Source organism: Chroicocephalus ridibundus, chromosome 8, assembly GCF_963924245.1.
Source record: "Chroicocephalus ridibundus chromosome 8, bChrRid1.1, whole genome shotgun sequence".
Lineage (NCBI taxonomy): Eukaryota > Metazoa > Chordata > Aves > Charadriiformes > Laridae > Chroicocephalus > Chroicocephalus ridibundus.
Genome location: NC_086291.1, coordinates 37,843,036 through 38,114,055, shown reverse-complemented (window position 1 = coordinate 38,114,055; position 271,020 = coordinate 37,843,036).

The window sequence follows — 271,020 nt, the reverse complement described above, 5'->3', positions numbered from 1 at the left end:
GGGTGGTTTTGAGGCTGAAGGCAGCAGGAAAGCCTGCAGCCCCCAGGTCTGTGGGGCTACGCAAGCAGTTCCCAAAGAGCTTAGAACAAGGCCTAGTTTTCCCTTCTGGCTCTTTGGGCCTGGGTGCAATCTCCAGAGATATGGCCATTTTTGTGCCTGGCGCGGTGGCAAGTGGGAAAGGGTGGTTTTGAGGCTGAAGGCAGCAGGAAAGCCTGCAGCCCCCAGGTCTGTGGGGCTACGCAAGCGGTTCCCAAAGAGATTAGAACAAGCCACATTGTTCCCTGCTGGATCTTTGGGCGTGGGACCAATCTCCAGAGATATGGCCATTTCTGTGCCTGGTGCGGCGCCAAGTGGGAAAGGGTGGTTTTGAGGCTGAAGGCAGCAGGAAAGCCTGCAGCCCCCAGGTCTGTGGGGCTACGCAAGCGGTTCCCAAAGAGGTTAGAACAAGGCATAGATTTCCCTGCTGGATCTTTGGGCGTGGGACCCATCTCCAGGCATATGGCCATTTTTGTGCCTGACGCGGCGCCAAGTGGGAAAGGGTGGTTTTGAGGCTGAAGGCAGCAGGAAAGCCTGCAGCCCCCAGGTCTGTGGGGCTACGCAAGCGGTTCCCAAAGACCTTAGAACAAGGCCTAGTTTTCCCTGCTGGCTCTTTGGGCGTGGGACCAATCTCCAGCCATATGGCCATTTTTGTGCCTGGCGTGGCTCCAAGTGGGAAAGGGTGGTTTTGAGGCTGAAGGCAGCAGGAAAGCCTGCAGCCCCCAGGTCTGTGGGGTTATGCAATATGTTCCCAAAGAGCTTTAGAACAAGGCCTAGTTTTCCCTGCTGGATCTTTGGGCCTGGGAGCAATCTCCTGACATATGGCCACTTTTGTGCCTGGCGCGGTGGCAAGTGCGAAAGGGTGGTTTTGAGGCTGAAGGCAGCAGGAAAGCCTGCAGCCCCCAGGTCTTTGGGGCTACGCAAGCAGTTCTCAAAGAGGTTAGGACAAGCCACATTTTTCCCTGCTGGATCTTTGGGCCTGGGACCAATCTCCAGCCATATGGCCATTTTTGTGCCTGGTGCGGCGGCAAGTGGGAAAGGGTGGTTTTGAGGCAGAAGGCAGCAGGAAAGCCTGCAGCCCCCAGGTGTGTCGGGCTACGCAAGCGGTTCCCAAAGAGCTTTAGAACAAGGCATAGTTTTCCCTTCTGGCTCTTTGGGCGTGGAACCAATCTCCAGCCATATGGCCATTTTTGTGCCTGGCGCGGCGCCAAGTGGGAAAGGGTGGTTTTGAGGCTGAAGGCAGCAGGAAAGCCTGCAGCCCCCAGGTCTGCGGGGCTACGCAAGCGGTTCCCAAAGAGCTTTAGAACAAGCCACAGTTTTCCCTGCTTGCTCTTTGGACGTGGGAGCAATCTCCAGAGATATGGCCTTTTCTGTGCCTGGCGCGGCGCCAATTGGGAAAGGGTGGTTTTGAGGCTGAAGGCAGCAGGAAAGCCTGCAGCCCCCAGGTGTGTGGGGCTACGCGAGTGGTTCCCAAAGAGCTTTAGAACAAGGCGTAGTTTTCCCAACTGGCTCTTTGGGCGTGGGACCAATCTCCAGAGATATGGCCATTTTTGTGCCTGGTGCGGCGCCAAGTGGGAAAGGGTGGTTTTGAGGCTGAAGGCAGCAGGAAAGCCTGCAGCCCCCAGGTGTGTGGGGCTACGCAAGCGGTTCCCAAAGAGGTTAGAACAAGGCATAGATTTCCCTGCTGGCTCTTAGGGCGTGGGACCCATCTCCAGGCATATGGCCATTTTTGTGCCTGGCGCGGCGCCAAGTGGGAAAGGGTGGTTTTGAGGCTGAAGGCAGCAGGAAAGCCTGCAGCCCCCAGGTCTTTGTGGCTACGCAAGCGGTTCCCAAAGAGCTTTAGAACAAGGCCTAGTTTTCCCTGCTGGCTCTTTGGGAGTGGGACCAATCTCCAGCCATATGGCCATTTTTGTGCCTGGCGCGGTGGCAATTGGGAAAGGGTGGTTTTGAGGCTGAAGGCAGCAGGAAAGCCTGCAGCCCCCAGGTCTGTGGGGCTACGCAAGCGGTTCCCAAAGAGCTTAGAAAAAGACATAGTTTTCCCTGCTGGATCTTTGGGTGTGGGACCAATCTCCAGAGATATGGCCATTTTTGTGCCTGGCGCGGTGGCAAGTGGGAAAGGGTGGTTTGGAGGCTGAAGGCAGCAGGAAAGCCTGCAGCCCCCAGGTCTTTGGGGCTACGCAAGCGGTTCCCAAAGACCTTAGAACAAGGCCTAGTTTTCCCTGCTGGCTCTTTGGGCCTGGGTGCAATCTGCAGAGATATGGCCATTTTTGTGCCTGGCGCGGTGGCAAGTGGGAAAGGGTGGTTTTGAGGCTGAAGGCAGCAGGAAAGCCTGCAGCCCCCAGGTCTGTGGGGCTACGCAAGCGGTTCCCAAAGAGATTAGAACAAGCCACATTGTTCCCTGCTGGATCTTTGGGCGTGGGACCAATCTCCAGAGATATGGCCATTTCTGTGCCTGGTGCGGCGCCAAGTGGGAAAGGGTGGTTTTGAGGCTGAAGGCAGCAGGAAAGCCTGCAGCCCCCAGGTCTGTGGGGCTACGCAAGCGGTTCCCAAAGAGGTTAGAACAAGGCATAGATTTCCCTGCTGGATCTTTGGGCGTGGGACCCATCTCCAGGCATATGGCCATTTTTGTGCCTGACGCGGCGCCAAGTGGGAAAGGGTGGTTTTGAGGCTGAAGGCAGCAGGAAAGCCTGCAGCCCCCAGGTCTGTGGGGCTACGCAAGCGGTTCCCAAAGACCTTAGAACAAGGCCTAGTTTTCCCTGCTGGCTCTTTGGGCGTGGGACCAATCTCCAGCCATATGGCCATTTTTGTGCCTGGCGTGGCTCCAAGTGGGAAAGGGTGGTTTTGAGGCTGAAGGCAGCAGGAAAGCCTGCAGCCCCCAGGTCTGTGGGGTTATGCAATATGTTCCCAAAGAGCTTTAGAACAAGGCCTAGTTTTCCCTGCTGGATCTTTGGGCCTGGGAGCAATCTCCTGACATATGGCCACTTTTGTGCCTGGCGCGGTGGCAAGTGGGAAAGGGTGGTTTTGAGGCTGAAGGCAGCAGGAAAGCCTGCAGCCCCCAGGTCTGTGGGGCTACGCAAGCGGTTCCCAAAGACCATAGAACAAGGCATAATTTTCCCTGCTGGCTCTTTGGGCGTGGGACCAATCTCCAGCCATATGGCCATTTTTGTGCCTGGCGCGGCGGCAAGTGGGAAAGGGTGGTTTTGAGGCTGAAGGCAGCAGGAAAGCCTGCAGCCCCCAGGTCTGTGGGGCTACGCGAGTGGTTCCCAAAGAGCTTTAGAACAAGGCCTAGTTTTCCTTGCTCGCTCTTTGGGCGTGGGACCAATCTCCAGCCATATGGCCATTTCTGTGCCTGGCGCGGCGCCAAGTGGGAAAGGGTGGTTTTGAGGCTGAAGGCAGCAGGAAAGGCTGCAGCTCCCAGGTCTGTGGGGCTACGCAAGCGGTTCCCAAAGAGCTTAGAACAAGGCCTAGTTTTCCCTTCTGGCTCTTTGGGCCTGGGACCAATCTCCAGACATATGGCCATTTTTGTGCCTGGCGCGGTGGCAAGTGGGAAAGGGTGGTTTTGAGGCTGAAGGCAGCAGGAAAGCCTGCAGCCCCCAGGTCTTTGGGGCTACGCAAGCAGTTCTCAAAGAGGTTAGGACAAGCCACATTTTTCCCTGCTGGATCTTTGGGCCTGGGACCAATCTCCAGCCATATGGCCATTTTTGTGCCTGGTGCGGCGGCAAGTGGGAAAGGGTGGTTTTGAGGCTGAAGGCAGCAGGAAAGCCTGCAGCCCCCAGGTGTGTGGGGCTACGCAAGCGGTTCCCAAAGAGCTTTAGAACAAGGCATAGTTTTCCCTTCTGGCTCTTTGGGCGTGGAACCAATCTCCAGCCATATGGCCATTTTTGTGCCTGGCGCGGCGCCAAGTGGGAAAGGGTGGTTTTGAGGCTGAAGGCAGCAGGAAAGCCTGCAGCCCCCAGGTCTGCGGGGCTACGCAAGCGGTTCCCAAAGAGCTTTAGAACAAGCCACAGTTTTCCCTGCTTGCTCTTTGGACGTGGGAGCAATCTCCAGAGATATGGCCTTTTCTGTGCCTGGCGCGGCGCCAAGTGGGAAAGGGTGGTTTTGAGGCTGAAGGCAGCAGGAAAGCCTGCAGCCCCCAGGTGTGTGGGGCTACGCGAGTGGTTCCCAAAGAGCTTTAGAACAAGGCGTAGTTTTCCCAGCTGGCTCTTTGGGCGTGGGACCAATCTCCAGAGATATGGCCATTTTTGTGCCTGGTGCGGCGCCAAGTGGGAAAGGGTGGTTTTGAGGCTGAAGGCAGCAGGAAAGCCTGCAGCCCCCAGGTCTGTGGGGCTACGCAAGCGGTTCCCAAAGAGGTTAGAACAAGGCATAGATTTCCCTGCTGGCTCTTTGGGCGTGGGACCCATCTCCAGGCATATGGCCATTTTTGTGCCTGGCGCGGCGCCAAGTGGGAAAGGGTGGTTTTGAGGCTGAAGGCAGCAGGAAAGCCTGCAGCCCCCAGGTCTTTGTGGCTACGCAAGCGGTTCCCAAAGAGCTTTAGAACAAGGCCTAGTTTTCCCTGCTGGCTCTTTGGGCGTGGGACCAATCTCCAGCCATATGGCCATTTTTGTGCCTGGCGCGGTGGCAATTGGGAAAGGGTGGTTTTGAGGCTGAAGGCAGCAGGAAAGCCTGCAGCCCCCAGGTCTGCGGGGCTACGCAAGCGGTTCCCAAAGAGCTTAGAAAAAGACATAGTTTTCCCTGCTGGATCTTTGGGTGTGGGACCAATCTCCAGAGATATGGCCATTTTTGTGCCTGGCGCGGTGGCAAGTGGGAAAGGGTGGTTTGGAGGCTGAAGGCAGCAGGAAAGCCTGCAGACCCCAGGTCTTTGGGGCTACGCAAGCAGTTCTCAAAGAGGTTAGAACAAGCCACATTTTTCCCTGCTGGCTCTTTGGGTGTGGGACCAATCTCCAGCCATATGGCCATTTTTGTGCCTCGTTCGGCGTCAAGTGGGAAAGGGTGGTTTTGAGGCTGAAGGCAGCAGGAAAGCCTGCAGCCCCCAGGTCTGTGGGGCTACGCAAGCGGTTCCCAAGGAGCTTTAGAACAAGGCCTATTTTTCCCTGCTGGCTCTTTGGGCGTGGGACCAATCTCCAGCCATATGGCCATTTTTGTGCCTGGCGCGGTGCCAAGTGGGAAAGGGTGGTTTTGAGGCTGAAGGCAGCAGGAAAGCCTGCAGCCCCCAGGTCTGTGGGGCTACGCACGCGGTTCCCAAAGAGCTTTAGAAGAAGCCACAGTTTTCCCTGCTTGCTCTTTGGACGTGGGAGCAATCTCCAGAGATATGGCCTTTTCTGTGCCTGGTGTGGCGCCAAGTGGGAAAGGGTGGTTTTGAGGCTGAAGGCAGCAGGAAAGCCTGCAGCCCCCAGGTCTGTGGGGCTACGCACGCGGTTCCCAAAGAGCTTTAGAACAAGCCACAGTTTTCCCTGCTTGCTCTTTGGGCGTGGGACCAGTCTCCAGAGATATGGCCATTTCTGTGCCTGGCGCGGGGCCAAGTGGGAAAGGGTGGTTTTGAGGCTGAAGGCAGCAGGAAAGCCTGCAGCCCCCAGGTCTGTGGGGCTACGCGAATGGTTCCCAAAGAGCTTAGAACAAGGCCTAGTTTTCCCTTCTGGCTCTTTGGGCGTGGGACCAATCTCCAGAGATATGGCCATTTTTGTGCCTGGTGCGGCGCCAAGTGGGAAAGGGTGGTTTTGAGGCTGAAGGCAGCAGGAAAGCCTGCAGTCCCCAGGTCTGTGGGGCTACGCAAGCGGTTCCCAAAGAGCTTAGAAAAAGACATAGTTTTCCCTGCTGGATCTTTGGACGTGGGACCAGTCTCCAGAGATATGGCCATTTCTGTGCCTGGCGCGGTGGCAAGTGGGAAAGGGCGGTTTTGAGGCTGAAGGCAGCAGGAAAGCCTGCAGCCCCCAGGTCTGTGGGGCTACGCGAATGGTTCCCAAAGAGCTTAGAACAAGGCCTAGTTTTCCCTTCTGGCTCTTTGGGCGTGGGACCAATCTCCAGAGATATGGCCATTTTTGTGCCTGGCGCGGTGGCAAGTGGGAAAGGGTGGTTTGGTGGCTGAAGGCAGCAGGAAAGCCTGCAGCCCCCAGGTCTGTGGGGCTACGCACGCGGTTCCCAAAGAGCTTTAGAACAAGCCACAGTTTTCCCTGCTTGCTCTTTGGGCGTGGGACCAGTCTCCAGAGATATGGCCATTTCTGTGCCTGGCGCGGTGGCAAGTGGGAAAGGGCGGTTTTGAGGCTGAAGGCAGCAGGAAAGCCTGCAGCCCCCAGGTCTGTGGGGCTACGCAAGCGGTTCCCAAAGACCATAGAACAAGGCATAATTTTCCCTGCTGGCTCTTTGGGCGTGGGACCAACCTCCAGCCATATGGCCATTTTTATGCCTGGCGCGGCGCCAAGTGGGAAAGGGTGGTTTTGAGGCTGAAGGCAGCAGGAAAGGCTGCAGCCCCCAGGTCTGTGGGGCTACGCAAGCGGTTCCCAAAGAGCTTTAGAACAAGGCCTAGTTTTCCCTGCTGGCTCTTTGGGCGTGGGACCAATCTCCAGCCATATGGCCATTTTTGTGCCTGGCGCGGCGCCAAGTGGGAAAGGGTGGTTTGGAGGCTGAAGGATCAGGAAAGCCTGCAGCCCGCAGGTGTGTGGGGCTACGCAAGCGGTTCCCAAAGAGCTTAGAAAAAGACATAGCTTTCCCTGCTGGATCTTTGGGCCTGGGTGCAATCTCCAGAGATATGGCCATTTCTGTGCCTGGCGCGGCGCCAAGTGGGAAATGGTGGTTTTGAGGCTGAAGGCAGCAGGAAAGCCTGCAGCCCCCAGGTCTGTGGGGCTATGCGAGTGGTTCCCAAAGAGCTTTAGAACAAGGCCTAGTTTTCCATGCTGGCTCTTTGGGCATGGGACCAATCTCCAGAGATATGGCCATTTTTGTTCCTGGTGCGGCGCCAAGTGGGAAAGGGTGGTTTTGAGGCTGAAGGCAGCAGGAAAGCCTGCAGCCCCCAGGTCTGTGGGGCTACGCGAATGGTTCCCAAAGAGCTTAGAACAAGGCCTAGTTTTCCCTTCTGGCTCTTTGGGCGTGGGACCAATCTCCAGAGATATGGCCATTTTTGTGCCTAGTGCGGCGCCAAGTGGGAAAGGGTGGTTTTGAGGCTGAAGGCAGCAGGAAAGCCTGCAGCCCCCAGGTCTGTGGGGCTACGCAAGCGGTTCCCAAAGAGCTTAGAAAAAGACATAGTTTTCCCTGCTGGATCTTTGGACGTGGGAGCAATCTCCAGACATATGGCCATTTTTGTGCCTGGCGCGGTGGCAAGTGGGAAAGGGTGGTTTTGAGGCTGAAGGCAGCAGGAAAGCCTGCAGCCCCCAGGTCTGTGGGGCTACGCAAGCGGTTCCCAAAGAGATTAGAACAAGCCACATTGTTCCCTGCTGGCTCTTTGGACGTGGGAGCAATCTCCAGCCATATGGCCATTTTTGTGCCTGGCGCGGCGCCAAGTGGGAAAGGGTGGTTTTGAGGCTGAAGGCAGCAGGAAAGCCTGCAGCCCCCAGGTCTGTGGGGCTACGCAAGCGGTTCCCAAAGACCATAGAACAAGGCATAATTTTCCCTGCTGGCTCTTTGGGCGTGGGACCAACCTCCAGCCATATGGCCATTTTTATGCCTGGCGCGGCGCCAAGTGGGAAAGGGTGGTTTTGAGGCTGAAGGCAGCAGGAAAGCCTGCAGCCCCCAGGTCTTTGGGGCTACGCAAGCGGTTCCCAAAGAGCTTTAGAACAAGGCCTAGTTTTCCCTGCTGGCTCTTTGGGCGTGGGACCAATCTCCAGCCATATGGCCATTTTTGTGCCTGGCGCGGCGCCAAGTGGGAAAGGGTGGTTTTGAGGCTGAAGGATCAGGAAAGCCTGCAGCCCGCAGGTGTGTGGGGCTACGCAAGCGGTTCCCAAAGAGCTTAGAAAAAGACATAGCTTTCCCTGCTGGATCTTTGGGCCTGGGTGCAATCTCCAGAGATATGGCCATTTCTGTGCCTGGCGCGGCGCCAAGTGGGAAAGGGTGGTTTTGAGGCTGAAGGCAGCAGGAAAGCCTGCAGCCCCCAGGTCTGTGGGGCTACGCAAGCGGTTCCCAAAGAGGTTAGAACAAGGCATAGATTTCCCTGCTGGATGTTTGGGCGTGGGACCCATCTCCAGGCATATGGCCATTTTTGTGCCTGACGCGGTGGAAAGTGGGAAAGGGTGGTTTTGAGGCTGAAGGCAGCAGGAAAGCCTGCAGCCCCCAGGTCTTTGGTGCTACGCAAGCGGTTCCCAAAGACCTTAGAACAAGGCATAGTTTTTCCTGCTGGATCTTTGGGCCTGGGAGCAATCTCCAGACATATGGCCATTTTTGTGCCTGGCGCGGCGCCAAGAGGGAAAGGGTGGTTTTGAGGCTGAAGGCAGCAGGAAAGCCTGCAGCCCCCAGGTCTTTGGGGCTACGCAAGCGGTTCTCAAAGAGGGTAGGACAAGCCACATTTTTCCCTGCTTGCTCTTTGGGCGTGGGACCAATCTCCAGAGATATGGCCATTTTTGTGCCTGGCGCGGCGCCAAGTGGGAAAGAGTTGTTTTGAGGCTGAAGGCAGCAGGAAAGCCTGCAGCCCCCAGGTCTGTGGGGCTACGCAAGCGGTTCCAAAGAGCTTAGAACAAGGCATAGATTTCCCTGCTGGCTCTTTGGGCGTGGGACCCATCTCCAGACATATGGCCATTTTTGTGGCTGAAGCGGAGCCAAGTGGGAAAGGGTGGTTTTGAGGCTGAAGGCAGCAGGAAAGCCTGCAGCCCCCAGGTCTGTGGGGCTACGCAAGCGGTTCCCAAAGAGGTTAGAACAAGGCATAGATTTCCCTGCTGGATCTTTGGACGTGGGAGCAATCTCCAGAGATATGGCCATTTCTGTGCCTGGCGCGGCGTCAAGTGGGAAAGGGTGGTTTTGAGGCTGAAGGCAGCAGGAAAGCCTGCAGCCCCCAGGTCTTTGGGGCTACGCAAGCGGTTCTCAAAGACGTTAGAACAAGCCACATTTTTCCCTGCTGGCTCTTTGGGCGTGGGACCAATCTCCAGCCATATGGCCATTTTTGTGCCTGGCGCGGCGCCAAGTGGGAAAGGGTGGTTTTGAGGCTGAAGGCAGCAGGAAAGCCTGCAGCCCCCAGGTCTGTGGGGCTACGCAAGCGGTTCCCAAGGAGCTTTAGAACAAGGCCTATTTTTCCCTGCTGGCTCTTTGGGCGTGGGACCAATCTCCAGCCATATGGCCATTTTTGTGCCTGGCGCGGTGCCAAGTGGGAAAGGGTGGTTTTGAGGCTGAAGGCAGCAGGAAAGCCTGCAGCCCCCAGGTCTGTGGGGCTACGCACGCGGTTCCCAAAGAGCTTTAGAAGAAGCCACAGTTTTCCCTGCTTGCTCTTTGGACGTGGGAGCAATCTCCAGAGATATGGCCTTTTCTGTGCCTGGTGTGGCGCCAAGTGGGAAAGGGTGGTTTTGAGGCTGAAGGCAGCAGGAAAGCCTGCAGCCCCCAGGTCTGTGGGGCTACGCACGCGGTTCCCAAAGAGCTTTAGAACAAGCCACAGTTTTCCCTGCTTGCTCTTTGGGCGTGGGACCAGTCTCCAGAGATATGGCCATTTCTGTGCCTGGCGCGGGGCCAAGTGGGAAAGGGTGGTTTTGAGGCTGAAGGCAGCAGGAAAGCCTGCAGCCCCCAGGTCTGTGGGGCTACGCGAATGGTTCCCAAAGAGCTTAGAACAAGGCCTAGTTTTCCCTTCTGGCTCTTTGGGCGTGGGACCAATCTCCAGAGATATGGCCATTTTTGTGCCTGGTGCGGCGCCAAGTGGGAAAGGGTGGTTTTGAGGCTGAAGGCAGCAGGAAAGCCTGCAGCCCCCAGGTCTGTGGGGCTACGCAAGCGGTTCCCAAAGAGCTTAGAAAAAGACATAGTTTTCCCTGCTGGATCTTTGGACGTGGGACCAGTCTCCAGAGATATGGCCATTTCTGTGCCTGGCGCGGTGGCAAGTGGGAAAGGGCGGTTTTGAGGCTGAAGGCAGCAGGAAAGCCTGCAGCCCCCAGGTCTGTGGGGCTACGCGAATGGTTCCCAAAGAGCTTAGAACAAGGCCTAGTTTTCCCTTCTGGCTCTTTGGGCGTGGGACCAATCTCCAGAGATATGGCCATTTTTGTGCCTGGCGCGGTGGCAAGTGGGAAAGGGTGGTTTGGTGGCTGAAGGCAGCAGGAAAGCCTGCAGCCCCCAGGTCTGTGGGGCTACGCACGCGGTTCCCAAAGAGCTTTAGAACAAGCCACAGTTTTCCCTGCTTGCTCTTTGGGCGTGGGACCAGTCTCCAGAGATATGGCCATTTCTGTGCCTGGCGCGGTGGCAAGTGGGAAAGGGCGGTTTTGAGGCTGAAGGCAGCAGGAAAGCCTGCAGCCCCCAGGTCTGTGGGGCTACGCAAGCGGTTCCCAAAGACCATAGAACAAGGCATAATTTTCCCTGCTGGCTCTTTGGGCGTGGGACCAACCTCCAGCCATATGGCCATTTTTATGCCTGGCGCGGCGCCAAGTGGGAAAGGGTGGTTTTGAGGCTGAAGGCAGCAGGAAAGCCTGCAGCCCCCAGGTCTGTGGGGCTACGCAAGCGGTTCCCAAAGAGCTTTAGAACAAGGCCTAGTTTTCCCTGCTGGCTCTTTGGGCGTGGGACCAATCTCCAGCCATATGGCCATTTTTGTGCCTGGCGCGGCGCCAAGTGGGAAAGGGTGGTTTGGAGGCTGAAGGATCAGGAAAGCCTGCAGCCCGCAGGTGTGTGGGGCTACGCAAGCGGTTCCCAAAGAGCTTAGAAAAAGACATAGCTTTCCCTGCTGGATCTTTGGGCCTGGGTGCAATCTCCAGAGATATGGCCATTTCTGTGCCTGGCGCGGCGCCAAGTGGGAAATGGTGGTTTTGAGGCTGAAGGCAGCAGGAAAGCCTGCAGCCCCCAGGTCTGTGGGGCTATGCGAGTGGTTCCCAAAGAGCTTTAGAACAAGGCCTAGTTTTCCATGCTGGCTCTTTGGGCATGGGACCAATCTCCAGAGATATGGCCATTTTTGTTCCTGGTGCGGCGCCAAGTGGGAAAGGGTGGTTTTGAGGCTGAAGGCAGCAGGAAAGCCTGCAGCCCCCAGGTCTGTGGGGCTACGCGAATGGTTCCCAAAGAGCTTAGAACAAGGCCTAGTTTTCCCTTCTGGCTCTTTGGGCGTGGGACCAATCTCCAGAGATATGGCCATTTTTGTGCCTGGTGCGGCGCCAAGTGGGAAAGGGTGGTTTTGAGGCTGAAGGCAGCAGGAAAGCCTGCAGCCCCCAGGTCTGTGGGGCTACGCAAGCGGTTCCCAAAGAGCTTAGAAAAAGACATAGTTTTCCCTGCTGGATCTTTGGACGTGGGAGCAATCTCCAGACATATGGCCATTTTTGTGCCTGGCGCGGTGGCAAGTGGGAAAGGGTGGTTTTGAGGCTGAAGGCAGCAGGAAAGCCTGCAGCCCCCAGGTGTGTGGGGCTACGCAAGCGGTTCCCAAAGAGATTAGAACAAGCCACATTGTTCCCTGCTGGCTCTTTGGACGTGGGAGCAATCTCCAGCCATATGGCCATTTTTGTGCCTGGCGCGGCGCCAAGTGGGAAAGGGTGGTTTTGAGGCTGAAGGCAGCAGGAAAGCCTGCAGCCCCCAGGTCTGTGGGGCTACGCAAGCGGTTCCCAAAGACCATAGAACAAGGCATAATTTTCCCTGCTGGCTCTTTGGGCGTGGGACCAACCTCCAGCCATATGGCCATTTTTATGCCTGGCGCGGCGCCAAGTGGGAAAGGGTGGTTTTGAGGCTGAAGGCAGCAGGAAAGCCTGCAGCCCCCAGGTCTTTGGGGCTACGCAAGCGGTTCCCAAAGAGCTTTAGAACAAGGCCTAGTTTTCCCTGCTGGCTCTTTGGGCGTGGGACCAATCTCCAGCCATATGGCCATTTTTGTGCCTGGCGCGGCGCCAAGTGGGAAAGGGTGGTTTTGAGGCTGAAGGATCAGGAAAGCCTGCAGCCCGCAGGTGTGTGGGGCTACGCAAGCGGTTCCCAAAGAGCTTAGAAAAAGACATAGCTTTCCCTGCTGGATCTTTGGGCCTGGGTGCAATCTCCAGAGATATGGCCATTTCTGTGCCTGGCGCGGCGCCAAGTGGGAAAGGGTGGTTTTGAGGCTGAAGGCAGCAGGAAAGCCTGCAGCCCCCAGGTCTGTGGGGCTACGCAAGCGGTTCCCAAAGAGGTTAGAACAAGGCATAGATTTCCCTGCTGGATGTTTGGGCGTGGGACCCATCTCCAGGCATATGGCCATTTTTGTGCCTGACGCGGTGGAAAGTGGGAAAGGGTGGTTTTGAGGCTGAAGGCAGCAGGAAAGCCTGCAGCCCCCAGGTCTTTGGTGCTACGCAAGCGGTTCCCAAAGACCTTAGAACAAGGCATAGTTTTTCCTGCTGGATCTTTGGGCCTGGGAGCAATCTCCAGACATATGGCCATTTTTGTGCCTGGCGCGGCGCCAAGAGGGAAAGGGTGGTTTTGAGGCTGAAGGCAGCAGGAAAGCCTGCAGCCCCCAGGTCTTTGGGGCTACGCAAGCGGTTCTCAAAGAGGGTAGGACAAGCCACATTTTTCCCTGCTTGCTCTTTGGGCGTGGGACCAATCTCCAGAGATATGGCCATTTTTGTGCCTGGCGCGGCGCCAAGTGGGAAAGAGTTGTTTTGAGGCTGAAGGCAGCAGGAAAGCCTGCAGCCCCCAGGTCTGTGGGGCTACGCAAGCGGTTCCAAAGAGCTTAGAACAAGGCATAGATTTCCCTGCTGGCTCTTTGGGCGTGGGACCCATCTCCAGACATATGGCCATTTTTGTGGCTGAAGCGGAGCCAAGTGGGAAAGGGTGGTTTTGAGGCTGAAGGCAGCAGGAAAGCCTGCAGCCCCCAGGTCTGTGGGGCTACGCAAGCGGTTCCCAAAGAGGTTAGAACAAGGCATAGATTTCCCTGCTGGATCTTTGGACGTGGGAGCAATCTCCAGAGATATGGCCATTTCTGTGCCTGGCGCGGCGTCAAGTGGGAAAGGGTGGTTTTGAGGCTGAAGGCAGCAGGAAAGCCTGCAGCCCCCAGGTCTTTGGGGCTACGCAAGCGGTTCTCAAAGACGTTAGAACAAGCCACATTTTTCCCTGCTGGCTCTTTGGGCGTGGGACCAATCTCCAGCCATATGGCCATTTTTGTGCCTGGCGCGGCGCCAAGTGGGAAAGGGCGGTTTTGAGGCTGAAGGCAGCAGGAAAGCCTGCAGCCCCCAGGTCTGTGGGGCTACGCAAGCGGTTCCCAAAGACCATAGAACAAGGCATAATTTTCCCTGCTGGCTCTTTGGGCGTGGGACCAACCTCCAGCCATATGGCCATTTTTATGCCTGGCGCGGCGCCAAGTGGGAAAGGGTGGTTTTGAGGCTGAAGGCAGCAGGAAAGCCTGCAGCCCCCAGGTCTGTGGGGCTACGCAAGCGGTTCCCAAAGAGCTTTAGAACAAGGCCTAGTTTTCCCTGCTGGCTCTTTGGGTGTGGGACCAATCTCCAGCCATATGGCCATTTTTGTGCCTGGCGCGGCGCCAAGTGGGAAAGGGTGGTTTGGAGGCTGAAGGATCAGGAAAGCCTGCAGCCCGCAGGTGTGTGGGGCTACGCAAGCGGTTCCCAAAGAGCTTAGAAAAAGACATAGTTTTCCCTGCTGGATCTTTGGGCCTGGGTGCAATCTCCAGAGATATGGCCATTTCTGTGCCTGGCGCGGCGCCAAGTGGGAAATGGTGGTTTTGAGGCTGAAGGCAGCAGGAAAGCCTGCAGCCCCCAGGTCTGTGGGGCTATGCGAGTGGTTCCCAAAGAGCTTTAGAACAAGGCCTAGTTTTCCATGCTGGCTCTTTGGGCATGGGACCAATCTCCAGAGATATGGCCATTTTTGTGCCTGGTGCGGCGCCAAGTGGGAAAGGGTGGTTTTGAGGCTGAAGGCAGCAGGAAAGCCTGCAGCCCCCAAGTCTGTGGGGCTACGCAAGCGGTTCCCAAAGAGGTTAGAACAAGGCATAGATTTCCCTGCTGGATGTTTGGGCGTGGGACCCATCTCCAGGCATATGGCCATTTTTGTGCCTGACGCGGTGGAAAGTGGGAAAGGGTGGTTTTGAGGCTGAAGGCAGCAGGAAAGCCTGCAGCCCCCAGGTCTTTGGTGCTACGCAAGCGGTTCCCAAAGACCTTAGAACAAGGCCTAGTTTTCCCTGCTGGATCTTTGGGCCTGGGAGCAATCTCCAGACATATGGCCATTTTTGTGCCTGGCGCGGCGCCAAGAGGGAAAGGGTGGTTTTGAGGCTGAAGGCAGCAGGAAAGCCTGCAGCCCCCAGGTCTTTGGGGCTACGCAAGCGGTTCTCAAAGAGGGTAGGACAAGCCACATTTTTCCCTGCTGGCTCTTTGGGCGTGGGACCAATCTCCAGACATATGGCCATTTTTGTGGCTGAAGCGGCGCCAAGTGGGAAAGGGTGGTTTTGAGGCTGAAGGCAGCAGGAAAGCCTGCAGCCCCCAGGTCTGTGGGGCTACGCAAGCGGTTCCCAAAGAGGTTAGAACAAGGCATAGATTTCCCTGCTGGATCTTTGGACGTGGGAGCAATCTCCAGAGATATGGCCATTTCTGTGCCTGGCGCGGCGTCAAGTGGGAAAGGGTGGTTTTGAGGCTGAAGGCAGCAGGAAAGCCTGCAGCCCCCAGGTCTTTGGGGCTACGCAAGCGGTTCTCAAAGACGTTAGAACAAGCCACATTTTTCCCTGCTGGCTCTTTGGGCGTGGGACCAGTCTCCAGACATATGGCCATTTTTGTGCCTGGCGCGGCGGCAAGTGGGAAAGGGTGGTTTTGAGGCTGAAGGCAGCAGGAAAGCCTGCAGCCCCCAGGTCTGTGGGGCTACGCAAGCGGTTCCCAAAGAGCTTTATAACAAGGCCTAGTTTTCCCTGCTGGCTCTTTGGGCGTGGGACCAATCTCCAGCCATATGGCCATTTTTGTGCCTGGCGCGGTGGCAATTGGGAAAGGGTGGTTTTGAGGCTGAAGGCAGCAGGAAAGGCTGCATCCCCCAGGTCTGTGGGGCTACGCAAGCGGTTCCCGAAGAGGTTAGAACAAGGCATAGATTTCCCTGCTGGATCTTTGGGCGTGGGACCCATCTCCAGGCATATGGCCATTTTTGTGCCTGACGAGGCGCCAAGTGGGAAAGGGTGGTTTTGAGGCTGAAGGCAGCAGGAAAGCCTGCAGCCCCTCAGGTCTTTGGGGCTACGCAAGCGGTTCTCAAAGAGGTTAGAACAAGCCACATTTTTCCCTGCTGGCTCTTTGAGCGTGGGACCAATCTCCAGCCAGATGGCCATTTTTGTGCCTGGCGCGGCGCCAAGTGGGAAAGGGTGGTTTTGAGGCTGAAGGCAGCAGGAAAGCCTGCAGCCCCCAGGTCTGTGGGGCTACGCAAGCGGTTCCCAAAGACCATAGAACAAGGCATAATTTTCCCTGCTGGCTCTTTGGGCGTGGGACCAACCTCCAGCCATATGGCCATTTTTATGCCTGGCGCGGCGCCAAGTGGGAAAGGGTGGTTTTGAGGCTGAAGGCAGCAGGAAAGGCTGCAGCTCCCAGGTCTGTGGGGCTACGCAAGTGGTTCCCAAAGAGCTTAGAACAAGGCGTAGTTTTCCCTGCTGGTTCTTTGGGCGTGGGAGCAATCTCCAGAGATATGGCCATTTTTGTGCCTGGTGCGGCGCCAAGTGGGAAAGGGTGGTTTTGAGGCTGAAGGCAGCAGGAAAGCCTGCAGCCCCCAGGTCTGTGGGGCTACGCACGCGGTTCCCAAAGAGCTTTAGAACAAGCCACAGTTTTCCCTGCTTGCTCTTTGGGCGTGGGACCAGTCTCCAGAGATATGGCCATTTCTGTGCCTGGCGCGGCGCCAAGTGGGAAAGGGTGGTTTTGAGGCTGAAGGCAGCAGGAAAGCCTGCAGCCCCCAGGTCTGTGGGGCTACGCGAATGGTTCCCAAAGAGCTTAGAACAAGGCCTAGTTTTCCCTTCTGGCTCTTTGGGCGTGGGACCAATCTCCAGAGATATGGCCATTTTTGTGCCTGGTGCGGCGCCAAGTGGGAAAGGGTGGTTTTGAGGCTGAAGGCAGCAGGAAAGCCTGCAGCCCCCAGGTCTGTGGGGCTACGCAAGCGGTTCCCAAAGAGCTGAGAAAAAGACATAGTTTTCCCTGCTGGATCTTTGGACGTGGGAGCAATCTCCAGACATATGGCCATTTTTGTGCCTGGCGCGGTGGCAAGTGGGAAAGGGTGGTTTGGTGGCTGAAGGCAGCAGGAAAGCCTGCAGCCCCCAGGTCTGTGGGGCTACGCAAGCGGTTCCCAAAGAGATTAGAACAAGCCACATTGTTCCCTGCTGGCTCTTTGGGCGTGGGAGCAATCTCCAGCCATATGGCCATTTTTGTGCCTGGCGCGGCGCCAAGTGGGAAAGGGTGGTTTTGAGGCTGAAGGCAGCAGGAAAGCCTGCAGCCCGCAGGTGTGTGGGGCTACGCAAGCGGTTCCCAAAGAGCTTTAGAACAAGGCCTAGTTTTCCCTGCTGGCTCTTTGGGCGTGGGACCAATCTCCAGCCATATGGCCATTTTTGTGCCTGGCGCGGCGCCAAGTGGGAAAGGGTGGTTTGGAGGCTGAAGGATCAGGAAAGCCTGCAGCCCGCAGGTGTGTGGGGCTACGCAAGCGGTTCCCAAAGAGCTTAGAAAAAGACATAGCTTTCCCTGCTGGATCTTTGGGCCTGGGTGCAATCTCCAGAGATATGGCCATTTCTGTGCCTGGCGCGGCGCCAAGTGGGAAATGGTGGTTTTGAGGCTGAAGGCAGCAGGAAAGCCTGCAGCCCCCAGGTCTGTGGGGCTATGCGAGTGGTTCCCAAAGAGCTTAGAACAAGTCCTAGTTTTCCATGCTGGCTCTTTGGGCGTGGGACCAATCTCCAGAGATATGGCCATTTTTGTGCCTGGTGCGGCGCCAAGTGGGAAAGGGTGGTTTTGAGGCTGAAGGCAGCAGGAAAGCCTGCAGCCCCCAGGTCTGTGGGGCTACGCAAGCGGTTCCCAAAGACCATAGAACAAGGCATAGATTTCCCTGCTGGATGTTTGGGCGTGGGACCCATCTCCAGGCATATGGCCATTTTTGTGCCTGACGCGGTGGCAAGTGGGAAAGGGTGGTTTTGAGGCTGAAGGCAGCAGGAAAGCCTGCAGCCCCCAGGTCTTTGGTGCTACGCAAGCGGTTCCCAAAGACCTTAGAACAAGGCATAGTTTTCCCTGCTGGATCTTTGGGCCTGGGAGCAATCTCCAGACATATGGCCATTTTTGTGCCTGGCGCGGCGCCAAGAGGGAAAGGGTGGTTTTGAGGCTGAAGGCAGCAGGAAAGCCTGCAGCCCCCAGGTCTTTGGGGCTACGCAAGCGGTTCTCAAAGAGGGTAGGACAAGCCACATTTTTCCCTGCTTGCTCTTTGGGCGTGGGACCAATCTCCAGAGATATGGCCATTTTTGTGCCTGGCGCGGCGCCAAGTGGGAAAGAGTGGTTTTGAGGCTGAAGGCAGCAGGAAAGCCTGCAGCCCCCAGGTCTGTGGGGCTACGCAAGCGGTTCCAAAGAGCTTAGAACAAGGCATAGATTTCCCTGCTGGCTCTTTGGGCGTGGGACCCATCTCCAGACATATGGCCATTTTTGTGCCTGAAGCGGCGCCAAGTGGGAAAGGGTGGTTTTGAGGCTGAAGGCAGCAGGAAAGCCTGCAGCCCCCAGGTCTGTGGGGCTACGCATGCGGTTCCCAAAGAGCTTAGAACAAGGCCTAGTTTTCCCTGCTGGCTCTTTGGGCGTGGGAGCAATCTCCAGACATATGGCCATTTCTGTGCCTGGCGCGGCGCCATGTGGGAAAGGGTGGTTTTGAGGCTGAAGGCAGCAGGAAAGCCTGCAGCCCCCAGGTCTGTGGGGCTACGCAAGCGGTTCCCAAAGAGGTTAGAACAAGGCATAGATTTCCCTGCTGGATCTTTGGGCGTGGGACCCATCTCCAGGCATATGGCCATTTTTGTGCCTGGCGCGGCGCCAAGTGGGAAAGGGTGGTTTTGAGGCTGAAGGCAGCAGGAAAGCCTGCAGCCCCCAGGTCTTTGGTGCTACGCAAGCGGTTCCCAAAGACCTTAGAACAAGGCATAATTTTCCTGCTGGCTCTTTGGGTGTGGGACCAATCTCCAGCCATATGGCCATTTTTGTGCCTGGCGCGGCGCCAAGTGGGAAAGGGTGGTTTTGAGGCTGAAGGCAGCAGGAAAGCCTGCAGCCCCCAGGTCTGTGTTGCTACGCAAGTGGTTCCCAAAGAGGTTAGAACAAGGCCTAGTTTTCCCTGCTCGCTCTTTGTGCGTGGGTCCCATCTCCAGACATATGGCCATTTTTGTGCCTGGCGCGGTGCCAAGTGGGAAAGGGTGGTTTGGAGGCTGAAGGCAGCAGGAAAGCCTGCAGCCCGCAGGTGTGTGGGGCTACGCAAGCGGTTCCCAAAGAGCTTAGAAAAAGACATAGTTTTCCCTGCTGGATCTTTGGACGTGGGAGCAATCTCCAGACATATGGCCATTTTTGTGCCTGGCGCGGTGGCAAGTGGGAAAGGGTGGTTTGGTGGCTGAAGGCAGCAGGAAAGCCTGCAGCCCCCAGGTCTGTGGGGCTACGCAAGCGGTTCCCAAAGAGATGAGAACAAGCCACATTGTTCCCTGCTGGCTCTTTGGGCGTGGGACCAATCTCCAGCCATATGGCCATTTTTGTGCCTGGCGCGGCGCCAAGTGGGAAAGGGCGGTTTTGAGGCTGAAGGCAGCAGGAAAGCCTGCAGCCCCCAGGTCTGTGGGGCTACGCAAGCGGTTCCCAAAGACCATAGAACAAGGCATAATTTTCCCTGCTGGCTCTTTGGGCGTGGGACCAACCTCCAGCCATATGGCCATTTTTATGCCTGGCGCGGCGCCAAGTGGGAAAGGGTGGTTTTGAGGCTGAAGGCAGCAGGAAAGCCTGCAGCCCCCAGGTCTGTGGGGCTACGCAAGCGGTTCCCAAAGAGCTTTAGAACAAGGCCTAGTTTTCCCTGCTGGCTCTTTGGGCGTGGGATCAATCTCCAGCCATATGGCCATTTTTGTGCCTTGCGTGGCGCCAAGTGGGAAAGGGTGGTTTGGAGGCTGAAGGATCAGGAAAGCCTGCAGCCCGCAGGTGTGTGGGGCTACGCAAGCGGTTCCCAAAGAGCTTAGAAAAAGACATAGCTTTCCCTGCTGGATCTTTGGGCCTGGGTGCAATCTCCAGAGATATTGCCATTTCTGTGCCTGGCGCGGCGCCAAGTGGGAAATGGTGGTTTTGAGGCTGAAGGCAGCAGGAAAGCCTGCAGCCCCCAGGTCTGTGGGGCTATGCGAGTGGTTCCCAAAGAGCTTAGAACAAGTCCTAGTTTTCCATGCTGGCTCTTTGGGCGTGGGACCAATCTCCAGAGATATGGCCATTTTTGTGCCTGGTGCGGCGCCAAGTGGGAAAGGGTGGTTTTGAGGCTGAAGGCAGCAGGAAAGCCTGCAGCCCCCAGGTCTGTGGGGCTACGCAAGCGGTTCCCAAAGAGGTTAGAACAAGGCATAGATTTCCCTGCTGGATGTTTGGGCGTGGGACCCATCTCCAGGCATATGGCCATTTTTGTGCCTGACGCGGTGGAAAGTGGGAAAGGGTGGTTTTGAGGCTGAAGGCAGCAGGAAAGCCTGCAGCCCCCAGGTCTTTGGTGCTACGCAAGCGGTTCCCAAAGACCTTAGAACAAGGCATAGTTTTCCCTGCTGGATCTTTGGGCCTGGGAGCAATCTCCAGACATATGGCCATTTTTGTGCCTGGCGCGGCGCCAAGAGGGAAAGGGTGGTTTTGAGGCTGAAGGCAGCAGGAAAGCCTGCAGCCCCCAGGTCTTTGGGGCTACGCAAGCGGTTCTCAAAGAGGGTAGGACAAGCCACATTTTTCCCTGCTTGCTCTTTGGGCGTGGGACCAATCTCCAGAGATATGGCCATTTTTGTGCCTGGCGCGGCGCCAAGTGGGAAAGAGTGGTTTTGAGGCTGAAGGCAGCAGGAAAGCCTGCAGCCCCCAGGTCTGTGGGGCTATAAAGCGGTTCCAAAGAGCTTAGAACAAGGCATAGATTTCCCTGCTGGCTCTTTGGGCGTGGGACCCATCTCCTGACATATGGCCATTTTTGTGCCTGGCGCGGTGGCAATTGGGAAAGGGTGGTTTTGAGGCTGAAGGCAGCAGGAAAGCCTGCAGCCCCCAGGTCTGTGGGGCTACGCAAGCGGTTCCCAAAGAGATTAGAACAAGCCACATTGTTCCCTGTTGGATCTTTGGACGTGGGAGCAATCTCCAGAGATATGGCCATTTCTGTGCCTGGCGCGGCGCCAAGTGGGAAAGGGTGGTTTTGAGGCTGAAGGCAGCAGGAAAGCCTGCAGCCCCCAGGTCTGTGGGGCTACGCGAGTGGTTCCCAAAGAGCTTTAGAACAAGGCATAGTTTTCCCTGCTGGCTCTTTGGGCGTGGGACCAATCTATAGAGATATGGCCATTTTTGTGCCTGGTGCGGCGCCAAGTGGGAAAGGGTGGTGTTGAGGCTGAAGGCAGCAGGAAAGCCTGCAGCCCCCAGGTCTGTGGGGCTACGCAAGCGGTTCCCAAAGAGGTTAGAACAAGGCATAGATTTCCCTGCTGGATCTTTGGGCGTGGGACCCATCTCCAGGCATATGGCCATTTTTGTGCCTGGCGCGGCGCCAAGTGGGAAAGTGTGGTTTTGAGGCTGAAGGCAGCAGGAAAGCCTGCAGCCCCCAGGTCTTTGTGGCTACGCAAGCGGTTCCCAAAGAGCTTTAGAACAAGTCCTAGTTTTCCCTGCTGGTTCTTTGGGCGTGGGACCAATCTCCAGCCATATGGCCATTTTTGTGCCTGGCGCGGTGGCAATTGGGAAAGGGTGGTTTTGAGGCTGAAGGCAGCAGGAAAGCCTGCAGCCCCCAGGTCTATGGGGCTACGCAAGCGGTTCCCAAAGAGGTTAGAACAAGGCATAGATTTCCCTGCTGGATCTTTGGGTGTGGGACCAATCTCCAGACATATGGCCATTTTTGTGCCTGGCGCGGTGGCAAGTGGGAAAGGGTGTTTTGGAGGCTGAAGGCAGCAGGAAAGCCTGCAGCCCCCAGGTCTTTGGTGCTACGCAAGCAGTTCTCAAAGAGGTTAGAACAAGCCACATTTTTCCCTGCTGGCTCTTTGGGCGTGGGACCAATCTCCAGCCATATGGCCATTTTTGTGCCTGGCGCGGCGGCAAGTGGGAAAGGGTGGTTTTGAGGCTGAAGGCAGCAGGAAAGCCTGCAGCCCCCAGGTCTGTGGGGCTACGCAAGCGGTTCCCAAAGAGCTTTAGAACAAGGCCTAGCTTTCCCTGCTGGCTCTTTGGGCGTGGGACCAATCTCCAGCCATATGGCCATTTTTGTGCCTGGCGCGGTGCCAAGTGGGAAAGGGTGGTTTTGAGGCTGAAGGCAGCAGGAAAGCCTGCAGCCCCCAGGTCTGTGGGGCTACGCAAGCGGTTCCCAAAGAGCTTTAGAACAAGCCACAGTTTTCCCTGCTTGCTCTTTGGAGGTGGGAGCAATCTCCAGCCATATGGCCATTTTTGTGCCTGGCGCGGCGCCAAGTGGGAAAGGGTGGTTTTGAGGCTGAAGGCAGCAGGAAAGCCTGCAGCCCCCAGGTCTGTGGGGCTACGCAAGCGGTTCCCAAAGACCTTAGAACAGGGCATAGATTTCCCTGCTGGCTCTTTGGGCCTGGGTGCAATCTCCAGAGATATGGCCATTTTTGTGCCTGGCGCGGTGCCAAGTGGGAAAGGGTGGTTTTGAGGCTGAAGGCAGCAGGAAAGCCTGCAGCCCCCAGGTCTGTGGGGCTACGCAAGCGGTTCCCAAAGAGATTAGAACAAACCACATTGTTCCCTGCTGGCTCTTTGGACGTGGGAGCAATCTCCAGAGATATGGCCATTTCTGTGCCTGGCGCGGCGCCAAGTGGGAAAGGGTGGTTTTGAGGCTGAAGGCAGCAGGAAAGCCTGCAGCCCCCAGGTCTGTGGGGCTACGCGAGTGGTTCCCAAAGAGCTTAGAACAAGGCACAGTTTTCCCTGCTGGCTCTTTGGGGGTGGGACCAATCTCCAGAGATATGGCCATTTCTGTGCCTGGTGCGGCGCCAAGTGGGAAAGGGTGGTTTTGAGGCTGAAGGCAGCAGGAAAGCCTGCAGCCCCCTGGTCTGTGGGGCTACGCAAGCGGTTCCCAAAGAGGTTAGAACAAGGCATAGATTTCCCTGCTGGATCTTTGGGCGTGGGACCCATCTCCAGGCATATGGCCATTTTTGTGCCTGGCGTGGCGCCAAGTGGGAAAGGGTGGTTTTGAGGCTGAAGGCAGCAGGAAAGCCTGCAGCCCCCAGGTCTTTGTGGCTACGCAAGCGGTTCCCAAAGAGCTTTAGAACAAGGCCTAGTTTTCCCTGCTGGCTCTTTGGGCGTGGGACCAATCTCCAGCCATATGGCCATTTTTGTGCCTGGCGCGGTGCCAAGTGGGAAAGGGTGGTTTTGAGGCTGAAGGCAGCAGGAAAGCCTGCAGCCCCCAGGTCTGTGGGGCTACGCAAGCGGTTCCCAAAGAGCTTTAGAACAAGCCACAGTTTTCCCTGCTTGCTCTTTGGACGTGGGAGCAATCTCCAGAGATATGGCCTTTTCTGTGCCTGGCGCGGCGCCAAGTGGGAAAGGGTGGTTTTGAGGCTGAAGGCAGCAGGAAAGCCTGCAGCCCCCAGGTCTGTGGGGCTACGCAAGTGGTTCCCAAAGAGATTAGAACAAGCCACATTGTTCCCTGCTGGATCTTTGGACGTGGGAGCAATCTCCAGACATATGGCCATTTTTGTGCCTGGCGCGGCGCCAAGTGGGAAAGGGTGGTTTTGAGGCTGAAGGCAGCAGGAAAGCCTGCAGCCCCCAGGTCTGTGGGGCTACGCGAGTGGTTCTCAAAGAGCTTAGAACAAGGCACAGTTTTCCCTGCTGGCTCTTTGGGCGTTGGACCAATCTCCAGAGATATGGCCATTTTTGTGCCTGGTGCGGCGCCAAGTGGGAAAGGGTGGTTTTGAGGCTGAAGGCAGCAGGAAAGCCTGCAGCCCCCAGGTCTGTGGGGCTACGCAAGCGGTTCCCAAAGAGGTTAGAACAAGGCATAGATTTCCCTGCTGGATCTTTGGGCGTGGGAGCAATCTCCAGAGATATGGCAATTTCTGTGCATGGCACGGCGTCAAGTGGGAAAGGGTGGTTTTGAGGCTGAAGGCAGCAGGAAAGCCTGCAGCCCCCAGGTCTGTGGGGCTACGCAAGCGGTTCTCAAAGAGGTTAGAACAAGCCACATTTTTCCCTGCTGGCTCTTTGAGCGTGGGACCAATCTCCAGCCATATGGCCATTTTTGTGCCTGGCGCGGCGCCAAGTGGGAAAGGGTGGTTTTGAGGCTGAAGGCAGCAGGAAAGCCTGCAGCCCCCAGGTCTGTGGGGCTACGCAAGCGGTTCCCAAAGAGGTTAGAACAAGGCATAGATTTCCCTGCTGGATCTTTGGACGTGGGAGCAATCTCCAGAGATATGGCCATTTCTGTGCCTGGCGCGGCGTCAAGTGGGAAAGGGTGGTTTTGAGGCTGAAGGCAGCAGGAAAGCCTGCAGCCCCCAGGTCTTTGGGGCTACGCAAGCGGTTCTCAAAGAGGTTAGAACAAGCCACATTTTTCCCTGCTGGCTCTTTGAGCGTGGGACCAATCTCCAGCCATATGGCCATTTTTGTGCCTGGCGCGGCGCCAAGTGGGAAAGGGTGGTTTTGAGGCTGAAGGCAGCAGGAAAGCCTGCAGCCCCCAGGTCTGTGGGGCTACGCTAGCGGTTCCCAAAGACCATAGAACAAGGCATAATTTTCCCTGCTGGCTCTTTGGGCGTGGGACCAACCTCCAGCCATATGGCCATTTTTATGCCTGGCGCGGCGCCAAGTGGGAAAGGGTGGTTTTGAGGCTGAAGGCAGCAGGAAAGGCTGCAGCTCCCAGGTCTGTGGGGCTACGCGAGTGGTTCCCAAAGAGCTTAGAACAAGGCCTAGTTTTCCCTGCTGGCTCTTTGTGGGTGGGACCAATCTCCAGAGATATGGCCATTTTTGTGCCTGGCGCGGCGCCAAGTGGGAAAGGGTGGTTTTGAGGCTGAAGGCAGCAGGAAAGGCTGCAGCCCCCAGGTCTGTGGGGCTACGCAAGCGGTTCCCAAAGAGCTTAGAAAAAGACATAGTTTTCCCTGCTGGATCTTTGGGCCTGGGAGCAATCTCCAGACATATGGCCATTTTTGTGCCTGGCGCGGTGGCAAGTGGGAAAGGGTGGTTTTGAGGCTGAAGACAGCAGGAAAGCCTGCAGCCCCCAGGTCTGTGGGGCTACGCAAGCGGTTCCCAAAGAGATTAGAACAAGCCACATTGTTCCCTGCTGGATCTTTGGGCGTGGGACCAATCTCCAGCCATATGGCCATTTTTGTGCCTGGCGCGGCGCCAAGTGGGAAAGGGTGGTTTTGAGGCTGAAGGCAGCAGGAAAGCCTGCAGCCCCCAGGTCTGTGGGGCTACGCAAGCGGTTCCCAAAGACCATAGAACAAGGCATAATTTTCCCTGCTGGCTCTTTGGGCGTGGGACCAACCTCCAGCCATATGGCCATTTTTATGCCTGGCGCGGCGCCAAGTGGGAAAGGGTGGTTTTGAGGCTGAAGGCAGCAGGAAAGGCTGCAGCTCCCAGGTCTGTGGGGCTACGCAAGTGGTTCCCAAAGAGCTTAGAACAAGGCGTAGTTTTCCCTGCTGGTTCTTTGGGCGTGGGAGCAATCTCCAGAGATATGGCCATTTTTGTGCCTGGTGCGGCGCCAAGTGGGAAAGGGTGGTTTTGACGCTGAAGGCAGCAGGAAAGCCTGCAGCCCGCAGATCTGTGGGGCTACGCAAGTGGTTCCCAACGAGCTTTAGAACAAGCCACAGTTTTCCCTGCTTGCTCTTTGGGCGTGGGACCAGTCTCCAGAGATATGGCCATTTTTGTGCCTGGCGCGGCGCCAAGTGGGAAAGGGTGGTTTTGAGGCTGAAGGCAGCAGGAAAGCCTGCAGCCCCCAGGTCTGTGGGGCTACGCAAGCGGTTCCCAAAGAGCTTAGAACAAGGCATAGTTTTCCCTGCTGGCTCTTTGGGCCTGGATGCAATCTCCAGAGATATGGCCATTTTTGTGCCTCGCGCGGTGGCAAGTGGGAAAGGGTGGTTTTGAGGCTGAAGGCAGCAGGAAAGCCTGCAGCCCCCAGGTCTGTGGGGCTACGCAAGCGGTTCCCAAAGAGATTAGAACAAGCCATATTGTTCACTGCTGGATCTTTGGACGTGGGAGCAATCTCCAGAGATATGGCCATTTCTGTGCCTGGCGCCGCGCTAAGTGGGAAAGGGTGGTTTTGAGGCTGAAGGCAGCAGGAAAGCCTGCAGCCCCCAGGTCTGTGGGGCTACGCAAGCGGTTCCCAAAGAGGTTAGAACAAGCCACATTGTTCCCTGCTGGCTCTTTGGGCATGGGACCAATCTCCAGCCATATGGCCATTTTTGTGCCTGGCGCGGCGCCAAGTGGGAAAGGGTGGTTTTGAGGCTGAAGGCAGCAGGAAAGCCTGCAGCCCCCAGGTCTGTGGGGCTACGCAAGCGGTTCCCAAAGACCATAGAACAAGGCATAATTTTCCCTGCTGGCTCTTTGGGTATGGGACCAACCTCCAGCCATATGGCCATTTTTATGCCTGGCGCGGCGCCAAGTGGGAAAGGGTGGTTTTGAGGCTGAAGGCAGCAGGAAAGCCTGCAGCCCCCAGGTCTGTGGGGCTACGCAAGTGGTTCCCAAAGAGCTTAGAACAAGGCGTAGTTTTCCCTTCTGGTTCTTTGGGCGTGGGAGCAATCTCCAGAGATATGGCCATTTTTGTGCCTGGTGCGGCGCCAAGTGGGAAATGGTGGTTTTGACGCTGAAGGCAGCAGGAAAGCCTGCAGCCCCCAGATCTGTGGGGCTACGCAAGTGGTTCCCAAAGAGCTTTAGAACAAGCCACAGTTTTCCCTGCTTGCTCTTTGGGCGTGGGACCTGTCTCCAGAGATATGGCCATTTCTGTGCCTTGCGCGGCGCCAAGTGGGAAAGGGTGGTTTTGAGGCTGAAGGCAGCAGGAAAGCCTGCAGCCCCCAGGTCTGTGGGGCTATGCAAGCGGTTCCCAAAGAGATTAGAACAAGCCATATTGTTCCCTGCTGGATCTTTGGACGTGGGAGCAATCTCCAGAGATATGGCCATTTCTGTGCCTGGCGCGGCGCCAAGTGGGAAAGGGTGGTTTTGAGGCTGAAGGCAGCAGGAAAGGCTGCAGCCCCCAGGTCTGTGGGGCTACGCACGCGGTTCCCAAAGAGCTTTATAACAAGCCACAGTTTTCCCTGCTTGCTCTTTGGGCGTGGGACCAGTCTCCAGAGATATGGCCATTTCTGTGCCTGGCGCGGCGCCAAGTGGGAAAGGGTGGTTTTGAGGCTGAAGGCAGCAGGAAAGCCTGCAGCCCCCAGGTCTGTGGGGCTACGCAAGCGGTTCCCAAAGAGCTTAGAAAAAGACATAGTTTTCCCTGCTGGATCTTTGGGCCTGGGAGCAATCTCCAGACATATGGCCATTTTTGTGCCTGGCGCGGTGGCAAGTGGGAAAGGGTGGTTTTGAGGCTGAAGACAGCAGGAAAGCCTGCAGCCCCCAGGTCTGTGGGGCTACGCAAGCGGTTCCCAAAGAGATTAGAACAAGCCACATTGTTCCCTGCTGGATCTTTGGGCGTGGGACCAATCTCCAGCCATATGGCCATTTTTGTGCCTGGCGCGGCGCCAAGTGGGAAAGGGTGGTTTTGAGGCTGAAGGCAGCAGGAAAGCCTGCAGCCCCCAGGTCTGTGGGGTACGGAAGCGGTTCCCAAAGACCATAGAACAAGGCATAATTTTCCCTGCTGGCTCTTTGGGCGTGGGACCAACCTCCAGCCATATGGCCATTTTTATGCCTGGCGCGGCGCCAAGTGGGAAAGGGTGGTTTTGAGGCTGAAGGCAGCAGGAAAGGCTGCAGCTCCCAGGTCTGTGGGGCTACGCAAGTGGTTCCCAAAGAGGTTAGAACAAGGCGTAGTTTTCCCTGCTGGTTCTTTGGGCGTGGGAGCAATCTCCAGAGATATGGCCATTTTTGTGCCTGGTGCGGCGCCAAGTGGGAAAGGGTGGTTTTGACGCTGAAGGCAGCAGGAAAGCCTGCAGCCCGCAGATCTGTGGGGCTACGCAAGTGGTTCCCAACGAGCTTTAGAACAAGCCACAGTTTTCCCTGCTTGCTCTTTGGGCGTGGGACCAGTCTCCAGAGATATGGCCATTTTTGTGCCTGGCGCGGCGCCAAGTGGGAAAGGGTGGTTTTGAGGCTGAAGGCAGCAGGAAAGCCTGCAGCCCCCAGGTCTGTGGGGCTACGCAAGCGGTTCCCAAAGAGCTTAGAACAAGGCATAGTTTTCCCTGCTGGCTCTTTGGGCCTGGATGCAATCTCCAGAGATATGGCCATTTTTGTGCCTCGCGCGGTGGCAAGTGGGAAAGGGTGGTTTTGAGGCTGAAGGCAGCAGGAAAGCCTGCAGCCCCCAGGTCTGTGGGGCTACGCAAGCGGTTCCCAAAGAGATTAGAACAAGCCATATTGTTCACTGCTGGATCTTTGGACGTGGGAGCAATCTCCAGAGATATGGCCATTTCTGTGCCTGGCGCCGCGCCAAGTGGGAAAGGGTGGTTTTGAGGCTGAAGGCAGCAGGAAAGCCTGCAGCCCCCAGGTCTTTGGGGCTACGCAAGCAGTTCTCAAAGAGGTTAGAACAAGCCACATTTTTCCCTGCTGGCTCTTTGGGCGTGGAACCTATCTCCAGCCATATGGCCATTTTTGTGCCTGGCGCGGCGCCAAGTGGGAAAGGGTGGTTTTGACGCTGAAGGCAGCAGGAAAGCCTGCAGCCCCCAGGTCTGTGGGGCTACGCAAGCGGTTCCCAAGGAGCTTTAGAACAAGGCCTAGTTTTCCCTGCTGGCTCTTTGGGCGTGGGACCAATCTCCAGAGATATGGCCATTTTTGTGCCTGGCGCGGCGCCAAGTGGGAAAGGGTGGTTTTGAGGCTGAAGGCAGCAGGAAAGCCTGCAGCCGCCAGGTCTGTGGGGCTACGCAAGTGGTTCCCAAAGAGATTAGAACAAGCCACATTGTTCCCTGCTGGATCTTTGGACGTGGGAGCAATCTCCAGAGATATGGCCATTTCTGTGCCTGGCGCGGTGGCAAGTGGGAAATGGTGGTTTTGAGGCTGAAGGCAGCAGGAAAGCCTGCAGCCCCCAGGTCTGTGGGGCTACGCAAGCGGTTCCCAAAGATATTAGAACAAGCCACATTGTTCCCTGCTGGATCTTTGGGCGTGGGACCAATCTCCAGCCATATGGCCATTTTTGTGCCTGGCGCGGCGCCAAGTGGGAAAGGGTGGTTTTGAGGCTGAAGGCAGCAGGAAAGGCTGCAGCCCCCAGGTCTGTGGGGCTACGCAAGCGGTTCCCAACGACCATAGAACAAGGCATAATTTTCCCTGCTGGCTCTTTGGGCATGGGACCAACCTCCAGCCATATGGCCATTTTTATGCCTGGCGCGGCGCCAAGTGGGAAAGGGTGGTTTTGAGGCTGAAGGCAGCAGGAAAGGCTGCAGCTCCCAGTTCTGTGGGGCTACGCAAGTGGTTCCCAAAGAGCTTAGAACAAGGCGTAGTTTTCCCTTCTGGTTCTTTGGGCGTGGGAGCAATCTCCAGAGATATGGCCATTTTTGTGCCTGGTGCGGCGCCAAGTGGGAAAGGGTGGTTTTGACGCTGAAGGCAGCAGGAAAGCCTGCAGCCCCCAGATCTGTGGGGCTACGCAAGTGGTTCCCAAAGAGCTTTAGAACAAGCAACAGTTTTCCCTGCTAGCTCTTTGGGCGTGGGACCAGTCTCCAGAGATATGGCCATTTCTGTGCCTGGCGCGGCGCCAAGTGGGAAAGGGTGGTTTTGAGGCTGAAGGCAGCAGGAAAGCCTGCAGCCCCCAGGTCTGTGGGGCTACGCGAGTGGTTCCCAAAGAGCTGAGAACAAGGCCTAGTTTTCCCTGCTGGCTCTTTGGGCGTGGGACCAATCTCCAGACATATGGCCATTTTTGTTCCTGGTGCGGCGCCAAGTGGGAAAGGGTGGTTTTGAGGCTGAAGGCAGCAGGAAAGCCTGCAGCCCCCAGGTCTGTGGGGCTACGCAAGCGGTTCCCAAAGACCTTTGAACAAGGCATAGATTTCCCTGCTGGCTCTTTGGGCGTGGGACCAATCTCCAGAGATATGGCCATTTTTGTGCCTGGCGCGGCGCCAAGTGGGAAAGGGTGGTTTGGAGGCTGAAGGCAGCAGGAAAGCCTGCAGCCCCCAGGTCTTTGGGGCTACGCAAGCAGTTCTCAAAGAGGTTAGAACAAGCCACATTTTTCCCTGCTGGCTCTTTGGGCGTGGAACCTATCTCCAGCCATATGGCCATTTTTGTGCCTGGCGCGGCGCCAAGTGGGAAAGGGTGGTTTTGAGGCTGAAGGCAGCAGGAAAGCCTGCAGCCCCCAGGTCTGTGGGGCTACGCAAGCGGTTCCCAAGGAGCTGTAGAACAAGGCCTAGTTTTCCCTGCTGGCTCTTTGGGCGTGGGACCAATCTGCAGAGATATGGGCATTTTTGTGCCTGGCGCGGCGCCAAGTGGGAAAGGGTGGTTTTGAGGCTGAAGGCAGCAGGAAAGCCTGCAGCCCCCAGGTCTGTGGGGCTACGCAAGCGGTTCCCAAAGAGATTAGAACAAGCCACATTGTTCCCTGCTGGCTCTTTGGACGTGGGAGCAATCTCCAGAGATATGGCCATTTCTGTGCCTGGCGCGGCGCCAAGTGGGAAATGGTGGTTTTGAGGCTGAAGGCAGCAGGAAAGGCTGCAGCTCCCAGGTCTGTGGGGCTACGCAAGTGGTTCCCAAAGAGCTTAGAACAAGGCGTAGTTTTCCCTGCTGGTTCTCTGGGCGTGGGAGCAATCTCCAGAGATATGGCCATTTTTGTGCCTGGTGCGGCGCCAAGTGGGAAAGGGTGGTTTTGACGCTGAAGGCAGCAGGAAAGCCTGCAGCCCCCAGGTCTGTGGGGCTACGCAAGCGGTTCCCAAAGAGATTAGAACAAGCCATATTGTTCACTGCTGGATCTTTGGACGTGGGAGCAATCTCCAGAGATATGGCCATTTCTGTGCCTGGCGCGGTGGCAAGTGGGAAATGGTGGTTTTGAGGCTGAAGGCAGCAGGAAAGCCTGCAGCCCCCAGGTCTGTGGGGCTACGCAAGCGGTTCCCAAAGAGATTAGAACAAGCCGCATTGTTCCCTGCTGGCTCTTTGGGCGTGGGACCAATCTCCAGCCATATGGCCATTTTTGTGCCTGGCGCGGCGCCAAGTGGGAAAGGGTGGTTTTGAGGCTGAAGGCAGCAGGAAAGCCTGCAGCCCCCAGGTCTGTGGGGCTAAGCAAGCGGTTCCCAAAGACCATAGAACAAGGCATAATTTTCCCTGCTGGCTCTTTGGGCCTGGGACCAACCTCCAGCCATATGGCCATTTTTATGCCTGGCGCGGCGCCAAGTGGGAAAGGGTGGTTTTGAGGCTGAAGGCAGCAGGAAAGGCTGCAGCTCCCAGGTCTGTGGGGCTACGCAAGTGGTTCCCAAAGAGCTTAGAACAAGGCGTAGTTTTCCCTGCTGGTTATTTGGGCGTGGGAGCAATCTCCAGAGATATGGCCATTTTTGTGCCTGGTGCGGCGCCAAGTGGGAAAGGGTGGTTTTGACGCTGAAGGCAGCAGGAAAGCCTGCAGCCCCCAGGTCTGTGGGGCTACGCAAGCGGTTCCCAAAGAGATTAGAACAAGCCATATTGTTCACTGCTGGATCTTTGGACGTGGGAGCAATCTCCAGAGATATGGCCATTTCTGTGCCTGGCGCGGCGCCAAGTGGGAAAGGGTGGTTTTGAGGCTGAAGGCAGCAGGAAAGCCTGCAGTCCCCAGATCTGTGGGGCTATGCAAGCGGTTCCCAAAGAGATTAGAACAAGCCATATTGTTCCCTGCTGGATCTTTGGACGTGGGAGCAATCTCCAGAGATATGGCCATTTCTGTGCCTGGCGCGGCGCCAAGTGGGAAAGGGTGGTTTTGAGGCTGAAGGCAGCAGGAAAGCCTGCAGCCCCCAGGTCTGTGGGGCTACGCAAGCGGTTCCCAAAGACCATAGAACAAGGCATAATTTTCCCTGCTGGCTCTTTGGGCGTGGGACCAACCTCCAGCCATATGGCCATTTTTATGCCTGGCGCGGCGCCAAGTGGGAAAGGGTGGTTTTGAGGCTGAAGGCAGCAGGAAAGGCTGCAGCTCCCAGGTCTGTGGGGCTACGCAAGTGGTTCCCAAAGAGCTTAGAACAAGGCGTAGTTTTCCCTGCTGGTTCTTTGGGCGTGGGAGCAATCTCCAGAGATATGGCCATTTTTGTGCCTGGTGCGGCGCCAAGTGGGAAAGGGTGGTTTTGATGCTGAAGGCAGCAGGAAAGCCTGCAGCCCCCAGGTCTGTGGGGCTACGCAAGCGGTTCCCAAAGAGATTAGAACAAGCCATATTGTTCACTGCTGGATCTTTGGACGTGGGAGCAATCTCCAGAGATATGGGCATTTCTGTGCCTGGCGCGGCGCCAAGTGGGAAATGGTGGTTTTGACGCTGAAGGCAGCAGGAAAGCCTGCAGCCCCCAGGTCTGTGGGGCTACGCAAGCGGTTCCCAAAGAGATTAGAACAAGCCACATTGTTCCCTGCTGGATCTTTGGGCGTGGGACCAATCTCCAGAGATATGGCCATTTCTGTGCCTGGCGCGGCGGCAAGTGGGAAAGGGTGGTTTTGAGGCTGAAGGCAGCAGGAAAGCCTGCAGCCCCCAGGTCTGTGGGGCTAAGCAAGCGGTTCCCAAAGACCATAGAACAAGGCATAATTTTCCCTGCTGGCTCTTTGGGCATGGGACCAACCTCCAGCCATATGGCCATTTTTATGCCTGGCGCGGCGCCAAGTGGGAAAGGGTGGTTTTGAGGCTGAAGGCAGCAGGAAAGGCTGCAGCTCCCAGGTCTGTGGGGCTACGCAAGTGGTTCCCAAAGAGCTTAGAACAAGGCGTAGTTTTCCCTGCTGGTTCTTTGGGCGTGGGAGCAATCTCCATAGATATGGCCATTTTTGTGCCTGGTGCGGCGCCAAGTGGGAAAGGGTGGTTTTGACGCTGAAGGCAGCAGGAAAGCCTGCAGCCCCTAGATCTGTGGGGCTACGCAAGTGGTTCCCAAAGAGCTTTAGAACAAGCCACAGTTTTCCCTGCTTGCTCTTTGGGCGTGGGACCAGTCTCCAGAGATATGGCCATTTCTGTGCCTGGCGCGGCGCCAAGTGGGAAAGGGTGGTTTTGAGGCTGAAGGCAGCAGGAAAGCCTGCAGTCCCCAGATCTGTGGGGCTATGCAAGCGGTTCCCAAAGAGATTAGAACAAGCCATATTGTTCCCTGCTGGATCTTTGGACGTGGGAGCAATCTCCAGAGATATGGCCATTTCTGTGCCTGGCAAGGCGCCAAGTGGGAAAGGGTGGTTTTGAGGCTGAAGGCAGCAGGAAAGCCTGCAGCCCCCAGGTCTGTGGGGCTACGCGAGTGGTTCCCAAAGAGCTTAGAACAAGGCCTAGTTTTCCCTGCTGGCTCTTTGGGCGTGGGACCAATCTGCAAAGATATGGCCATTTTTGTTCCTGGTGCGGCGCCAAGTGGGAAAGGGTGGTTTTGAGGCTGAAGGCAGCAGGAAAGGCTGCAGCCCCCAGGTCTGTGGGGCTACGCAAGCGGTTCCCAAAGAACTTTGAACAAGGCATAGATTTCCCTGCTGGCTCTTTGGGCGTGGGACCAATCTCCAGAGATATGGCCATTTTTGTGCCTGGCGCGGCGCCAAGTGGGAAAGGGTGGTTTTGAGGCTGAAGGCAGCAGGAAAGCCTGCAGCCCCCAGGTCTGTGGGGCTACGCAAGCGGTTCCCAAAGAGCTTAGAACAAGGCATAGTTTTCCCTGCTGGCTCTTTGGGCCTGGATGCAATCTCCAGAGATATGGCCATTTTTGTGCCTGGCGCGGTGGCAAGTGGGAAAGGGTGGTTTTGAGGCTGAAGGCAGCAGGAAAGCCTGCAGCCCCCAGGTCTGTGGGGCTACGCAAGCGGTTCCCAAAGAGATTAGAACAAGCCATATTGTTCACTGCTGGATCTTTGGACGTGGGAGCAATCTCCAGAGATATGGCCATTTCTGTGCCTGGCGCCGCGCTAAGTGGGAAAGGGTGGTTTGGAGGCTCAAGGCAGCAGGAAAGCCTGCAGCCCCCAGGTCTTTGGGGCTACGCAAGCAGTTCTCAAAGAGGTTAGAACAAGCCACATTTTTCCCTGCTGGCTCTTTGGGCGTGGAACCTATCTCCAGCCATATGGCCATTTTTGTGCCTGGCGCGGCGCCAAGTGCGAAAGGGTGGTTTTGACGCTGAAGGCAGCAGGAAAGCCTGCAGCCCCCAGGTCTGTGGGGCTACGCAAGCGGTTCCCAAGGAGCTTTAGAACAAGGCCTAGTTTTCCCTGCTGGCTCTTTGGGCGTGGGACCAATCTCCAGAGATATGGCCATTTTTGTGCCTGGCGCGGCGCCAAGTGGGAAAGGGTGGTTTTGAGGCTGAAGGCAGCAGGAAAGCCTGCAGCCGCCAGGTCTGTGGGGCTACGCAAGTGGTTCCCAAAGAGATTAGAACAAGCCACATTGTTCCCTGCTGGATTTTTGGACGTGGGAGCAATCTCCAGAGATATGGCCATTTCTGTGCCTGGCGCGGTGGCAAGTGGGAAATGGTGGTTTTGAGGCTGAAGGCAGCAGGAAAGCCTGCAGCCCCCAGGTCTGTGGGGCTACGCAAGCGGTTCCCAAAGATATTAGAACAAGCCACATTGTTCCCTGCTGGATCTTTGGGCGTGGGACCAATCTCCAGCCATATGGCCATTTTTGTGCCTGGCGCGGCGCCAAGTGGGAAAGGGTGGTTTTGAGGCTGAAGGCAGCAGGAAAGCCTGAAGCCCCCAGGTCTGTGGGGCTACGCAAGCGGTTCCCAACGACCATAGAACAAGGCATAATTTTCCCTGCTGGCTCTTTGGGCATGGGACCAACCTCCAGCCATATGGCCATTTTTATGCCTGGCGCGGCGCCAAGTGGGAAAGGGTGGTTTTGAGGCTGAAGGCAGCAGGAAAGGCTGCAGCTCCCAGTTCTGTGGGGCTACGCAAGTGGTTCCCAAAGAGCTTAGAACAAGGCGTAGTTTTCCCTTCTGGTTCTTTGGGCGTGGGAGCAATCTCCAGAGATATGGCCATTTTTGTGCCTGGTGCGGCGCCAAGTGGGAAAGGGTGGTTTTGACGCTGAAGGCAGCAGGAAAGCCTGCAGCCCCCAGATCTGTGGGGCTACGCAAGTGGTTCCCAAAGAGCTTTAGAACAAGCCACAGTTTTCCCTGCTAGCTCTTTGGGCGTGGGACCAGTCTCCAGAGATATGGCCATTTCTGTGCCTTGCGCGGCGCCAAGTGGGAAAGGGTGGTTTTGAGGCTGAAGGCAGCAGGAAAGCCTGCAGCCCCCAGGTCTGTGGGGCTATGCAAGCGGTTCCCAAAGAGATTAGAACAAGCCATATTGTTCCCTGCTGGATCTTTGGACGTGGGAGCAATCTCCAGAGATATGGCCATTTCTGTGCCTGGCGCGGCGCCAAGTGGGAAAGGGTGGTTTTGAGGCTGAAGGCAGCAGGAAAGCCTGCAGCCCCCAGGTCTGTGGGGCTACGCGAGTGGTTCCCAAAGAGCTTAGAACAAGGCCTAGTTTTCCCTGCTGGCTCTTTGGGCGTGGGACCAATCTCCAGACATATGGCCATTTTTGTTCCTGGCGCGGCGCCAAGTGGGAAAGGGTGGTTTTGAGGCTGAAGGCAGCAGGAAAGCCTGCAGCCCCCAGGTCTGTGGGGCTACGCAAGCGGTTCCCAAAGACCTTTGAACAAGGCATAGATTTCCCTGCTGGCTCTTTGGGCGTGGGACCAATCTCCAGAGATATGGCCATTTTTGTGCCTGGCGCGGCGCCAAGTGGGAAAGGGTGGTTTGGAGGCTGAAGGCAGCAGGAAAGCCTGCAGCCCCCAGGTCTTTGGGGCTACGCAAGCAGTTCTCAAAGAGGTTAGAACAAGCCACATTTTTCCCTGCTGGCTCTTTGGGCGTGGAACCTATCTCCAGCCATATGGCCATTTTTGTGCCTGGCGCGGCGCCAAGTGGGAAAGGGTGGTTTTGAGGCTGAAGGCAGCAGGAAAGCCTGCAGCCCCCAGGTCTGTGGGGCTACGCAAGCGGTTCCCAAGGAGCTTTAGAACAGGGCCTAGTTTTCCCTGCTGGCTCTTTGGGCGTGGGACCAATCTGCAGAGATATGGGCATTTTTGTGCCTGGCGCGGCGCCAAGTGGGAAAGGGTGGTTTTGAGGCTGAAGGCAGCAGGAAAGCCTGCAGCCCCCAGGTCTGTGGGGCTACGCAAGCGGTTCCCAAAGAGATTAGAACAAGCCACATTGTTCCCTGCTGGTTCTTTGGACGTGGGAGCAATCTCCAGAGATATGGCCATTTCTGTGCCTGGCGCGGCGCCAAGTGGGAAATGGTGGTTTTGAGGCTGAAGGCAGCAGGAAAGGCTGCAGCTCCCAGGTCTGTGGGGCTACGCAAGTGGTTCCCAAAGAGCTTAGAACAAGGCGTAGTTTTCCCTGCTGGTTCTTTGGGCGTGGGAGCAATCTCCAGAGATATGGCCATTTTTGTGCCTGGTGCGGCGCCAAGTGGGAAAGGGTGGTTTTGACGCTGAAGGCAGCAGGAAAGCCTGCAGCCCCCAGGTCTGTGGGGCTACGCAAGCGGTTCCCAAAGAGATTAGAACAAGCCATATTGTTCACTGCTGGATCTTTGGACGTGGGAGCAATCTCCAGAGATATGGCCATTTCTGTGCCTGGCGCGGTGGCAAGTGGGAAATGGTGGTTTTGAGGCTGAAGGCAGCAGGAAAGCCTGCAGCCCCCAGGTCTGTGGGGCTACGCAAGCGGTTCCCAAAGAGATTAGAACAAGCCGCATTGTTCCCTGCTGGCTCTTTGGGCGTGGGACCAATCTCCAGCCATATGGCCATTTTTGTGCCTGGCGCGGCGCCAAGTGGGAAAGGGTGGTTTTGAGGCTGAAGGCAGCAGGAAAGCCTGCAGCCCCTAGATCTGTGGGGCTAAGCAAGCGGTTCCCAAAGACCATAGAACAAGGCATAATTTTCCCTGCTGGCTCTTTGGGCATGGGACCAACCTCCAGCCATATGGCCATTTTTATGCCTGGCGCGGCGCCAAGTGGGAAAGGGTGGTTTTGAGGCTGAAGGCAGCAGGAAAGGCTGCAGCTCCCAGGTCTGTGGGGCTACGCAAGTGGTTCCCAAAGAGCTTAGAACAAGGCGTAGTTTTCCCTGCTGGTTATTTGGGCGTGGGAGCAATCTCCAGAGATATGGCCATTTTTGTGCCTGGTGCGGCGCCAAGTGGGAAAGGGTGGTTTTGACGCTGAAGGCAGCAGGAAAGCCTGCAGCCCCTAGATCTGTGGGGCTACGCAAGTGGTTCCCAAAGAGCTTTAGAACAAGCCACAGTTTTCCCTGCTTGCTCTTTGGGCGTGGGACCAGTCTCCAGAGATATGGCCATTTCTGTGCCTGGCGCGGCGCCAAGTGGGAAAGGGTGGTTTTGAGGCTGAAGGCAGCAGGAAAGCCTGCAGTCCCCAGATCTGTGGGGCTATGCAAGCGGTTCCCAAAGAGATTAGAACAAGCCATATTGTTCCCTGCTGGATCTTTGGACGTGGGAGCAATCTCCAGAGATATGGCCATTTCTGTGCCTGGCGCGGCGCCAAGTGGGAAAGGGTGGTTTTGAGGCTGAAGGCAGCAGGAAAGGCTGCAGCCCCCAGGTCTGTGGGGCTACGCAAGCGGTTCCCAAAGACCATAGAACCAGGCCTAGTTTTCCCTGCTGGCTCTTTGGGCGTGGGACCAACCTCCAGCCATATGGCCATTTTTATGCCTGGCGCGGCGCCAAGTGGGAAAGGGTGGTTTTGAGGCTGAAGGCAGCAGGAAAGCCTGCAGCCCCCAGGTCTGTGGGGCTACGCAAGTGGTTCCCAAAGAGCTTAGAACAAGGCGTAGTTTTCCCTGCTGGTTCTTTGGGCGTGGGAGCAATCTCCAGAGATATGGCCATTTTTGTGCCTGGTGCGGCGCCAAGTGGGAAAGGGTGGTTTTGATGCTGAAGGCAGCAGGAAAGCCTGCAGCCCCCAGGTCTGTGGGGCTACGCAAGCGGTTCCCAAAGAGATTAGAACAAGCCACATTGTTCCCTGCTGGATCTTTGGGCGTGGGACCAATCTCCAGCCATATGGCCATTTTTGTGCCTGGCGCGGCGCCAAGTGGGAAAGGGTGGTTTTGAGGCTGAAGGCAGCAGGAAAGCCTGCAGCCCCCAGGTCTGTGGGGCTAAGCAAGCGGTTCCCAAAGACCATAGAACAAGGCATAATTTTCCCTGCTGGCTCTTTGGGCATGGGACCAACCTCCAGCCATATGGCCATTTTTATGCCTGGCGCGGCGCCAAGTGGGAAAGGGTGGTTTTGAGGCTGAAGGCAGCAGGAAAGGCTGCAGCTCCCAGGTCTGTGGGGCTACGCAAGTGGTTCCCAAAGAGCTTAGAACAAGGCGTAGTTTTCCCTGCTGGTTCTTTGGGCGTGGGAGCAATCTCCATAGATATGGCCATTTTTGTGCCTGGTGCGGCGCCAAGTGGGAAAGGGTGGTTTTGACGCTGAAGGCAGCAGGAAAGCCTGCAGCCCCTAGATCTGTGGGGCTACGCAAGTGGTTCCCAAAGAGCTTTAGAACAAGCCACAGTTTTCCCTGCTTGCTCTTTGGGCGTGGGACCAGTCTCCAGAGATATGGCCATTTCTGTGCCTGGCGCGGCGCCAAGTGGGAAAGGGTGGTTTTGAGGCTGAAGGCAGCAGGAAAGCCTGCAGTCCCCAGATCTGTGGGGCTATGCAAGCGGTTCCCAAAGAGATTAGAACAAGCCATATTGTTCCCTGCTGGATCTTTGGACGTGGGAGCAATCTCCAGAGATATGGCCATTTCTGTGCCTGGCGCGGCGCCAAGTGGGAAAGGGTGGTTTTGAGGCTGAAGGCAGCAGGAAAGCCTGCAGCCCCCAGGTCTGTGGGGCTACGCGAGTGGTTCCCAAAGAGCTTAGAACAAGGCCTAGTTTTCCCTGCTGGCTCTTTGGGCGTGGGACCAATCTGCAAAGATATGGCCATTTTTGTTCCTGGTGCGGCGCCAAGTGGGAAAGGGTGGTTTTGAGGCTGAAGGCAGCAGGAAAGGCTGCAGCCCCCAGGTCTGTGGGGCTACGCAAGCGGTTCCCAAAGACCATAGAACAAGGCATAATTTTCCCTGCTGGCTCTTTGGGCGTGGGACCAACCTCCAGCCATATGGCCATTTTTATGCCTGGCGCGGCGCCAAGTGGGAAAGGGTGGTTTTGAGGCTGAAGGCAGCAGGAAAGGCTGCAGCTCCCAGGTCTGTGGGGCTACGCAAGTGGTTCCCAAAGAGCTTAGAACAAGGCGTAGTTTTCCCTGCTGGTTCTTTGGGCGTGGGAGCAATCTCCAGAGATATGGCCATTTTTGTGCCTGGTGCGGCGCCAAGTGGGAAAGGGTGGTTTTGATGCTGAAGGCAGCAGGAAAGCCTGCAGCCCCCAGGTCTGTGGGGCTACGCAAGCGGTTCCCAAAGAGTTTAGAACAAGCCATATTGTTCACTGCTGGATCTTTGGACGTGGGAGCAATCTCCAGAGATATGGGCATTTCTGTGCCTGGCGCGGCGCCAAGTGGGAAATGGTGGTTTTGACGCTGAAGGCAGCAGGAAAGCCTGCAGCCCCCAGGTCTGTGGGGCTACGCAAGCGGTTCCCAAAGAGATTAGAACAAGCCACATTGTTCCCTGCTGGATCTTTGGGCGTGGGACCAATCTCCAGCCATATGGCCATTTTTGTGCCTGGCGCGGCGCCAAGTGGGAAAGGGTGGTTTTGAGGCTGAAGGCAGCAGGAAAGCCTGCAGCCCCCAGGTCTGTGGGGCTAAGCAAGCGGTTCCCAAAGACCATAGAACAAGGCATAATTTTCCCTGCTGGCTCTTTGGGCATGGGACCAACCTCCAGCCATATGGCCATTTTTATGCCTGGCGCGGCGCCAAGTGGGAAAGGGTGGTTTTGAGGCTGAAGGCAGCAGGAAAGGCTGCAGCTCCCAGGTCTGTGGGGCTACGCAAGTGGTTCCCAAAGAGCTTAGAACAAGGCGTAGTTTTCCCTGCTGGTTCTTTGGGCGTGGGAGCAATCTCCATAGATATGGCCATTTTTGTGCCTGGTGCGGCGCCAAGTGGGAAAGGGTGGTTTTGACGCTGAAGGCAGCAGGAAAGCCTGCAGCCCCTAGATCTGTGGGGCTACGCAAGTGGTTCCCAAAGAGCTTTAGAACAAGCCACAGTTTTCCCTGCTTGCTCTTTGGGCGTGGGACCAGTCTCCAGAGATATGGCCATTTCTGTGCCTGGCGCGGCGCCAAGTGGGAAAGGGTGGTTTTGAGGCTGAAGGCAGCAGGAAAGCCTGCAGTCCCCAGATCTGTGGGGCTATGCAAGCGGTTCCAAAAGAGATTAGAACAAGCCATATTGTTCCCTGCTGGATCTTTGGACGTGGGAGCAATCTCCAGAGATATGGCCATTTCTGTGCCTGGCGCGGCGCCAAGTGGGAAAGGGTGGTTTTGAGGCTGAAGGCAGCAGGAAAGCCTGCAGCCCCCAGGTCTGTGGGGCTACGCGAGTGGTTCCCAAAGAGCTTAGAACAAGGCCTAGTTTTCCCTGCTGGCTCTTTGGGCGTGGGACCAATCTGCAAAGATATGGCCATTTTTGTTCCTGGTGCGGCGCCAAGTGGGAAAGGGTGGTTTTGAGGCTGAAGGCAGCAGGAAAGCCTGCAGCCCCCAGGTCTGTGGGGCTACGCAAGCGGTTCCCAAAGACCTTTGAACAAGGCATAGATTTCCCTGCTGGCTCTTTGGGCGTGGGACCAATCTCCAGAGATATGGCCATTTTTGTGCCTGGCGCGGCGCCAAGTGGGAAAGGGTGGTTTGGAGGCTGAAGGCAGCAGGAAAGCCTGCAGCCCCCAGGTCTTTGGGGCTACGCAAGCAGTTCTCAAAGAGGTTAGAACAAGCCACATTTTTCCCTGCTGGCTCTTTGGGCGTGGAACCTATCTCCAGCCATATGGCCATTTTTGTGCCTGGCGCGGCGCCAAGTGGGAAAGGGTGGTTTTGAGGCTGAAGGCAGCAGGAAAGCCTGCAGCCCCCAGGTCTGTGGGGCTACGCAAGCGGTTCCCAAGGAGCTTTAGAACAAGGCCTAGTTTTCCCTGCTGGCTCTTTGGGCGTGGGACCAATCTGCAGAGATATGGGCATTTTTGTGCCTGGCGCGGCGCCAAGTGGGAAAGGGTGGTTTTGACGCTGAAGGCAGCAGGAAAGCCTGCAGCCCCCAGGTCTGTGGGGCTACGCAAGCGGTTCCCAAAGAGATTAGAACAAGCCACATTGTTCCCTGCTGGATCTTTGGACGTGGGAGCAATCTCCAGAGATATGGCCATTTCTGTGCCTGGCGCGGCGCCAAGTGGGAAAGGGTGGTTTTGAGGCTGAAGGCAGCAGGAAAGCCTGCAGCCCCCAGGTCTGTGGGGCTACGCAAGCGGTTCCCAAAGAGATTAGAACAAGCCACATTGTTCCCTGCTGGCTCTTTGGGCGTGGGACCAATCTCCAGCCATATGGCCATTTTTGTGCCTGGTGCGGCGCCAAGTGGGAAAGGGTGGTTTTGAGGCTGAAGGCAGCAGGAAAGCCTGCAGCCCCCAGGTCTGTGGGGCTACGCAAGCGGTTCCCAAAGACCATAGAACAAGGCATAATTTTCCCTGCTGGCTCTTTGGGCATGGGACCAACCTCCAGCCATATGGCCATTTTTGTGCCTGGCGCGGCGCCAAGTGGGAAAGGGTGGTTTTGAGGCTGAAGGCAGCAGGAAAGGCTGCAGCTCCCAGGTCTGTGGGGCTACGCAAGTGGTTCCCAAAGAGGTTAGAACAAGGCATAGTTTTCCCTGCTGGTTCTTTGGGCGTGGGAGCAATCTCCAGAGATATGGCCATTTTTGTGCCTGGTGCGGCGCCAAGTGGGAAAGGGTGGTTTTGACGCTGAAGGCAGCAGGAAAGCCTGCAGCCCCCAGATCTGTGGGGCTACGCAAGTGGTTCCCAAAGAGCTTAGAACAAGGCGTAGTTTTCCCTGCTGGTTCTTTGGGCGTGGGAGCAATCTCCAGAGATATGGCCATTTTTGTGCCTGGTGCGGCGCCAAGTGGGAAAGGGTGGTTTTGACGCTGAAGGCAGCAGGAAAGCCTGCAGCCCCCAGGTCTGTGGGGCTACGCAAGCGGTTCCCAAAGAGATTAGAACAAGCCATATTGTTCACTGCTGGATCTTTGGACGTGGGAGCAATCTCCAGAGATATGGCCATTTCTGTGCCTGGCGCGGTGGCAAGTGGGAAATGGTGGTTTTGAGGCTGAAGGCAGCAGGAAAGCCTGCAGCACCCAGGTCTGTGGGGCTACGCAAGCGGTTCCCAAAGAGATTAGAACAAGCCGCATTGTTCCCTGCTGGCTCTTTGGGCGTGGGACCAATCTCCAGCCATATGGCCATTTTTGTGCCTGGCGCGGCGCCAAGTGGGAAAGGGTGGTTTTGAGACTGAAGGCAGCAGGAAAGCCTGCAGCCCCCAGGTCTGTGGGGCTAAGCAAGCGGTTCCCAAAGACCATAGAACAAGGCATAATTTTCCCTGCTGGCTCTTTGGGCATGGGACCAACCTCCAGCCATATGGCCATTTTTATGCCTGGCGCGGCGCCAAGTGGGAAAGGGTGGTTTTGAGGCTGAAGGCAGCAGGAAAGGCTGCAGCTCCCAGGTCTGTGGGGCTACGCAAGTGGTTCCCAAAGAGCTTAGAACAAGGCGTAGTTTTCCCTGCTGGTTATTTGGGCGTGGGAGCAATCTCCAGAGATATGGCCATTTTTGTGCCTGGTGCGGCGCCAAGTGGGAAAGGGTGGTTTTGACGCTGAAGGCAGCAGGAAAGCCTGCAGCCCCTAGATCTGTGGGGCTACGCAAGTGGTTCCCAAAGAGCTTTAGAACAAGCCACAGTTTTCCCTGCTTGCTCTTTGGGCGTGGGACCAGTCTCCAGAGATATGGCCATTTCTGTGCCTGGCGCGGCGCCAAGTGGGAAAGGGTGGTTTTGAGGCTGAAGGCAGCAGGAAAGCCTGCAGTCCCCAGATCTGTGGGGCTATGCAAGCGGTTCCCAAAGAGATTAGAACAAGCCATATTGTTCCCTGCTGGATCTTTGGACGTGGGAGCAATCTCCAGAGATATGGCCATTTCTGTGCCTGGCGCGGCGCCAAGTGGGAAAGGGTGGTTTTGAGGCTGAAGGCAGCAGGAAAGCCTGCAGCCCCCAGGTCTGTGGGGCTACGCGAGTGGTTCCCAAAGAGCTTAGAACAAGGCCTAGTTTTCCCTGCTGGCTCTTTGGGCGTGGGACCAATCTCCAGCCATATGGCCATTTTTGTGCCTGGCGCGGCGCCAAGTGGGAAAGGGTGGTTTTGAGGCTGAAGGCAGCAGGAAAGCCTGCAGCCCCCAGGTCTGTGGGGCTAAGCAAGCGGTTCCCAAAGACCATAGAACAAGGCATAATTTTCCCTGCTGGCTCTTTGGGCATGGGACCAACCTCCAGCCATATGGCCATTTTTATGCCTGGTGCGGCGCCAAGTGGGAAAGGGTGGTTTTGAGGCTGAAGGCAGCAGGAAAGGCTGCAGCTCCCAGGTCTGTGGGGCTACGCAAGTGGTTCCCAAAGAGCTTAGAACAAGGCGTAGTTTTCCCTGCTGGTTATTTGGGCGTGGGAGCAATCTCCAGAGATATGGCCATTTTTGTGCCTGGTGCGGCGCCAAGTGGGAAAGGGTGGTTTTGACGCTGAAGGCAGCAGGAAAGCCTGCAGCCCCTAGATCTGTGGGGCTACGCAAGTGGTTCCCAAAGAGCTTTAGAACAAGCCACAGTTTTCCCTGCTTGCTCTTTGGGCGTGGGACCAGTCTCCAGAGATATGGCCATTTCTGTGCCTGGCGCGGCGCCAAGTGGGAAAGGGTGGTTTTGAGGCTGAAGGCAGCAGGAAAGCCTGCAGTCCCCAGATCTGTGGGGCTATGCAAGCGGTTCCCAAAGAGATTAGAACAAGCCATATTGTTCCCTGCTGGATCTTTGGACGTGGGAGCAATCTCCAGAGATATGGCCATTTCTGTGCCTGGCGCGGCGCCAAGTGGGAAAGGGTGGTTTTGAGGCTGAAGGCAGCAGGAAAGCCTGCAGCCCCCAGGTCTGTGGGGCTACGCGAGTGGTTCCCAAAGAGCTTAGAACAAGGCCTAGTTTTCCCTGCTGGCTCTTTGGGCGTGGGACCAATCTCCAGAGATATGGCCATTTTTGTTCCTGGTGCGGCGCCAAGTGGGAAAGGGTGGTTTTGAGGCTGAAGGCAGCAGGAAAGGCTGCAGCCCCCAGGTCTGTGGGGCTACGCAAGCGGTTCCCAAAGACCTTAGAACAAGGCATAGATTTCCCTGCTGGCTCTTTGGGCGTGGGACCAATCTCCAGAGATATGGCCATTTTTGTGCCTGGCGCGGCGCCAAGTGGGAAATGGTGGTTTTGAGGCTGAAGGCAGCAGGAAAGCCTGCAGCCCCCAGGTCTTTGGGGCTACGCAAGCAGTTCTCAAAGAGGTTAGAACAAGCCACATTTTTCCCTGCTTGCTCTTTGGGCGTGGGACCAATCTGCAGAGATATGGGCATTTTTGTGCCTGGCGCGGCGCCAAGTGGGAAAGGGTGGTTTTGAGGCTGAAGGCAGCAGGAAAGGCTGCAGCCCCCAGGTCTGTGGGGCTACGCAAGCGGTTCCCAAAGACCTTAGAACAAGGCCTAGTTTTCCCTGCTGGCTCTTTGGGCGTGGGACCAATCTCCAGAGATATGGCCATTTTTGTTCCTGGTGCGGCGCCAAGTGGGAAAGGGTGGTTTTGAGGCTGAAGGCAGCAGGAAAGCCTGCAGCCCCCAGGTCTGTGGGGCTACGCAAGCGGTTCTCAAGGAGCTTTAGAACAAGGCCTAGTTTTCCCTGCTGGCTCTTTGGGCGTGGGACCAATCTGCAGAGATATGGGCATTTTTGTGCCTGGCGCGACGCCAAGTGGGAAAGGGTGGTTTTGAGGCTGAAGGCAGCAGGAAAGCCTGCAGCCCCCAGGTCTGTGGGGCTACGCAAGCGGTTCCCAAAGAGGTTAGAACAAGGCATAGATTTCCCTGCTGGATCTTTGGGCGTGGGACCCATCTCCAGGCATATGGCCATTTTTGTGCCTGGCGCGGCGCCAAGTGGGAAAGGGTGGTTTTGAGGCTGAAGGCAGCAGGAAAGCCTGCAGCCCCCAGGTCTTTGTGGCTACGCAAGCGGTTCCCAAAGAGCTTTAGAACAAGTCCTAGTTTTCCCTGCTGGTTCTTTGGGCGTGGGACCAATCTCCAGCCATATGGCCATTTTTGTGCCTGGCGCGGTGGCAATTGGGAAAGGGTGGTTTTGAGGCTGAAGGCAGCAGGAAAGCCTGCAGCCCCCAGGTCTGTGGGGCTACGCAAGCGGTTCCCAAAGAGGTTAGAACAAGGCATAGATTTCCCTGCTGGATCTTTGGGTGTGGGACCAATCTCCAGACATATGGCCATTTTTGTGCCTGGCGCGGTGGCAAGTGGGAAAGGGTGTTTTGGAGGCTGAAGGCAGCAGGAAAGCCTGCAGCCCCCAGGTCTTTGGGGCTACGCAAGCAGTTCTCAAAGAGGTTAGAACAAGCCACATTTTTCCCTGCTGGCTCTTTGGGCGTGGGACCAATCTCCAGCCATATGGCCATTTTTGTGCCTGGCGCGGCGGCAAGTGGGAAAGGGTGGTTTTGAGGCTGAAGGCAGCAGGAAAGCCTGCAGCCCCCAGGTCTGTGGGGCTACGCAAGCGGTTCCCAAAGAGCTTTAGAACAAGGCCTAGCTTTCCCTGCTGGCTCTTTGGGCGTGGGACCAATCTCCAGCCATATGGCCATTTTTGTGCCTGGCGCGGTGCCAAGTGGGAAAGGGTGGTTTTGAGGCTGAAGGCAGCAGGAAAGCCTGCAGCCCCCAGGTCTGTGGGGCTACGCAAGCGGTTCCCAAAGAGCTTTAGAACAAGCCACAGTTTTCCCTGCTTGCTCTTTGGAGGTGGGAGCAATCTCCAGCCATATGGCCATTTTTGTGCCTGGCGCGGCGCCAAGTGGGAAAGGGTGGTTTTGAGGCTGAAGGCAGCAGGAAAGCCTGCAGCCCCCAGGTCTGTGGGGCTACGCAAGCGGTTCCCAAAGACCTTAGAACAGGGCATAGATTTCCCTGCTGGCTCTTTGGGCCTGGGTGCAATCTCCAGAGATATGGCCATTTTTGTGCCTGGCGCGGTGCCAAGTGGGAAAGGGTGGTTTTGAGGCTGAAGGCAGCAGGAAAGCCTGCAGCCCCCAGGTCTGTGGGGCTACGCAAGCGGTTCCCAAAGAGATTAGAACAAACCACATTGTTCCCTGCTGGCTCTTTGGACGTGGGAGCAATCTCCAGAGATATGGCCATTTTTGTGCCTGGTGCGGCGCCAAGTGGGAAAGGGTGGTTTTGAGGCTGAAGGCAGCAGGAAAGCCTGCAGCCCCCAGGTCTGTGGGGCTACGCGAGTGGTTCCCAAAGAGCTTAGAACAAGGCACAGTTTTCCCTGCTGGCTCTTTGGGCGTGGGACCAATCTCCAGAGACATGGCCATTTTTGTGCCTGGTGCGGCGCCAAGTGGGAAAGGGTGGTTTTGAGGCTGAAGGCAGCAGGAAAGCCTGCAGCCCCCAGGTCTGTGGGGCTACGCAAGCGGTTCCCAAAGAGGTTAGAACAAGGCATAGATTTCCCTGCTGGATCTTTGGGCGTGGGACCAATCTCCAGCCATATGGCCATTTTTGTGCCTGGCGTGGCGCCAAGTGGGAAAGGGTGGTTTTGAGGCTGAAGGCAGCAGGAAAGGCTGCAGCCCCCAGGTCTGTGGGGCTACGCAAGCGGTTCCCAAAGACCTTAGAACAAGGCCTAGTTTTCCCTGCTGGCTCTTTGGGCGTGGGACCAATCTCCAGAGATATGGCCATTTTTGTTCCTGGTGCGGCGCCAAGTGGGAAAGGGTGGTTTTGAGGCTGAAGGCAGCAGGAAAGCCTGCAGCCCCCAGGTCTGTGGGGCTACGCAAGCGGTTCCCAAGGAGCTTTAGAACAAGCTGTAGTTTTCCCTGCTGGCTCTTTGGGCGTGGGACCAATCTGCAGAGATATGGGCATTTTTGTGCCTGGCGCGACGCCAAGTGGGAAAGGGTGGTTTTGAGGCTGAAGGCAGCAGGAAAGCCTGCAGCCCCCAGGTCTGTGGGGCTACGCAAGCGGTTCCCAAAGAGGTTAGAACAAGGCATAGATTTCCCTGCTGGATCTTTGGGCGTGGGACCCATCTCCAGGCATATGGCCATTTTTGTGCCTGGCCCGGCGCCAAGTGGGAAAGGGTGGTTTTGAGGCTGAAGGCAGCAGGAAAGCCTGCAGCCCCCAGGTCTTTGTGGCTACGCAAGCGGTTCCCAAAGAGCTTTAGAACAAGTCCTAGTTTTCCCTGCTGGTTCTTTGGGCGTGGGACCAATCTCCAGCCATATGGCCATTTTTGTGCCTGGCGCGGTGGCAATTGGGAAAGGGTGGTTTTGAGGCTGAAGGCAGCAGGAAAGCCTGCAGCCCCCAGGTCTGTGGGGCTACGCAAGCGGTTCCCAAAGAGGTTAGAACAAGGCATAGATTTCCCTGCTGGATCTTTGGGTGTGGGACCAATCTCCAGACATATGGCCATTTTTGTGCCTGGCGCGGTGGCAAGTGGGAAAGGGTGTTTTGGAGGCTGAAGGCAGCAGGAAAGCCTGCAGCCCCCAGGTCTTTGGGGCTACGCAAGCAGTTCTCAAAGAGGTTAGAACAAGCCACATTTTTCCCTGCTGGCTCTTTGGGCGTGGGACCAATCTCCAGCCATATGGCCATTTTTGTGCCTGGCGCGGCGGCAAGTGGGAAAGGGTGGTTTTGAGGCTGAAGGCAGCAGGAAAGCCTGCAGCCCCCAGGTCTGTGGGGCTACGCAAGCGGTTCCCAAAGAGCTTTAGAACAAGGCCTAGCTTTCCCTGCTGGCTCTTTGGGCGTGGGACCAATCTCCAGCCATATGGCCATTTTTGTGCCTGGCGCGGTGCCAAGTGGGAAAGGGTGGTTTTGAGGCTGAAGGCAGCAGGAAAGCCTGCAGCCCCCAGGTCTGTGGGGCTACGCAAGCGGTTCCCAAAGAGCTTTAGAACAAGCCACAGTTTTCCCTGCTTGCTCTTTGGACGTGGGAGCAATCTCCAGCCATATGGCCATTTTTGTGCCTGGCGCGGCGCCAAGTGGGAAAGGGTGGTTTTGAGGCTGAAGGCAGCAGGAAAGCCTGCAGCCCCCAGGTCTGTGGGGCTACGCAAGCGGTTCCCAAAGACCTTAGAACAGGGCATAGATTTCCCTGCTGGCTCTTTGGGCCTGGGTGCAATCTCCAGAGATATGGCCATTTTTGTGCCTGGCGCGGTGCCAAGTGGGAAAGGGTGGTTTTGAGGCTGAAGGCAGCAGGAAAGCCTGCAGCCCCCAGGTCTGTGGGGCTACGCAAGCGGTTCCCAAAGAGATTAGAACAAACCATATTGTTCCCTGCTGGCTCTTTGGACGTGGGAGCAATCTCCAGAGATATGGCCATTTTTGTGCCTGGTGCGGCGCCAAGTGGGAAAGGGTGGTTTTGAGGCTGAAGGCAGCAGGAAAGCCTGCAGCCCCCAGGTCTGTGGGGCTACGCGAGTGGTTCCCAAAGAGCTTAGAACAAGGCACAGTTTTCCCTGCTGGCTCTTTGGGGGTGGGACCAATCTCCAGAGACATGGCCATTTTTGTGCCTGGTGCGGCGCCAAGTGGGAAAGGGTGGTTTTGAGGCTGAAGGCAGCAGGAAAGCCTGCAGCCCCCAGGTCTGTGGGGCTACGCAAGCGGTTCCCAAAGAGGTTAGAACAAGGCATAGATTTCCCTGCTGGATCTTTGGGCGTGGGACCAATCTCCAGCCATATGGCCATTTTTGTGCCTGGCGTGGCGCCAAGTGGGAAAGGGTGGTTTTGAGGCTGAAGGCAGCAGGAAAGCCTGCAGCCCCCAGGTCTGCGGGGCTACGCAAGCGGTTCCCAAAGAGCTTTAGAACAAGGCCTAGTTTTCCCTGCTGGCTCTTTGGGCGTGGGACCAATCTCCAGCCATATGGCCATTTTTGTGCCTGGCGCGGTGCCAAGTGGGAAAGGGTGGTTTTGAGGCTGAAGGCAGCAGGAAAGCCTGCAGCCCCCAGGTCTGTGGGGCTACGCAAGCGGTTCCCAAAGAGCTTTAGAACAAGCCACAGTTTTCCCTGCTTGCTCTTTGGACGTGGGAGCAATCTCCAGAGATATGGCCTTTTCTGTGCCTGGCGCGGCGCTAAGTGGGAAAGGGTGGTTTTGAGGCTGAAGGCAGCAGGAAAGCCTGCAGCCCCCAGGTCTGTGGGGCTACGCAAGTGGTTCCCAAAGACCATAGAACAAGGCCTAGTTTTCCCTGCTGGCTCTTTGGACGTGGGAGCAATCTCCAGACATATGGCCATTTTTGTGCCTGGCGCGGCGCCAAGTGGGAAAGGGTGGTTTTGAGGCTGAAGGCAGCAGGAAAGCCTGCAGCCCCCAGGTCTGTGGGGCTACGCGAGTGGTTCTCAAAGAGCTTAGAACAAGGCACAGTTTTCCCTGCTGGCTCTTTGGGCGTGGGACCAATCTCCAGAGATATGGCCATTTTTGTGCCTGGTGCGGCGCCAAGTGGGAAAGGGTGGTTTTGAGGCTGAAGGCAGCAGGAAAGCCTGCAGCCCCCAGGTCTGTGGGGCTACGCAAGCGGTTCCCAAAGAGGGTAGAACAAGGCATAGATTTCCCTGCTGGATCTTTGGGCGTGGGAGCAATCTCCAGAGATATGGCCATTTCTGTGCATGGCACGGCGTCAAGTGGGAAAGGGTGGTTTTGAGGCTGAAGGCAGCAGGAAAGCCTGCAGCCCCCAGGTCTGTGGGGCTACGCAAGCGGTTCTCAAAGAGGTTAGAACAAGCCACATTTTTCCCTGCTGGCTCTTTGAGCGTGGGACCAATCTCCAACCATATGGCCATTTTTGTGCCTGGCGCGGCGCCAAGTGGGAAAGGGTGGTTTTGAGGCTGAAGGCAGCAGGAAAGCCTGCAGCCCCCAGGTCTGTGGGGCTACGCTAGCGGTTCCCAAAGACCATAGAACAAGGCATAATTTTCCCTGCTGGCTCTTTGGGCGTGGGACCAACCTCCAGCCATATGGCCATTTTTATGCCTGGCGCGGCGCCAAGTGGGAAAGGGTGGTTTTGAGGCTGAAGGCAGCAGGAAAGGCTGCAGCTCCCAGGTCTGTGGGGCTACGCGAGTGGTTCCCAAAGAGCTTAGAACAAGGCATAGATTTCCCTGCTGGCTCTTTGTGGGTGGGACCAATCTCCAGAGATATGGCCATTTTTGTGCCTGGCGCGGCGCCAAGTGGGAAAGGGTGGTTTTGAGGCTGAAGGCAGCAGGAAAGGCTGCAGCCCCCAGGTCTGTGGGGCTACGCAAGCGGTTCCCAAAGAGCTTAGAAAAAGACATAGTTTTCCCTGCTGGATCTTTGGGCCTGGGAGCAATCTCCAGACATATGGCCATTTTTGTGCCAGGCGCGGTGGCAAGTGGGAAAGGGTGGTTTTGAGGCTGAAGACAGCAGGAAAGCCTGCAGCCCCCAGGTCTGTGGGGCTACGCAAGCGGTTCCCAAAGAGATTAGAACAAGCCACATTGTTCCCTGCTGGATCTTTGGGCGTGGGACCAATCTCCAGCCATATGGCCATTTTTGTGCCTGGCGCGGCGCCAAGTGGGAAAGGGTGGTTTTGAGGCTGAAGGCAGCAGGAAAGCCTGCAGCCCCCAGGTCTGTGGGGCTACGCAAGCGGTTCCCAAAGACCATAGAACAAGGCATAATTTTCCCTGCTGGCTCTTTGGGCATGGGACCAACCTCCAGCCATATGGCCATTTTTATGCCTGGCGCGGCGCCAAGTGGGAAAGGGTGGTTTTGAGGCTGAAGGCAGCAGGAAAGGCTGCAGCTCCCAGGTCTGTGGGGCTACGCAAGTGGTTCCCAAAGAGCTTAGAACAAGGCGTAGTTTTCCCTGCTGGTTCTTTGGGCGTGGGAGCAATCTCCAGAGATATGGCCATTTTTGTGCCTGGTGCGGCGCCAAGTGGGAAAGGGTGGTTTTGACGCTGAAGGCAGCAGGAAAGCCTGCAGCCCGCAGATCTGTGGGGCTACGCAAGTGGTTCCCAACGAGCTTTAGAACAAGCCACAGTTTTCCCTGCTTGCTCTTTGGGCGTGGGACCAGTCTCCAGAGATATGGCCATTTTTGTGCCTGGCGCGGCGCCAAGTGGGAAAGGGTGGTTTTGAGGCTGAAGGCAGCAGGAAAGCCTGCAGCCCCCAGGTCTGTGGGGCTACGCAAGCGGTTCCCAAAGAGCTTAGAACAAGGCATAGTTTTCCCTGCTGGCTCTTTGGGCCTGGATGCAATCTCCAGAGATATGGCCATTTTTGTGCCTGGCGCGGTGGCAAGTGGGAAAGGGTGGTTTTGAGGCTGAAGGCAGCAGGAAAGCCTGCAGCCCCCAGGTCTGTGGGGCTACGCAAGCGGTTCCCAAAGAGATTAGAACAAGCCATATTGTTCACTGCTGGATCTTTGGACGTGGGAGCAATCTCCAGAGATATGGCCATTTCTGTGCCTGGCGCCGCGCTAAGTGGGAAAGGGTGGTTTTGAGGCTGAAGGCAGCAGGAAAGCCTGCAGCCCCCAGGTCTGTGGGGCTACGCAAGCGGTTCCCAAAGAGATTAGAACAAGCCACATTGTTCCCTGCTGGCTCTTTGGGCGTGGGACCAATCTCCAGCCATATGGCCATTTTTGTGCCTGGCGCGGCGGCAAGTGGGAAAGGGTGGTTTTGAGGCTGAAGGCAGCAGGAAAGGCTGCAGCCCCCAGGTCTGTGGGGCTACGCAAGCGGTTCCCAAAGACCATAGAACAAGGCATAATTTTCCCTGCTGGCTCTTTGGGTATGGGACCAACCTCCAGCCATATGGCCATTTTTATGCCTGGCGCGGCGCCAAGTGGGAAAGGGTGGTTTTGAGGCTGAAGGCAGCAGGAAAGGCTGCAGCCCCCAGGTCTGTGGGGCTACGCAAGTGGTTCCCAAAGAGCTTTAGAACAAGCCACAGTTTTCCCTGCTAGCTCTTTGGGCGTGGGACCTGTCTCCAGAGATATGGCCATTTCTGTGCCTTGCGCGGCGCCAAGTGGGAAAGGGTGGTTTTGAGGCTGAAGGCAGCAGGAAAGCCTGCAGCCCCCAGGTCTGTGGGGCTATGCAAGCGGTTCCCAAAGAGATTAGAACAAGCCATATTGTTCCCTGCTGGATCTTTGGACGTGGGAGCAATCTCCAGAGATATGGCCATTTCTGTGCCTGGCGCGGCGCCAAGTGGGAAAGGGTGGTTTTGAGGCTGAAGGCAGCAGGAAAGGCTGCAGCCCCCAGGTCTGTGGGGCTACGCACGCGGTTCCCAAAGAGCTTTATAACAAGCCACAGTTTTCCCTGCTTGCTCTTTGGGCGTGGGACCAGTCTCCAGAGATATGGCCATTTCTGTGCCTGGCGCGGCGCCAAGTGGGAAAGGGTGGTTTTGAGGCTGAAGGCAGCAGGAAAGCCTGCAGCCCCCAGGTCTGTGGGGCTACGCAAGCGGTTCCCAAAGAGATTAGAACAAGTCCTAGTTTTCCCTTCTGGCTCTTTGGGCGTGGGACCAATCTCCAGAGATATGGCCATTTCTGTGCCTGGCGCGGCGCCAAGTGGGAAAGGGTGGTTTTGAGGCTGAAGGCAGCAGGAAAGCCTGCAGCCCCCAGGTCTTTGTGGCTACGCAAGCGGTTCCCAAAGAGCTTAGAAAAAGACATAGTTTTCCCTGCTGGATCTTTGGGCCTGGGAGCAATCTCCAGACATATGGCCATTTTTGTGCCTGGCGCGGTGGCAAGTGGGAAAGAGTGGTTTGGAGGCTGAAGGCAGCAGGAAAGCCTGCAGCCCCCAGGTCTGTGGGGCTACGCAAGCGGTTCCCAAAGAGATTAGAACAAGCCACATTGTTCCCTGCTGGCTCTTTGGGCGTGGGACCAATCTCCAGCCATATGGCCATTTTTGTGCCTGGCGCGGCGCCAAGTGGGAAAGGGTGGTTTTGAGGCTGAAGGCAGCAGGAAAGCCTGCAGCCCCCAGGTCTGTGGGGCTACGCAAGCGGTTCCCAAAGACCATAGAACAAGGCATAATTTTCCCTGCTGGCTCTTTGGGCGTGGGACCAACCTCCAGCCATATGGCCATTTTTATGCCTGGCGCGGCGCCAAGTGGGAAAGGGTGGTTTTGAGGCTGAAGGCAGCAGGAAAGCCTGCAGCTCCCAGGTCTGAGGGGCTACGCAAGTGGTTCCCAAAGAGCTTAGAACAAGGCGTAGTTTTCCCTGCTGGTTCTTTGGGCGTGGGAGCAATCTCCTGAGATATGGCCATTTTTGTGCCTGGTGCGGCGCCAAGTGGGAAAGGGTGGTTTTGAGGCTGAAGGCAGCAGGAAAGCCTGCAGCCCCCAGGTCTGTGGGGCTACGCACGCGGTTCCCAAAGAGATTAGAACAAGCCATATTGTTCACTGCTGGATCTTTGGACGTGGGAGCAATCTCCAGAGATATGGCCATTTCTGTGCCTGGCGCGGCGCCAAGTGGGAAAGGGTGGTTTTGAGGCTGAAGGCAGCAGGAAAGCCTGCAGCCCCCAGGTCTGTGGGGCTACGCAAGCGGTTCCCAAAGAGCTTAGAACAAGGCATAGTTTTCCCTGCTGGCTCTTTGGGCCTGGATGCAATCTCCAGAGATATGGCCATTTTTGTGCCTCGCGCGGTGGCAAGTGGGAAAGGGTGGTTTTGAGGCTGAAGGCAGCAGGAAAGCCTGCAGCCCCCAGGTCTGTGGGGCTACGCAAGCGGTTCCCAAAGAGATTAGAACAAGCCATATTGTTCACTGCTGGATCTTTGGACGTGGGAGCAATCTCCAGAGATATGGCCATTTCTGTGCCTGGCGCCGCGCTAAGTGGGAAAGGGTGGTTTGGAGGCTGAAGGCAGCAGGAAAGCCTGCAGCCCCCAGGTCTTTGGGGCTACGCAAGCAGTTCTCAAAGAGGTTAGAACAAGCCACATTTTTCCCTGCTGGCTCTTTGGGCGTGGAACCTATCTCCAGCCATATGGCCATTTTTGTGCCTGGCGCGGCGCCAAGTGGGAAAGGGTGGTTTTGACGCTGAAGGCAGCAGGAAAGCCTGCAGCCCCCAGGTCTGTGGGGCTACGCAAGCGGTTCCCAAGGAGCTTTAGAACAAGGCCTAGTTTTCCCTGCTGGCTCTTTGGGCGTGGGACCAATCTCCAGGGATATGGCCATTTTTGTGCCTGGCGCGGCGCCAAGTGGGAAAGGGTGGTTTTGAGGCTGAAGGCAGCAGGAAAGCCTGCAGCCGCCAGGTCTGTGGGGCTACGCAAGTGGTTCCCAAAGAGATTAGAACAAGCCACATTGTTCCCTGCTGGATCTTTGGACGTGGGAGCAATCTCCAGAGATATGGCCATTTCTGTGCCTGGCGCGGTGGCAAGTGGGAAATGGTGGTTTTGAGGCTGAAGGCAGCAGGAAAGCCTGCAGCCCCCAGGTCTGTGGGGCTACGCAAGCGGTTCCCAAAGATATTAGAACAAGCCACATTGTTCCCTGCTGGCTCTTTGGGCGTGGGACCAATCTCCAGCCATATGGCCATTTTTGTGCCTGGCGCGGCGCCAAGTGGGAAAGGGTGGTTTTGAGGCTGAAGGCAGCAGGAAAGGCTGCAGCCCCCAGGTCTGTGGGGCTACGCAAGCGGTTCCCAAAGACCATAGAACAAGGCATAATTTTCCCTGCTGGCTCTTTGGGCATGGGACCAACCTCCAGCCATATGGCCATTTTTATGCCTGGCGCGGCGCCAAGTGGGAAAGGGTGGTTTTGAGGCTGAAGGCAGCAGGAAAGGCTGCAGCTCCCAGTTCTGTGGGGCTACACAAGTGGTTCCCAAAGAGCTTAGAACAAGGCGTAGTTTTCCCTTCTGGTTCTTTGGGCGTGGGAGCAATCTCCAGAGATATGGCCATTTTTGTGCCTGGTGCGGCGCCAAGTGGGAAAGGGTGGTTTTGACGCTGAAGGCAGCAGGAAAGCCTGCAGCCCCCAGATCTGTGGGGCTACGCAAGTGGTTCCCAAAGAGCTTTAGAACAAGCCACAGTTTTCCCTGCTAGCTCTTTGGGCGTGGGACCAGCCTCCAGAGATATGGCCATTTCTGTGCCTTGTGCGGCGCCAAGTGGGAAAGGGTGGTTTTGAGGCTGAAGGCAGCAGGAAAGCCTGCAGCCCCCAGGTCTGTGGGGCTATGCAAGCGGTTCCCAAAGAGATTAGAACAAGCCATATTGTTCCCTGCTGGATCTTTGGACGTGGGAGCAATCTCCAGAGATATGGCCATTTCTGTGCCTGGCGCGGCGCCAAGTGGGAAAGGGTGGTTTTGAGGCTGAAGGCAGCAGGAAAGCCTGCAGCCCCCAGGTCTGTGGGGCTATGCAAGCGGTTCCCAAAGAGATTAGAACAAGCCATATTGTTCCCTGCTGGATCTTTGGACGTGGGAGCAATCTCCAGAGATATGGCCATTTCTGTGCCTGGCGCGGCGCCAAGTGGGAAAGGGTGGTTTTGAGGCTGAAGGCAGCAGGAAAGCCTGCAGCCCCCAGGTCTGTGGGGCTACGCGAGTGGTTCCCAAAGAGCTTAGAACAAGGCCTAGTTTTCCCTGCTGGCTCTTTGGGCGTGGGACCAATCTCCAGACATATGGCCATTTTTGTTCCTGGTGCGGCGCCAAGTGGGAAAGGGTGGTTTTGAGGCTGAAGGCAGCAGGAAAGGCTGCAGCCCCCAGGTCTGTGGGGCTACGCAAGCGGTTCCCAAAGACCTTTGAACAAGGCATAGATTTCCCTGCTGGCTCTTTGGGCGTGGGACCAACTTCCAGACATATGGCCATTTTTGTGCCTGGCGCGGCGCCAAGTGGGAAAGGGTGGTTTGGAGGCTGAAGGCAGCAGGAAAGCCTGCAGCCCCCAGGTCTTTGGGGCTACGCAAGCAGTTCTCAAAGAGGTTAGAACAAGCCACATTTTTCCCTGCTGGCTCTTTGGGCGTGGAACCTATCTCCAGCCATATGGCCATTTTTGTGCCTGGCGCGGCGCCAAGTGGGAAAGGGTGGTTTTGAGTCTGAAGGCAGCAGGAAAGCCTGCAGCCCCCAGGTCTGTGGGGCTACGCAAGCGGTTCCCAAGGAGCTTTAGAACAAGGCCTAGTTTTCCCTGCTGGCTCTTTGGGCGTGGGACCAATCTGCAGAGATATGGGCATTTTTGTGCCTGGCGCGGCGCCAAGTGGGAAAGGGTGGTTTTGAGGCTGAAGGCAGCAGGAAAGCCTGCAGCCCCCAGGTCTGTGGGGCTACGCAAGCGGTTCCCAAAGAGATTAGAACAAGCCACATTGTTCCCTGCTGGATCTTTGGACGTGGGAGCAATCTCCAGAGATATGGCCATTTCTGTGCCTGGCGCGGCGCCAAGTGGGAAATGGTGGTTTTGAGGCTGAAGGCAGCAGGAAAGGCTGCAGCTCCCAGGTCTGTGGGGCTACGCAAGTGGTTCCCAAAGAGGTTAGAACAAGGCATAGTTTTCCCTGCTGGTTCTTTGGGCGTGGGAGCAATCTCCAGAGATATGGCCATTTTTGTGCCTGGCGCGGCGCCAAGTGGGAAAGGGTGGTTTTGACGCTGAAGGCAGCAGGAAAGCCTGCAGCCCCCAGGTCTGTGGGGCTACGCAAGCGGTTCCCAAAGACCATAGAACAAGGCATAATTTTCCCTGCTGGCTCTTTGGGCATGGGACCAACCTCCAGCCATATGGCCATTTTTATGCCTGGCGCGGCGCCAAGTGGGAAAGGGTGGTTTTGAGGCTGAAGGCAGCAGGAAAGGCTGCAGCTCCCAGGTCTGTGGGGCTACGCAAGTGGTTCCCAAAGAGCTTAGAACAAGGCGTAGTTTTCCCTGCTGGTTCTTTGGGCGTGGGAGCAATCTCCAGAGATATGGCCATTTTTGTGCCTGGTGCGGCGCCAAGTGGGAAAGGGTGGTTTTGACGCTGAAGGCAGCAGGAAAGCCTGCAGCCCGCAGATCTGTGGGGCTACGCAAGTGGTTCCCAACGAGCTTTAGAACAAGCCACAGTTTTCCCTGCTTGCTCTTTGGGCGTGGGACCAGTCTCCAGAGATATGGCCATTTTTGTGCCTGGCGCGGCGCCAAGTGGGAAAGGGTGGTTTTGAGGCTGAAGGCAGCAGGAAAGCCTGCAGCCCCCAGGTCTGTGGGGCTACGCAAGCGGTTCCCAAAGAGCTTAGAACAAGGCATAGTTTTCCCTGCTGGCTCTTTGGGCCTGGATGCAATCTCCAGAGATATGGCCATTTTTGTGCCTGGCGCGGTGGCAAGTGGGAAAGGGTGGTTTTGAGGCTGAAGGCAGCAGGAAAGCCTGCAGCCCCCAGGTCTGTGGGGCTACGCAAGCGGTTCCCAAAGAGATTAGAACAAGCCATATTGTTCACTGCTGGATCTTTGGACGTGGGAGCAATCTCCAGAGATATGGCCATTTCTGTGCCTGGCGCCGCGCTAAGTGGGAAAGGGTGGTTTTGAGGCTGAAGGCAGCAGGAAAGCCTGCAGCCCCCAGGTCTGTGGGGCTACGCAAGCGGTTCCCAAAGAGATTAGAACAAGCCACATTGTTCCCTGCTGGCTCTTTGGGCGTGGGACCAATCTCCAGCCATATGGCCATTTTTGTGCCTGGCGCGGCGCCAAGTGGGAAAGGGTGGTTTTGAGGCTGAAGGCAGCAGGAAAGGCTGCAGCCCCCAGGTCTGTGGGGCTACGCAAGCGGTTCCCAAAGACCATAGAACAAGGCATAATTTTCCCTGCTGGCTCTTTGGGTATGGGACCAACCTCCAGCCATATGGCCATTTTTATGCCTGGCGCGGCGCCAAGTGGGAAAGGGTGGTTTTGAGGCTGAAGGCAGCAGGAAAGCCTGCAGCCCCCAGGTCTGTGGGGCTACGCAAGTGGTTCCCAAAGAGCTTTAGAACAAGCCACAGTTTTCCCTGCTAGCTCTTTGGGCGTGGGACCTGTCTCCAGAGATATGGCCATTTCTGTGCCTTGCGCGGCGCCAAGTGGGAAAGGGTGGTTTTGAGGCTGAAGGCAGCAGGAAAGCCTGCAGCCCCCAGGTCTGTGGGGCTACGCAAGCGGTTCCCAAAGAGATTAGAACAAGTCCTAGTTTTCCCTTCTGGCTCTTTGGGCGTGGGACCAATCTCCAGAGATATGGGCATTTTTGTGCCTGGCGCGGCGCCAAGTGGGAAAGGGTGGTTTTGAGGCTGAAGGCAGCAGGAAAGCCTGCAGCCCCCAGGTCTTTGTGGCTACGCAAGCGGTTCCCAAAGAGCTTAGAAAAAGACATAGTTTTCCCTGCTGGATCTTTGGGCCTGGGAGCAATCTCCAGACATATGGCCATTTTTGTGCCTGGCGCGGTGGCAAGTGGGAAAGAGTGGTTTGGAGGCTGAAGGCAGCAGGAAAGCCTGCAGCCCCCAGGTCTGTGGGGCTACGCAAGCGGTTCCCAAAGAGATTAGAACAAGCCACATTGTTCCCTGCTGGCTCTTTGGGCGTGGGACCAATCTCCAGCCATATGGCCATTTTTGTGCCTGGCGCGGCGCCAAGTGGGAAAGGGTGGTTTTGAGGCTGAAGGCAGCAGGAAAGCCTGCAGCCCCCAGGTCTGTGGGGCTACGCAAGCGGTTCCCAAAGACCATAGAACAAGGCATAATTTTCCCTGCTGGCTCTTTGGGCGTGGGACCAACCTCCAGCCATATGGCCATTTTTATGCCTGGCGCGGCGCCAAGTGGGAAAGGGTGGTTTTGAGGCTGAAGGCAGCAGGAAAGCCTGCAGCTCCCAGGTCTGAGGGGCTACGCAAGTGGTTCCCAAAGAGCTTAGAACAAGGCGTAGTTTTCCCTGCTGGTTCTTTGGGCGTGGGAGCAATCTCCTGAGATATGGCCATTTTTGTGCCTGGTGCGGCGCCAAGTGGGAAAGGGTGGTTTTGAGGCTGAAGGCAGCAGGAAAGCCTGCAGCCCCCAGGTCTGTGGGGCTACGCACGCGGTTCCCAAAGAGATTAGAACAAGCCATATTGTTCACTGCTGGATCTTTGGACGTGGGAGCAATCTCCAGAGATATGGCCATTTCTGTGCCTGGCGCGGCGCCAAGTGGGAAAGGGTGGTTTTGAGGCTGAAGGCAGCAGGAAAGCCTGCAGCCCCCAGGTCTGTGGGGCTACGCAAGCGGTTCCCAAAGAGCTTAGAACAAGGCATAGTTTTCCCTGCTGGCTCTTTGGGCCTGGATGCAATCTCCAGAGATATGGCCATTTTTGTGCCTCGCGCGGTGGCAAGTGGGAAAGGGTGGTTTTGAGGCTGAAGGCAGCAGGAAAGCCTGCAGCCCCCAGGTCTGTGGGGCTACGCAAGCGGTTCCCAAAGAGATTAGAACAAGCCATATTGTTCACTGCTGGATCTTTGGACGTGGGAGCAATCTCCAGAGATATGGCCATTTCTGTGCCTGGCGCCGCGCTAAGTGGGAAAGGGTGGTTTGGAGGCTGAAGGCAGCAGGAAAGCCTGCAGCCCCCAGGTCTTTGGGGCTACGCAAGCAGTTCTCAAAGAGGTTAGAACAAGCCACATTTTTCCCTGCTGGCTCTTTGGGCGTGGAACCTATCTCCAGCCATATGGCCATTTTTGTGCCTGGCGCGGCGCCAAGTGGGAAAGGGTGGTTTTGACGCTGAAGGCAGCAGGAAAGCCTGCAGCTCCCAGGTCTGTGGGGCTACGCAAGCGGTTCCCAAGGAGCTTTAGAACAAGGCCTAGTTTTCCCTGCTGGCTCTTTGGGCGTGGGACCAATCTCCAGGGATATGGCCATTTTTGTGCCTGGCGCGGCGCCAAGTGGGAAAGGGTGGTTTTGAGGCTGAAGGCAGCAGGAAAGCCTGCAGCCGCCAGGTCTGTGGGGCTACGCAAGTGGTTCCCAAAGAGATTAGAACAAGCCACATTGTTCCCTGCTGGATCTTTGGACGTGGGAGCAATCTCCAGAGATATGGCCATTTCTGTGCCTGGCGCGGTGGCAAGTGGGAAATGGTGGTTTTGAGGCTGAAGGCAGCAGGAAAGCCTGCAGCCCCCAGGTCTGTGGGGCTACGCAAGCGGTTCCCAAAGATATTAGAACAAGCCACATTGTTCCCTGCTGGCTCTTTGGGCGTGGGACCAATCTCCAGCCATATGGCCATTTTTGTGCCTGGCGCGGCGCCAAGTGGGAAAGGGTGGTTTTGAGGCTGAAGGCAGCAGGAAAGGCTGCAGCCCCCAGGTCTGTGGGGCTACGCAAGCGGTTCCCAAAGACCATAGAACAAGGCATAATTTTCCCTGCTGGCTCTTTGGGCATGGGACCAACCTCCAGCCATATGGCCATTTTTATGCCTGGCGCGGCGCCAAGTGGGAAAGGGTGGTTTTGAGGCTGAAGGCAGCAGGAAAGGCTGCAGCTCCCAGTTCTGTGGGGCTACGCAAGTGGTTCCCAAAGAGCTTAGAACAAGGCGTAGTTTTCCCTTCTGGTTCTTTGGGCGTGGGAGCAATCTCCAGAGATATGGCCATTTCTGTGCCTGGTGCGGCGCCAAGTGGGAAAGGGTGGTTTTGACGCTGAAGGCAGCAGGAAAGCCTGCAGCCCCCAGATCTGTGGGGCTACGCAAGTGGTTCCCAAAGAGCTTTAGAACAAGCCACAGTTTTCCCTGCTAGCTCTTTGGGCGTGGGACCAGTCTCCAGAGATATGGCCATTTCTGTGCCTTGTGCGGCGCCAAGTGGGAAAGGGTGGTTTTGAGGCTGAAGGCAGCAGGAAAGCCTGCAGCCCCCAGGTCTGTGGGGCTATGCAAGCGGTTCCCAAAGAGATTAGAACAAGCCATATTGTTCCCTGCTGGATCTTTGGACGTGGGAGCAATCTCCAGAGATATGGCCATTTCTGTGCCTGGCGCGGCGCCAAGTGGGAAAGGGTGGTTTTGAGGCTGAAGGCAGCAGGAAAGCCTGCAGCCCCCAGGTCTGTGGGGCTATGCAAGCGGTTCCCAAAGAGATTAGAACAAGCCATATTGTTCCCTGCTGGATCTTTGGACGTGGGAGCAATCTCCAGAGATATGGCCATTTCTGTGCCTGGCGCGGCGCCAAGTGGGAAAGGGTGGTTTTGAGGCTGAAGGCAGCAGGAAAGCCTGCAGCCCCCAGGTCTGTGGGGCTACGCGAGTGGTTCCCAAAGAGCTTAGAACAAGGCCTAGTTTTCCCTGCTGGCTCTTTGGGCGTGGGACCAATCTCCAGACATATGGCCATTTTTGTTCCTGGTGCGGCGCCAAGTGGGAAAGGGTGGTTTTGAGGCTGAAGGCAGCAGGAAAGGCTGCAGCCCCCAGGTCTGTGGGGCTACGCAAGCGGTTCCCAAAGACCTTTGAACAAGGCATAGATTTCCCTGCTGGCTCTTTGGGCGTGGGACCAACTTCCAGACATATGGCCATTTTTGTGCCTGGCGCGGCGCCAAGTGGGAAAGGGTGGTTTGGAGGCTGAAGGCAGCAGGAAAGCCTGCAGCCCCCAGGTCTTTGGGGCTACGCAAGCAGTTCTCAAAGAGGTTAGAACAAGCCACATTTTTCCCTGCTGGCTCTTTGGGCGTGGAACCTATCTCCAGCCATATGGCCATTTTTGTGCCTGGCGCGGCGCCAAGTGGGAAAGGGTGGTTTTGAGTCTGAAGGCAGCAGGAAAGCCTGCAGCCCCCAGGTCTGTGGGGCTACGCAAGCGGTTCCCAAGGAGCTTTAGAACAAGGCCTAGTTTTCCCTGCTGGATCTTTGGACGTGGGAGCAATCTCCAGAGATATGGCCATTTCTGTGCCTGGCGCGGCGCCAAGTGGGAAATGGTGGTTTTGAGGCTGAAGGCAGCAGGAAAGGCTGCAGCTCCCAGGTCTGTGGGGCTACGCAAGTGGTTCCCAAAGAGGTTAGAACAAGGCATAGTTTTCCCTGCTGGTTCTTTGGGCGTGGGAGCAATCTCCAGAGATATGGCCATTTTTGTGCCTGGCGCGGCGCCAAGTGGGAAAGGGTGGTTTTGACGCTGAAGGCAGCAGGAAAGCCTGCAGCCCCCAGATCTGTGGGGCTACGCAAGTGGTTCCCAAAGAGCTTAGAACAAGGCGTAGTTTTCCCTGCTGGTTCTTTGGGCGTGGGAGCAATCTCCAGCCATATGGCCATTTTTGTGCCTGGCGCGGCGCCAAGTGGGAAAGGGTGGTTTTGACGCTGAAGGCAGCAGGAAAGCCTGCAGCCCCCAGGTCTGTGGGGCTACGCAAGCGGTTCCCAAAGAGATTAGAACAAGCCATATTGTTCACTGCTGGATCTTTGGACGTGGGAGCAATCTCCAGAGATATGGCCATTTCTGTGCCTGGCGCGGTGGCAAGTGGGAAATGGTGGTTTTGAGGCTGAAGGCAGCAGGAAAGCCTGCAGCCCCCAGGTCTGTGGGGCTACGCAAGCGGTTCCCAAAGAGATTAGAACAAGCCGCATTGTTCCCTGCTGGCTCTTTGGGCGTGGGACCAATCTCCAGCCATATGGCCATTTTTGTGCCTGGCGCGGCGCCAAGTGGGAAAGGGTGGTTTTGAGGCTGAAGGCAGCAGGAAAGCCTGCAGCCCCCAGGTCTGTGGGGCTAAGCAAGCGGTTCCCAAAGACCATAGAACAAGGCATAATTTTCCCTGCTGGCTCTTTGGGCATGGGACCAACTTCCAGACATATGGCCATTTTTGTGCCTGGCGCGGCGCCAAGTGGGAAAGGGTGGTTTGGAGGCTGAAGGCAGCAGGAAAGCCTGCAGCCCCCAGGTCTTTGGGGCTACGCAAGCAGTTCTCAAAGAGGTTAGAACAAGCCACATTTTTCCCTGCTGGCTCTTTGGGCGTGGAACCTATCTCCAGCCATATGGCCATTTTTGTGCCTGGCGCGGCGCCAAGTGGGAAAGGGTGGTTTTGAGTCTGAAGGCAGCAGGAAAGCCTGCAGCCCCCAGGTCTGTGGGGCTACGCAAGCGGTTCCCAAGGAGCTTTAGAACAAGGCCTAGTTTTCCCTGCTGGCTCTTTGGGCGTGGGACCAATCTGCAGAGATATGGGCATTTTTGTGCCTGGCGCGGCGCCAAGTGGGAAAGGGTGGTTTTGACGCTGAAGGCAGCAGGAAAGCCTGCAGCCCCCAGGTCTGTGGGGCTACGCAAGCGGTTCCCAAAGAGATTAGAACAAGCCACATTGTTCCCTGCTGGATCTTTGGACGTGGGAGCAATCTCCAGAGATATGGCCATTTCTGTGCCTGGCGCGGCGCCAAGTGGGAAATGGTGGTTTTGAGGCTGAAGGCAGCAGGAAAGGCTGCAGCTCCCAGGTCTGTGGGGCTACGCAAGTGGTTCCCAAAGAGGTTAGAACAAGGCATAGTTTTCCCTGCTGGTTCTTTGGGCGTGGGAGCAATCTCCAGAGATATGGCCATTTTTGTGCCTGGCGCGGCGCCAAGTGGGAAAGGGTGGTTTTGACGCTGAAGGCAGCAGGAAAGCCTGCAGCCCCCAGATCTGTGGGGCTACGCAAGTGGTTCCCAAAGAGCTTAGAACAAGGCGTAGTTTTCCCTGCTGGTTCTTTGGGCGTGGGAGCAATCTCCAGAGATATGGCCATTTTTGTGCCTGGTGCGGCGCCAAGTGGGAAAGGGTGGTTTTGACGCTGAAGGCAGCAGGAAAGCCTGCAGCCCCCAGGTCTGTGGGGCTACGCAAGCGGTTCCCAAAGAGATTAGAACAAGCCATATTGTTCACTGCTGGATCTTTGGACGTGGGAGCAATCTCCAGAGATATGGCCATTTCTGTGCCTGGCGCGGTGGCAAGTGGGAAATGGTGGTTTTGAGGCTGAAGGCAGCAGGAAAGCCTGCAGCCCCCAGGTCTGTGGGGCTACGCAAGCGGTTCCCAAAGAGATTAGAACAAGCCGCATTGTTCCCTGCTGGCTCTTTGGGCGTGGGACCAATCTCCAGCCATATGGCCATTTTTGTGCCTGGCGCGGCGCCAAGTGGGAAAGGGTGGTTTTGACGCTGAAGGCAGCAGGAAAGCCTGCAGCCCCCAGGTCTGTGGGGCTAAGCAAGCGGTTCCCAAAGACCATAGAACAAGGCCTAGGATTCCCTGCTGGCTCTTTGGGCATGGGACCAACCTCCAGCCATATGGCCATTTTTATGCCTGGCGCGGCGCCAAGTGGGAAAGGGTGGTTTTGAGGCTGAAGGCAGCAGGAAAGGCTGCAGCTCCCAGGTCTGTGGGGCTACGCAAGTGGTTCCCAAAGAGCTTAGAACAAGGCGTAGTTTTCCCTGCTGGTTATTTGGGCGTGGGAGCAATCTCCAGAGATATGGCCATTTTTGTGCCTGGCGCGGCGCCAAGTGGGAAAGGGTGGTTTTGACGCTGAAGGCAGCAGGAAAGCCTGCAGCCCCTAGATCTGTGGGGCTACGCAAGTGGTTCCCAAAGAGCTTTAGAACAAGCCACAGTTTTCCCTGCTTGCTCTTTGGGCGTGGGCCCAGTCTCCAGAGATATGGCCATTTCTGTGCCTGGCGCGGCGCCAAGTGGGAAAGGGTGGTTTTGACGCTGAAGGCAGCAGGAAAGCCTGCAGTCCCCAGATCTGTGGGGCTATGCAAGCGGTTCCCAAAGAGATTAGAACAAGCCATATTGTTCCCTGCTGGATCTTTGGACGTGGGAGCAATCTCCAGAGATATGGCCATTTCTGTGCCTGGCGCGGCGCCAAGTGGGAAAGGGTGGTTTTGAGGCTGAAGGCAGCAGGAAAGGCTGCAGCCCCCAGGTCTGTGGGGCTACGCAAGCGGTTCCCAAAGACCATAGAACAAGGCATAATTTTCCCTGCTGGCTCTTTGGGCGTGGGACCAACCTCCAGCCATATGGCCATTTTTATGCCTGGCGCGGCGCCAAGTGGGAAAGGGTGGTTTTGAGGCTGAAGGCAGCAGGAAAGGCTGCAGCTCCCAGGTCTGTGGGGCTACGCAAGTGGTTCCCAAATAGCTTAGAACAAGGCGTAGTTTTCCCTGCTGGTTCTTTGGGCGTGGGAGCAATCTCCAGAGATATGGCCATTTTTGTGCCTGGTGCGGCGCCAAGTGGGAAAGGGTGGTTTTGACGCTGAAGGCAGCAGGAAAGCCTGCAGCCCCCAGGTCTGTGGGGCTACGCAAGCGGTTCCCAAAGAGATTAGAACAAGCCATATTGTTCACTGCTGGATCTTTGGACGTGGGAGCAATCTCCAGAGATATGGGCATTTCTGTGCCTGGCGCGGCGCCAAGTGGGAAATGGTGGTTTTGAGGCTGAAGGCAGCAGGAAAGCCTGCAGCCCCCAGGTCTGTGGGGCTACGCAAGCGGTTCCCAAAGAGATTAGAACAAGCCACATTGTTCCCTGCTGGATCTTTGGGCGTGGGACCAACCTCCAGCCATATGGCCATTTTTATGCCTGGCGCGGCGCCAAGTGGGAAAGGGTGGTTTTGAGGCTGAAGGCAGCAGGAAAGGCTGCAGCTCCCAGGTCTGTGGGGCTACGCAAGTGGTTCCCAAAGAGCTTAGAACAAGGCGTAGTTTTCCCTGCTGGTTCTTTGGGCGTGGGAGCAATCTCCAGAGATATGGCCATTTTTGTGCCTGGTGCGGCGCCAAGTGGGAAAGGGTGGTTTTGACGCTGAAGGCAGCAGGAAAGCCTGCAGCCCCTAGATCTGTGGGGCTACGCAAGTGGTTCCCAAAGAGCTTTAGAACAAGCCACAGTTTTCCCTGCTTGCTCTTTGGGCGTGGGACCAGTCTCCAGAGATATGGCCATTTCTGTGCCTGGTGCGGCGCCAAGTGGGAAAGGGTGGTTTTGAGGCTGAAGGCAGCAGGAAAGCCTGCAGTCCCCAGATCTGTGGGGCTATGCAAACGGTTCCCAAAGAGATTAGAACAAGCCATATTGTTCCCTGCTGGATCTTTGGACGTGGGAGCAATCTCCAGAGATATGGCCATTTCTGTGCCTGGCGCGGCGCCAAGTGGGAAAGGGTGGTTTTGAGGCTGAAGGCAGCAGGAAAGCCTGCAGCCCCCAGGTCTGTGGGGCTACGCGAGTGGTTCCCAAAGAGCTTAGAACAAGGCCTAGTTTTCCCTGCTGGCTCTTTGGGCGTGGGACCAATCTCCAGAGATATGGCCATTTTTGTTCCTGGTGCGGTGCCAAGTGGGAAAGGGTGGTTTTGAGGCTGAAGGCAGCAGGAAAGGCTGCAGCCCCCAGGTCTGTGGGGCTACGCAAGCGGTTCCCAAAGACCTTTGAACAAGGCATAGATTTCCCTGCTGGCTCTTTGGGCGTGGGACCAATCTCCAGAGATATGGCCATTTTTGTGCCTGGCGCGGCGCCAAGTGGGAAAGGGTGGTTTGGAGGCTGAAGGCAGCAGGAAAGCCTGCAGCCCCCAGGTCTTTGGGGCTACGCAAGCAGTTCTCAAAGAGGTTAGAACAAGCCACATTTTTCCCTGCTGGCTCTTTGGGCGTGGAACCTATCTCCAGCCATATGGCCATTTTTGTGCCTGGCGCGGCGCCAAGTGGGAAAGGGTGGTTTTGAGGCTGAAGGCAGCAGGAAAGCCTGCAGCCCCCAGGTCTGTGGGGCTACGCAAGCGGTTCCCAAGGAGCTTTAGAACAAGGCCTAGTTTTCCCTGCTGGCTCTTTGGGCGTGGGACCAATCTGCAGAGATATGGGCATTTTTGTGCCTGGCGCGGCGCCAAGTGGGAAAGGGTGGTTTTGAGGCTGAAGGCAGCAGGAAAGCCTGCAGCCCCCAGGTCTGTGGGGCTACGCAAGCGGTTCCCAAAGAGATTAGAACAAGCCACATTGTTCCCTGCTGGATCTTTGGACGTGGGAGCAATCTCCAGGGATATGGGCATTTCTGTGCCTGGCGCGGCGCCAAGTGGGAAAGGGTGGTTTTGAGGCTGAAGGCAGCAGGAAAGCCTGCAGCCCCCAGGTCTGTGGGGCTACGCAAGCGGTTCCCAAAGAGATTAGAACAAGCCACATTGTTCCCTGCTGGCTCTTTGGGCGTGGGACCAATCTCCAGCCATATGGCCATTTTTGTGCCTGGTGCGGCGCCAAGTGGGAAAGGGTGGTTTTGAGGCTGAAGGCAGCAGGAAAGCCTGCAGCCCCCAGGTCTGTGGGGCTACGCAAGCGGTTCCCAAAGACCATAGAACAAGGCATAATTTTCCCTGCTGGCTCTTTGGGCATGGGACCAACCTCCAGCCATATGGCCATTTTTATGCCTGGCGCGGCGCCAAGTGGGAAAGGGTGGTTTTGAGGCTGAAGGCAGCAGGAAAGGCTGCAGCTCCCAGGTCTGTGGGGCTACGCAAGTGGTTCCCAAAGAGGTTAGAACAAGGCATAGTTTTCCCTGCTGGTTCTTTGGGCGTGGGAGCAATCTCCAGAGATATGGCCATTTTTGTGCCTGGTGCGGCGCCAAGTGGGAAAGGGTGGTTTTGACGCTGAAGGCAGCAGGAAAGCCTGCAGCCCCCAGGTCTGTGGGGCTACGCAAGTGGTTCCCAAAGAGCTTAGAACAAGGCGTAGTTTTCCCTGCTGGTTCTTTGGGCGTGGGAGCAATCTCCAGAGATATGGCCATTTTTGTGCCTGGTGCGGCGCCAAGTGGGAAAGGGTGGTTTTGACGCTGAAGGCAGCAGGAAAGCCTGCAGCCCCCTGGTCTGTGGGGCTACGCAAGCGGTTCCCAAAGAGATTAGAACAAGCCATATTGTTCACTGCTGGATCTTTGGACGTGGGAGCAATGTCCAGAGATATGGGCATTTCTGTGCCTGGCGCGGTGGCAAGTGGGAAATGGTGGTTTTGAGGCTGAAGGCAGCAGGAAAGCCTGCAGCCCCCAGGTCTGTGGGGCTACGCAAGCGGTTCCCAAAGAGATTAGAACAAGCCGCATTGTTCCCTGCTGGCTCTTTGGGCGTGGGACCAATCTCCAGCCATATGGCCATTTTTGTGCCTGGCGCGGCGCCAAGTGGGAAAGGGTGGTTTTGAGGCTGAAGGCAGCAGGAAAGCCTGCAGCCCCCAGGTCTGTGGGGCTAAGCAAGCGGTTCCCAAAGACCATAGAACAAGGCATAATTTTCCCTGCTGGCTCTTTGGGCATGGGACCAACCTCCAGCCATATGGCCATTTTTATGCCTGGCGCGGCGCCAAGTGGGAAAGGGTGGTTTTGAGGCTGAAGGCAGCAGGAAAGGCTGCAGCTCCCAGGTCTGTGGGGCTACGCAAGTGGTTCCCAAAGAGCTTAGAACAAGGCGTAGTTTTCCCTGCTGGTTATTTGGGCGTGGGAGCAATCTCCAGAGATATGGCCATTTTTGTGCCTGGCGCGGCGCCAAGTGGGAAAGGGTGGTTTTGACGCTGAAGGCAGCAGGAAAGCCTGCAGCCCCTAGATCTGTGGGGCTACGCAAGTGGTTCCCAAAGAGCTTTAGAACAAGCCACAGTTTTCCCTGCTTGCTCTTTGGGCGTGGGACCAGTCTCCAGAGATATGGCCATTTCTGTGCCTGGCGCGGCGCCAAGTGGGAAAGGGTGGTTTTGAGGCTGAAGGCAGCAGGAAAGCCTGCAGTCCCCAGATCTGTGGGGCTATGCAAGCGGTTCCCAAAGAGATTAGAACAAGCCATATTGTTCCCTGCTGGATCTTTGGACGTGGGAGCAATCTCCAGAGATATGGCCATTTCTGTGCCTGGCGCGGCGCCAAGTGGGAAAGGGTGGTTTTGAGGCTGAAGGCAGCAGGAAAGCCTGCAGCCCCCAGGTCTGTGGGGCTACGCGAGTGGTTCCCAAAGAGCTTAGAACAAGGCCTTATTTTTCCCTGCTGGCTCTTTGGGCGTGGGACCAATCTCCAGAGATATGGCCATTTTTGTTCCTGGTGCGGCGCCAAGTGGGAAAGGGTGGTTTTGAGGCTGAAGGCAGCAGGAAAGGCTGCAGCCCCCAGGTCTGTGGGGCTACGCAAGCGGTTCCCAAAGACCTTAGAACAAGGCATAGATTTCCCTGCTGGCTCTTTGGGCGTGGGACCAATCTCCAGAGATATGGCCATTTTTGTGCCTGGCGCGGCGCCAAGTGGGAAAGGGTGGTTTTGAGGCTGAAGGCAGCAGGAAAGCCTGCAGCCCCCAGGTCTTTGGGGCTACGCAAGCAGTTCTCAAAGAGGTTAGAACAAGCCACATTTTTACCTGCTTGCTCTTTGGGCGTGGAACCTATCTCCAGCCATATGGCCATTTTTGTGCCTGGCGCGGCGCCAAGTGGGAAAGGGTGGTTTTGAGGCTGAAGGCAGCAGGAAAGCCTGCAGCCCCCAGGTCTGTGGGGCTACGCAAGCGGTTCCCAAAGAGCTTTAGAACAAGCTGTAGTTTTCCCTGCTGGCTCTTTGGGCGTGGGACCAATCTGCAGAGATATGGGCATTTTTGTGCCTGGCGCGACGCCAAGTGGGAAAGGGTGGTTTTGAGGCTGAAGGCAGCAGGAAAGCCTGCAGCCCCCAGGTCTGTGGGGCTACGCAAGCGGTTCCCAAAGAGATTAGAACAAGCCACATTGTTCCCTGCTGGATCTTTGGACGTGGGAGCAATCTCCAGAGATATGGCCATTTCTGTGCCTGGCGCGGCGCCAAGTGGGAAATGGTGGTTTTGAGGCTGAAGGCAGCAGGAAAGCCTGCAGCCCCCAGGTCTGTGGGGCTACGCAAGCGGTTCCCAAAGAGATTAGAACAAGCCACATTGTTCCCTGCTGGATCTTTGGGCGTGGGACCAATCTCCAGCCATATGGCCATTTCTGTGCCTGGCGCGGCGCCAAGTGGGAAAGGGTGGTTTTGAGGCTGAAGGCAGCAGGAAAGCCTGCAGCCCCCAGGTCTGTGGGGCTAAGCAAGCGGTTCCCAAAGACCATAGAACAAGGCATAATTTTCCCTGCTGGCTCTTTGGGCATGGGACCAACCTCCAGCCATATGGCCATTTTTATGCCTGGCGCGGCGCCAAGTGGGAAAGGGTGGTTTTGAGGCTGAAGGCAGCAGGAAAGGCTGCAGCTCCCAGGTCTGTGGGGCTACGCAAGTGGTTCCCAAAGAGCTTAGAACAAGGCGTAGTTTTCCCTGCTGGTTCTTTGGGCGTGGGAGCAATCTCCAGAGATATGGCCATTTTTGTGCCTGGTGCGGCGCCAAGTGGGAAAGGGTGGTTTTGACGCTGAAGGCAGCAGGAAAGCCTGCAGACCCTAGATCTGTGGGGCTACGCAAGTGGTTCCCAAAGAGCTTTAGAACAAGCCACAGTTTTCCCTGCTAGCTCTTTGGGCGTGGGACCAGTCTCCAGAGATATGGCCATTTCTGTGCCTGGCGCGGCGCCAAGTGGGAAAGGGTGGTTTTGAGGCTGAAGGCAGCAGGAAAGCCTGCAGCCCCCAGATCTGTGGGGCTATGCAAGCGGTTCCCAAAGAGATTAGAACAAGCCATATTGTTCCCTGCTGGATCTTTGGACGTGGGAGCAATCTCCAGAGATATGGCCATTTCTGTGCCTGGCGCGGCGCCAAGTGGGAAAGGGTGGTTTTGAGGCTGAAGGCAGCAGGAAAGCCTGCAGCCCCCAGGTCTGTGGGGCTACGCGAGTGGTTCCCAAAGAGCTTAGAACAAGGCCTAGTTTTCCCTGCTGGCTCTTTGGACGTGGGACCAATCTCCAGAGATATGGCCATTTTTGTGCCTGGCGCGGCGCCAAGTGGGAAAGGGTGGTTTGGAGGCTGAAGGCAGCAGGAAAGCCTGCAGCCCCCAGGTCTTTGGGGCTACGCAAGCAGTTCTCAAAGAGGTTAGAACAAGCCACATTTTTACCTGCTTGCTCTTTGGGCGTGGAACCTATCTCCAGCCATATGGCCATTTTTGTGCCTGGCGCGGCGCCAAGTGGGAAAGGGTGGTTTTGAGGCTGAAGGCAGCAGGAAAGCCTGCAGCCCCCAGGTCTGTGGGGCTACGCAAGCGGTTCCCAAAGAGCTTTAGAACAAGCTGTAGTTTTCCCTGCTGGCTCTTTGGGCGTGGGACCAATCTGCAGAGATATGGGCATTTTTGTGCCTGGCGCGACGCCAAGTGGGAAAGGGTGGTTTTGAGGCTGAAGGCAGCAGGAAAGCCTGCAGCCCCCAGGTCTGTGGGGCTACGCAAGCGGTTCCCAAAGAGATTAGAACAAGCCACATTGTTCCCTGCTGGATCTTTGGACGTGGGAGCAATCTCCAGAGATATGGCCATTTCTGTGCCTGGCGCGGCGCCAAGTGGGAAATGGTGGTTTTGAGGCTGAAGGCAGCAGGAAAGCCTGCAGCCCCCAGGTCTGTGGGGCTACGCAAGCGGTTCCCAAAGAGATTAGAACAAGCCACATTGTTCCCTGCTGGATCTTTGGGCGTGGGACCAATCTCCAGCCATATGGCCATTTCTGTGCCTGGCGCGGCGCCAAGTGGGAAAGGGTGGTTTTGAGGCTGAAGGCAGCAGGAAAGCCTGCAGCCCCCAGGTCTGTGGGGCTAAGCAAGCGGTTCCCAAAGACCATAGAACAAGGCATAATTTTCCCTGCTGGCTCTTTGGGCATGGGACCAACCTCCAGCCATATGGCCATTTTTATGCCTGGCGCGGCGCCAAGTGGGAAAGGGTGGTTTTGAGGCTGAAGGCAGCAGGAAAGGCTGCAGCTCCCAGGTCTGTGGGGCTACGCAAGTGGTTCCCAAAGAGCTTAGAACAAGGCGTAGTTTTCCCTGCTGGTTCTTTGGGCGTGGGAGCAATCTCCAGAGATATGGCCATTTTTGTGCCTGGTGCGGCGCCAAGTGGGAAAGGGTGGTTTTGACGCTGAAGGCAGCAGGAAAGCCTGCAGACCCTAGATCTGTGGGGCTACGCAAGTGGTTCCCAAAGAGCTTTAGAACAAGCCACAGTTTTCCCTGCTAGCTCTTTGGGCGTGGGACCAGTCTCCAGAGATATGGCCATTTCTGTGCCTGGCGCGGCGCCAAGTGGGAAAGGGTGGTTTTGAGGCTGAAGGCAGCAGGAAAGCCTGCAGCCCCCAGATCTGTGGGGCTATGCAAGCGGTTCCCAAAGAGATTAGAACAAGCCATATTGTTCCCTGCTGGATCTTTGGACGTGGGAGCAATCTCCAGAGATATGGCCATTTCTGTGCCTGGCGCGGCGCCAAGTGGGAAAGGGTGGTTTTGAGGCTGAAGGCAGCAGGAAAGCCTGCAGCCCCCAGGTCTGTGGGGCTACGCGAGTGGTTCCCAAAGAGCTTAGAACAAGGCCTAGTTTTCCCTGCTGGCTCTTTGGACGTGGGACCAATCTCCAGAGATATGGCCATTTTTGTGCCTGGCGCGGCGCCAAGTGGGAAAGGGTGGTTTGGAGGCTGAAGGCAGCAGGAAAGCCTGCAGCCCCCAGGTCTTTGGGGCTAAGCAAGCAGTTCTCAAAGAGGTTAGAACAAGCCACATTTTTCCCTGCTGGCTCTTTGGGCGTGGAACCTATCTCCAGCCATATGGCCATTTTTGTGCCTGGCGCGGCGCCAAGTGGGAAAGGGTGGTTTTGACGCTGAAGGCAGCAGGAAAGCCTGCAGCCCCCAGGTCTGTGGGGCTACGCAAGCGGTTCCCAAGGAGCTTTAGAACAAGGCCTAGTTTTCCCTGTTGGCTCTTTGGGCGTGGGACCAATCTGCAGAGATATGGGCATTTTTGTGCCTGGCGCGGCGCCAAGTGGGAAAGGGTGGTTTTGAGGCTGAAGGCAGCAGGAAAGCCTGCAGCCCCCAGGTCTGTGGGGCTACGCAAGCGGTTCCCAAAGAGATTAGAACAAGCCACATTGTTCCCTGCTGGATCTTTGGACGTGGGAGCAATCTCCAGAGATATGGCCATTTCTGTGCCTGGCGCGGCGCCAAGTGGGAAATGGTGGTTTTGAGGCTGAAGGCAGCAGGAAAGCCTGCAGCCCCCAGGTCTGTGGGGCTACGCAAGCGGTTCCCAAAGAGATTAGAACAAGCCACATTGTTCCCTGCTGGATCTTTGGGCGTGGGACCAATCTCCAGCCATATGGCCATTTTTGTGCCTGGCGCGGCGCCAAGTGGGAAAGGGTGGTTTTGAGGCTGAAGGCAGCAGGAAAGCCTGCAGCCCCCAGGTCTGTGGGGCTACGCAAGCGGTTCCCAAAGACCATAGAACAAGGCATAATTTTCCCTGCTGGCTCTTTGGGCATGGGACCAACCTCCAGCCATATGGCCATTTTTATGCCTGGCGCGGCGCCAAGTGGGAAAGGGTGGTTTTGAGGCTGAAGGCAGCAGGAAAGGCTGCAGCTCCCAGGTCTGTGGGGCTACGCAAGCGGTTCCCAAAGAGGTTAGAACAAGGCATAGTTTTCCCTGCTGGTTCTTTGGGCGTGGGAGCAATCTCCAGAGATATGGCCATTTTTGTGCCTGGTGCGGCGCCAAGTGGGAAAGGGTGGTTTTGACGCTGAAGGCAGCAGGAAAGCCTGCAGCCCCCAGATCTGTGGGGCTACGCAAGTGGTTCCCAAAGAGCTTTAGAACAAGCCACAGTTTTCCCTGCTTGCTCTTTGGGCGTGGGACCAGTCTCCAGAGATATGGCCATTTCTGTGCCTGGCGCGGCGCCAAGTGGGAAAGGGTGGTTTTGAGGCTGAAGGCAGCAGGAAAGCCTGCAGCCCCCAGATCTGTGGGGCTATGCAAGCGGTTCCCAAAGAGATTAGAGCAAGCCATATTGTTCCCTGCTGGATCTTTGGACGTGGGAGCAATCTCCAGAGATATGGCCATTTCTGTGCCTGGCGCGGCGCCAAGTGGGAAAGGGTGGTTTTGAGGCTGAAGGCAGCAGGAAAGCCTGCAGCCCCCAGGTCTGTGGGGCTACGCGAGTGGTTCCCAAAGAGCTTAGAACAAGGCCTAGTTTTCCCTGCTGGCTCTTTGGGCGTGGGACCAATCTCCAGAGATATGGCCATTTTTGTGCCTGGCGCGGCGCCAAGTGGGAAAGGGTGGTTTGGAGGCTGAAGGCAGCAGGAAAGCCTGCAGCCCCCAGGTCTGTGGGGCTACGCAAGCAGTTCTCAAAGAGGTTAGAACAAGCCACATTTTTCCCTGCTGGCTCTTTGGGCGTGGAACCTATCTCCAGCCATATGGCCATTTTTGTGCCTGGCGCGGCGCCAAGTGGGAAAGGGTGGTTTTGACGCTGAAGGCAGCAGGAAAGCCTGCAGCCCCCAGGCCTGTGGAGCTACGCAAGCGGTTCCCAAGGAGCTTTAGAACAAGGCCTAGTTTTCCCTGTTGGCTCTTTAGGCGTGGGACCAATCTGCAGAGATATGGCCATTTTTGTGCCTGGCGCGGCGCCAAGTGGGAAAGGGTGGTTTTGAGGCTGAATGCAGCAGGAAAGCCTGCAGCCCCCAGGTCTGTGGGGCTACGCAAGCGGTTCCCAAAGAGATTAGAACAAGCCACATTGTTCCCTGCTGGATCTTTGGACGTGGGAGCAATCTCCAGAGATATGGCCATTTCTGTGCCTGGCGCGGGGCCAAGTGGGAAATGGTGGTTTTGAGGCTGAAGGCAGCAGGAAAGCCTGCAGCCCCCAGGTCTGTGGGGCTACGCAAGCGGTTCCCAAAGAGATTAGAACAAGCCACATTGTTCCCTGCTGGATCTTTGGGCGTGGGACCAATCTCCAGCCATATGGCCATTTTTGTGCCTGGCGCGGCGCCAAGTGGGAAAGGGTGGTTTTGAGGCTGAAGGCAGCAGGAAAGCCTGCAGCCCCCAGGTCTGTGGGGCTACGCAAGCGGTTCCCAAAGACCATAGAACAAGGCATAATTTTCCCTGCTGGCTCTTTGGGCATGGGACCAACCTCCAGCCATATGGCCATTTTTATGCCTGGCGCGGCGCCAAGTGGGAAAGGGTGGTTTTGAGGCTGAAGGCAGCAGGAAAGGCTGCAGCTCCCAGGTCTGTGGGGCTACGCAAGCGGTTCCCAAAGAGGTTAGAACAAGGCATAGTTTTCCCTGCTGGTTCTTTGGGCGTGGGAGCAATCTCCAGAGATATGGCCATTTTTGTGCCTGGTGCGGCGCCAAGTGGGAAAGGGTGGTTTTGACGCTGAAGGCAGCAGGAAAGCCTGCAGCCCCCAGATCTGTGGGGCTACGCAAGTGGTTCCCAAAGAGCTTTAGAACAAGCCACAGTTTTCCCTGCTTGCTCTTTGGGCGTGGGACCAGTCTCCAGAGATATGGCCATTTCTGTGCCTGGCGCGGCGCCAAGTGGGAAAGGGTGGTTTTGAGGCTGAAGGCAGCAGGAAAGCCTGCAGCCCCCAGATCTGTGGGGCTATGCAAGCGGTTCCCAAAGAGATTAGAACAAGCCATATTGTTCCCTGCTGGATCTTTGGACGTGGGAACAATCTCCAGAGATATGGCCATTTCTGTGCCTGGCGCGGCGCCAAGTGGGAAAGGGTGGTTTTGAGGCTGAAGGCAGCAGGAAAGCCTGCAGCCCCCAGGTCTGTGGGGCTACGCAAGTGGTTCCCAAAGAGCTTAGAACAAGGCCTAGTTTTCCCTGCTGGCTCTTTGGACGTGGGACCAATCTCCAGAGATATGGCCATTTTTGTGCCTGGCGCGGCGCCAAGTGGGAAAGGGTGGTTTGGAGGCTGAAGGCAGCAGGAAAGCCTGCAGCCCCCAGGTCTTTGGGGCTACGCAAGCAGTTCTCAAAGAGGTTAGAACAAGCCACATTTTTCCCTGCTGGCTCTTTGGGCGTGGAACCTATCTCCAGCCATATGGCCATTTTTGTGCCTGGCGCGGCGCCAAGTGGGAAAGGGTGGTTTTGACGCTGAAGGCAGCAGGAAAGCCTGCAGCCCCCAGGTCTGTGGGGCTACGCAAGCGGTTCCCAAGGAGCTTTAGAACAAGGACTAGTTTTCCCTGTTGGCTCTTTGGGCGTGGGACCAATCTGCAGAGATATGGGCATTTTTGTGCCTGGCGCGGCGCCAAGTGGGAAAGGGTGGTTTTGAGGCTGAAGGCAGCAGGAAAGCCTGCAGCCCCCAGGTCTGTGGGGCTACGCAAGCGGTTCCCAAAGAGATTAGAACAAGCCACATTGTTCCCTGCTGGATCTTTGGACGTGGGAGCAATCTCCAGAGATATGGCCATTTCTGTGCCTGGCGCGGCGCCAAGTGGGAAATGGTGGTTTTGAGGCTGAAGGCAGCAGGAAAGCCTGCAGCCCCCAGGTCTGTGGGGCTACGCAAGCGGTTCCCAAAGAGATTAGAACAAGCCACATTGTTCCCTGCTGGATCTTTGGGCGTGGGACCAATCTCCAGCCATATGGCCATTTTTGTGCCTGGCGCGGCGCCAAGTGGGAAAGGGTGGTTTTGAGGCTGAAGGCAGCAGGAAAGCCTGCAGCCCCCAGGTCTGTGGGGCTACGCAAGCGGTTCCCAAAGACCATAGAACAAGGCATAATTTTCCCTGCTGGCTCTTTGGGCATGGGACCAACCTCCAGCCATATGGCCATTTTTATGCCTGGCGCGGCGCCAAGTGGGAAAGGGTGGTTTTGAGGCTGAAGGCAGCAGGAAAGGCTGCAGCTCCCAGGTCTGTGGGGCTACGCAAGCGGTTCCCAAAGAGGTTAGAACAAGGCATAGTTTTCCCTGCTGGTTCTTTGGGCGTGGGAGCAATCTCCAGAGATATGGCCATTTTTGTGCCTGGTGCGGCGCCAAGTGGGAAAGGGTGGTTTTGACGCTGAAGGCAGCAGGAAAGCCTGCAGCCCCCAGATCTGTGGGGCTACGCAAGTGGTTCCCAAAGAGCTTTAGAACAAGCCACAGTTTTCCCTGCTTGCTCTTTGGGCGTGGGACCAGTCTCCAGAGATATGGCCATTTCTGTGCCTGGCACGGCGCCAAGTGGGAAAGGGTGGTTTTGAGGCTGAAGGCAGCAGGAAAGCCTGCAGTCCCCAGATCTGTGGGGCTATGCAAGCGGTTCCCAAAGAGATTAGAACAAGCCATATTGTTCCCTGCTGGATCTTTGGACGTGGGAGCAATCTCCAGAGATATGGCCATTTCTGTGCCTGGCGCGGCGCCAAGTGGGAAAGGGTGGTTTTGAGGCTGAAGGCAGCAGGAAAGCCTGCAGCCCCCAGGTCTGTGGGGCTACGCGAGTGGTTCCCAAAGAGCTTAGAACAAGGCCTAGTTTTCCCTGCTGGCTCTTTGGGCGTGGGACCAATCTCCAGAGATATGGCCATTTTTGTGCCTGGCGCGGCGCCAAGTGGGAAAGGGTGGTTTGGAGGCTGAAGGCAGCAGGAAAGCCTGCAGCCCCCAGGTCTTTGGGGCTACGCAAGCAGTTCTCAAAGAGGTTAGAACAAGCCACATTTTTCCCTGCTGGCTCTTTGGGCGTGGAACCTATCTCCAGCCATATGGCCATTTTTGTGCCTGGCGCGGCGCCAAGTGGGAAAGGGTGGTTTTGACGCTGAAGGCAGCAGGAAAGCCTGCAGCCCCCAGGCCTGTGGGGCTACGCAAGCGGTTCCCAAGGAGCTTTAGAACAAGGCCTAGTTTTCCCTGTTGGCTCTTTGGGCGTGGGACCAATCTGCAGAGATATGGCCATTTTTGTGCCTGGCGCGGCGCCAAGTGGGAAAGGGTGGTTTTGAGGCTGAAGGCAGCAGGAAAGCCTGCAGCCCCCAGGTCTGTGGGGCTACGCAAGCGGTTCCCAAAGAGATTAGAACAAGCCACATTGTTCCCTGCTGGATCTTTGGACGTGGGAGCAATCTCCAGAGATATGGCCATTTCTGTGCCTGGCGCGGGGCCAAGTGGGAAATGGTGGTTTTGAGGCTGAAGGCAGCAGGAAAGCCTGCAGCCCCCAGGTCTGTGGGGCTACGCAAGCGGTTCCCAAAGAGATTAGAACAAGCCACATTGTTCCCTGCTGGATCTTTGGGCGTGGGACCAATCTCCAGCCATATGGCCATTTTTGTGCCTGGCGCGGCGCCAAGTGGGAAAGGGTGGTTTTGAGGCCGAAGGCAGCAGGAAAGCCTGCAGCCCCCAGGTCTGTGGGGCTACGCAAGCGGTTCCCAAAGACCATAGAACAAGGCATAATTTTCCCTGCTGGCTCTTTGGGCATGGGACCAACCTCCAGCCATATGGCCATTTTTATGCCTGGCGCGGCGCCAAGTGGGAAAGGGTGGTTTTGAGGCTGAAGGCAGCAGGAAAGGCTGCAGCTCCCAGGTCTGTGGGGCTACGCAAGCGGTTCCCAAAGAGGTTAGAACAAGGCATAGTTTTCCCTGCTGGTTCTTTGGGCGTGGGAGCAATCTCCAGATATATGGCCATTTTTGTGCCTGGTGCGGCGCCAAGTGGGAAAGGGTGGTTTTGACGCTGAAGGCAGCAGGAAAGCCTGCAGCCCCCAGATCTGTGGGGCTACGCAAGTGGTTCCCAAAGAGCTTTAGAACAAGCCACAGTTTTCCCTGCTTGCTCTTTGGGCGTGGGACCAGTCTCCAGAGATATGGCCATTTTTGTGCCTGGCACGGCGCCAAGTGGGAAAGGGTGGTTTTGAGGCTGAAGGCAGCAGGAAAGCCTGCAGTCCCCAGATCTGTGGGGCTATGCAAGCTGTTCCCAAAGAGATTAGAACAAGCCATATTGTTCCCTGCTGGATCTTTGGACGTGGGAGCAATCTCCAGAGATATGGCCATTTCTGTGCCTGGCGCGGGGCCAAGTGGGAAAGGGTGGTTTTGAGGCTGAAGGCAGCAGGAAAGCCTGCAGCCCCCAGGTCTGTGGGGCTACGCGAGTGGTTCCCAAAGAGCTTAGAACAAGGCCTAGTTTTCCCTGCTGGCTCTTTGGGCGTGGCACCAATCTCCAGAGATATGGCCATTTTTGTTCCTGGTGCGGCGCCAAGTGGGAAAGGGTGGTTTTGAGGCTGAAGGCAGCAGGAAAGCCTGCAGCCCCCAGGTCTGTGGGGCTACGCAAGCGGTTCCCAAAGAGGTTAGAACAAGGCATAGATTTCCCTGCTGGTTCTTTGGGCGTGGCAGCAGTCTTCAGAGATATGGCCATTTTTGTGCCTGGCGCGGCGCCAAGTGGGAAAGGGTGGTTTTGAGGCTGAAGGCAGCAGGAAAGCCTGCAGCCCCCAGGTCTGTGGGGCTACGCAAGCGGTTCCCAAAGAGCTTTAGAACAAGGCCTAGTTTTCCCTGCTGGCTCTTTGGGCGTGGGACCAATCTCCAGCCATATGGCCATTTTTGTGCCTGGCGCGGCGCCAAGTGGGAAAGGGTGGTTTGGAGGCTGAAGGATCAGGAAAGCCTGCAACCCCCAGGTCTGTGGGGCTACGCAAGCGGTTCCCAAAGAGCTTAGAAAAAGACATAGTTTTCCCTGCTGGCTCTTTGGGCCTGGGAGCAATCTCCAGAGATATGGCCATTTCTGTGCCTGGCGCGGCGCCAAGTGGGAAATGGTGGTTTTGAGGCTGAAGGCAGCAGGAAAGCCTGCAGCCCCCAGGTCTGTGGGGCTACGCGAGTGGTTCCCAAAGAGCTTAGAACAAGGCATAATTTTCCCTGCTGGCTCTTTGGGCGTGGCACCAATCTCCAGAGATATGGCCATTTTTGTTCCTGGTGCGGCGCCAAGTGGGAAAGGGTGGTTTTGAGGCTGAAGGCAGCAGGAAAGCCTGCAGCCCCCAGGTCTGTGGGGCTACGCAAGCGGTTCCCAAAGAGGTTAGAACAAGGCATAGATTTCCCTGCTGGTTCTTTGGGCGTGGCAGCAGTCTTCAGAGATATGGCCATTTTTGTGCCTGACGCGGCGCCAAGTGGGAAAGGGTGGTTTTGAGGCTGAAGGCAGCAGGAAAGCCTGCAGCCCCCAGGTCTGTGGGGCTACGCAAGCGGTTCCTAAAGAGCTTTAGAACAAGGCCTAGTTTTCCCTGCTGGCTCTTTGGGCGTGGGAGCAATCTCCAGCCATATGGCCATTTTTGTGCCTGGCGCGGCGCCAAGTGGGAAAGGGTGGTTTGGAGGCTGAAGGATCAGGAAAGCCTGCAACCCCCAGGTCTGTTGGGCTACGCAAGCGGTTCCCAAAGAGCTTAGAAAAAGACATAGTTTTCCCTTCTGGCTCTTTGGGCCTGGGAGCAATCTCCAGAGATATGGCCATTTCTGTGCCTGGCGCGGCGCCAAGTGGGAAAGGGTGGTTTTGAGGCTGAAGGCAGCAGGAAAGGCTGCAGCTCCCAGGTCTGTGGGGCTACGCGAGTGGTTCCCAAAGAGATTAGAACAAGTCCTAGTTTTCCCTTCTGGCTCTTTGGGCATGGGACCAATCTCCAGAGATATGGCCATTTTTGTGCCTGGTGCGGCGCCAAGTGGGAAAGGGTGGTTTTGAGGCTGAAGGCAGCAGGAAAGCCTGCAGCCCGCAGGTGTGTGGGGCTACGCAAGCGGTTCCCAAGGAGCTTTAGAACAAGGCCTAGTTTTCCCTGCTGGCTCTTTGGGCGTGGGACCAATCTGCAGAGATATGGCCATTTTTGTGCCTGGCGCGGCGCCAAGTGGGAAAGGGTGGTTTTGAGGCTGAAGGCAGCAGGAAAGCCTGCAGCCGCCAGGTCTGTGGGGCTACGCAAGCGGTTCCCAAAGAGATTAGAACAAGCCACATTGTTCCCTGCTGGATCTTTGGACGTGGGAGCAATCTCCAGAGATATGGCCATTTCTGTGCCTGGCGCGGCGCCAAGTGGGAAATGGTGGTTTTGAGGCTGAAGGCAGCAGGAAAGCCTGCAGCCCCCAGGTCTGTGGGGCTACGCAAGCGGTTCCCAAAGAGATTAGAACAAGCCACATTGTTCCCTGCTGGATCTTTGGGCGTGGGACCAATCTCCAGCCATATGGCCATTTTTGTGCCTGGCGCGGCGCCAAGTGGGAAAGGGTGGTTTTGAGGCTGAAGGCAGCAGGAAAGCCTGCAGCCCCCAGGTCTGTGGGGCTACGCAAGTGGTTCCCAAAGACCATAGAACAAGGCATAATTTTCCCTGCTGGCTCTTTGGGCATGGGACCAACCTCCAGCCATATGGCCATTTTTATGCCTGGCGCGGCGCCAAGTGGGAAAGGGTGGTTTTGAGGCTGAAGGCAGCAGGAAAGGCTGCAGCTCCCAGGTCTGTGGGGCTACGCAAGTGGTTCCCAAAGAGCTTAGAACAAGGCTTAGTTTTCCCTGCTGGTTCTTTGGGCGTGGGAGCAATCTCCAGAGATATGGCCATTTTTGTGCCTGGTGCGGCGCCAAGTGGGAAAGGGTGGTTTTGACGCTGAAGGCAGCAGGAAAGCCTGCAGCCCCTAGATCTGTGGGGCTACGCAAGTGGTTCCCAAAGAGCTTTAGAACAAGCCACATTGTTCCCTGCTTGCTCTTTGGGCGTGGGACCAGTCTCCAGAGATATGGCCTTTTCTGTGCCTGGCGCGGCGCCAAGTGGGAAAGGGTGGTTTTGACGCTGAAGGCAGCAGGAAAGCCTGCAGACCCCAGGTCTGTGGGGCTACGCAAGCGGTTCCCAAAGAGCTTAGAACAAGGCCTAGTTTTCCCTTCTGGCTCTTTGGGCCTGGGTGCAATCTCCAGAGATATGGCCATTTTTGTGCCTCGCGCGGTGCCAAGTGGGAAAGGGTGGTTTTGAGGCTGAAGGCAGCAGGAAAGCCTGCAGCCCCCAGGTCTGTGGGGCTACGCAAGCGGTTCCCAAAGAGATTAGAACAAGCCATATTGTTCCCTGCTGGATCTTTGGACGTGGGAGCAATCTCCAGAGATATGGCCATTTCTGTGCCTGTCGCGGCGCCAAGTGGGAAAGGGTGGTTTTGAGGCTGAAGGCAGCAGGAAAGCCTGCAGCCCCCAGGTCTGTGGGGCTACGCAAGCGGTTCCCAAAGAGCTTAGAACAAGGCCTAGTTTTCCCTTCTGGCTCTTTGGGCGTGGGACCAATCTCCAGACATATGGCCATTTTTGTGCCTGGTGCGGCGCCAAGTGGGAAAGGGTGGTTTTGAGGCTGAAGGCAGCAGGAAAGCCTGCAGCCCCCAGGTCTGTGGGGCTACGCAAGCGGTTCCCAAAGAGGTTAGAACAAGGCATAGATTTCCCTGCTGGATCTTTGGGCGTGGGACCAATCTCCAGCCATATGGCCATTTTTGTGCCTGACGCTGTGGCAAGTGGCAAAGGGTGGTTTTGAGGCTGAAGGCAGCAGGAAAGCCTGCAGCCCCCAGGTCTTTGGTGCTACGCAAGCGGTTCCCAAAGACCTTAGAACAAGGCATAATTTTCCCTGCTGGCTCTTTGGGCATGGGACCAATCTCCAGCCATATGGCCATTTTTGTGCCTGGCGCGGCGCCAAGTGGGAAAGGGTGGTTTTGAGGCTGAAGGCAGCAGGAAAGCCTGCAGCCCCCAGGTCTGTGGGGCTACGCAAGTGGTTCCCAAAGAGCTTAGAACAAGGCCTAGTTTTCCCTGCTGGCTCTTTGGGCGTGGGTCCCATCTCCAGACATATGGCCATTTTTGTGCCTGGCGCGGTGGCAAGTGGGAAAGGGTGGTTTTGAGGCTGAAGGCAGCAGGAAAGCCTGCAGCCCCCAGGTCTGTGGGGCTACGCAAGCGGTTCCCAAAGACCTTAGAACAAGGCATAGTTTTCCCTGCTGGCTCTTTGGGCGTGGGACCAATCTCCAGTCATATGGCCATTTTTGTGCCTGGCGCGGCGCCAAGTGGGAAAGGGTGGTTTTGAGGCTGAAGGCAGCAGGAAAGCCTGCAGCCCCCAGGTCTTTGGGGCTACGTAAGCGGTTCTCAAAGAGGTTAGGACAAGCCACATTTTTCCCTGCTTGCTCTTAGGGCGTGGGACCAATCTCCAGAGATATGGCCATTTTTGTGCCTGGCGTGGTGGCAAGTGGGAAAGGGTGGTTTTGAGGCTGAAGGCAGCAGGAAAGCCTGCACCCTCCAGGTCTGTGGGGCTACGCATGCGGTTCTCAAAGAGCTTAGAACAAGGCCTAGTTTTCCCTGCTGGCTCCTTGGGCGTGGGAGCAATCTCCAGACATATGGCCATTTCTGTGCCTGGCGCGGCGCCATGTGGGAAAGGGTGGTTTTGAGGCTGAAGGCAGCAGGAAAGCCTGCAGCCCCCAGGTCTGTGGGGCTACGCAAGCGGTTCCCCAAGACCTTAGAACAAGGCATAATTTTCCCTGCTGGCTCTCTGGGCGTGGGACCAATCTCCATCCATATGGCCATTTTTGTGCCTGGCGTGGCGCCAAGTGGGAAAGGGTGGTTTTGAGGCTGAAGGCAGCAGGAAAGCCTGCAGCCTCCAGGTCTCTGGGGCTACGCAAGCGGTTCCCAAAGAGCTTAGAACAAGGCATAGATTTCCCTGCTGGTTCTTTGGGCCTGGGAGCAATCTCCAGACATATGGCCAGTTTTGTGCCTGGCGCGGTGGCAATTGGGAAAGGGTGGTTTGGAGGCTGAAGGCAGCAGGAAAGCCTGCAGCCCCCAAGTCTTTGTGGCTACGCAAGCGGTTCTCAAAGAGGTTAGGACAAGCCACATTTTTCCCTGCTGGCTCTTTGAGCGTGGGACCAATCTCCAGCCATATGGCCATTTTTGTGCCTGGCGCGGCGCCAAATGGGAAAGTGTGGTTTTGAGGCTGAAGGCAGCAGGAAAGCCTGCAGCCTCCAGGTCTCTGGGGCTACGCAAGTGGTTCCCAAAGAGGTTAGAACAAGGCATAGATTTCCCTGCTGGCTCTTTGGGCGTGGGACCAATCTCCAGACATATGGCCATTTTTGTGCCTGACGCGGCGCCAAGTGGGAAAGGGTGGTTTTGAGGCTGAAGGCAGCAGGAAAGCCTGCAGCCCCCAGGTCTGTGGGGCTACGCAAGCGGTTCCCAAAGACCTTAGAACAAGGCATAATTTTCCCTGCTGGCTCTTTGGGCGTGGGACCAATCTCCAGCCATATGGCCATTTTTGTGCCTGGCGTGGCGCCAAGTGGGAAAGGGTGGTTTTGAGGCTGAAGGCAGCAGGAAAGCCTGCAGCCCCCAGGTCTGTGGGGCTACGCACGTGGTTCCCAAAGAGCTTTAGAACAAGCCACAGTTTTCCCTGCTGGTTCTTTGGGCGTGGGAGCAATCTCCAGAGATATGGCCTTTTCTGTGCCTGGCGCGGCGCCAAGTGGGAAAGGGTGGTTTTGAGGCTGAAGGCAGCAGGAAAGCCAGCAGCCCCCAGGTCTGTGGGGCTACGCAAGCGGTTCCCAAAGAGCTTAGAACAAGGCCTAGTTTTCCCTTCTGGCTCTTTGGGCCTGGGTGCAATCTCCAGAGATATGGCCATTTTTGTGCCACGCGCGGTGGCAAGTGGGAAAGGGTGGTTTTGAGGCTGAAGGCAGCAGGAAAGCCTGCAGCCCCCAGGTCTGTGGGGCTACGCAAGCGGTTCCCAAAGAGATTAGAACAAGCCATATTGTTCCCTGCTGGATCTTTGGACGTGGGAGCAATCTCCAGAGATATGGCCATTTCTGTGCCTGGCGCGTCGCCAAGTGGGAAAGGGTGGTTTGGAGGCTGAAGGCAGCAGGAAAGCCTGCAGCCCCCAGGTCTGTGGGGCTACGCAAGCGGTTCCCAAAGAGCTTAGAACAAGGCCTAGTTTTCCCTTCTGGCTCTTTGGGCGTGGGACCAATCTCCAGAGATATGGCCATTTTTGTGCCTGGTGCGGCGCCAAGTGGGAAAGGGTGGTTTTGAGGCTGAAGGCAGCAGGAAAGCCTGCAGCCCCCAGGTCTGTGGGGCTACGCAAGCGGTTCCTAAAGAGGTTAGAACAAGGCATAGATTTCCCTGCTGGATATTTGGGCGTGGGACCAATCTCCAGCCATATGGCCATTTTTGTGCCTGGCGCGGCGCCAAGTGGGAAAGGGTGGTTTTGAGGCTGAAGGCAGCAGGAAAGCCTGCAGCCCCCAGGTCTGTGGTGCTACGCAAGCGGTTCCCAAAGAGGTTAGAACAAGGCATAATTTTCCCTGCTGGCTCTTTGGGCGTGGGACCAATGTCCAGCCATATGGCCATTTTTGTGCCTGGCGCGGCGCCAAGTGGGAAAGGGTGGTTTTGAGGCTGAAGGCAGCAGGAAAGCCTGCAGCCCCCAGGTCTGTGGGGCTACGCAAGTGGTTCCCAAAGAGGTTAGAAGAAGGCATAGATTTCCCTGCTGGCTCTTTGGGCGTGGGTCCCATCTCCAGACATATGGCCATTTTTGTGCCTGACGCGGCGCCAAGTGGGAAAGGGTGGTTTTGAGGCTGAAGGCAGCAGGAAAGGCTGCAGCCCCCAGGTCTGTGGGGCTACGCAAGCGGTTCCCAAAGAGCTTTAGAACAAGGCCTAGTTTTCCCTGCTGGCTCTTTGGGCGTGGGACCAATCTCTAGCCATATGGCCTTTTTTGTGCCTGTCGCGGCGCCAAGTGGGAAAGGGTGGTTTTGAGGCTGAAGGCAGCAGGAAAGCCTGCAGCCCCCAGGTCTGTGGGGCTACGCAAGCGGTTCTCAAAGAGCTTAGAACAAGGCATAGTTTTCCCTGCTGGATCTTTGGACGTGGGTGCAATCTCCAGCCATATGGCCATTTTTGTGCCTGGCGCGGTGGCAAGTGGGAAAGGGTGGTTTTGAGGCTGAAGGCAGCAGGAAAGCCTGCAGCCCCCAGGTCTTTGGGGCTACGCAAGCAGTTCTCAAAGAGGTTAGAAGAAGCCACATTTTTCCCTGCTGGCTCTTTGGGCGTGGGACCAATCTCCAGCCATATGGCCATTTTTGTGCCTGGCGCGGGGCCAAGTGGGAAAGGGTGGTTTTGAGGCTGAAGGCAGCAGGAAAGCCTGCAGCCCCCAGGTCTGTGGGGCTACGCAAGCGGTTCCCAAGGAGCTTTAGAACAAGGCCTAGTTTTCCCTGCTGGCTCTTTGGGCGTGGGACCAATCTCCAGCCATATGGCCATTTTTGTGCCTGGCGCGGCGCCAAGTGGGAAAGGGTGGTTTTGAGGCTGAAGGCAGCAGGAAAGCCTGCAGCCCCCAGGTCTGTGGGGCTACGCAAGCGGTTCCCAAAGAGCTTTAGAACAAGGCCTAGTATTCCCTGCTGGCTCTTTGGGCGTGGGACCAATCTCCAGCCATATGGCCATTTTTGTGCCTGTCGCGGCGCCAAGTGGGAAAGGGTGGTTTTGAGGCTGAAGGCAGCAGGAAAGCCTGCAGCCCCCAGGTCTGTGGGGCTACGCAAGCGGTTCCCAAAGAGATTAGAAGAAGCCACAGTGTTCCCTGCTGGATCTTTGGGCGTGGGAGCAATCTCCAGAGATATGGCCATTTCTGTGCCTGGCGCGGCGCCAAGTGGGAAAGGGTGGTTTTGAGGCTGAAGGCAGCAGGAAAGCCTGCAGCCCCCAGGTCTGTGGGGCTACGCAAGCGGTTCCCAAAGAGCTTAGAACAAGGCCTAGTTTTCCCTTCTGGCTGTTTGGGCATGGGACCCATCTCCAGGCATATGGCCATTTTTGTGCCTGGCGCGGCGCCAAGTGGGAAAGGGTGGTTTTGAGGCTGAAGGCAGCAGGAAAGCCTGCAGCCCCCAGGTCTGTGGGGCTACGCAAGCGGTTCCCAAAGAGGTTAGAACAAGGCATAGATTTCCCTGCTGGATGTTTGGGCGTGGGACCCATCTCCAGGCATATGGCCATTTTTGTGCCTGACGCGGCGCCAAGTGGGAAAGGGTGGTTTTGAGGCTGAAGGCAGCAGGAAAGCCTGCAGCCCCCAGGTCTTTGGTGCTAAGCAAGCGGTTCCCAAAGACCTTAGAACAAGGCATAATTTTCCCTGCTGGCTCTTTGGGCGTGGGACCAATCTCCAGAGATATGGCCATTTTTGTGCCTGGCGCGGCGCCAAGTGGGAAAGGGTGGTTTTGAGGCTGAAGGCAGCAGGAAAGCCTGCAGCCCCCAGGTGTGTGGGGCTACGCACGCGGTTCCCAAAGAGCTTTAGAACAAGGCCTAGTTTTCCCTGCTGGCTCTTTGGGCGTGGGACCAATCTCCAGCCATATGGCCTTTTTTGTGCCTGGCGCGGCGCCAAGTGGGAAAGGGTGGTTTTGAGGCTGAAGGCAGCAGGAAAGCCTGCAGCCCCCAGGTCTGTGGGGCTACGCAAGCGGTTCCCAAAGAGATTAGAACAAGGCATAGTTTTCCCTGCTGGCTCTTTGAGCGTGGGACCAATCTCCAGCCATATGGCCATTATTGTGCCTGGTGCGGCGCCAAGTGGGAAAGGGTGGTTTTGAGGCTGAAGGCAGCAGGAAAGCCTGCAGCCCCCAGGTCTGTGGGGCTACGCAAGCGGTTCCCAAAGAGATTAGAACAAGCCACATTGTTCCCTGCTGGCTATTTGGGCGTGGGAGCAATCTCCAGCCATATGGCCATTTTTGTGCCTGGCGCGGGGCCAAGTGGGAAAGGGTGGTTTTGAGGCTGAAGGCAGCAGGAAAGCCTGCAGCCCCCAGGTCTGTGGGGCTACGCAAGCGGTTCCCAAGGAGCTTTAGAAGAAGGCCTATTTTTCCCTGCTTGCTCTTTGGGCGTGGGACCAATCTCCAGCCATATGGCCATTTTTGTGCCTGGCGCGGCGCCAAGTGGGAAAGGGTGGTTTTGAGGCTGAAGGCAGCAGGAAAGCCTGCAGCCCCCAGGTCTGTGGGGCTACGCAAGCGGTTCTCAAAGACCTTAGAACAAGGCATAATTTTCCCTGCTGGCTCTTTGGGCGTGGGACCAACCTCTAGCCATATGGCCTTTTTTGTCCCTGTCGCGGCGCCAAGTGGGAAAGGGTGGTTTTGAGGCTGAAGGCAGCAGGAAAGCCTGCAGCCCCCAGGTCTGTGGGGCTACGCAAGCGGTTCCCAAAGAGCTTTAGAACAAGGCATAGTTTTCCCTGCTGGATCTTTGGGCCTGGGAGCAATCTCCAGACATATGGCCATTTTTGTGCCTGGCGCGGCGCCAAGTGGGAAAGGGTGGTTTTGAGGCTGAAGGCAGCAGGAAAGCCTGCAGCCCCCAGGTCTGTGGGGCTACGCAAGCGGTTCCCAAGGAGCTTTAGAACAAGGCCTAGTTTTCCCTGCTGGCTCTTTGGGCGTGGGACCAATCTCCAGAGATATGGCCATTTTTGTGCCTGGCGCGGCGCCAAGTGGGAAAGGGTGGTTTTGAGGCTGAAGGCAGCAGGAAAGCCTGCAGCCCCCAGGTCTTTGTGGCTACGCAAGCGGTTGCCAAAGAGGTTAGAACAAGGCATAGATTTCCCTGCTGGCTCTTTGGGCGTGGGACCAGTCTCCAGACATATGGGCATTTTTGTGCCTGGTGCGGCGCCAAGTGGGAAAGGGTGGTTTTGAGGCTGAAGGCAGCAGGAAAGCCTGCAGCCCCCAGGTCTGTGGGGCTACGCAAGCAGTTCCCAAAGAACTGAGAACAAGGCATAATTTTCCCTGCTGGCTCTTTGGGCGTGGGACCAATCTCCAGAGACATGGGCATTTTTGTGCTTGGCGCAGCGCCAAGTGGGAAATGGTGGTTTTGAGGCTGAAGGCAGCAGGAAAGCCTGCAGCCCCCAGGTCTGTGGGGCTACGCAAGCGGTTCCCAAAGAGCTTAGAACAAGGCCTAGTTTTCCCTTCTGGCTGTTTGGGCATGGGACCCATCTCCAGGCATATGGCCATTTTTGTGCCTGGCGCGGCGCCAAGTGGGAAAGGGTGGTTTTGAGGCTGAAGGCAGCAGGAAAGCCTGCAGCCCCCATGTCTGTGGGGCTACGCAAGCGGTTCCCAAAGAGGTTAGAACAAGGCATAGATTTCCCTGCTGGATGTTTGGGCGTGGGACCCATCTCCAGGCATATGGCCATTTTTGTGCCTGACGCGGCGCCAAGTGGGAAAGGGTGGTTTTGAGGCTGAAGGCAGCAGGAAAGCCTGCAGCCCCCAGGTCTTTGGTGCTACGCAAGCGGTTCCCAAAGACCTTAGAACAAGGCATAATTTTCCCTGCTGGCTCTTTGGGCGTGGGACCAATCTCCAGCCATATGGCCATTTTTGTGCCTGGCGCGGCGCCAAGTGGGAAAGGGTGGTTTTGAGGCTGAAGGCAGCAGGAAAGCCTGCAGCCCCCAGGTCTGTGGGGCTACGCAAGTGGTTCCCAAAGAGGTTAGAACAAGGCATAGATTTCCCTGCTGGCTCTTTGGGCGTGGGTCCCATCTCCAGCCATATGGCCATTTTTGTGCCTGACGCGGCGCCAAGTGGGAAAGGGTGGTTTTGAGGCTGAAGGCAGCAGGAAAGCCTGCAGCCCCCAGGTCTGTGGGGCTACGCAAGCGGTTCCCAAAGAGCTTTAGAACAAGGCCTAGTTTTCCCTGCTGGCTCTTTGGGCGTGGGACCAATCTCTAGCCATATGGCCTTTTTTGTGCCTCTCGCGGCGCCAAGTGGGAAAGGGTGGTTTTGAGGCTGAAGGCAGCAGGAAAGCCTGCAGCCCCCAGGTCTGTGGGGCTACGCAAGCGGTTCCCAAAGAGATTAGAACAAGGCATAGTTTTCCCTGCTGGCTCTTTGAGCGTGGGACCAATCTCCAGCCATATGGCCATTATTGTGCCTGGTGCGGCGCCAAGTGGGAAAGGGTGGTTTTGAGGCTGAAGGCAGCAGGAAAGCCTGCAGCCCCCAGGTCTGTGGGGCTACGCAAGCGGTTCCCAAAGAGCTTTAGAACAAGGCCTAGTTTTCCCTGCTGGCTCTTTGGGCGTGGGACCAATCTCTAGCCATATGGCCATTATTGTGCCTGGTGCGGCGCCAAGTGGGAAAGGGTGGTTTTGAGGCTGAAGGCAGCAGGAAAACCTGCAGCCCCCAGGTCTGTGGGGCTACGCAAGCGGTTCCCAAAGAGATTAGAACAAGGCATAGTTTTCCCTGCTGGCTCTTTGAGCGTGGGACCAATCTCCATCCATATGGCCATTATTGTGCCTGGTGCGGCGCCAAGTGGGAAAGGGTGGTTTTGAGGCTGAAGGCAGCAGGAAAGCCTGCAGCCCCCAGGTCTGTGGGGCTACGCAAGCGGTTCCCAAAGAGATTAGAACAAGCCACATTGTTCCCTGCTGGCTCTTTGGGCGTGGGAGCAATCTCCAGCCATATGGCCATTTTTGTGCCTGGCGCGGGGCCAAGTGGGAAAGGGTGGTTTTGAGGCTGAAGGCAGCAGGAAAGCCTGCAGCCCCCAGGTCTGTGGGGCTACGCAAGCGGTTCCCAAGGAGCTTTAGAAGAAGGCCTATTTTTCCCTGCTGGCTCTTTGGGCGTGGGACCAATCTCCAGCCATATGGCCATTTTTGTGCCTGGCGCGGCGCCAAGTGGGAAAGGGTGGTTTTGAGGCTGAAGGCAGCAGGAAAGCCTGTAGCCCCCAGGTCTGTGGGGCTACGCGAGTGGTTCCCAAAGACCTTAGAACAAGGCCTAGTTTTCCCTGCTGGCTCTTTGGGCGTGGGACCAATCTCCAGAGATATGGCCATTTTTGTGCCTGGCGCGGCGCCAAGTGGGAAAGGGTGGTTTTGAGGCTGAAGGCAGCAGGAAAGCCTGCAGCCTCCAGGTCTCTGGGGCTACGCAAATGGATCCCAAAGAGGTTAGAACAAGGCATAGATTTCCCTGCTGGCTCTTTGGGCGTGGGACCCATCTCCAGGCATATGGCCATTTTTGTGCCTGACGCGGCGCCAAGTGGGAAAGGGTGGTTTTGAGTCTGAAGGCAGCAGGAAAGCCTGCAGCCCCCAGGTCTGTGGGGCTACGCAAGCGGTTCTCAAAGACCTTAGAACAAGGCATAATTTTCCCTGCTGGCTCTTTGGGCGTGGGACCAACCTCTAGCCATATGGCCTTTTTTGTGCCTGGCGCGGCGCCAAGTGGGAAAGGGTGGTTTTGAGGCTGAAGGCAGCAGGAAAGCCTGCAGCCCCCAGGTCTGTGGGGCTACGCAAGCGGTTCCCAAAGAGCTTTAGAACAAGGCATAGTTTTCCCTGCTGGATCTTTGGGCCTGGGAGCAATCTCCAGACATATGGCCATTTTTGTGCCTGGCGCGGTGGCAAGTGGGAAAGGGTGGTTTTGAGGCTGAAGGCAGCAGGAAAGCCTGCAGCCCCCAGGTCTTTGGGGCTACGCAAGCGGTTCTCAAAGAGGTTAGGACAAGCCACATTTTTCCCTGCTGGCTCTTTGAGCGTGGGACCAATCTCCAGCCATATGGCCATTTTTGTGCCTGGCGCGGCGCCAAGTGGGAAAGGGTGGTTTTGAGGCTGAAGGCAGCAGGAAAGCCTGCAGCCCCCATGTCTGTGGGGCTACGCAAGTGGTTCCCAAAGAGCTTAGAACAAGGCATAGTTTTCCCTGCTGGCTCTTTGGGCGTGGGACCGATCTCCAGAGATATGGCCATTTTTGTGCCTGGCGCAGTGGCAAGTGGGAAAGGGTGGTTTTGAGGCTGAAGGCAGCAGGAAAGCCTGCAGCCTCCAGGTCTCTGGGACTACGCAAGTGGTTCCCAAAGAGGTTAGAACAAGGCATAGATTTCCCTGCTGGCTCTTTGGGCGTGGGACCCATCTCCAGACATATGGCCATTTTTGTGCCTGGTGCGGCGCCAAGTGGGAAAGGGTGGTTTTGAGGCTGAAGGCAGCAGGAAAGCCTGCAGCCCCCAGGTCTGTGGGGCTACGCAAGCGGTTCCCAAAGACCTTAGAACAAGGCATAATTTTCCCTGCTGGCTCTTTGGGCGTGGGACCAATCTCCAGCCATATGGCCATTTTTGTGCCTGGTGCGGCGCCAAGTGGGAAATGGTGGTTTTGAGGCTGAAGGCAGCAGGAAAGCCTGCAGCCCCCAGGTCTGTGGGGCTACGCAAGCGGTTCTCAAAGAGGTTAGGACAAGCCATGTTTTTCCCTGCTGGCTCTTTGAGCGTGGGACCAATATCCAGCCATATGGCCATTTTTGTGCCTGGCGCGGCGCCAAGTGGGAAAGGGTGGTTTTGAGGCTGAAGGCAGCAGGAAAGCCTGCAGCCCCCAGGTCTGTGGGGCTACGCAAGCGGTTCCCAAGGAGCTTTAGAACAAGGCCTAGTTTTCCCTGCTGGCTCTTTGGGCGTGGGACCAAACTCCAGAGATATGGCCATTTTTGTGCTTGGCGCGGCGCCAAGTGGGAAATGGTGGTTTTGAGGCTGAAGGCAGCAGGAAAGCCTGCAGCCCCCAGGTCTGTGGGGCTACGCAAGCGGTTCCCAAAGAGCTTAGAACAAGGCCTAGTTTTCCCTTCTGGCTGTTTGGGCATGGGACCCATCTCCAGGCATATGGCCATTTTTGTGCCTGGCGCGGCGCCAAGTGGGAAAGGGTGGTTTTGAGGCTGAAGGCAGCAGGAAAGCCTGCAGCCCCCAGGTCTGTGGGGCTACGCAAGCGGTTCCCAAAGAGGTTAGAACAAGGCATAGATTTCCCTGCTGGATGTTTGGGCGTGGGACCCATCTCCAGGCATATGGCCATTTTTGTGCCTGGTGCGGCGCCAAGTGGGAAAGGGTGGTTTTGAGGCTGAAGGCAGCAGGAAAGCCTGCAGCCCCAGGTCTTTGGTGCTACCGCAAGCGGTTCCCAAAGACCTTAGAACAAGGTATAATTTTCCCTGCTGGCTCTTTGGGCGTGGGACCAATCTCCAGCCATATGGCCATTTTTGTGCCTGGCGCGGCGCCAAGTGGGAAAGGGTGGTTTTGAGGCTGAAGGCAGCAGGAAAGCCTGCAGCCCCCAGATCTGTGTGGCTACGCAAGTGGTTCCCAAAGAGGTTAGAACAAGGCATAGATTTCCCTGCTGGCTCTTTGGGCGTGGGTCCCATCTCCAGACATATGGCCATTTTTGTGCCTGACGCGGCGCCAAGTGGGAAAGGGTGGTTTTGAGGCTGAAGGCAGCAGGAAAGCCTGCAGCCCCCAGGTCTGTGGGGCTACGCAAGCGGTTCCCAAAGAGCTTTAGAACAAGGCCTAGTTTTCCCTGCTGGCTCTTTGGGCGTGGGAGCAATCTCCAGCCATATGGCCATTTTTGTGCCTGGCGCGGGGCCAAGTGGGAAAGGGTGGTTTTGAGGCTGAAGGCAGCAGGAAGGCCTGCAGCCCCCAGGTCTGTGGGGCTACGCAAGCGGTTCCCAAGGAGCTTTAGAAGAAGGCCTATTTTTCCCTGCTGGCTCTTTGGGCGTGGGACCAATCTCTAGCCATATGGCCATTTTTGTGCCTGGCGCGGCGCCAAGTGGGAAAGGGTGGTTTTGAGGCTGAAGGCAGCAGGAAAGCCTGTAGCCCCCAGGTCTCTGGGGCTACGCGAGTGGTTCCCAAAGACCTTAGAACAAGGCCTAGTTTTCCCTGCTGGCTCTTTGGGCGTGGGACCAATCTCCAGAGATATGGCCATTTTTGTGCCTGGCGCGGCGCCAAGTGGGAAAGGGTGGTTTTGAGGCTGAAGGCAGCAGGAAAGCCTGCAGCCTCCAGGTCTCTGGGGCTACGCAAATGGATCCCAAAGAGGTTAGAACAAGGCATAGATTTCCCTGCTGGCTCTTTGGGCGTGGGACCCATCTGCAGACATATGGCCATTTTTGTGCCTGACGCGGCGCCAAGTGGGAAAGGGTGGTTTTGAGGCTGAAGGCAGCAGGAAAGCCTGCAGCCCCCAGGTCTGTGGGGCTACGCAAGCGGTTCTCAAAGACCTTAGAACAAGGCATAATTTTCCCTGCTGGCTCTTTGGGCGTGGGACCAACCTCTAGCCATATGGCCTTTTTTGTGCCTGTTGCGGCGCCAAGTGGGAAAGGGTGGTTTTGAGGCTGAAGGCAGCAGGAAAGCCTGCAGCCCCCAGGTCTGTGGGGCTACGCAAGCGGTTCCCAAAGAGCTTTAGAACAAGGCATAGTTTTCCCTGCTGGATCTTTGGGCCTGGGAGCAATCTCCAGAGATATGGCCATTTTTGTGCCTGGCGCGGTGGCAAGTGGGAAAGGGTGGTTTTGAGGCTGAAGGCAGCAGGAAAGCCTGCAGCCCCCAGGTCTGTGGGGCTACGCAAGCGGTTCTCAAAGAGGTTAGGACAAGCCACATTTTTCCCTGCTGGCTCTTTGAGCGTGGGACCAATCTCCAGCCATATGGCCATTTTTGTGCCTGGCGCGGCGCCAAGTGGGAAAGGGTGGTTTTGAGGCTGAAGGCAGCAGGAAAGCCTGCAGCCCCCATGTCTGTGGGGCTACGCAAGTGGTTCCCAAAGAGCTTAGAACAAGGCATAGTTTTCCCTGCTGGCTCTTTGGGCGTGGGACCAATCTCCAGAGATATGGCCATTTTTGTGCCTGGCGCGGCGCCAAGTGGGAAAGGGTGGTTTTGAGGCTGAAGGCAGCAGGAAAGCCTGCAGCCTCCAGGTCTCTGGGGCTACGCAAGTGGTTCCCAAAGAGGTTAGAACAAGGCATAGATTTCCCTGCTGGCTCTTTGGGCGTGGGACCCATCTCCAGTCATATGGCCATTTTTGTGCCTGGCGCGGCGCCAAGTGGGAAAGGGTGGTTTTGAGGCTGGAGGCAGCAGGAAAGCCTGCAGCCCCCAGGTCTTTGTGGCTACGCAGGCGTTTCCCAAAGAGATTAGAACAAGGCCTAGTTTTCCCTGCTGGCTCTTTGGGCGTGGGACCCATCTCCAGAGATATGGCCATTTTTGTGCCTGGCGCGGCGCCAAGTGGGAAAGGGTGGTTTTGAGGCTGAAGGCAGCAGGAAAGCCTGTAGCCCCCAGGTCTGTGGGGCTACGCACGCGGTTCCCAAAGAGCTTTAGAACAAGGCCTAGTTTTCCCTGCTGGCTCTTTGGGCGTGGGACCAGTCTCCAGACATATGGCCATTTTTGTGCCTGGCGCGGCGCCAAGTGGGAAAGGGTGGTTTTGAGGCTGAAGGCAGCAGGAAAGCCTGCAGCCCCCAGGCCTGTGGGGCTACGCAAGCGGTTCCCAAAGAGCTTTAGAACAAGGCATAATTTTCCCTGCTGGCTCTTTGGGCGTGGGACCAATCTCCAGCCATATGGCCATTTTTGTGCCTGGCGCGGGGCCAAGTGGGAAAGGGTGGTTTTGAGGCTGAAGGCAGCAGGAAAGCCTGCAGCCCCCAGGTCTTTGGTGCTACGCAAGCGGTTCCCAAAGACCTTAGAACAAGGTATAATTTTCCCTGCTGGCTCTTTGGGCGTGGGACCAATCTCCAGCCATATGGCCATTTTTGTGCCTGGCGCGGTGCCAAGTGGGAAAGGGTGGTTTTGAGGCTGAAGGCAGCAGGAAAGCCTGTAGCCCCCAGGTCTGTGGGGCTACGCGAGTGGTTCCCAAAGACCTTAGAACAAGGCCTAGTTTTCCCTGCTGGCTCTTTGGGCGTGGGACCAATCTCCAGAGATATGGCCATTTTTGTGCCTGGCGCGGCGCCAAGTGGGAAAGGGTGGTTTTGAGGCTGAAGGCAGCAGGAAAGCCTGCAGCCTCCAGGTCTCTGGGGCTACGCAAATGGATCCCAAAGAGGTTAGAACAAGGCATAGATTTCCCTGCTGGCTCTTTGGGCGTGGGACCCATCTGCAGACATATGGCCATTTTTGTGCCTGACGCGGCGCCAAGTGGGAAAGGGTGGTTTTGAGGCTGAAGGCAGCAGGAAAGCCTGCAGCCCCCAGGTCTGTGGGGCTACGCAAGCGGTTCTCAAAGACCTTAGAACAAGGCATAATTTTCCCTGCTGGCTCTTTGGGCGTGGGACCAACCTCTAGCCATATGGCCTTTTTTGTGCCTGTTGCGGCGCCAAGTGGGAAAGGGTGGTTTTGAGGCTGAAGGCAGCAGGAAAGCCTGCAGCCCCCAGGTCTGTGGGGCTACGCAAGCGGTTCCCAAAGAGCTTTAGAACAAGGCATAGTTTTCCCTGCTGGATCTTTGGGCGTGGGAGCAATCTCCAGAGATATGGCCATTTTTGTGCCTGGCGCGGTGGCAAGTGGGAAAGGGTGGTTTTGAGGCTGAAGGCAGCAGGAAAGCCTGCAGCCCCCAGGTCTTTGGGGCTACGCAAGCGGTTCTCAAAGAGGTTAGGACAAGCCACATTTTTCCCTGCTGGCTCTTTGAGCGTGGGACCAATCTCCAGCCATATGGCCATTTTTGTGCCTGGCGCGGCGCCAAGTGGGAAAGGGTGGTTTTGAGGCTGAAGGCAGCAGGAAAGCCTGCAGCCCCCATGTCTGTGGGGCTACGCAAGTGGTTCCCAAAGAGCTTAGAACAAGGCATAGTTTTCCCTGCTGGCTCCTTGGGCGTGGGACCAATCTCCAGAGATATGGCCATTTTTGTGCCTGGCGCGGCGCCAAGTGGGAAAGGGTGGTTTTGAGGCTGAAGGCAGCAGGAAAGCCTGCAGCCTCCAGGTCTCTGGGGCTACGCAAGTGGTTCCCAAAGAGGTTAGAACAAGGCATAGATTTCCCTGCTGGCTCTTTGGGCGTGGGACCCATCTCCAGTCATATGGCCATTTTTGTGCCTGGCGCGGCGCCAAGTGGGAAAGGGTGGTTTTGAGGCTGGAGGCAGCAGGAAAGCCTGTAGCCCCCAGGTCTGTGGGGCTACGCACGCGGTTCCCAAAGAGCTTTAGAACAAGGCCTAGTTTTCCCTGCTGGCTCTTTGGGCGTGGGACCAGTCTCCAGACATATGGCCATTTTTGTGCCTGGCGCGGCGCCAAGTGGGAAAGGGTGGTTTTGAGGCTGAAGGCAGCAGGAAAGCCTGCAGCCCCCAGGCCTGTGGGGCTACGCAAGCGGTTCCCAAAGAGCTTTAGAACAAGGCATAATTTTCCCTGCTGGCTCTTTGGGCGTGGGACCAATCTCCAGCCATATGGCCATTTCTGTGCCTGGCGCGGGGCCAAGTGGGAAAGGGTGGTTTTGAGGCTGAAGGCAGCAGGAAAGCCTGCAGCCCCCAGGTCTGTGGGGCTACGCAAGCGGTTCCCAAAGAGCTTAGAACAAGCCACATTTGTCCCTGCTGGCTCTTTGGGCGTGGGACCAATCTCCAGAGATATGGGCATTTTTGTGCCTGGCGCGGCGCCAAGTGGGAAAGGGTGGTTTTGAGGCTGAAGGCAGCAGGAAAGCCTGCAGCCCCCAGCTCTTTGTGGCTACGCAAGCGGTTCCCAAAGAGCTTTAGAACAAGCCACATTTTTCCCTGCTGGCTCTTTGGGCGTGGGACCAATCTGCAGCCATATGGCCATTTTTGTGCCTGGCGCGGCGCCAAGTGGGAAAGGGTGGTTTTGAGGCTGAAGGCAGCAGGAAAGCCTGCAGCCCCCAGGTCTGTGGGGCTACGCAAGCGGTTCCCAAAGAGGTTAGAACAAGGCCTAGTTTTCCCTGCTGGCTCTTTTGGCGTGGGACCAATCTCCGGCCATATGGCCATTTTTGTGCCTGGCGCGGTGCCAAGTGGGAAAGGGTGGTTTTGAGGCTGAAGGCAGCAGGAAAGCCTGCAGCCCCCAGGTCTGTGGGGCTACGCAAGCGGTTCCCAAAGAGCTTTAGAACAAGCTACAGTTTTCCCTGCTGGCTCTTTGGGCGTGGGACCAATCTCCAGTCATATGGCCATTTTTGTGCCTGGCGCGGCGCCAAGTGGGAAAGGGTGGTTTTGAGGCTGGAGGCAGCAGGAAAGCCTGCAGCCCCAAGGTCTTTGTGGCTACGCAGGCGGTTCCCAAAGAGATTAGAACAAGGCCTAGTTTTCCCTGCTGGCTCTTTGGGCGTGGTACCCATCTCCAGAGATATGGCCATTTTTGTGCCTGGCGGGGCGCCAAGTGGGAAAGGGTGGTTTTGAGGCTGAAGGCAGCAGGAAAGCCTGCAGCCCCCAGGTCTGTGGGGCTACGCAAGCGGTTCCCAAAGAGCTTAGAACAAGGCGTAGATTTCCCTGCTGGCTCTTTGGGCGTGTGAGCAATCTCCAGAGATATGGCCATTTCTGTGCCTGGCGCGGCGCCAAGTGGGAAAGGGTGGTTTTGAGGCTGAAGGCAGCAGGAAAGCCTGCAGCCCCCAGGTCTGTGGGGCTACGCAAGCGGTTCCCAAAGAGCTTTAGAACAAGCTACAGTTTATCCTGCTGGCTCTTTGGGCGTGGGACCAATCTGCAGCCATATGGCCATTTTTGTGCCTGGCGCGGCGCCAAGTGGGAAAGGGTGGTTTTGAGGCTGAAGGCAGCAGGAAAGCCTGCAGCCCCCAGGTCTGTGGGGCTACGCAAGCGGTTCCCAAAGAGGTTAGAACAAGGCTTAGTTTTCCCTGCTGGCTCTTTTGGCGTGGGACCAATCTCCGGCCATATGGCCATTTTTGTGCCTGGCGCGGCGCCAAGTGGGAAAGGGTGGTTTTGAGGCTGAAGGCAGCAGGAAAGCCTGCAGCCCCCAGGTCTGTGGGGCTACGCAAGCGGTTCCCAAAGAGCTTTAGAACAAGCTACAGTTTTCCCTGCTGGCTCTTTGGGCGTGGGACCAATCTCCAGTCATATGGCCATTTTTGTGCCTGGCGCGGCGCCAAGTGGGAAAGGGTGGTTTTGAGGCTGGAGGCAGCAGGAAAGCCTGCAGCCCCCAGGTCTGTGGTGCTACGCAGGCGTTTCCCAAAGAGCTTAGAACAAGGCCTAGTTTTCCCTGCTGGCTCTTTGGGCGTGGGACCCATCTCCAGACATATGGCCATTTTTGTGCCTGGCGCGGCGCCAAGTGGGAAAGGGTGGTTTTGAGGCTGAAGGCAGCAGGAAAGCCTGCAGCCCCCAGGTCTTTGTGGCTACGCAGGCGTTTCCCAAAGAGCTTAGAACAAGGCCTAGTTTTCCCTGCTGGCTCTTTGGGCGTGTGAGCAATCTCCAGAGATATGGCCATTTCTGTGCCTGGCGCGGCGCCAAGTGGGAAAGGGTGGTTTTGAGGCTGAAGGCAGCAGGAAAGCCTGCAGCCCCCAGGTCTGTGGGGCTACGCAAGCGGTTCCCAAAGAGCTTAGAACAAGCCACATTTGTCCCTGCTGGCTCTTTGGGCGTGGGACCAATCTCCAGAGATATGGGCATTTTTGTGCCTGGCGCGGCGCCAAGTGGGAAAGGGTGGTTTTGAGGCTGAAGGCAGCAGGAAAGCCTGCAGCCCCCAGGTCTTTGGGGCTACGCAAGCGGTTCCCAAAGAGCGTTAGAACAAGGCCTAGTTTTCCCTGCTGGCTCTTTGGGCGTGGGACCAATCTCCAGCCATATGGCCATTTTTGTGCCTGTCGCGGCGCCAAGTGGGAAAGGGTGGTTTTGAGGCTGAAGGCAGCAGGAAAGCCTGCAGCCCCCAGGTCTGTGGGGCTACGCAAGCGGTTCCCAAAGAGCTTTAGAACAAGCTACAGTTTATCCTGCTGGCTCTTTGGGCGTGGGACCAATCTGCAGCCATATGGCCATTTTTGTGCCTGACGCGGCGCCAAGTGGGAAAGGGTGGTTTTGAGGCTGAAGGCAGCAGGAAAGCCTGCAGCCCCCAGGTCTGTGGGGCTACGCAAGCGGTTCTCAAAGACCTTAGAACAAGGCATAATTTTCCCTGCTGGCTCTTTGGGCGTGGGACCAACCTCTAGCCATATGGCCTTTTTTGTGCCTGTCGCGGCGCCAAGTGGGAAAGGGTGGTTTTGAGGCTGAAGGCAGCAGGAAAGCCTGCAGCCCCCAGGTCTGTGGGGCTACGCAAGCGGTTCCCAAAGAGCTTTAGAACAAGGCATAGTTTTCCCTGCTGGATCTTTGGGCCTGGGAGCAATCTGCAGACATATGGCCATTTTTGTGCCTGGCGCGGTGGCAAGTGGGAAAGGGTGGTTTTGAGGCTGAAGGCAGCAGGAAAGCCTGCAGCCCCCAGGTCTTTGGGGCTACGCAAGCGGTTCTCAAAGAGGTTAGGACAAGCCACATTTTTCCCTGCTGGCTCTTTGAGCGTGGGACCAATCTCCAGCCATATGGCCATTTTTGTGCCTGGCGCGGCGCCAAGTGGGAAAGGGTGGTTTTGAGGCTGAAGGCAGCAGGAAAGCCTGCAGCCCCCATGTCTGTGGGGCTACGCAAGTGGTTCCCAAAGAGCTTAGAACAAGGCCTAGTTTTCCCTGCTGGCTCTTTGGGCGTGGTACCCATCTCCAGAGATATGGCCATTTTTGTGCCTGGCGGGGCGCCAAGTGGGAAAGGGTGGTTTTGAGGCTGAAGGCAGCAGGAAAGCCTGCAGCCCCCAGGTCTGTGGGGCTACGCAAGCGGTTCCCAAAGAGCTTAGAACAAGGCGTAGATTTCCCTGCTGGCTCTTTGGGCGTGTGAGCAATCTCCAGAGATATGGCCATTTCTGTGCCTGGCGCGGCGCCAAGTGGGAAAGGGTGGTTTTGAGGCTGAAGGCAGCAGGAAAGCCTGCAGCCCCCAGGTCTGTGGGGCTACGCAAGCGGTTCCCAAAGAGCTTTAGAACAAGCTACAGTTTATCCTGCTGGCTCTTTGGGCGTGGGACCAATCTGCAGCCATATGGCCATTTTTGTGCCTGGCGCGGCGCCAAGTGGGAAAGGGTGGTTTTGAGGCTGAAGGCAGCAGGAAAGCCTGCAGCCCCCAGGTCTGTGGGGCTACGCAAGCGGTTCCCAAAGAGGTTAGAACAAGGCTTAGTTTTCCCTGCTGGCTCTTTTGGCGTGGGACCAATCTCCGGCCATATGGCCATTTTTGTGCCTGGCGCGGCGCCAAGTGGGAAAGGGTGGTTTTGAGGCTGAAGGCAGCAGGAAAGCCTGCAGCCCCCAGGTCTGTGGGGCTACGCAAGCGGTTCCCAAAGAGCTTTAGAACAAGCTACAGTTTTCCCTGCTGGCTCTTTGGGCGTGGGACCAATCTCCAGTCATATGGCCATTTTTGTGCCTGGCGCGGCGCCAAGTGGGAAAGGGTGGTTTTGAGGCTGGAGGCAGCAGGAAAGCCTGCAGCCCCCAGGTCTGTGGTGCTACGCAGGCGTTTCCCAAAGAGCTTAGAACAAGGCCTAGTTTTCCCTGCTGGCTCTTTGGGCGTGGGACCCATCTCCAGACATATGGCCATTTTTGTGCCTGGCGCGGCGCCAAGTGGGAAAGGGTGGTTTTGAGGCTGAAGGCAGCAGGAAAGCCTGCAGCCCCCAGGTCTTTGTGGCTACGCAGGCGTTTCCCAAAGAGCTTAGAACAAGGCCTAGTTTTCCCTGCTGGCTCTTTGGGCGTGTGAGCAATCTCCAGAGATATGGCCATTTCTGTGCCTGGCGCAGCGCCAAGTGGGAAAGGGTGGTTTTGAGGCTGAAGGCAGCAGGAAAGCCTGCAGCCCCCAGGTCTGTGGGGCTACGCAAGCGGTTCCCAAAGAGCTTAGAACAAGCCACATTTGTCCCTGCTGGCTCTTTGGGCGTGGGACCAATCTCCAGAGATATGGGCATTTTTGTGCCTGGCGCGGCGCCAAGTGGGAAAGGGTGGTTTTGAGGCTGAAGGCAGCAGGAAAGCCTGCAGCCCCCAGCTCTTTGTGGCTACGCAAGCGGTTCCCAAAGAGCGTTAGAACAAGGCCTAGTTTTCCCTGCTGGCTCTTTGGGCGTGGGACCAATCTCCAGCCATATGGCCATTTTTGTGCCTGTCGCGGCGCCAAGTGGGAAAGGGTGGTTTTGAGGCTGAAGGCAGCAGGAAAGCCTGCAGCCCCCAGGTCTGTGGGGCTACGCAAGCGGTTCCCAAAGAGCTTTAGAACAAGCTACAGTTTATCCTGCTGGCTCTTTGGGCGTGGGACCAATCTGCAGCCATATGGCCATTTTTGTGCCTGACGCGGCGCCAAGTGGGAAAGGGTGGTTTTGAGGCTGAAGGCAGCAGGAAAGCCTGCAGCCCCCAGGTCTGTGGGGCTACGCAAGCGGTTCTCAAAGACCTTAGAACAAGGCATAATTTTCCCTGCTGGCTCTTTGGGCGTGGGACCAACCTCTAGCCATATGGCCTTTTTTGTGCCTGTCGCGGCGCCAAGTGGGAAAGGGTGGTTTTGAGGCTGAAGGCAGCAGGAAAGCCTGCAGCCCCCAGGTCTGTGGGGCTACGCAAGCGGTTCCCAAAGAGCTTAGAACAAGGCGTAGATTTCCCTGCTGGCTCTTTGGGCGTGTGAGCAATCTCCAGAGATATGGCCATTTCTGTGCCTGGCGCGGCGCCAAGTGGGAAAGGGTGGTTTTGAGGCTGAAGGCAGCAGGAAAGCCTGCAGCCCCCAGGTCTGTGGGGCTACGCAAGCGGTTCCCAAAGAGCTTTAGAACAAGCTACAGTTTATCCTGCTGGCTCTTTGGGCGTGGGACCAATCTGCAGCCATATGGCCATTTTTGTGCCTGGCGCGGCGCCAAGTGGGAAAGGGTGGTTTTGAGGCTGAAGGCAGCAGGAAAGCCTGCAGCCCCCAGGTCTGTGGAGCTACGCAAGCGGTTCCCAAAGAGGTTAGAACAAGGCTTAGTTTTCCCTGCTGGCTCTTTTGGCGTGGGACCAATCTCCGGCCATATGGCCATTTTTGTGCCTGGCGCGGCGCCAAGTGGGAAAGGGTGGTTTTGAGGCTGAAGGCAGCAGGAAAGCCTGCAGCCCCCAGGTCTGTGGGGCTACGCAAGCGGTTCCCAAAGAGCTTTAGAACAAGCTACAGTTTTCCCTGCTGGCTCTTTGGGCGTGGGACCAATCTCCAGTCATATGGCCATTTTTGTGCCTGGCGCGGCGCCAAGTGGGAAAGGGTGGTTTTGAGGCTGGAGGCAGCAGGAAAGCCTGCAGCCCCCAGGTCTGTGGTGCTACGCAGGCGTTTCCCAAAGAGCTTAGAACAAGGCCTAGTTTTCCCTGCTGGCTCTTTGGGCGTGGGACCCATCTCCAGACATATGGCCATTTTTGTGCCTGGCGCGGCGCCAAGTGGGAAAGGGTGGTTTTGAGGCTGAAGGCAGCAGGAAAGCCTGCAGCCCCCAGGTCTTTGTGGCTACGCAGGCGTTTCCCAAAGAGCTTAGAACAAGGCCTAGTTTTCCCTGCTGGCTCTTTGGGCGTGTGAGCAATCTCCAGAGATATGGCCATTTCTGTGCCTGGCGCGGCGCCAAGTGGGAAAGGGTGGTTTTGAGGCTGAAGGCAGCAGGAAAGCCTGCAGCCCCCAGGTCTGTGGGGCTACGCAAGCGGTTCCCAAAGAGCTTAGAACAAGGCGTAGATTTCCCTGCTGGCTCTTTGGGCGTGTGAGCAATCTCCAGAGATATGGCCATTTCTGTGCCTGGCGCGGCGCCAAGTGGGAAAGGGTGGTTTTGAGGCTGAAGGCAGCAGGAAAGCCTGCAGCCCCCAGGCCTGTGGGGCTACGCAAGCGGTTCCCAAAGAGCTTTAGAACAAGCTACAGTTTATCCTGCTGGCTCTTTGGGCGTGGGACCAATCTGCAGCCATATGGCCATTTTTGTGCCTGGCGCGGCGCCAAGTGGGAAAGGGTGGTTTTGAGGCTGAAGGCAGCAGGAAAGCCTGCAGCCCCCAGGTCTGTGGGGCTACGCAAGCGGTTCCCAAAGAGGTTAGAACAAGGCTTAGTTTTCCCTGCTGGCTCTTTTGGCGTGGGACCAATCTCCGGCCATATGGCCATTTTTGTGCCTGGCGCGGCGCCAAGTGGGAAAGGGTGGTTTTGAGGCTGAAGGCAGCAGGAAAGCCTGCAGCCCCCAGGTCTGTGGGGCTACGCAAGCGGTTCCCAAAGAGCTTTAGAACAAGCTACAGTTTTCCCTGCTGGCTCTTTGGGCGTGGGACCAATCTCCAGTCATATGGCCATTTTTGTGCCTGGCGCGGCGCCAAGTGGGAAAGGGTGGTTTTGAGGCTGGAGGCAGCAGGAAAGCCTGCAGCCCCCAGGTCTGTGGTGCTACGCAGGCGTTTCCCAAAGAGCTTAGAACAAGGCCTAGTTTTCCCTGCTGGCTCTTTGGGCGTGGGACCCATCTCCAGACATATGGCCATTTTTGTGCCTGGCGCGGCGCCAAGTGGGAAAGGGTGGTTTTGAGGCTGAAGGCAGCAGGAAAGCCTGCAGCCCCCAGGTCTTTGTGGCTACGCAGGCGTTTCCCAAAGAGCTTAGAACAAGGCCTAGTTTTCCCTGCTGGCTCTTTGGGCGTGTGAGCAATCTCCAGAGATATGGCCATTTCTGTGCCTGGCGCAGCGCCAAGTGGGAAAGGGTGGTTTTGAGGCTGAAGGCAGCAGGAAAGCCTGCAGCCCCCAGGTCTGTGGGGCTACGCAAGCGGTTCCCAAAGAGCTTAGAACAAGCCACATTTGTCCCTGCTGGCTCTTTGGGCGTGGGACCAATCTCCAGAGATATGGGCATTTTTGTGCCTGGCGCGGCGCCAAGTGGGAAAGGGTGGTTTTGAGGCTGAAGGCAGCAGGAAAGCCTGCAGCCCCCAGCTCTTTGTGGCTACGCAAGCGGTTCCCAAAGAGCGTTAGAACAAGGCCTAGTTTTCCCTGCTGGCTCTTTGGGCGTGGGACCAATCTCCAGCCATATGGCCATTTTTGTGCCTGTCGCAGCGCCAAGTGGGAAAGGGTGGTTTTGAGGCTGAAGGCAGCAGGAAAGCCTGCAGCCCCCAGGTCTGTGGGGCTACGCAAGCGGTTCCCAAAGAGCTTTAGAACAAGCTACAGTTTATCCTGCTGGCTCTTTGGGCGTGGGACCAATCTGCAGCCATATGGCCATTTTTGTGCCTGACGCGGCGCCAAGTGGGAAAGGGTGGTTTTGAGGCTGAAGGCAGCAGGAAAGCCTGCAGCCCCCAGGTCTGTGGGGCTACGCAAGCGGTTCTCAAAGACCTTAGAACAAGGCATAATTTTCCCTGCTGGCTCTTTGGGCGTGGGACCAACCTCTAGCCATATGGCCTTTTTTGTGCCTGTCGCGGCGCCAAGTGGGAAAGGGTGGTTTTGAGGCTGAAGGCAGCAGGAAAGCCTGCAGCCCCCAGGTCTGTGGGGCTACGCAAGCGGTTCCCAAAGAGCTTTAGAACAAGGCATAGTTTTCCCTGCTGGATCTTTGGGCCTGGGAGCAATCTCCAGACATATGGCCATTTTTGTGCCTGGCACGGTGGCAAGTGGGAAAGGGTGGTTTTGAGGCTGAAGGCAGCAGGAAAGCCTGCAGCCCCCAGGTCTTTGGGGCTACGCAAGCGGTTCTCAAAGAGGTTAGGACAAGCCACATTTTTCCCTGCTGGCTCTTTGAGCGTGGGACCAATCTCCAGCCATATGGCCATTTTTGTGCCTGGCGCGGCGCCAAGTGGGAAAGGGTGGTTTTGAGGCTGAAGGCAGCAGGAAAGCCTGCAGCCCCCATGTCTGTGGGGCTACGCAAGTGGTTCCCAAAGAGCTTAGAACAAGGCATAGTTTTCCCTGCTGGCTCTTTGGGCGTGGGACCAATCTCCAGAGATATGGCCATTTTTGTGCCTGGCGCGGCGCCAAGTGGGAAAGGGTGGTTTTGAGGCTGAAGGCAGCAGGAAAGCCTGCAACCTCCAGGTCTCTGGGGCTACGCAAATGGATCCCAAAGAGGTTAGAACAAGGCATAGATTTCCCTGCTGGCTCTTTGGGCGTGGGACCCATCTCCAGTCATATGGCCATTTTTGTGCCTGGCGCGGCGCCAAGTGGGAAAGGGTGGTTTTGAGGCTGGAGGCAGCAGGAAAGCCTGCAGCCCCCAGGTCTTTGTGGCTACGCAGGCGTTTCCCAAAGAGATTAGAACAAGGCCTAGTTTTCCCTGCTGGCTCTTTGGGCGTGGGACCCATCTCCAGAGATATGGCCATTTTTGTGCCTGGCGCGGCGCCAAGTGGGAAAGGGTGGTTTTGAGGCTGAAGGCAGCAGGAAAGCCTGTAGCCCCCAGGTCTGTGGGGCTACGCACGCGGTTCCCAAAGAGCTTTAGAACAAGGCCTAGTTTTCCCTGCTGGCTCTTTGGGCGTGGGACCAGTCTCCAGACATATGGCCATTTTTGTGCCTGGCGCGGCGCCAAGTGGGAAAGGGTGGTTTTGAGGCTGAAGGCAGCAGGAAAGCCTGCAGCCCCAAGCTCTTTGTGGCTACGCAAGCGGTTCCCAAAGAGCTTTAGAACAAGGCCTAGTTTTCCCTGGTGGCTCTTTGGGCGTGGGACCAATCTCCAGCCATATGGGCATTTTTGTGCCTGGCGCGGCGCCAAGTGGGAAAGGGTGGTTTTGAGGCTGAAGGCAGCAGGAAAGCCTGCAGCCCCCAGGTCTGTGGGGCTACGCAAGCGGTTCCCAAAGAGCTTTAGAACAAGCTACAGTTTATCCTGCTGGCTCTTTGGGCGTGGGACCAATCTGCAGCCATATGGCCATGTTTGTGCCTGGCGCGGCGCCAAGTGGGAAAGGGTGGTTTTGAGGCTGAAGGCAGCAGGAAAGCCTGCAGCCCCCAGGTCTGTGGGGCTACGCAAGCGGTTCCCAAAGAGGTTAGAACAAGGCCTAGTTTTCCCTGCTGGCTCTTTTGGCGTGGGACCAATCTCCAGCCATATGGCCATTTTTGTGCCTGGCGCGGCGCCAAGTGGGAAAGGGTGGTTTTGAGGCTGAAGGCAGCAGGAAAGCCTGCAGCCCCCAGGTCTGTGGGGCTACGCAAGCGGTTCCCAAAGAGCTTTAGAACAAGCTACAGTTTTCCCTGCTGGCTCTTTGGGCGTGGGACCAATCTCCAGTCATATGGCCATTTTTGTGCCTGGCGCGGCGCCAAGTGGGAAAGGGTGGTTTTGAGGCTGGAGGCAGCAGGAAAGCCTGCAGCCCCAAGGTCTTTGTGGCTACGCAGGCGTTTCCCAAAGAGCTTAGAACAAGGCCTAGTTTTCCCTGCTGGCTCTTTGGGCGTGGGACCCATCTCCAGAGATATGGGCATTTTTGTGCCTGGCGCGGCGCCAAGTGGGAAAGGGTGGTTTTGAGGCTGAAGGCAGCAGGAAAGCCTGCAGCCCCCAGGTCTGTGGGGCTACGCACGCGGTTCCCAAAGAGCTTTAGAACAAGGCATAGTTTTCCCTGCTGGCTCTTTGGGCGTGGGACCAGTCTCCAGACATATGGCCATTTTTGTGCCTGGCGCGGCGCCAAGTGGGAAAGGGTGGTTTTGAGGCTGAAGGCAGCAGGAAAGCCTGCAGCCCCCAGGCCTGTGGGGCTACGCAAGCGGTTCCCAAAGAGCTTTAGAACAAGGCATAGTTTTCCCTGCTGGCTCTTTGGGCGGGGGACCAATCTCCAGCCATATGGCCATTTTTGTGCCTGGCGCGGCGCCAAGTGGGAAAGGGTGGTTTTGAGGCTGAAGGCAGCAGGAAAGCCTGCAGCCCCCAGGTCTGTGGGGCTACGCAAGCGGTTCCCAAAGAGCTTAGAACAAGGCGTAGATTTCCCTGCTGGCTCTTTGGGCGTGTGAGCAATCTCCAGAGATATGGCCATTTCTGTGCCTGGCGCGGCGCCAAGTGGGAAAGGGTGGTTTTGAGGCTGAAGGCAGCAGGAAAGCCTGCAGCCCCCAGGTCTGTGGGGCTACGCAAGCGGTTCCCAAAGAGATTAGAACAAGCCACATTTGTCCCTGCTGGCTCCTTGGGCGTGGGACCAATCTCCAGAGATATGGGCATTTTTGTGCCTGGCGCGGCGCCAAGTGGGAAAGGGTGGTTTTGAGGCTGAAGGCAGCAGGAAAGCCTGCAGCCCCCAGCTCTTTGTGGCTACGCAAGCGGTTCCCAAAGAGCTTTAGAACAAGGCCTAGTTTTCCCTGCTGGCTCTTTGGGCGTGGGACGAATCTACAGCCATATGTCCATTTTTGTGCCTGTCGCGGCGCCAAGTGGGAAAGGGTGGTTTTGAGGCTGAAGGCAGCAGGAAAGCCTGCAGCCCCCAGGTCTGTGGGGCTACGCAAGCGGTTCCCAAAGAGCTTTAGAACAAGCTACAGTTTATCCTGCTGGCTCTTTGGGCGTGGGACCAATCTGCAGCCATATGGCCATTTTTGTGCCTGGCGCGGCGCCAAGTGGGAAAGGGTGGTTTTGAGGCTGAAGGCAGCAGGAAAGCCTGCAGCCCCCAGGTTTTTGTGGCTACGCAGGCGTTTCCCAAAGAGATTAGAACAAGGCCTAGTTTTCCCTGCTGGCTCTTTGGGCGTGGGACCAATCTCCAGCCATATGGCCATTTTTGTGCCTGGCGCAGCGCCAAGTGGGAAAGGGTGGTTTTGAGGCTGAAGGCAGCAGGAAAGCCTGCAGCCCCCAGGTGTGTGGGGCTACGCACGCGGTTCCCAAAGAGCTTTAGAACAAGCCACAGTTTTCCTTGCTGGCTCTTTGGGCATGGAACCAATCTCCAGAGATATGGCCATTTTTGTGCCTGGCGCGGCGCCAAGTGGGAAAGGGTGGTTTTGAGGCTGAAGGCAGCAGGAAAGCCTGCAGCCCCCAGGCCTGTGGGGCTACGCAAGCGGTTCCCAAAGAGCTTTAGAACAAGGCCTAGTTTTTCCTGCTGGCTCTTTGGGCGTGGGACCAGTCTCCAGACATATGGCCATTTTTGTGCCTGGCGCGGCGCCAAGTGGGAAAGGGTGGTTTTGAGGCTGAAGGCAGCAGGAAAGCCTGCAGCCCCCAGGCCTGTGGGGCTACGCAAGCGGTTCCCAAAGAGCTTTAGAACAAGCTACAGTTTATCCTGCTGGCTCTTTGGGCGTGGGACCAATCTCCAGCCATATGGCCATTTTTGTGCCTGGCGCGGCGCCAAGTGGGAAAGGGTGGTTTTGAGGCTGAAGGCAGCAGGAAAGCCTGCAGCCCCCAGGTCTGTGGGGCTACGCACGTGGTTCCCAAAGAGCTTTAGAACAAGCCACATTTGTCCCTGCTGGCTCTTTGGGCGTGGGACCAATCTCCAGAGATATGGGCATTTTTGTGCCTGGTGCGGCGCCAAGTGGGTAAGGGTGGTTTTGAGGCTGAAGGCAGCAGGAAAGCCTGCAGCCCCCAGATCTGTGGGGCTACGCAAGCGGTTCCCAAAGAGCTTTAGAACAAGCTACAGTTTATCCTGCTGGCTCTTTGGGCGTGGGACCAATCTCCAGCCATATGGCCATTTTTGTGCCTGGTGCGGGGCCAAGTGGGAAAGGGTGGTTTTGAGGCTGAAGGCAGCAGGAAAGCCTGCAGCCCCCAGGTGTGTGGGGCTACGCAAGCGGTTCCCAAAGAGGTTAGAACAAGGCCTAGTTTTCCCTGCTGCCTCTTTTGGCGTGGGACCAATCTCCGGCCATATGGCCATTTTTGTGCCTGGCGCGGCGCCAAGTGGGAAAGGGTGGTTTTGAGCCTGAAGGCAGCAGGAAAGCCTGCAGCCCCCAGGTGTGTGGGGCTACGCAAGCGGTTCCCAAAGAGCTTAGAACAAGGCCTAGTTTTCCCTGCTGGCTCTTTGGGCGTGGGACCCATCTCCAGCCATATGGCCATTTTTGTGCCTGGCGCGGCGCCAAGTGGGAAAGGGTGGTTTTGAGGCTGGTGGCAGGAGGAAAGCCTGCAGCCCCCAGGTCTTTGGTGCTACGCAAGCGGTTCCCAAAGAGCTTAGAACAAGGCCTAGGTTTCCCTGCTGGCTCTTTGGGCGTGGGACCAATCTCCAGAGATATGGCCATTTTTGTGCCTGGCGCGGCGCCAAGTGGGAAAGGGTGGTTTGGAGGCTGAAGGCAGCAGGAAAGCCTGCAGCCCCCAGGTCTGTGGGGCTACGCAAGCGGTTCCCATAGAGGTTAGAACAAGGCATAGTTTTCCCTGCTGGCTCTTTGGGCGTGGGACCAATCTCCGGCCATATGGCCATTTTTGTGCCTGGTGCGGCGGCAAGTGGGAAAGGGTGGTTTTGAGGCTGAAGGCAGCAGGAAAGCCTGCAGCCCCCAGGTCTGTGGGGCTACGCAAGCGGTTCCCAAAGAGCTTTAGAACAAGCTACAGTTTTCCCTGCTGGCTCTTTGGGCGTGGGACGAATCTCCAGGCATATGGCCATTTTTGTGCCTGGCGCGGCGCCAAGTGGGAAAGGGTGGTTTTGAGGCTGAAGGCAGCAGGAAAGCCTGCAGCCCCCAGGTCTTTGGTGCTACGCAAGCGGTTCCCAAAGAGCTTAGAACAAGGCCTAGGTTTCCCTGCTGGCTCTTTGGGCGTGGGACCAATCTCCAGAGATATGGCCATTTTTGTGCCTGGCGCGGCGCCAAGTGGGAAAGGGTGGTTTTGAGGCTGAAGGCAGCAGGAAAGGCTGCAGCCCCCAGGTCTGTGGGGCTACGCACGCGGTTCCCAAAGAGCTTTAGAACAAGGCATAGTTTTCCCTGCTGGCTCTTTGGGCGTGGGACCAGTCTCCAGACATATGGCCATTTTTGTGCCTGGCGCGGCGCCAAGTGGGAAAGGGTGGTTTTGAGGCTGAAGGCAGCAGGAAAGCCTGCAGCCCCCAGGCCTGTGGGGCTACGCAAGCGGTTCCCAAAGAGCTTTAGAACAAGGCATAGTTTTCCCTGCTGGCTCTTTGGGCGGGGGACCAATCTCCAGCCATATGGCCATTTTTGTGCCTGGCGCGGCGCCAAGTGGGAAAGGGTGGTTTTGAGGCTGAAGGCAGCAGGAAAGCCTGCAGCCCCCAGGTCTGTGGGGCTACGCAAGCGGTTCCCAAAGAGCTTAGAACAAGGCGTAGATTTCCCTGCTGGCTCTTTGGGCGTGTGAGCAATCTCCAGAGATATGGCCATTTCTGTGCCTGGCGCGGCGCCAAGTGGGAAAGGGTGGTTTTGAGGCTGAAGGCAGCAGGAAAGCCTGCAGCCCCCAGGTCTGTGGGGCTACGCAAGCGGTTCCCAAAGAGATTAGAACAAGCCACATTTGTCCCTGCTGGCTCCTTGGGCGTGGGACCAATCTCCAGAGATATGGGCATTTTTGTGCCTGGCGCGGCGCCAAGTGGGAAAGGGTGGTTTTGAGGCTGAAGGCAGCAGGAAAGCCTGCAGCCCCCAGCTCTTTGTGGCTACGCAAGCGGTTCCCAAAGAGCTTTAGAACAAGGCCTAGTTTTCCCTGCTGGCTCTTTGGGCGTGGGACGAATCTACAGCCATATGTCCATTTTTGTGCCTGTCGCGGCGCCAAGTGGGAAAGGGTGGTTTTGAGGCTGAAGGCAGCAGGAAAGCCTGCAGCCCCCAGGTCTGTGGGGCTACGCAAGCGGTTCCCAAAGAGCTTTAGAACAAGCTACAGTTTATCCTGCTGGCTCTTTGGGCGTGGGACCAATCTGCAGCCATATGGCCATTTTTGTGCCTGGCGCGGCGCCAAGTGGGAAAGGGTGGTTTTGAGGCTGAAGGCAGCAGGAAAGCCTGCAGCCCCCAGGTTTTTGTGGCTACGCAGGCGTTTCCCAAAGAGATTAGAACAAGGCCTAGTTTTCCCTGCTGGCTCTTTGGGCGTGGGACCAATCTCCAGCCATATGGCCATTTTTGTGCCTGGCGCAGCGCCAAGTGGGAAAGGGTGGTTTTGAGGCTGAAGGCAGCAGGAAAGCCTGCAGCCCCCAGGTGTGTGGGGCTACGCACGCGGTTCCCAAAGAGCTTTAGAACAAGCCACAGTTTTCCTTGCTGGCTCTTTGGGCATGGAACCAATCTCCAGAGATATGGCCATTTTTGTGCCTGGCGCGGCGCCAAGTGGGAAAGGGTGGTTTTGAGGCTGAAGGCAGCAGGAAAGCCTGCAGCCCCCAGGCCTGTGGGGCTACGCAAGCGGTTCCCAAAGAGCTTTAGAACAAGGCCTAGTTTTTCCTGCTGGCTCTTTGGGCGTGGGACCAGTCTCCAGACATATGGCCATTTTTGTGCCTGGCGCGGCGCCAAGTGGGAAAGGGTGGTTTTGAGGCTGAAGGCAGCAGGAAAGCCTGCAGCCCCCAGGCCTGTGGGGCTACGCAAGCGGTTCCCAAAGAGCTTTAGAACAAGCTACAGTTTATCCTGCTGGCTCTTTGGGCGTGGGACCAATCTCCAGCCATATGGCCATTTTTGTGCCTGGCGCGGCGCCAAGTGGGAAAGGGTGGTTTTGAGGCTGAAGGCAGCAGGAAAGCCTGCAGCCCCCAGGTCTGTGGGGCTACGCACGCGGTTCCCAAAGAGCTTTAGAACAAGCCACATTTGTCCCTGCTGGCTCTTTGGGCGTGGGACCAATCTCCAGAGATATGGGCATTTTTGTGCCTGGTGCGGCGCCAAGTGGGTAAGGGTGGTTTTGAGGCTGAAGGCAGCAGGAAAGCCTGCAGCCCCCAGATCTGTGGGGCTACGCAAGCGGTTCCCAAAGAGCTTTAGAACAAGCTACAGTTTATCCTGCTGGCTCTTTGGGCGTGGGACCAATCTCCAGCCATATGGCCATTTTTGTGCCTGGTGCGGGGCCAAGTGGGAAAGGGTGGTTTTGAGGCTGAAGGCAGCAGGAAAGCCTGCAGCCCCCAGGTGTGTGGGGCTACGCAAGCGGTTCCCAAAGAGGTTAGAACAAGGCCTAGTTTTCCCTGCTGGCTCTTTTGGCGTGGGACCAATCTCCGGCCATATGGCCATTTTTGTGCCTGGCGCGGCGCCAAGTGGGAAAGGGTGGTTTTGAGGCTGAAGGCAGCAGGAAAGCCTGCAGCCCCCAGGTGTGTGGGGCTACGCAAGCGGTTCCCAAAGAGCTTAGAACAAGGCCTAGTTTTCCCTGCTGGCTCTTTGGGCGTGGGACCCATCTCCAGCCATATGGCCATTTTTGTGCCTGGCGCGGCGCCAAGTGGGAAAGGGTGGTTTTGAGGCTGGTGGCAGGAGGAAAGCCTGCAGCCCCCAGGTCTTTGGTGCTACGCAAGCGGTTCCCAAAGAGCTTAGAACAAGGCCTAGGTTTCCCTGCTGGCTCTTTGGGCGTGGGACCAATCTCCAGAGATATGGCCATTTTTGTGCCTGGCGCGGCGCCAAGTGGGAAAGGGTGGTTTGGAGGCTGAAGGCAGCAGGAAAGCCTGCAGCCCCCAGGTCTGTGGGGCTACGCAAGCGGTTCCCATAGAGGTTAGAACAAGGCATAGTTTTCCCTGCTGGCTCTTTGGGCGTGGGACCAATCTCCGGCCATATGGCCATTTTTGTGCCTGGTGCGGCGGCAAGTGGGAAAGGGTGGTTTTGAGGCTGAAGGCAGCAGGAAAGCCTGCAGCCCCCAGGTCTGTGGGGCTACGCAAGCGGTTCCCAAAGAGCTTTAGAACAAGCTACAGTTTTCCCTGCTGGCTCTTTGGGCGTGGGACGAATCTCCAGGCATATGGCCATTTTTGTGCCTGGCGCGGCGCCAAGTGGGAAAGGGTGGTTTTGAGGCTGAAGGCAGCAGGAAAGCCTGCAGCCCCCAGGTCTTTGGTGCTACGCAAGCGGTTCCCAAAGAGCTTAGAACAAGGCCTAGGTTTCCCTGCTGGCTCTTTGGGCGTGGGACCAATCTCCAGAGATATGGCCATTTTTGTGCCTGGCGCGGCGCCAAGTGGGAAAGGGTGGTTTTGAGGCTGAAGGCAGCAGGAAAGGCTGCAGCCCCCAGGTCTGTGGGGCTACGCAAGCGGTTCCCAAAGAGCATTAGAACAAGGCCTAGTTTTCCCTGCTGGCTCTTTGGGCGTGGGACCAATCTGCAGAGATATGGGCATTTTTGTGCCTGGCGCGGCGCCAAGTGGGAAAGGGTGGTTTTGAGGCTGAAGGCAGCAGGAAAGCCTGCAGCCCCCAGGTGTGTGGGGCTACGCAAGCGGTTCCCAAAGAGCTTTAGAACAAGGCCTAGTTTTCCCTGCTGGCTCTTTGGCCGTGGGACCAATCTCCAGAGATATGGCCATTTTTGTGCCTGGCGCGGCGCCAAGTGGGAAAGGGTGGTTTGGAGGCTGAAGGCAGCAGGAAAGCCCGCAGCCCCCAGGTCTGTGGGGCTACGCAAGCGGTTCCCAAAGAGCTTTAGAACAAGCCACATTTTTCCCTGCTGGCTCTTTGGGCGTGGGACCAATCTCCAGACATATGGCCATTTTTGTGCCTGGTGCGCCTCCAAGTGGGAAAGGGTGGTTTTGAGGCTGAAGGCAGCAGGAAAGCCTGCAGCCCCCAGGTCTGTGGGGCTACGCAAGCGGTTCCCAAAGAGCTTTAGAACAAGCTACAGTTTTCCCTGCTGGCTCTTTGGGCGTGGGTCCAATCTCCAGAGATATGGCCATTTTTTTGCCTGGCGCGGCGCCAAGTGGGAAAGGGTGGTTTTGAGGCTGGAGGCAGCAGGAAAGCCTGCAGCCCCCAGGTCTTTGTGGCTACGCAAGCGGTTCCCAAAGAGATTAGAACAAGGCCTAGTTTTCCGTGCTTGCTCTTTGGACGTGGGAGCAATCTCCAGAGATATGGCCATTTCTGTGCCTGGTGCGGCGCCAAGTGGGAAAGGGTGGTTTTGAGGCTGAAGGCAGCAGGAAAGCCTGCAGCCCCCAGGCCTGTGGGGCTACGGAAGCGGTTCCCAAAGAGCATTAGAACAAGGCCTAGTTTTCCCTGCTGGCTCTTTGGGCGTGGGACCAATCTGCAGAGATATGGGCATTTTTGTGCCTGGCGCGGCGCCAAGTGGGAAATGGAGGTTTTGAGGCTGAAGGCAGCAGGAAAGCCTGCAGCCCCCAGGTCTTTGTGGCTACGCAAGCGGTTCCCAAAGAGATTAGAACAAGGCCTAGTTTTCCCTGCTGGCTCTTTGGGCGTGGGACCAATCTCCAGCCATATGGCCATTTTTGTGCCTGGCGCGGCGCCAAGTGGGAAAGGGTGGTTTTGAGGCTGAAGGCAGCAGGAAAGCCTGCAGCCCCCAGGTCTGTGGGGCTACGCAAGCGGTTCCCAAAGAGCTTAGAACAAGGCCTAGGTTTCCCTGCTGGCTCTTTGGGCGTGGGACCAATCTCCAGCCATATGGCCATTTTTGTGCCTGGCGCGGCGCCAAGTGGGAAAGGGTGGTTTTGAGGCTGAAGGCAGCAGGAAAGCCTGCAGCCCCCAGGTCTGTGGGGCTACGCACGCGGTTCCCAAAGAGCTTTAGAACAAGCCACAGTTTTCCCTGCTTGCTCTTTGGACGTGGGAGCAATCTCCAGAGATATGGCCATTTCTGTGCCTGGTGCGGCGCCAAGTGGGAAAGGGTGGTTTTGAGGCTGAAGGCAGCAGGAAAGCCTGCAGCCCCCAGGTCTTTGGGGCTACGCAAGCGGTTCCCAAAGAGCTTTAGAACAAGGCCTAGTTTTCCCTGCTGGCTCTTTGGGCGTGGGACCAATCTCCAGAGATATGGCCATTTTTGTGCCTGGCGCGGCGCCAAGTGGGAAAGGGTGGTTTTGAGGCTGAAGGCAGCAGGAAAGCCTGCAGCCCCCAGGTCTCTGGGGCTACGCAAGGGGTTCCCAAAGAGCTTTAGAACAAGCCACATTTTTCCCTGCTGGCTCTTTGGGCGTGGGACCAATCTCCAGACATATGGCCATTTTTGTGCCTGGCGCGCCTCCAAGTGGGAAAGGGTGGTTTGGAGGCTGAAGGCAGCAGGAAAGCCTGCAGCCCCCAGGTCTGTGGGGCTACGCAAGCGGTTCCCAAAGAGCTTTAGAACAAGCCACATTTTTCCCTGCTGGCTCTTTGGGCGTGGGACCAATCTCCAGACATATGGCCATTTTTGTGCCTGGTGCGCCTCCAAGTGGGAAAGGGTGGTTTTGAGGCTGAAGGCAGCAGGAAAGCCTGCAGCCCCCAGGTCTGTGGGGCTACGCAAGCGGTTCCCAAAGAGCTTTAGAACAAGCTACAGTTTTCCCTGCTGGCTCTTTGGGCGTGGGTCCAATCTCCAGAGATATGGCCATTTTTGTGCCTGGCGCGGCGCCAAGTGGGAAAGGGTGGTTTTGAGGCTGGAGGCAGCAGGAAAGCCTGCAGCCCCCAGGTCTTTGTGGCTACGCAAGCGGTTCCCAAAGAGATTAGAACAAGGCCTAGTTTTCCCTGCTTGCTCTTTGGACGTGGGAGCAATCTCCAGAGATATGGCCATTTCTGTGCCTGGTGCGGCGCCAAGTGGGAAAGGGTGGTTTTGAGGCTGAAGGCAGCAGGAAAGCCTGCAGCCCCCAGGCCTGTGGGGCTACGCAAGCGGTTCCCAAAGAGCATTAGAACAAGGCCTAGTTTTCCCTGCTGGCTCTTTGGGCGTGGGACCAATCTGCAGAGATATGGGCATTTTTGTGCCTGGCGCGGCGCCAAGTGGGAAATGGAGGTTTTGAGGCTGAAGGCAGCAGGAAAGCCTGCAGCCCCCAGGTCTTTGTGGCTACGCAAGCGGTTCCCAAAGAGATTAGAACAAGGCCTAGTTTTCCCTGCTGGCTCTTTGGGCGTGGGACCAATCTCCAGCCATATGGCCATTTTTGTGCCTGGCGCGGCGCCAAGTGGGAAAGGGTGGTTTTGAGGCTGAAGGCAGCAGGAAAGCCTGCAACCCCCAGGTCTGTGGGGCTACGCAAGCGGTTCCCAAAGAGCTTAGAACAAGGCCTAGGTTTCCCTGCTGGCTCTTTGGGCGTGGGACCAATCTCCAGCCATATGGCCATTTTTGTGCCTGGTGCGGCGCCAAGTGGGAAAGGGTGGTTTTGAGGCTGAAGGCAGCAGGAAAGCCTGCAGCCCCCAGGTCTGTGGGGCTACGCACGCGGTTCCCAAAGAGCTTTAGAACAAGCCACAGTTTTCCCTGCTTGCTCTTTGGACGTGGGAGCAATCTCCAGAGATATGGCCATTTCTGTGCCTGGTGCGGCGCCAAGTGGGAAAGGGTGGTTTTGAGGCTGAAGGCAGCAGGAAAGCCTGCAGCCCCCAGGTCTTTGGGGCTACGCAAGCGGTTCCCAAAGAGCTTTAGAACAAGGCCTAGTTTTCCCTGCTGGCTCTTTGGGCGTGGGACCAATCTCCAGCCATATGGCCATTTTTGTGCCTGGCGCGGCGCCAAGTGGGAAAGGGTGGTTTTGAGGCTGAAGGCAGCAGGAAAGCCTGCAGCCCCCAGGTCTCTGGGGCTACGCAAGGGGTTCCCAAAGAGCTTTAGAACAAGCCACATTTTTCCCTGCTGGCTCTTTGGGCGTGGGACCAATCTCCAGACATATGGCCATTTTTGTGCCTGGCGCGCCTCCAAGTGGGAAAGGGTGGTTTTGAGGCTGAAGGCAGCAGGAAAGCCTGCAGCCCCCAGGTCTTTGGTGCTACGCAAGCGGTTCCCAAAGAGCTTAGAACAAGGCCTAGTTTTCCCTGCTTGCTCTTTGGACGTGGGAGCAATCTCCAGAGATATGGCCATTTCTGTGCCTGGTGCGGCGCCAAGTGGGAAAGGGTGGTTTTGAGGCTGAAGGCAGCAGGAAAGCCTGCAGCCCTCAGGTGTGTGGGGCTACGCAAGCGGTTCCCAAAGAGCTTTAGAACAAGGCCTAGTTTTCCCTGCTGGCTCTTTGGGCGTGGGACCAATCTCCAGAGATATGGCCATTTTTGTGCCTGGCGCGGCGCCAAGTGGGAAAGGGTGGTTTTGAGGCTGAAGGCAGCAGGAAAGCCTGCAGCCCCCAGGTCTGTGGGGCTACGCAAGGGGTTCCCAAAGAGCTTTAGAAGAAGCCACATTTTTCCCTGCTGGCTCTTTGGGCGTGGGACCAATCTCCAGAGATATGGCCATTTTTGTGCCTGGTGCGCCTCCAAGTGGGAAAGGGTGGTTTTGAGGCTGAAGGCAGCAGGAAAGCCTGCAGCCCCCAGGTCTGTGGGGCCACGCAAGCGGTTCCCAAAGAGCTTTAGAACAAGCTACAGTTTTCCCTGCTGGCTCTTTGGGCGTGGGACCAATCTCCAGAGATATGGCCATTTTTGTGCCTGGCGCGGCGCCAAGTGGGAAAGGGTGGTTTTGAGGCTGGAGGCAGCAGGAAAGGCTGCAGCCCCCAGGTCTTTGTGGCTACGCAAGCGGTTCCCAAAGAGCTTTAGAACAAGGCCTAGTTTTCCCTGCTGGCTCTTTGGGCGTGGGACCAATCTCCAGCCATATGGCCTTTTTTGTGCCTGGCGCGGCGCCAAGTGGGAAAGGGTGGTTTTGAGGCTGAAGGCAGCAGGAAAGCCTGCAGCCCCCAGGTCTCTGGGGCTACGCAAGCGGTTCCCAAAGGGCTTTAGAACAAGGCCTAGTTTTCCCTGCTGGCTCTTTGGGCGTGGGACCAATCTCCAGAGATATGGCCATTTTTGTGCCTGGCGCGGCGCCAAGTGGGAAAGGGTGGTTTTGAGGCTGAAGGCAGCAGGAAAGCCTGCAGCCCCCAGGTCTGTGGGGCTACGCACGCGGTTCCCAAAGAGCTTTAGAACAAGGCCTAGTTTTCCCTGCTGGCTCTTTGGGTGTGGGACCAATCTCCAGCCATATGGCCATTTTTGTGCCTGGCGCGGCGCCAAGTGGGAAAGGGTGGTTTTGAGGCTGAAGGCAGCAGGAAAGCCTGCAGCCCCCAGGTCTGTGGGGCTACGCAAGCGGTTCCCAAAGAGCTTTAGAACAAGGCCTAGTTTTCCCTGCTGGCTCTTTGGGCGTGGGACCAATCTCCAGCCATATGGCCATTTTGGGGCCTGTCGCGGCGCCAAGTGGGAAAGGGTGGTTTTGAGGCTGAAGGCAGCAGGAAAGCCTGCAGCCCCCAGGTCTGTGGTGCTACGCACGCGGTTCCCAAAGAGCTTTAGAACAAGCCACATTTTTGCCTGCTGGCTCTTTGGGCGTGGGACCAATCTCCAGACATATGGCCATTTTTGTGCCTGGTGCGGCTCCAAGTGGGAAAGGGTGGTTTTGAGGCTGAAGGCAGCAGGAAAGCCTGCAGCCCCCAGGTCTGTGGGGCTACGCAGGCGGTTCCCAAAGAGCTTTAGAACAAGGCATAATTTTCCCTGCTGGCTCTTTGGGCGTGGGACCAATCTCCAGAGATATGGCCATTTTTGTGCCTGGCGCGGCGCCAAGTGGGAAAGAGTGGTTTTGAGGCTGGAGGCAGCAGGAAAGGCTGCAGCCCCCAGGTCTTTGTGGCTACGCAAGCGGTTCCCAAAGAGATTAGAACAAGGCCTAGTTTTCCCTGCTGGCTCTTTGGGCGTGGGACCCATCTCCAGCCATATGGCCATTTTTGTGCCTGGCGCGGCGCCAAGTGGGAAAGGGTGGTTTTGAGGCTGAAGGCAGCAGGAAAGCCTGCAGCCCCCAGGTCTGTGGGGCTACGCACGCGGTTCCCAAAGAGCTTTAGAACAAGCCACAGTTTTCCCTGCTGGCTCTTTGGGCGTGGGACCAATCTCCAGACATATGGCGATTTTTGTGCCTGGCGCGGCGCCAAGTGGGAAAGGGTGGTTTTGAGGCTGAAGGCAGCAGGAAAGCCTGCAGCCCCCAGGTCTGTGGGGCTATGCAAGCGGTTCCCAAAGAGCTTAGAACAAGGCCTAGGTTTCCCTGCTGGCTCTTTGGGCGTGGGACCAATCTCCAGACATATGGCCATTTTTGGGCCTGGCGCGGCGCCAAGTGGGAAAGGGTGGTTTTGAGGCTGAAGGCAGCAGGAAAGCCTGCAGCCCCCAGGTCTGTGGGGCTACGCACGCGGTTCCCAAAGAGCTTTAGAACAAGGCCTAGTTTTCCCTGCTGGCTCTTTGGGTGTGGGACCAATCTCCAGCCATATGGCCATTTTTGTGCCTGGTGCGGCGCCAAGTGGGAAAGGGTGGTTTTGAGGCTGAAGGCAGCAGGAAAGCCTGCAGCCCCCAGGTCTGTGGGGCTACGCACGCGGTTCCCAAAGAGCTTTAGAACAAGCCACAGTTTTCCTTGCTGGCTCTTTGGGCGTGGGACCAGTCTCGAGCCATATGGCCATTTTTGTGCCTGGTGCGGTGCCAAGTGGGAAAGGGTGGTTTTGAGGCTGAAGGCAGCAGTAAAGCCTGCAGCCCCCAGGTCTGTGGGGCTACGCAAGCGGTTCCCAAAGAGCTTTAGAACAAGGCCTAGTTTTCCCTGCTGGCTCTTTGGGCGTGGGACCAATCTCCAGCCATATGGCCATTTTTGTGCCTGGTGCGGCGCCAAGTGGGAAAGGGTGGTTTTGAGGCTGAAGGCAGCAGGAAAGGCTGCAGCCCCCAGGTGTGTGGGGCTACGCAAGCGGTTCCCAAAGAGCTTTAGAACAAGGCCTAGTTTTCCCTGCTGGCTCTTTGGGCGTGGGACCAATCTCCAGCCATATGGCCATTTTGGGGCCTGGCGCGGCGCCAAGTGGGAAAGGGTGGTTTGGAGGCTGAAGGCAGCAGGAAAGCCTGCAGCCCCCAGGTCTGTGGTGCTACGCACGCGGTTCCCAAAGAGCTTTAGAACAAGCCACATTTTTCCCTGCTGGCTCTTTGGGCGTGGGACCAATCTCCAGAGATATGGCCATTTTTGTGCCTGGCGCGGCGCCAAGTGGGAAAGGGTGGTTTTGAGGCTGAAGGCAGCAGGAAAGGCTGCAGCCCCCAGGTCTGTGGGGCTACGCAAGCGGTTCCCAAAGAGCATTAGAACAAGGCCTAGTTTTCCCTGCTGGCTCTTTGGGCGTGGGACCAATCTGCAGAGATATGGGCATTTTTGTGCCTGGCGCGGCGCCAAGTGGGAAAGGGTGGTTTTGAGGCTGAAGGCAGCAGGAAAGCCTGCAGCCCCCAGGTGTGTGGGGCTACGCAAGCGGTTCCCAAAGAGCTTTAGAACAAGGCCTAGTTTTCCCTGCTGGCTCTTTGGGCGTGGGACCAATCTCCAGAGATATGGCCATTTTTGTGCCTGGCGCGGCGCCAAGTGGGAAAGGGTGGTTTGGAGGCTGAAGGCAGCAGGAAAGCCTGCAGCCCCCAGGTCTGTGGGGCTACGCAAGCGGTTCCCAAAGAGCTTTAGAACAAGCCACATTTTTCCCTGCTGGCTCTTTGGGCGTGGGACCAATCTCCAGACATATGGCCATTTTTGTGCCTGGTGCGCCTCCAAGTGGGAAAGGGTGGTTTTGAGGCTGAAGGCAGCAGGAAAGCCTGCAGCCCCCAGGTCTGTGGGGCTACGCAAGCGGTTCCCAAAGAGCTTTAGAACAAGCTACAGTTTTCCCTGCTGGCTCTTTGGGCGTGGGTCCAATCTCCAGAGATATGGCCATTTTTGTGCCTGGCGCGGCGCCAAGTGGGAAAGGGTGGTTTTGAGGCTGGAGGCAGCAGGAAAGCCTGCAGCCCCCAGGTCTTTGTGGCTACGCAAGCGGTTCCCAAAGAGATTAGAACAAGGCCTAGTTTTCCCTGCTTGCTCTTTGGACGTGGGAGCAATCTCCAGAGATATGGCCATTTCTGTGCCTGGTGCGGCGCCAAGTGGGAAAGGGTGGTTTTGAGGCTGAAGGCAGCAGGAAAGCCTGCAGCCCCCAGGCCTGTGGGGCTACGGAAGCGGTTCCCAAAGAGCATTAGAACAAGGCCTAGTTTTCCCTGCTGGCTCTTTGGGCGTGGGACCAATCTGCAGAGATATGGGCATTTTTGTGCCTGGCGCGGCGCCAAGTGGGAAATGGAGGTTTTGAGGCTGAAGGCAGCAGGAAAGCCTGCAGCCCCCAGGTCTTTGTGGCTACGCAAGCGGTTCCCAAAGAGATTAGAACAAGGCCTAGTTTTCCCTGCTGGCTCTTTGGGCGTGGGACCAATCTCCAGCCATATGGCCATTTTTGTGCCTGGCGCGGCGCCAAGTGGGAAAGGGTGGTTTTGAGGCTGAAGGCAGCAGGAAAGCCTGCAGCCCCCAGGTCTGTGGGGCTACGCAAGCGGTTCCCAAAGAGCTTAGAACAAGGCCTAGGTTTCCCTGCTGGCTCTTTGGGCGTGGGACCAATCTCCAGAGATATGGCCATTTTTGTGCCTGGTGCGGCGCCAAGTGGGAAAGGGTGGTTTTGAGGCTGAAGGCAGCAGGAAAGCCTGCAGCCCCCAGGTCTGTGGGGCTACGCACGCGGTTCCCAAAGAGCTTTAGAACAAGCCACAGTTTTCCCTGCTTGCTCTTTGGACGTGGGAGCAATCTCCAGAGATATGGCCATTTCTGTGCCTGGTGCGGCGCCAAGTGGGAAAGGGTGGTTTTGAGGCTGAAGGCAGCAGGAAAGCCTGCAGCCCCCAGGTCTTTGGGGCTACGCAAGCGGTTCCCAAAGAGCTTTAGAACAAGGCCTAGTTTTCCCTGCTGGCTCTTTGGGCGTGGGACCAATCTCCAGAGATATGGCCATTTTTGTGCCTGGCGCGGCGCCAAGTGGGAAAGGGTGGTTTTGAGGCTGAAGGCAGCAGGAAAGCCTGCAGCCCCCAGGTCTCTGGGGCTACGCAAGGGGTTCCCAAAGAGCTTTAGAACAAGCCACATTTTTCCCTGCTGGCTCTTTGGGCGTGGGACCAATCTCCAGAGATATGGCCATTTTTGTGCCTGGCGCGCCTCCAAGTGGGAAAGGGTGGTTTTGAGGCTGAAGGCAGCAGGAAAGCCTGCAGCCCCCAGGTCTTTGGTGCTACGCAAGCGGTTCCCAAAGAGCTTAGAACAAGGCCTAGTTTTCCCTGCTTGCTCTTTGGACGTGGGAGCAATCTCCAGAGATATGGCCATTTCTGTGCCTGGTGCGGCGCCAAGTGGGAAAGGGTGGTTTTGAGGCTGAAGGCAGCAGGAAAGCCTGCAGCCCCCAGGTGTGTGGGGCTACGCAAGCGGTTCCCAAAGAGCTTTAGAACAAGGCCTAGTTTTCCCTGCTGGCTCTTTGGGCGTGGGACCAATCTCCAGAGATATGGCCATTTTTGTGCCTGGCGCGGCGCCAAGTGGGAAAGGGTGGTTTGGAGGCTGAAGGCAGCAGGAAAGCCTGCAGCCCCCAGGTCTGTGGGGCTACGCAAGCGGTTCCCAAAGAGCTTTAGAACAAGCCACATTTTTCCCTGCTGGCTCTTTGGGCGTGGGACCAATCTCCAGACATATGGCCATTTTTGTGCCTGGTGCGCCTCCAAGTGGGAAAGGGTGGTTTTGAGGCTGAAGGCAGCAGGAAAGCCTGCAGCCCCCAGGTCTGTGGGGCTACGCAAGCGGTTCCCAAAGAGCTTTAGAACAAGCTACAGTTTTCCCTGCTGGCTCTTTGGGCGTGGGTCCAATCTCCAGAGATATGGCCATATTTGTGCCTGGCGCGGCGCCAAGTGGGAAAGGGTGGTTTTGAGGCTGGAGGCAGCAGGAAAGCCTGCAGCCCCCAGGTCTTTGTGGCTACGCAAGCGGTTCCCAAAGAGATTAGAACAAGGCCTAGTTTTCCCTGCTTGCTCTTTGGACGTGGGAGCAATCTCCAGAGATATGGCCATTTCTGTGCCTGGTGCGGCGCCAAGTGGGAAAGGGTGGTTTTGAGGCTGAAGGCAGCAGGAAAGCCTGCAGCCCCCAGGCCTGTGGGGCTACGGAAGCGGTTCCCAAAGAGCATTAGAACAAGGCCTAGTTTTCCCTGCTGGCTCTTTGGGCGTGGGACCAATCTGCAGAGATATGGGCATTTTTGTGCCTGGTGCGGCGCCAAGTGGGAAATGGAGGTTTTGAGGCTGAAGGCAGCAGGAAAGCCTGCAGCCCCCAGGTCTTTGTGGCTACGCAAGCGGTTCCCAAAGAGATTAGAACAAGGCCTAGTTTTCCCTGCTGGCTCTTTGGGCGTGGGACCAATCTCCAGCCATATGGCCATTTTTGTGCCTGGCGCGGCGCCAAGTGGGAAAGGGTGGTTTTGAGGCTGAAGGCAGCAGGAAAGCCTGCAGCCCCCAGGTCTGTGGGGCTACGCAAGCGGTTCCCAAAGAGCTTAGAACAAGGCCTAGGTTTCCCTGCTGGCTCTTTGGGCGTGGGACCAATCTCCAGCCATATGGCCATTTTTGTGCCTGGTGCGGCGCCAAGTGGGAAAGGGTGGTTTTGAGGCTGAAGGCAGCAGGAAAGCCTGCAGCCCCCAGGTCTGTGGGGCTACGCACGCGGTTCCCAAAGAGCTTTAGAACAAGCCACAGTTTTCCCTGCTTGCTCTTTGGACGTGGGAGCAATCTCCAGAGATATGGCCATTTCTGTGCCTGGTGCGGCGCCAAGTGGGAAAGGGTGGTTTTGAGGCTGAAGGCAGCAGGAAAGCCTGCAGCCCCCAGGTCTTTGGGGCTACGCAAGCGGTTCCCAAAGAGCTTTAGAACAAGGCCTAGTTTTCCCTGCTGGCTCTTTGGGCGTGGGACCAATCTCCAGAGATATGGCCATTTTTGTGCCTGGCGCGGCGCCAAGTGGGAAAGGGTGGTTTTGAGGCTGAAGGCAGCAGGAAAGCCTGCAGCCCCCAGGTCTGTGGGGCTACGCAAGCGGTTCCCAAAGAGCATTAGAACAAGGCCTAGTTTTCCCTGCTGGCTCTTTGGGCGTGGGACCAGTCTCCAGAGATATGGCCATTTTTGTGCCTGGCGCGGCGCCAAGTGGGAAAGGGTGGTTTTGAGGCTGAAGGCAGCAGGAAAGCCTGCAGCCCCCAGGTCTGTGGGGCTACGCAAGCGGTTCACAAAGAGCTTAGAAAGAGGCCTAGTTTTCCCTGCTGGCTCTTTGGGCGTGGGAGCAATCTCCAGAGATATGGCCATTTTTGTGCCTGTCGCCGCGCCAAGTGGGAAAGGGTGGTTTTGAGGCTGAAGGCAGCAGGAAAGCCTGCAGCCCCCAGGTCTGTGGGGCTACGCAAGCGGTTCACAAAGAGCTTTAGAACAAGCCACAGTTTTCCCTGCTTGCTCTTTGGACGTGGGAGCAATCTCCAGAGATATGGCCATTTCTGTGCCTGGCGCGGCGCCAAGTGGGAAAGGGTGGTTTTGAGGCTGAAGGCAGCAGGAAAGCCTGCAGCCCCCAGGTCTGTGGGGCTACGCAAGCGGTTCCCAAAGAGCTTTAGAACAAGCCACAGTTTTCCCTGCTGGCTCTTTGGGCGTGGGACCAGTCTCCAGACATATGGCCATTTTTGTGCCTGGTGCGGCGCCAAGTGGGAAAGGGTGGTTTTGAGGCTGAAGGCAGCAGGAAAGCCTGCAGCCCCCAGGTCTGTGGGGCTACGCACGCGGTTCCCAAAGAGCTTTAGAACAAGCCACAGTTTTCCCTGCTTGCTCTTTGGGCGTCGGACCAGTCTCGAGCCATATGGCCATTTTTGTGCCTGGTGCGGCGCCAAGTGGGAAAGGGTGGTTTTGAGGCTGAAGGCAGCAGGAAAGCCTGCAGCCCCCAGGTCTGTGGGGCTACGCAAGCGGTTCCCAAAGAGCTTTAGAACAAGGCATAGTTTTCCCTGCTGGCTCTTTGGGCGTGGGACCAATCTCCAGAGATATGGCCATTTTTGTGCCTGGTGCGGCGCCAAGTGGGAAAGGGTGGTTTTGAGGCTGAAGGCAGCAGGAAAGCCTGCAGCCCCCAGGCCTGTGGGGCTACGCAAGTGGTTCCCAAAGGGCTTTAGAACAAGGCCTAGTTTTCCCTGCTGGCTCTTTGGGCGTGGGACCAATCTGCAGAGATATGGCCATTTTTGTGCCTGGCGCGGCGCCAAGTGGGAAAGGGTGGTTTTGAGGCTGAAGGCAGCAGGAAAGCCTGCAGCCCCCAGGTCTGTGGGGCTACGCAAGCGGTTCCCAAAGAGCATTAGAACAAGGCCTAGTTTTCCCTGCTGGCTCTTTGGGCGTGGGACCAATCTGCAGAGATATGGCCATTTTTGTGCCTGGCGCGGCGCCAAGTGGGAAAGGGTGGTTTTGAGGCTGAAGGCAGCAGGAAAGCCTGCAGCCCCCAGGTCTGTGGGGCTACGCAAGCGGTTCCCAAAGAGCTTTAGAACAAGCCACAGTTTTCCCTGCTGGCTCTTTGGGCGTGGGACCAGTCTCCAGACATATGGCCATTTTTGTGCCTGGTGCGGCGCCAAGTGGGAAAGGGTGGTTTTGAGGCTGAAGGCAGCAGGAAAGCCTGCAGCCCCCAGGTCTGTGGGGCTACGCAAGCGGTTCCCAAAGAGCTTTAGAACAAGCCACAGTTTTCCCTGCTTGCTCTTTGGGCGTGGGACCAGTCTCGAGCCATATGGCCATTTTTGTGCCTGGTGCGGCGCCAAGTGGGAAAGGGTGGTTTTGAGGCTGAAGGCAGCAGGAAAGCCTGCAGCCCCCAGGTCTGTGGGGCTACGCAAGCGGTTCCCAAAGAGCTTTAGAACAAGGCCTAGTTTTCCCTGCTGGCTCTTTGGGCGTGGGACCAATCTCCAGAGATATGGCCATTTTTGTGCCTGGTGCGGCGCCAAGTGGGAAAGGGTGGTTTTGAGGCTGAAGGCAGCAGGAAAGCCTGCAGCCCCCAGGCCTGTGGGGCTACGCAAGTGGTTCCCAAAGGGCTTTAGAACAAGGCCTAGTTTTCCCTGCTGGCTCTTTGGGCGTGGGAGCAATCTCCAGACATATGGCCATTTTTGTGCCTGGTGCGGCGCCAAGTGGGAAAGGGTGGTTTTGAGGCTGAAGGCAGCAGGAAAGCCTGCAGCCCCCAGGTCTGTGGGGCTACGCACGCGGTTCCCAAAGAGCTTTAGAACAAGCCACAGTTTTCCCTGCTGGCTCTTTGGACGTGGTAGCAATCACCAGAGATATCGCCATTTCTGTGCCTGGCGCGGCGCCAAGTGGGAAAGGGTGGTTTTGAGGCTGAAGGCAGCAGGAAAGCCTGCAGCCCCCAGGTCTGTGGGGCTACGCAAGCGGTTCACAAAGAGCTTAGAAAGAGGCCTAGTTTTCCCTGCTGGTTCTTTGGGCGTGGGACCAATCTCCAGAGATATGGCCATTTTTGTGCCTGTCGCCGCGCCAAGTGGGAAAGGGTGGTTTTGAGGCTGAAGGCAGCAGGAAAGCCTGCAGCCCCCAGGTCTGTGGGGCTACGCAAGCGGTTCACAAAGAGCTTTAGAACAAGCCACAGTTTTCCCTGCTTGCTCTTTGGGCGTGGGAGCAATCTCCAGACAGATGGCCATTTCTGTGCCTGGCGCGGCGCCAAGTGGGAAAGGGTGGTTTTGAGGCTGAAGGCAGCAGGAAAGCCTGCAGTCCCCAAGTCTGTGGGGCTACGCACGCGGTTTCCAAAGAACTTTAGAACAAGCCACAGTTTTCCCTGCTGGCTCTTTGGGCGTGGGACCAGTCTTCAGACATATGGCCATTTTTGTGCCTGGCGCGGCGCCAAGTGGGAAAGGGTGGTTTTGAGGCTGAAGGCAGCAGGAAAGCCTGCAGCCCCCAGGTCTGTGGGGCTACGCAAGCGGTTCACAAAGAGCTTTAGAACAAGCCACAGTTTTCCCTGCTTGCTCTTTGGGCGTGGGACCAGTCTCGAGCCATATGGCCATTTTTGTGCCTGGCTTGGCGCCAAGTGGGAAAGGGTGCTTTTGAGGCTGAAGGCAGCAGTAAAGCCTGCAGCCCCCAGGTCTGTGGGGCTACGCAAGCAGTTCCCAAAGAGCTTTAGAACAAGGCCTAGTTTTCCGTGCTGGCTCTTTGGGCGTGGGACCAATCTCCAGAGATATGGCCATTTTTGTGCCTGGTGCGGCGCCAAGTGGGAAAGGGTGGTTTTGAGGCTGAAGGCAGCAGGAAAGCCTGCAGCCCCCAGGCCTGTGGGGCTACGCAAGTGGTTCCCAAAGGGCTTTAGAACAAGGCCTAGTTTTCCCTGCTGGCTCTTTGGGCGTGGGACCAATCTCCAGCCATATGGCCATTTTTGTGCCTGGCGCGGCGCCAAGTGGGAAAGGGTGGTTTTGAGGCTGAAGGCAGCAGGAAAGCCTGCAGCCCCCAGGTGTGTGGGGCTACGCAAGCGGTTCTCAAAGAGCATTAGAACAAGGCCTAGTTTTCCCTGCTGGCTCTTTGGGCGTGGGACCAATCTCCAGCCATATGGCCATTTTTGTGCCTGGCGCGGCGCCAAGTGGGAAAGGGTGGTTTTGAGGCTGAAGGCAGCAGGAAAGCCTGCAGCCCCCAGGTCTGTGGGGCTACGCAAGCGGTTCCCAAAGAGCTTTAGAACAAGCCACATTTTTCCCTGCTGGCTCTTTGGGCGTGGGACCAATCTCCAGACATATGGCCATTTTTGTGCCTGGTGCGCCTCCAAGTGGGAAAGGGCGGTTTTGAGGCTGAAGGCAGCAGGAAAGCCTGCAGCCCCCAGGTCTGTGGGGCTACGCAAGCGGTTCCCAAAGAGCTTTAGAACAAGGCCTAGTTTTCCCTGCTGGCTCTATGGGTGTGGGACCAATCTCCAGCCATATGGCCATTTTTGTGCCTGGTGCGGCGCCAAGTGGGAAAGGGTGGTTTTGAGGCTGAAGGCAGCAGGAAAGCCTGCAGCCCCCAGGTCTGTGGGGCTACGCAAGCGGTTCCCAAAGAGCATTAGAACAAGGCCTAGTTTTCCCTGCTGGCTCTTTGGGCGTGGGACCAATCTCCAGCCATATGGCCATTTTTGTGCCTGGTGCGGCGCCAAGTGGGAAAGGGTGGTTTGGAGGCTGAAGGCAGCAGGAAAGCCTGCAGCCCCCAGGCCTGTGGGGCTACGCAAGCGGTTCCCAAAGGGCTTTAGAACAAGGCCTAGTTTTCCCTGCTGGCTCTTTGGGCGTGGGACCCATCTCCAGCCATAAGGCCATTTTTGTGCCTGGCGCGGCGCCAAGTGGGAAAGGGTGGTTTTGAGGCTGAAGGCAGCAGGAAAGCCTGCAGCCCCCAGGTGTGTGGGGCTACGCAAGCGGTTCCCAAAGAGCTTTAGAACAAGGCCTAGTTTTCCCTGCTGGCTCTTTGGGCGTGGGACCAATCTCCAGCCATATGGCCATTTTGGGGCCTGGCACGGCGCCAAGTGGGAAAGGGTGGTTTGGAGGCTGAAGGCAGCAGGAAAGCCTGCAGCCCCCAGGTCTGTGGGGCTACGCACGCGGTTCCCAAAGAACTTTAGAACAAGCCACATTTTTCCCTGCTGGCTCTTTGGGCGTGGGACCAATCTCCAGAGATATGGCCATTTTTGTGCCTGGTGCGCCTCCAAGTGGGAAAGGGTGGTTTTGAGGCTGAAGGCAGCAGGAAAGCCTGCAGCCCCCAGGTCTGTGGGGCTACGCAAGCGGTTCCCAAAGAGCTTTAGAACAAGCTACAGTTTTCCCTGCTGGCTCTTTGGGCGTGGGACCAATCTCCAGAGATATGGCCATTTTTGTGCCTGGCGCGGCGCCAAGTGGGAAAGGGTGGTTTTGAGGCTGGAGGCAGCAGGAAAGGCTGCAGCCCCCAGGTCTTTGTGGCTACGCAAGCGGTTCCCAAAGAGATTAGAACAAGGCCTAGTTTTCCCTGCTGGCTCTTTGGGCGTGGGACCAATCTCCAGCCATATGGCCATTTTTGTGCCTGGCTTGGCGCCAAGTGGGAAAGGGTGGTTTTGAGGCTGAAGGCAGCAGGAAAGCCTGCAGCCCCCAGGTCTGTGGGGCTACGCAAGTGGTTCCCAAAGAGCTTAGAACAAGGCCTATGTTTCCCTGCTGGCTCTTTGGGTGTGGGACCAGTCTCCAGACATATGGGCATTTTTGTGCCTGGCGCGGCGCCAAGTGGGAAAGGGTGGTTTTGAGGCTGAAGGCAGCAGGAAAGCCTGCAGCCCCCAGGTCTGTGGGGCTACGCACGCGGTTCCCAAAGAGCTTTAGAACAAGGCCTAGTTTTCCCTGCTGGCTCTTTGGGTGTGGGACCAATCTCCAGCCATATGGCCATTTTTGTGCCTGGTGCGGCGCCAAGTGGGAAAGGGTGGTTTTGAGGCTGAAGGCAGCAGGAAAGCCTGCAGCCCCCAGGTCTGTGGGGCTACGCAAGCGGTTCCCAAAGAGCTTTAGAACAAGCTACAGTTTTCCCTGCTGGCTCTTTGGGCGTGGGACCAATCTCCAGCCATATGGCCATTTTGGGGCCTGGCGCGGCGCCAAGTGGGAAAGGGTGGTTTTGAGGCTGAAGGCAGCAGGAAAGCCTGCAGCCCCCAGGTCTGTGGGGCTACGCACGCGGTTCCCAAAGAGCTTTAGAACAAGCCACATTTTTCCCTGCTGGCTCTTTGGGCGTGGGACCAATCTCCAGCCATATGGCCATTTTTGTGCCTGGTGCGGCTCCAAGTGGGAAAGGGTGGTTTTGAGGCTGAAGGCAGCAGGAAAGCCTGCAGCCCCCAGGTCTTTGTGGCTACGCAAGCGGTTCCCAAAGAGATTAGAACAAGGCCTAGTTTTCCCTGCTGGCTCTTTGGGCGTGGGACCAATCTCCAGACATATGGCCATTTTTGTGCCTGGCGCGGCGCCAAGTGGGAAAGGGTGGTTTTGAGGCTGAAGGCAGCAGGAAAGCCTGCAGCCCCCAGGTGTGTGGGGCTACGCAAGCGGTTCCCAAAGAGCTTTAGAACAAGGCCTAGTTTTCCCTGCTGGCTCTTTGGGCGTGGGACCAATCTCCAGCCATATGGCCATTTTTGTGCCTGGCGCGGCGCCAAGTGGGAAAGGGTGGTTTTGAGGCTGAAGGCAGCAGGAAAGCCTGCAGCCCGCAGGTGTGTGGGGCTACGCAAGCGGTTCCCAAAGAGCTTTAGAACAAGGCCTAGTTTTCCCTGCTGGCTCTTTGGGCGTGGGACCAATCTGCAGAGATATGGGCATTTTTGTGCCTGGCGCGGCGCCAAGTGGGAAAGGGTGGTTTTGAGGCTGAAGGCAGCAGGAAAGCCTGCAGCCCCCAGGTCTTTGTGGCTACGCAAGCGGTTCCCAAAGAGATTAGAACAAGGCCTAGTTTTCCCTGCTGGCTCTTTGGGCGTGGGACCAATCTGCAGAGATATGGCCATTTTTGTGCCTGGCGCGGCGCCAAGTGGGAAAGGGTGGTTTTGAGGCTGAAGGCAGCAGGAAAGCCTGCAGCCCCCAGGTCTGTGGGGCTACGCAAGCGGTTCCCAAAGAGCTTAGAACAAGGCCTAGTTTTCCCTGCTGGCTCTTTGGGCGTGGGACCAATCTCCAGAGATATGGGCATTTTTGTGCCTGGCGCGGCGCCAAGTGGGAAAGGGTGGTTTTGAGGCTGAAGGCAGCAGGAAAGCCTGCAGCCCCCAGGTCTGTGGGGCTACGCACGCGGTTCCCAAAGACCATAGAACAAGGCCTAGTTTTCCCTGCTGGCTCTTTGGGCGTGGGAGCAATCTCCAGCCATATGGCCATTTTTGTCCCTGGTGTGTTGCGAAGTGGGAAAGGGTGGTTTGGAGGCTGAAGGCAGCAGGAAAGCCTGCAGCCCCCAGGTCTTTGGGGCTACGCACGCGGTTCCCAAAGAGCTTAGAACAAGCCACATTTTTCCCTGCTGGCTCTTTGGGCGTGGGACCAATCTCCAGCCATATGGCCATTTCTGTGCCTGGCGCGGCGCCAAGTGGGAAAGGGTGGTTTTGAGGCTGAAGGCAGCAGGAAAGCCTGCAGCCCCCAGGTCTGTGGGGCTACGCACGCGGTTCCCAAAGAGCTTTAGAACAAGGCCTAGTTTTCCCTGCTGGCTCTTTGGGCGTGGGACCAATCTCCAGCCATATGGCCATTTTTGTGCCTGGCGCGGCGCCAAGTGGGAAAGGGTGGTTTTGAGGCTGAAGGCAGCAGGAAAGCCTGCAGCCCCCAGGTCTGTGGGGCTACGCACGCGGTTCCCAAAGAGCTTTAGAACAAGCCTAATTTTTCCCTGCTGGCTCTTTGGGTGTGGGACCAATCTCCAGCCATATGGCCATTTTTGTGCCTGGCGCGGCGCCAAGTGGGAAAGGGTGGTTTTGAGGCTGAAGGCAGCAGGAAAGCCTGCAGCCCCCAGGTCTGTGGGGCTACGCAAGCGGTTCACAAAGAGCTTAGAACAAGGCCTAGGATTCCCTGCTGGCTCTTTGGGCGTGGGACCAATCTCCAGCCATATGGCCATTTTTGTGCCTGGCGCGGCGCCAAGTGGGAAAGGGTGGTTTTGAGGCTGAAGGCAGCAGGAAAGCCTGCAGCCCCCAGGTCTGTGGGGCTACGCAAGCGGTTCCCAAAGAGCTTTAGAACAAGCTACAGTTTTCCCTGCTGGCTCTTTGGGCGTGGGACCAATCTCCAGCCATATGGCCATTTTGGGGCCTGGCGCGGCGGCAAGTGGGAAAGGGTGGTTTTGAGGCTGAAGGCAGCAGGAAAGCCTGCAGCCCCCAGGTCTGTGGGGCTACGCACGCGGTTCCCAAAGAGCTTTAGAACAAGCCACATTTTTCCCTGCTGGCTCTTTGGGCGTGGGACCAATCTCCAGCCATATGGCCATTTTTGTGCCTGGTGCGGCGCCAAGTGGGAAAGGGTGGTTTTGAGGCTGAAGGCAGCAGGAAAGCCTGCAGCCCCCAGGTCTTTGTGGCTACGCAAGCGGTTCCCAAAGAGATTAGAACAAGGCCTAGTTTTCCCTGCTGGCTCTTTGGGCGTGGGACCAATCTCCAGACATATGGCCATTTTTGTGCCTGGCGCGGCGCCAAGTGGGAAAGGGTGGTTTTGAGGCTGAAGGCAGCAGGAAAGCCTGCAGCCCCCAGGTGTGTGGGGCTACGCAAGCGGTTCCCAAAGAGCTTTAGAACAAGGCCTAGTTTTCCCTGCTGGCTCTTTGGGCGTGGGACCAATCTCCAGCCATATGGCCATTTTTGTGCCTGGCGCGGCGCCAAGTGGGAAAGGGTGGTTTTGAGGCTGAAGGCAGCAGGAAAGCCTGCAGCCCGCAGGTGTGTGGGGCTACGCAAGCGGTTCCCAAAGAGGTTTAGAACAAGGCCTAGTTTTCCCTGCTGGCTCTTTGGGCGTGGGACCAATCTCCAGACATATGGCCATTTTTGTGCCTGGCGCGGCGCCAAGTGGGAAAGGGTGGTTTTGAGGCTGAAGGCAGCAGGAAAGCCTGCAGCCCCCAGGTGTGTGGGGCTACGCAAGCGGTTCCCAAAGAGCTTTAGAACAAGGCCTAGTTTTCCCTGCTGGCTCTTTGGGCGTGGGACCAATCTCCAGCCATATGGCCATTTTTGTGCCTGGCGCGGCGCCAAGTGGGAAAGGGTGGTTTTGAGGCTGAAGGCAGCAGGAAAGCCTGCAGCCCGCAGGTGTGTGGGGCTACGCAAGCGGTTCCCAAAGAGGTTTAGAACAAGGCCTAGTTTTCCCTGCTGGCTCTTTGGGCGTGGGACCAATCTGCAGAGATATGGGCATTTTTGTGCCTGGCGCGGCGCCAAGTGGGAAAGGGTGGTTTTGAGGCTGAAGGCAGCAGGAAAGCCTGCAGCCCCCAGGTCTTTGTGGCTACGCAAGCGGTTCCCAAAGAGATTAGAACAAGGCCTAGTTTTCCCTGCTGGCTCTTTGGGCGTGGGACCAATCTCCAGCCATATGGCCATTTTTGTGCCTGGCGCGGCGCCAAGTGGGAAAGGGTGGTTTTGAGGCTGAAGGCAGCAGGAAAGCCTGCAGCCCCCAGGTCTGTGGGGCTACGCACGCGGTTCCCAAAGAGCTTTAGAACAAGCCTCATTTTTCCCTGCTGGCTCTTTGGGTGTGGGACCAATCTCCAGCCATATGGCCATTTTTGTGCCTGGCGCGGCGCCAAGTGGGAAAGGGTGGTTTTGAGGCTGAAGGCAGCAGGAAAGCCTGCAGCCCCCAGGTCTGTGGGGCTACGCAAGCGGTTCCCAAAGAGCTTAGAAGAAGGCCTAGGATTCCCTGCTGGCTCTTTGGGCGTGGGACCAATCTCCAGCCATATGGCCATTTTTGTGCCTGGCGCGGCGCCAAGTGGGAAAGGGTGGTTTTGAGGCTGAAGGCAGCAGGAAAGCCTGCAGCCCCCAGGTCTGTGGGGCTACGCACGCGGTTCCCAAAGAGCTTTAGAACAAGCCACATTTTTCCCTGCTGGCTCTTTGGGCGTGGGACCAATCTCCAGCCATATGGCCATTTTTGTGCCTGGTGCGGCTCCAAGTGGGAAAGGGTGGTTTTGAGGCTGAAGGCAGCAGGAAAGCCTGCAGCCCCCAGGTCTTTGTGGCTACGCAAGCGGTTCCCAAAGAGATTAGAACAAGGCCTAGTTTTCCCTGCTGGCTCTTTGGGCGTGGGACCAATCTCCAGAGATATGGCCATTTTTGTGCCTGGCGCGGCGCCAAGTGGGAAAGGGTGGTTTTGAGGCTGAAGGCAGCAGGAAAGCCTGCAGCCCCCAGGTGTGTGGGGCTACGCAAGCGGTTCCCAAAGAGCTTTAGAACAAGGCCTAGTTTTCCCTGCTGGCTCTTTGGGCGTGGGACCAATCTCCAGCCATATGGCCATTTTTGTGCCTGGCGCGGCGCCAAGTGGGAAAGGGTGGTTTTGAGGCTGAAGGCAGCAGGAAAGCCTGCAGCCCGCAGGTGTGTGGGGCTACGCAAGCGGTTCCCAAAGAGGTTTAGAACAAGGCCTAGTTTTCCCTGCTGGCTCTTTGGGCGTGGGACCAATCTGCAGAGATATGGGCATTTTTGTGCCTGGCGCGGCGCCAAGTGGGAAAGGGTGGTTTTGAGGCTGAAGGCAGCAGGAAAGCCTGCAGCCCCCAGGTCTTTGTGGCTACGCAAGCGGTTCCCAAAGAGATTAGAACAAGGCCTAGTTTTCCCTGCTGGCTCTTTGGGCCTGGGACCAATCTCCAGAGATATGGGCATTTTTGTGCCTGGCGCGGCGCCAAGTGGGAAAGGGTGGTTTTGAGGCTGGAGGCAGCAGGAAAGCCTGCAGCCCCCAGGTCTGTGGGGCTACGCAAGCGGTTCCCAAAGAGCTTAGAACAAGGCCTAGTTTTCCCTGCTGGCTCTTTGGGCGTGGGACCAATCTCCAGAGATATGGGCATTTTTGTGCCTGGCGCGGCGCCAAGTGGGAAAGGGTGGTTTTGAGGCTGAAGGCAGCAGGAAAGCCTGCAGCCCCCAGGTCTGTGGGGCTACGCACGCGGTTCCCAAAGAGCTTTAGAACAAGCCACAGTTTTCCCTGCTGGCTCTTTGGGCGTGGGACCAATCTCCAGCCATATGGCCATTTTTGTGCCTGGCGCGGCGCCAAGTGGGAAAGGGTGGTTTTGAGGCTGAAGGCAGCAGGAAAGCCTGCAGCCCCCAGGTCTGTGGGGCTACGCAAGCGGTTCACAAAGATCTTAGAACAAGGCCTAGGATTCCCTGCTGGCTCTTTGGGCGTGGGACCAATCTCCAGCCATATGGCCATTTTTGTGCCTGGCGCGGCGCCAAGTGGGAAAGGGTGGTTTTGAGGCTGAAGGCAGCAGGAAAGCCTGCAGCCCCCAGGTGTGTGGGGCTACGCAAGCGGTTCCCAAAGACCTTTAGAACAAGCCACAGTTTTCCCTGCTGGCTCTTTGGGCGTGGGACCAATCTCCAGACATATGGCCATTTTTGTGCCTGGTGCGGCGCCAAATGGGAAAGGGTGGTTTTGAGGCTGAAGGCAGCAGGAGAGCCTGCAGCCCCCAGGTGTGTGGGGCTACGCACGCGGTTCCCAAAGAGCTTTAGAACAAGCCACAGTTTTCCCTGCTTGCTCTTTGGGCGTGGGACCAGTCTCCAGAGATATGGCCATTTTTGTGCCTGGCGCGGCGCCAAGTGGGAAAGGGTGGTTTTGAGGCTGAAGGCAGCAGGAAAGCCTGCAGCCCCCAGGCCTGTGGGGCTACGCAAGCGGTTCCCAAAGAGCTTTAGAACAAGGCCTAGTTTTCCCTGCTGGCTCTTTGGGCGTGGGAGCAATCTCCAGAGATATGGCCATTTTTGTGCCTGGCGCGGCGCCAAGTGTGAAAGGGTGGTTTTGAGGCTGAAGGCAGCAGGAAAGCCTGCAGCCCCCAGGTCTGTGGGGCTACGCACGCGGTTCCCAAAGACCATAGAACAAGGCCTAGTTTTCCCTGCTGGCTCTTTGGGCGTGGGAGCAATCTCCAGCCATATGGCCATTTTTGTCCCTGGTGTGTTGCGAAGTGGGAAAGGGTGGTTTGGAGGCTGAAGGCAGCAGGAAAGCCTGCAGCCCCCAGGTCTTTGGGGCTACGCACGCGGTTCCCAAAGAGCTTAGAACAAGCCACATTTTTCCCTGCTGGCTCTTTGGGCGTGGGACCAATCTCCAGCCATATGGTTATTTTTGTGCCTGGTGCGGCGCCAAGTGGGAAAGGGTGGTTTTGAGGCTGAAGGCAGCAGGAAAGCCTGCAGCCCCCAGGTCTGTGGGGCTACGCAAGCGGTTCCCAAAGAGCTTTAGAACAAGGCCTAGTTTTCCCTGCTGGCTCTTTGGGCGTGGGACAAATCTCCAGCCATATGGCCATTTCTGTGCCTGGCGCGGCGCCAAGTGGGAAAGGGTGGTTTTGAGGCTGAAGGCAGCAGGAAAGCCTGCAGCCCCCAGGTCTGTGGGGCTACGCACGCGGTTCCCAAAGAGCTTTAGAACAAGGCCTAGTTTTCCCTGCTGGCTCTTTGGGCGTGGGACCAATCTCCAGCCATATGGCCATTTTTGTGCCTGGCGCGGCGCCAAGTGGGAAAGGGTGGTTTTGAGGCTGAAGGCAGCAGGAAAGCCTGCAGCCCCCAGGTCTGTGGGGCTACGCACGCGGTTCCCAAAGAGCTTTAGAACAAGCCACATTTTTCCCTGCTGGCTCTTTGGGTGTGGGACCAATCTCCAGCCATATGGCCATTTTTGTGCCTGGCGCGGCGCCAAGTGGGAAAGGGTGGTTTTGAGGCTGAAGGCAGCAGGAAAGCCTGCAGCCCCCAGGTCTGTGGGGCTACGCAAGCGGTTCCCAAAGAGCTTAGAACAAGGCCTAGGATTCCCTGCTGGCTCTTTGGGCGTGGGACCAATCTCCAGCCATATGGCCATTTTTGTGCCTGGCGCGGCGCCAAGTGGGAAAGGGTGGTTTTGAGGCTGAAGGCAGCAGGAAAGCCTGCAGCCCCCAGGTCTGTGGGGCTACGCAAGCGGTTCCCAAAGAGCTTTAGAACAAGCCACAGTTTTCCCTGCTGGCTCTTTGGGCGTGGGACCAATCTCCAGACATATGGCCATTTTTGTGCCTGGTGCGGCGCCAAATGGGAAAGGGTGGTTTTGAGGCTGAAGGCAGCAGGAGAGCCTGCAGCCCCCAGGTCTGTGGGGCTACGCACGCGGTTCCCAAAGAGCTTTAGAACAAGCCACAGTTTTCCCTGCTTGCTCTTTGGGCGTGGGACCAGTCTCCAGAGATATGGCCATTTTTGTGCCTGGCGCGGCGCCAAGTGGGAAAGGGTGGTTTTGAGGCTGAAGGCAGCAGGAAAGCCTGCAGCCCCCAGGCCTGTGGGGCTACGCAAGCGGTTCCCAAAGAGCTTTAGAACAAGGCCTAGTTTTCCCTGCTGGCTCTTTGGGCGTGGGAGCAATCTCCAGAGATATGGGCATTTTTGTGCCTGGCGCGGCGCCAAGTGTGAAAGGGTGGTTTTGAGGCTGAAGGCAGCAGGAAAGCCTGCAGCCCCCAGGTCTGTGGGGCTACGCAAGTGGTTCCCAAAGACCATAGAACAAGGCCTAGTTTTCCCTGCTGGCTCTTTGGGCGTGGGACCAATCTCCAGCCATATGGCCATTTTTGTCCCTGGTGTGGTGCGAAGTGGGAAAGGGTGGTTTGGAGGCTGAAGGCAGCAGGAAAGCCTGCAGCCCCCAGGTCTGTGGGGCTACGCACGCGGTTCCCAAAGAGCTTAGAACAAGCCACATTTTTCCCTGCTGGCTCTTTGGGCGTGGGACCAATCTCCAGCCATATGGTTATTTTTGTGCCTGGCGCAGCGCCAAGTGGGAAAGGGTGGTTTTGAGGCTGAAGGCAGCAGGAAAGCCTGCAGCCCCCAGGTCTGTGGGGCTACGCAAGCGGTTCTGAAAGACCATAGAAGAAGGCATAATTTTCCCTGCTGGCTCTTTGGGCGTGGGACCAATCTCCAGCCATATGGCCATTTTGGGGCCTGGCGCGGCGCCAAGTGGGAAAGGGTGGTTTTGAGGCTGAAGGCAGCAGGAAAGCCTGCAGCCCCCAGGTCTGTGGGGCTACGCAAGCGTTTCCGAAAGACCATAGAACAAGGCATAATTTTCCCTGCTGGCTCTTTGGGCGTGGGAGCAATCTCCAGCCATATGGCCATTTTTGTCCCTGGTGTGTTGCGAAGTGGGAAAGGGTGGTTTGGAGGCTGAAGGCAGCAGGAAAGCCTGCAGCCCCCAGGTCTTTGGGGCTACGCACGCGGTTCCCAAAGAGCTTACAACAAGCCACATTTTTCCCTGCTGGCTCTTTGGGCGTGGGACCAATCTCCAGCCATATGGTTATTTTTGTGCCTGGTGCGGCGCCAAGTGGGAAAGGGTGGTTTTGAGGCTGAAGGCAGCAGGAAAGCCTGCAGCCCCCAGGTCTGTGGGGCTACGCAAGCGGTTCCCAAAGAGCTTTAGAACAAGGCCTAGTTTTCCCTGCTGGCTCTTTGGGCGTGGGACAAATCTCCAGCCATATGGCCATTTCTGTGCCTGGCGCGGCGCCAAGTGGGAAAGGGTGGTTTTGAGGCTGAAGGCAGCAGGAAAGCCTGCAGCCCCCAGGTCTGTGGGGCTACGCACGCGGTTCCCAAAGAGCTTTAGAACAAGGCCTAGTTTTCCCTGCTGGCTCTTTGGGCGTGGGACCAATCTCCAGCCATATGGCCATTTTTGTGCCTGGCGCGGCGCCAAGTGGGAAAGGGTGGTTTTGAGGCTGAAGGCAGCAGGAAAGCCTGCAGCCCCCAGGTCTGTGGGGCTACGCACGCGGTTCCCAAAGAGCTTTAGAACAAGCCACATTTTTCCCTGCTGGCTCTTTGGGTGTGGGACCAATCTCCAGCCATATGGCCATTTTTGTGCCTGGCGCGGCGCCAAGTGGGAAAGGGTGGTTTTGAGGCTGAAGGCAGCAGGAAAGCCTGCAGCCCCCAGGTGTGTGGGGCTACGCAAGCGGTTCCCAAAGAGCTTAGAACAAGGCCTAGGATTCCCTGCTGGCTCTTTGGGCGTGGGACCAATCTCCAGCCATATGGCCATTTTTGTGCCTGGCGCGGCGCCAAGTGGGAAAGGGTGGTTTTGAGGCTGAAGGCAGCAGGAAAGCCTGCAGCCCCCAGGTCTGTGGGGCTACGCAAGCGGTTCCCAAAGAGCTTTAGAACAAGCCACAGTTTTCCCTGCTGGCTCTTTGGGCGTGGGACCAATCTCCAGACATATGGCCATTTTTGTGCCTGGTGCGGCGCCAAATGGGAAAGGGTGGTTTTGAGGCTGAAGGCAGCAGGAGAGCCTGCAGCCCCCAGGTCTGTGGGGCTACGCACGCGGTTCCCAAAGAGCTTTAGAACAAGCCACAGTTTTCCCTGCTTGCTCTTTGGGCGTGGGACCAGTCTCCAGAGATATGGCCATTTTTGTGCCTGGCGCGGCGCCAAGTGGGTAAGGGTGGTTTTGAGGCTGAAGGCAGCAGGAAAGCCTGCAGCCCCCAGGCCTGTGGGGCTACGCAAGCGGTTCCCAAAGAGCTTTAGAACAAGGCCTAGTTTTCCCTGCTGGCTCTTTGGGCGTGGGAGCAATCTCCAGAGATATGGGCATTTTTGTGCCTGGCGCGGCGCCAAGTGGGAAAGGGTGGTTTTGAGGCTGAAGGCAGCAGGAAAGCCTGCAGCCCCCAGGTCTGTGGGGCTACGCAAGTGGTTCCCAAAGACCATAGAACAAGGCCTAGTTTTCCCTGCTGGCTCTTTGGGCGTGGGACCAATCTCCAGCCATATGGCCATTTTTGTCCCTGGTGTGGTGCGAAGTGGGAAAGGGTGGTTTGGAGGCTGAAGGCAGCAGGAAAGCCTGCAGCCCCCAGGTCTGTGGGGCTACGCACGCGGTTCCCAAAGAGCTTAGAACAAGCCACATTTTTCCCTGCTGGCTCTTTGGGCGTGGGACCAATCTCCAGCCATATGGTTATTTTTGTGCCTGGCGCAGCGCCAAGTGGGAAAGGGTGGTTTTGAGGCTGAAGGCAGCAGGAAAGCCTGCAGCCCCCAGGTCTGTGGGGCTACGCAAGCGGTTCTGAAAGACCATAGAAGAAGGCATAATTTTCCCTGCTGGCTCTTTGGGCGTGGGACCAATCTCCAGCCATATGGCCATTTTGGGGCCTGGCGCGGCGCCAAGTGGGAAAGGGTGGTTTTGAGGCTGAAGGCAGCAGGAAAGCCTGCAGCCCCCAGGTCTGTGGGGCTACGCAAGCGTTTCCGAAAGACCATAGAACAAGGCATAATTTTCCCTGCTGGCTCTTTGGGCGTGGGAGCAATCTCCAGCCATATGGCCATTTTGGGGCCTGGCGCGGCGCCAAGTGGGAAAGGGTGGTTTTGAGGCTGAAGGCAGCAGGAAAGCCTGCAGCCCCCAGGTGTGTGGGGCTACGCAAGCGGTTCTCAAAGAGCATTAGAACAAGGCCTAGTTTTCCCTGCTGGCTCTTTGGGCGTGGGACCAATCTGCAGAGATATGTCCATTTTTGTGCCTGGCGCGGCGCCAAGTCGGAAAGGGTGGTTTTGAGGCTGAAGGCAGCAGGAAAGCCAGCAGCCCCCAGGTGTGCGGGGCTACGCACGCGGTTCCCAAAGAGCTTTAGAACAAGCCACAGTTTTCCCTGCTTGCCCTTTGGACGTGGGAGGAATCTCCAGAGATATGGCCATTTTTGTGCCTGGCGCGGCGCCAAGTGGGAAAGGGTGGTTTTGAGGCTGAAGGCAGCAGGAAAGCCTGCAGCCCCCAGGTCTGTGGGGCTACGCAAGCGGTTCCCAAAGAGCTTAGAACAAGGCCTAGTTTTCCCTGCTGGCTCTTTGGGCGTGGGACCAATCTCCAGACATATGGCCATTTTTGTGCCTGGCGCGGCGCCAAGTGGGAAAGGGTGGTTTTGAGGCTGAAGGCAGCAGGAAAGCCTGCAGCCCCCAGGTCTGTGGGGCTACGCACGCGGTTCCCAAAGAGCTTTAGAACAAGGCCTAGTTTTCCCTGCTGGCTCTTTGGGCGTGGGACCAATCTCCAGCCATATGGCCATTTTTGTGCCTGGCGCGGCGGCAAGTGGGAAAGGGTGGTTTTGAGGCTGAAGGCAGCAGGAAAGCCTGCAGCCCCCAGGTCTGTGGGGCTACGCACGCGGTTCCCAAAGAGCTTTAGAACAAGCCACATTTTTCCCTGCTGGCTCTTTGGGTGTGGGACCAATCTCCAGCCATATGGCCATTTTTGTGCCTGGCGCGGCGCCAAGTGGGAAAGGGTGGTTTTGAGGCTGAAGGCAGCAGGAAAGCCTGCAGCCCCCAGGCCTGTGGGGCTACGCAAGCGGTTCCCAAAGAGCTTTAGAACAAGGCCTAGTTTTCCCTGCTGGCTCTTTGGGCGTGGGACCAATCTCCAGACATATGGGCATTTTTGTGCCTGGCGCGGCGCCAAGTGTGAAAGGGTGGTTTTGAGGCTGAAGGCAGCAGGAAAGCCTGCAGCCCCCAGGTCTGTGGGGCTACGCAAGTGGTTCCCAAAGACCATAGAACAAGGCCTAGTTTTCCCTGCTGGCTCTTTGGGCGTGGGACCAATCTCCAGCCATATGGCCATTTTTGTCCCTGGTGTGGTGCGAAGTGGGAAAGGGTGGTTTTGAGGCTGAAGGCAGCAGGAAAGCCTGCAGCCCCCAGGTCTGTGGGGCTACGCACGTGGTTCCCAAAGAGCTTAGAACAAGCCACATTTTTCCCTGCTGGCTCTTTGGGCGTGGGACCAATCTCCAGCCATATGGTTATTTTTGTGCCTGGCGCAGCGCCAAGTGGGAAAGGGTGGTTTTGAGGCTGAAGGCAGCAGGAAAGCCTGCAGCCCCCAGGTCTGTGGGGCTACGCACGCGGTTCCCAAAGAGCTTTAGAACAAGCCACAGTTTTCCCTGCTTGCCCTTTGGACGTGGGAGGAATCTCCAGAGATATGGCCATTTTTGTGCCTGGCGCGGCGCCAAGTGGGAAAGGGTGGTTTTGAGGCTGAAGGCAGCAGGAAAGCCTGCAGCCCCCAGGTCTGTGGGGCTAGGCAAGCGGTTCCCAAAGAGCTTAGAACAAGGCCTAGGATTCCCTGCTGGCTCTTTGGGCGTGGGACCAATCTCCAGACATATGGCCATTTTTGTGCCTGGCGCGGCGCCAAGTGGGAAAGGGTGGTTTTGAGGCTGAAGGCAGCAGGAAAGCCTGCAGCCCGCAGGTGTGTGGGGCTACGCAAGCGGTTCCCAAAGAGCTTTAGAACAAGCCACAGTTTTCCCTGCTGGCTCTTTGGGCGTGGGACCAATCTCCAGACATATGGCCATTTTTGTGCCTGGTGCGGCGCCAAATGGGAAAGGGTGGTTTTGAGGCTGAAGGCAGCAGGAGAGCCTGCAGCCCCCAGGTGTGTGGGGCTACGCACGCGGTTCCCAAAGAGCTTTAGAACAAGCCACAGTTTTCCCTGCTTGCTCTTTGGGCGTGGGACCAGTCTCCAGAGATATGGCCATTTTTGTGCCTGGCGCGGCGCCAAGTGGGAAAGGGTGGTTTTGAGGCTGAAGGCAGCAGGAAAGCCTGCAGCCCCCAGGCCTGTGGGGCTACGCAAGCGGTTCCCAAAGAGCTTTAGAACAAGGCCTAGTTTTCCCTGCTGGCTCTTTGGGCGTGGGACCAATCTCCAGACATATGGCCATTTTTGTGCCTGGCGCGGCGCCAAGTGGGAAAGGGTGGTTTTGAGGCTGAAGGCAGCAGGAAAGCCTGCAGCCCCCAGGTCTGTGGGGCTACGCAAGCGGTTCCCAAAGACCATAGAACAAGGCATAATTTTCCCTGCTGGCTCTTTGGGCGTGGGACCAATCTCCAGCCATATGTCCATTTCTGTGCCTGGCGCGGCGCCAAATGGGAAAGGGTGGTTTTGAGGCTGAAGGCAGCAGGAAAGCCAGCAGCCCCCAGGTGTGCGGGGCTACGCACGCGGTTCCCAAAGAGCTTTAGAACAAGCCACAGTTTTCCCTGCTTGCCCTTTGGGCGTGGGACCAATCTCCAGACATATGGCCATTTTTGTGCCTGGCGCGGCGCCAAGTGGGAAAGGGTGGTTTTGAGGCTGAAGGCAGCAGGAAAGCCTGCAGCCCCCAGGCCTGTGGGGCTACGCAAGCGGTTCCCAAAGAGCTTTAGAACAAGGCCTAGTTTTCCCTGCTGGCTCATTGGGCGTGGGAGCAATCTCCAGAGATATGGGCATTTTTGTGCCTGGCGCGGCGCCAAGTGTGAAAGGGTGGTTTTGAGGCTGAAGGCAGCAGGAAAGCCTGCAGCCCCCAGGTGTGTGGGGCTACGCAAGCGGTTCCCAAAGAGATTAGAACAAGGCGTAGATTTCCCTGCTGGTTCTTTGGGCGTGGGAGCAATCTCCAGAGATATGGCCATTTTTGTGCCTGGCGCGGTGGCAAGTGGGAAAGGGTGGTTTTGAGGCTGAAGGCAGCAGGAAAGCCTGCAGCCCCCAGGTCTTTGGGGCTACGCACGCGGTTCCCAAAGAGCTTAGAACAAGCCACATTTTTCCCTGCTGGCTCTTTGGGCGTGGGAGCAATCTCCAGAGATATGGCCATTTTTGTGCCTGTCGCGGCGCCAAGTGGGAAAGGGTGGTTTTGAGGCTGAAGGCAGCAGGAAAGCCTGCAGCCGCCAGGTGTGTGCGGTTACGCAAGCGGTTCCCAAAGACCATAGAACAAGGCCTAGTTTTCCCTGCTGGCTCTTTGGGCGTGGGACCAATCTCCAGCCATATGGCCATTTTTGTGCCTGGCGCGGCGCCAAGTGGGAAAGGGTGGTTTTGAGGCTGAAGGCAGCAGGAAAGCCTGCAGCCCCCAGGTGTGTGGGGCTACGCAAGCGGTTCCCAAAGAGCTTTAGAACAAGGCCTAGTTTTCCCTGCTGGCTCTTTGGGCGTGGGACCAATCTCCAGCCATATGGCCATTTTGGGGCCTGGCGCGGCGCCAAGTGGGAAAGGGTGGTTTTGAGGCTGAAGGCAGCAGGAAAGCCTGCAGTCCCCAGGTCTGTGGGGCTACGCACGCGGTTCCCAAAGAGCTTTAGAACAAGCCACATTTTTCCCTGCTGGCTCTTTGGGCGTGGGACCAATCTCCAGAGATATGGCCATTTTTGTGCCTGGCGCGGAGCCAAGTGGGAAAGGGTGGTTTTGGGGCTGGAGGCAGCAGGAAAGGCTGCAGCCCCCAGGTCTTTGTGGCTACGCAAGCGGTTCCCAAAGAGATTAGAACAAGGCCTAGTTTTCCCTGCTGGCTCTTTGGGCGTGGGACCAATCTCCAGCCATATGGTCATTTTTGTGCCTGGCGCGGCGCCAAGTGGGAAAGGGTGGTTTTGAGGCTGAAGGCAGCAGGAAAGCCTGCAGCCCCCAGGTGTGTGGGGCTACGCAAGCGGTTCCGAAAGAGCATTAGAACAAGGCCTAGTTTTCCCTGCTGGCTCTTTGGGCGTGGGACCAATCTGCAGAGATATGGGCATTTTTGTGCCTGGCGCGGCGCCAAGTGGGAAAGGGTTGTTTTGAGGCTGAAGGCAGCAGGAAAGCCTGCAGCCCCCAGGTGTGTGGGGCTACGCAAGCAGTTCCCAAAGAGCTTTAGAACAAGGCCTAGTTTTCCCTGCTGGCTCTTTGGGCGTGGGACCAATCTCCAGCCATATGGCCATTTTTGTGCCTGGCGCGGCGCCAAGTGGGAAAGGGTGGTTTTGAGGCTGAAGGCAGCAGGAAAGCCTGCAGCCCCCAGGTCTGTGGGGCTACGCAAGCGGTTCCGAAAGAGGTTTAGAACAAGGCCTAGTTTTCCCTGCTGGCTCTTTGGGCGTGGGACCAATCTGCAGAGATATGGGCATTTTTGTGCCTGGCGCGGCGCCAAGTGGGAAAGGGTGGTTTTGAGGCTGAAGGCAGCAGGAAAGCCTGCAGCCCCCAGGTCTTTGTGGCTACGCAAGCGGTTCCCAAAGAGATTAGAACAAGGCCTAGGTTTCCCTGCTGGCTCTTTGGGCGTGGGACCAATCTCCAGAGATATGGGCATTTTTGTGCCTGTCGCGGCGCCAAGTGGGAAAGGGTGGTTTTGAGGCTGAAGGCAGCAGGAAAGCCTGCAGCCCCCAGGTCTGTGGGGCTACGCACGCGGTTCCCAAAGAGCTTTAGAACAAGCCACATTTTTCCCTGCTGGCTCTTTGGGCGTGGGACCAATCTCCAGCCATATGGCCATTTTTGTGCCTGGTGCGGCGCCAAGTGGGAAAGGGTGGTTTTGAGGCTGAAGGCAGCAGGAAAGCCTGCAGCCCCCAGGTCTGTGGGGCTACGCAAGCGGTTCCCAAAGAGCTTTAGAACAAGGCCTAGTTTTCCCTGCTGGCTCTTTGGGCGTGGGACCAATCTCCAGCCATATGGCCATTTCTGTGCCTGGCGCGGCGCCAAGTGGGAAAGGGTGGTTTTGAGGCTGAAGGCAGCAGGAAAGCCTGCAGCCCCCAGGTCTGTGGGGCTACGCACGCGGTTCCCAAAGAGCTTTAGAACAAGCCACATTTTTCCCTGCTGGCTCTTTGGGCGTGGGACGAATCTCCAGACATATGGCCATTTTTGTGCCTGGCGCGGCGCCAAGTGGGAAAGGGTGGTTTTGAGGCTGGAGGCAGCAGGAAAGGCTGCAGCCCCCAGGTCTGTGGGGCTACGCACGCGGTTCCCAAAGAGCTTTAGAACAAGCCAAATTTTTCCCTGCTGGCTCTTTGGGCGTGGGACCAATCTCCAGCCATATGGCCATTTTTGTGCCTGGCGCGGCGCCAAGAGGGAAAGGGTGGTTTTGAGGCTGAAGGCAGCAGGAAAGCCTGCAGCCCCCAGGTCTGTGGGGCTACGCAAGCGGTTCCCAAAGAGCTTAGAACAAGGCCTAGGATTCCCTGCTGGCTCTTTGGGCGTGGGACCAATCTCCAGCCATATGGCCATGTTTGTGCCTGGCGCGGCGCCAAGTGGGAAAGGGTGGTTTTGAGGCTGAAGGCAGCAGGAAAGCCTGCAGCCCCCAGGTCTGTGGGGCTACGCAAGCGGTTCCCAAAGAGCTTTAGAACAAGCCACAGTTTTCCCTGCTGGCTCTTTGGGCGTGGGACCAATCTCCAGCCATATGGCCATTTTTGTGCCTGGTGCGGCGCCAAGTGGGAAAGGGTGGTTTTGAGGCTGAAGGCAGCAGGAAAGCCTGCAGCCCCCAGGCCTGTGGGGCTACGCAAGCGGTTCCCAAAGAGCTTTAGAACAAGGCATAGTTTTCCCTGCTGGCTCTTTGGGCGTGGGAGCAATCTCCAGAGATATGGGCATTTTTGTGCCTGGCGCGGCGCCAAGTGTGAAAGGGTGGTTTTGAGGCTGAAGGCAGCAGGAAAGCCTGCAGCCCCCGGTCTGTGGGGCTACGCAAGCGGTTCCCAAAGAGCTTAGAACAAGGCCTAGGTTTCCCTGCTGGCTCTTTGGGCGTGGGACCAATCTCCAGAGATATGGGCATTTTTGTGCCTGGCGCGGCGCCAAGTGGGAAAGGGTGGTTTTGAGGCTGAAGGCAGCAGGAAAGCCTGCAGCCCCCAGGTCTGTGGGGCTACGCACGCGGTTCCCAAAGAGCTTTAGAACAAGCCACAGTTTTCCCTGCTGGCTCTTTGGGCGTGGGACCAATCTCCAGCCATATGGCCATTTTTGTGCCTGGTGCGGCGCCAAGTGGGAAAGGGTGGTTTTGAGGCTGAAGGCAGCAGGAAAGCCTGCAGCCCCCAGGTCTGTGGGGCTACGCAAGCGGTTCCCAAAGAGCTTTAGAACAAGCTATAGTTTTCCCTGCTGGCTCTTTGGGCGTGGGACCAATCTCCAGCCATATGGCCATTTCTGTGCCTGGCGCGGCGCCAAGTGGGAAAGGGTGGTTTTGAGGCTGAAGGCAGCAGGAAAGCCTGCAGCCCCCAGGTCTGTGGGGCTACGCACGCGGTTCCCAAAGAGCTTTAGAACAAGCCACAGTTTTCCCTGCTGGCTCTTTGGGCGTGGGACGAATCTCCAGAGATATGGCCATTTTTGTGCCTGGCGCGGCGCCAAGTGGGAAAGGGTGGTTTTGAGGCTGGAGGCAGCAGGAAAGCCTGCAGCCCCCAGGTCTTTGTGGCTACGCAAGCGGTTCCCAAAGAGATTAGAACAAGGCCTAGTTTTCCCTGCTGGCTCTTTGAGCGTGGGACCAATCTCCAGCCATATGGCCAATTTTGTGCCTGGTGCGGCGCCAAGTGGGAAAGGGTGGTTTTGAGGCTGAAGGCAGCAGGAAAGCCTGCAGCCCCCAGGTCTGTGGGGCTACGCAAGCGGTTCCCAAAGAGATTTAGAACAAGGCCTAGTTTTCCCTGCTGGCTCTTTGGGCGTGGGACCAATCTCCAGCCATATGGCCATTTCTGTGCCTGGCGCGGCGCCAAGTGGGAAAGGGTGGTTTTGAGGTTGAAGGCAGCAGGAAAGCCTGCAGCCCCCAGGTCTGTGGGGCTACGCACGCAGTTCCCAAAGAGCTTTAGAACAAGCCAAATTTTTCCCTGCTGGCTCTTTGGGCGTGGGACCAATCTCCAGACATATGGTTATTTTTGTGCCTGGCGCGGCGCCAAGTGGGAAAGGGTGGTTTTGAGGCTGAAGGCAGCTGGAAAGCCTGCAGCCCCCAGGTCTGTGGGGCTACGCAAGCGGTTCCCAAAGACCATAGAACAAGGCATAATTTTCCCTGCTGGCTCTTTGGGCGTGGGACCAATCTCCAGCCATATGGCATTTTGGGGCCTGGCGCGGCGCCAAGTGGGAAAGGGTGGTTTTGAGGCTGAAGGCAGCAGGAAAGCCTGCAGCCCCCAGGTCTGTGGGGCTACGCAAGCGGTTCCCAAAGAGCTTTAGAACAAGGCCTAGTTTTCCCTGCTGGCTCTTTGGGCGTGGGACCAATCTCCAGCCATATGTCCATTTCTGTGCCTGGCTTGGCGCCAAGTGGGAAAGGGTGGTTTTGAGGCTGAAGGCAGCAGGAAAGCCAGCAGCCCCCAGGTGTGCGGGGCTACGCACGCGGTTCCCAAAGAGCTTTAGAACAAGCCACAGTTTTCCCTGCTTGCCCTTTGGACGTTAGAGCAATCTCCAGAGATATGGCCATTTTTGTGCCTGGCGCGGTGGCAAGTGGGAAAGGGTGGTTTTGAGGCTGAAGGCAGCAGGAAAGCCTGCAGCCCCCAGGTCTTTGGGGCTACGCACGCGGTTCCCAAAGAGCTTAGAACAAGCCACATTTTTCCCTGCTGGCTCTTTGGGCGTGGGACCAATCTCCAGACATATGGCCATTTTTGTGCCTGGTGCGGCGCCAAGTGGGAAAGGGTGGTTTTGAGGCTGAAGGCAGCAGGAAAGCCTGCAGCCCCCAGGTGTGTGGGGCTACGCACGCGGTTCCCAAAGAGCTTTAGAACAAGGCCTAGTTTTCCCTGCTGGCTCTTTGGGCGTGGGACCAATCTGCAGCCATATGGCCATTTTTGTGCCTGGCGCGGCGCCAAGTGGGAAAGGGTGGTTTTGAGGCTGAAGGCAGCAGGAAAGCCTGCAGCCCCCAGGGGTGTGGGGCTACGCACGCGGTTCCCAAAGAGCTTTAGAACAAGGCCTAGTTTTCCCTGCTGGCTCTTTGGGCGTGGGAGCAATCTGCAGCCATATGGCCATTTTTGTGCCTGGCGCGGCGCCAAGTGGGAAAGGGTGGTTTTGAGGCTGAAGGCAGCAGGAAAGCCTGCAGCCCCCAGGGGTGTGGGGCTACGCACGCGGTTCCCAAAGAGGTTTAGAACAAGGCCTAGTTTTCCCTGCTGGCTCTTTGGGCGTGGGAGCAATCTCCAGAGATATGGCCATTTTTGTGCCTGTCGCGGCGCCAAGTGTGAAAGGGTGGTTTTGAGGCTGAAGGCAGCAGGAAAGCCTGCAGCCCCCAGGTGTGTGGGGCTACGCAAGCGGTTCCCAAAGACCATAGAACAAGGCCTAGTTTTCCCTCCTGGCTCTTTGGGCATGGGACCAATCTCAAGATATATGGCCATTTTTGTGCCTGGCGCGGCGCCAAGTGGGAAAGGGTGCTTTTGAGGCTGAAGGCAGCAGGAAAGCCTGCAGCCCCCAGGTCTGTGGGGCTACGCAAGCGGTTCCCAAAGAGCTTTAGAACAAGGCCTAGTTTTCCCTGCTGGCTCTTTGGGCGTGGGACCAATCTCCAGCCATATGTCCATTTCTGTGCCTGGCGCGGCGCCAAGTGGGAAAGGGTGGTTTTGAGGCTGAAGGCAGCAGGAAAGCCAGCAGCCCCCAGGTGTGCGGGGCTACGCACGCGGTTCCCAAAGAGCTTTAGAACAAGCGACAGTTTTCCCTGCTTGCCCTTTGGACGTTAGAGCAATCTCCAGAGATATGGCCATTTTTGTGCCTGGTGCGGCGCCAAGTGGGAAAGGGTGGTTTTGACGCTGAAGGCAGCAGGAAAGCCTGCAGCCCCCAGGTCTGTGGGGCTACGCACGCGGTTCCCAAAGAGCTTAGAACAAACCACATTTTTCCCTGCTGGCTCTTTGGGCGTGGGAGCAATCTCCAGAGATATGGCCATTTTTGTGCCTGGTGTGGCGCCAAGTGGGAAAGGGTGGTTTTGAGGCTGAAGGCAGCAGGAAAGCCTGCAGCCCCCAGGTGTGTGGGGCTACGCAAGCGGTTCCCAAAGAGCATTAGAACAAGGCCTAGTTTTCCCTGCTGGCTCTTTGGGCGTGGGACCAATCTCCAGCCATATGGCCATTTTTGTGCCTGTCGCGGTGCCAAGTGGGAAAGGGTGGTTTTGAGGCTGAAGGCAGCAGGAACGCCTGCAGCCCCCATGTGTGTGGGGCTACGCAAGCGGTTCCCAAAGAGCTTAGAACAAGCTGTAGTTTTCCCTGCTGGCTCTTTGGGCGTGGGAGCAATCTCCAGAGATATGTCCATTTCTGTGCCTGGCGCGGCGCCAAGTGGGAAAGGGTGGTTTTGAGGCTGAAGGCAGCAGGAAAGCCTGCAGCCCCCAGGTCTGTGGGGCTACGCAAGCGGTTCCCAAAGAGCTTTAGAACAAGGCCTAGTTTTCCCTGCTGGCTCTTTGGGCGTGGGACCAATCTCCAGCCATATGACCATTTTTGTGCCTGGCGCGGCGCCAAGTGGGAAAGGGTGGTTTTGAGGCTGAAGGCAGCAGGAAAGCCTGCAGCCCCCAGGTGTGTGGGGCTACCCAAGCAGTTCCCAAAGAGCTTAGAAGAAGCTGTAGTTTTCCCTGCTGGCTCTTTGGGCGTGGGAGCAATCTCCAGAGATATGGCCATTTTTGTGCCTGTCGCGGCGCCAAGTGGGAAAGGGTGGTTTTGAGGCTGAAGGCAGCAGGAAAGCCTGCAGCCCCCAGGTCTGTGGGGCTACGCAAGCGGTTCCCAAAGACCATAGAACAAGGCCTAGTTTTCCCTGCTGGCTCTTTGGGCATGGGACCAATCTCAAGATATATGGCCATTTTTGTGCCTGGCGCGGCGCCAAGTGGGAAAGGGTGGTTTTGAGGCTGAAGGCAGCAGGAAAGCCTGCAGCCCCCAGGTGTGTGGGGCTACGCAAGCGGTTCCCAAAGAGCTTTAGAACAAGGCCTAGTTTTCCCTGCTGGCTCTTTGGGCGTGGAACCAGTCTCGAGCCATATGGCCATTTTTGTGCCTGGCGCGGCGCCAAGTGGGAAAGGGTGTTTTTGAGGCTGAAGGCAGCAGGAAAGCCTGCAGCCCCCAGGTCTGTGGGGCTACGCAAGCGGTTCCCAAAGACCATAGAACAAGGCCTAGTTTTCCCTGCTGGCTCTTTGGGCGTGGGACCAATCTCCAGACATATGGCCATTTTTGTGCCTGGCGCGGCGCCAAGTGTGAAAGGGTGGTTTTGAGGCTGAAGGCAGCAGGAAAGCCTGCAGCCCCCAGGTCTGTGGGGCTACGCACGCGGTTCCCAAAGAGCTTTAGAACAAGGCCTAGTTTTCCCTGCTGGCTCTTTGGGCGTGGGACCAATCTCTAGCCATATGGCCATTTTTGTGCCTGGCGCGGCGCCAAGTGGGAAAGGGTGGTTTTGAGGCTGAAGGCAGCAGGAAAGCCTGCAGCCCCCAGGGGTGTGGGGCTACGCACGCGGTTCCCAAAGAGCTTTAGAACAAGGCCTAGTTTTCCCTGCTGGCTCTTTGGACGTGGGAGCAATCTCCAGAGATATGTCCATTTCTGTGCCTGGCGCGGCGCCAAGTGGGAAAGGGTGGTTTTGAGGCTGAAGGCAGCAGGAAAGCCTGCAGCCCCCAGGTCTGTGGGGCTACGCAAGCGGTTCCCAAAGAGCTTTAGAACAAGGCCTAGTTTTCCCTGCTGGCTCTTTGGGCGTGGGACCAATCTCCAGCCATATGACCATTTTTGTGCCTGGCGCGGCGCCAAGTGGGAAAGGGTGGTTTTGAGGCTGAAGGCAGCAGGAAAGCCTGCAGCCCCCAGGTGTGTGGGGCTACCCAAGCAGTTCCCAAAGAGCTTAGAAGAAGCTGTAGTTTTCCCTGCTGGCTCTTTGGGCGTGGGAGCAATCTCCAGAGATATGGCCATTTTTGTGCCTGTCGCGGCGCCAAGTGGGAAAGGGTGGTTTTGAGGCTGAAGGCAGCAGGAAAGCCTGCAGCCCCCAGGTGTGTGGGGCTACGCAAGCGTTTCCCAATGACCATAGAACAAGGCCTAGTTTTCCCTGCTGGCTCTTTGGGCATGGGACCAATCTCAAGATATATGGCCATTTTTGTGCCTGGCGCGGCGCCAAGTGGGAAAGGGTGGTTTTGAGGCTGAAGGCAGCAGGAAAGCCTGCAGCCCCCAGGTCTGTGGGGCTACGCAAGCGGTTCCCAAAGAGCTTTAGAACAAGGCCTAGTTTTCCCTGCTGGCTCTTTGGGCGTGGGACCAGTCTCGAGCCATATGGCCATTTTTGTGCCTGGCGCGGCGCCAAGTGGGAAAGGGTGGTTTTGAGGCTGAAGGCAGCAGGAAAGCCAGCATCCCCAGGTCTGTGGGGCTACGCAAGCGGTTCCCAAAGAGCTTAGAACAAGGCGTAGGTTTCCCTGCTGGCTCTCTGGGCGTGGGACAAATCTCCAGAGATATGGCCATTTTTGTGCCTGGCGCGGCGCCAAGTGGGAAAGGGTGGTTTTGAGGCTGAAGGCAGCAGGAAAGCCAGCAGCCCCCAGGTCTGTGGGGCTACGCAATCGGTTCCCAAAGACCATAGAACAAGGCCTAGTTTTCCCTGCTGGCTCTCTGGGCGTGGGACCAATCTCCAGACATATGGCCATTTTTGTGCCTGGCGCGGCGCCAAGTGGGAAAGGGTGGTTTTGAGGCTGAAGGCAGCAGGAAAGCCTGCAGCCCCCAGATGTGTGGGGCTACGCAAGCGGTTCCCAAAGAGCTTTAGAACAAGGCCTAGTTTTCCCTGCTGGCTCTTTGGGCGTGGGACCAGTCTCGAGCCATATGGCCATTTTTGTGCCTGGCGCGGCGCCAAGTGGGAAAGGGTGGTTTTGAGGCTGAAGGCAGCAGGAAAGCCTGCAGCCCCCAGGTCTGTGGGGCTATGCAAGCGGTTCCCAAAGAGCTTAGAACAAGGCATAATTTTCCCTGCTGGCTCTCTGGGCGTGGGACCAATCTCCAGACATATGGCCATTTTTGTGCCTGGCGCGGCGCCAAGTGTGAAAGGGTGGTTTTGAGGCTGAAGGCAGCAGGAAAGCCTGCAGCCCCCAGATGTGTGGGGCTACGCAAGCGGTTCCCAAAGAGCTTTAGAACAAGGCCTAGTTTTCCCTGCTGGCTCTTTGGGCATGGGACCAGTCTCTAGACATATGGCCATTTTTGTGCCTGGTGCGGCGCCAAATGGGAAAGGGTGGTTTTGAGGCTGAAGGCAGCAGGAAAGCCTGCAGCCCCCAGGTCTGTGGGGCTACGCAAGCGTTTCCCAAAGACCATAGAACAAGGCATAATTTTCCCTGCTGGCTCTTTGGGCGTGGGACCAATCTGCAGCCATATGGCCATTTTTGTGCCTGGCGCGGCGCCAAGTGGGAAAGGGTGGTTTTGAGGCTGAAGGCAGCAGGAAAGCCTGCAGCCCCCAGGTCTGTGGGGCTACGCAAGCGGTTCCCAAAGAGCTTTAGAACAAGGCCTAGTTTTCCCTGCTGGTTCTTTGGGCGTGGGACCAATCTCTAGCCATATGGCCATTTTTGTGCCTGGCGCGGCGCCAAGTGGGAAAGGGTGGTTTTGAGGCTGAAGGTAGCAGGAAAGCCTGCAGCCCCCAGGTCTGTGGGGCTACGCACGCGGTTCCCAAAGAGCTTTAGAACAAGGCCTAGTTTTCCCTGCTGGCTCTTTGGGCGTGGGAGCAATCTCCAGAGATATGGGCATTTTTGTGCCTGGCGCGGCGCCAAGTGCGAAAGGGTGGTTTTGAGGCTGAAGGCAGCAGGAAAGCCTGCAGCCCCCAGGTCTGTGGGGCTACGCAAGCGGTTCCCAAAGAGCTTTAGAACAAGGCCTAGTTTTCCCTGCTGGCTCTTTGGGCGTGGGACCAATCTCCAGCCATATGGCCATTTTTGTGCCTGGTGCGGCGCCAAGTGGGAAAGGGTGGTTTTGAGGCTGAAGGCAGCAGGAAAGCCTGCAGCCCCCAGGTCTGTGGGGCTACGCAAGCGGTTCCCAAAGACCATAGAACAAGGCCTAGTTTTCCCTGCTGGCTCTTTGGGCGTGGGACCAATCTCCAGAGATATGGCCATTTTTGTGCCTGGCGCGGCTCCAAGTGGGAAAGGGTGGTTTTGAGGCTGAAGGCAGCAGGAAAGCCTGCAGCCCCCAGGTCTGTGGGGCTACGCAAGCGGTTCCCAAAGACCATAGAAAAAGGCCTAGTTTTCCCTGCTGGCTCTTTGGGCGTGGGACCAGTCTCGAGCCATATGGCCATTTCTGTGCCTGGCGCGGCGCCAAGTGGGAAAGGGTGGTTTTGAGGCTGAAGGCAGCAGGAAAGCCTGCAGCCCCCAGGTCTGTGGGGCTATGCAAGCGGTTCCCAAAGAGCTTAGAACAAGCTGTAGTTTTCCCTGCTGGCTCTTTGGGCGTGGGACCAATCTCTAGACATATGGCCATTTTTGTGCCTGGTGCGGCGCCAAGTGGGAAAGGGTGGTTTTGAGGCTGAAGGCAGCAGGAAAGCCTGCAGCCCCCAGATGTGTGGGGCTACGCAAGCGGTTCCCAAAGAGCTTAGAACAAGGCACATTTTTCCCTGCTGGCTCTTTGGGCGTGGGACCAATCTCCAGCCATATGGTTATTTTTGTGCCTGGCGCAGAGCCAAGTGGGAAAGGGTGGTTTTGAGGCTGAAGGCAGCAGGAAAGCCTGCAGCCCCCAGGTCTGTGGGGCTACGCAAGCGGTTCCCAAAGAGCTTTAGAACAAGGCGTAGATTTCCCTGCTGGCTCTTTGGGCGTGGGAGCAATCTCCAGAGATATGGCCATTTTTGTGCCTGGTGTGGCGCGAAGTGGGAAAGGGTGGTTTTGAGGCTGAAGGCAGCAGGAAAGCCTGCAGCCCCCAGGTCTGTGGGGCTACGCAAGCGTTTCCCAAAGACCATAGAACAAGGCCTAGTTTTCCCTGCTGGCTCTTTGGGCGTGGGACCAATCTCCAGCCATATGGCCAATTTTGTGCCTGGCGCGGCGCCAAGTGGGAAAGGGTGGTTTTGAGGCTGAAGGCAGCAGGAAAGCCTGCAGCCCCCAGGTCTGTGGGGCTATGCAAGCGGTTCCCAAAGAGCTTAGAACAAGCTGTAGTTTTCCCTGCTGGCTCTTTGTGCGTGGGACCAATCTCTAGACATATGACCATTTTTGTGCCTGGTGCGGCGCCAAGTGGGAAAGGGTGGTTTTGAGGCTGAAGGCAGCAGGAAAGCCTGCAGCCCCCAGGTCTGTGGGGCTACGCAAGCGGTTCCCAAAGAGCTTTAGAACAAGGCCTAGTTTTCCCTGCTGGCTCTTTGGACGTGGGAGCAATCTCCAGAGATATGTCCATTTTTGTGCCTGGCGCGGCGCCAAGTGGGAAAGGGTGGTTTTGAGGCTGAAGGCAGCAGGAAAGCCAGCAGCCCCCAGGTCTGTGGGGCTACGCAAGCGGTTCCCAAAGAGCATTAGAACAAGGCGTAGATTTCCCTGCTGGCTCTTTGGGCGTGGGAGCAATCTCCAGAGATATGGCCATTTTTGTGCCTGGCGCGGTGGCAAGTGGGAAAGGGTGGATTTGAGGCTGAAGGCAGCAGGAAAGCCTGCAGCCCCCAGGTCTGTGGGGCTACGCAAGCGGTTCCCAAAGAGCTTAGAACAAGGCCTAGTTTTCCCTGCTGGCTCTTTGGGCGTGGGAGCAATCTCCAGAGATATGGCCATTTTTGTGCCTGGTGTGGCGCGAAGTGGGAAAGGGTGGTTTTGAGGCTGAAGGCAGCAGGAAAGCCTGCAGCCCCCAGGTCTGTGGGGCTACGCAAGCGTTTCCCAAAGACCATAGAACAAGGCCTAGTTTTCCCTGCTGGCTCTTTGGGCGTGGGACCAATCTGCAGCCATATGGCCATTTTTGTGCCTGGCGCGGCGCCAAGTGGGAAAGGGTGGTTTTGAGGCTGAAGGCAGCAGGAAAGCCTGCAGCCCCCAGGTCTGTGGGGCTACGCAAGCGGTTCCCAAAGAGCTTTAGAACAAGCCACAGTTTTCCCTGCTTGCTCTTTGGACGTGGGACCAATCTCTAGCCATATGGCCATTTTTGTGCCTGGTGCGGCGCCAAGTGGGAAAGGGTGGTTTTGAGGCTGAAGGCAGCAGGAAAGCCTGCAGCCCCCAGGTCTGTGGGGCTACGCAAGTGGTTCCCAAAGAGCTTTAGAACAAGGCCTAGTTTTCCCTGCTGGCTCTTTGGACGTGGGAGCAATCTCCAGACATATGTCCATTTCTGTGCCTGGCGCGGCGCCAAGTGGGAAAGGGTGGTTTTGAGGCTGAAGGCAGCAGGAAAGCCTGCAGCCCCCAGGTGTGTTGGGCTACGCAAGCGGTTCCCAAAGAGCTTTAGAACAAGGCCTAGTTTTCCCTGCTGGCTCTTTGGGCGTGGGAGCAATCTCCAGCCATATGGCCATTTTTGTGCCTGGTGCGGGGCCAAGTGGGAAAGGGTGGTTTTGAGGCTGAAGGCAGCAGGAAAGCCAGCAGCCCCCAGGTCTGTGGGGCTACGCAATCGGTTCCCAAAGACCATAGAACAAGGCCTAGTTTTCCCTGCTGGCTCTCTGGGCGTGGGACCAATCTCCAGCCATATGGCCATTTTTGTGCCTGGCGCGGCGCCAAGTGGGAAAGGGTGGTTTTGAGGCTGAAGGCAGCAGGAAAGCCTGCAGCCCCCAGGTCTGTGGGGCTACGCAAGTGGTTCCCAAAGAGCTTTAGAACAAGGCCTAGTTTTCCCTGCTGGCTCTTTGGACGTGGGAGCAATCTCCAGACATATGTCCATTTCTGTGCCTGGCGCGGCGCCAAGTGGGAAAGGGTGGTTTTGAGGCTGAAGGCAGCAGGAAAGCCTGCAGCCCCCAGGTCTGTGGGGCTATGCAAGCGGTTCCCAAAGAGCTTAGAACAAGCTGTAGTTTTCCCTGCTGGCTCTTTGGGCGTGGGACCAATCTCTAGACATATGGCCATTTTTGTGCCTGGTGCGGCGCCAAGTGGGAAAGGGTGGTTTTGAGGCTGAAGGCAGCAGGAAAGCCTGCAGCCCCCAGGTCTGTGGGGCTACGCAAGCGTTTCCCAAAGACCATAGAACAAGACCTAGTTTTCCCTGCTGGCTCTTTGGGCGTGTGACCCATCTCCAGCCATATGGCCATTTTTGTGCCTGGCGCGGCGCCAAGTGGGAAAGGGTGGTTTTGAGGCTGAAGGCAGCAGGAAAGCCTGCAGCCCCCAGGTCTGTGGGGCTACGCAAGCGGTTCCCAAAGAGCTTTAGAACAAGGCCTAGTTTTCCCTGCTGGTTCTTTGGGCGTGGGACCAATCTCTAGCCATATGGCCATTTTTGTGCCTGTTGCGGCGCCAAGTGGGAAAGGGTGGTTTTGAGGCTGAAGGTAGCAGGAAAGCCTGCAGCCCCCAGGTCTGTGGGGCTACGCACGCGGTTCCCAAAGAGCTTTAGAACAAGGCCTAGTTTTCCCTGCTGGCTCTTTGGACGTGGGAGCAATCTCCAGAGATATGTCCATTTTTGTGCCTGGCGCGGCGCCAAGTGGGAAAGGGTGGTTTTGAGGCTGAAGGCAGCAGGAAAGCCTGCAGCCCCCAGGTCTGTGGGGCTACGCAAGCGGTTCCCAAAGAGCTTTAGAACAAGGCCTAGTTTTCCCTGCTGGCTCTTTGGGCGTGGGACCAATCTCCAGCCATATGGCCATTTTTGTGCCTGGTGCGGCGCCAAGTGGGAAAGGGTGGTTTTGAGGCTGAAGGCAGCAGGAAAGCCAGCAGCCCCCAGGTCTGTGGGGCTACGCAATCGGTTCCCAAAGACCATAGAACAAGGCCTAGTTTTCCCTGCTGGCTCTTTGGACGTGGGAGCAATCTCCAGACATATGTCCATTTCTGTGCCTGGCGCGGCGCCAAGTGGGAAAGGGTGGTTTTGAGGCTGAAGGCAGCAGGAAAGCCTGCAGCCCCCAGGTGTGTTGGGCTACGCAAGCGGTTCCCAAAGAGCTTTAGAACAAGGCCTAGTTTTCCCTGCTGGCTCTTTGGGCGTGGGAGCAATCTCCAGCCATATGGCCATTTTTGTGCCTGGTGCGGGGCCAAGTGGGAAAGGGTGGTTTTGAGGCTGAAGGCAGCAGGAAAGCCAGCAGCCCCCAGGTCTGTGGGGCTACGCAATCGGTTCCCAAAGACCATAGAACAAGGCCTAGTTTTCCCTGCTGGCTCTCTGGGCGTGGGACCAATCTCCAGCCATATGGCCATTTTTGTGCCTGGCGCGGCGCCAAGTGGGAAAGGGTGGTTTTGAGGCTGAAGGCAGCAGGAAAGCCTGCAGCCCCCAGGTCTGTGGGGCTACGCAAGTGGTTCCCAAAGAGCTTTAGAACAAGGCCTAGTTTTCCCTGCTGGCTCTTTGGACGTGGGAGCAATCTCCAGACATATGTCCATTTCTGTGCCTGGCGCGGCGCCAAGTGGGAAAGGGTGGTTTTGAGGCTGAAGGCAGCAGGAAAGCCTGCAGCCCCCAGGTCTGTGGGGCTATGCAAGCGGTTCCCAAAGAGCTTAGAACAAGCTGTAGTTTTCCCTGCTGGCTCTTTGGGCGTGGGACCAATCTCTAGACATATGGCCATTTTTGTGCCTGGTGCGGCGCCAAGTGGGAAAGGGTGGTTTTGAGGCTGAAGGCAGCAGGAAAGCCTGCAGCCCCCAGGTCTGTGGGGCTACGCAAGCGTTTCCCAAAGACCATAGAACAAGACCTAGTTTTCCCTGCTGGCTCTTTGGGCGTGTGACCCATCTCCAGCCATATGGCCATTTTTGTGCCTGGCGCGGCGCCAAGTGGGAAAGGGTGGTTTTGAGGCTGAAGGCAGCAGGAAAGCCTGCAGCCCCCAGGTCTGTGGGGCTACGCAAGCGGTTCCCAAAGAGCTTTAGAACAAGGCCTAGTTTTCCCTGCTGGCTCTTTGGGCGTGGGAGCAATCTCCAGCCATATGGCCATTTTTGTGCCTGGTGCGGCGCCAAGTGGGAAAGGGTGGTTTTGAGGCTGAAGGCAGCAGGAAAGCCAGCAGCCCCCAGGTCTGTGGGGCTACGCAATCGGTTCCCAAAGACCATAGAACAAGGCCTAGTTTTCCCTGCTGGCTCTCTGGGCGTGGGACCAATCTCCAGCCATATGGCCATTTTTGTGCCTGGCGCGGCGCCAAGTGGGAAAGGGTGGTTTTGAGGCTGAAGGCAGCAGGAAAGCCTGCAGCCCCCAGATGTGTGGGGCTACGCAAGCGGTTCCCAAAGAGCTTTAGAACAAGGCCTAGTTTTCCCTGCTGGCTCTTTGGGGGTGGGACCAGTCTCGAGCCATATGGCCATTTTTGTGCCTGGCGCGGCGCCAAGTGGGAAAGGGTGGTTTTGAGGCTGAAGGCAGCAGGAAAGCCTGCAGCCCCCAGGTCTGTGGGGCTATGCAAGCGGTTCCCAAAGAGCTTAGAACAAGCTGTAGTTTTCCCTGTTGGCTCTTTGGGCGTGGGACCAATCTCTAGACATATGGCCATTTTTGTGCCTGGTGCGGCGCCAAGTGGGAAAGGGTGGTTTTGAGGCTGAAGGCAGCAGGAAAGCCTGCAGCCCCCAGGTCTGTGGGGCTACGCAAGTGGTTCCCAAAGAGCTTTAGAACAAGGCCTAGTTTTCCCTGCTGGCTCTTTGGACGTGGGAGCAATCTCCAGACATATGTCCATTTCTGTGCCTGGCGCGGCGCCAAGTGGGAAAGGGTGGTTTTGAGGCTGAAGGCAGCAGGAAAGCCTGCAGCCCCCAGGTGTGTTGGGCTACGCAAGCGGTTCCCAAAGAGCTTTAGAACAAGGCCTAGTTTTCCCTGCTGGCTCTTTGGGCGTGGGAGCAATCTCCAGCCATATGGCCATTTTTGTGCCTGGTGCGGGGCCAAGTGGGAAAGGGTGGTTTTGAGGCTGAAGGCAGCAGGAAAGCCAGCAGCCCCCAGGTCTGTGGGGCTACGCAATCGGTTCCCAAAGACCATAGAACAAGGCCTAGTTTTCCCTGCTGGCTCTCTGGGCGTGGGACCAATCTCCAGCCATATGGCCATTTTTGTGCCTGGCGCGGCGCCAAGTGGGAAAGGGTGGTTTTGAGGCTGAAGGCAGCAGGAAAGCCTGCAGCCCCCAGGTCTGTGGGGCTACGCAAGTGGTTCCCAAAGAGCTTTAGAACAAGGCCTAGTTTTCCCTGCTGGCTCTTTGGACGTGGGAGCAATCTCCAGACATATGTCCATTTCTGTGCCTGGCGCGGCGCCAAGTGGGAAAGGGTGGTTTTGAGGCTGAAGGCAGCAGGAAAGCCTGCAGCCCCCAGGTCTGTGGGGCTATGCAAGCGGTTCCCAAAGAGCTTAGAACAAGCTGTAGTTTTCCCTGCTGGCTCTTTGGGCGTGGGACCAATCTCTAGACATATGGCCATTTTTGTGCCTGGTGCGGCGCCAAGTGGGAAAGGGTGGTTTTGAGGCTGAAGGCAGCAGGAAAGCCTGCAGCCCCCAGGTCTGTGGGGCTACGCAAGCGTTTCCCAAAGACCATAGAACAAGACCTAGTTTTCCCTGCTGGCTCTTTGGGCGTGTGACCCATCTCCAGCCATATGGCCATTTTTGTGCCTGGCGCGGCGCCAAGTGGGAAAGGGTGGTTTTGAGGCTGAAGGCAGCAGGAAAGCCTGCAGCCCCCAGGTCTGTGGGGCTACGCAAGCGGTTCCCAAAGAGCTTTAGAACAAGGCCTAGTTTTCCCTGCTGGTTCTTTGGGCGTGGGACCAATCTCTAGCCATATGGCCATTTTTGTGCCTGTTGCGGCGCCAAGTGGGAAAGGGTGGTTTTGAGGCTGAAGGTAGCAGGAAAGCCTGCAGCCCCCAGGTCTGTGGGGCTACGCACGCGGTTCCCAAAGAGCTTTAGAACAAGGCCTAGTTTTCCCTGCTGGCTCTTTGGACGTGGGAGCAATCTCCAGAGATATGTCCATTTTTGTGCCTGGCGCGGCGCCAAGTGGGAAAGGGTGGTTTTGAGGCTGAAGGCAGCAGGAAAGCCTGCAGCCCCCAGGTCTGTGGGGCTACGCAAGCGGTTCCCAAAGAGCTTTAGAACAAGGCCTAGTTTTCCCTGCTGGCTCTTTGGGCGTGGGACCAATCTCCAGCCATATGGCCATTTTTGTGCCTGGCGCGGCGCCAAGTGGGAAAGGGTGGTTTTGAGGCTGAAGGCAGCAGGAAAGCCTGCAGCCCCCAGGTCTGTGGGGCTACGCAAGCGGTTCCCAAAGAGCTTTAGAACAAGGCCTAGTTTTCCCTGCTGGCTCTTTGGGCGTGGGAGCAATCTCCAGCCATATGGCCATTTTTGTGCCTGGTGCGGCGCCAAGTGGGAAAGGGTGGTTTTGAGGCTGAAGGCAGCAGGAAAGCCAGCAGCCCCCAGGTCTGTGGGGCTACGCAATCGGTTCCCAAAGACCATAGAACAAGGCCTAGTTTTCCCTGCTGGCTCTTTGGACGTGGGAGCAATCTCCAGACATATGTCCATTTCTGTGCCTGGCGCGGCGCCAAGTGGGAAAGGGTGGTTTTGAGGCTGAAGGCAGCAGGAAAGCCTGCAGCCCCCAGGTGTGTTGGGCTACGCAAGCGGTTCCCAAAGAGCTTTAGAACAAGGCCTAGTTTTCCCTGCTGGCTCTTTGGGCGTGGGAGCAATCTCCAGCCATATGGCCATTTTTGTGCCTGGTGCGGGGCCAAGTGGGAAAGGGTGGTTTTGAGGCTGAAGGCAGCAGGAAAGCCAGCAGCCCCCAGGTCTGTGGGGCTACGCAATCGGTTCCCAAAGACCATAGAACAAGGCCTAGTTTTCCCTGCTGGCTCTCTGGGCGTGGGACCAATCTCCAGCCATATGGCCATTTTTGTGCCTGGCGCGGCGCCAAGTGGGAAAGGGTGGTTTTGAGGCTGAAGGCAGCAGGAAAGCCTGCAGCCCCCAGGTCTGTGGGGCTACGCAAGTGGTTCCCAAAGAGCTTTAGAACAAGGCCTAGTTTTCCCTGCTGGCTCTTTGGACGTGGGAGCAATCTCCAGACATATGTCCATTTCTGTGCCTGGCGCGGCGCCAAGTGGGAAAGGGTGGTTTTGAGGCTGAAGGCAGCAGGAAAGCCTGCAGCCCCCAGGTCTGTGGGGCTATGCAAGCGGTTCCCAAAGAGCTTAGAACAAGCTGTAGTTTTCCCTGCTGGCTCTTTGGGCGTGGGACCAATCTCTAGACATATGGCCATTTTTGTGCCTGGTGCGGCGCCAAGTGGGAAAGGGTGGTTTTGAGGCTGAAGGCAGCAGGAAAGCCTGCAGCCCCCAGGTCTGTGGGGCTACGCAAGCGTTTCCCAAAGACCATAGAACAAGACCTAGTTTTCCCTGCTGGCTCTTTGGGCGTGTGACCCATCTCCAGCCATATGGCCATTTTTGTGCCTGGCGCGGCGCCAAGTGGGAAAGGGTGGTTTTGAGGCTGAAGGCAGCAGGAAAGCCTGCAGCCCCCAGGTCTGTGGGGCTACGCAAGCGGTTCCCAAAGAGCTTTAGAACAAGGCCTAGTTTTCCCTGCTGGTTCTTTGGGCGTGGGACCAATCTCTAGCCATATGGCCATTTTTGTGCCTGTTGCGGCGCCAAGTGGGAAAGGGTGGTTTTGAGGCTGAAGGTAGCAGGAAAGCCTGCAGCCCCCAGGTCTGTGGGGCTACGCACGCGGTTCCCAAAGAGCTTTAGAACAAGGCCTAGTTTTCCCTGCTGGCTCTTTGGACGTGGGAGCAATCTCCAGAGATATGTCCATTTTTGTGCCTGGCGCGGCGCCAAGTGGGAAAGGGTGGTTTTGAGGCTGAAGGCAGCAGGAAAGCCTGCAGCCCCCAGGTCTGTGGGGCTACGCAAGCGGTTCCCAAAGAGCTTTAGAACAAGGCCTAGTTTTCCCTGCTGGCTCTTTGGGCGTGGGACCAATCTCCAGCCATATGGCCATTTTTGTGCCTGGCGCGGCGCCAAGTGGGAAAGGGTGGTTTTGAGGCTGAAGGCAGCAGGAAAGCCTGCAGCCCCCAGGTCTGTGGGGCTACGCAAGCGGTTCCCAAAGAGCTTTAGAACAAGGCCTAGTTTTCCCTGCTGGCTCTTTGGGCGTGGGAGCAATCTCCAGCCATATGGCCATTTTTGTGCCTGGTGCGGCGCCAAGTGGGAAAGGGTGGTTTTGAGGCTGAAGGCAGCAGGAAAGCCAGCAGCCCCCAGGTCTGTGGGGCTACGCAATCGGTTCCCAAAGACCATAGAACAAGGCCTAGTTTTCCCTGCTGGCTCTCTGGGCGTGGGACCAATCTCCAGCCATATGGCCATTTTTGTGCCTGGCGCGGCGCCAAGTGGGAAAGGGTGGTTTTGAGGCTGAAGGCAGCAGGAAAGCCTGCAGCCCCCAGATGTGTGGGGCTACGCAAGCGGTTCCCAAAGAGCTTTAGAACAAGGCCTAGTTTTCCCTGCTGGCTCTTTGGGGGTGGGACCAGTCTCGAGCCATATGGCCATTTTTGTGCCTGGCGCGGCGCCAAGTGGGAAAGGGTGGTTTTGAGGCTGAAGGCAGCAGGAAAGCCTGCAGCCCCCAGGTCTGTGGGGCTATGCAAGCGGTTCCCAAAGAGCTTAGAACAAGCTGTAGTTTTCCCTGTTGGCTCTTTGGGCGTGGGACCAATCTCTAGACATATGGCCATTTTTGTGCCTGGTGCGGCGCCAAGTGGGAAAGGGTGGTTTTGAGGCTGAAGGCAGCAGGAAAGCCTGCAGCCCCCAGGTCTGTGGGGCTACGCAAGCGTTTCCCAAAGACCATAGAACAAGACCTAGTTTTCCCTGCTGGCTCTTTGGGCGTGGGACCAATCTGCAGCCATATGTCCATTTTTGTGCCTGGCGCGGCGCCAAGTGGGAAAGGGTGGTTTTGAGGCTGAAGGCAGCAGGAAAGCCTGCAGCCCCCAGGTCTGTGGGGCTACGCAAGCGGTTCCCAAAGAGCTTTAGAACAAGGCCTAGTTTTCCCTGCTGGTTCTTTGGGCGTGGGACCAATCTCCAGAGATATGGCCATTTTTGTGCCTGGCGCGGCGCCAAGTGGGAAAGGGTGGTTTTGAGGCTGGAGGCAGCAGGAAAGGCTGCAGCCCCCAGGTCTTTGTGGCTACGCAAGCGGTTCCCAAAGAGATTAGAACAAGGCCTAGTTTTCCCTGCTGGCTCTTTGGGCGTGGGACCAATCTCCAGCCATATGGTCATTTTTGTGCCTGGCGCGGCGCCAAGTGGGAAAGGGTGGTTTTGAGGCTGAAGGCAGCAGGAAAGCCTGCAGCCCCCAGGTGTGTGGGGCTACGCAAGCGGTTCCGAAAGAGCATTAGAACAAGGCCTAGTTTTCCCTGCTGGCTCTTTGAGCGTGGGACCAATCTGCAGAGATATGGGCATTTTTGTGCCTGGCGCGGCGCCAAGTGGGAAAGGGTTGTTTTGAGGCTGAAGGCAGCAGGAAAGCCTGCAGCCCCCAGGTGTGTGGGGCTACGCAAGCAGTTCCCAAAGAGCTTTAGAACAAGGCCTAGTTTTCCCTGCTGGCTCTTTGGGCGTGGGACCAATCTCCAGCCATATGGCCATTTTTGTGCCTGGCGCGGCGCCAAGTGGGAAAGGGTGGTTTTGAGGCTGAAGGCAGCAGGAAAGCCTGCAGCCCCCAGGTCTGTGGGGCTACGCAAGCGGTTCCGAAAGAGGTTTAGAACAAGGCCTAGTTTTCCCTGCTGGCTCTTTGGGCGTGGGACCAATCTGCAGAGATATGGGCATTTTTGTGCCTGGCGCGGCGCCAAGTGGGAAAGGGTGGTTTTGAGGCTGAAGGCAGCAGGAAAGCCTGCAGCCCCCAGGTCTTTGTGGCTACGCAAGCGGTTCCCAAAGAGATTAGAACAAGGCCTAGTTTTCCCTGCTGGCTCTTTGGGCGTGGGACCAATCTCCAGCCATATGGCCATTTTTGTGCCTGGCGCGGCGCCAAGTGGGAAAGGGTGGTTTTGAGGCTGAAGGCAGCAGGAAAGCCTGCAGCCCCCAGGTGTGTGGGGCTACGCAAGCGGTTCCCAAAGAGCTTTAGAACAAGGCCTAGTTTTCCCTGCTGGCTCTTTGGGCGTGGGACCAATCTCCAGCCATATGGCCATTTTTGTGCCTGGCGCGGCGCCAAGTGGGAAAGGGTGGTTTTGAGGCTGAAGGCAGCAGGAAAGCCTGCAGCCCCCAGGTGTGTGGGGCTACGCAAGCGGTTCCGAAAGAGGTTTAGAACAAGGCCTAGTTTTCCCTGCTGGCTCTTTGGGCGTGGGACCAATCTGCAGAGATATGGGCATTTTTGTGCCTGGCGCGGCGCCAAGTGGGAAAGGGTGGTTTTGAGGCTGAAGGCAGCAGGAAAGCCTGCAGCCCCCAGGTCTTTGTGGCTACGCAAGCGGTTCCCAAAGAGATTAGAACAAGGCCTAGTTTTCCCTGCTGGCTCTTTGGGCGTGGGACCAATCTCCAGCCATATGGCCATTTTTGTGCCTGGCGCGGCGCCAAGTGGGAAAGGGTGGTTTTGAGGCTGAAGGCAGCAGGAAAGCCTGCAGCCCCCAGGTCTTTGGTACTACGCAAGCGGTTCCCAAAGAGCTTAGAACAAGGCCTAGGTTTCCCTGCTGGCTCTTTGGGCGTGGGACCAATCTCCAGAGATATGGGCATTTTTGTGCCTGGCGCGGCGCCAAGTGGGAAAGGGTGGTTTTGAGGCTGAAGGCAGCAGGAAAGCCTGCAGCCCCCAGGTCTGTGGGGCTACACACGCGGTTCCCAAAGAGCTTTAGAACAAGCCACAGTTTTCCCTGCTGGCTCTTTGGGCGTGGGACCAATCTCCAGCCATATGGCCATTTTTGTGCCTGGTGCGGCGCCAAGTGGGAAAGGGTGGTTTTGAGGCTGAAGGCAGCAGGAAAGCCTGCAGCCCCCAGGTCTGTGGGGCTACGCAAGCGGTTCCCAAAGTGCTTAGAACGAGGCCTAGGTTTCCCTGCTGGCTCTTTGGGCGTGGTACCAATCTCCAGAGATATGGGCATTTTTGTGCCTGGCGCGGCGCCAAGTGGGAAAGGGTGGTTTTGAGGCTGAAGGCAGCAGGAAAGCCTGCAGCCCCCAGGTCTGTGGGGCTACGCAAGCGGTTCCCAAAGAGCTTTAGAACAAGGCCTAGTTTTCCCTGCTGGCTCTTTGGGCGTGGGACCAATCTCCAGCCATATGGCCATTTTTGTGCCTGGCGCGGCGCCAAGTGGGAAAGGGTGGTTTGGAGGCTGAAGGCAGCAGGAAAGCCTGCAGCCCCCAGGTCTGTGGGGCTACGCACGCGGTTCCCAAAGAGCTTTAGAACAAGCCACATTTTTCCCTGCTGGCTCTTTGGGCGTGGGACGAATCTCCAGACATATGGCCATTTTTGTGCCTGGCGCGGCGCCAAGTGGGAAAGGGTGATTTTGAGGCTGGCGGCAGCAGGAAAGGCTGCAGCCCCCAGGTCTTTGTGGCTACGCAAGCGGTTCCCAAAGAGATTAGAACAAGGCCTAGTTTTCCCTGCTGGCTCTTTGGGTGTGGAACCAATCTCCAGAGATATGGGCAGTTTTGTGCCTGGCGCGGCGCCAAGTGGGAAAGGGTGGTTTTGAGGCTGAAGGCAGCAGGAAAGCCTGCAGCCCCCAGGTCTGTGGGGCTACGCACGCGGTTCCCAAAGAGCTTTAGAACAAGCCACATTTTTCCCTGCTGGCTCTTTGGGCGTGGGACCAATCTCCAGCCATATGGCCATTTTTGTGCCTGGCGCGGCGCCAAGTGGGAAAGGGTGGTTTTGAGGCTGAAGGCAGCAGGAAAGCCTGCAGCCCCCAGGTGTGTGGGGCTACGCAAGCGGTTCCCAAAGAGCTTAGAACAAGGCCTAGGTTTCCCTGCTGGCTCTTTGGGCGTGGGACCAATCTCCAGAGATATGGGCATTTTTGTGCCTGGCGCAGCGCCAAGTGGGAAAGGGTGGTTTTGAGGCTGAAGGCAGCAGGAAAGCCTGCAGCCCCCAGGTCTGTGGGGCTACGCACGCAGTTCCCAAAGAGCTTTAGAACAAGGCCTAGTTTTCCCTGCTGGCTCTTTGGGCGTGGGAGCAATCTCCAGAGATATGGCCATTTCTGTGCCTGGCGCGGCGCCAAGTGGGAAAGGGTGGTTTTGAGGCTGAAGGCAGCAGGAAAGCCTGCAGCCCCCAGGTCTGTGGGGCTACGCAAGCGGTTCACAAAGAGCTTTAGAACAAGCTACAGTTTTCCCTGCTGGCTCTTTGGGCGTGGGACCAATCTGCAGCCATATGGCCATTTTTGTGCCTGGCGCGGCGCCAAGTGGGAAAGGGTGGTTTTGAGGCTGAAGGCAGCAGGAAAGCCTGCAGCCCCCAGGTCTGTGGGGCTACGCACGCGGTTCCCAAAGAGCTTTAGAACAAGCCAAATTTTTCCCTGCTGGCTCTTTGGGCGTGGGACCAATCTCCAGCCATATGGCCATTTTTGTGCCTGGCGCGGCGCCAAGTGGGAAAGGGTGGTTTTGAGGCTGAAGGCAGCAGGAAAGCCTGCAGCCCCCAGGTCTGTGGGGCTACGCAAGCGGTTCCCAAAGAGCTTAGAACAAGGCCTAGGATTCCCTGCTGGCTCTTTGGGCGTGGGACCAATCTCCAGCGATATGGCCATTTTTGTGCCTGGCGCGGCGCCAAGTGGGAAAGGGTGGTTTTGAGGCTGAAGGCAGCAGGAAAGCCTGCAGCCCCCAGGTCTGTGGGGCTACGCAAGCGGTTCCCAAAGAGCTTTAGAACAAGCCACAGTTTTCCCTGCTGGCTCTTTGGGCGTGGGACCAATCTCCAGACATATGGCCATTTTTGTGCCTGGTGCGGCGCCAAATGGGAAAGGGTGGTTTTGAGGCTGAAGGCAGCAGGAGAGCCTGTAGCCCCCAGGTCTGTGGGGCTACGCACGCGGTTCCCAAAGAGATTAGAACAAGCCACAGTTTTCCCTGCTTGCTCTTTGGGCGTGGGACCAGTCTCCAGAGATATGGCCATTTTTGTGCCTGGTGCGGCGCCAAGTGGGAAAGGGTGATTTTGAGGCTGAAAGGCAGCAGGAAAGCCTGCAGCCCCCAGGTCTGTGGGGCTACGCAAGCGGTTCCCAAAGAGCTTAGAACAAGGCCTAGGTTTCCCTGCTGGCTCTTTGGGCGTGGGACCAATCTCCAGAGATATGGGCATTTTTGTGCCTGTCGCGGCGCCAAGTGGGAAAGGGTGGTTTTGAGGCTGAAGGCAGCAGGAAAGCCTGCAGCCCCCAGGTCTGTGGGGCTACGCACGCGGTTCCCAAAGAGCTTTAGAACAAGCCACATTTTTCCCTGCTGGCTCTTTGGGCGTGGGACCAATCTCCAGCCATATGGCCATTTTTGTGCCTGGTGCGGCGCCAAGTGGGAAAGGGTGGTTTTGAGGCTGAAGGCAGCAGGAAAGCCTGCAGCCCCCAGGTCTGTGGGGCTACGCAAGCGGTTCCCAAAGAGCTTTAGAACAAGGCCTAGTTTTCCCTGCTGGCTCTTTGGGCGTGGGACCAATCTCCAGCCATATGGCCATTTCTGTGCCTGGCGCGGCGCCAAGTGGGAAAGGGTGGTTTTGAGGCTGAAGGCAGCAGGAAAGCCTGCAGCCCCCAGGTCTGTGGGGCTACGCACGCGGTTCCCAAAGAGCTTTAGAACAAGCCACATTTTTCCCTGCTGGCTCTTTGGGCGTGGGACGAATCTCCAGACATATGGCCATTTTTGTGCCTGGCGCGGCGCCAAGTGGGAAAGGGTGGTTTTGAGGCTGAAGGCAGCAGGAAAGGCTGCAGCCCCCAGGTCTGTGGGGCTACGCACGCGGTTCCCAAAGAGCTTTAGAACAAGCCAAATTTTTCCCTGCTGGCTCTTTGGGCGTGGGACCAATCTCCAGCCATATGGCCATTTTTGTGCCTGGCGCGGCGCCAAGAGGGAAAGGGTGGTTTTGAGGCTGAAGGCAGCAGGAAAGCCTGCAGCCCCCAGGTCTGTGGGGCTACGCAAGCGGTTCCCAAAGAGCTTAGAACAAGGCCTAGGATTCCCTGCTGGCTCTTTGGGCGTGGGACCAATCTCCAGCCATATGGCCATGTTTGTGACTGGCGCGGCGCCAAGTGGGAAAGGGTGGTTTTGAGGCTGAAGGCAGCAGGAAAGCCTGCAGCCCCCAGGTCTGTGGGGCTACGCAAGCGGTTCCCAAAGAGCTTTAGAACAAGCCACAGTTTTCCCTGCTGGCTCTTTGGGCGTGGGACCAATCTCCAGCCATATGGCCATTTTTGTGCCTGGTGCGGCGCCAAGTGGGAAAGGGTGGTTTTGAGGCTGAAGGCAGCAGGAAAGCCTGCAGCCCCCAGGCCTGTGGGGCTACGCAAGCGGTTCCCAAAGAGCTTTAGAACAAGGCATAGTTTTCCCTGCTGGCTCTTTGGGCGTGGGAGCAATCTCCAGAGATATGGGCATTTTTGTGCCTGGCGCGGCGCCAAGTGTGAAAGGGTGGTTTTGAGGCTGAAGGTAGCAGGAAAGCCTGCAGCCCCCGGTCTGTGGGGCTACGCAAGCGGTTCCCAAAGAGCTTAGAACAAGGCCTAGGTTTCCCTGCTGGCTCTTTGGGCGTGGGACCAATCTCCAGAGATATGGGCATTTTTGTGCCTGGCGCGGCTCCAAGTGGGAAAGGGTGGTTTTGAGGCTGAAGGCAGCAGGAAAGCCTGCAGCCCCCAGGTCTGTGGGGCTACGCACGCGGTTCCCAAAGAGCTTTAGAACAAGCCACAGTTTTCCCTGCTGGCTCTTTGGGCGTGGGACCAATCTCCAGCCATATGGCCATTTTTGTGCCTGGTGCGGCGCCAAGTGGGAAAGGGTGGTTTTGAGGCTGAAGGCAGCAGGAAAGCCTGCAGCCCCCAGGTCTGTGGGGCTACGCAAGCGGTTCCCAAAGAGCTTTAGAACAAGGCCTAGTTTTCCCTGCTGGCTCTTTGGGCGTGGGACCAATCTCCAGCCATATGGCCATTTCTGTGCCTGGCGCGGCGCCAAGTGGGAAAGGGTGGTTTTGAGGCTGAAGGCAGCAGGAAAGCCTGCAGCCCCCAGGTCTGTGGGGCTACGCACGCGGTTCCCAAAGAGCTTTAGAACAAGCCACAGTTTTCCCTGCTGGCTCTTTGGGCGTGGGACGAATCTCCAGAGATATGGCCATTTTTGTGCCTGGCGCGGCGCCAAGTGGGAAAGGGTGGTTTTGAGGCTGGAGGCAGCAGGAAAGTCTGCAGCCCCCAGGTCTTTGTGGCTACGCAAGCGGTTCCCAAAGAGATTAGAACAAGGCCTAGTTTTCCCTGCTGGCTCTTTGAGCGTGGGACCAATCTCCAGCCATATGGCCAATTTTGTGCCTGGTGCGGCGCCAAGTGGGAAAGGGTGGTTTTGAGGCTGAAGGCAGCAGGAAAGCCTGCAGCCCCCAGGTCTGTGGGGCTACGCAAGCGGTTCCCAAAGAGATTTAGAACAAGGCCTAGTTTTCCCTGCTGGCTCTTTGGGCGTGGGACCAATCTCCAGCCATATGGCCATTTCTGTGCCTGGCGCGGCGCCAAGTGGGAAAGGGTGGTTTTGAGGCTGAAGGCAGCAGGAAAGCCTGCAGCCCCCAGGTCTGTGGGGCTACGCACGCAGTTCCCAAAGAGCTTTAGAACAAGCCAAATTTTTCCCTGCTGGCTCTTTGGGCGTGGGACCAATCTCCAGACATATGGTTATTTTTGTGCCTGGCGCGGCGCCAAGTGGGAAAGGGTGGTTTTGAGGCTGAAGGCAGCTGGAAAGCCTGCAGCCCCCAGGTCTGTGGGGCTACGCAAGCGGTTCCCAAAGACCATAGAACAAGGCATAATTTTCCCTGCTGGCTCTTTGGGCGTGGGACCAATCTCCAGCCATATGGCATTTTGGGGCCTGGCGCGGCGCCAAGTGGGAAAGGGTGGTTTTGAGGCTGAAGGCAGCAGGAAAGCCTGCAGCCCCCAGGTCTGTGGGGCTACGCAAGCGGTTCCCAAAGAGCTTTAGAACAAGGCCTAGTTTTCCCTGCTGGCTCTTTGGGCGTGGGACCAATCTCCAGCCATATGTCCATTTCTGTGCCTGGCTTGGCGCCAAGTGGGAAAGGGTGGTTTTGAGGCTGAAGGCAGCAGGAAAGCCAGCAGCCCCCAGGTGTGCGGGGCTACGCACGCGGTTCCCAAAGAGCTTTAGAACAAGCCACAGTTTTCCCTGCTTGCCCTTTGGACGTTAGAGCAATCTCCAGAGATATGGCCATTTTTGTGCCTGGCGCGGTGGCAAGTGGGAAAGGGTGGTTTTGAGGCTGAAGGCAGCAGGAAAGCCTGCAGCCCCCAGGTCTTTGGGGCTACGCACGCGGTTCCCAAAGAGCTTAGAACAAGCCACATTTTTCCCTGCTGGCTCTTTGGGCGTGGGACCAATCTCCAGACATATGGCCATTTTTGTGCCTGGTGCGGCGCCAAGTGGGAAAGGGTGGTTTTGAGGCTGAAGGCAGCAGGAAAGCCTGCAGCCCCCAGGTGTGTGGGGCTACGCACGCGGTTCCCAAAGAGCTTTAGAACAAGGCCTAGTTTTCCCTGCTGGCTCTTTGGGCGTGGGACCAATCTGCAGCCATATGGCCATCTTTGTGCCTGGCGCGGCGCCAAGTGGGAAAGGGTGGTTTTGAGGCTGAAGGCAGCAGGAAAGCCTGCAGCCCCCAGGGGTGTGGGGCTACGCACGCGGTTCCCAAAGAGCTTTAGAACAAGGCCTAGTTTTCCCTGCTGGCTCTTTGGGCGTGGGAGCAATCTGCAGCCATATGGCCATTTTTGTGCCTGGCGCGGCGCCAAGTGGGAAAGGGTGGTTTTGAGGCTGAAGGCAGCAGGAAAGCCTGCAGCCCCCAGGGGTGTGGGGCTACGCACGAGGTTCCCAAAGAGGTTTAGAACAAGGCCTAGTTTTCCCTGCTGGCTCTTTGGGCGTGGGAGCAATCTCCAGAGATATGGCCATTTTTGTGCCTGTCGCGGCGCCAAGTGGGAAAGGGTGGTTTTGAGGCTGAAGGCAGCAGGAAAGCCTGCAGCCCCCAGGTGTGTGGGGCTACGCAAGCGGTTCCCAAAGACCATAGAACAAGGCCTAGTTTTCCCTCCTGGCTCTTTGGGCATGGGACCAATCTCAAGATATATGGCCATTTTTGTGCCTGGCGCGGCGCCAAGTGGGAAAGGGTGCTTTTGAGGCTGAAGGCAGCAGGAAAGCCTGCAGCCCCCAGGTCTGTGGGGCTACGCAAGCGGTTCCCAAAGAGCTTTAGAACAAGGCCTAGTTTTCCCTGCTGGCTCTTTGGGCGTGGGACCAATCTCCAGCCATATGTCCATTTCTGTGCCTGGCGCGGCGCCAAGTGGGAAAGGGTGGTTTTGAGGCTGAAGGCAGCAGGAAAGCCAGCAGCCCCCAGGTGTGCGGGGCTACGCACGCGGTTCCCAAAGAGCTTTAGAACAAGCGACAGTTTTCCCTGCTTGCCCTTTGGACGTTAGAGCAATCTCCAGAGATATGGCCATTTTTGTGCCTGGTGCGGCGCCAAGTGGGAAAGGGTGGTTTTGAGGCTGAAGGCAGCAGGAAAGCCTGCAGCCCCCAGGTCTGTGGGGCTACGCACGCGGTTCCCAAAGAGCTTAGAACAAACCACATTTTTCCCTGCTGGCTCTTTGGGCGTGGGAGCAATCTCCAGAGATATGGCCATTTTTGTGCCTGGTGTGGCGCCAAGTGGGAAAGGGTGGTTTTGAGGCTGAAGGCAGCAGGAAAGCCTGCAGCCCCCAGGTGTGTGGGGCTACGCAAGCGGTTCCCAAAGAGCATTAGAACAAGGCCTAGTTTTCCCTGCTGGCTCTTTGGGCGTGGGACCAATCTCCAGAGATATGGCCATTTTTGTGCCTGTCGCGGTGCCAAGTGGGAAAGGGTGGTTTTGAGGCTGAAGGCAGCAGGAACGCCTGCAGCCCCCATGTGTGTGGGGCTATGCAAGCGGTTCCCAAAGAGCTTAGAACAAGCTGTAGTTTTCCCTGCTGGCTCTTTGGGCGTGGGAGCAATCTCCAGAGATATGTCCATTTCTGTGCCTGGCGCGGCGCCAAGTGGGAAAGGGTGGTTTTGAGGCTGAAGGCAGCAGGAAAGCCTGCAGCCCCCAGGTCTGTGGGGCTACGCAAGCGGTTCCCAAAGAGCTTTAGAACAAGGCCTAGTTTTCCCTGCTGGCTCTTTGGGCGTGGGACCAATCTCCAGCCATATGACCATTTTTGTGCCTGGCGCGGCGCCAAGTGGGAAAGGGTGGTTTTGAGGCTGAAGGCAGCAGGAAAGCCTGCAGCCCCCAGGTGTGTGGGGCTACCCAAGCAGTTCCCAAAGAGCTTAGAAGAAGCTGTAGTTTTCCCTGCTGGCTCTTTGGGCGTGGGAGCAATCTCCAGAGATATGGCCATTTTTGTGCCTGTCGCGGCGCCAAGTGGGAAAGGGTGGTTTTGAGGCTGAAGGCAGCAGGAAAGCCTGCAGCCCCCAGGTGTGTGGGGCTACGCAAGCGGTTCCCAAAGACCATAGAACAAGGCCTAGTTTTCCCTGCTGGCTCTTTGGGCATGGGACCAATCTCAAGATATATGGCCATTTTTGTGCCTGGCGCGGCGCCAAGTGGGAAAGGGTGGTTTTGAGGCTGGAGGCAGCAGGAAAGTCTGCAGCCCCCAGGTCTTTGTGGCTACGCAAGCGGTTCCCAAAGAGATTAGAACAAGGCCTAGTTTTCCCTGCTGGCTCTTTGAGCGTGGGACCAATCTCCAGCCATATGGCCAATTTTGTGCCTGGTGCGGCGCCAAGTGGGAAAGGGTGGTTTTGAGGCTGAAGGCAGCAGGAAAGCCTGCAGCCCCCAGGTCTGTGGGGCTACGCAAGCGGTTCCCAAAGAGATTTAGAACAAGGCCTAGTTTTCCCTGCTGGCTCTTTGGGCGTGGGACCAATCTCCAGCCATATGGCCATTTCTGTGCCTGGCGCGGCGCCAAGTGGGAAAGGGTGGTTTTGAGGCTGAAGGCAGCAGGAAAGCCTGCAGCCCCCAGGTCTGTGGGGCTACGCACGCAGTTCCCAAAGAGCTTTAGAACAAGCCAAATTTTTCCCTGCTGGCTCTTTGGGCGTGGGACCAATCTCCAGACATATGGTTATTTTTGTGCCTGGCGCGGCGCCAAGTGGGAAAGGGTGGTTTTGAGGCTGAAGGCAGCTGGAAAGCCTGCAGCCCCCAGGTCTGTGGGGCTACGCAAGCGGTTCCCAAAGACCATAGAACAAGGCATAATTTTCCCTGCTGGCTCTTTGGGCGTGGGACCAATCTCCAGCCATATGGCATTTTGGGGCCTGGCGCGGCGCCAAGTGGGAAAGGGTGGTTTTGAGGCTGAAGGCAGCAGGAAAGCCTGCAGCCCCCAGGTCTGTGGGGCTACGCAAGCGGTTCCCAAAGAGCTTTAGAACAAGGCCTAGTTTTCCCTGCTGGCTCTTTGGGCGTGGGACCAATCTCCAGCCATATGTCCATTTCTGTGCCTGGCTTGGCGCCAAGTGGGAAAGGGTGGTTTTGAGGCTGAAGGCAGCAGGAAAGCCAGCAGCCCCCAGGTGTGCGGGGCTACGCACGCGGTTCCCAAAGAGCTTTAGAACAAGCCACAGTTTTCCCTGCTTGCCCTTTGGACGTTAGAGCAATCTCCAGAGATATGGCCATTTTTGTGCCTGGCGCGGTGGCAAGTGGGAAAGGGTGGTTTTGAGGCTGAAGGCAGCAGGAAAGCCTGCAGCCCCCAGGTCTTTGGGGCTACGCACGCGGTTCCCAAAGAGCTTAGAACAAGCCACATTTTTCCCTGCTGGCTCTTTGGGCGTGGGACCAATCTCCAGACATATGGCCATTTTTGTGCCTGGTGCGGCGCCAAGTGGGAAAGGGTGGTTTTGAGGCTGAAGGCAGCAGGAAAGCCTGCAGCCCCCAGGTGTGTGGGGCTACGCACGCGGTTCCCAAAGAGCTTTAGAACAAGGCCTAGTTTTCCCTGCTGGCTCTTTGGGCGTGGGACCAATCTGCAGCCATATGGCCATTTTTGTGCCTGGCGCGGCGCCAAGTGGGAAAGGGTGGTTTTGAGGCTGAAGGCAGCAGGAAAGCCTGCAGCCCCCAGGGGTGTGGGGCTACGCACGCGGTTCCCAAAGAGCTTTAGAACAAGGCCTAGTTTTCCCTGCTGGCTCTTTGGGCGTGGGAGCAATCTGCAGCCATATGGCCATTTTTGTGCCTGGCGCGGCGCCAAGTGGGAAAGGGTGGTTTTGAGGCTGAAGGCAGCAGGAAAGCCTGCAGCCCCCAGGGGTGTGGGGCTACGCACGCGGTTCCCAAAGAGGTTTAGAACAAGGCCTAGTTTTCCCTGCTGGCTCTTTGGGCGTGGGAGCAATCTCCAGAGATATGGCCATTTTTGTGCCTGTCGCGGCGCCAAGTGGGAAAGGGTGGTTTTGAGGCTGAAGGCAGCAGGAAAGCCTGCAGCCCCCAGGTGTGTGGGGCTACGCAAGCGGTTCCCAAAGACCATAGAACAAGGCCTAGTTTTCCCTCCTGGCTCTTTGGGCATGGGACCAATCTCAAGATATATGGCCATTTTTGTGCCTGGCGCGGCGCCAAGTGGGAAAGGGTGCTTTTGAGGCTGAAGGCAGCAGGAAAGCCTGCAGCCCCCAGGTCTGTGGGGCTACGCAAGCGGTTCCCAAAGAGCTTTAGAACAAGGCCTAGTTTTCCCTGCTGGCTCTTTGGGCGTGGGACCAATCTCCAGCCATATGTCCATTTCTGTGCCTGGCGCGGCGCCAAGTGGGAAAGGGTGGTTTTGAGGCTGAAGGCAGCAGGAAAGCCAGCAGCCCCCAGGTGTGCGGGGCTACGCACGCGGTTCCCAAAGAGCTTTAGAACAAGCGACAGTTTTCCCTGCTTGCCCTTTGGACGTTAGAGCAATCTCCAGAGATATGGCCATTTTTGTGCCTGGTGTGGCGCCAAGTGGGAAAGGGTGGTTTTGAGGCTGAAGGCAGCAGGAAAGCCTGCAGCCCCCAGGTGTGTGGGGCTACGCAAGCGGTTCCCAAAGAGCTTAGAACAAGCCACATTTTTCCCTGCTGGCTCTTTGGGCGTGGGACCAATCTCCAGCCATATGGTTATTTTTGTGCCTGGCGCGGCGCCAAGTGGGAAAGGGTGGTTTTGAGGCTGAAGGCAGCAGGAAAGCCTGCAGCCCCCAGGTCTGTGGGGCTACGCACGCGGTTCCCAAAGAGCTTAGAACAAACCACATTTTTCCCTGCTGGCTCTTTGGGCGTGGGAGCAATCTCCAGAGATATGGCCATTTTTGTGCCTGGTGTGGCGCCAAGTGGGAAAGGGTGGTTTTGAGGCTGAAGGCAGCAGGAAAGCCTGCAGCCCCCAGGTGTGTGGGGCTACGCAAGCGGTTCCCAAAGAGCATTAGAACAAGGCCTAGTTTTCCCTGCTGGCTCTTTGGGCGTGGGACCAATCTCCAGCCATATGGCCATTTTTGTGCCTGTCGCGGTGCCAAGTGGGAAAGGGTGGTTTTGAGGCTGAAGGCAGCAGGAACGCCTGCAGCCCCCATGTGTGTGGGGCTATGCAAGCGGTTCCCAAAGAGCTTAGAACAAGCTGTAGTTTTCCCTGCTGGCTCTTTGGGCGTGGGAGCAATCTCCAGAGATATGTCCATTTCTGTGCCTGGCGCGGCGCCAAGTGGGAAAGGGTGGTTTTGAGGCTGAAGGCAGCAGGAAAGCCTGCAGCCCCCAGGTCTGTGGGGCTACGCAAGCGGTTCCCAAAGAGCTTTAGAACAAGGCCTAGTTTTCCCTGCTGGCTCTTTGGGCGTGGGACCAATCTCCAGCCATATGACCATTTTTGTGCCTGGCGCGGCGCCAAGTGGGAAAGGGTGGTTTTGAGGCTGAAGGCAGCAGGAAAGCCTGCAGCCCCCAGGTGTGTGGGGCTACCCAAGCAGTTCCCAAAGAGCTTAGAAGAAGCTGTAGTTTTCCCTGCTGGCTCTTTGGGCGTGGGAGCAATCTCCAGAGATATGGCCATTTTTGTGCCTGTCGCGGCGCCAAGTGGGAAAGGGTGGTTTTGAGGCTGAAGGCAGCAGGAAAGCCTGCAGCCCCCAGGTGTGTGGGGCTACGCAAGCGGTTCCCAAAGACCATAGAACAAGGCCTAGTTTTCCCTGCTGGCTCTTTGGGCATGGGACCAATCTCAAGATATATGGCCATTTTTGTGCCTGGCGCGGCGCCAAGTGGGAAAGGGTGGTTTTGAGGCTGAAGGCAGCAGGAAAGCCTGCAGCCCCCAGGTGTGTGGGGCTACGCAAGCGGTTCCCCAAGAGCTTTAGAACAAGGCCTAGTTTTCCCTGCTGGCTCTTTGGGCGTGGAACCAGTCTCGAGCCATATGGCCATTTTTGTGCCTGGCGCGGCGCCAAGTGGGAAAGGGTGTTTTTGAGGCTGAAGGCAGCAGGAAAGCCTGCAGCCCCCAGGTCTGTGGGGCTACGCAAGCGGTTCCCAAAGACCATAGAACAAGGCCTAGTTTTCCCTGCTGGCTCTTTGGGCGTGGGACCAATCTCCAGACATATGGCCATTTTTGTGCCTGGCGCGGCGCCAAGTGTGAAAGGGTGGTTTTGAGGCTGAAGGCAGCAGGAAAGCCTGCAGCCCCCAGGTGTGTGGGGCTACGCACGCGGTTCCCAAAGAGCTTTAGAACAAGGCCTAGTTTTCCCTGCTGGCTCTTTGGGCGTGGGACCAATCTCTAGCCATATGGCCATTTTTGTGCCTGGCGCGGCGCCAAGTGGGAAAGGGTGGTTTTGAGGCTGAAGGCAGCAGGAAAGCCTGCAGCCCCCAGGGGTGTGGGGCTACGCACGCGGTTCCCAAAGAGCTTTAGAACAAGGCCTAGTTTTCCCTGCTGGCTCTTTGGACGTGGGAGCAATCTCCAGAGATATGTCCATTTCTGTGCCTGGCGCGGCGCCAAGTGGGAAAGGGTGGTTTTGAGGCTGAAGGCAGCAGGAAAGCCTGCAGCCCCCAGGTCTGTGGGGCTACGCAAGCGGTTCCCAAAGAGCTTTAGAACAAGGCCTAGTTTTCCCTGCTGGCTCTTTGGGCGTGGGACCAATCTCCAGCCATATGACCATTTTTGTGCCTGGCGCGGCGCCAAGTGGGAAAGGGTGGTTTTGAGGCTGAAGGCAGCAGGAAAGCCTGCAGCCCCCAGGTGTGTGGGGCTACGCAAGGGGTTCCCAAAGAGCTTAGAAGAAGCTGTAGTTTTCCCTGCTGGCTCTTTGGGCGTGGGAGCAATCTCCAGAGATATGGCCATTTTTGTGCCTGTCGCGGCGCCAAGTGGGAAAGGGTGGTTTTGAGGCTGAAGGCAGCAGGAAAGCCTGCAGCCCCCAGGTGTGTGGGGCTACGCAAGCGGTTCCCAAAGAGCTTAGAACAAGGCCTAGTTTTCCCTGCTGGCTCTTTGGGCATGGGACCAATCTCAAGATATATGGCCATTTTTGTGCCTGGCGCGGCGCCACGTGGGAAAGGGTGGTTTTGAGGCTGAAGGCAGCAGGAAAGCCTGCAGCCCCCAGGTCTGTGGGGCTACGCAAGCGGTTCCCAAAGAGCTTTAGAACAAGGCCTAGTTTTCCCTGCTGGCTCTTTGGGCGTGGGACCAGTCTCGAGCCATATGGCCATTTTTGTGCCTGGCGCGGCGTCAAAGTGGGAAAGGGTGGTTTTGAGGCTGAAGGCAGCAGGAAAGCCAGCATCCCCAGGTCAGTGGGGCTACGCAAGCGGTTCCCAAAGAGCTTAGAACAAGGCGTAGGTTTCCCTGCTGGCTCTCTGGGCGTGGGACAAATCTCCAGAGATATGGCCATTTTTGTGCCTGGCGCGGCGCCAAGTGGGAAAGGGTGGTTTTGAGGCTGAAGGCAGCAGGAAAGCCAGCAGCCCCCAGGTCTGTGGGGCTACGCAATCGGTTCCCAAAGACCATAGAACAAGGCCTAGTTTTCCCTGCTGGCTCTCTGGGCGTGGGACCAATCTCCAGAGATATGGGCATTTTTGTGCCTGGCGCGGCGCCAAGTGGGAAAGGGTGGTTTTGAGGCTGAAGGCAGCAGGAAAGCCTGCAGCCCCCAGATGTGTGGGGCTACGCAAGCGGTTCCCAAAGAGCTTTAGAACAAGGCCTAGTTTTCCCTGCTGGCTCTTTGGGCGTGGGACCAGTCTCGAGCCATATGGCCATTTTTGTGCCTGGCGCGGCGCCAAGTGGGAAAGGGTGGTTTTGAGGCTGAAGGCAGCAGGAAAGCCTGCAGCCCCCAGGTCTGTGGGGCTATGCAAGCGGTTCCCAAAGAGCTTAGAACAAGGCATAATTTTCCCTGCTGGCTCTCTGGGCGTGGGACCAATCTCCAGACATATGGCCATTTTTGTGCCTGGCGCGGCGCCAAGTGGGAAAGGGTGGTTTTGAGGCTGAAGGCAGCAGGAAAGCCTGCAGCCCCCAGATGTGTGGGGCTACGCAAGCGGTTCCCAAAGAGCTTTAGAACAAGGCCTAGTTTTCCCTGCTGGCTCTTTGGGCATGGGACCAGTCTCTAGACATATGGCCATTTTTGTGCCTGGTGCGGCGCCAAATGGGAAAGGGTGGTTTTGAGGCTGAAGGCAGCAGGAAAGCCTGCAGCCCCCAGGTCTGTGGGGCTACGCAAGCGTTTCCCAAAGACCATAGAACAAGGCATAATTTTCCCTGCTGGCTCTTTGGGCGTGGGACCAATCTGCAGCCATATGGCCATTTTTGTGCCTGGCGCGGCGCCAAGTGGGAAAGGGTGGTTTTGAGGCTGAAGGCAGCAGGAAAGCCTGCAGCCCCCAGGTCTGTGGGGCTACGCAAGCGGTTCCCAAAGAGCTTTAGAACAAGGCCTAGTTTTCCCTGCTGGTTCTTTGGGCGTGGGACCAATCTCTAGCCATATGGCCATTTTTGTGCCTGGCGCGGCGCCAAGTGGGAAAGGGTGGTTTTGAGGCTGAAGGTAGCAGGAAAGCCTGCAGCCCCCAGGTCTGTGGGGCTACGCACGCGGTTCCCAAAGAGCTTTAGAACAAGGCCTAGTTTTCCCTGCTGGCTCTTTGGGCGTGGGAGCAATCTCCAGCCATATGGGCATTTTTGTGCCTGGCGCGGCGCCAAGTGCGAAAGGGTGGTTTTGAGGCTGAAGGCAGCAGGAAAGCCTGCAGCCCCCAGGTCTGTGGGGCTACGCAAGCGGTTCCCAAAGAGCTTTAGAACAAGGCCTAGTTTTCCCTGCTGGCTCTTTGGGCGTGGGACCAATCTCCAGCCATATGGCCATTTTTGTGCCTGGTGCGGCGCCAAGTGGGAAAGGGTGGTTTTGAGGCTGAAGGCAGCAGGAAAGCCTGCAGCCCCCAGGTCTGTGGGGCTACGCAAGCGGTTCCCAAAGACCATAGAACAAGGCCTAGTTTTCCCTGCTGGCTCTTTGGGCGTGGGACCAATCTCCAGAGATATGGCCATTTTTGTGCCTGGCGCGGCTCCAAGTGGGAAAGGGTGGTTTTGAGGCTGAAGGCAGCAGGAAAGCCTGCAGCCCCCAGGTCTGTGGGGCTACGCAAGCGGTTCCCAAAGTCCATAGAACAAGGCCTAGTTTTCCCTGCTGGCTCTTTGGGCGTGGGACCAGTCTCGAGCCATATGGCCATTTCTGTGCCTGGCGCGGCGCCAAGTGGGAAAGGGTGGTTTTGAGGCTGAAGGCAGCAGGAAAGCCTGCAGCCCCCAGGTCTGTGGGGCTATGCAAGCGGTTCCCAAAGAGCTTAGAACAAGCTGTAGTTTTCCCTGCTGGCTCTTTGGGCGTGGGACCAATCTCTAGACATATGGCCATTTTTGTGCCTGGTGCGGCGCCAAGTGGGAAAGGGTGGTTTTGAGGCTGAAGGCAGCAGGAAAGCCTGCAGCCCCCAGATGTGTGGGGCTACGCAAGCGGTTCCCAAAGAGCTTAGAACAAGGCACATTTTTCCCTGCTGGCTCTTTGGGCGTGGGACCAATCTCCAGCCATATGGTTATTTTTGTGCCTGGCGCAGAGCCAAGTGGGAAAGGGTGGTTTTGAGGCTGAAGGCAGCAGGAAAGCCTGCAGCCCCCAGGTCTGTGGGGCTACGCAAGCGGTTCCCAAAGAGCTTTAGAACAAGGCGTAGATTTCCCTGCTGGCTCTTTGGGCGTGGGAGCAATCTCCAGAGATATGGCCATTTTTGTGCCTGGTGTGGCGCGAAGTGGGAAAGGGTGGTTTTGAGGCTGAAGGCAGCAGGAAAGCCTGCAGCCCCCAGGTCTGTGGGGCTACGCAAGCGTTTCCCAAAGACCATAGAACAAGGCCTAGTTTTCCCTGCTGGCTCTTTGGGCGTGGGACAAATCTCCAGCCATATGGCCAATTTTGTGCCTGGCGCGGCGCCAAGTGGGAAAGGGTGGTTTTGAGGCTGAAGGCAGCAGGAAAGCCTGCAGCCCCCAGGTCTGTGGGGCTACGCAATCGGTTCCCAAAGAGCTTTAGAACAAGGCCTAGTTTTCCCTGCTGGCTCTTTGGGCGTGGGACCAATCTCTAGCCATATGGCCATTTTTGTGCCTGGCGCGGCGCCAAGTGGGAAAGGGTGGTTTTGAGGCTGAAGGCAGCAGGAAAGCCTGCAGCCCCCAGGTCTGTGGGGCTACGCAAGTGGTTCCCAAAGAGCTTTAGAACAAGGCCTAGTTTTCCCTGCTGGCTCTTTGGACGTGGGAGCAATCTCCAGAGATATGTCCATTTCTGTGCCTGGCGCGGCGCCAAGTGGGAAAGGGTGGTTTTGAGGCTGAAGGCAGCAGGAAAGCCTGCAGCCCCCAGGTCTGTGGGGCTATGCAAGCGGTTCCCAAAGAGCTTAGAACAAGCTGTAGTTTTCCCTGCTGGCTCTTTGTGCGTGGGACCAATCTCTAGACATATGACCCTTTTTGTGCCTGGTGCGGCGCCAAGTGGGAAAGGGTGGTTTTGAGGCTGAAGGCAGCAGGAAAGCCTGCAGCCCCCAGGTCTGTGGGGCTACGCAAGCGGTTCCCAAAGAGCTTTAGAACAACTCCTAGTTTTCCCTAATGGCTCTTTGGGTGTGGGACCAATCTCCAGCCATATGGCCATTTTTGTGCCTGGCGCGGCGCCAAGTGGGAAAGGGTGGTTTTGAGGCTGAAGGCAGCAGGAAAGCCAGCAGCCCCCAGGTCTGTGGGGCTACGCAAGCGGTTCCCAAAGAGCATTAGAACAAGGCGTAGATTTCCCTGCTGGCTCTTTGGGCGTGGGAGCAATCTCCAGAGATATGGCCATTTTTGTGCCTGGCGCGGCGCCAAGTGGGAAAGGGTGGATTTGAGGCTGAAGGCAGCAGGAAAGCCTGCAGCCCCCAGGTCTTTGGGGCTACGCACGCGGTTCCCAAAGAGCTTAGAACAAGCCACATTTTTCCCTGCTGGCTCTTTGGGCGTGGGACCAATCTCCAGAGATATGTCCATTTCTGTGCCTGGCGCGGCGCCAAGTGGGAAAGGGTGGTTTTGAGGCTGAAGGCAGCAGGAAAGCCTGCAGCCCCCAGGTCTGTGGGGCTACGCAAGCGGTTCCCAAAGAGCTTTAGAACAAGGCCTAGTTTTCCCTGCTGGCTCTTTGGGCGTGGGAGCAATCTCCAGAGATATGGCCATTTTTGTGCCTGGTGTGGCGCGAAGTGGGAAAGGGTGGTTTTGAGGCTGAAGGCAGCAGGAAAGCCTGCAGCCCCCAGGTCTGTGGGGCTACGCAAGCGTTTCCCAAAGACCATAGAACAAGGCCTAGTTTTCCCTGCTGGCTCTTTGGGCGTGGGACCAATCTGCAGCCATATGGCCATTTTTGTGCCTGGCGCGGCGCCAAGTGGGAAAGGGTGGTTTTGAGGCTGAAGGCAGCAGGAAAGCCTGCAGCCCCCAGGTCTGTGGGGCTACGCAAGCGGTTCCCAAAGAGCTTTAGAACAAGCCACAGTTTTCCCTGCTTGCTCTTTGGACGTGGGACCAATCTCTAGCCATATGGCCATTTTTGTGCCTGGTGCGGCGCCAAGTGGGAAAGGGTGGTTTTGAGGCTGAAGGCAGCAGGAAAGCCTGCAGCCCCCAGGTCTGTGGGGCTACGCAAGTGGTTCCCAAAGAGCTTTAGAACAAGGCCTAGTTTTCCCTGCTGGCTCTTTGGACGTGGGAGCAATCTCCAGACATATGTCCATTTCTGTGCCTGGCGCGGCGCCAAGTGGGAAAGGGTGGTTTTGAGGCTGAAGGCAGCAGGAAAGCCTGCAGCCCCCAGGTGTGTTGGGCTACGCAAGCGGTTCCCAAAGAGCTTTAGAACAAGGCCTAGTTTTCCCTGCTGGCTCTTTGGGCGTGGGAGCAATCTCCAGCCATATGGCCATTTTTGTGCCTGGTGAGGGGCCAAGTGGGAAAGGGTGGTTTTGAGGCTGAAGGCAGCAGGAAAGCCAGCAGCCCCCAGGTCTGTGGGGCTACGCAATCGGTTCCCAAAGACCATAGAACAAGGCCTAGTTTTCCCTGCTGGCTCTCTGGGCGTGGGACCAATCTCCAGCCATATGGCCATTTTTGTGCCTGGCGCGGCACCAAGTGGGAAAGGGTGGTTTTGAGGCTGAAGGCAGCAGGAAAGCCTGCAGCCCCCAGGTCTGTGGGGCTACGCAAGCGGTTCCCAAAGAGCTTTAGAACAAGGCCTAGTTTTCCCTGCTGGTTCTTTGGGCGTGGGACCAATCTCTAGCCATATGGCCATTTTTGTGCCTGTTGCGGCGCCAAGTGGGAAAGGGTGGTTTTGAGGCTGAAGGTAGCAGGAAAGCCTGCAGCCCCCAGGTCTGTGGGGCTACGCACGCGGTTCCCAAAGAGCTTTAGAACAAGGCCTAGTTTTCCCTGCTGGCTCTTTGGACGTGGGAGCAATCTCCAGAGATATGTCCATTTTTGTGCCTGGCGCGGCGCCAAGTGGGAAAGGGTGGTTTTGAGGCTGAAGGCAGCAGGAAAGCCTGCAGCCCCCAGGTCTGTGGGGCTACGCAAGCGGTTCCCAAAGAGCTTTAGAACAAGGCCTAGTTTTCCCTGCTGGCTCTTTGGGCGTGGGACCAATCTCCAGCCATATGGCCATTTTTGTGCCTGGCGCGGCGCCAAGTGGGAAAGGGTGGTTTTGAGGCTGAAGGCAGCAGGAAAGCCTGCAGCCCCCAGGTCTGTGGGGCTACGCAAGCGGTTCCCAAAGAGCTTTAGAACAAGGCCTAGTTTTCCCTGCTGGCTCTTTGGGCGTGGGAGCAATCTCCAGCCATATGGCCATTTTTGTGCCTGGCGCGGCGCCAAGTGGGAAAGGGTGGTTTTGAGGCTGAAGGCAGCAGGAAAGCCAGCAGCCCCCAGGTCTGTGGGGCTACGCAATCGGTTCCCAAAGACCATAGAACAAGGCCTAGTTTTCCCTGCTGGCTCTCTGGGCGTGGGACCAATCTCCAGCCATATGGCCATTTTTGTGCCTGGCGCGGCGCCAAGTGGGAAAGGGTGGTTTTGAGGCTGAAGGCAGCAGGAAAGCCTGCAGCCCCCAGATGTGTGGGGCTACGCAAGCGGTTCCCAAAGAGCTTTAGAACAAGGCCTAGTTTTCCCTGCTGGCTCTTTGGGGGTGGGACCAGTCTCGAGCCATATGGCCATTTTTGTGCCTGGCGCGGCGCCAAGTGGGAAAGGGTGGTTTTGAGGCTGAAGGCAGCAGGAAAGCCTGCAGCCCCCAGGTCTGTGGGGCTATGCAAGCGGTTCCCAAAGAGCTTAGAACAAGCTGTAGTTTTCCCTGTTGGCTCTTTGGGCGTGGGACCAATCTCTAGACATATGGCCATTTTTGTGCCTGGTGCGGCGCCAAGTGGGAAAGGGTGGTTTTGAGGCTGAAGGCAGCAGGAAAGCCTGCAGCCCCCAGGTCTGTGGGGCTACGCAAGCGTTTCCCAAAGACCATAGAACAAGACCTAGTTTTCCCTGCTGGCTCTTTGGGCGTGGGACCAATCTGCAGCCATATGTCCATTTTTGTGCCTGGCGCGGCGCCAAGTGGGAAAGGGTGGTTTTGAGGCTGAAGGCAGCAGGAAAGCCTGCAGCCCCCAGGTCTGTGGGGCTACGCAAGCGGTTCCCAAAGAGCTTTAGAACAAGGCCTAGTTTTCCCTGCTGGTTCTTTGGGCGTGGGACCAATCTCTAGCCATATGGCCATTTTTGTGCCTGTCGCGGCGCCAAGTGGGAAAGGGTGGTTTTGAGGCTGAAGGTAGCAGGAAAGCCTGCAGCCCCCAGGTCTGTGGGGCTACGCACGCGGTTCCCAAAGAGCTTTAGAACAAGGCCTAGTTTTCCCTGCTGGCTCTTTGGACGTGGGAGCAATCTCCAGAGATATGTCCATTTCTGTGCCTGGCGCGGCGCCAAGTGGGAAAGGGTGGTTTTGAGGCTGAAGGCAGCAGGAAAGCCTGCAGCCCCCAGGTCTGTGGGGCTACGCAAGCGGTTCCCAAAGAGCTTTAGAACAAGGCCTAGTTTTCCCTGCTGGCTCTTTGGGCGTGGGACCAATCTCCAGCCATATGGCCATTTTTGTGCCTGGCGCGGCGCCAAGTGGGAAAGGGTGGTTTTGAGGCTGAAGGCAGCAGGAAAGCCTGCAGCCCCCAGGTCTGTGGGGCTACGCAAGCGGTTCCCAAAGACCATAGAACAAGGCCTAGTTTTCCCTGCTGGCTCTTTGGGCGTGGGACCAATCTCCAGAGATATGGCCATTTTTGTGCCTGGTGTGGCGCGAAGTGGGAAAGGGTGGTTTTGAGGCTGAAGGCAGCAGGAAAGCCTGCAGCCCCCAGGTCTGTGGGGCTACGCAAGCGTTTCCCAAAGACCATAGAACAAGGCCTAGTTTTCCCTGCTGGCTATTTGGGCGTGGGACCAATCTGCAGCCATATGGCCATTTTTGTGCCTGGCGCGGCGCCAAGTGGGAAAGGGTGGTTTTGAGGCTGAAGGCAGCAGGAAAGCCTGCAGCCCCCAGGTCTGTGGGGCTACGCAAGCGGTTCCCAAAGAGCTTTAGAACAAGGCCTTGTTTTCCCTGCTGGCTCTTTGGGCGTGGGACCAATCTCTAGCCATATGGCCATTTTTGTGCCTGGCGCGGCGCCAAGTGGGAAAGGGTGGTTTTGAGGCTGAAGGCAGCAGGAAAGCCTGCAGCCCCCAGGTCTGTGGGGCTACGCAAGCGGTTCCCAAAGACCATAGAACAAGGCCTAGTTTTCCCTGCTGGCTCTTTGGGCGTGGGAGCAATCTCCAGCCATATGGCCATTTTTGTGCCTGGTGCGGCGCCAAGTGGGAAAGGGTGGTTTTGAGGCTGAAGGCAGCAGGAAAGCCAGCAGCCCCCAGGTCTGTGGGGCTACGCAATCGGTTCCCAAAGACCATAGAACAAGGCCTAGTTTTCCCTGCTGGCTCTCTGGGCGTGGGACCAATCTCCAGACATATGGCCATTTTTGTGCCTGGCGCGGCGCCAAGTGGGAAAGGGTGGTTTTGAGGCTGAAGGCAGCAGGAAAGCCTGCAGCCCCCAGATGTGTGGGGCTACGCAAGCGGTTCCCAAAGAGCTTTAGAACAAGGCATAGTTTTCCCTGCTGGCTCTTTGGGCGTGGGACCAGTCTCGAGCCATATGGCCATTTTTGTGCCTGGCGCGGCGCCAAGTGGGAAAGGGTGGTTTTGAGGCTGAAGGCAGCAGGAAAGCCTGCAGCCCCCAGGTCTGTGGGGCTACGCAAGCGTTTCCCAAAGACCATAGAACAAGACCTAGTTTTCCCTGCTGGCTCTTTGGGCGTGGGACCAATCTGCAGCCATATGGCCATTTTTGTGCCTGGCGCGGCGCCAAGTGGGAAAGGGTGGTTTTGAGGCTGAAGGCAGCAGGAAAGCCTGCAGCCCCCAGGTCTGTGGGGCTACGCAAGCGGTTCCCAAAGAGCTTTAGAACAAGGCCTAGTTTTCCCTGCTGGTTCTTTGGGCGTGGGACCAATCTCTAGCCATATGGCCATTTTTGTGCCTGGCGCGGCGCCAAGTGGGAAAGGGTGGTTTTGAGGCTGAAGGCAGCAGGAAAGCCTGCAGCCCCCAGGTGTGTGGGGCTACGCAAGCGGTTCCCAAAGAGCTTTAGAACAAGGCCTAGTTTTCTCTGCTGGCTCTTTGGACGTGGGAGCAATCTCCAGAGATATGGCCATTTCTGTGCCTGGCGCGGCGCCAAGTGGGAAAGGGTGGTTTTGAGGCTGAAGGCAGCAGGAAAGCCTGCAGCCCCCAGGTCTGTGGGGCTACGCAAGCGGTTCCCAAAGAGCTTTAGAACAAGGCCTAGTTTTCCCTGCTGGCTCTTTGGGCGTGGGACCAATCTCTAGCCATATGGCCATTTTTGTGCCTGGCGCGGCGGCAAGTGGGAAAGGGTGGTTTTGAGGCTGAAGGCAGCAGGAAAGCCTGCAGCCCCCAGGTCTGTGGGGCTACGCAAGTGGTTCCCAAAGAGCTTTAGAACAAGGCCTAGTTTTCCCTGCTGGCTCTTTGGACGTGGGAGCAATCTCCAGAGATATGTCCATTTCTGTGCCTGGCGCGGCGCCAAGTGGGAAAGGGTGGTTTTGAGGCTGAAGGCAGCAGGAAAGCCTGCAGCCCCCAGGTCTGTGGGGCTACGCAAGCGGTTCCCAAAGACCATAGAACAAGGCCTATTTTTCCCTGCTGGCTCTTTGGGCGTGGGACCAATCTCCAGAGATATGGCCATTTTTGTGCCTGGCGCGGCGCCAAGTGGGAAAGGGTGGTTTTGAGGCTGAAGGCAGCAGGAAAGCCTGCAGCCCCCAGGTCTGTGGGGCTACGCAAGCGGTTCCCAAAGAGCTTTAGAACAAGGCCTAGTTTTCCCTGCTGGCTCTTTGGGCGTGGGACCAGTCTCGAGCCATATGGCCATTTTTGTGCCTGGCGCGGTGCCAAGTGGGAAAGGGTGGTTTGGAGGCTGAAGGCAGCAGGAAAGCCTGCAGCCCCCAGGTGTGTGGGGCTACGCAAGCGGTTCCCAAAGAGCTTTAGAACAAGGCCTAGTTTTCCCTGCTGGCTCTTTGGGCGTGGGACCAATCTCCAGAGATATGGCCATTTTTGTGCCTGGTGCGGCGCCAAGTGGGAAAGGGTGGTTTTGAGCCTGAAGGCAGCAGGAAAGCCTGCAGCCCCCAGGTGTGTGGGGCTACGCAAGCGGTTCCCAAAGAGCTTTAGAACAAGGCCTAGTTTTCCCTGCTGGCTCTTTGGGCGTGGGACCAGTCTCGAGCCATATGGCCATTTTTGTGCCTGGCGCGGCGCCAAGTGGGAAAGGGTGGTTTTGAGGCTGAAGGCAGCAGGAAAGCCTGCAGCCCCCAGGTCTGTGGGGCTACGCAAGCGGTTCCCAAAGAGCTTTAGAACAAGGCCTAGTTTTCCCTGCTGGCTCTTTGGGCGTGGGACCAATCTCTAGGCATATGGCCATTTTTGTGCCTGGTGCGGCGCCAAGTGGGAAAGGGTGGTTTTGAGGCTGAAGGCAGCAGGAAAGCCTGCAGCCCCCAGGTCTGTGGGGCTACGCAAGCGGTTCCCAAAGAGCTTTAGAACAAGGCCTAGTTTTCCCTGCTGGCTCTTTGGGCGTGGGAGCAATCTCCAGCCATATGGCCATTTTTGTGCCTGGTGCGGCGCCAAGTGGGAAAGGGTGGTTTTGAGGCTGAAGGCAGCAGGAAAGCCTGCAGCCCCCAGGTCTGTGGGGCTACGCAAGCGGTTCCCAAAGAGCTTAGAACAAGGCGTAGGTTTCCCTGCTGGCTCTTTGGGCGTGGGACCAATCTCCAGAGATATGGCCATTTTTGTGCCTGGCGCGGTTGCAAGTGGGATAGGGTGGTTTTGAGGCTGAAGGCAGCAGGAAAGCCTGCAGCCCCCAGGTCTTTGGGGCTACGCACGCGGTTCCCAAAGAGCTTAGAACAAGCCACATTTTTCCCTGCTGGCTCTTTGGGCGTGGGACCAATCACCAGCCATATGGGTATTTCTGTACCTGGCGCAGCGCCAAGTGGGAAAGGGTGGTTTTGAGGCTGAAGGCAGCAGGAAAGCCTGCAGCCCCCAGGTCTGTGGGGCTACGCAAGCGGTTCCCAAAGATCATAGAACAAGGCATAGTTTTCCCTGCTGGCTCTTTGGGCGTGGGACCAATCTCCAGCCATATGGCCATTTTTGTGCCTGGCGCGGCGCCAAGTGGGAAAGGGTGGTTTTGAGGCTGAAGGCAGCAGGAAAGCCTGCAGCCCCCAGGTCTGTGGGGCTACGCAAGCGGTTCCCAAAGACCATAGAACAAGGCATAGTTTTCCCTGCTTGCTCTTTGGGCGTGGGACCAATCTCCAGCCATATGGCCATTTTTGTGCCTGTCGCGGCGCTAAGTGGGAAAGGGTGGTTTTGAGGCTGAAGGCAGCAGGAAAGCCTGCAGCCCCCAGGTCTGTGGGGCTACGCAGGCGGTTCCCAAAGACCATAGAACAAGGCCTAGTTTTCCCTGCTGGCTCTTTGGGCGTGGGAGCAATCTCCAGAGATATGGCCATTTTTGTGCCTGGCGCGGTGGCAAGTGGGAAAGGGTGGTTTTGAGGCTGAAGGCAGCAGGAAAGCCTGCAGCCCCCAGGTCTGTGGGGCTACGCAAGCGGTTCCCAAAGACCATAGAACAAGGCATAGTTTTCCCTGCTGGCTCTTTGGGCGTGGGACCAATCTGCAGCCATATGGCCATTTTTGTGCCTGGCGCGGCGCCAAGTGGGAAAGGGTGGTTTTGAGGCTGAAGGCAGCAGGAAAGCCTGCAGCCCCCAGGTCTGTGGGGCTACGCAAGCGGTTCCCAAGGAGCTTTAGAACAAGGCCTAGTTTTCCCTGCTGGCTCTTTGGGCGTGGGACCAATCTCTAGCCATATGGCCATTTTTGTGCCTGGCGCGGCGCCAAGTGGGAAAGGGTGGTTTTGAGGCTGAAGGCAGCAGGAAAGCCTGCAGCCCCCAGGTGTGTGGGGCTACGCAAGCGGTTCCCAAAGAGCTTAGAACAAGGCCTAGTTTTCCCTGCTGGCTCTTTGGGCGTGGGACCAATCTCCAGAGATATGGGCATTTTTGTGCCTGGCGCGGCGCCAAGTGGGAAAGGGTGGTTTTGAGGCTGAAGGCAGCAGGAAAGCCTGCAGCCCCCAGGTCTGTGGGGCTACGCACGCGGTTCCCAAAGAGCTTTAGAACAAGCCACAGTTTTCCCTGCTGGCTCTTTGGGCGTGGGACCAATCTCCAGCCATATGGCCATTTTTGTGCCTGATGCGGCGCCAAGTGGGAAAGGGTGGTTTTGAGGCTGAAGGCAGCAGGAAAGCCTGCAGCCCCCAGGTCTGTGGGGCTACGCAAGCGGTTCCCAAAGAGCTTTAGAACAAGGCCTAGTTTTCCCTGCTGGCTCTTTGGGCGTGGGACAAATCTCCAGCCATATGGCCATTTCTGTGCCTGGCGCGGCGCCAAGTGGGAAAGGGTGGTTTTGAGGCTGAAGGCAGCAGGAAAGCCTGCAGCCCCCAGGTCTGTGGGGCTACGCAAGCGGTTCCCAAAGACCATAGAACAAGGCATAGTTTTCCCTGCTGGCTCTTTGGGCGTGGGACCAATCTCCAGAGATATGGCCATTTTTGTGCCTGGCGCGGCGCCAAGTGGGAAAGGGTGGTTTTGAGGCTGAAGGCAGCAGGAAAGCCTGCAGCCCCCAGGTCTGTGGGGCTACGCAAGCGGTTCCCAAAGAGCTTAGAACAAGGCTTAGATTTCCCTGCTGGCTCTTTGGGCGTGGGACCAATCTCCAGCCATATGGTTATTTTTGTGCCTGGCGCGGCGCCAAGTGGGAAAGGGTGGTTTTGAGGCTGAAGGCAGCAGGAAAGCCTGCAGCCCCCAGGTCTGTGGGGCTACGCAGGCGGTTCCCAAAGAGCTTTAGAACAAGGCCTAGTTTTCCCTTCTGGCTCTTTGGGCGTGGGAGCAATCTCCAGAGATATGGCCATTTTTGTGCCTGGTGCGGCGCCAAGTGGGAAAGGGTGGTTTTGAGGCTGAAGGCAGCAGGAAAGCCTGCAGCCCCCAGGTCTTTGGGGCTACGCACGCGGTTCCCAAAGAGCTTAGAACAAGCCACATTTTTCCCTGCTGGCTCTTTGGGCGTGGGACCAGTCTCGAGCCATATGGCCATTTTTGTGCCTGGCGCGGCGCCAAGTGGGAAAGGGTGGTTTTGAGGCTGAAGGCAGCAGGAAAGCCTGCAGCCCTCAGGTGTGTGGGGCTATGCAAGCGGTTCCCAAAGAGCTTAGAACAAGCTGTAGTTTTCCCTGCTGGCTCTTTGGGCGTGGGACCAATCTCTAGACATATGGCCATTTTTGTGCCTGGCGCGGCGCCAAGTGGGAAAGGGTGGTTTTGAGGCTGAAGGCAGCAGGAAAGCCTGCAGCCCCCAGGTCTGTGGGGCTACGCAAGCGGTTCCCAAAGAGCTTAGAACAAGGCGTAGATTTCCCTGCTGGCTCTTTGGGCGTGGGACCAATCTCCAGAGATATGGCCATTTTTGTGCCTGGCGCGGTGGCAAGTGGGAAAGGGTGGTTTTGAGGCTGAAGGCAGCAGGAAAGCCTGCAGCCCCCAGGTCTTTGGGGCTACGCACGCGGTTCCCAAAGAGCTTAGAACAAGCCACATTTTTCCCTGCTGGCTCTTTGGGCGTGGGACCAATCTCCAGCCATATGGTTATTTTTGTGCCTGGCGCAGCGCCAAGTGGGAAAGGGTGGTTTTGAGGCTGAAGGCAGCAGGAAAGCCTGCAGCCCCCAGGTCTGTGGGGCTACGCAAGCGGTTCCCAAAGAGCTTTAGAACAAGGCATAGTTTTCCCTGCTGGCTCTTTGGGTGTGGGAGCAATGTCCAGCCATATGGCCATTTTTGTGCCTGGTGCGGCGCCAAGTGGGAAAGGGTGGTTTTGAGGCTGAAGGCAGCAGGAAAGCCTGCAGCCCCCAGGTCTGTGGGGCTACGCAAGCGTTTCCCAAAGACCATAGAACAAGGCATAATTTTCCCTGCTGGCTCTTTGGGCGTGGGACCAATCTCCAGAGATATGGCCATTTTTGTGCCTGGCGCGGCGCCAAGTGGGAAAGGGTGGTTTTGAGGCTGAAGGCAGCAGGAAAGCCTGCAGCCCCCAGGTCTGTGGGGCTACGCACGCGGTTCCCAAAGAGCTTTAGAACAAGGCCTAGTTTTCCCTGCTGGCTCTTTGGGCGTGGGACCAATCTCCAGAGATATGGCCATTTTTGTGCCTGGCGCGGCGCCAAGTGGGAAAGGGTGGTTTTGAGGCTGAAGGCAGCAGGAAAGCCTGCAGCCCCCAGGTCTGTGGGACTACGCAAGCGGTTCCCAAAGAGCATTAGAACAAGGCCTAGTTTTCCCTGCTGGATCTTTGGGCGTGGGACCAGTCTCGAGCCATATGGCCATTTTTGTGCCTGGCGCGGCGCCAAGTGGGAAAGGGTGGTTTGGAGGCTGAAGGCAGCAGGAAAGCCTGCAGCCCTCAGGTGTGTGGGGCTATGCAAGCGGTTCCCAAAGAGCTTAGAACAAGCTGTAGTTTTCCCTGCTGGCTCTTTGGGCGTGGGACCAATCTCTAGACATATGGCCATTTTTGTGCCTGGTGCGGCGCCAAGTGGGAAAGGGTGGTTTTGAGGCTGAAGGCAGCAGGAAAGCCTGTAGCCCCCAGGGCTGTGGGGCTACGCAAGCGGTTCCCAAAGAGCTTTAGAACAAGGCCTAGTTTTCCCTGCTGGCTCTTTGGGCGTGGGACCAATCTCCAGCCATATGGCCATTTTTGTGCCTGGCGCGGCGCCAAGTGGGAAAGGGTGGTTTTGAGGCTGAAGGCAGCAGGAAAGCCTGCAGCCCCCAGGTGTGTGGGGCTACGCAAGCGGTTCCCAAAGACCATAGAACAAGGCATAGTTTTCCCTGCTTGCTCTTTGGGCGTGGGACCAATCTCTAGACATATGGCCATTTTTGTGCCTGGTGCGGCGCCAAGTGGGAAAGGGTGGTTTTGAGGCTGAAGGCAGCAGGAAAGCCTGTAGCCCCCAGGGCTGTGGGGCTACGCAAGCGGTTCCCAAAGAGCTTTAGAACAAGGCCTAGTTTTCCCTGCTGGCTCTTTGGGCGTGGGACCAATCTCCAGCCATATGGCCATTTTTGTGCCTGGCGCGGCGCCAAGTGGGAAAGGGTGGTTTTGAGGCTGAAGGCAGCAGGAAAGCCTGCAGCCCCCAGGTGTGTGGGGCTACGCAAGCGGTTCCCAAAGACCATAGAACAAGGCATAGTTTTCCCTGCTTGCTCTTTGGGCGTGGGACCAATCTCCAGCCATATGGCCATTTTTGTGCCTGGCGCGGCGCCAAGTGGGAAAGGGTGGTTTTGAGGCTGAAGGCAGCAGGAAAGCCTGCAGCCCCCAGGTCTGTGGGGCTACGCAAGCGTTTCCCAAAGACCATAGAACAAGGCCTAGTTTTCCCTGCTGGCTCTTTGGGCGTGGGACCAATCTCCAGAGATATGGCCATTTTTGTGCCTGGCGCGGCGCCAAGTGGGTAAGGGTGGTTTTGAGGCTGAAGGCAGCAGGAAAGCCTGCAGCCCCCAGGTGTGTGGGGCTACGCAAGCGGTTCCCAAAGAGCTTTAGAACAAGGCCTAGTTTTCCCTGCTGGCTCTTTGGGCGTGGGACCAATCTCCAGCCATATGGCCATTTTTGTGCCTGGCGCGGCGCCAAGTGGGAAAGGGTGGTTTTGAGGCTGAAGGCAGCAGGAAAGCCTGCAGCCCCCAGGTCTGTGGGGCTATGCAAGCGGTTCCCAAAGAGCTTAGAACAAGCTGTAGTTTTCCCTGCTGGCTCTTTGGGCGTGGGACCAATCTCTAGACATATGGCCATTTTTGTGCCTGGTGCGGCGCCAAGTGGGAAAGGGTGGTTTTGAGGCTGAAGGCAGCAGGAAAGCCTGTAGCCCCCAGGGCTGTGGGGCTACGCAAGCGGTTCCCAAAGAGCTTTAGAACAAGGCCTAGTTTTCCCTGCTGGCTCTTTGGGCGTGGGACCAATCTCCAGCCATATGGCCATTTTTGTGCCTGGCGCGGCGCCAAGTGGGAAAGGGTGGTTTTGAGGCTGAAGGCAGCAGGAAAGCCTGCAGCCCCCAGGTCTGTGGGGCTACGCAAGCGGTTCCCAAAGAGCTTAGAACAAGGCTTAGATTTCCCTGCTGGCTCTTTGGGCTTGGGACCAATCTCCAGCCATATGGCCATTTTTGTGCCTGGCGCGGCGCCAAGTGGGAAAGGGTGGTTTTGAGGCTGAAGGCAGCAGGAAAGCCTGCAGCCCCCAGGTCTGTGGGGCTACGCAAGCGGTTCCCAAAGAGCTTAGAACAAGGCTTAGATTTCCCTGCTGGCTCTTTGGGCGTGGGACCAATCTCCAGCCATATGGTTATTTTTGTGCCTGGCGCGGCGCCAAGTGGGAAAGGGTGGTTTTGAGGCTGAAGGCAGCAGGAAAGCCTGCAGCCCCCAGGTCTGTGGGGCTACGCAGGCGGTTCCCAAAGAGCTTTAGAACAAGGCCTAGTTTTCCCTTCTGGCTCTTTGGGTGTGGGAGCAATCTCCAGAGATATGGCCATTTTTGTGCCTGGTGCGGCGCCAAGTGGGAAAGGGTGGTTTTGAGGCTGAAGGCAGCAGGAAAGCCTGCAGCCCCCAGGTCTTTGGGGCTACGCACGCGGTTCCCAAAGAGCTTAGAACAAGCCACATTTTTCCCTGCTGGCTCTTTGGGCGTGGGACCAGTCTCGAGCCATATGGCCATTTTTGTGCCTGGCGCGGCGCCAAGTGGGAAAGGGTGGTTTTGAGGCTGAAGGCAGCAGGAAAGCCTGCAGCCCCCAGGTCTGTGGGGCTACGCAAGCGGTTCCCAAAGAGCTTTAGAACAAGGCCTAGTTTTCCCTGCTGGCTCTTTGGGCGTGGGACCAATCTCTAGACATATGGCCATTTTTGTGCCTGGTGCGGCGCCAAGTGGGAAAGGGTGGTTTTGAGGCTGAAGGCAGCAGGAAAGCCAGCAGCCCCCAGGTCTGTGGGGCTACGCAAGCGGTTCCCAAAAAGCGTAGAACAAGGCGTAGATTTCCCTGCTGGCTCTTTGGGCGTGGGAGCAATCTCCAGAGATATGGCCATTTTTGTGCCTGGCGCGGTGGCAAGTGGGAAAGGGTGGTTTTGAGGCTGAAGGCAGCAGGAAAGCCTGCAGCCCCCAGGTCTTTGGGGCTACGCACGCGGTTCCCAAAGAGCTTAGAACAAGCCACATTTTTCCCTGCTGGCTCTTTGGGCGTGGGACCAATCTCCAGCCATATGGTTATTTTTGTGCCTGGCGCAGCGCCAAGTGGGAAAGGGTGGTTTTGAGGCTGAAGGCAGCAGGAAAGCCTGCAGCCCCCAGGTCTGTGGGGCTACGCAAGCGGTTCCCAAAGAGCTTTAGAACAAGGCATAGTTTTCCCTGCTGGCTCTTTGGGTGTGGGAGCAATGTCCAGCCATATGGCCATTTTTGTGCCTGGTGCGGCGCCAAGTGGGAAAGGGTGGTTTTGAGGCTGAAGGCAGCAGGAAAGCCTGCAGCCCCCAGGTCTGTGGGGCTACGCAAGCGTTTCCCAAAGACCATAGAACAAGGCATAATTTTCCCTGCTGGCTCTTTGGGCGTGGGACCAATCTCCAGAGATATGGCCATTTTTGTGCCTGGCGCGGCGCCAAGTGGGAAAGGGTGGTTTTGAGGCTGAAGGCAGCAGGAAAGCCTGCAGCCCCCAGGTCTGTGGGGCTACGCAAGCGGTTCCCAAAGAGCTTTAGAACAAGGCCTAGTTTTCCCTGCTGGCTCTTTGGGCGTGGGACCAATCTCTAGCCATATGGCCATTTTTGTGCCTGGCGCGGCGCCAAGTGGGAAAGGGTGGTTTTGAGGCTGAAGGCAGCAGGAAAGCCTGCAGCCCCCAGGTCTGTGGGGCTACGCACGCGGTTCCCAAAGAGCTTAGAACAAGCCACATTTTTCCCTGCTGGCTCTTTGGGCGTGGGACCAGTCTCGAGCCATATGGCCATTTTTGTGCCTGGCGCGGCGCCAAGTGGGAAAGGGTGGTTTTGAGGCTGAAGGCAGCAGGAAAGCCTGCAGCCCTCAGGTGTGTGGGGCTATGCAAGCGGTTCCCAAAGAGCTTAGAACAAGCTGTAGTTTTCCCTGCTGGCTCTTTGGGCGTGGGACCAATCTCTAGACATATGGCCATTTTTGTGCCTGGCGCGGCGCCAAGTGGGAAAGGGTGGTTTTGAGGCTGAAGGCAGCAGGAAAGCCTGCAGCCCCCAGGTGTGTGGGGCTACGCAAGCGGTTCCCAAAGAGCTTTAGAACAAGGCCTAGTTTTCCCTGCTGGCTCTTTGGGCGTGGGACCAATCTCTAGACATATGGCCATTTTTGTGCCTGGCGCGGCGCCAAGTGGGAAAGGGTGGTTTTGAGGCTGAAGGCAGCAGGAAAGCCAGCAGCCCCCAGGTCTGTGGGGCTACGCAAGCGGTTCCCAAAGAGCTTAGAACAAGGCGTAGATTTCCCTGCTGGCTCTTTGGGCGTGGGACCAATCTCCAGAGATATGGCCATTTTTGTGCCTGGCGCGGTGGCAAGTGGGAAAGGGTGGTTTTGAGGCTGAAGGCAGCAGGAAAGCCTGCAGCCCCCAGGTCTTTGGGGCTACGCACGCGGTTCCCAAAGAGCTTAGAACAAGCCACATTTTTCCCTGCTGGCTCTTTGGGCGTGGGACCAATCTCCAGCCATATGGTTATTTTTGTGCCTGGCGCAGCGCCAAGTGGGAAAGGGTGGTTTTGAGGCTGAAGGCAGCAGGAAAGCCTGCAGCCCCCAGGTCTGTGGGGCTACGCAAGCGGTTCCCAAAGAGCTTTAGAACAAGGCATAGTTTTCCCTGCTGGCTCTTTGGGTGTGGGAGCAATGTCCAGCCATATGGCCATTTTTGTGCCTGGTGCGGCGCCAAGTGGGAAAGGGTGGTTTTGAGGCTGAAGGCAGCAGGAAAGCCTGCAGCCCCCAGGTCTGTGGGGCTACGCAAGCGTTTCCCAAAGACCATAGAACAAGGCATAATTTTCCCTGCTGGCTCTTTGGGCGTGGGACCAATCTCCAGAGATATGGCCATTTTTGTGCCTGGCGCGGCGCCAAGTGGGAAAGGGTGGTTTTGAGGCTGAAGGCAGCAGGAAAGCCTGCAGCCCCCAGGTCTGTGGGGCTACGCAAGCGGTTCCCAAAGAGCTTTAGAACAAGGCCTAGTTTTCCCTGCTGGCTCTTTGGGCGTGGGACCAATCTCTAGCCATATGGCCATTTTTGTGCCTGGCGCGGCGCCAAGTGGGAAAGGGTGGTTTTGAGGCTGAAGGCAGCAGGAAAGCCTGCAGCCCCCAGGTCTGTGGGGCTACGCAAGCGGTTCCCAAAGAGCTTTAGAACAAGGCCTAGTTTTCCCTGCTGGCTCTTTGGGCGTGGGACCAATCTCCAGAGATATGGCCATTTTTGTGCCTGGCGCGGCGCCAAGTGGGAAAGGGTGGTTTTGAGGCTGAAGGCAGCAGGAAAGCCTGCAGCCCCCAGGTGTGTGGGGCTACGCAAGCGGTTCCCAAAGAGCATTAGAACAAGGCCTAGTTTTCCCTGCTGGATCTTTGGGCGTGGGACCAGTCTCGAGCCATATGGCCATTTTTGTGCCTGGTGCGGCGCCAAGTGGGAAAGGGTGGTTTGGAGGCTGAAGGCAGCAGGAAAGCCTGCAGCCCTCAGGTGTGTGGGGCTATGCAAGCGGTTCCCAAAGAGCTTAGAACAAGCTGTAGTTTTCCCTGCTGGCTCTTTGGGCGTGGGACCAATCTCTAGACATATGGCCATTTTTGTGCCTGGTGCCGCGCCAAGTGGGAAAGGGTGGTTTTGAGGCTGAAGGCAGCAGGAAAGCCTGTAGCCCCCAGGGCTGTGGGGCTACGCAAGCGGTTCCCAAAGAGGTTTAGAACAAGGCCTAGTTTTCCCTGCTGGCTCTTTGGGCGTGGGACCAATCTCCAGCCATATCGCCATTTTTGTGCCTGGCGCGGCGCCAAGTGGGAAAGGGTGGTTTTGAGGCTGAAGGCAGCAGGAAAGCCTGCAGCCCCCAGGTCTCTGGGGCTACGCACGCGGTTCCCAAAGAGCTTAGAACAAGGCTTAGATTTCCCTGCTGGCTCTTTGGGCGTGGGACCAATCTCCAGCCATATGGCCATTTTTGTGCCTGGCGCGGTGGCAAGTGGGAAAGGGTGGTTTTGAGGCTGAAGGCAGCAGGAAAGCCTGCAGCCCCCAGGTCTTTGGGGCTACGCACGCGGTTCCCAAAGAGCTTAGAACAAGCCACATTTTTCCCTGCTGGCTCTTTGGGCGTGGGACCAATCTCCAGCCATATGGTTATTTTTGTGCCTGGCGCAGCGCCAAGTGGGAAAGGGTGGTTTTGAGGCTGAAGGCAGCAGGAAAGCCTGCAGCCCCCAGGTCTGTGGGGCTACGCAGGCGGTTCCCAAAGAGCTTTAGAACAAGGCCTAGTTTTCCCTTCTGGCTCTTTGGGCGTGGGTGCAATCTCCAGACATATGGCCATTTTTATGCCTGGTGCGGCGCCAAGTGGGAAAGGGTGGTTTTGAGGCTGAAGGCAGCAGGAAAGCCTGCAGCACCCAGGTCTTTGGGGCTACGCACGCGGTTCCCAAAGAGCTTAGAACAAGCAACATTTTTCCCTGCTGGCTCTTTGGGCGTGGGACCAGTCTCGAGCCATATGGCCATTTTTGTGCCTGGCGCGGCGCCAAGTGGGAAAGGGTGGTTTTGAGGCTGAAGGCAGCAGGAAAGCCTGCAGCCCTCAGGTGTGTGGGGCTATGCAAGCGGTTCCCAAAGAGCTTAGAACAAGGCATAGTTTTCCCTGCTGGCTCTTTGGGCGTGGGACCAATCTCCAGACATATGGCCATTTTTGTGCATGGTGCGGCGCCAAGTGGGAAAGGGTGGTTTTGAGGCTGAAGGCAGCAGGAAAGCCTGCAGCCCCCAGGTCTGTGGGGCTACGCAAGCGGTTCCCAAAGAGCTTTAGAACAAGGCCTAGTTTTCCCTTCTGGCTCTTTGGGCGTGGGACCAATCTCCAGCCATATGGCCATTTTTGTGCCTGGCGCGGTGGCAAGTGGGAAAGGGTGGTTTTGAGGCTGAAGGCAGCAGGAAAGCCAGCAGCCCCCAGGTCTGTGGGGCTACGCAAGCGGTTCCGAAAGAGCTTAGAACAAGGCGTAGATTTCCCTGCTGGCTCTTTGGGCGTGGGAGCAATCTCCAGAGATATGGTCATTTTTGTGCCTGGCGCGGTGGCAAGTGGGAAAGGGTGGTTTTGAGGCTGAAGGCAGCAGGAAAGCCTGCAGCCCCCAGGTCTGTGGGGCTACGCACGCGGTTCCCAAAGAGCTTAGAACAAGCCACATTTTTCCCTGCTGGCTCTTTGGGCGTGGGACCAATCTCCAGCCATATGGTTATTTTTGTGCCTGGCGCAGCGCCAATTGGGAAAGGGTGGTTTTGAGGCTGAAGGCAGCAGGAAAGCCTGCAGCCCCCAGGTCTGTGGGGCTACGCAAGCGGTTCCCAAGGAGCTTTAGAACAAGGCCTAGTTTTCCCTGCTGGCTCTTTGGGCGTGGGACCAATCTCCAGCCATATGGCCATTTTTGTGCCTGGTGCGGCGCCAAGTGGGAAAGGGTGGTTTTGAGGCTGAAGGCAGCAGGAAAGCCTGCAGCCCCCAGGTCTGTGGGGCTACGCAAGCGTTTCCCAAAGACCATAGAACAAGGCATAATTTTCCCTGCTGGCTCTTTGGGCGTGGGACCAATCTGCAGCCATACGGCCATTTTTGTGCCTGGCGCGGCGCCAAGTGGGAAAGGGTGGTTTTGAGGCTGAAGGCAGCAGGAAAGCCTGCAGCCCCCAGGTCTGTGGGGCTACGCAAGCGGTTCCCAAAGAGCTTTAGAACAAGGCCTAGTTTTCCCTGCTGGCTCTTTGGGCGTGGGACCAATCTCTAGCCATATGGCCATTTTTGTGCCTGGCGCGGCGCCAAGTGGGAAAGGGTGGTTTTGAGGCTGAAGGCAGCAGGAAAGCCTGCAGCCCCCAGGTCTGTGGGGCTAGGCACGCGGTTCCCAAAGAGCTTTAGAACAAGGCCTAGTTTTCCCTGCTGGCTCTTTGGACGTGGGAGCAATCTCCGGAGATATGTCCATTTCTGTGCCTGGTGCGACGCCAAGTGGGAAAGGGTGGTTTTGAGGCTGAAGGCAGCAGGAAAGCCTGCAGCCCCCAGGTCTGTGGGGCTACGCAAGCGGTTCCCAAAGAGCTTTGGAACAAGCCGCAGTTTTCCCTGCTGGCTCTTTGGGCGTGGGACCAATCTCCAGCCATATGGCCATTTTTGTGCCTGGCGCGGCGCCAAGTGGGAAAGGGTGGTTTTGAGGCTGAAGGCAGCAGGAAAGCCTGCAGCCCCCAGGTCTGTGGGGCTACGCAAGCGGTTCCCAAAGAGCTTTAGAACAAGGCATAGTTTTCCCTGCTGGCTCTTTGGGCGTGGGACCAGTCTCGAGCCATATGGCCATTTTTGTGCCTGGCGCGGCGCCAAGTGGGAAAGGGTGGTTTTGAGGCTGAAGGCAGCAGGAAAGCCTGCAGCCCCCAGGTCTGTGGGGCTACGCAAGCGGTTCCCAAAGAGCTTTAGAACAAGGCCTAGTTTTCCCTGCTGGCTCTTTGGGCGTGGGACCAGTCTCGAGCCATATGGCCATTTTTGTGCCTGGCGCGGCGCCAAGTGGGAAAGGGTGGTTTTGAGGCTGAAGGCAGCAGGAAAGCCTGCAGCCCCCAGGTCTGTGGGTCTACGCAAGCGGTTCCCAAAGAGCTTTAGAACAAGGCCTAGTTTTCCCTGCTGGCTCTTTGGGCGTGGGACCAATCTCCAGAGATATGGCCATTTTTGTGCCTGGCGCGGCGCCAAGTGGGAAAGGGTGGTTTTGAGGCTGAAGGCAGCAGGAAAGCCTGCAGCCCCCAGGTCTGTGGGGCTACGCAAGCGGTTCCCAAAGACCATAGAACAAAGCCTAGTTTTCCCTGCTGGATCTTTGGGCGTGGGACCAGTCTCGAGTCATATGGCCATTTTTGTGCCTGGCGCGGCGCCAAGTGGGAAAGGGTGGTTTGAGGGCTGAAGGCAGCAGGAAAGCCTGCAGCCCCCAGGTCTGTGGGGCTACGCAAGCGGTTCCCAAAGAGCTTTAGAACAAGCTACAGTTTTCCCTGCTGGCTCTTTGGGCGTGTGACCAATCTCTAGACATATGGCCATTATTGTGCCTGGCGCAGTGGCAAGTGGGAAAGGGTGGTTTTGAGGCTGAAGGCAGCAGGAAAGCCTGCAGCCCCCAGGCCTGTGGGGCTACGCAAGCGGTTCCCAAAGAGCTTTAGAACAAGGCCTAGTTTTCCCTGCTGGCTCTTTGGGCGTGGGACCAATCTCTAGCCATATGGCCATTTTTGTGCCTGGCGCGGCGCCAAGTGGGAAAGGGTGGTTTGGAGGCTGAAGGCAGCAGGAAAGCCTGCAGCCCCCAGGTCTGTGGGGCTAGGCACGCGGTTCCCAAAGAGCTTTAGAACAAGCCACAGTTTTCCCTGCTGGCTCTTTGGACGTGGGAGCAATCTCCGGAGATATGTCCATTTCTGTGCCTGGTGCGACGCCAAGTGGGAAAGGGTGGTTTTGAGGCTGAAGGCAGCAGGAAAGCCTGCAGCCCCCAGGTCTGTGGGGCTACGCAAGCGGTTCCCAAATAGCTTTGGAACAAGCCACAGTTTTCCCTGCTGGCTCTTTGGGCGTGGGACCAATCTCCAGCCATATGGCCATTTTTGTGTCTGGCGCGGCGCCAAGTGGGAAAGGGTGGTTTTGAGGCTGAAGGCAGCAGGAAAGCCTGCAGCCCCCAGGTCTGTGGGGCTACGCAAGCGGTTCCCAAAGAGCTTTAGAACAAGGCCTAGTTTTCCCTGCTGGCTCTTTGGGCGTGGGACCAGTCTCGAGCCATATGGCCATTTTTGTGCCTGGCGCGGTGCCAAGTGGGAAAGGGTTGTTTTGAGGCTGAAGGCAGCAGGAAAGCCTGCAGCCCCCAGGTCTGTGGGGCTACGCAAGCGGTTCCCAAAGAGCTTTAGAACAAGGCCTAGTTTTCCCTGCTGGCTCTTTGGGCGTGGGACCAATCTCCAGAGATATGGCCATTTTTGTGCCTGGCGCAGCGCCAAGTGGGAAAGGGTGGTTTTGAGGCTGAAGGCAGCAGGAAAGCCTGCAGCCCCCAGGTCTGTGGGGCTACGCAAGCGGTTCCCAAAGAGCATTAGAACAAGGCCTAGTTTTCCCTGCTGGATCTTTGGGCGTGGGACCAGTCTCGAGCCATATGGCCATTTTTGGGCCTGGCGCGGCGCCAAGTGGGAAAGGGTGGTTTGAAGGCTGAAGGCAGCAGGAAAGCCTGCAGCCCCCAGGTCTGTGGGGCTACGCAAGCGGTTCCCAAAGAGCTTTAGAACAAGCTACAGTTTTCCCTGCTGGCTCTTTGGGCGTGTGACCAATCTCTAGACATATGGCCATTTTTGTGCCTGGTGCGGCGCCAAGTGGGAAAGGGTGGTTTTGAGGCTGAAGGCAGCAGGAAAGCCTGCAGCCCCCAGGCCTGTGGGGCTACGCAAGCGGTTCCCAAAGAGCTTTAGAACAAGGCCTAGTTTTCCCTGCTGGCTCTTTGGGCGTGGGACCAGTCTCGAGCCATATGGCCATTTTTGTGCCTGGCGCGGCGCCAAGTGGGTAAGGGTGGTTTTGAGGCTGAAGGCAGCAGGAAAGCCAGCAGCCCCCAGGTCTGTGGGGCTACGCAATCGGTTTCCAAAGAGCTTAGAACAAGGCGTAGGTTTCCCTGCTGGCTCTTTGGGCGTGGGACCAATCTCTAGCCATATGGCCATTTTTGTGCCTGGCGCGGTTGCAAGTGGGAAAGGGTGGTTTTGAGGCTGAAGGCAGCAGGAAAGCCTGCAGCCCCCAGGTGTGTGGGGCTACGCACGCGGTTCCCAAAGAGCTTAGAACAAGCCACATTTTTCCCTGCTGACTCTTTGGGCGTGGGACCAATCTCCAGCCATATGGTTATTTTTGTGCCTGGCGCAGCGCCAAGTGGGAAAGGGTGGTTTTGAGTCTGAAGGCAGCAGGAAAGCCTGCAGCCCCCAGGTCTGTGGGGCTACGCAAGCGGTTCCCAAAGAGCTTTAGAACAAGGCATAGTTTTCCCTGCTGGCTCTTTCGGCGTGGGAGCAATCTCCAGGCATATGGCCATTTTTGTGCCTGGTGCGGCGCCAAGTGGGAAAGGGTGGTTTTGAGGCTGAAGGCAGCAGGAAAGCCTGCAGCCCCCAGGTCTGTGGGGCTACGCAAGCGGTTCCCAAAGACCATAGAACAAGGCATAATTTTCCCTGCTGGCTCTTTGGGCGTGGGACCAATCTGCAGCCATATGGCCATTTTTGTGCCTGGCGCGGCGCCAAGTGGGAAAGGGTGGTTTTGAGGCTGAAGGCAGCAGGAAAGCCTGCAGCCCCCAGATCTGTGGGGCTACGCAAGCGGTTCCCAAAGAGCTTTAGAACAAGGCCTATTTTTCCCTGCTGGATCTTTGGGCGTGGGACCAATCTCCAGAGATATGGCCATTTTTGTGCCTGGCGCGGCGCCAAGTGGGAAAGGGTGGTTTTGAGGCTGAAGGCAGCAGGAAAGCCTGCAGCCCCCAGGTCTGTGGGGCTACGCAAGCGGTTCCCAAAGAGCTTTAGAACAAGGCCTAGTTTTCCCTGCTGGCTCTTTGGGCGTGGGACCAGTCTCGAGCCATATGGCCATTTTTGTGCCTGGCGCGGCGCCAAGTGGGAAAGGGTGGTTTTGAGGCTGAAGGCAGCAGGAAAGCCTGCAGCCCCCAGGTCTGTGGGGCTACGCAAGCGGTTCCCAAAGAGCTTTAGAACAAGGCCTAGTTTTCCCTGCTGGCTCTTTGGGCGTGGGACCAATCTCCAGAGATATGGCCATTTTTGTGCCTGGCGCAGCGCCAAGTGGGAAAGGGTGGTTTTGAGGCTGAAGGCAGCAGGAAAGCCTGCAGCCCCCAGGTCTGTGGGGCTACGCAAGCGGTTCCCAAAGAGCATTAGAACAAGGCCTAGTTTTCCCTGCTGGATCTTTGGGCGTGGGACCAGTCTCGAGCCATATGGCCATTTTTGGGCCTGGCGCGGCGCCAAGTGGGAAAGGGTGGTTTGAAGGCTGAAGGCAGCAGGAAAGCCTGCAGCCCCCAGGTCTGTGGGGCTACGCAAGCGGTTCCCAAAGAGCTTTAGAACAAGCTACAGTTTTCCCTGCTGGCTCTTTGGGCGTGTGACCAATCTCTAGACATATGGCCATTTTTGTGCCTGGTGCGGCGCCAAGTGGGAAAGGGTGGTTTTGAGGCTGAAGGCAGCAGGAAAGCCTGCAGCCCCCAGGCCTGTGGGGCTACGCAAGCGGTTCCCAAAGAGCTTTAGAACAAGGCCTAGTTTTCCCTGCTGGCTCTTTGGGCGTGGGACCAGTCTCGAGCCATATAGCCATTTTTGTGCCTGGCGCGGCGCCAAGTGGGTAAGGGTGGTTTTGAGGCTGAAGGCAGCAGGAAAGCCAGCAGCCCCCAGGTCTTTGGGGCTACGCAATCGGTTTCCAAAGAGCTTAGAACAAGGCGTAGGTTTCCCTGCTGGCTCTTTGGGCGTGGGACCAATCTCTAGCCATATGGCCATTTTTGTGCCTGGCGCGGTTGCAAGTGGGAAAGGGTGGTTTTGAGGCTGAAGGCAGCAGGAAAGCCTGCAGCCCCCAGGTGTGTGGGGCTACGCACGCGGTTCCCAAAGAGCTTAGAACAAGCCACATTTTTCCCTGCTGACTCTTTGGGCGTGGGACCAATCTCCAGCCATATGGTTATTTTTGTGCCTGGCGCAGCGCCAAGTGGGAAAGGGTGGTTTTGAGGCTGAAGGCAGCAGGAAAGCCTGCAGCCCCCAGGTCTGTGGGGCTACGCAAGCGGTTCCCAAAGAGCTTTAGAACAAGGCATAGTTTTCCCTGCTGGCTCTTTCGGCGTGGGAGCAATCTCCAGGCATATGGCCATTTTTGTGCCTGGTGCGGCGCCAAGTGGGAAAGGGTGGTTTTGAGGCTGAAGGCAGCAGGAAAGCCTGCAGCCCCCAGGTCTGTGGGGCTACGCAAGCGGTTCCCAAAGACCATAGAACAAGGCATAATTTTCCCTGCTGGCTCTTTGGGCGTGGGACCAATCTGCAGCCATATGGCCATTTTTGTGCCTGGCGCGGCGCCAAGTGGGAAAGGGTGGTTTTGAGGCTGAAGGCAGCAGGAAAGCCTGCAGCCCCCAGATCTGTGGGGCTACGCAAGCGGTTCCCAAAGAGCTTTAGAACAAGGCCTATTTTTCCCTGCTGGATCTTTGGGCGTGGGACCAATCTCCAGCCATATGGCCATTTTTGTGCCTGGCGCGGCGCCAAGTGGGAAAGGGTTGTTTTGAGGCTGAAGGCAGCAGGAAAGCCTGCAGCCCCCAGGTCTGTGGGGCTACGCACGCGGTTCCCAAAGAGCTTTAGAACAAGGCCTAGTTTTCCCTGCTTGCCCTTTGGACGTGGGAGCAATCTCCAGAGATATGTCCATTTTTGTGCCTGGTGTGGCGCCAAGTGGGAAAGGTTGGTTTTGAGGCTGAAGGCAGCAGGAAAGCCTGCAGCCCCCAGGTCTGTGGGGCTACGCAAGCGGTTCCCAAAGAGCTTTAGAACAAGGCCTAGTTTTCCCTGCTGGCTCTTTGGGCGTGGGAGCAATCTCCAGAGATATGGCCATTTTTGTGCCTGGCGCGGCGCCAAGTGGGAAAGGGTGGTTTTGAGGCTGAAGGCAGCAGGAAAGCCTGCAGCCCCCAGGTGTGTGGGGCTACGCAAGCGGTTCCCAAAGAGCTTAGAAGAAGCTGTAGTTTTCCCTGCTGGCTCTTTGGGCGTGGGAGCAATCTCCAGAGATATGGCCATTTTTGTGCCTGTCGCGGCGCCAAGTGGGAAATGGTGGTTCTGAGGCTGAAGGCAGCAGGAAAGCCTGCAGCCCCCACGTCTGTGGGGCTACGCAAGCGTTTCCCAAAGACCATAGAACAAGGCCTAGTTTTCCCTGCTGGCTCTTTGGGCGTGGGAGCAATCTCCAGACATATGGCCATTTTTGTGCCTGGCGCGGCGCCAAGTGGGAAAGGGTGGTTTTGAGGCTGAAGGCAGCAGGAAAGCCTGCAGCCCCCAGGTCTGTGGGGCTACGCAAGCGGTTCCCAAAGACCATAGAACAAGGCATAATTTTCCCTGCTGGCTCTTTGGGCGTGGGACCAATCTGCAGCCATATGGCCATTTTTGTGCCTGGCGCGGTGGCAAGTGGGAAAGGGTGGTTTTGAGGCTGAAGGCAGCAGGAAAGCCTGCAGCCCCCAGATCTGTGGGGCTACGCAAGCGGTTCCCAAAGAGCTTTAGAACAAGGCCTATTTTTCCCTGCTGGATCTTTGGGCGTGGGACCAATCTCCAGCCATATGGCCATTTTTGTGCCTGGCGCGGCGCCAAGTGGGAAAGGGTTGTTTTGAGGCTGAAGGCAGCAGGAAAGCCTGCAGCCCCCAGGTCTGTGGGGCTACGCACGCGGTTCCCAAAGAGCTTTAGAACAAGGCCTAGTTTTCCCTGCTTGCCCTTTGGACGTGGGAGCAATCTCCAGAGATATGTCCATTTTTGTGCCTGGTGTGGCGCCAAGTGGGAAAGGTTGGTTTTGAGGCTGAAGGCAGCAGGAAAGCCTCAGCCCCCAGGTCTGTGGGGCTACGCAAGCGGTTCCCAAAGAGCTTTAGAACAAGGCCTAGTTTTCCCTGCTGGCTCTTTGGGCGTGGGAGCAATCTCCAGAGATATGGCCATTTTTGTGCCTGGCGCGGCGCCAAGTGGGAAAGGGTGGTTTTGAGGCTGAAGGCAGCAGGAAAGCCTGCAGCCCCCAGGTGTGTGGGGCTACGCAAGCGGTTCCCAAAGAGCTTAGAAGAAGCTGTAGTTTTCCCTGCTGGCTCTTTGGGCGTGGGAGCAATCTCCAGAGATATGGCCATTTTTGTGCCTGTCGCGGCGCCAAGTGGGAAATGGTGGTTCTGAGGCTGAAGGCAGCAGGAAAGCCTGCAGCCCCCAGGTCTGTGGGGCTACGCAAGCGTTTCCCAAAGACCATAGAACAAGGCCTAGTTTTCCCTGCTGGCTCTTTGGGCGTGGGACCAATCTCCAGACATATGGCCATTTTTGTGCCTGGCGCGGCGCCAAGTGGGAAAGGGTGGTTTTGAGGCTGAAGGCAGCAGGAAAGCCTGCAGCCCCCAGGTCTGTGGGGCTACGCAAGCGGTTCCCAAAGAGCTTTAGAACAAGGCCTAGTTTTCCCTGCTGGCTCTTTGGGCGTGGGACCAGTCTCGAGCCATATGGCCATTTTTGTGCCTGGCGCGGCGCCAAGTGGGAAAGGGTGGTTTTGAGGCTGAAGGCAGCAGGAAAGCCTGCAGCCCCCAGGTCTGTGGGGCTACGCAAGTGGTTCCCAAACACCATAGAACAAGGCCTAGTTTTCCCTGCTGGCTCTTTGGGCGTGGGACCAATCTGCAGCCATATGGCCATTTTTGTGCCTGGCGCGGCGCCAAGTGGGAAAGGGTGGTTTTGAGGCTGAAGGCAGCAGTAAAGCCTGCAGCCCCCAGGTGTGTGGGGCTACGCAAGCGGTTCCCAAAGAGCTTTAGAACAAGGCCTAGTTTTCCCTGCTGGCTCGTTGGGCGTGGGACCAGTCTCGAGCCATATGGCCATTTTTGTGCCTGGCGCGGCGCCAAGTGGGAAAGGGTGGTTTGGAGGCTGAAGGCAGCAGGAAAGCCTGCAGCCCCCAGGTCTGTGGGGCTACGCAAGCGGTTCCCAAAGAGCTTAGAACAAGCTGTAGTTTTCCCTGCTGGCTCTTTGGGCGTGGGACCAATATCTAGACATATGGCCATTTTTGTGCCTGGTGCGGCGCCAAGTGGGAAAGGGTGGTTTTGAGGCTGAAGGCAGCAGGAAAGCCTGCAGCCCCCAGGTCTGTGGGGCTACGCAAGCGGTTCCCAAAGAGCTTTAGAACAAGGCCTAGTTTTCCCTGCTGGCTCTTTGGGCGTGGGACCAATCTCCAGCCATATGGCCATTTTTGTGCCTGGCGCGGCGCCAAGTGGGAAAGGGTGGTTTGGAGGCTGAAGGCAGCAGGAAAGCCTGCAGCCCCCAGATCTGTGGGGCTACGCAAGCGGTTCCCAAAGAGCTTTAGAACAAGGCCTATTTTTCCCTGCTGGATCTTTGGGCGTGGGACCAATCTCCAGCCATATGGCCATTTTTGTGCCTGGCGCGGCGCCAAGTGGGAAAGGGTTGTTTTGAGGCTGAAGGCAGCAGGAAAGCCTGCAGCCCCCAGGTCTGTGGGGCTACGCACGCGGTTCCCAAAGAGCTTTAGAACAAGGCCTAGTTTTCCCTGCTTGCCCTTTGGACGTGGGAGCAATCTCCAGAGATATGTCCATTTTTGTGCCTGGTGTGGCGCCAAGTGGGAAAGGTTGGTTTTGAGGCTGAAGGCAGCAGGAAAGCCTGCAGCCCCCAGGTCTGTGGGGCTACGCAAGCGGTTCCCAAAGAGCTTTAGAACAAGGCCTAGTTTTCCCTGCTGGCTCTTTGGGCGTGGGAGCAATCTCCAGAGATATGGGCATTTTTGTGCCTGGCGTGGCGCCAAGTGGGAAAGGGTGGTTTTGAGGCTGAAGGCAGCAGGAAAGCCTGCAGCCCCCAGGTCTGTGGGGCTACGCAAGCGGTTCCCAAAGAGCTTAGAAGAAGCTGTAGTTTTCCCTGCTGGCTCTTTGGGCGTGGGAGCAATCTCCAGAGATATGGCCATTTTTGTGCCTGTCGCGGCGCCAAGTGGGAAATGGTGGTTCTGAGGCTGAAGGCAGCAGGAAAGCCTGCAGCCCCCAGGTCTGTGGGGCTACGCAAGCGTTTCCCAAAGACCATAGAACAAGGCCTAGTTTTCCCTGCTGGCTCTTTGGGCGTGGGACCAATCTCCAGACATATGGCCATTTTTGTGCCTGGCGCGGCGCCAAGTGGGAAAGGGTGGTTTTGAGGCTGAAGGCAGCAGGAAAGCCTGCAGCCCCCAGGTCTGTGGGGCTACGCAAGCGGTTCCCAAAGAGCTTTAGAACAAGGCCTAGTTTTCCCTGCTGGCTCTTTGGGCGTGGGACCAGTCTCGAGCCATATGGCCATTTTTGTGCCTGGCGCGGCGCCAAGTGGGAAAGGGTGGTTTTGAGGCTGAAGGCAGCAGGAAAGCCTGCAGCCCCCAGGTCTGTGGGGCTACGCAAGTGGTTCCCAAACACCATAGAACAAGGCCTAGTTTTCCCTGCTGGCTCTTTGGGCGTGGGACCAATCTGCAGCCATATGGCCATTTTTGTGCCTGGCGCGGCGCCAAGTGGGAAAGGGTGGTTTTGAGGCTGAAGGCAGCAGTAAAGCCTGCAGCCCCCAGGTGTGTGGGGCTACGCAAGCGGTTCCCAAAGAGCTTTAGAACAAGGCCTAGTTTTCCCTGCTGGCTCGTTGGGCGTGGGACCAGTCTCGAGCCATATGGCCATTTTTGTGCCTGGCGCGGCGCCAAGTGGGAAAGGGTGGTTTGGAGGCTGAAGGCAGCAGGAAAGCCTGCAGCCCCCAGGTCTGTGGGTCTACGCAAGCGGTTCCCAAAGAGCTTAGAACAAGCTGTAGTTTTCCCTGCTGGCTCTTTGGGCGTGGGACCAATCTCTAGAAATATGGCCATTTTTGTGCCTGGTGCGGCGCCAAGTGGGAAAGGGTGGTTTTGAGGCTGAAGGCAGCAGGAAAGCCTGCAGCCCCCAGGTCTGTGGGGCTACGCAAGCGGTTCCCAAAGAGCTTTAGAACAAGGCCTAGTTTTCCCTGCTGGCTCTTTGGGCGTGGGACCAATCTCCAGCCATATGGCCATTTTTGTGCCTGGCGCGGCGCCAAGTGGGAAAGGGTGGTTTGGAGGCTGAAGGCAGCAGGAAAGCCTGCAGCCCCCAGGTCTGTGGGGCTACGCAATCGGTTCCCAAAGAGCTTAGAACAAGGCGTAGGTTTCCCTGCTGGCTCTTTGGGCGTGGGACAAATCTCCAGAGATATGGCCATTTTTGTGCCTGGCGCGGTTGCAAGTGGGAAAGGGTGGTTTTGAGGCTGAAGGCAGCAGGAAAGCCTGCAGCCCGCAGGTGTGTGGGGCTACGCACGCGGTTCCCAAAGAGCTTAGAACAAGCCACATTTTTCCCTGCTGACTCTTTGGGCGTGGGACCAATCTCCAGCCATATGGTTATTTTTGTGCCTGGCGCAGCGCCAAGTGGGAAAGGGTGGTTTTGAGGCTGAAGGCAGCAGGAAAGCCTGCAGCCCCCAGGTCTGTGGGGCTACGCAAGCGGTTCCCAAAGAGCTTTAGAACAAGGCATAGTTTTCCCTGCTGGCTCTTTGGGCGTGGGACCAATCTCCAGCCATATGGCCATTTTTGTGCCTGGTGCGGCGCCAAGTGGGAAAGGGTGGTTTTGAGGCTGAAGGCAGCAGGAAAGCCTGCAGCCCCCAGGTCTGTGGGGCTACGCAAGCGGTTCCCAAAGACCATAGAACAAGGCATAATTTTCCCTGCTGGCTCTTTGGGCGTGGGACCAATCTGCAGCCATATGGGCATTTTTGTGCCTGGCGCGGCGCCAAGTGGGAAAGGGTGGTTTTGAGGCTGAAGGCAGCAGGAAAGCCTGCAGCCCCCAGGTCTGTGGGGCTACGCAAGCGGTTCCCAAAGAGCTTTAGAACAAGGCCTATTTATCCCTGCTGGATCTTTGGGCGTGGGACCAATCTCTAGCCATATGGCCATTTTTGTGCCTGGCGCGGCGCCAAGTGGGAAAGGGTGGTTTTGAGGCTGAAGGCAGCAGGAAAGCCTGCAGCCCCCAGGTCTGTGGGGCTACGCACGCGGTTCCCAAAGAGCTTTAGAACAAGGCCTAGTTTTCCCTGCTTGCCCTTTGGACGTGGGAGCAATCTCCAGAGATATGTCCATTTTTGTGCCTGGTGTGGCGCCAAGTGGGAAAGGTTGGTTTTGAGGCTGAAGGCAGCAGGAAAGCCTGCAGCCCCCAGGTCTGTGGGGCTACGCAAGCGGTTCCCAAAGAGCTTTAGAACAAGGCCTAGTTTTCCCTGCTGGCTCTTTGGGCGTGGGACCAATCTCCAGCCATATGGCCATTTTTGTGCCTGGCGCGGCGCCAAGTGTGAAAGGGTGGTTTTGAGGCTGAAGGCAGCAGGAAAGCCTGCAGCCCCCAGGTCTGTGGGGCTACGCAAGCGGTTCCCAAAGAGCTTAGAAGAAGCTGTAGTTTTCCCTGCTGGCTCTTTGGGCGTGGGACCAATCTCCAGAGATATGGCCATTTTTGTGCCTGTCGCGGCGCCAAGTGGGAAAGGGTGGTTTGGAGGCTGAAGGCAGCAGGAAAGCCTGCAGCCCCCAGGTGTGTGGGGCTACGCAAGCGGTTCCCAAAGACCATAGAACAAGGCCTAGTTTTCCCTGCTGGCTCTTTGGGCGTGGGACCAATCTCCAGACATATGGCCATTTTTGTGCCTGGCGCGGCGCCAAGTGGGAAAGGGTGGTTTTGAGGCTGAAGGCAGCAGGAAAGCCTGCAGCCCCCAGGTCTGTGGGGCTACGCAAGCGGTTCCCAAAGAGCTTTAGAACAAGGCCTAGTTTTCCCTGCTGGCTCTTTGGGCGTGGGACCAGTCTCGAGCCATATGGCCATTTTTGTGCCTGGCGCGGCGCCAAGTGGGAAAGGGTGGTTTTGAGGCTGAAGGCAGCAGGAAAGCCTGCAGCCCCCAGGTCTGTGGGGCTACGCAAGCGGTTCCCAAAGAGCTTTAGAACAAGGCATAGTTTTCCCTGCTGGCTCTTTGGGCGTGGGACCAGTCTCGAGCCATATGGCCATTTTTGTGCCTGGCGCGGCGCCAAGTGGGAAAGGGTGGTTTTGAGGCTGAAGGCAGCAGGAAAGCCTGCAGCCCCCAGGTCTGTGGGGCTACGCAAGTGGTTCCCAAACACCATAGAACAAGGCCTAGTTTTCCCTGCTGGCTCTTTGGGCGTGGGACCAATCTGCAGCCATATGGCCATTTTTGTGCCTGGCGCGGCGCCAAGTGGGAAAGGGTGGTTTTGAGGCTGAAGGCAGCAGGAAAGCCTGCAGCCCCCAGGTGTGTGGGGCTACGCAAGCGGTTCCCAAAGAGCTTTAGAACAAGGCCTAGTTTTCCCTGCTGGCTCGTTGGGCGTGGGACCAGTCTCGAGCCATATGGCCATTTTTGTGCCTGGCGCGGCGCCAAGTGGGAAAGGGTGGTTTTGAGGCTGAAGGCAGCAGGAAAGCCTGCAGCCCCCAGGTCTGTGGGGCTACGCAAGCGGTTCCCAAAGAGCTTAGAACAAGCTGTAGTTTTCCCTGCTGGCTCTTTGGGCGTGGGACCAATCTCTAGACATATGGCCATTTTTGTGCCTGGTGCGGCGCCAAGTGGGAAAGGGTGGTTTTGAGGCTGAAGGCAGCAGGAAAGCCTGCAGCCCCCAGGTCTGTGGGGCTACGCAAGCGGTTCCCAAAGAGCTTTAGAACAAGGCCTAGTTTTCCCTGCTGGCTCTTTGGGCGTGGGACCAATCTCCAGCCATATGGCCATTTTTGTGCCTGGCGCGGCGCCAAGTGGGAAAGGGTGGTTTGGAGGCTGAAGGCAGCAGGAAAGCCTGCAGCCCCCAGATCTGTGGGGCTACGCAAGCGGTTCCCAAAGAGCTTTAGAACAAGGCCTATTTTTCCCTGCTGGATCTTTGGGCGTGGGACCAATCTCCAGCCATATGGCCATTTTTGTGCCTGGCGCGGCGCCAAGTGGGAAAGGGTGGTTTTGAGGCTGAAGGCAGCAGGAAAGCCTGCAGCCCCCAGGTCTGTGGGGCTACGCACGCGGTTCCCAAAGAGCTTTAGAACAAGGCCTAGTTTTCCCTGCTTGCCCTTTGGACGTGGGAGCAATCTCCAGAGATATGTCCATTTTTGTGCCTGGTGTGGCGCCAAGTGGGAAAGGTTGGTTTTGAGGCTGAAGGCAGCAGGAAAGCCTGCAGCCCCCAGGTCTGTGGGGCTACGCAAGCGGTTCCCAAAGAGCTTTAGAACAAGGCCTAGTTTTCCCTGCTGGCTCTTTGGGCGTGGGAGCAATCTCCAGAGATATGGCCATTTTTGTGCCTGGCGCGGCGCCAAGTGGGAAAGGGTGGTTTTGAGGCTGAAGGCAGCAGGAAAGCCTGCAGCCCCCAGGTGTGTGGGGCTACGCAAGCGGTTCCCAAAGAGCTTAGAAGAAGCTGTAGTTTTCCCTGCTGGCTCTTTGGGCGTGGGAGCAATCTCCAGAGATATGGCCATTTTTGTGCCTGTCGCGGCGCCAAGTGGGAAATGGTGGTTCTGAGGCTGAAGGCAGCAGGAAAGCCTGCAGCCCCCAGGTCTGTGGGGCTACGCAAGCGTTTCCCAAAGACCATAGAACAAGGCCTAGTTTTCCCTGCTGGCTCTTTGGGCGTGGGACCAATCTCCAGACATATGGCCATTTTTGTGCCTGGCGCGGCGCCAAGTGGGAAAGGGTGGTTTTGAGGCTGAAGGCAGCAGGAAAGCCTGCAGCCCCCAGGTCTGTGGGGCTACGCAAGCGGTTCCCAAAGAGCTTTAGAACAAGGCCTAGTTTTCCCTGCTGGCTCTTTCGGCGTGGGACCAGTCTCGAGCCATATGGCCATTTTTGTGCCTGGCGCGGCGCCAAGTGGGAAAGGGTGGTTTTGAGGCTGAAGGCAGCAGGAAAGCCTGCAGCCCCCAGGTCTGTGGGGCTACGCAAGTGGTTCCCAAACACCATAGAACAAGGCCTAGTTTTCCCTGCTGGCTCTTTGGGCGTGGGACCAATCTGCAGCCATATGGCCATTTTTGTGCCTGGCGCGGCGCCAAGTGGGAAAGGGTGGTTTTGAGGCTGAAGGCAGCAGTAAAGCCTGCAGCCCCCAGGTGTGTGGGGCTACGCAAGCGGTTCCCAAAGAGCTTTAGAACAAGGCCTAGTTTTCCCTGCTGGCTCGTTGGGCGTGGGACCAGTCTCGAGCCATATGGCCATTTTTGTGCCTGGCGCGGCGCCAAGTGGGAAAGGGTGGTTTTGAGGCTGAAGGCAGCAGGAAAGCCTGCAGCCCCCAGGTCTGTGGGGCTACGCAAGCGGTTCCCAAAGAGCTTAGAACAAGCTGTAGTTTTCCCTGCTGGCTCTTTGGGCGTGGGACCAATCTCTAGACATATGGCCATTTTTGTGCCTGGTGCGGCGCCAAGTGGGAAAGGGTGGTTTTGAGGCTGAAGGCAGCAGGAAAGCCTGCAGCCCCCAGGTCTGTGGGGCTACGCAAGCGGTTCCCAAAGAGCTTTAGAACAAGGCCTAGTTTTCCCTGCTGGCTCTTTGGGCGTGGGACCAATCTCCAGCCATATGGCCATTTTTGTGCCTGGCGCGGCGCCAAGTGGGAAAGGGTGGTTTGGAGGCTGAAGGCAGCAGGAAAGCCTGCAGCCCCCAGGTCTGTGGGGCTACGCAATCGGTTCCCAAAGAGCTTAGAACAAGGCGTAGGTTTCCCTGCTGGCTCTTTGGGCGTGGGACCAATCTCCAGCCATATGGCCATTTTTGTGCCTGGCGCGGCGCCAAGTGGGAAAGGGTGGTTTTGAGGCTGAAGGCAGCAGGAAAGCCTGCAGCCCCCAGGTCTGTGGGGCTACGCAATCGGTTCCCAAAGAGCTTAGAACAAGGCGTAGGTTTCCCTGCTGGCTCTTTGGGCGTGGGACAAATCTCCAGAGATATGGCCATTTTTGTGCCTGGCGCGGTGGCAAGTGGGAAAGGGTGGTTTTGAGGCTGAAGGCAGCAGGAAAGCCTGCAGCCCCCAGGTCTTTGGGGCTACGCACGCGGTTCCCAAAGAGCTTTAGAACAAGGCCTAGTTTTCCCTGCTGGCTCTTTCGGCGTGGGACCAATCTCCAGAGATATGGCCATTTTTGTGCCTGGCGCGGCGCCAAGTGGGAAAGGGTGGTTTTGAGGCTGAAGGCAGCAGGAAAGCCTGCAGCCCCCAGGTCTGTGGGGCTACGCAATCGGTTCCCAAAGAGCTTAGAACAAGGCGTAGGTTTCCCTGCTGGCTCTTTGGGCGTGGGACAAATCTCCAGAGATATGGCCATTTTTGTGCCTGGCGCGGTTGCAAGTGGGAAAGGGTGGTTTTGAGGCTGAAGGCAGCAGGAAAGCCTGCAGCCCCCAGGTGTGTGGGGCTACGCACGCGGTTCCCAAAGAGCTTAGAACAAGCCACATTTTTCCCTGCTGACTCTTTGGGCGTGGGACCAATCTCCAGCCATATGGTTATTTTTGTGCCTGGCGCAGCGCCAAGTGGGAAAGGGTGGTTTTGAGGCTGAAGGCAGCAGGAAAGCCTGCAGCCCCCAGGTCTGTGGGGCTACGCAAGCGGTTCCCAAAGAGCTTTAGAACAAGGCATAGTTTTCCCTGCTGGCTCTTTGGGCGTGGGAGCAATCTCCAGACATATGGCCATTTTTGTGCCTGGTGCGGCGCCAAGTGGGAAAGGGTGGTTTTGAGGCTGAAGGCAGCAGGAAAGCCTGCAGCCCCCAGGTCTGTGGGGCTACGCAAGCGGTTCCCAAAGACCATAGAACAAGGCATAATTTTCCCTGCTGGCTCTTTGGGCGTGGGACCAATCTGCAGCCATATGGGCATTTTTGTGCCTGGCGCGGCGCCAAGTGGGAAAGGGTGGTTTTGAGGCTGAAGGCAGCAGGAAAGCCTGCAGCCCCCAGGTCTGTGGGGCTACGCAAGCGGTTCCCAAAGAGCTTTAGAACAAGGCCTATTTATCCCTGCTGGATCTTTGGGCGTGGGACCAATCTCTAGCCATATGGCCATTTTTGTGCCTGGCGCGGCGCCAAGTGGGAAAGGGTGGTTTTGAGGCTGAAGGCAGCAGGAAAGCCTGCAGCCCCCAGGTCTGTGGGGCTCTACGCACGCGGTTCCCAAAGAGCTTTAGAACAAGGCCTAGTTTTCCCTGCTTGCCCTTTGGACGTGGGAGCAATCTCCAGAGATATGTCCATTTTTGTGCCTGGTGTGGCGCCAAGTGGGAAAGGTTGGTTTTGAGGCTGAAGGCAGCAGGAAAGCCTGCAGCCCCCAGGTCTGTGGGGCTACGCAAGCGGTTCCCAAAGAGCTTTAGAACAAGGCCTAGTTTTCCCTGCTGGCTCTTTGGGCGTGGGACCAATCTCCAGCCATATGGCCATTTTTGTGCCTGGCGCGGCGCCAAGTGTGAAAGGGTGGTTTTGAGGCTGAAGGCAGCAGGAAAGCCTGCAGCCCCCAGGTCTGTGGGGCTACGCAAGCGGTTCCCAAAGAGCTTAGAAGAAGCTGTAGTTTTCCCTGCTGGCTCTTTGGGCGTGGGACCAATCTCCAGAGATATGGCCATTTTTGTGCCTGTCGCGGCGCCAAGTGGGAAAGGGTGGTTTGGAGGCTGAAGGCAGCAGGAAAGCCTGCAGCCCCCAGGTGTGTGGGGCTACGCAAGCGGTTCCCAAAGACCATAGAACAAGGCCTAGTTTTCCCTGCTGGCTCTTTGGGCGTGGGACCAATCTCCAGACATATGGCCATTTTTGTGCCTGGCGCGGCGCCAAGTGGGAAAGGGTGGTTTTGAGGCTGAAGGCAGCAGGAAAGCCTGCAGCCCCCAGGTCTGTGGGGCTACGCAAGCGGTTCCCAAAGAGCTTTAGAACAAGGCCTAGTTTTCCCTGCTGGCTCTTTGGGCGTGGGACCAGTCTCGAGCCATATGGCCATTTTTGTGCCTGGCGCGGCGCCAAGTGGGAAAGGGTGGTTTGGAGGCTGAAGGCAGCAGGAAAGCCTGCAGCCCCCAGGTCTGTGGGGCTACGCAAGCGGTTCCCAAAGAGCTTTAGAACAAGGCCTAGTTTTCCCTGCTGGCTCTTTGGGCGTGGGACCAATCTCTAGCCATATGGCCATTTTTGTGCCTGGCGCGGCGCCAAGTGGGAAAGGGTGGTTTTGAGGCTGAAGGCAGCAGGAAAGCCTGCAGCCCCCAGGTCTGTGGGGCTACGCAATCGGTTCCCAAAGAGCTTAGAACAAGGCCTATGTTTCCCTGCTGGCTCTTTGGGCGTGGGACAAATCTCCAGAGATATGGCCATTTTTGTGCCTGGCGCGGTGGCAAGTGGGAAAGGGTGGTTTTGAGGCTGAAGGCAACAGGAAAGCCTGCAGGCCCCAGGTCTTTGGGGCTACGCACGCGGTTCCCAAAGACCATAGAACAAGGCATAATTTTCCCTGCTGGCTCTTTGGGCGTGGGACCAATCTCCAGAGATATGGCCATTTTTGTGCCTGGTGTGGCGCCAAGTGGGAAAGGGTGGTTTTGAGGCTGAAGGCAGCAGGAAAGCCTGCAGCCCCCAGGTCTGTGGGGCTACGCAAGCGGTTCCCAAAGACCATAGAACAAGGCCTAGTTTTCCCTGCTGGCTCTTTGGGCGTGGGACCAATCTCCAGAGATATGGCCATTTTTGTGCCTGGCGCGGCGCCAAGTGCGAAAGGGTGGTTTTGAGGCTGAAGGCAGCAGGAAAGCCTGCAGCCCCCAGGTCTGTGGGGCTACGCAAGCGGTTCCCAAAGAGCTTTAGAACAAGGCCTAGTTTTCCCTGATGGCTCTTTGGGCGTGGGACCAATCTCCAGCCATATGGCCATTTTTGTGCCTGGAGCGGCGCAAAGTGGGAAAGGGTGGTTTTGAGGCTGAAGGCAGCAGGAAAGCCTGCAGCCCCCAGGTCTGTGGGGCTACGCACGCGGTTCCCAAAGAGCTTTAGAACAAGGCATAGTTTTCCCTGCTGGCTCTTTGGGCGTGGGACCAATCTCCAGCCATATGGCCATTTTTGGGCCTGGCGCGGCGCCAAGTGGGAAAGGGTGGTTTTGAGGCTGAAGGCAGCAGGAAAGCCTGCAGCCCCCAGGTCTGTGGGGCTACGCAAGCGGTTCCCAAAGACCATAGAACAAGGCATATTTTTCCCTGCTGGCTCTTTGGGCGTGGGACCAGTCTCGAGCCATATGGCCATTTTTGTGCCTGGTGCGGCGCCAAGTGGGAAAGGGTGGTTTTGAGGCTGAAGGCAGCAGGAAAGCCTGCAGCCCCCAGGTCTGTGGGGCTACGCAAGCGGTTCCCAAAGAGCTTTAGAACAAGGCCTAGTTTTCCCTGCTGGCTCTTTGGGCGTGGGACCAGTCTCGAGCCATATGGCCATTTTTGTGCCTGGCGCGGCGCCAAGTGGGAAAGGGTGGTTTTGAGGCTGAAGGCAGCAGGAAAGCCTGCAGCCCCCAGGTCTGTGGGGCTACGCAAGCGGTTCCCAAAGAGCTTTAGAACAAGGCATAGTTTTCCCTGCTGGCTCTTTGGGCGTGGGACCAATCTCCAGCCATATGGCCATTTTTGGGCCTGGCGCGGCGCCAAGTGGGAAAGGGTGGTTTTGAGGCTGAAGGCAGCAGGAAAGCCTGCAGCTCCCAGGTCTGTGGGGCTACGCAAGCGGTTCCCAAAGACCATAGAACAAGGCATATTTTTCCCTGCTGGCTCTTTGGGCGTGGGACCAGTCTCGAGCCATATGGCCATTTTTGTGCCTGGTGCGGCGCCAAGTGGGAAAGGGTGGTTTTGAGGCTGAAGGCAGCAGGAAAGCCTGCAGCCCCCAGGTCTGTGGGGCTACGCAAGCGGTTCCCAAAGAGCTTTAGAACAAGGCCTAGTTTTCCCTGCTGGCTCTTTGGGCGTGGGACCAATCTCCAGCCATATGGCCATTTTGTGCCTGGTGCGGCGCCAAGTGGGAAAGGGTGGTTTTGAGGCTGAAGGCAGCAGGAAAGCCTGCAGCCCCCAGGTCTGTGGGGCTACGCAAGCGGTTCCCAAAGAGCTTTAGAACAAGGCCTAGTTTTCCCTGCTGGCTCTTTGGGCGTGGGACAAATCTCCAGCCATATGGCCATTTTTGTGCCTGGCTCGGCGCCAAGTGGGAAAGGGTGGTTTTGAGGCTGAAGGCAGCAGGAAAGCCAGCAGCCCCCAGGTGTGTGGGGCTACGCAATCGGTTCCCAAAGAGCTTAGAACAAGGCGTAGGTTTCCCTGCTTGCTCTTTGGGCGTGGGACAAATCTCCAGAGATATGGCCATTTTTGTGCCTGGCGCGGTTGCAAGTGGGAAAGGGTGGTTTTGAGGCTGAAGGCAGCAGGAAAGCCTGCAGCCCCCAGGTCTGTGGGGCTACGCACGCGGTTCCCAAAGAGCTTAGAACAAGCTGTAGTTTTCCCTGCTGGCTCTTTGGGCGTGGGACCAATCTCCAGAGATATGGCCATTTTTGTGCCTGTCGCGACGCCAAGTGGGAAAGGGTGGTTTTGAGGCTGAAGGCAGCAGGAAAGCCTGCAGCCCCCAGGTGTGTTGGGCTACGCAAGCGGTTCCCAAAGAGCATTAGAGCAAGGCCTTTTTTTCCCTGCTGGCTCTTTGGGTGCGGGACCAATCTCCAGCCATATGGCCATTTTTGTGCCTGGCGTGGCGCCAAGTGGGAAAGGGTGGTTTTGAGGCTGAAGGCAGCAGGATAGCCTGCAGCCCCCAGGTCTGTGGGGCTACGCAAGCGGTTCCCAAAGACCATAGAACAAGGCCTAGTTTTCCCTGCTGGCTCTTTCGGCGTGGGACCAATCTCCAGAGATATGGCCATTTTTGTGCCTGGTGCGGCGCCAAGTGGGAAAGGGTGGTTTTGAGGCTGAAGGCAGCAGGAAAGCCTGCAGCCCCCAGGTCTGTGGGGCTACGCAAGCGGTTCCCAAAGACCATAGAACAAGGCCTAGTTTTCCCTGCTGGCTCTTTGGGCGTGGGAGCAATCTCCAGAGATATGGCCATTTTTGTGCCTGGCGCGGCGCCAAGTGGGAAAGGGTGGTTTTGAGGCTGAAGGCAGCAGGAAAGCCTGCAGCCCCCAGGTCTGTGGGGCTACGCAAGCGGTTCCCAAAGAGCATTAGAACAAGGCATAATTTTCCCTGCTGGCTCTTTGGGCGTGGCAGCAATCTCCAGAGATATGGCCATTTTTGTGCCTGGTGCGGCGCCAAGTGGGAAAGGGTGGTTTTGAGGCTGAAGGCAGCAGGAAAGCCTGCAGCCCCCAGGTCTGTGGGGCTACGCAAGCGGTTCCCAAAGAGCTTTAGAACAAGGCCTAGTTTTCCCTGCTGGCTCTTTGGGCGTGGGACCAATCTCTTGCCATATGGCCATTTTTGTGCCTGGCGCGGCGCCAAGTGGGAAAGGGTGGTTTTGAGGCTGAAGGCAGCAGGAAAGCCTGCAGCCCCCAGGTCTGTGGGGCTACGCACGCGGTTCCCAAAGAGCTTTAGAACAAGGCCTAGTTTTCCCTGCTGGCTCTTTGGTCGTGGGAGCAATCTCCAGAGATATGTCCATTTCTGTGCCTGGCGCGGCGCCAAGTGGGAAAGGGTGGTTTTGAGGCTGAAGGCAGCAGGAAAGCCTGCAGCCCCCAGGTCTGTGGGGCTACGCAAGCGGTTCCCAAAGAGCTTTAGAACAAGGCCTAGTTTTCCCTGCTGGCTCTTTGGGCGTGGGAGCAATCTCCAGAGATATGGCCATTTTTGTGCCTGGCGCGTGGCAAGTGGGAAAGGGTGGATTTGAGGCTGAAGGCAGCAGGAAAGCCTGCAGCCCCCAGGTCTTTGGGGCTACGCACGCGGTTCCCAAAGAGCTTAGAACAAGCCACATTTTTCCCTGCTGGCTCTTTGGGCGTGGGACCAATCTCCAGCCATATGGTTATTTTTGTGCCTGCGCAGAGCCAAGTGGGAAAGGGTGGTTTTGAGGCTGAAGGCAGCAGGAAAGCCTGCAGCCCCCAGGTCTGTGGGGCTATGCAAGCGGTTCCCAAAGAGCTTTAGAACAAGGCATAGTTTTCCCTGCTGGCTCTTTGGGCGTGGGACCAATCTGCAGCCATATGGCCATTTTTGTGCCTGGCGCGGCGCCAAGTGGGAAAGGGTGGTTTTGAGGCTGAAGGCAGCAGGAAAGCCTGCAGCCCCCAGGTCTGTGGGGCTACGCAAGTGGTTCCCAAAGAGCTTTAGAACAAGGCCTAGTTTTCCCTAATGGCTCTTTGGACGTGGGAGCAATCTCCAGAGATATGTCCATTTCTGTGCCTGGCGCGGCGCCAAGTGGGAAAGGGTGGTTTTGAGGCTGAAGGCAGCAGGAAAGCCTGCAGCCCCCAGGTCTGTGGGGCTATGCAAGCGGTTCCCAAAGAGCTTAGAACAAGCTGTAGTTTTCCCTGCTGGCTCTTTGGGCGTGGGACCAATCTCTAGACATATGGCCATTTTTGTGCCTGGTGCGGCGCCAAGTGGGAAAGGGTGGTTTTGAGGCTGAAGGCAGCAGGAAAGCCTGCAGCCCCCAGGTCTGTGGGGCTACGCAAGCGTTTCCCAAAGACCATAGAACAAGGCATAATTTTCCCTGCTGGCTCTTTGGGCGTGGGACCAATCTCCAGCCATATGGCCATTTTTGTGCCTGGCGCGGCGCCAAGTGGGAAAGGGTGGTTTGGAGGCTGAAGGCAGCAGGAAAGCCTGCAGCCCCCAGGTCTGTGGGGCTACGCAATCGGTTCCCAAAGAGCTTAGAACAAGGCGTAGGTTTCCCTGCTGGCTCTTTGGGCGTGGGACCAATCTCCAGCCATATGGCCATTTTTGTGCCTGGCGCGGCGCCAAGTGGGAAAGGGTGGTTTTGAGGCTGAAGGCAGCAGGAAAGCCTGCAGCCCCCAGGTCTGTGGGGCTACGCAATCGGTTCCCAAAGAGCTTAGAACAAGGCGTAGGTTTCCCTGCTGGCTCTTTGGGCGTGGGACAAATCTCCAGAGATATGGCCATTTTTGTGCCTGGCGCGGTGGCAAGTGGGAAAGGGTGGTTTTGAGGCTGAAGGCAGCAGGAAAGCCTGCAGCCCCCAGGTCTTTGGGGCTACGCACGCGGTTCCCAAAGAGCTTTAGAACAAGGCCTAGTTTTCCCTGCTGGCTCTTTCGGCGTGGGACCAATCTGCAGAGATATGGGCATTTTTGTGCCTGTCGCGGCGCCAAGTGGGAAAGGGTGGTTTTGAGGCTGAAGGCAGCAGGAAAGCCTGCAGCCCCCAGGTCTGTGGGGCTACGCAAGCGGTTCCCAAAGTCCATAGAACAAGGCCTAGTTTTCCCTGCTGGCTCTTTGGGCGTGGGACCAATCTCCAGAGATATGGCCATTTTTGTGCCTGGCGCGGCGCCAAGTGGGAAAGGGTGGTTTTGAGGCTGAAGGCAGCAGGAAAGCCTGCAGCCCCCAGGTCTGTGGGGCTACGCAATCGGTTCCCAAAGAGCTTAGAACAAGGCGTAGGTTTCCCTGCTGGCTCTTTGGGCGTGGGACAAATCTCCAGAGATATGGCCATTTTTGTGCCTGGCGCGGTTGCAAGTGGGAAAGGGTGGTTTTGAGGCTGAAGGCAGCAGGAAAGCCTGCAGCCCCCAGGTGTGTGGGGCTACGCACGCGGTTCCCAAAGAGCTTAGAACAAGCCACATTTTTCCCTGCTGACTCTTTGGGCGTGGGACCAATCTCCAGCCATATGGTTATTTTTGTGCCTGGCGCAGCGCCAAGTGGGAAAGGGTGGTTTTGAGGCTGAAGGCAGCAGGAAAGCCTGCAGCCCCCAGGTCTGTGGGGCTACGCAAGCGGTTCCCAAAGAGCTTTAGAACAAGGCATAGTTTTCCCTGCTGGCTCTTTGGGCGTGGGAGCAATCTCCAGACATATGGCCATTTTTGTGCCCGGTGCGGCGCCAAGTGGGAAAGGGTGGTTTTGAGGCTGAAGGCAGCAGGAAAGCCTGCAGCCCCCAGGTCTGTGGGGCTACGCAAGCGGTTCCCAAAGACCATAGAACAAGGCATAATTTTCCCTGCTGGCTCTTTGGGCGTGGGACCAATCTGCAGCCATATGGGCATTTTTGTGCCTGGCGCGGCGCCAAGTGGGAAAGGGTGGTTTTGAGGCTGAAGGCAGCAGGAAAGCCTGCAGCCCCCAGGTCTGTGGGGCTACGCAAGCGGTTCCCAAAGAGCTTTAGAACAAGGCCTATTTATCCCTGCTGGATCTTTGGGCGTGGGACCAATCTCTAGCCATATGGCCATTTTTGTGCCTGGCGCGGCGCCAAGTGGGAAAGGGTGGTTTTGAGGCTGAAGGCAGCAGGAAAGCCTGCAGCCCCCAGGTCTGTGGGGCTACGCACGCGGTTCCCAAAGAGCTTTAGAACAAGGCCTAGTTTTCCCTGCTTGCCCTTTGGACGTGGGAGCAATCTCCAGAGATATGTCCATTTTTGTGCCTGGTGTGGCGCCAAGTGGGAAAGGTTGGTTTTGAGGCTGAAGGCAGCAGGAAAGCCTGCAGCCCCCAGGTCTGTGGGGCTACGCAAGCGGTTCCCAAAGAGCTTTAGAACAAGGCCTAGTTTTCCCTGCTGGCTCTTTGGGCGTGGGACCAATCTCCAGCCATATGGCCATTTTTGTGCCTGGCGCGGCGCCAAGTGTGAAAGGGTGGTTTTGAGGCTGAAGGCAGCAGGAAAGCCTGCAGCCCCCAGGTCTGTGGGGCTACGCAAGCGGTTCCCAAAGAGCTTAGAAGAAGCTGTAGTTTTCCCTGCTGGCTCTTTGGGCGTGGGACCAATCTCCAGAGATATGGCCATTTTTGTGCCTGTCGCGGCGCCAAGTGGGAAAGGGTGGTTTGGAGGCTGAAGGCAGCAGGAAAGCCTGCAGCCCCCAGGTGTGTGGGGCTACGCAAGCGGTTCCCAAAGACCATAGAACAAGGCCTAGTTTTCCCTGCTGGCTCTTTGGGCGTGGGACCAATCTCCAGACATATGGCCATTTTTGTGCCTGGCGCGGCGCCAAGTGGGAAAGGGTGGTTTTGAGGCTGAAGGCAGCAGGAAAGCCTGCAGCCCCCAGGTCTGTGGGGCTACGCAAGCGGTTCCCAAAGAGCTTTAGAACAAGGCCTAGTTTTCCCTGCTGGCTCTTTGGGCGTGGGACCAGTCTCGAGCCATATGGCCATTTTTGTGCCTGGCGTGGCGCCAAGTGGGAAAGGGTGGTTTGGAGGCTGAAGGCAGCAGGAAAGCCTGCAGCCCCCAGGTCTGTGGGGCTACGCAAGCGGTTCCCAAAGAGCTTTAGAACAAGGCCTAGTTTTCCCTGCTGGCTCTTTGGGCGTGGGACCAATCTCTAGCCATATGGCCATTTTTGTGCCTGGCGCGGCGCCAAGTGGGAAAGGGTGGTTTTGAGGCTGAAGGCAGCAGGAAAGCCTGCAGCCCCCAGGTCTGTGGGGCTACGCAATCGGTTCCCAAAGAGCTTAGAACAAGGCCTAGGTTTCCCTGCTGGCTCTTTGGGCGTGGGACAAATCTCCAGAGATATGGCCATTTTTGTGCCTGGCGCGGTGGCAAGTGGGAAAGGGTGGTTTTGAGGCTGAAGGCAACAGGAAAGCCTGCAGGCCCCAGGTCTTTGGGGCTACGCACGCGGTTCCCAAAGACCATAGAACAAGGCATAATTTTCCCTGCTGGCTCTTTGGGCGTGGGACCAATCTCCAGAGATATGGCCATTTTTGTGCCTGGTGTGGCGCCAAGTGGGAAAGGGTGGTTTTGAGGCTGAAGGCAGCAGGAAAGCCTGCAGCCCCCAGGTCTGTGGGGCTACGCAAGCGGTTCCCAAAGACCATAGAACAAGGCCTAGTTTTCCCTGCTGGCTCTTTGGGCGTGGGACCAATCTCCAGAGATATGGCCATTTTTGTGCCTGGCGCGGCGCCAAGTGCGAAAGGGTGGTTTTGAGGCTGAAGGCAGCAGGAAAGCCTGCAGCCCCCAGGTCTGTGGGGCTACGCAAGCGGTTCCCAAAGAGCTTAGAACAAGCCACATTTTTCCCTGCTGGCTCTTTGGGCGTGGGACCAATCTCCAGCCATATGGTTATTTTTGTGCCTGCGCAGAGCCAAGTGGGAAAGGGTGGTTTTGAGGCTGAAGGCAGCAGGAAAGCCTGCAGCCCCCAGGTCTGTGGGGCTATGCAAGCGGTTCCCAAAGAGCTTTAGAACAAGGCATAGTTTTCCCTGCTGGCTCTTTGGGCGTGGGACCAATCTGCAGCCATATGGCCATTTTTGTGCCTGGCGCGGCGCCAAGTGGGAAAGGGTGGTTTTGAGGCTGAAGGCAGCAGGAAAGCCTGCAGCCCCCAGGTCTGTGGGGCTACGCAAGTGGTTCCCAAAGAGCTTTAGAACAAGGCCTAGTTTTCCCTAATGGCTCTTTGGACGTGGGAGCAATCTCCAGAGATATGTCCATTTCTGTGCCTGGCGCGGCGCCAAGTGGGAAAGGGTGGTTTTGAGGCTGAAGGCAGCAGGAAAGCCTGCAGCCCCCAGGTCTGTGGGGCTATGCAAGCGGTTCCCAAAGAGCTTAGAACAAGCTGTAGTTTTCCCTCCTGGCTCTTTGGGCGTGGGACCAATCTCTAGACATATGGCCATTTTTGTGCCTGGTGCGGCGCCAAGTGGGAAAGGGTGGTTTTGAGGCTGAAGGCAGCAGGAAAGCCTGCAGCCCCCAGGTCTGTGGGGCTACGCAAGCGTTTCCCAAAGACCATAGAACAAGGCATAATTTTCCCTGCTGGCTCTTTGGGCGTGGGACCAATCTCCAGCCATATGGCCATTTTTGTGCCTGGCGCGGCGCCAAGTGGGAAAGGGTGGTTTGGAGGCTGAAGGCAGCAGGAAAGCCTGCAGCCCCCAGGTCTGTGGGGCTACGCAATCGGTTCCCAAAGAGCTTAGAACAAGGCGTAGGTTTCCCTGCTGGCTCTTTGGGCGTGGGACCAATCTCCAGCCATATGGCCATTTTTGTGCCTGGCGCGGCGCCAAGTGGGAAAGGGTGGTTTTGAGGCTGAAGGCAGCAGGAAAGCCTGCAGCCCCCAGGTCTGTGGGGCTACGCAATCGGTTCCCAAAGAGCTTAGAACAAGGCGTAGGTTTCCCTGCTGGCTCTTTGGGCGTGGGACAAATCTCCAGAGATATGGCCATTTTTGTGCCTGGCGCGGTTGCAAGTGGGAAAGGGTGGTTTTGAGGCTGAAGGCAGCAGGAAAGCCTGCAGCCCCCAGGTGTGTGGGGCTACGCACGCGGTTCCCAAAGAGCTTAGAACAAGCCACATTTTTCCCTGCTGACTCTTTGGGCGTGGGACCAATCTCCAGCCATATGGTTATTTTTGTGCCTGGCGCAGCGCCAAGTGGGAAAGGGTGGTTTTGAGGCTGAAGGCAGCAGGAAAGCCTGCAGCCCCCAGGTCTGTGGGGCTACGCAAGCGGTTCCCAAAGAGCTTTAGAACAAGGCATAGTTTTCCCTGCTGGCTCTTTGGGCGTGGGAGCAATCTCCAGACATATGGCCATTTTTGTGCCTGGTGCGGCGCCAAGTGGGAAAGGGTGGTTTTGAGGCTGAAGGCAGCAGGAAAGCCTGCAGCCCCCAGGTCTGTGGGGCTACGCAAGCGGTTCCCAAAGACCATAGAACAAGGCATAATTTTCCCTGCTGGCTCTTTGGGCGTGGGACCAATCTGCAGCCATATGGGCATTTTTGTGCCTGGCGCGGCGCCAAGTGGGAAAGGGTGGTTTTGAGGCTGAAGGCAGCAGGAAAGCCTGCAGCCCCCAGGTCTGTGGGGCTACGCAAGCGGTTCCCAAAGAGCTTTAGAACAAGGCCTATTTATCCCTGCTGGATCTTTGGGCGTGGGACCAATCTCTAGCCATATGGCCATTTTTGTGCCTGGCGCGGCGCCAAGTGGGAAAGGGTGGTTTTGAGGCTGAAGGCAGCAGGAAAGCCTGCAGCCCCCAGGTCTGTGGGGCTACGCACGCGGTTCCCAAAGAGCTTTAGAACAAGGCCTAGTTTTCCCTGCTTGCCCTTTGGACGTGGGAGCAATCTCCAGAGATATGTCCATTTTTGTGCCTGGTGTGGCGCCAAGTGGGAAAGGTTGGTTTTGAGGCTGAAGGCAGCAGGAAAGCCTGCAGCCCCCAGGTCTGTGGGGCTACGCAAGCGGTTCCCAAAGAGCTTTAGAACAAGGCCTAGTTTTCCCTGCTGGCTCTTTGGGCGTGGGACCAATCTCCAGCCATATGGCCATTTTTGTGCCTGGCGCGGCGCCAAGTGTGAAAGGGTGGTTTTGAGGCTGAAGGCAGCAGGAAAGCCTGCAGCCCCCAGGTCTGTGGGGCTACGCAAGCGGTTCCCAAAGAGCTTAGAAGAAGCTGTAGTTTTCCCTGCTGGCTCTTTGGGCGTGGGACCAATCTCCAGAGATATGGCCATTTTTGTGCCTGTCGCGGCGCCAAGTGGGAAAGGGTGGTTTGGAGGCTGAAGGCAGCAGGAAAGCCTGCAGCCCCCAGGTGTGTGGGGCTACGCAAGCGGTTCCCAAAGACCATAGAACAAGGCCTAGTTTTCCCTGCTGGCTCTTTGGGCGTGGGACCAATCTCCAGACATATGGCCATTTTTGTGCCTGGCGCGGCGCCAAGTGGGAAAGGGTGGTTTTGAGGCTGAAGGCAGCAGGAAAGCCTGCAGCCCCCAGGTCTTTGTGGCTACGCAAGCGGTTCCCAAAGAGCTTTAGAACAAGGCCTAGTTTTCCCTGCTGGCTCTTTGGGCGTGGGACCAGTCTCGAGCCATATGGCCATTTTTGTGCCTGGCGCGGCGCCAAGTGGGAAAGGGTGGTTTGGAGGCTGAAGGCAGCAGGAAAGCCTGCAGCCCCCAGGTCTGTGGGGCTACGCAAGCGGTTCCCAAAGAGCTTTAGAACAAGGCCTAGTTTTCCCTGCTGGCTCTTTGGGCGTGGGACCAATCTCTAGCCATATGGCCATTTTTGTGCCTGGCGCGGCGCCAAGTGGGAAAGGGTGGTTTTGAGGCTGAAGGCAGCAGGAAAGCCTGCAGCCCCCAGGTCTGTGGGGCTACGCAATCGGTTCCCAAAGAGCTTAGAACAAGGCCTAGGTTTCCCTGCTGGCTCTTTGGGCGTGGGACAAATCTCCAGAGATATGGCCATTTTTGTGCCTGGCGCGGTGGCAAGTGGGAAAGGGTGGTTTTGAGGCTGAAGGCAACAGGAAAGCCTGCAGGCCCCAGGTCTTTGGGGCTACGCACGCGGTTCCCAAAGACCATAGAACAAGGCATAATTTTCCCTGCTGGCTCTTTGGGCGTGGGACCAATCTCCAGAGATATGGCCATTTTTGTGCCTGGTGTGGCGCCAAGTGGGAAAGGGTGGTTTTGAGGCTGAAGGCAGCAGGAAAGCCTGCAGCCCCCAGGTCTGTGGGGCTACGCAAGCGGTTCCCAAAGACCATAGAACAAGGCCTAGTTTTCCCTGCTGGCTCTTTGGGCGTGGGACCAATCTCCAGAGATATGGCCATTTTTGTGCCTGGCGCGGCGCCAAGTGGGAAAGGGTGGTTTTGAGGCTGAAGGCAGCAGGAAAGCCTGCAGCCCCCAGGTCTGTGGGGCTACGCAAGCGGTTCCCAAAGAGCTTTAGAACAAGGCCTAGTTTTCCCTGATGGCTCTTTGGGCGTGGGACCAATCTCCAGCCATATGGCCATTTTTGTGCCTGGAGCGGCGCCAAGTGGGAAAGGGTGGTTTTGAGGCTGAAGGCAGCAGGAAAGCCTGCAGCCCCCAGGTCTGTGGGGCTACGCACGCGGTTCCCAAAGAGCTTTAGAACAAGGCATAGTTTTCCCTGCTGGCTCTTTGGGCGTGGGACCAATCTCCAGCCATATGGCCATTTTTGGGCCTGGCGCGGCGCCAAGTGGGAAAGGGTGGTTTTGAGGCTGAAGGCAGCAGGAAAGCCTGCAGCCCCCAGGTCTGTGGGGCTACGCAATCGGTTCCCAAAGAGCTTAGAACAAGGCGTAGGTTTCCCTGCTGGCTCTTTGGGCGTGGGACAAATCTCCAGAGATATGGCCATTTTTGTGCCTGGCGCGGTTGCAAGTGGGAAAGGGTGGTTTTGAGGCTGAAGGCAGCAGGAAAGCCTGCAGCCCCCAGGTGTGTGGGGCTACGCACGCGGTTCCCAAAGAGCTTAGAACAAGCCACATTTTTCCCTGCTGACTCTTTGGGCGTGGGACCAATCTCCAGCCATATGGTTATTTTTGTGCCTGGCGCAGCGCCAAGTGGGAAAGGGTGGTTTTGAGGCTGAAGGCAGCAGGAAAGCCTGCAGCCCCCAGGTCTGTGGGGCTACGCAAGCGGTTCCCAAAGAGCTTTAGAACAAGGCATAGTTTTCCCTGCTGGCTCTTTGGGCGTGGGAGCAATCTCCAGACATATGGCCATTTTTGTGCCTGGTGCGGCGCCAAGTGGGAAAGGGTGGTTTTGAGGCTGAAGGCAGCAGGAAAGCCTGCAGCCCCCAGGTCTGTGGGGCTACGCAAGCGGTTCCCAAAGACCATAGAACAAGGCATAATTTTCCCTGCTGGCTCTTTGGGCGTGGGACCAATCTGCAGCCATATGGGCATTTTTGTGCCTGGCGCGGCGCCAAGTGGGAAAGGGTGGTTTTGAGGCTGAAGGCAGCAGGAAAGCCTGCAGCCCCCAGGTCTGTGGGGCTACGCAAGCGGTTCCCAAAGAGCTTTAGAACAAGGCCTATTTATCCCTGCTGGATCTTTGGGCGTGGGACCAATCTCTAGCCATATGGCCATTTTTGTGCCTGGCGCGGCGCCAAGTGGGAAAGGGTGGTTTTGAGGCTGAAGGCAGCAGGAAAGCCTGCAGCCCCCAGGTCTGTGGGGCTACGCACGCGGTTCCCAAAGAGCTTTAGAACAAGGCCTAGTTTTCCCTGCTTGCCCTTTGGACGTGGGAGCAATCTCCAGAGATATGTCCATTTTTGTGCCTGGTGTGGCGCCAAGTGGGAAAGGTTGGTTTTGAGGCTGAAGGCAGCAGGAAAGCCTGCAGCCCCCAGGTCTGTGGGGCTACGCAAGCGGTTCCCAAAGAGCTTTAGAACAAGGCCTAGTTTTCCCTGCTGGCTCTTTGGGCGTGGGACCAATCTCCAGCCATATGGCCATTTTTGTGCCTGGCGCGGCGCCAAGTGTGAAAGGGTGGTTTTGAGGCTGAAGGCAGCAGGAAAGCCTGCAGCCCCCAGGTCTGTGGGGCTACGCAAGCGGTTCCCAAAGAGCTTAGAAGAAGCTGTAGTTTTCCCTGCTGGCTCTTTGGGCGTGGGACCAATCTCCAGAGATATGGCCATTTTTGTGCCTGTCGCGGCGCCAAGTGGGAAAGGGTGGTTTGGAGGCTGAAGGCAGCAGGAAAGCCTGCAGCCCCCAGGTGTGTGGGGCTACGCAAGCGGTTCCCAAAGACCATAGAACAAGGCCTAGTTTTCCCTGCTGGCTCTTTGGGCGTGGGACCAATCTCCAGACATATGGCCATTTTTGTGCCTGGCGCGGCGCCAAGTGGGAAAGGGTGGTTTTGAGGCTGAAGGCAGCAGGAAAGCCTGCAGCCCCCAGGTCTTTGTGGCTACGCAAGCGGTTCCCAAAGAGCTTTAGAACAAGGCCTAGTTTTCCCTGCTGGCTCTTTGGGCGTGGGACCAGTCTCGAGCCATATGGCCATTTTTGTGCCTGGCGCGGCGCCAAGTGGGAAAGGGTGGTTTGGAGGCTGAAGGCAGCAGGAAAGCCTGCAGCCCCCAGGTCTGTGGGGCTACGCAAGCGGTTCCCAAAGAGCTTTAGAACAAGGCCTAGTTTTCCCTGCTGGCTCTTTGGGCGTGGGACCAATCTCTAGCCATATGGCCATTTTTGTGCCTGGCGCGGCGCCAAGTGGGAAAGGGTGGTTTTGAGGCTGAAGGCAGCAGGAAAGCCTGCAGCCCCCAGGTCTGTGGGGCTACGCAATCGGTTCCCAAAGAGCTTAGAACAAGGCCTAGGTTTCCCTGCTGGCTCTTTGGGCGTGGGACAAATCTCCAGAGATATGGCCATTTTTGTGCCTGGCGCGGTGGCAAGTGGGAAAGGGTGGTTTTGAGGCTGAAGGCAACAGGAAAGCCTGCAGGCCCCAGGTCTTTGGGGCTACGCACGCGGTTCCCAAAGACCATAGAACAAGGCATAATTTTCCCTGCTGGCTCTTTGGGCGTGGGACCAATCTCCAGAGATATGGCCATTTTTGTGCCTGGTGTGGCGCCAAGTGGGAAAGGGTGGTTTTGAGGCTGAAGGCAGCAGGAAAGCCTGCAGCCCCCAGGTCTGTGGGGCTACGCAAGCGGTTCCCAAAGACCATAGAACAAGGCCTAGTTTTCCCTGCTGGCTCTTTGGGCGTGGGACCAATCTCCAGAGATATGGCCATTTTTGTGCCTGGCGCGGCGCCAAGTGGGAAAGGGTGGTTTTGAGGCTGAAGGCAGCAGGAAAGCCTGCAGCCCCCAGGTCTGTGGGGCTACGCAAGCGGTTCCCAAAGAGCTTTAGAACAAGGCCTAGTTTTCCCTGATGGCTCTTTGGGCGTGGGACCAATCTCCAGCCATATGGCCATTTTTGTGCCTGGAGCGGCGCCAAGTGGGAAAGGGTGGTTTTGAGGCTGAAGGCAGCAGGAAAGCCTGCAGCCCCCAGGTCTGTGGGGCTACGCACGCGGTTCCCAAAGAGCTTTAGAACAAGGCATAGTTTTCCCTGCTGGCTCTTTGGGCGTGGGACCAATCTCCAGCCATATGGCCATTTTTGGGCCTGGCGCGGCGCCAAGTGGGAAAGGGTGGTTTTGAGGCTGAAGGCAGCAGGAAAGCCTGCAGCCCCCAGGTCTGTGGGGCTACGCAAGCGGTTCCCAAAGACCATAGAACAAGGCATATTTTTCCCTGCTGGCTCTTTGGGCGTGGGACCAGTCTCGAGCCATATGGCCATTTTTGTGCCTGGTGCGGCGCCAAGTGGGAAAGGGTGGTTTTGAGGCTGAAGGCAGCAGGAAAGCCTGCAGCCCCCAGGTCTGTGGGGCTACGCAAGCGGTTCCCAAAGAGCTTTAGAACAAGGCCTAGTTTTCCCTGCTGGCTCTTTGGGCGTGGGACCAGTCTCGAGCCATATGGCCATTTTTGTGCCTGGCGCGGTGGCAAGTGGGAAAGGGTGGTTTTGAGGCTGAAGGCAGCAGGAAAGCCTGCAGCCCCCAGGTCTGTGGGGCTACGCAAGCGGTTCCCAAAGAGCTTTAGAACAAGGCATAGTTTTCCCTGCTGGCTCTTTGGGCGTGGGACCAATCTCCAGCCATATGGCCATTTTTGGGCCTGGCGCGGCGCCAAGTGGGAAAGGGTGGTTTTGAGGCTGAAGGCAGCAGGAAAGCCTGCAGCCCCCAGGTCTGTGGGGCTACGCAAGCGGTTCCCAAAGACCATAGAACAAGGCATATTTTTCCCTGCTGGCTCTTTGGGCGTGGGACCAGTCTCGAGCCATATGGCCATTTTTGTGCCTGGTGCGGCGCCAAGTGGGAAAGGGTGGTTTTGAGGCTGAAGGCAGCAGGAAAGCCTGCAGACCCCAGGTCTGTGGGGCTACGCAAGCGGTTCCCAAAGAGCTTTAGAACAAGGCCTAGTTTTCCCTGCTGGCTCTTTGGGCGTGGGACAAATCTCCAGCCATATGGCCATTTTTGTGCCTGGCTCGGCGCCAAGTGGGAAAGGGTGGTTTTGAGGCTGAAGGCAGCAGGAAAGCCAGCAGCCCCCAGGTGTGTGGGGCTACGCAATCGGTTCCCAAAGAGCTTAGAACAAGGCGTAGGTTTCCCTGCTTGCTCTTTGGGCGTGGGACAAATCTCCAGAGATATGGCCATTTTTGTGCCTGGCGCGGTTGCAAGTGGGAAAGGGTGGTTTTGAGGCTGAAGGCAGCAGGAAAGCCTGCAGCCCCCAGGTCTGTGGGGCTACGCACGCGGTTCCCAAAGAGCTTAGAACAAGCTGTAGTTTTCCCTGCTGGCTCTTTGGGCGTGGGACCAATCTCCAGAGATATGGCCATTTTTGTGCCTGTCGCGACGCCAAGTGGGAAAGGGTGGTTTTGAGGCTGAAGGCAGCAGGAAAGCCTGCAGCCCCCAGGTGTGTTGGGCTACGCAAGCGGTTCCCAAAGAGCATTAGAGCAAGGCCTTTTTTTCCCTGCTGGCTCTTTGGGTGCGGGACCAATCTCCAGCCATATGGCCATTTTTGTGCCTGGCGTGGCGCCAAGTGGGAAAGGGTGGTTTTGAGGCTGAAGGCAGCAGGAAAGCCTGCAGCCCCCAGGTCTGTGGGGCTACGCAAGCGGTTCCCAAAGACCATAGAACAAGGCCTAGTTTTCCCTGCTGGCTCTTTCGGTGTGGGACCAATCTCCAGAGATATGGCCATTTTTGTGCCTGGTGCGGCGCCAAGTGGGAAAGGGTGGTTTTGAGGCTGAAGGCAGCAGGAAAGCCTGCAGCCCCCAGGTCTGTGGGGCTACGCAAGCGGTTCCCAAAGACCATAGAACAAGGCCTAGTTTTCCCTGCTGGCTCTTTGGGCGTGGGAGCAATCTCCAGAGATATGGCCATTTTTGTGCCTGGCGCGGCGCCAAGTGGGAAAGGGTGGTTTTGAGGCTGAAGGCAGCAGGAAAGCCTGCAGCCCCCAGGTCTGTGGGGCTACGCAAGCGGTTCCCAAAGAGCATTAGAACAAGGCATAATTTTCCCTGCTGGCTCTTTGGGCGTGGCAGCAATCTCCAGAGATATGGCCATTTTTGTGCCTGGTGCGGCGCCAAGTGGGAAAGGGTGGTTTTGAGGCTGAAGGCAGCAGGAAAGCCTGCAGCCCCCAGGTCTGTGGGGCTACGCAAGCGGTTCCCAAAGAGCTTTAGAACAAGGCCTAGTTTTCCCTGCTGGCTCTTTGGGCGTGGGACCAATCTCTTGCCATATGGCCATTTTTGTGCCTGGCGCGGCGCCAAGTGGGAAAGGGTGGTTTTGAGGCTGAAGGCAGCAGGAAAGCCTGCAGCCCCCAGGTCTGTGGGGCTACGCACGCGGTTCCCAAAGAGCTTTAGAACAAGGCCTAGTTTTCTCTGCTGGCTCTTTGGTCGTGGGAGCAATCTCCAGAGATATGTCCATTTCTGTGCCTGGCGCGGCGCCAAGTGGGAAAGGGTGGTTTTGAGGCTGAAGGCAGCAGGAAAGCCTGCAGCCCCCAGGTCTGTGGGGCTACGCAAGCGGTTCCCAAAGAGCTTTAGAACAAGGCCTAGTTTTCCCTGCTGGCTCTTTGGGCGTGGGAGCAATCTCCAGAGATATGGCCATTTTTGTGCCTGGCGCGTGGCAAGTGGGAAAGGGTGGATTTGAGGCTGAAGGCAGCAGGAAAGCCTGCAGCCCCCAGGTCTTTGGGGCTACGCACGCGGTTCCCAAAGAGCTTAGAACAAGCCACATTTTTCCCTGCTGGCTCTTTGGGCGTGGGACCAATCTCCAGCCATATGGTTATTTTTGTGCCTGCGCAGAGCCAAGTGGGAAAGGGTGGTTTTGAGGCTGAAGGCAGCAGGAAAGCCTGCAGCCCCCAGGTCTGTGGGGCTATGCAAGCGGTTCCCAAAGAGCTTTAGAACAAGGCATAGTTTTCCCTGCTGGCTCTTTGGGCGTGGGACCAATCTGCAGCCATATGGCCATTTTTGTGCCTGGCGCGGCGCCAAGTGGGAAAGGGTGGTTTTGAGGCTGAAGGCAGCAGGAAAGCCTGCAGCCCCCAGGTCTGTGGGGCTACGCAAGTGGTTCCCAAAGAGCTTTAGAACAAGGCCTAGTTTTCCCTAATGGCTCTTTGGACGTGGGATCAATCTCCAGAGATATGTCCATTTCTGTGCCTGGCGCGGCGCCAAGTGGGAAAGGGTGGTTTTGAGGCTGAAGGCAGCAGGAAAGCCTGCAGCCCCCAGGTCTGTGGGGCTATGCAAGCGGTTCCCAAAGAGCTTAGAACAAGCTGTAGTTTTCCCTGCTGGCTCTTTGGGCGTGGGACCAATCTCTAGACATATGGCCATTTTTGTGCCTGGTGCGGCGCCAAGTGGGAAAGGGTGGTTTTGAGGCTGAAGGCAGCAGGAAAGCCTGCAGCCCCCAGGTCTGTGGGGCTACGCAAGCGTTTCCCAAAGACCATAGAACAAGGCATAATTTTCCCTGCTGGCTCTTTGGGCGTGGGACCAATCTGCAGCCATATGGCCATTTTTGTGCCTGGCGCGGCGCCAAGTGGGAAAGGGTGGTTTTGAGGCTGAAGGCAGCAGGAAAGCCTGCAGCCCCCAGGTCTGTGGGGCTACGCAAGCGGTTCCCAAAGAGCTTTGGAACAAGCCACAGTTTTCCCTGCTGGCTCTTTGGGCGTGGGACCAATCTCCAGCCATATGGCCATTTTTGTGCCTGGCGCGGCGCCAAGTGGGAAAGGGTGGTTTTGAGGCTGAAGGCAGCAGGAAAGCCTGCAGCCCCCAGGTCTGTGGGGCTACGCACGCGGTTCCCAAAGAGCTTTAGAACAAGGCCTAGTTTTCCCTGCTGGCTCTTTGGACGTGGGAGCAATCTCCAGAGATATGTCCATTTCTGTGCCTGGCGCGGCGCCAAGTGGGAAAGGGTGGTTTTGAGGCTGAAGGCAGCAGGAAAGCCTGCAGCCCCCAGGTCTGTGGGGCTACGCAAGCGGTTCCCAAAGAGCTTTAGAACAAGGCCTAGTTTTCCCTGCTGGCTCTTTGGACGTGGGACCAATCTCCAGCCATATGGCCATTTTTGTGCCTGGCGCGGCGCCAAGTGGGAAAGGGTGGTTTTGAGGCTGAAGGCAGCAGGAAAGCCTGCAGCCCCCAGGTCTGTGGGGCTACGCAAGCGGTTCCCAAAGAGCTTTAGAACAAGGCCTAGTTTTCCCTGCTGGCTCATTGGGCGTGGGACCAATCTCTAGACATATGGCCATTTTTGTGCCTGGTGCGGCGCCAAGTGGGAAAGGGTGGTTTTGAGGCTGAAGGCAGCAGGAAAGCCTGCAGCCCCCAGGTCTGTGGGGCTACGCAAGCGGTTCCCAAAGACCATAGAACAAAGCCTAGTTTTCCCTGCTGGCTCTTTGGGCGTGGGACCAGTCTCCAGACATATGGCCATTTTTGTGCCTGGCGCGGCGCCAAGTGGGAAAGGGTGGTTTTGAGGCTGAAGGCAGCAGGAAAGCCTGCAGCACCCAGGTCTGTGGGGCTACGCAAGCGGTTCCCAAAGAGCTTTAGAACAAGGCCTTGTTTTCCCTGCTGGCTCTTTGGGCGTGGGACCAATCTCTAGCCATATGGCCATTTTTGTGCCTGGCGCGGCGGCAAGTGGGAAAGGGTGGTTTTGAGGCTGAAGGCAGCAGGAAAGCCTGCAGCCCCCAGGTCTGTGGGGCTACGCAAGCGGTTCCCAAAGAGCTTTAGAACAAGGCCTTGTTTTCCCTGCTGGCTCTTTGGGCGTGGGACCAGTCTCGAGCCATATGGACATTTTTGTGCCTGGCGCGGCGCCAAGTGGGAAAGGGTGGTTTTGAGGCTGAAGGCAGCAGGAAAGCCTGCAGCCCCCAGGTCTGTGGGGCTACGCAAGCGGTTCCCAAAGACCATAGAACAAGGCCTAGTTTTCCCTGCTGGCTCTTTGGGCGTGGGACCAATCTCCAGAGATATGGCCATTTTTGTGCCTGGCGCGGCGCCAAGTGGGAAAGGGTGGTTTTGAGGCTGAAGGCAGCAGGAAAGCCTGCAGCCCCCAGGTGTGTGGGGCTACGCAAGCGGTTCCCAAAGAGCTTTAGAACAAGGCCTAGTTTTCCCTGCTGGCTCTTTGGGCGTGGGACCAATCTCCAGCCATATGGCCATTTTTGTGCCTGGCGCGGCGCCAAGTGGGAAAGGGTGGTTTGGAGGCTGAAGGCAGCAGGAAAGCCTGCAGCCCCCAGGTCTGTGGGGCTACGCAAGCGGTTCCCAAAGAGCTTTAGAACAAGGCCTAGTTTTCCCTGCTGGCTCATTGGGCGTGGGACCAATCTCTAGACATATGGCCATTTTTGTGCCTGGTGCGGCGCCAAGTGGGAAAGGGTGGTTTTGAGGCTGAAGGCAGCAGGAAAGCCTGCAGCCCCCAGGTCTGTGGGGCTACGCAAGCGGTTCCCAAAGAGCTTTAGAACAAGGCCTAGTTTTCCCTGCTGGCTCTTTGGGCGTGGGAGCAATCTCCAGCCATATGGCCATTTTTGTGCCTGGCGCGGCGCCAAGTGGGAAAGGGTGGTTTTGAGGCTGAAGGCAGCAGGAAAGCCTGCAGCCCCCAGGTCTGTGGGGCTACGCAAGCGGTTCCCAAAGAGCTTAGAACAAGGCGTAGGTTTCCCTGCTGGCTCTTTGGGCGTGGGACAAATCTCCAGAGATATGGCCATTTTTGTGCCTGGCGCGGTTGCAAGTGGGATAGGGTGGTTTTGAGGCTGAAGGCAGCAGGAAAGCCTGCAGCCCCCAGGTCTTTGGGGCTACGCACGCGGTTCCCAAAGAGCTTAGAACAAGCCACATTTTTCCCTGTTGGCTCTTTGGGCGTGGGACCAATCTCCAGCCATATGGGTATTTCTGTGCCTGGCGCAGCGCCAAGTGGGAAAGGGTGGTTTTGAGGCTGAAGGCAGCAGGAAAGCCTGCAGCCCCCAGGTGTGTGGGGCTACGCACGCGGTTCCCAAAGAGCTTTAGAACAAGCCACAGTTTTCCCTGCTTGCTCTTTGGACGTGGGAGCAATCTCCAGAGATATGGCCATTTTTGTGCCTGGTGCGGCGCCAAGTGGGAAAGGGTGGTTTTGAGGCTGAAGGCAGCAGGAAAGCCTGCAGCCCCCAGGTCTGTGGGGCTACGGACGCGGTTCCCAAAGACCATAGAACAAGGCATAATTTTCCCTGCTGGCTCTTTGGGCGTTGGACCAATCTGCAGCCATATGGCCATTTTTGTGCCTGGCGCGGGGCCAAGTGGGAAAGGGTGGTTTTGAGGCTGAAGGCAGCAGGAAAGCCTGCAGCCCCCAGGTCTGTGGGGCTACGCAAGCGGTTCCCAAAGACCATAGAACAAGGCATAGTTTTCCCTGCTTGCTCTTTGGGCGTGGGACCAATCTGCAGCCATATGGCCATTTTTGTGCCTGTCGCGGCGCCAAGTGGGAAAGGGTGGTTTTGAGGCTGAAGGCAGCAGGAAAGCCTGCAGCCCCCAGGTCTGTGGGGCTACGCAAGCGGTTCCCAAAGACCATAGAACAAGGCCTAGTTTTCCCTGCTGGCTCTTTGGGCGTGGGAGCAATCTCCAGAGATATGGCCATTTTTGTGCCTGGCGCGGCGCCAAGTGGGAAAGGGTGGTTTTGAGGCTGAAGGCAGCAGGAAAGCCTGCAGCCCCCAGGTCTGTGGGGCTACGCAAGCGGTTCCCAAAGAGCTTTAGAACAAGGCCTAGTTTTCCCTGCTGGCTCTTTGGGCGTGGGAGCAATCTCCAGAGATATGGCCATTTTTGTGCCTGGCTCGGTGGCAAGTGGGAAAGGGTGGTTTTGAGGCTGAAGGCAGCAGGAAAGCCTGCAGCCCCCAGGTCTGTGGGGCTACGCAAGCGGTTCCCAAAGACCATAGAACAAGGCCTAGTTTTCCCTGCTGGCTCTTTGGGCGTGGGACCAATCTCTTGCCATATGGCCATTTTTGTGCCTGGCGCGGCGCCAAGTGGGAAAGGGTGGTTTTGAGGCTGAAGGCAGCAGGAAAGCCTGCAGCCCCCAGGTCTGTGGGGCTACGCACGCGGTTCCCAAAGAGCTTTAGAACAAGGCCTAGTTTTCTCTGCTGGCTCTTTGGTCGTGGGAGCAATCGCCAGAGATATGTCCATTTCTGTGCCTGGCGCGGCGCCAAGTGGGAAAGGGTGGTTTTGAGGCTGAAGGCAGCAGGAAAGCCTGCAGCCCCCAGGTCTGTGGGGCTACGCAAGCGGTTCCCAAAGAGCTTTAGAACAAGGCCTAGTTTTCCCTGCTGGCTCTTTGGGCGTGGGAGCAATCTCCAGAGATATGGCCATTTTTGTGCCTGGTGCGGCGCCAAGTGGGAAAGGGTGGATTTGAGGCTGAAGGCAGCAGGAAAGCCTGCAGCCCCCAGGTCTTTGGGGCTACGCACGCGGTTCCCAAAGAGCTTAGAACAAGGCACATTTTTCCCTGCTGGCTCTTTGGGCGTGGGACCAATCTCCAGCCATATGGTTATTTTTGTGCCTGCGCAGAGCCAAGTGGGAAAGGGTGGTTTTGAGGCTGAAGGCAGCAGGAAAGCCTGCAGCCCCCAGGTCTGTGGGGCTACGCAAGCGGTTCCCAAAGAGCTTTAGAACAAGGCATAGTTTTCCCTGCTGGCTCTTTGGGCGTGGGACCAATCTGCAGCCATATGGCCATTTTTGTGCCTGGCGCGGCGCCAAGTGGGAAAGGGTGGTTTTGAGGCTGAAGGCAGCAGGAAAGCCTGCAGCCCCCAGGTCTGTGGGGCTACGCAAGTGGTTCCCAAAGAGCTTTAGAACAAGGCCTAGTTTTCCCTAATGGCTCTTTGGACGTGGGAGCAATCTCCAGAGATATGTCCATTTCTGTGCCTGGCGCGGCGCCAAGTGGGAAAGGGTGGTTTTGAGGCTGAAGGCAGCAGGAAAGCCTGCAGCCCCCAGGTCTGTGGGGCTATGCAAGCGGTTCCCAAAGAGCTTAGAACAAGCTGTAGTTTTCCCTGCTGGCTCTTTGGGCGTGGGACCAATCTCTAGACATATGGCCATTTTTGTGCCTGGTGCGGCGCCAAGTGGGAAAGGGTGGTTTTGAGGCTGAAGGCAGCAGGAAAGCCTGCAGCCCCCAGGTCTGTGGGGCTACGCAAGCGTTTCCCAAAGACCATAGAACAAGGCATAATTTTCCCTGCTGGCTCTTTGGGCGTGGGACCAATCTGCAGCCATATGGCCATTTTTGTGCCTGGCGCGGCGCCAAGTGGGAAAGGGTGGTTTTGAGGCTGAAGGCAGCAGGAAAGCCTGCAGCCCCCAGGTCTGTGGGGCTACGCAAGCGGTTCCCAAAGAGCTTTGGAACAAGCCACAGTTTTCCCTGCTGGCTCTTTGGGCGTGGGACCAATCTCCAGCCATATGGCCATTTTTGTGCCTGGCGCGGCGCCAAGTGGGAAAGGGTGGTTTTGAGGCTGAAGGCAGCAGGAAAGCCTGCAGCCCCCAGGTCTGTGGGGCTACGCACGCGGTTCCCAAAGAGCTTTAGAACAAGGCCTAGTTTTCCCTGCTGGCTCTTTGGACGTGGGAGCAATCTCCAGAGATATGTCCATTTCTGTGCCTGGCGCGGCGCCAAGTGGGAAAGGGTGGTTTTGAGGCTGAAGGCAGCAGGAAAGCCTGCAGCCCCCAGGTCTGTGGGGCTACGCAAGCGGTTCCCAAAGAGCTTTAGAACAAGGCCTAGTTTTCCCTGCTGGCTCTTTGGACGTGGGACCAATCTCCAGCCATATGGCCATTTTTGTGCCTGGCGCGGCGCCAAGTGGGAAAGGGTGGTTTTGAGGCTGAAGGCAGCAGGAAAGCCTGCAGCCCCCAGGTGTGTGGGGCTACGCAAGCGGTTCCCAAAGAGCTTTAGAACAAGGCCTAGTTTTCCCTGCTGGCTCATTGGGCGTGGGACCAATCTCTAGACATATGGCCATTTTTGTGCCTGGTGCGGCGCCAAGTGGGAAAGGGTGGTTTTGAGGCTGAAGGCAGCAGGAAAGCCTGCAGCCCCCAGGTCTGTGGGGCTACGCAAGCGGTTCCCAAAGACCATAGAACAAAGCCTAGTTTTCCCTGCTGGCTCTTTGGGCGTGGGACCAGTCTCCAGACATATGGCCATTTTTGTGCCTGGCGCGGCGCCAAGTGGGAAAGGGTGGTTTTGAGGCTGAAGGCAGCAGGAAAGCCTGCAGCACCCAGGTCTGTGGGGCTACGCAAGTGGTTCCCAAAGAGCTTTAGAACAAGGCCTTGTTTTCCCTGCTGGCTCTTTGGGCGTGGGACCAATCTCTAGCCATATGGCCATTTTTGTGCCTGGCGCGGCGGCAAGTGGGAAAGGGTGGTTTTGAGGCTGAAGGCAGCAGGAAAGCCTGCAGCCCCCAGGTCTGTGGGGCTACGCAAGCGGTTCCCAAAGAGCTTTAGAACAAGGCCTTGTTTTCCCTGCTGGCTCTTTGGGCGTGGGACCAGTCTCGAGCCATATGGACATTTTTGTGCCTGGCGCGGCGCCAAGTGGGAAAGGGTGGTTTTGAGGCTGAAGGCAGCAGGAAAGCCTGCAGCCCCCAGGTCTGTGGGGCTACGCAAGCGGTTCCCAAAGACCATAGAACAAGGCCTAGTTTTCCCTGCTGGCTCTTTGGGCGTGGGACCAATCTCCAGAGATATGGCCATTTTTGTGCCTGGCGCGGCGCCAAGTGGGAAAGGGTGGTTTTGAGGCTGAAGGCAGCAGGAAAGCCTGCAGCCCCCAGGTCTGTGGGGCTACGCAAGCGGTTCCCAAAGAGCTTTAGAACAAGGCCTAGTTTTCCCTGCTGGCTCTTTGGGCGTGGGACCAATCTGCAGCCATATGGCCATTTTTGTGCCTGGCGCGGCGCCAAGTGGGAAAGGGTGGTTTGGAGGCTGAAGGCAGCAGGAAAGCCTGCAGCCCCCAGGTGTGTGGGGCTACGCAAGCGGTTCCCAAAGAGCTTTAGAACAAGGCCTAGTTTTCCCTGCTGGCTCATTGGGCGTGGGACCAATCTCTAGACATATGGCCATTTTTGTGCCTGGTGCGGCGCCAAGTGGGAAAGGGTGGTTTTGAGGCTGAAGGCAGCAGGAAAGCCTGCAGCCCCCAGGTCTGTGGGGCTACGCAAGCGGTTCCCAAAGAGCTTTAGAACAAGGCCTAGTTTTCCCTGCTGGCTCTTTGGGCGTGGGAGCAATCTCCAGCCATATGGCCATTTTTGTGCCTGGCGCGGCGCCAAGTGGGAAAGGGTGGTTTTGAGGCTGAAGGCAGCAGGAAAGCCTGCAGCCCCCAGGTCTGTGGGGCTACGCAAGCGGTTCCCAAAGAGCTTAGAACAAGGCGTAGGTTTCCCTGCTGGCTCTTTGGGCGTGGGACAAATCTCCAGAGATATGGCCATTTTTGTGCCTGGCGCGGTTGCAAGTGGGATAGGGTGGTTTTGAGGCTGAAGGCAGCAGGAAAGCCTGCAGCCCCCAGGTCTTTGGGGCTACGCACGCGGTTCCCAAAGAGCTTAGAACAAGCCACATTTTTCCCTGTTGGCTCTTTGGGCGTGGGACCAATCTCCAGCCATATGGGTATTTCTGTGCCTGGCGCAGCGCCAAGTGGGAAAGGGTGGTTTTGAGGCTGAAGGCAGCAGGAAAGCCTGCAGCCCCCAGGTCTGTGGGGCTACGCAAGCGGTTCCCAAAGAGCTTTAGAACAAGGCCTAGTTTTCCCTGCTGGCTCTTTGGGCGTGGTAGCAATCTCCAGACATATGGCCATTTTTGTGCCTGGTGCGGCGCCAAGTGGGAAAGGGTGGTTTTGAGGCTGAAGGCAGCAGGAAAGCCTGCAGCCCCCAGGTCTGTGGGGCTACGCAAGCGGTTCCCAAAGACCATAGAACAAGGCCTAGTTTTCCCTGCTGGCTCTTTGGGCGTGGGACCAATCTCCAGCCATATGGCCATTTTTGTGCCTGGCTCGGCGCCAAGTGGGAAAGGGTGGTTTTGAGGCTGAAGGCAGCAGGAAAGCCTGCAGCCCCCAGGTCTGTGGGGCTACGCAAGCGGTTCCCAAAGAGCTTTAGAACAAGGCCTAGTTTTCCCTGCTGGCTCTTTGGGCGTGGGACCAGTCTCGAGCCATATGGCCATTTTTGTGCCTGGCGCGGCGCCAAGTGGGAAAGGGTGGTTTTGAGGCTGAAGGCAGCAGGAAAGCCTGCAGCCCCCAGGTCTGTGGGGCTACGCAAGCGGTTCCCAAAGACCATAGAACAAGGCCTAGTTTTCCCTGCTGGCTCTTTGGGCGTGGGAGCAATCTCCAGAGATATAGCCATTTTTGTGCCTGGCGCGGCGCCAAGTGGGAAAGGGTGGTTTTGAGGCTGAAGGCAGCAGGAAAGCCTGCAGCCCCCAGGTCTGTGGGGCTACGCAAGCGGTTCCCAAAGAGCTTTAGAACAAGGCCTAGTTTTCCCTGCTGGCTCTTTGGGCGTGGGAGCAATCTCCAGCCATATGGCCATTTTTGTGCCTGGTGCGGCGCCAAGTGGGAAAGGGTGGTTTTGAGGCTGAAGGCAGCAGGAAAGCCTGCAGCCCCCAGGTCTGTGGGGCTACGCACGCGGTTCCCAAAGAGCTTTAGAACAAGCCACAGTTTTCCCTGCTTGCTCTTTGGACGTGGGAGCAATCTCCAGAGATATGGCCATTTTTGTGCCTGGCGCGGCGCCAAGTGGGAAAGGGTGGTTTTGAGGCTGAAGGCAGCAGGAAAGCCTGCAGCCCCCAGGTCTTTGGGGCTACGCAAGCGGTTCCCAAAGACCATAGAACAAGGCCTAGTTTTCCCTGCTGGCTCTTTGGGCGTGGGACCAATCTCTAGCCATATGGCCATTTTTGTGCCTGGCGCGGCGCCAAGTGGGAAAGGGTGGTTTTGAGGCTGAAGGCAGCAGGAAAGCCTGCAGCCCCCAGGTCTGTGGGGCTACGCAAGCGGTTCCCAAAGACCATAGAACAAGGCCTAGTTTTCCCTGCTGGCTCTTTGGGCGTGGGAGCAATCTCCAGAGATATGGCCATTTTTGTGCCTGGCGCGGCGCCAAGTGGGAAAGGGTGGTTTGGAGGCTGAAGGCAGCAGGAAAGCCTGCAGCCCCCAGGTGTGTGGGGCTACGCAAGCGGTTCCCAAAGAGCTTTAGAACAAGGCCTAGTTTTCCCTGCTGGCTCTTTGGGCGTGGGAGCAATCTCCAGAGATATGGCCATTTTTGTGCCTGGCGCGGCGCCAAGTGGGAAAGGGTGGTTTTGAGGCTGAAGGCAGCAGGAAAGCCTGCAGCCCCCAGGTGTGTGGGGCTACGCAAGCGGTTCCCAAGGAGCTTTAGAACAAGGCCTAGTTTTCCCTGCTGGCTCTTTGGGCGTGGGACCAATCTCTAGCCATATGGCCATTTTTGTGCCTGGCGCGGCGCCAAGTGGGAAAGGGTGGTTTGGAGGCTGAAGGCAGCAGGAAAGCCTGCAGCCCCCAGGTGTGTGGGGCTACGCAAGCGGTTCCCAAAGACCATAGAACAAGGCCTAGTTTTCCCTGCTGGCTCTTTGGGCGTGGGACCAATCTCCAGAGATATGGCCATTTTTGTGCCTGGCGCGGCGCCAAGTGGGAAAGGGTGGTTTTGAGGCTGAAGGCAGCAGGAAAGCCTGCAGCCCCCAGGTGTGTGGGGCTACGCAAGCGGTTCCCAAAGAGCTTTAGAACAAGGCCTAGTTTTCCCTGCTGGCTCTTTGGGCGTGGGACCAATCTCTAGACATATGGCCATTTTTGTGCCTGGTGCGGCGCCAAGTGGGAAAGGGTGGTTTTGAGGCTGAAGGCAGCAGGAAAGCCTGCAGCCCCCAGGTCTGTGGGGCTACGCAAGCGGTTCCCAAAGAGCTTTAGAACAAGGCCTAGTTTTCCCTGCTGGCTCTTTGGGCGTGGGAGCAATCTCCAGCCATATGGCCATTTTTGTGCCTGGTGCGGCGCCAAGTGGGAAAGGGTGGTTTTGAGGCTGAAGGAAGCAGGAAAGCCTGCAGCCCCCAGGTCTGTGGGGCTACGCACGCGGTTCCCAAAGAGCTTTAGAACAAGCCACAGTTTTCCCTGCTTGCTCTTTGGACGTGGGAGCAATCTCCAGAGATATGGCCATTTTTGTGCCTGGCGCGGCGCCAAGTGGGAAAGGGTGGTTTTGAGGCTGAAGGCAGCAGGAAAGCCTGCAGCCCCCAGGTCTGTGGGGCTACGGACGCGGTTCCCAAAGACCATAGAACAAGGCATAATTTTCCCTGCTGGCTCTTTGGGCGTTGGACCAATCTCCAGCCATATGGCCATTTTTGTGCCTGGCGCGGGGCCAAGTGGGAAAGGGTGGTTTTGAGGCTGAAGGCAGCAGGAAAGCCTGCAGCCCCCATGTCTGTGGGGCTACGCAAGCGGTTCCCAAAGACCATAGAACAAGGCATAGTTTTCCCTGCTTGCTCTTTGGGCGTGGGAGCAATCTCCAGCCATATGGCCATTTTTGTGCCTGGCGCGGCGCCAAGTGGGAAAGGGTGGTTTTGAGGCTGAAGGCAGCAGGAAAGCCTGCAGCCCCCAGGTCTGTGGGGCTACGCAAGCGGTTCCCAAAGAGCTTAGAACAAGGCGTAGGTTTCCCTGCTGGCTCTTTGGGCGTGGGACAAATCTCCAGAGATATGGCCATTTTTGTGCCTGGCGCGGTTGCAAGTGGGATAGGGTGGTTTTGAGGCTGAAGGCAGCAGGAAAGCCTGCAGCCCCCAGGTCTTTGGGGCTACGCACGCGGTTCCCAAAGAGCTTAGAACAAGCCACATTTTTCCCTGTTGGCTCTTTGGGCGTGGGACCAATCTCCAGCCATATGGGTATTTCTGTGCCTGGCGCAGCGCCAAGTGGGAAAGGGTGGTTTTGAGGCTGAAGGCAGCAGGAAAGCCTGCAGCCCCCAGGTCTGTGGGGCTACGCAAGCGGTTCCCAAAGAGCTTTAGAACAAGGCCTAGTTTTCCCTGCTGGCTCTTTGGGCGTGGTAGCAATCTCCAGACATATGGCCATTTTTGTGCCTGGTGCGGCGCCAAGTGGGAAAGGGTGGTTTTGAGGCTGAAGGCAGCAGGAAAGCCTGCAGCCCCCAGGTCTGTGGGGCTACGCAAGCGGTTCCCAAAGACCATAGAACAAGGCCTAGTTTTCCCTGCTGGCTCTTTGGGCGTGGGACCAATCTCCAGCCATATGGCCATTTTTGTGCCTGGCTCGGCGCCAAGTGGGAAAGGGTGGTTTTGAGGCTGAAGGCAGCAGGAAAGCCTGCAGCCCCCAGGTCTGTGGGGCTACGCAAGCGGTTCCCAAAGAGCTTTAGAACAAGGCCTAGTTTTCCCTGCTGGCTCTTTGGGCGTGGGACCAGTCTCGAGCCATATGGCCATTTTTGTGCCTGGCGCGGCGCCAAGTGGGAAAGGGTGGTTTTGAGGCTGAAGGCAGCAGGAAAGCCTGCAGCCCCCAGGTCTGTGGGGCTACGCAAGCGGTTCCCAAAGACCATAGAACAAGGCCTAGTTTTCCCTGCTGGCTCTTTGGGCGTGGGAGCAATCTCCAGAGATATAGCCATTTTTGTGCCTGGCGCGGCGCCAAGTGGGAAAGGGTGGTTTTGAGGCTGAAGGCAGCAGGAAAGCCTGCAGCCCCCAGGTCTGTGGGGCTACGCAAGCGGTTCCCAAAGAGCTTTAGAACAAGGCCTAGTTTTCCCTGCTGGCTCTTTGGGCGTGGGAGCAATCTCCAGCCATATGGCCATTTTTGTGCCTGGTGCGGCGCCAAGTGGGAAAGGGTGGTTTTGAGGCTGAAGGCAGCAGGAAAGCCTGCAGCCCCCAGGTCTGTGGGGCTACGCACGCGGTTCCCAAAGAGCTTTAGAACAAGCCACAGTTTTCCCTGCTTGCTCTTTGGACGTGGGAGCAATCTCCAGAGATATGGCCATTTTTGTGCCTGGCGCGGCGCCAAGTGGGAAAGGGTGGTTTTGAGGCTGAAGGCAGCAGGAAAGCCTGCAGCCCCCAGGTGTGTGGGGCTACGCAAGCGGTTCCCAAAGACCATAGAACAAGGCATAGTTTTCCCTGCTTGCTCTTTGGGCGTGGGACCAATCTCCAGCCATATGGCCATTTTTGTGCCTGTCGCGGCGCCAAGTGGGAAAGGGTGGTTTTGAGGCTGAAGGCAGCAGGAAAGCCTGCAGCCCCCAGGTCTGTGGGGCTACGCAAGCGGTTCCCAAAGACCATAGAACAAGGCCTAGTTTTCCCTGCTGGCTCTTTGGGCGTGGGAGCAATCTCCAGAGATATGGCCATTTTTGTGCCTGGCGCGGCGCCAAGTGGGAAAGGGTGGTTTGGAGGCTGAAGGCAGCAGGAAAGCCTGCAGCCCCCAGGTGTGTGGGGCTACGCAAGCGGTTCCCAAAGAGCTTTAGAACAAGGCCTAGTTTTCCCTGCTGGCTCTTTGGGCGTGGGAGCAATCTCCAGAGATATGGCCATTTTTGTGCCTGGCGCGGCGCCAAGTGGGAAAGGGTGGTTTTGAGGCTGAAGGCAGCAGGAAAGCCTGCAGCCCCCAGGTGTGTGGGGCTACGGAAGCGGTTCCCAAGGAGCTTTAGAACAAGGCCTAGTTTTCCCTGCTGGCTCTTTGGGCGTGGGACCAATCTCTAGCCATATGGCCATTTTTGTGCCTGGCGCGGCGCCAAGTGGGAAAGGGTGGTTTGGAGGCTGAAGGCAGCAGGAAAGCCTGCAGCCCCCAGGTGTGTGGGGCTACGCAAGCGGTTCCCAAAGACCATAGAACAAGGCCTAGTTTTCCCTGCTGGCTCTTTGGGCGTGGGACCAATCTCCAGAGATATGGCCATTTTTGTGCCTGGCGCGGCGCCAAGTGGGAAAGGGTGGTTTTGAGGCTGAAGGCAGCAGGAAAGCCTGCAGCCCCCAGGTGTGTGGGGCTACGCAAGCGGTTCCCAAAGAGCTTTAGAAGAAGGCCTAGTTTTCCCTGCTGGCTCTTTGGGCGTGGGACCAATCTCTAGACATATGGCCATTTTTGTGCCTGGTGCGGCGCCAAGTGGGAAAGGGTGGTTTTGAGGCTGAAGGCAGCAGGAAAGCCTGCAGCCCCCAGGTCTGTGGGGCTACGCAAGCGGTTCCCAAAGAGCTTTAGAACAAGGCCTAGTTTTCCCTGCTGGCTCTTTGGGCGTGGGAGCAATCTCCAGCCATATGGCCATTTTTGTGCCTGGTGCGGCGCCAAGTGGGAAAGGGTGGTTTTGAGGCTGAAGGAAGCAGGAAAGCCTGCAGCCCCCAGGTCTGTGGGGCTACGCACGCGGTTCCCAAAGAGCTTTAGAACAAGCCACAGTTTTCCCTGCTTGCTCTTTGGACGTGGGAGCAATCTCCAGAGATATGGCCATTTTTGTGCCTGGCGCGGCGCCAAGTGGGAAAGGGTGGTTTTGAGGCTGAAGGCAGCAGGAAAGCCTGCAGCCCCCAGGTCTGTGGGGCTACGGACGCGGTTCCCAAAGACCATAGAACAAGGCATAATTTTCCCTGCTGGCTCTTTGGGCGTTGGACCAATCTCCAGCCATATGGCCATTTTTGTGCCTGGCGCGGCGCCAAGTGGGAAAGGGTGGTTTTGAGGCTGAAGGCAGCAGGAAAGCCTGCAGCCCCCATGTCTGTGGGGCTATGCAAGCGGTTCCCAAAGACCATAGAACAAGGCATAGTTTTCCCTGCTTGCTCTTTGGGCGTGGGACCAATCTCCAGCCATATGGCCATTTTTGGGCCTGGCGCGGCGCCAAGTGGGAAAGGGTGGTTTTGAGGCTGAAGGCAGCAGGAAAGCCTGCAGCCCCCAGGTCTGTGGGGCTATGCAAGCGGTTCCCAAAGACCATAGAACAAGGCCTAGTTTTCCCTGCTGGCTCTTTGGGCGTGGGAGCAATCTCCAGAGATATGGCCATTTTTGTGCCTGGCGCGGCGCCAAGTGGGAAAGGGTGGTTTTGAGGCTGAAGGCAGCAGGAAAGCCTGCAGCCCCCAGGTCTGTGGGGCTACGCAAGCGGTTCCCAAGGAGCTTTAGAACAAGGCCTAGTTTTCCCTGCTGGCTCTTTGGGCGTGGGACCAATCTCTAGCCATATGGCCATTTTTGTGCCTGGCGCGGCGCCAATTGGGAAAGGGTGGTTTTGAGGCTGAAGGCAGCAGGAAAGCCTGCAGCCCCCAGGTGTGTGGGGCTACGCAAGCGGTTCCCAAAGAGCTTTAAAACAAGGCCTAGTTTTCCCTGCTGGCTCTTTGGGCGTGGGACCAATCTCCAGCCATATGGCCATTTTTGTGCCTGGCGCGGCGCCAAGTGGGAAAGGGTGGTTTTGAGGCTGAAGGCAGCAGGAAAGCCTGCAGCCCCCAGGTGTGTGGGGCTACGCAAGCGGTTCCCAAAGAGCTTAGAAGAAGCTGTAGTTTTCCCTGCTGGCTCTTTGGGCGTGGGAGCAATCTCCAGAGATATGGCCATTTTTGTGCCTGGTGCGGCGCCAAGTGGGAAAGGGTGGTTTTGAGGCTGAAGGCAGCAGGAAAGCCTGCAGCCCCCAGGTCTGTGGGGCTACGCACGCGGTTCCCAAAGAGCTTAGAACAAGCCACATTTTTCCCTCCTGGCTCTTTGGGCGTGGGACCAATCTCCAGACATATGGCCATTTTTGTGCCTGGCGCGGTGGCAAGTGGGAAAGGATGGTTTTGAGGCTGAAGGCAGCAGGAAAGCCTGCAGCCCCCAGGTCTGTGGGGCTACGCAAGCGTTTCCCAAAGACCATAGAACAAGGCCTAGTTTTCCCTGCTGGCTCTTTGGGCGTGGGACCAATCTCCAGCCATATGGCCATTTTTGTGCCTGGCGCGGCGCCAAGTGGGAAAGGGTGGTTTTGAGGCTGAAGGCAGCAGGAAAGCCTGCAGCCCCCAGGTCTGTGGGGCTACGCAAGCGGTTCCCAAGGAGCTTTAGAACAAGGCCTAGTTTTCCCTGCTGGCTCTTTGGGCGTGGGACCAATCTCTAGCCATATGGCCATTTTTGTGCCTGGCGCGGCGCCAAGTGGGAAAGGGTGGTTTTGAGGCTGAAGGCAGCAGGAAAGCCTGCAGCCCCCAGGTGTGTGGGGCTACGCAAGTGGTTCCCAAAGAGCTTTAGAACAAGGCCTAGTTTTCCCTGCTGGCTCTTTGGACGTGGGAGCAATCTCCAGAGATATGTCCATTTCTGTGCCTGGCGCGGCGCCAAGTGGGAAAGGGTGGTTTTGAGGCTGAAGGCAGCAGGAAAGCCTGCAGCCCCCAGGTCTGTGGGGCTACGCAAGCGGTTCCCAAAGAGCTTTAAAACAAGGCCTAGTTTTCCCTGCTGGCTCTTTGGGCGTGGGACCAATCTCCAGCCATATGGCCATTTTTGTGCCTGGCGCGGCGCCAAGTGGGAAAGGGTGGTTTTGAGGCTGAAGGCAGCAGGAAAGCCTGCAGCCCCCAGGTGTGTGGGGCTACGCAAGCGGTTCCCAAAGAGCTTAGAAGAAGCTGTAGTTTTCCCTGCTTGCTCTTTGTGCGTGGGAGCAATCTCCAGAGATATGGCCATTTCTGTGCCTGGCGCGGCGCCAAGTGGGAAAGGGTGGTTTTGAGGCTGAAGGCAGCAGGAAAGCCTGCAGCCCCCAGGTCTGTGGGGCTACGCACGCGGTTCCCAAAGAGCTTAGAACAAGCCACATTTTTCCCTCCTGGCTCTTTGGGCGTGGGACCAATCTCCAGACATATGGCCATTTTTGTGCCTGGCGCGGCGCCAAGTGGGAAAGGGTGCTTTTGAGGCTGAAGGCAGCAGGAAAGCCTGCAGCCCCCAGGTGTGTGGGGCTACGCAAGCGGTTCCCAAAGAGCATTAGAACAAGGCATAGTTTTCCCTGCTGGCTCTTTGGGCGTGGGACCAATCTCCAGCCATATGGCCATTTTTGTGCCTGGCGCGGCGCCAAGTGGGAAAGGGTGGTTTTGAGGCTGAAGGCAGCAGGAAAGCCTGCAGCCCCCAGGTCTGTGGGGCTACGCAAGCGGTTCCCAAAGACCATAGAACAAGGCATAGTTTTCCCTGCTTGCTCTTTGGGCGTGGGACCAATCTCCAGCCATATGGCCATTTTTGTGCCTGTCGCGGCGCCAAGTGGGAAAGGGTGGTTTTGAGGCTGAAGGCAGCAGGAAAGCCTGCAGCCCCCAGGTGTGTGGGGCTACGCAAGCGGTTCCGAAAGACCATAGAACAAGGCCTAGTTTTCCCTGCTGGCTCTTTGGGCGTGGGACCAATCTCCAGAGATATGGCCATTTTTGTGCCTGGCGCGGCGCCAAGTGGGAAAGGGTGGTTTTGAGGCTGAAGGCAGCAGGAAAGCCTGCAGCCCCCAGGTGTGTGGGGCTACGCAAGCGGTTCCCAAAGAGCTTTAGAACAAGGCCTAGTTTTCCCTGCTGGCTCTTTGGGCGTGGGACCAGTCTCCAGAGATATGGCCATTTTTGTGCCTGGCGCGGGGCCAAGTGGGAAAGGGTGGTTTTGAGGCTGAAGGCAGCAGGAAAGCCTGCAGCCCCCAGGTGTGTGGGGCTACGCAAGCGGTTCCCAAAGAGCTTTAGAACAAGGCCTAGTTTTCCCTGCTGGCTCTTTGGGCGTGGGACCAATCTCTAGACATATGGCATTTTTGTGCCTGGTGCGGCGCCAAGTGGGAAAGGGTGGTTTTGAGGCTGGAGGCAGCAGGAAAGCCTGCAGCCCCCAGGTCTGTGGGGCTACGCAATCGGTTCCCAAAGAGCTTAGAACAAGGCGTAGGTTTCCCTGCTGGCTCTTTGGGCGTGGGACATATCTCCAGAGATATGGCCATTTTTGTGCCTGGCGCGGTTGCAAGTGGGATAGGGTGGTTTTGAGGCTGAAGGCAGCAGGAAAGCCTGCAGCCCCCAGGTCTTTGGGGCTACGCACGCGGTTCCCAAAGAGCTTAGAACAAGCCACATTTTTCCCTGCTGGCTCTATGGGCGTGGGACCAATCTCCAGACATATGGCCATTTTTGTGCCTGTCGCGGCGCCAAGTGGGAAAGGGTGGTTTTGAGGCTGAAGGCAGCAGGAAAGCCTGCAGCCCCCTGGTGTGTGGGGCTACGCAAGCGGTTCCCAAAGAGCATTAGAACAAGGCATAGTTTTCCCTGCTGGCTCTTTGGGCGTGGGACCAATCTCCAGCCATATGGCCATTTTTGTGCCTGGCGCGGCGCCAAGTGGGAAAGGGTGGTTTTGAGGCTGAAGGCAGCAGGAAAGCCTGCAGCCCCCAGGTCTGTGGGGCTACGCAAGCGGTTCCCAAAGACCATAGAACAAGGCATAGTTTTCCCTGCTTGCTCTTTGGGCGTGGGACCAATATCCAGCCATATGGCCATTTTTGTGCCTGGCGCGGCGCCAAGTGGGAAAGGGTGGTTTTGAGGCTGAAGGCAGCAGGAAAGCCTGCAGCCCCCAGGTCTGTGGGGCTACGCAAGCGTTTCCCAAAGACCATAGAACAAGGCCTAGTTTTCCCTGCTGGCTCTTTGGGCGTGGGAGCAATCTCCAGAGATATGGCCATTTTTTTGCCTGGTGCGGCGCCAAGTGGGAAAGGGTGGTTTTGAGGCTGAAGGCAGCAGGAAAGCCTGCAGCCCCCAGGTCTTTGGGGCTACGCACGCGGTTCCCAAAGAGCTTAGAACAAGCCACATTTTTCCCTGCTGGCTCTTTGGGCGTGGGACCAGTCTCGAGCCATATGGCCATTTTTGTGCCTGGCGCGGCGCCAAGTGGGAAAGGGTGGTTTTGAGGCTGAAGGCAGCAGGAAAGCCTGCAGCCCTCAGGTGTGTGGGGCTATGCAAGCGGTTCCCAAAGAGCTTAGAACAAGCTGTAGTTTTCCCTGCTGGCTCTTTGGGCGTGGTACCAATCTCTAGACATATGGCCATTTTTGTGCCTGGCGCGGCGCCAAGTGGGAAAGGGTGGTTTTGAGGCTGAAGGCAGCAGGAAAGCCTGCAGCCCCCAGGTCTGTGGGGCTACGCAAGCGGTTCCCAAAGAGCTTTAGAACAAGGCCTAGTTTTCCCTGCTGGCTCTTTGGGCGTGGGACCAATCTCCAGCCATATGGCCATTTTTGTGCCTGGCGCGGTGGCAAGTGGGAAAGGGTGGTTTTGAGGCTGAAGGCAGCAGGAAAGCCAGCAGCCCCCAGGTCTGTGGGGCTACGCAAGCGGTTCCCAAAGAGCTTAGAACAAGCCACATTTTTCCCTGCTGGCTCTTTGGGCGTGGGACCAATCTCCAGCCATATGGTTATTTTTGTGCCTGGCGCAGCGCCAAGTGGGAAAGGGTGGTTTTGAGGCTGAAGGCAGCAAGAAAGCCTGCAGCCCCCAGGTCTGTGGGGCTACGCAAGCGGTTCCCAAAGAGCTTTAGAACAAGGCATAGTTTTCCCTGCTGGCTCTTTGGGTGTGGGACCAATCTCCAGCCATATGGCCATTTTTGTGCCTGGTGCGGCGCCAAGTGGGAAAGGGTGGTTTTGAGGCTGAAGGCAGCAGGAAAGCCTGCAGCCCCCAGGTCTGTGGGGCTACGCAAGCGGTTCCCAAAGAGCTTAGAACAAGGCATAATTTTCCCTGCTGGCTCTTTGGGCGTGGGACCAATCTGCAGCCATATGGCCATTTTTGTGCCTGGCGCGGCGCCAAGTGGGAAAGGGTGGTTTTGAGGCTGAAGGCAGCAGGAAAGCCTGCAGCCCCCAGGTCTGTGGGGCTACGCAAGCGGTTCCCAAAGAGCTTTAGAACAAGGCCTAGTTTTCCCTGCTGGCTCTTTGGGCGTGGGACCAATCTCCTGCCATATGGCCATTTTTGTGCCTGGCGCGGCGCCAAGTGGGAAAGGGTGGTTTTGAGGCTGAAGGCAGCAGGAAAGCCTGCAGCCCCCAGGTCTGTGGGGCTACGCAAGCGGTTCCCAAAGAGCTTTAGAACAAGGCCTAGTTTTCCCTGCTGGCTCTTTGGGCGTGGGACCAATCTCCAGAGATATGGCCATTTTTGTGCCTGGCGCGGCGCCAAGTGGGAAAGGGTGGTTTTGAGGCTGAAGGCAGCAGGAAAGCCTGCAGCCCCCAGGTCTGTGGGGCTACGCAAGCGGTTCCCAAAGAGCATTAGAACAAGGCATAGTTTTCCCTGCTGGATCTTTGGGCGTGGGACCAGTCTCGAGCCATATGGCCATTTTTGTGCCTGGCGCGGCGCCAAGTGGGAAAGGGTGGTTTTGAGGCTGAAGGCAGCAGGAAAGCCTGCAGCCCTCAGGTGTGTGGGGCTATGCAAGTGGTTCCCAAAGAGCTTAGAACAAGCTGTAGTTTTCCCTGCTGGCTCTTTGGGCGTGGGACCAATCTCTAGACATATGGCCATTTTTGTGCCTGGTGCGGCGCCAAGTGGGAAAGGGTGGTTTTGAGGCTGAAGGCAGCAGGAAAGCCTGTAGCCCCCAGGGCTGTGGGGCTACGCAAGCGGTTCCCAAAGAGCTTTAGAACAAGGCATAGTTTTCCCTGCTGGCTCTTTGGGTGTGGGACCAATCTCCAGCCATATGGCCATTTTTGTGCCTGGTGCGGCGCCAAGTGGGAAAGGGTGGTTTTGAGGCTGAAGGCAGCAGGAAAGCCTGCAGCCCCCAGGTCTGTGGGGCTACGCAAGCGGTTCCCAAAGAGCTTAGAACAAGGCATAATTTTCCCTGCTGGCTCTTTGGGCGTGGGACCAATCTGCAGCCATATGGCCATTTTTGTGCCTGGCGCGGCGCCAAGTGGGAAAGGGTGGTTTTGAGGCTGAAGGCAGCAGGAAAGCCTGCAGCCCCCAGGTCTGTGGGGCTACGCAAGCGGTTCCCAAAGAGCTTTAGAACAAGGCCTAGTTTTCCCTGCTGGCTCTTTGGGCGTGGGACCAATCTCCTGCCATATGGCCATTTTTGTGCCTGGCGCGGCGCCAAGTGGGAAAGGGTGGTTTTGAGGCTGAAGGCAGCAGGAAAGCCTTCAGCCCCCAGGTCTGTGGGGCTACGCAAGCGGTTCCCAAAGAGCTTTAGAACAAGGCCTAGTTTTCCCTGCTGGCTCTTTGGGCGTGGGACCAATCTCCAGAGATATGGCCATTTTTGTGCCTGGCGCGGCGCCAAGTGGGAAAGGGTGGTTTTGAGGCTGAAGGCAGCAGGAAAGCCTGCAGCCCCCAGGTGTGTGGGGCTACGCAAGCGGTTCCCAAAGAGCATTAGAACAAGGCATAGTTTTCCCTGCTGGATCTTTGGGCGTGGGACCAGTCTCGAGCCATATGGCCATTTTTGTGCCTGGCGCGGCGCCAAGTGGGAAAGGGTGGTTTTGAGGCTGAAGGCAGCAGGAAAGCCTGCAGCCCTCAGGTGTGTGGGGCTATGCAAGTGGTTCCCAAAGAGCTTAGAACAAGCTGTAGTTTTCCCTGCTGGCTCTTTGGGCGTGGGACCAATCTCTAGACATATGGCCATTTTTGTGCCTGGTGCGGCGCCAAGTGGGAAAGGGTGGTTTTGAGGCTGAAGGCAGCAGGAAAGCCTGTAGCCCCCAGGTCTGTGGGGCTACGCAAGCGGTTCCCAAAGAGCTTTAGAACAAGGCCTAGTTTTCCCTGCTGGCTCTTTGGGCGTGGGACCAATCTCCAGCCATATTGCCATTTTTGTGCCTGGTGCGGCGCCAAGTGGGAAAGGGTGGTTTTGAGGCTGAAGGCAGCAGGAAAGCCTTCAGCCCCCAGGTCTGTGGGGCTACACAAGCGTTTCCCAAAGAGCTTAGAACAAGGCATAATTTTCCCTGCTGGCTCTTTGGGCGTGGGACCAATCTGCAGCCATATGGCCATTTTTGTGCCTGGCGCGGCGCCAAGTGGGAAAGGGTGGTTTTGAGGCTGAAGGCAGCAGGAAAGCCTGCAGCCCCCAGGTCTGTGGGGCTACGCAAGCGGTTCCCAAAGAGCTTTAGAACAAGGCCTAGTTTTCGCTGCTGGCTCTTTGGGCGTGGGACCAATCTCCAGCCATATGGCCATTTTTGTGCCTGGCGCGGTGGCAAGTGGGAAAGGGTGGTTTTGAGGCTGAAGGCAGCAGGAAAGCCAGCAGCCCCCAGGTCTGTGGGGCTACGCAAGCGGTTCCCAAAGAGCTTAGAACAAGCCACATTTTTCCCTGCTGGCTCTTTGGGCGTGGGACCAATCTCCAGCCATATGGTTATTTTTGTGCCTGGCGCAGCGCCAAGTGGGAAAGGGTGGTTTTGAGGCTGAAGGCAGCAGGAAAGCCTGCAGCCCCCAGGTCTGTGGGGCTACGCAAGCGGTTCCCAAAGAGCTTTAGAACAAGGCATAGTTTTCCCTGCTGGCTCTTTGGGTGTGGGACCAATCTCCAGCCATATGGCCATTTTTGTGCCTGGTGCGGCGCCAAGTGGGAAAGGGTGGTTTTGAGGCTGAAGGCAGCAGGAAAGCCTGCAGCCCCCAGGTCTGTGGGGCTACGCAAGCGGTTCCCAAAGAGCTTAGAACAAGGCATAATTTTCCCTGCTGGCTCTTTGGGCGTGGGACCCATCTCCAGCCATATGGCCATTTTTGTGCCTGGCGCGGCGCCAAGTGGGAAAGGGTGGTTTTGAGGCTGAAGGCAGCAGGAAAGCCTGCAGCCCCCAGGTCTGTGGGGCTACGCAAGCGTTTCCCAAAGAGCTTTAGAACAAGGCCTAGTTTTCCCTGCTGGCTCTTTGGGCGTGGGACCAATCTCTAGCCATATGGCCATTTTTGTGCCTGGCGCGGCGCCAAGTGGGAAAGGGTGGTTTTGAGGCTGAAGGCAGCAGGAAAGCCTGCAGCCCCCAGGTCTGTGGGGCTACGCAAGCGGTTCCCAAAGAGCTTTAGAACAAGGCCTAGTTTTCCCTGCTGGCTCTTTGGGCGTGGGACCAATCTCCAGAGATATGGCCATTTTTGTGCCTGGCGCGGCGCCAAGTGGGAAAGGGTGGTTTTGAGGCTGAAGGCAGCAGGAAAGCCTGCAGCCCCCAGGTCTGTGGGGCTACGCAAGCGGTTCCCAAAGAGCTTTAGAACAAGGCCTAGTTTTCCCTGCTGGCTCTTTGGGCGTGGGACCAATCTCCTGCCATATGGCCATTTTTGTGCCTGGCGCGGCGCCAAGTGGGAAAGGGTGGTTTTGAGGCTGAAGGCAGCAGGAAAGCCTGCAGCCCCCAGGTCTGTGGGGCTACGCAAGCGGTTCCCAAAGAGCTTTAGAACAAGGCCTAGTTTTCCCTGCTGGCTCTTTGGGCGTGGGACCAATCTCCAGAGATATGGCCATTTTTGTGCCTGGCGCGGCGCCAAGTGGGAAAGGGTGGTTTTGAGGCTGAAGGCAGCAGGAAAGCCTGCAGCCCCCAGGTCTGTGGGGCTACGCAAGCGGTTCCCAAAGAGCATTAGAACAAGGCATAGTTTTCCCTGCTGGATCTTTGGGCGTGGGACCAGTCTCGAGCCATATGGCCATTTTTGTGCCTGGCGCGGCGCCAAGTGGGAAAGGGTGGTTTTGAGGCTGAAGGCAGCAGGAAAGCCTGCAGCCCTCAGGTGTGTGGGGCTATGCAAGTGGTTCCCAAAGAGCTTAGAACAAGCTGTAGTTTTCCCTGCTGGCTCTTTGGGCGTGGGACCAATCTCTAGACATATGGCCATTTTTGTGCCTGGTGCGGCGCCAAGTGGGAAAGGGTGGTTTTGAGGCTGAAGGCAGCAGGAAAGCCTGTAGCCCCCAGGGCTGTGGGGCTACGCAAGCGGTTCCCAAAGAGCTTTAGAACAAGGCCTAGTTTTCCCTGCTGGCTCTTTGGGCGTGGGACCAATCTCCAGCCATATGGCCATTTTTGTGCCTGGTGCGGCGCCAAGTGGGAAAGGGTGGTTTTGAGGCTGAAGGCAGCAGGAAAGCCTGCAGCCCCCAGGTCTGTGGGGCTACGCAAGCGTTTCCCAAAGAGCTTAGAACAAGGCATAATTTTCCCTGCTGGCTCTTTGGGCGTGGGACCAATCTGCAGCCATATGGCCATTTTTGTGCCTGGCGCGGCGCCAAGTGGGAAAGGGTGGTTTTGAGGCTGAAGGCAGCAGGAAAGCCTGCAGCCCCCAGGTCTGTGGGGCTACGCAAGCGGTTCCCAAAGAGCTTTAGAACAAGGCCTAGTTTTCCCTGCTGGCTCTTTGGGCGTGGGACCAATCTCCAGCCATATGGCCATTTTTGTGCCTGGCGCGGTGGCAAGTGGGAAAGGGTGGTTTTGAGGCTGAAGGCAGCAGGAAAGCCAGCAGCCCCCAGGTCTGTGGGGCTACGCAAGCGGTTCCCAAAGAGCTTAGAACAAGCCACATTTTTCCCTGCTGGCTCTTTGGGCGTGGGACCAATCTCCAGCCATATGGTTATTTTTGTGCCTGGCGCAGCGCCAAGTGGGAAAGGGTGGTTTTGAGGCTGAAGGCAGCAGGAAAGCCTGCAGCCCCCAGGTCTGTGGGGCTACGCAAGCGGTTCCCAAAGAGCTTTAGAACAAGGCATAGTTTTCCCTGCTGGCTCTTTGGGTGTGGGACCAATCTCCAGCCATATGGCCATTTTTGTGCCTGGTGCGGCGCCAAGTGGGAAAGGGTGGTTTTGAGGCTGAAGGCAGCAGGAAAGCCTGCAGCCCCCAGGTCTGTGGGGCTACGCAAGCGGTTCCCAAAGAGCTTAGAACAAGGCATAATTTTCCCTGCTGGCTCTTTGGGCGTGGGACCCATCTCCAGCCATATGGCCATTTTTGTGCCTGGCGCGGCGCCAAGTGGGAAAGGGTGGTTTTGAGGCTGAAGGCAGCAGGAAAGCCTGCAGCCCCCAGGTCTGTGGGGCTACGCAAGCGGTTCCCAAAGAGCTTTAGAACAAGGCCTAGTTTTCCCTGCTGGCTCTTTGGGCGTGGGACCAATCTCCAGCCATATGGCCATTTTTGTGCCTGGCGCGGTGGCAAGTGGGAAAGGGTGGTTTTGAGGCTGAAGGCAGCAGGAAAGCCAGCAGCCCCCAGGTCTGTGGGGCTACGCAAGCGGTTCCCAAAGAGCTTAGAACAAGCCACATTTTTCCCTGCTGGCTCTTTGGGCGTGGGACCAATCTCCAGCCATATGGTTATTTTTGTGCCTGGCGCAGCGCCAAGTGGGAAAGGGTGGTTTTGAGGCTGAAGGCAGCAGGAAAGCCTGCAGCCCCCAGGTCTGTGGGGCTACGCAAGCGGTTCCCAAAGAGCTTTAGAACAAGGCATAGTTTTCCCTGCTGGCTCTTTGGGTGTGGGACCAATCTCCAGCCATATGGCCATTTTTGTGCCTGGTGCGGCGCCAAGTGGGAAAGGGTGGTTTTGAGGCTGAAGGCAGCAGGAAAGCCTGCAGCCCCCAGGTCTGTGGGGCTACGCAAGCGGTTCCCAAAGAGCTTAGAACAAGGCATAATTTTCCCTGCTGGCTCTTTGGGCGTGGGACCCATCTCCAGCCATATGGCCATTTTTGTGCCTGGCGCGGCGCCAAGTGGGAAAGGGTGGTTTTGAGGCTGAAGGCAGCAGGAAAGCCTGCAGCCCCCAGGTCTGTGGGGCTACGCAAGCGTTTCCCAAAGAGCTTTAGAACAAGGCCTAGTTTTCCCTGCTGGCTCTTTGGGCGTGGGACCAATCTCTAGCCATATGGCCATTTTTGTGCCTGGCGCGGCGCCAAGTGGGAAAGGGTGGTTTTGAGGCTGAAGGCAGCAGGAAAGCCTGCAGCCCCCAGGTGTGTGGGGCTACGCAAGCGGTTCCCAAAGAGCATTAGAACAAGGCATAGTTTTCCCTGCTGGATCTTTGGGCGTGGGACCAGTCTCGAGCCATATGGCCATTTTTGTGCCTGGCGCGGCGCCAAGTGGGAAAGGGTGGTTTTGAGGCTGAAGGCAGCAGGAAAGCCTGCAGCCGTCAGGTGTGTGGGGCTATGCAAGCGGTTCCCAAAGAGCTTAGAACAAGCTGTAGTTTTCCCTGCTGGCTCTTTGGGCGTGGGACCAATCTCTAGACATATGGCCATTTTTGTGCCTGGTGCGGCGCCAAGTGGGAAAGGGTGGTTTTGAGGCTGAAGGCAGCAGGAAAGCCTGTAGCCCCCAGGGCTGTGGGGCTACGCAAGCGGTTCCCAAAGAGCTTTAGAACAAGGCCTAGTTTTCCCTGCTGGCTCTTTGGGCGTGGGACCAATCTCCAGCCATATGGCCATTTTTGTGCCTGGTGCGGCGCCAAGTGGGAAAGGGTGGTTTTGAGGCTGAAGGCAGCAGGAAAGCCTGCAGCCCCCAGGTCTGTGGGGCTACGCAAGCGTTTCCCAAAGAGCTTAGAACAAGGCCTAGTTTTCCCTGCTGGCTCTTTGGGCGTGGGACCAATCTCCAGCCATATGGCCATTTTTGTGCCTGGCGCGGCGCCAAGTGGGAAAGGGTGGTTTTGAGGCTGAAGGCAGCAGGAAAGCCTGCAGCCCCCAGGTCTGTGGGGCTACGCAAGCGTTTCCCAAAGAGCTTTAGAACAAGGCCTAGTTTTCCCTGCTGGCTCTTTGGGCGTGGGACCAATCTCTAGCCATATGGCCATTTTTGTGCCTGGCGCGGCGCCAAGTGGGAAAGGGTGGTTTTGAGGCTGAAGGCAGCAGGAAAGCCTGCAGCCCCCAGGTCTGTGGGGCTACGCAAGCGGTTCCCAAAGAGCTTTAGAACAAGGCCTAGTTTTCCCTGCTGGCTCTTTGGGCGTGGGACCAATCTCCAGAGATATGGCCATTTTTGTGCCTGGCGCGGTGGCAAGTGGGAAAGGGTGGTTTTGAGGCTGAAGGCAGCAGGAAAGCCTGCAGCCCCCAGGTGTGTGGGGCTACGCAAGCGGTTCCCAAAGAGCATTAGAACAAGGCATAGTTTTCCCTGCTGGATCTTTGGGCGTGGGACCAGTCTCGAGCCATATGGCCATTTTTGTGCCTGGCGCGGCGCCAAGTGGGAAAGGGTGGTTTTGAGGCTGAAGGCAGCAGGAAAGCCTGCAGCCCTCAGGTGTGTGGGGCTATGCAAGCGGTTCCCAAAGAGCTTAGAACAAGCTGTAGTTTTCCCTGCTGGCTCTTTGGGCGTGGGACCAATCTCTAGACATATGGCCATTTTTGTGCCTGGTGCGGCGCCAAGTGGGAAAGGGTGGTTTTGAGGCTGAAGGCAGCAGGAAAGCCTGTAGCCCCCAGGGCTGTGGGGCTACGCAAGCGGTTCCCAAAGAGCTTTAGAACAAGGCCTAGTTTTCCCTGCTGGCTCTTTGGGCGTGGGACCAATCTCCAGCCATATGGCCATTTTTGTGCCTGGTGCGGCGCCAAGTGGGAAAGGGTGGTTTTGAGGCTGAAGGCAGCAGGAAAGCCTGCAGCCCCCAGGTCTGTGGGGCTACGCAAGCGTTTCCCAAAGAGCTTAGAACAAGGCCTAGTTTTCCCTGCTGGCTCTTTGGGCGTGGGACCAATCTCCAGCCATATGGCCATTTTTGTGCCTGGCGCGGCGCCAAGTGGGAAAGGGTGGTTTTGAGGCTGAAGGCAGCAGGAAAGCCTGCAGCCCCCAGGTCTGTGGGGCTACGCAAGCGGTTCCCAAAGAGCTTTAGAACAAGGCCTAGTTTTCCCTGCTGGCTCTTTGGGCGTGGGACCAATCTCTAGCCATATGGCCATTTTTGTGCCTGGCGCGGGGCCAAGTGGGAAAGGGTGGTTTTGAGGCTGAAGGCAGCAGGAAAGCCTGCAGCCCCCAGGTCTGTGGGGCTACGCAAGCGGTTCCCAAAGAGCTTTAGAACAAGGCCTAGTTTTCCCTGCTGGCTCTTTGGGCGTGGGACCAATCTCCAGAGATATGGCCATTTTTGTGCCTGGCGCGGCGCCAAGTGGGAAAGGGTGGTTTTGAGGCTGAAGGCAGCAGGAAAGCCTGCAGCCCTCAGGTGTTTGGGGCTATGCAAGCGGTTCCCAAAGAGCTTAGAACAAGCTGTAGTTTTCCCTGCTGGCTCTTTGGGCGTGGGACCAATCTCTAGACATATGGCCATTTTTGTGCCTGGTGCGGCGCCAAGTGGGAAAGGGTGGTTTTGAGGCTGAAGGCAGCAGGAAAGCCTGTAGCCCCCAGGGCTGTGGGGCTACGCAAGCGGTTCCCAAAGAGCTTTAGAACAAGGCCTAGTTTTCCCTGCTGGCTCTTTGGGCGTGGGACCAATCTCCAGCCATATGGCCATTTTTGTGCCTGGCGCGGCGCCAAGTGGGAAAGGGTGGTTTTGAGGCTGAAGGCAGCAGGAAAGCCTGCAGCCCCCAGGTCTGTGGGTCTACGCAAGCGGTTCCCAAAGAGCTTAGAACAAGGCTTAGATTTCCCTGCTGGCTCTTTGGGCGTGGGAGCAATCTCCAGAGATATGGCCATTTTTGTGCCTGGCGCGGTGGCAAGTGGGAAAGGGTGGTTTTGAGGCTGAAGGCAGCAGGAAAGCCTGCAGCCCCCAGGTCTTTGGGGCTACGCACGCGGTTCCCAAAGAGCTTAGAACAAGCCACATTTTTCCCTGCTGGCTCTTTGGGCGTGGGACCAATCTCCAGCCATATGGTTATTTTTGTGCCTGGCGCGGCGCCAAGTGGGAAAGGGTGGTTTTGAGGCTGAAGGCAGCAGGAAAGCCTGCAGCCCCCAGGTGTGTGGGGCTACGCAGGCGGTTCCCAAAGAGCCTTAGAACAAGGCCTAGTTTTCCCTGCTGGCTCTTTGGGCGTGGGACCAATCTCTAGCCATATGGCCATTTTTGTGCCTGGCGCGGCGCCAAGTGGGAAAGGGTGGTTTTGAGGCTGAAGGCAGCAGGAAAGCCTGCAGCCCCCAGGTCTGTGGGTCTACGCAAGCGGTTCCCAAAGAGCTTAGAACAAGGCTTAGATTTCCCTGCTGGCTCTTTGGGCGTGGGAGCAATCTCCAGAGATATGGCCATTTTTGTGCCTGGCGCGGTGGCAAGTGGGAAAGGGTGGTTTTGAGGCTGAAGGCAGCAGGAAAGCCTGCAGCCCCCAGGTCTTTGGGGCTACGCACGCGGTTCCCAAAGAGCTTAGAACAAGCCACATTTTTCCCTGCTGGCTCTTTGGGCGTGGGACCAATCTCCAGCCATATGGTTATTTTTGTGCCTGGCGCGGCGCCAAGTGGGAAAGGGTGGTTTTGAGGCTGAAGGCAGCAGGAAAGCCTGCAGCCCCCAGGTGTGTGGGGCTACGCAGGCGGTTCCCAAAGAGCCTTAGAACAAGGCCTAGTTTTCCCTTCTGGCTCTCTGGGCGTGGGAGCAATCTCCAGAGATATGGCCATTTTTGTGCCTGGTGCGGCGCCAAGTGGGAAAGGGTGGTTTTGAGGCTGAAGGCAGCAGGAATACCTGCAGCCCCCAGGTCTTTGGGGCTACGCACGCGGTTCCCAAAGAGCTTAGAACAAGCCACATTTTTCCCTACTGGCTCTTTGGGCGTGGGACCAGTCTCGAGCCATATGGCCATTTTTGTGCCTGGCGCGGCGCCAAGTGGGAAAGGGTGGTTTTGAGGCTGAAGGCAGCAGGAAAGCCTGCAGCCCTCAGGTGTGTGGGGCTATGCAAGCGGTTCCCAAAGAGCTTAGAACAAGCTGCAGTTTTCCCTGCTGGCTCTTTGGGCGTGGGACCAATCTCTAGACATATGGCCATTTTTGTGCCTGGTGCGGCGCCAAGTGGGAAAGGGTGGTTTTGAGGCTGAAGGCAGCAGGAAAGCCTGTAGCCCCCAGGGCTGTGGGGCTACGCAAGCGGTTCCCAAAGAGCTTTAGAACAAGGCCTAGTTTTCCCTGCTGGCTCTTTGGGCGTGGGACCAATCTCCAGCCATATGGCCATTTTTGTGCCTGGTGCGGCGCCAAGTGGGAAAGGGTGGTTTTGAGGCTGAAGGCAGCAGGAAAGCCTGCAGCCCCCAGGTCTGTGGGGCTACGCAAGCGTTTCCCAAAGAGCTTAGAACAAGGCCTAGTTTTCCCTGCTGGCTCTTTGGGCGTGGGACCAATCTCCAGCCATATGGCCATTTTTGTGCCTGGCGCGGCGCCAAGTGGGAAAGGGTGGTTTTGAGGCTGAAGGCAGCAGGAAAGCCTGCAGCCCCCAGGTCTGTGGGGCTACGCAAGCGTTTCCCAAAGAGCTTTAGAACAAGGCCTAGTTTTCCCTGCTGGCTCTTTGGGCGTGGGACCAATCTCTAGCCATATGGCCATTTTTGTGCCTGGCGCGGCGCCAAGTGGGAAAGGGTGGTTTTGAGGCTGAAGGCAGCAGGAAAGCCTGCAGCCCCCAGGTCTGTGGGGCTACGCAAGCGGTTCCCAAAGAGCTTTAGAACAAGGCCTAGTTTTCCCTGCTGGCTCTTTGGGCGTGGGACCAATCTCCAGAGATATGGCCATTTTTGTGCCTGGCGCGGCGCCAAGTGGGAAAGGGTGGTTTTGAGGCTGAAGGCAGCAGGAAAGCCTGCAGCCCCCAGGTGTGTGGGGCTACGCAAGCGGTTCCCAAAGAGCATTAGAACAAGGCATAGTTTTCCCTGCTGGATCTTTGGGCGTGGGACCAGTCTCGAGCCATATGGCCATTTTTGTGCCTGGCGCGGCGCCAAGTGGGAAAGGGTGGTTTTGAGGCTGAAGGCAGCAGGAAAGCCTGCAGCCCTCAGGTGTGTGGGGCTATGCAAGCGGTTCCCAAAGAGCTTAGAACAAGCTGTAGTTTTCCCTGCTGGCTCTTTGGGCGTGGGACCAATCTCTAGACATATGGCCATTTTTGTGCCTGGTGCGGCGCCAAGTGGGAAAGGGTGGTTTTGAGGCTGAAGGCAGCAGGAAAGCCTGTAGCCCCCAGGGCTGTGGGGCTACGCAAGCGGTTCCCAAAGAGCTTTAGAACAAGGCCTAGTTTTCCCTGCTTGCTCTTTGGAGGTGGGACCAATCTCCAGCCATATGGCCATTTTTGTGCCTGGTGCGGCGCCAAGTGGGAAAGGGTGGTTTTGAGGCTGAAGGCAGCAGGAAAGCCTGCAGCCCCCAGGTCTGTGGGGCTACGCAAACGTTTCCCAAAGAGCTTAGAACAAGGCCTAGTTTTCCCTGCTGGCTCTTTGGGCGTGGGACCAATCTCCAGCCATATGGCCATTTTTGTGCCTGGCGCGGCGCCAAGTGGGAAAGGGTGGTTTTGAGGCTGAAGGCAGCAGGAAAGCCTGCAGCCCCCAGGTCTGTGGGGCTACGCAAGCGGTTCCCAAAGAGCTTTAGAACAAGGCCTAGTTTTCCCTGCTGGCTCTTTGGGCGTGGGACCAATCTCTAGCCATATGGCCATTTTTGTGCCTGGCGCGGCGCCAAGTGGGAAAGGGTGGTTTTGAGGCTGAAGGCAGCAGGAAAGCCTGCAGCCCCCAGGTCTGTGGGGCTACGCAAGCGGTTCCCAAAGAGCTTTAGAACAAGGCCTAGTTTTCCCTGCTGGCTCTTTGGGCGTGGGACCAATCTCCAGAGATATGGCCATTTTTGTGCCTGGCGCGGCGCCAAGTGGGAAAGGGTGGTTTTGAGGCTGAAGGCAGCAGGAAAGCCTGCAGCCCTCAGGTGTTTGGGGCTATGCAAGCGGTTCCCAAAGAGCTTAGAACAAGCTGTAGTTTTCCCTGCTGGCTCTTTGGGCGTGGGACCAATCTCTAGACATATGGCCATTTTTGTGCCTGGTGCGGCGCCAAGTGGGAAAGGGTGGTTTTGAGGCTGAAGGCAGCAGGAAAGCCTGTAGCCCCCAGGGCTGTGGGGCTACGCAAGCGGTTCCCAAAGAGCTTTAGAACAAGGCCTAGTTTTCCCTGCTGGCTCTTTGGGCGTGGGACCAATCTCCAGAGATATGGCCATTTTTGTGCCTGGTGCGGCGCCAAGTGGGAAAGGGTGGTTTTGAGGCTGAAGGCAGCAGGAAAGCCTGCAGCCCCCAGGTCTTTGGGGCTACGCAAGCGTTTCCCAAAGAGCTTAGAACAAGGCCTAGTTTTCCCTGCTGGCTCTTTGGGCGTGGGACCAATCTCCAGAGATATGGCCATTTTTGTGCCTGGTGCGGCGCCAAGTGGGAAAGGGTGGTTTTGAGGCTGAAGGCAGCAGGAAAGCCTGCAGCCCCCAGGTCTTTGGGGCTACGCAAGCGTTTCCCAAAGAGCTTAGAACAAGGCCTAGTTTTCCCTGCTGGCTCTTTGGGCGTGGGACCAATCTCCAGCCATATGGCCATTTTTGTGCCTGGCGCGGCGCCAAGTGGGAAAGGGTGGTTTTGAGGCTGAAGGCAGCAGGAAAGCCTGCAGCCCCCAGGTCTGTGGGGCTACGCAAACGTTTCCCAAAGAGCTTAGAACAAGGCCTAGTTTTCCCTGCTGGCTCTTTGGGCGTGGGACCAATCTCCAGCCATATGGCCATTTTTGTGCCTGGCGCGGCGCCAAGTGGGAAAGGGTGGTTTTGAGGCTGAAGGCAGCAGGAAAGCCTGCAGCCCCCAGGTCTGTGGGGCTACGCAAGCGGTTCCCAAAGAGCTTTAGAACAAGGCCTAGTTTTCCCTGCTGGCTCTTTGGGCGTGGGACCAATCTCTAGCCATATGGCCATTTTTGTGCCTGGCGCGGCGCCAAGTGGGAAAGGGTGGTTTTGAGGCTGAAGGCAGCAGGAAAGCCTGCAGCCCCCAGGTCTGTGGGGCTACGCAAGCGGTTCCCAAAGAGCTTTAGAACAAGGCCTAGTTTTCCCTGCTGGCTCTTTGGGCGTGGGACCAATCTCCAGAGATATGGCCATTTTTGTGCCTGGCGCGGCGCCAAGTGGGAAAGGGTGGTTTTGAGGCTGAAGGCAGCAGGAAAGCCTGCAGCCCTCAGGTGTTTGGGGCTATGCAAGCGGTTCCCAAAGAGCTTAGAACAAGCTGTAGTTTTCCCTGCTGGCTCTTTGGGCGTGGGACCAATCTCTAGACATATGGCCATTTTTGTGCCTGGTGCGGCGCCAAGTGGGAAAGGGTGGTTTTGAGGCTGAAGGCAGCAGGAAAGCCTGTAGCCCCCAGGGCTGTGGGGCTACGCAAGCGGTTCCCAAAGAGCTTTAGAACAAGGCCTAGTTTTCCCTGCTGGCTCTTTGGGCGTGGGACCAATCTCCAGAGATATGGCCATTTTTGTGCCTGGTGCGGCGCCAAGTGGGAAAGGGTGGTTTTGAGGCTGAAGGCAGCAGGAAAGCCTGCAGCCCCCAGGTCTTTGGGGCTACGCAAGCGTTTCCCAAAGAGCTTAGAACAAGGCCTAGTTTTCCCTGCTGGCTCTTTGGGCGTGGGACCAATCTCCAGAGATATGGCCATTTTTGTGCCTGGTGCGGCGCCAAGTGGGAAAGGGTGGTTTTGAGGCTGAAGGCAGCAGGAAAGCCTGCAGCCCCCAGGTCTTTGGGGCTACGCAAGCGTTTCCCAAAGAGCTTAGAACAAGGCCTAGTTTTCCCTGCTGGCTCTTTGGGCGTGGGACCAATCTCCAGCCATATGGCCATTTTTGTGCCTGGCGCGGCGCCAAGTGGGAAAGGGTGGTTTTGAGGCTGAAGGCAGCAGGAAAGCCTGCAGCCCCCAGGTCTGTGGGGCTACGCAAGCGGTTCCCAAAGAGCTTTAGAACAAGGCCTAGTTTTCCCTGCTGGCTCTTTGGGCGTGGGACCAATCTCCAGAGATATGGCCATTTTTGTGCCTGGCGCGGCGCCAAGTGGGAAAGGGTGGTTTTGAGGCTGAAGGCAGCAGGAAAGCCTGCAGCCCTCAGGTGTTTGGGGCTATGCAAGCGGTTCCCAAAGAGCTTAGAACAAGCTGTAGTTTTCCCTGCTGGCTCTTTGGGCGTGGGACCAATCTCTAGACATATGGCCATTTTTGTGCCTGGTGCGGCGCCAAGTGGGAAAGGGTGGTTTTGAGGCTGAAGGCAGCAGGAAAGCCTGTAGCCCCCAGGTCTGTGGGGCTACGCAAGCGGTTCCCAAAGAGCTTTAGAACAAGGCCTAGTTTTCCCTGCTGGCTCTTTGGGCGTGGGAGCAATCTCCAGCCATATGGCCATTTTTGTGCCTGGCGCGGCGCCAAGTGGGAAAGGGTGGTTTTGAGGCTGAAGGCAGCAGGAAAGCCTGCAGCCCCCAGGTCTGTGGGGCTACGCAAGCGGTTCCCAAAGAGCTTAGAACAAGGCTTAGATTTCCCTGCTGGCTCTTTGGGCGTGGGAGCAATCTCCAGAGATATGGCCATTTTTGTGCCTGGCGCGGTGGCAAGTGGGAAAGGGTGGTTTTGAGGCTGAAGGCAGCAGGAAAGCCTGCAGCCCCCAGGTCTTTGGGGCTACGCACGCGGTTCCCAAAGAGCTTAGAACAAGCCACATTTTTCCCTGCTGGCTCTTTGGGCGTGGGACCAATCTCCAGCCATATGGTTATTTTTGTGCCTGGCGCGGCGCCAAGTGGGAAAGGGTGGTTTTGAGGCTGAAGGCAGCAGGAAAGCCTGCAGCCCCCAGGTCTGTGGGGCTACGCAGGCGGTTCCCAAAGAGCCTTAGAACAAGGCCTAGTTTTCCCTTCTGGCTCTCTGGGCGTGGGAGCAATCTCCAGAGATATGGCCATTTTTGTGCCTGGTGCGGCGCCAAGTGGGAAAGGGTGGTTTTGAGGCTGAAGGCAGCAGGAAAGCCTGCAGCCCCCAGGTCTGTGGGGCTACGCACGCGGTTCCCAAAGAGCTTAGAACAAGCCACATTTTTCCCTACTGGCTCTTTGGGCGTGGGACCAGTCTCGAGCCATATGGCCATTTTTGTGCCTGGCGCGGCGCCAAGTGGGAAAGGGTGGTTTTGAGGCTGAAGGCAGCAGGAAAGCCTGCAGCCCTCAGGTGTGTGGGGCTATGCAAGCGGTTCCAAAAGAGCTTAGAACAAGCTGCAGTTTTCCCTGCTGGCTCTTTGGGCGTGGGACCAATCTCTAGACATATGGCCATTTTTGTGCCTGGTGCGGTGGCAAGTGGGAAAGGGTGGTTTTGAGGCTGAAGGCAGCAGGAAAGCCTGCAGCCCCCAGGTCTGTGGGGCTACGCAAGCGGTTCCCAAAGAGCTTTAGAACAAGGCCTAGTTTTCCCTGCTGGCTCTTTGGGCGTGGGACCAATCTCCAGCCATATGGTTATTTTTGTGCCTGGCGCAGCGCCAAGTGGGAAAGGGTGGTTTTGAGGCTGAAGGCAGCAGGAAAGCCTGCAGCCCCCAGGTCTGTGGGGCTACGCAAGCAGTTCCCAAAGAGCTTTAGAACAAGGCATAGTTTTCCCTGCTGGCTCTTTGGGTGTGGGACCAATCTCCAGCCATATGGCCATTTTTGTGCCTGGTGCGGCTCCAAGTGGGAAAGGTTGGTTTTGAGGCTGAAGGCAGCAGGAAAGCCTGCAGCCCCCAGGTCTGTGGGGCTACGCAAGCGTTTCCCAAAGACCATAGAACAAGGCATAATTTTCCCTGCTGGCTCTTTGGGCGTGGGACCAATCTGCAGCCATATGGCCATTTTTGTGCCTGGCGCGGCGCCAAGTGGGAAAGGGTGGTTTTGAGGCTGAAGGCAGCAGGAAAGCCTGCAGCCCCCAGGTCTGTGGGGCTACGCAAGCGGTTCCCAAAGAGCTTTAGAACAAGGCCTAGTTTTCCCTGCTGGCTCTTTGGGCGTGGGACCAATCTCCAGAGATATGGCCATTTTTGTGCCTGGCGCGGTTGCAAGTGGGAAAGGGTGGTTTTGAGGCTGAAGGCAGCAGGAAAGCCTGCAGCCCCCAGGTGTGTGGGGCTACGCAAGCGGTTCCCAAAGAGCATTAGAACAAAGCCTAGTTTTCCCTGCTGGATCTTTGGGCGTGGGACCAGTCTCGAGCCATATGGCCATTTTTGTGCCTGGCGCGGCGCCAAGTGGGAAAGGGTGGTTTGGAGGCTGAAGGCAGCAGGAAAGCCTGCAGCCCTCAGGTGTGTGGGGCTATGCAAGCGGTTCCCAAAGAGCTTAGAACAAGCTGTAGTTTTCCCTGCTGGCTCTTTGGGCGTGTGACCAATCTCCAGCCATATGGCCATTTTTGTGCCTGGCGCGGCGCCAAGTGGGAAAGGGTGGTTTTGAGGCTGAAGGCAGCAGGAAAGCCTGTAGCCCCCAGGTCTGTGGGGCTACGCAAGCGGTTCCAAAAGAGCTTTAGAACAAGGCCTAGTTTTCCCTGCTGGCTCTTTGGGCGTGGGACCAATCTCCAGCCATATGGCCATTTTTGTGCCTGGCGCGGTGGCAAGTGGGAAAGGGTGGTTTTGAGGCTGAAGGCAGCAGGAAAGCGAGCAGCCCTCAGGTCTTTGGGGCTACGCACGCGGTTCCCAAAGAGCTTAGAACAAGCCACATTTTTCCCTGCTGGCTCTTTGGGCGTGGGACCAATCTCCAGCCATATGGTTATTTTTGTGCCTGGCGCAGCGCCAAGTGGGAAAGGGTGGTTTTGAGGCTGAAGGCAGCAGGAAAGCCTGCAGCCCCCAGGTCTGTGGGGCTACGCAAGCGGTTCCCAAGGAGCTTTAGAACAAGGCCTAGTTTTCCCTGCTGGCTCTATGGGCGTGGGACCAATCTCCAGCCATATGGCCATTTTTGTGCCTGGTGCGGCGCCAAGTGGGAAAGGGTGGTTTTGAGGCTGAAGGCAGCAGGAAAGCCTGCAGCCCCCAGGTCTGTGGGGCTACGCAAGCGTTTCCCAAAGACCATAGAACAAGGCATAATTTTCCCTGCTGGCTCTTTGGGCGTGGGACCAATCTGCAGCCATACGGCCATTTTTGTGCCTGGCGCGGCGGCAAGTGGGAAAGGGTGGTTTTGAGGCTGAAGGCAGCAGGAAAGCCTGCAGCCCCCTGGTCTGTGGGGCTAGGCACGCGGTTCCCAAAGAGCTTTAGAACAAGGCCTAGTTTTCCCTGCTGGCTCTTTTGACGTGGGAGCAATCTCCAGAGATATGTCCATTTCTGTGCCTGGTGCGACGCCAAGTGGGAAAGGGTGGTTTTGAGGCTGAAGGCAGCAGGAAAGCCTGCAGCCCCCAGGTCTGTGGGGCTACGCAAGCGGTTCCCAAAGAGCTTTAGAACAAGCCACAGTTTTCCCTGCTGGCTCTTTGGGCGTGGGACCAATCTCCAGCCATATGGCCATTTTTGTGCCTGGCGCGGCGCCAAGTGGGAAAGGGTGGTTTTGAGGCTGAAGGCAGCAGGAAAGCCTGCAGCCCCCAGGTGTGTGGGGCTACGCAAGCGGTTCCCAAAGAGCTTTAGAACAAGGCCTAGTTTTCCCTGCTGGCTCGTTGGGCGTGGGACCAGTCTCGAGCCATATGGCCATTTTTGTGCCTGGCGCGGCGCCAAGTGGGAAAGGGTGGTTTTGAGGCTGAAGGCAGCAGGAAAGCATGCAGCCCCCAGGTGTGTGGGGCTACGCAAGCGGTTCCCAAAGAGCATTAGAACAAGGCCTAGTTTTCCCTGCTGGCTCTTTGGGCGTGGGACCAGTCTCCAGACATATGGCCATTTTTGGGCCTGGCGCGGCGCCAAGTGGGAAAGGGTGGTTTTGAGGCTGAAGGCAGCAGGAAAGCCTGCAGCCCCCAGGTCTGTGGGGCTACGCAAGCGGTTCCCAAAGAGCTTTAGAACAAGCTACAGTTTTCCCTGCTGGCTCTTTGGGCGTGTGACCAATCTCTAGACATATGGCCATTTTTGTGCCTCGTGCGGCGCCAAGTGGGAAAGGGTGGTTTTGAGGCTGAAGGCAGCAGGAAAGGCTGCAGCCCCCAGGTCTGTGGGGCTACGCAAGCGGTTCCCAAATAGCTTTAGAACAAGGCCTAGTTTTCCCTGCTGGCTCTTTGGGCGTGGGACCAGTCTCGAGCCATATGGCCATTTTTGTGCCTGGCGCGGCGCCAAGTGGGTAAGGGTGGTTTTGAGGCTGAAGGCAGCAGGAAAGCCAGCAGCCCCCAGGTCTGTGGGGCTACGCAATCGGTTCCCAAAGAGCTTAGAACAAGGCGTAGGTTTCCCTGCTGGCTCTTTGGGCGTGGGACAAATCTCCAGAGATATGGCCATTTCTGTGCCTGGCGCGGTTGCAAGTGGGAAAGGGTGGTTTTGAGGCTGAAGGCAGCAGGAAAGCCTGCAGCCCCCAGGTGTGTGGGGCTACGCACGCGGTTCCCAAAGAGCTTAGAACAAGCCACATTTTTCCCTGCTGGCTCTTTGGGCGTGGGACCAATCTCCAGCCATATGGTTATTTTTGTGCCTGGCGCAGCGCCAAGTGGGAAAGGGTGGTTTTGAGGCTGAAGGCAGCAGGAAAGCCTGCAGCCCCCAGATCTGTGGGGCTACGCAAGCGGTTCCCAAAGAGCTTTAGAACAAGGCATAGTTTTCCCTGCTGGCTCTTTCGGCGTGGGAGCAATCTCCAGGCATATGGCCATTTTTGTGCCTGGTGCGGCGCCAAGTGGGAAAGGGTGGTTTTGAGGCTGAAGGCAGCAGGAAAGCCTGCAGCCCCCAGATGTGTGGGGCTACTCAAGCGGTTCCCAAAGACCATAGAACAAGGCATAATTTTCCCTGCTGGCTCTTTGGGCGTGGTACCAATCTGCAGCCATATGGCCATTTTTGTGCCTGGCGCGGCGCCAAGTAGGAAAGGGTGGTTTTGAGGCTGAAGGCAGCAGGAAAGCCTGCAGCCCCCAGGTCTGTGGGGCTACGCAAGCGGTTCCCAAAGAGCTTTAGAACAAGGCCTATTTTTCCCTGCTGGATCTTTGGGCGTGGGACCAATCTCTAGCCATATGGCCATTTTTGTGCCTGGCGCGGCGCCAAGTGTGAAAGGGTTGTTTTGAGGCTGAAGGCAGCAGGAAAGCCTGCAGCCCCCAGGTCTGTGGGGCTACGCACGCGGTTCCCAAAGAGCTTTAGAACAAGGCCTAGTTTTCCCTGCTTGCCGTTTGGACGTGGGAGCAATCTGCAGAGATATGTCCATTTTTGTGCCTGGTGTGGCGCCAAGTGGGAAAGGTTGGTTTTGAGGCTGAAGGCAGCAGGAAAGCCTGCAGCCCCCAGGTCTGTGGGGCTACGCAAGCGGTTCCCAAAGAGCTTTAGAACAAGGCCTAGTTTTCCCTGCTGGCTCTTTGGGCGTGGGACCAATCTCCAGCCATATGGACATTTTTGTGCCTGGCGCGGCGCCAAGTGGGAAAGGGTGGTTTTGAGGCTGAAGGCAGCAGGAAAGCCTGCAGCCCCCAGGTCTGTGGGGCTACGCAAGCGGTTCCCAAAGAGCTTAGAAGAAGCTGTAGTTTTCCCTGCTGGCTCTTTGGGCGTGGGAGCAATCTCCAGAGATATGGCCATTTTTGTGCCTGTCGCGGCGCCACGTGGGAAAGGGTGGTTCTGAGGCTGAAGGCAGCAGGAAAGCCTGCAGCCCCCAGGTCTTTGGGGCTACGCAAGCGTTTCCCAAAGACCATAGAACAAGGCCTAGTTTTCCCTGCTGGCTCTTTGGGCGTGGGACCAATCTCCAGAGATATGGCCATTTTTGTGCCTGGCGCGGCGCCAAGTGGGAAAGGGTGGTTTTGAGGCTGAAGGCAGCAGGAAAGCCTGCAGCCCCCAGGTCTGTGGGGCTACGCAAGCAGTTCCCAAAGAGCTTTAGAACAAGGCCTAGTTTTCCCTGCTGGCTCTTTGGGCGTGGGACCAGTCTCGAGCCATATGGCCATTTTTGTGCCTGGCGCGGCGCCAAGTGGGAAAGGGTGGTTTTGAGGCTGAAGGCAGCAGGAAAGCCTGCAGCCCCCAGGTCTGTGGGGCTACGCAAGTGGTTCCCAAAGACCATAGAACAAGGCCTAGTTTTCCCTGCTGGCTCTTTGGGCGTGGGACCAATCTCCAGCCATATGGCCATTTTTGTGCCTGGCGCGGCGCCATATGGGAAAGGGTGGTTTTGAGGCTGAAGGCAGCAGGAAAGCCTGCAGCCCCCAGGTCTGTGGGGCTACGCAAGCGGTTCCCAAAGAGCTTTAGAACAAGGCCTAGTTTTCCCTGCTGGCTCGTTGGGCGTGGGACCAGTCTCGAGCCATATGGCCATTTTTGTGCCTGGCGCGGCGCCAAGTGGGAAAGGGTGGTTTTGAGGCTGAAGGCAGCAGGAAAGCCTGCAGCCCCCAGGTCTGTGGGGCTACGCAAGCGGTTCCCAAAGAGCTTAGAACAAGCTGTAGTTTTCCCTGCTGGCTCTTTGGGCGTGGGACCAATATCTAGACATATGGCCATTTTTGTGCCTGGTGCGGCGCCAAGTGGGAAAGGGTGGTTTTGAGGCTGAAGGCAGCAGGAAAGCCTGCAGCCCCCAGGTCTGTGGGGCTACGCAAGCGGTTCCCAAAGAGCTTTAGAACAAGGCCTAGTTTTCCCTGCTGGCTCTTTGGGCGTGGGACCAATCTCCAGCCATATGGCCATTTTTGTGCCTGGCGCGGCGCCAAGTGGGAAAGGGTGGTTTGGAGGCTGAAGGCAGCAGGAAAGCCTGCAGCCCCCAGGTCTGTGGGGCTACGCAGTCGGTTCCCAAAGAGCTTAGAACAAGGCGCAGGTTTCCCTGCTGGCTCTTTGGGCGTGGGACCAATCTCCAGCCATATGGCCATTTTTGTGCCTGGCGCGGCGCCAAGTGGGAAAGGGTGGTTTTGAGGCTGAAGGCAGCAGGAAAGCCTGCAGCCCCCAGGTCTGTGGGGCTACGCAATCGGTTCCCAAAGAGCTTAGAACAAGGCGTAGGTTTCCCTGCTGGCTCTTTGGGCGTGGGACAAATCTCCAGAGATATGGCCATTTTTGTGCCTGGCGCGGTGGCAAGTGGGAAAGGGTGGTTTTGAGGCTGAAGGCAGCAGGAAAGCCTGCAGCCCCCAGGTCTTTGGGGCTACGCACACGGTTCCCAAAGACCATAGAACAAG